General features: G+C 37.2%; 13 protein-coding genes, 1 long non-coding RNA gene, 4 other non-coding genes and 1 pseudogene across 26 annotated transcripts; 7 read left to right on the forward strand and 12 right to left on the reverse strand.

Moving 5' to 3' along the window:
• Window positions 1-1,291: 1,291 nt before the first annotated feature.
• On the reverse strand, window positions 1,292-10,508 carry helq (helicase, POLQ like). The gene is made up of 18 exons (XM_055179384.2): window positions 10,022-10,508; window positions 9,359-9,932; window positions 9,093-9,271; window positions 8,790-8,990; window positions 7,876-7,948; window positions 7,690-7,787; window positions 7,457-7,555; window positions 7,194-7,339; window positions 6,743-6,982; window positions 6,466-6,607; window positions 4,652-4,756; window positions 4,164-4,365; window positions 3,827-3,984; window positions 3,336-3,434; window positions 2,079-2,252; window positions 1,878-1,991; window positions 1,585-1,719; window positions 1,292-1,495 (listed from the first exon to the last, which is right to left on the reverse strand). Exons 1-18 carry the CDS (start codon window positions 10,175-10,177, stop codon window positions 1,412-1,414), a joined length of 2,979 nt encoding a protein of 992 aa, XP_055035359.2. The 5' UTR covers window positions 10,178-10,508; the 3' UTR covers window positions 1,292-1,411.
• Window positions 10,509-10,879: 371 nt separating this feature from the next.
• Window positions 10,880-12,212, forward strand: mrps18c (mitochondrial ribosomal protein S18C). Of its 2 annotated transcripts, none has more exons than XM_055179393.2 (6): window positions 10,880-11,037; window positions 11,337-11,398; window positions 11,485-11,568; window positions 11,662-11,719; window positions 11,805-11,864; window positions 11,977-12,212. In XM_055179393.2, the coding sequence occupies exons 1-6, from the start codon at window positions 10,965-10,967 to the stop codon at window positions 12,045-12,047; spliced, it is 408 nt and encodes a 135-aa protein (XP_055035368.2). In that variant the 5' UTR covers window positions 10,880-10,964; the 3' UTR covers window positions 12,048-12,212. The 2 variants fall into 2 exon arrangements, with proteins under 2 accessions (XP_055035368.2, XP_055035369.1); XM_055179394.2 differs by lacking the exon at window positions 10,880-11,037 and adding an exon at window positions 11,227-11,257.
• A 78-nt stretch (window positions 12,213-12,290) lies between these two features.
• Window positions 12,291-15,664, reverse strand: abraxas1 (abraxas 1, BRCA1 A complex subunit). Its single transcript, XM_055179392.2, has 9 exons — window positions 15,446-15,664; window positions 15,224-15,314; window positions 15,069-15,105; window positions 14,890-14,956; window positions 14,581-14,777; window positions 14,368-14,487; window positions 13,390-13,474; window positions 13,198-13,309; window positions 12,291-12,835 (listed from the first exon to the last, which is right to left on the reverse strand). Exons 1-9 carry the CDS (start codon window positions 15,530-15,532, stop codon window positions 12,477-12,479), a joined length of 1,155 nt encoding a protein of 384 aa, XP_055035367.2. The 5' UTR covers window positions 15,533-15,664; the 3' UTR covers window positions 12,291-12,476.
• A 913-nt stretch (window positions 15,665-16,577) lies between these two features.
• On the forward strand, window positions 16,578-25,897 carry gpat3 (glycerol-3-phosphate acyltransferase 3). Of its 4 annotated transcripts, XM_055179386.2 has the most exons (14): window positions 16,692-16,709; window positions 16,798-16,876; window positions 17,264-17,454; window positions 17,672-17,738; window positions 19,117-19,408; window positions 21,233-21,307; window positions 21,644-21,733; window positions 22,039-22,132; window positions 22,214-22,329; window positions 22,412-22,467; window positions 22,718-22,803; window positions 22,884-23,012; window positions 23,161-23,240; window positions 24,741-25,897. In XM_055179386.2, exons 3-14 carry the CDS (start codon window positions 17,311-17,313, stop codon window positions 24,856-24,858), a joined length of 1,347 nt encoding a protein of 448 aa, XP_055035361.2. In that variant the 5' UTR covers window positions 16,692-16,709; window positions 16,798-16,876; window positions 17,264-17,310; the 3' UTR covers window positions 24,859-25,897. The 4 variants fall into 4 exon arrangements, with proteins under 4 accessions (XP_055035363.2, XP_055035362.2, XP_055035361.2 ...); XM_055179388.2 differs by lacking the exon at window positions 16,798-16,876 and having other exon boundaries at window positions 16,578-16,709; window positions 17,267-17,454; XM_055179387.2 differs by lacking the exon at window positions 16,798-16,876 and having other exon boundaries at window positions 16,584-16,709.
• LOC129423176 (uncharacterized) lies at window positions 23,512-139,337 on the reverse strand. Its single transcript, XR_008637641.2, has 5 exons — window positions 139,258-139,337; window positions 118,185-118,286; window positions 92,872-93,068; window positions 92,692-92,768; window positions 23,512-23,676 (listed from the first exon to the last, which is right to left on the reverse strand). It is a non-coding gene; the product is annotated as an uncharacterized lncRNA (long non-coding RNA).
• On the forward strand, window positions 70,715-70,834 carry LOC141366257 (5S ribosomal RNA; annotated as a pseudogene).
• Window positions 139,338-163,629: 24,292 nt separating the features above from the next.
• Window positions 163,630-167,047, reverse strand: nkx6.1 (NK6 homeobox 1). The gene is made up of 3 exons (XM_055180619.2): window positions 165,619-167,047; window positions 165,261-165,433; window positions 163,630-164,599 (listed from the first exon to the last, which is right to left on the reverse strand). The coding sequence occupies exons 1-3, from the start codon at window positions 166,166-166,168 to the stop codon at window positions 164,354-164,356; spliced, it is 969 nt and encodes a 322-aa protein (XP_055036594.1). The 5' UTR covers window positions 166,169-167,047; the 3' UTR covers window positions 163,630-164,353.
• Window positions 167,048-169,821: 2,774 nt separating this feature from the next.
• On the reverse strand, window positions 169,822-171,895 carry rpl17 (ribosomal protein L17). The gene is made up of 7 exons (XM_055180620.2): window positions 171,831-171,895; window positions 171,413-171,462; window positions 171,296-171,336; window positions 170,824-170,958; window positions 170,537-170,635; window positions 170,109-170,300; window positions 169,822-169,902 (listed from the first exon to the last, which is right to left on the reverse strand). The coding sequence occupies exons 2-7, from the start codon at window positions 171,450-171,452 to the stop codon at window positions 169,855-169,857; spliced, it is 555 nt and encodes a 184-aa protein (XP_055036595.1). The 5' UTR covers window positions 171,453-171,462; window positions 171,831-171,895; the 3' UTR covers window positions 169,822-169,854.
• On the reverse strand, window positions 169,993-170,060 carry LOC129424576 (small nucleolar RNA SNORD58). Its single transcript, XR_008638113.1, has one exon. It is a non-coding gene; the product is annotated as a small nucleolar RNA SNORD58 (small nucleolar RNA).
• LOC129424575 (small nucleolar RNA SNORD58) lies at window positions 170,710-170,776 on the reverse strand. The gene has a single exon (XR_008638112.1). It is a non-coding gene; the product is annotated as a small nucleolar RNA SNORD58 (small nucleolar RNA).
• Window positions 171,045-171,112, reverse strand: LOC129424574 (small nucleolar RNA SNORD58). Its single transcript, XR_008638111.2, has one exon. It is a non-coding gene; the product is annotated as a small nucleolar RNA SNORD58 (small nucleolar RNA).
• A 21,060-nt stretch (window positions 171,896-192,955) lies between the features above and the next one.
• nefma (neurofilament medium chain a) lies at window positions 192,956-197,414 on the forward strand. Its single transcript, XM_055180925.2, has 3 exons — window positions 192,956-194,103; window positions 194,939-195,063; window positions 195,227-197,414. Exons 1-3 carry the CDS (start codon window positions 193,063-193,065, stop codon window positions 196,578-196,580), a joined length of 2,520 nt encoding a protein of 839 aa, XP_055036900.1. The 5' UTR covers window positions 192,956-193,062; the 3' UTR covers window positions 196,581-197,414.
• Window positions 197,415-199,942: 2,528 nt separating this feature from the next.
• trnae-cuc (transfer RNA glutamic acid (anticodon CUC)) lies at window positions 199,943-200,014 on the forward strand. The gene has a single exon. It is a non-coding gene; the product is annotated as a tRNA-Glu (tRNA).
• A 496-nt stretch (window positions 200,015-200,510) lies between these two features.
• Window positions 200,511-204,189, reverse strand: nefla (neurofilament light chain a). Its single transcript, XM_055180709.2, has 4 exons — window positions 203,039-204,189; window positions 202,826-202,950; window positions 202,067-202,451; window positions 200,511-201,959 (listed from the first exon to the last, which is right to left on the reverse strand). The coding sequence occupies exons 1-4, from the start codon at window positions 204,068-204,070 to the stop codon at window positions 201,240-201,242; spliced, it is 2,262 nt and encodes a 753-aa protein (XP_055036684.2). The 5' UTR covers window positions 204,071-204,189; the 3' UTR covers window positions 200,511-201,239.
• A 1,233-nt stretch (window positions 204,190-205,422) lies between these two features.
• pgam2 (phosphoglycerate mutase 2 (muscle)) lies at window positions 205,423-208,559 on the forward strand. The gene is made up of 3 exons (XM_073871319.1): window positions 205,423-205,944; window positions 206,276-206,458; window positions 207,924-208,559. Exons 1-3 carry the CDS (start codon window positions 205,530-205,532, stop codon window positions 208,091-208,093), a joined length of 768 nt encoding a protein of 255 aa, XP_073727420.1. The 5' UTR covers window positions 205,423-205,529; the 3' UTR covers window positions 208,094-208,559.
• A 7,621-nt stretch (window positions 208,560-216,180) lies between these two features.
• On the reverse strand, window positions 216,181-222,546 carry crkl (v-crk avian sarcoma virus CT10 oncogene homolog-like). Its single transcript, XM_055180436.2, has 3 exons — window positions 221,357-222,546; window positions 220,517-220,985; window positions 216,181-217,864 (listed from the first exon to the last, which is right to left on the reverse strand). The coding sequence occupies exons 1-3, from the start codon at window positions 221,665-221,667 to the stop codon at window positions 217,730-217,732; spliced, it is 915 nt and encodes a 304-aa protein (XP_055036411.1). The 5' UTR covers window positions 221,668-222,546; the 3' UTR covers window positions 216,181-217,729.
• Window positions 222,547-225,790: 3,244 nt separating this feature from the next.
• med15 (mediator complex subunit 15) lies at window positions 225,791-237,880 on the forward strand. Of its 3 annotated transcripts, none has more exons than XM_073871320.1 (18): window positions 225,792-225,999; window positions 227,083-227,170; window positions 227,284-227,335; window positions 227,437-227,460; window positions 227,647-227,799; window positions 227,893-228,155; window positions 228,314-228,739; window positions 229,272-229,415; window positions 232,569-232,676; window positions 233,105-233,223; window positions 233,530-233,663; window positions 235,813-235,947; window positions 236,024-236,087; window positions 236,177-236,243; window positions 236,330-236,485; window positions 236,619-236,790; window positions 237,341-237,439; window positions 237,564-237,880. In XM_073871320.1, exons 1-18 carry the CDS (start codon window positions 225,932-225,934, stop codon window positions 237,698-237,700), a joined length of 2,409 nt encoding a protein of 802 aa, XP_073727421.1. In that variant the 5' UTR covers window positions 225,792-225,931; the 3' UTR covers window positions 237,701-237,880. The 3 variants fall into 3 exon arrangements, with proteins under 3 accessions (XP_073727423.1, XP_073727421.1, XP_073727422.1); XM_073871321.1 differs by having other exon boundaries at window positions 225,793-225,999; window positions 227,896-228,155; XM_073871322.1 differs by lacking the exon at window positions 232,569-232,676 and having other exon boundaries at window positions 225,791-225,999.
• Window positions 237,775-244,183, reverse strand: ccdc74b (coiled-coil domain containing 74B). Its single transcript, XM_055180447.2, has 7 exons — window positions 243,751-244,183; window positions 242,391-242,432; window positions 242,181-242,298; window positions 241,850-242,069; window positions 241,672-241,772; window positions 238,130-238,186; window positions 237,775-238,044 (listed from the first exon to the last, which is right to left on the reverse strand). The coding sequence occupies exons 1-7, from the start codon at window positions 243,986-243,988 to the stop codon at window positions 237,900-237,902; spliced, it is 921 nt and encodes a 306-aa protein (XP_055036422.2). The 5' UTR covers window positions 243,989-244,183; the 3' UTR covers window positions 237,775-237,899.
• Window positions 244,184-244,912: 729 nt separating this feature from the next.
• smpd4 (sphingomyelin phosphodiesterase 4) lies at window positions 244,913-280,166 on the reverse strand. Of its 3 annotated transcripts, XM_055180442.2 has the most exons (21): window positions 280,144-280,166; window positions 279,913-279,994; window positions 261,300-261,367; window positions 261,133-261,219; window positions 260,519-260,655; window positions 258,294-258,369; window positions 257,881-257,977; window positions 257,691-257,743; window positions 257,406-257,557; window positions 257,170-257,302; window positions 256,051-256,122; window positions 252,474-252,563; window positions 249,826-249,974; window positions 249,540-249,630; window positions 249,289-249,389; window positions 249,001-249,164; window positions 247,755-247,960; window positions 247,448-247,678; window positions 245,832-245,963; window positions 245,633-245,761; window positions 244,913-245,553 (listed from the first exon to the last, which is right to left on the reverse strand). In XM_055180442.2, exons 3-21 carry the CDS (start codon window positions 261,336-261,338, stop codon window positions 245,230-245,232), a joined length of 2,463 nt encoding a protein of 820 aa, XP_055036417.1. In that variant the 5' UTR covers window positions 261,339-261,367; window positions 279,913-279,994; window positions 280,144-280,166; the 3' UTR covers window positions 244,913-245,229. The 3 variants fall into 3 exon arrangements, with proteins under 3 accessions (XP_055036417.1, XP_055036416.1, XP_055036418.1); XM_055180441.2 differs by lacking the exons at window positions 279,913-279,994; window positions 280,144-280,166 and adding an exon at window positions 261,742-261,882; XM_055180443.2 differs by lacking the exons at window positions 252,474-252,563; window positions 279,913-279,994; window positions 280,144-280,166 and adding an exon at window positions 261,742-261,882.
• Between the last annotated feature and the right edge of the window lie 851 nt (window positions 280,167-281,017).

Genomic DNA, 281,017 nt, shown 5'->3' on the forward strand with positions numbered 1-281,017 from the left:
ACAGGGTTTACAGGACTAGGATTTAATTATATTAGGACATTTTAGTTTTTACAAACAAACCCTACAAATAAAAACAAGAGTGGTGCGCATCTTGTGACAACAATGGCACTCATATATGTTGAGGTATGTCAGTAAAAGGTGTTTTTAAATTATTGTAGCTCAAATATGCATTTTAGCTTGGGACCAGGATAAGCCCTGTCAGGGAAACTGCACCATTGTTTTCCCATATCAGATGTAGGTTGCTTCAGGTTGAGTTGTGATTTTAAAGTGTAGTTGTGGTCAGAGACGGATGGATCCTCCCATTGTGTTTCTGCATCACAGTTTAGGAACATGTTGATTGTATCATCCTCACAGTTGTCCACTGCATCACTACACATCAATGCATCTGTGAAAACAATATAACCATAAACATTTTTATGTTAGTATTTAAAATAAACTTGCATCATGAGAATTAATATATAAATGGCACCCATACTTAAACAGAACAGTGTGTAAGAGAGAGATGCATTAAATAGAGACAGTAACATTATACACACAACCTTTAACTTCAGTGTTAAATAATACGTTGTTTAATAGGTCATTATCATTCTGAATGAGAAATGAACTGACATTCTAGCATCTGAAATCTCAGTAACTTGTAGGAATCACGTCACGTGGGCTACTGTAAGAATGCAATGTACTATATATCTCGTTGTACTATCGTAAATATAAAAATATAGGTGGACAATTAAAACCATTCAAATAGTTGCATTTTATAAACTAACGTTACTGATCTTAAGTGTATTTGTAGAACGGACTTCACAAATCTAACTTTAGGCGAACGAGCACAAACTTAGCTAAGATAGCTTACCTGAAACTGGCCACCTTTTCAACACCCGGCGTGGTTTAAAGTTACCGGAACATCGTAGTCGAACCTTGGGATAAGGGTATTCCTCAGTTGGCTTAAAATTGGTAAGAAAGAAACATAAAGGCGCTCGGGTGAGCTTTTTAAGCTTTAACACGTCGCATACAGTCACTGCCTCAGCTGCTCATCGTCTATGCGGCCGGAAGAACGTTGACAAAATGAGCGAAATGGCGCCGCCCTTGTTGTCGTGAAAAATAAGGTGAATAGAAACTAAAATATTGTTTGAAATGCGCCGGCGGCTGCAGGGCGGGACTTGTGATTCGTTATTTGCATACGTTACCTGATTGGATGGAAATCAGAACGTCACAGACAAACCTGTTTACCTCAGTACTGTTTTTGTTTTGGTTGTAAAACGTTTATGACACAAAATAAAACGCAATCATGCCATTGAAAACGAGGTTACTTTCACTTTTATTTTAGCCAAACAAATAGGCAAAAATATTTTACATAATGCCAGTAAAAATAAATATACATATTATTTTACATCAAATAAATACTAATAAACATTTATAATGATGGGAGATCAGACGGGAACATAAGCAAATCGTCCACTTCCTCCTGCAAGGCTTCTGCTTTCTCTTTTATTAACATCTAAAAATGAAAAATGAGAATGTCAACATTAATACAAAAGTGTTGTCTTGAAATGAAAATATAATGTGTGTGGCTGTAGTGTAGCTTACTTTTGCTGATGCAATAATTTGGTTGGCTTGCCTCTTGAAGAGGTTTTCAATAGTTTGAGCCAGAATCTGTGGGTCGGCGTTGGCGAGATGCGACAGTGTCTTGTAACCAGCATTATAGAGCTGCTTAGCACGATGCTGAATTGGGAATAAAAGGAAATAGAAAATAATACACACAACTCTCAATGTTTAGCTTGTCTGACACCCTACCGGTTGAGAACTTCTATGTTATAGCATAGTTATAAACAGAGGCGACTTGTGAGTTATGACAGCAAATAAAGACATAATAAACACACCTCCATGACTCCAGCCACTTCCATCAATGGAATGAGCTCAGCCTGTACACAATATGTCAGTCTGCGTGTGAGCTCAAAAAGAAGAGCCTTATAGGGCCAAAACTCCTCTAACTCCTGAAATGGACAGACCATCTTATCGTTGGTTCATACGGACTCTGATCTAGTCATGAAAATAAGGATTTTTATGTGTCTTAATTGAACCTCAGTAAAGTGCATCACAGATGAGCCAAAAGCTGAGGCTGAGCTCAGGAGAGTCTGTACGAAGCCTCTGGTCAGCTGGAATCTATCGGACACATTCCACAGGTTTGTCTCCTTTAGTAGAGAGTATAACACCAATGCCAAGTACAGCCTGTTTACCACCACAGTGTCCACAGACTGAGAGACAGGTGAGAAAAAAACGGAAAAAAAACATAATTGTGAAATACAGTTTTACTTTAGAGGCGGGGTCCATGATCTCTGAAAGCCAATGTTAACATTTGAAATCACCTAAACAAACACGCCCCTACCACAATAGAATCTGGAACTTCTTTTAAAAGACCAGCCACAGGCAACGATGTCGGTTAGTAGACACGGCCCTTAATGCTGATTGGCTACAAGTGTGTTTTGGTACTCGGCCCAACTCACTTTACCAAATTGTTCTTCAAAATCATGCACCCCGCCTTTAAAGGGACACACCACTTTTTTTGAAATATGCTGATTTTCTGCTCCCCTAAAGTTAAACATTTGATTCTTACGTTTTGAAATCCATTCAGCCGATCTCCGGGTCTGGCGCTAGCACCCCCAGCATAGCTCAGCACAATCCACAGAATCTGATTAGTCCATTAGCATCACGCTAAAAAAATAACCGAAGAGTTTTGATATTGTTCCTATTTAAAACTTGACTCTTTGTAATTACATCCTGTACTAAGACTGACAGAAAATTAAAAGATAATTCTCGGCAGATATGGCATTTATTTCGAAAATTATAATTCTTTTGGGGGACATTTGTTTGTTAAGTCTTTCTCTGTTGTCTTTAAGTTAATGTTTCAGTTAACAGTTTTTTTCAGGGGTAGGCTACAGGAGCAACATATAGCACCCTTTCATGGCTGTAGACAGTAATGTTTTCCTTTGGTTCATGTTAGTCAGTATGAATTAGTTTTGACATATAAGTCGCACCTGACTATAAGTCGCAGGACCAACCAAACTATGAAAAAAAGTGTGACTTATAGTCCGAAAAATACGGTATCTTGGATATCTTAGATGCATAAGAAGTCATTTCAGAAAAAAGCATCTGTCAATTGTATTATATCTATTGCATAAATATAAATAATCATCATATTTGCTTGTCAATTTAAGTTTAGCATTAACACTCAAATCCTTTTGATATCGTTCATATGGGTCTCTGGATTGTCTTAAAGAGTGTTTAATCATATGTAAAAAAGGGATGTAAAGCTTGAGAGGATTGTTGTTTCTTTTTACCTTTCTCACGCTCTGTCCTGCTGCTTTCCTGGCCACAAAACTTTCAGCCACTCCGACTGCAGTGGCCATCTTCTGTTCAGCAGCAGACAGATTTGTAAACTGTAAGGGAGCAACATTTATATTTAATAGAAATACACATTAAGGCTGAGGAAGATAGATATTCAAAATACATAATGTAACATTTATCCAGCTTTTACAGGAATTATATAAACTTTATTACAGGCTCTAGGCCCAACATCATGACATACAACATAACAGAGGGAATAAATACATACACACATAAAAACATACTTTGATTCATGAGAGTCTTCTTAACAGGCACCCATACCAATATTACCAATTACCAATAATGTAGAGGTGATCTACAATATGTCATGATGAGTTTGGGTGGCACTAGCAATTACACACTTCACATTTTAAAAATTGTTTAGTGTGTAATAATGCACATCATTTATGCAATTAAACAGGTTTAAACAATGACATCATCCTACCTGCCTGAAGTAGATCATCCAGTCTGGCTTGCATTGATGCACCAGGTCATAGGGAGTAACCAGATACACCAAATGAAGAAAACTATTCAGCAGTAAACCCTCCAGCCCTTTAGATAGATCTCGGTATAAGAGATCACAGTAGCTTAGTTCTACTGCACCTGCAAAGACAAGTTACGTTTGAAAATGGAAAGATTGGGCAAGAGAAAAACACCCAAACAGGTTAGGACACTCTCTAAACAGGGTCATGTTGCCACCAAGTGGTAAATAAGTATACACATGGCTAACAAACTAAGAGCCAATAATACCTCACAGTGACCATCTCCGTCCTATGCTTTACCTTTAAAAGTTGCTCTGCCGAGCCTGGTGATTTGCAGTGTGTTTTCATCAGCAGACGCTTCGATGAGACTCTTCTGCTTCAGGGTTTCTATGGACTCCACCGTAAGGTCCAACAAACTTTTCTCTGGAGTCACTTGAGCTTCTTGCACACTAATGAGAGTGCCTTTCATGAAATCCCTCACTTGTTCTACAGTTGTACTTATCTGAAAATAAAGGACAGCATTTGGCGTACTTTTCATTAATACATTGTGCTGCTGATGCTTTTATATAAAGCACTTTTGGCTTGATTGCTGGGACCATAAATTCAAAAGAATTAGGCATTAATGAAGTTTCACTTAACTGCAAAACTCAAACAATTAAGTTAAAGTGCTATACAAATAAATCACTTTACTACAAGTAATTCAATGTTTCCTGGAAATCATGCTAGCGTCTTATAAAATATTATTCTATCATTTGAAACCCATCATTAGGGTAGAAAGTTTCACTCACCTTCAGGCCAATGAGAGACAAAATAAGGCTGAGGAGGCCCCGTCCCCCATCATGCAGCAGGTTGCTGTAACATTTTTCCATTGGTGCAGACACTAGGTTTTTAGCCTTGATCAAAACGGAAACAAATACAAAATTCCATAAATAATCTCATATTAACAAACAGTATCTAATAATGTATACACATACAGTACTGTGCAAAAGTCTGACTGTGGGTTCACACGAGATGCGAGTTCAACGATTTGCGCGAGTAGATTACATACAAAGTCAACGCAAAGACGCGATCAGACGCGTCCTCGCGTGGGGCCATGCGAATGACGCGATATGGGCGGCACGTTTGCTGCGAAAAGTTAAATCCCGCGAGTAATCTAGAGAGAGTAACGTGATGCTCCGCATTTGGTGTATACGTAGAATAACTGTGGGTTCACACCAGACGCGAGTTCAACGATTTGCGCAAGTAGATTACATACAAAGTCAATGCAAAGACACGATCAGACGCTTCCTCGCGTGGGGCCATGCGAATGACGCGATATGGGCAGCACGTTTGCTGCGAAAAGTTAAATCCCGCGAGTAATCTAGAGTGAGTAACGCGATGCCCCGCATTTGGTGTATACGTAGAATAACTGTGGGTTCACACCAGATGATGTGGGGCGATGCGAATGACACGATATGGGCGGCGCGTTTGCAGCGAAAACACGCGTCATTCGCCTAAAACGCGTCTCCGGCAAGTTGAAAATATTCAACTCGAGCAAAAAATTTGCATGACACGAAGTTAAATCCCACGAGTAATCTAGAGCGAGTAACACGATGCCCCGCATTTGGTGTATACGTAGAATAACTGTGGGTTCACACCAGACGCGAGTTTAACGTTTTGCGCAAGTAGATTACATACAAAGTCAATGCAAAGACACGATCAGACGCTTCCTCGCGTGGGGCGATGCGAATGACGCAATATGGGCGGTGCGTTTGCCGCGGAAACATGTGCCATTCACCTAAAATGCGTCTTCGCCCAAGTTGAAAATATTCAACTCGAGCGAAACATTTGCATGACACGAAGTTAAATCCCGCGAGTAATCTAGAGCGAGTAACACGATGCCCCGCATTTGGTGTGTACGTAGCATAACTGTGGGTTCACACCAGATGCGAGTTCAACGACTTGCGCGAGTAGATTACATACAAAGTCAATGTAAAGACGCGATCAGGCGCGTCCTCTCATGGGGCAATGCGAATAACGCGATATGGGCGGCGCTTTTGTCGCAAAAAAACACGCGCTATTTGCCTTAAACGCGTCTTTGCCCAAGTTGAAAATATTCAACTCAAGCGAAAAATTTGACACAAAGTTAATTCCCGCGAGTAATCTAGAGTGAGTAATGCCACATACACATGCAAATTTTTCGCTCAAGTTCAATTTATTTTTTAGGACTAAATGTCTTCTTTAGGCATCATCAGTGTTTAGTGTAACCTCTCTTGGCACTAAAAACATCTTGAGCGTTTTTTTAGCTGGATTAAGTAAAAAGACTAATTTCTTTAAAATTAGTATTTAATTTTATTTAGGTTTTGCAGTTTGCTGCTATTGCTTAAGTGGAAGGGGAGTTTACCCTAAAAACTTGACGCATCCGTTTACATTTTTATAGTTTTGAATACTATATACACATTTCCTGTATTTTCGTGGATTTATTCTGTAAAAGACACTGAGAAATTATATATGATCGCTCTAACATTGCAAAAACAACGAATTTAATTTTGGCATGGTGGCTTTAGACTTTTGCACAGTACTGTATATGTTCAACAAATCTTTAAAATTCAGCCTTCTTTACCATTGGTATATCTTTGTCCTGCAGGATTAGGATACTCTCACCCATAGCATCAATACCTGCTCGTCCGGCTCTTCCCACCATCTGTTTGTACTGACTTCTCTTTATGAAGTCTGCAGCTACATATGGAGACCGCAAAATCACCCTGACAAGTTACATGAGTTATTAAATACCCACAATGAGTTCTGTGTCCTACTAAAAATGGCTTTTATCAAAGAACATAATAAGGTACACAGTTCAAAAGACAGTGCACAAAGAAATATAAAGATGATAGACAGACCTGCGTGCAGGTAGGTTGATCCCATCAGCGAGGGTGGAGGTGCATGTTAGGAGGCAGAGCACTCCTGAGGAATAGGCTTCCTCCACCAGTTTCCTTTCATCACTGGTGAGACCGCTGTGGTGGTAGGCCAGACCGTAGGGTACGGTCTTCTGCAGGACGGGACACAGGGATCCATTACCACTGTTCTTTAGTTCACCCAGCAGTGTGGCTTTTTCGGCTTTCTTGTGCTTTAAAAATTCTCTGAAATGAATGAACATTCATTTAAATGACCCTCCAGCAATGAAAAGTCCACTTCCAGATCAACGTCCTGACAACCCTTTAAGAGTTTATTGTGTCAAAGACTGATTGTAGACTATCCTCCTTTTGCATGAAAGCTTACCAAATAAAGGAATAAATCAACATAAAATACTGTTTGATTTATTTTATAAAGTAGAAAATGGGATTTACGCACTTATTTAAATACTTGCAGATCATTCCAGCCAGATTCTCACAGTTTTTCTTGGTGGCACAGAATATCAGGCAAGATTGCTGAGGAATCACTTCAGTAGCCAGAGCTATGATGTGGTCAGGATCCATCTTCTGCATTCCACTGGAGTACTGAAAAAGTCCATTGCACAAAACTTCAATCATGTGAAATTGATGGAGCTCAGCAGGTTGATATCTTATTGAGGTAAAAATTGATTAACTGTTTTGGTCCCGAGTGAGCTTCCGTACCTTAAAATTCAAAAGCCGTGAAAATCTGAAGCATTCCTCTTCTCTTGGGTCAACTTCATATATGCTATCTTTGATTTTCACATACTCTTTCAGTTCAACCTACAGAATCATCAATCATTAAATGGAAGGCAACAATTCACAAAGGTCTCAAACAGATGACAATCTTAAGACTGTACTAAATAATCCAGCGTTTCATAGATTCACTGGATTTAAAATAGTGAGGTTATTCTTACCGGCCTAAAGTCATTCGTGTAGTTTTCAGCCTTCAGAAAAGTTTGAAGGTCTCCCACGTTGCCTAAAGTTGCACTCATTCCAATAATGTGCGTTGATTCTGCAAAAATAACAACATGGCTTTTAGAATCTCAAAAAAAATAACCATCAAAAAGTCAGACCAAGAGTCACATTTTAAAACTACTCACTGCTCATGTACAGAATTTTCGACAAAGTCATTTCAAGAATTGCCCCTCTGCTGCCATCACCGAGCATATGGAGCTGAAATAACAAAAATAATTTATTTAAAAAGCCTGTCAAATACCAAACTTTTAGTGCTGCCTCACGATTAGTCGCGACTAATCGTTTGCAGAATAAAAGTGTATAATAATTATGTATATATAAATACACACACACACACGTACAATTTTAAGAAAAAAATATATTTATATAATAAATATTTATATTTATTTATAACATAAATTATATAAACATATACACATGTAAATGTTTCTTAATTATATACATGCGTGTGTTTGTGTGTGTGTATTTATATATAGTTATTATACACAGTACACCCACATATATTATGTAAACAAAAACTTTTATTCTGCAAATGATTAGTCGCGACTAATCGTGAGGCAGCACTACAACCTTTAAAGGAAAACACCACCGTTTTTCAATATTTTACTATGTTCTTACCTAAACTTAGATGAATTAATGCATTTAGCCTAGCCCCATTCATTCCTATGGCTCCAAACAGGGATGAATTTAGAAGCCACCAAACACTTCCATGTTTTTCCTATTTAAAGACATGAGTAGTTACACGAGTAAGTATGGTGGCACAAAATAAAACTTTTGTTTGGAGCCATAGGAATGAATGGGGCTAGCCTAAATGCGAACATATTCAAGAAGCGCTGTACAAAGATTAAAAGTGCACGCATTGAAAAAAGATAGGTATGTATTCATTCATCTAAGTTGAGGTAAGAACATAGTAAAATATTAAAAACTGTGGTGTTTTCCTTTAAGTTAATAGTGTTTAAAAATGACATTATTTGTGACTTAAAAAAAGAGGGCAAAAATAAACATTAGGATTAAATTAACGTATAGTCCATTTACACACCTCATCTACAACAACCAGACCGATATTGTCAAGACGGTCAGTCTCTATTAGTGAGTTCACAAGACTGTGTCCTTTCTCAATGGTGGTGATGTACAGAGAGTTCTTGTTTCTTCTTTTCACCGGAGGAAACCTTCCCTTACTTCCAGCATATTCCTCCACCATGAAGTCCAACTCAATTCCAAAGCTGGACAACCCACGAACCTAAAACCACATCACTGCATGTATCATACGGCAGTGATGTATTTACTATCACATTACACCTGATATTATTTAGCAATAATACATAAATTAATAATGAAGTACCTTTTCCTGAACCAGGGATACATATGGTAAAATGAGCAATGCATCCTTCCTCCTACATAAGAGCTCTTTAAATATAAGGATCTCTGCCACTAGAGTCTTTCCTCCACTTGTTGGTAAAGAATAAATGAGATTTCTTCTTTGCTGCACTGAATCCAGGCTTAAACAGGTCTTCTGCCACTCTGAAATATAAAGAAAAATGACCATAAAACAACTAGTTTCACTGGCACAAGTGAATTATTGAATAAAGTAGTATTAATATTATTTACCATACAAATCCTGAATTCCCTTTAATCTCAAGATAAGATCCTTGACTTTGGATGGGAGACCAAAGAAAGGGCCCAGGTCGCCCTCTGTGGAGATGGTTTCTATGGCCTTCATGGCAGCACTCATCTCTTCAGTCATCACAGCTTCCTTTTGTTGAACTGTTTTGGAGACTGTGCTAGATGTTGCTGCATTATCAATCAGTACTTTCTTTAAATGGTCCTTCATGCTTCTTCTGGTCCTTGGGGGTGGCTTGTTTGCACCGATGTCTGCATGATTGACAGTCAGTCTGTGTTCAGGTGTGGAGGTGTTATGCGTGCCCATGTTAGTGCTTTTTTGTGGCGTTGAGACTTCTTGCTGAAATGCAAGTTGCGAGCTTGGCAAAGCTCTCAGTGGTGAATCTGTGAGGTCCTCTGCTAAGATGGAGTCTGTAAGTTGATGCTCACAGAACTGTGGAGTCTCCTGGTCTATGTGAGGGTGCCTCATTTGGAGCTCCACATCTTCAAGTTTGGCCAGAAAGGAGCTGTCACCCACAATGCTGTCATAACCTTCGAATAAATCCTCATTGTCACTGCAACACTAGATGAGATACAAAAACAAACAGAACTTTAAAACACCATATACATGACTCAAACCAAACTAATAAAAAGTATGAAGAAACTGCTTACCAGCTCTGTGTTTTTACTTTCAGTCATGTCTGATGTGACACTGGACCTTTTCTTAGCTGGAGTGATGTGACTTCTTACACCATCTCTTGATCTTTTTCTTGAAGACGAAGTGTTACGTTTTACCACAATCTCGTGTATGTGGTTGTCAGTATACATTACTGCTGTTTAAATACTAAAGCTATAGCATTATGATATATTATATTATCAATGTAAAGTCAGAAACCGACAACAGAGACAACAAACTCCATTGTCTCTGGCTAACGGAACATAGTAGGCTAAATTATCAAAACAAAACACAAACGATGTTTTTAAACAAACGAGCGGATATATATTATTTTACAAAATAATACTAAACAGTGACCTAAAATGTAATGTTTACTAACCACGAGCCTTTCGAAAATAAACGAGGAATTTTGAAAACACGAATGCTAGCAATGACGGCCAATGAGAGTTTAGTGTTTGCACCACGTGACAGTTAAAGACCGAAGTGTCAGACGAGGAATAAAGACAAAAGTCCCTTGGCTTCGAGCGTATTTTTAAGTCTTAAAAATTGCTAAAAAAAAATAATGATAAAATCGTTTATTAAATTAAACTTAAAACAATGATAGAATTTTAATGAAAAAATTAATTTAAAATAAGCACCAATATATATTTTTTAATGTTTTAAATGCATGTCAATGGCAATTAAAATTTATATTTAGCGTTATATTTCTATATTACGGTCCATTTGCTTCATTTACACGTTTTAGTTTTTACATTATGTATATGCACAAACGTTTGGTTCGAAATGCTTTTTAAATTCCCTTTTTTCCACAACATTTGCGTTCTCCGATCCTGTAGGTGGCAGTGAATTTTAAGAAACACATTCAAAATCGCACTAAAATACGCGGCCGAAAAAGCAGTCAGAAAACTGTCATGGTGGCCTCTATGCACAGATAGAGAAATGTTTGCCCTTTCTAACTGCCGCCTATTATTACAGGCTCTTTCCAGACAACAAGTTACTCCAAGTGTTAGAGGTATCTCTTTAACATTATAATTGTATATAAATATTTGTATGCAATGCGTTTCATCGTACAGCTAGTTGTCTTATCCAATCGACTTCCCGCACGCTTTTACGTCTGTCACAGATATTCGTTTATATGAAAACCGACAAATAATTTATTTTTATTTACAGACACTATCCCGTGCTTATCTTGTTCTGTCTTATGTAATATGAATGAATGACAGATTTACGCAGTATGTTTGCTATAATCCACTTAAAATAACCTTTATCATTTAAATTTTCATTTCCCTCAACCTTACATTTGTTTTATAGCGGTACAGTGCACCAGAAGCCTGACATCATCTCAGCAAGAGCCACCGAAAAAAGATGATATGGTAAGCGTTTTAACTTCTTGTTTGATAATTTAATACGTAAAAAATAGTTCACTGTAAAAATAACGTTGTTAACATGTCTTAACCAGCCCATCAAATTAGAAAACCCATACAAGCAACCCAAGAAAACGTGCATTCTGTGCAATATAACCGTAGACTTCAAAAACGTTCAGGTTGGTAAAATCTATATCAGACATAAATTAAATTAAACATAATAATGGTGTTGTTGAGTAAACATTTGCAACAAGTTTTTGATTTCTTTACAGCTGTTGTCTCAGTTCATTTCACCACACACAGGCAGAGTATATGGCAGGCATATAACAGGTGCATTTTTAGTTTAATTGTTGACTTAATGTATTGTTGTATAATGTGATAACTAGCAATAATTAATCACACTAACTTTATACAGGCTTGTGTGGTCAGAAGCAGAGGGAGGTATCAAAGGCAATAAAGAAAGCTCGCTCAATGGGTAAGAATTTGTAGTTGTTACTTATGGAGAAATGTCACTTGTTTGCTAGTAAGTTTCAATCTAGTGCATGTAGGACTGTGTGTAGTAATGAAAGTTTTTGTCCTACCCACAGGTTTTATGTCAGTCACACTGAAGGATCCACAGTTTATCAAAGACCCCGACATTTGTGGCAACACACTTTGAATAAGATGCATTGGATCAAAATGTTGCAAATAATCAATAACTTAAAGCCAGGATTGGTAAAATTGTCTCAATATAAAATGACTTTGTGTTTTTGTTTCTACAAGCGTGTTTTTAAAAATACAAAATGGTTGTGAAAATAAACTGGAATATTCATTAATCAGAAAATCATGTAGTGTGTTGTATTATAATACCGTAACATGAGATCATGGATAAATTCCAAGTAAACAACAACCGCCACAAACATTCATTCATATTACTTTTAATTTTGTGGTAAATTATTATTTTTTTATAAAAAAAAATCTAAAAATATTTTAACAAAATAGCACAACCCACACTCAGTAGGTATGAAAAGATAAAGGCAAATCCCCATGTATAAAATCTGTAATGCCTTCCAATCACAGGTAGATTTTTCAATTAAAAAGTCATTCTTTAAAAGGTAGGAGAATTACTTCTGCTCTCTCCATTCATCTCAATCTCTGTATCTGAGCCACTCTCAGAGGCTGCATCATTGGTGTTCCTCTTCCTTTTAAGTCTCTCAGAAAAACCAGTCACAAGGGATTTTTTCCTGAGTCTGGGGGCCTGATCCACATTCATAGTTTTTAGAACTAGGGGCAGTTTGGTGGGAATATCAACATTATGGTCTGTATTGCAGCACCTTTTCAATACAGGAAAGCCCTGAACAGTAAGAGTTTGTGTCCGTAATGAGGGTGCATCAGGGAAAAGCGTTCTCAGAGCTGAGCACAGAAGAACGTTCTCTTTGGGTTCATCTGGAGAGGCACATTTTTGGCCTGAAATAAAAGGTATTATAATATTAAGATAAGAGATAATAATGGACTTGCTACTGCTAATATTTGTATAAAGTTATGTGTACAGTTAGGGATGGGCAGTATATAGTTTTAGTAATATTTCTTTCTTTACAACAATATCAGGTCTGCCAAATAAAGTACACTAAGGTTAAACATAAGCGTTTTGACCAGCTTGCATGTTGTGCAAAATCTTATCCACGTATTTTATTTTCATCATGTATGCCGTTGAAAATTGAAGGTGGTCATGACCTGCATGTACACGTGTATTCCACTTGGTTGGAAATTCCGAAATATTAACTGTATACTGACATTCATCCCAAAATTTAAGAGATATGATATCTTACTTTCATTATTCTCTGAATGTTTTTGTTTTCTGAGATCCTCATTGAGTCGACTGATGTCTTTCTGAAGCTTCTCCACTGCTCTTTCACTCTTCTCCACGTCCGTGCACATTTTCTGTAAATAAAGATATGAAAGTTGCTAATATACAATTTGCAGCTATTCATTTATAACAAAAGGCTTGTTAAATTACTAACCTGCATTTCAGCCAATAAGGCATCATTCATGTCACTGACATTTCTGACCTCATTTAAATCATCCCCTGAGTAGAAAAAATTGCTCCTGACAAAAAAAAAGTGAATTAGCAGCTTAAAAACAACACTAGATCACAGGTTATCATATATAATTTAAAGGGCTCACTTTTTTGGAAAATATGCTAATTTTCCAGCTACCCTAGAGTTAAACAATTTATATTTACAGTTTTGGAATCCATTCAGCTGATCTCCGGGTCTGTCGCTACCACTTTTTGCATAGCTTAGCATAATCCATTGAATCTGATTAGACCATTAGCATTGCGCTAAAAAAATAACCAAAGGGTTTCGATATTTTTCCTATTTGAAGCTTGGCTCTTCTGTGGTTTCATCGCGTACTGGGACCAACAGAGAATTGGGGGTTGCGATTTTCTGGGCAGATATGGCTGGGAACTGTACTCTAGTTCTGGCGCACCATGGCTGCAGGAGGCCCAATGCAGAATTAGTATCTTTCAATGGCAGGGGACTATTTTTGGGCAGTGCGTAATATCACTACGCCTGCTGCAGCCATGTTACATCAGCAAAGTCCTTGATTATTACGCCAGTCTGAGAGTACAGTTCCTAACCATATCTGCCTAGAAAATCACCTTTAATTTTCCGTCGGTCCTAGTACACAACGCAACTACAGAAGAGTCAAGCTTCAAACAGGAAAAACACCGAAACTCCTTGGTTACTTAGCGCGATGCTAATGGTCCAATCCGATTCAATGGATTATGCTAAGCTATGCTAAAAGTGGTACAGTCAGACCCGGAGATCGGCTGAATGGATTCCAAAACTGTAAAAATCAAATGTTTAACTCTAGGGGAGCTGGAAAATGAGAATAAAAAAGTGGAATGTCCCTTCAATAGACAATAATAATAATAATGCCAATTGCAAACACTAATAGAAACGTATGTTTATGTACAACTTATAACCTTTATGTACCTGTGTTGATTAACCGCTTGGCTCTGTCCTAAAGATGGACAAACAGTTGACACACTCCAGTAGTCCTGTTGTTCAAGGTTTCCCAGATTGCTTACCGAGACGGGGATATTTAGAAATTGGCTATACAGAGATAATAAATATTGTTGATTCTTTTACTCAACATGCTTTAAAACTTTGCATGAACTTTGCATCCAGTTCATTGTACAGTCTCACCTGCTGTGCCATATGAAAGCTGAGAACTCAAGGCGATGGGTGGACCCTGATGATGTTGCCTGAGAAGGTGTGAGCAATAAGAAAACAAGTTCCTGATTGGACAGAATTTTTCTCATGTTCTGATGAATCACTCGTTCCATGAAGCTCATTTGCTGACTGGTGTTTCTTCTTTCTCTGTACCAACCAATTACATTCTCCTTAAGATAAGTGAATGTAAAGGTGTGAGCAGGCAACTCTTTGATTGATTCATGTTTGGTTATTTTCATGGTTAATATTTTATTATATGATGTATTAGTTATAAGCGAATACCTCTTTGTAATCAGACAGTATGTGTCGTATTTTCTCCTCGCTCACAGCGCCAACATTACTGTAGAAACTTTCAGGAGGATTGTGGCAGCAAGTTAAACGCTTTAATAAATTGAAAAACTATATATAGACATCAGAATCTTTAATGATGCAGATGTGTGGAAAATAAAGACTTTGCTCACCTGTGAAGTTTACGACAAGGGACGTGTTTTTGAATGTCTGAAAACGACAAACATTATGACTCTGGTGTTTTCTTGTTACCATCTGACAGCTGTATTGCCACAAATAAATTTAGCGTGTTTTGCACTGTACTAAAAAGCAAATCGAGTGAACTTACTTATAGTGTGCTCAACCTGTATTTGATCAATCTGTGAATCTGTGATTCTACAGTTCTCCTCTCCGACACTTTCTCCAAGAACAAGACCTTCCTTTAAACAAACACAATCACAATTTAGCGGACTAATAAAATGCTTATCTGACATTTGACCTTATTTAGTCTGAAATTTAACGCAGAAACCAAGTATCAAAAGGTTAAACTAGCCACACTTTTGCAACTTACCACATCCGCATCACTATTCAAATGATGAAACATCATCGAACTCAATACGAAACCCGACATACGAACAGTTGTGTTGTATCCCTCCATGCTTTTTGGACTAAACTGTGTGTTAACTATCACATTTTTTAAGTTAAAGCTAGCGAGCGAGGTTAGTAAGCTACATATGCAAACTTTCTGCGCTTGAGCGTTTCGTGTTCTTCTTCTCGATACAGTAGATAAACAGCCCTATGTGTGCCTATACTGCCACCACGTGTTGTGGAATCATTAGTACTACAACACAGAAGTTTTTATTACAACACTAAAGTAGTGACTAAAATGTTGCCCGGAGGGCATTTTGCTACAGTTTTTTTTGCTACCCTTAATGTAGATTAAACCATCGAAATGTGATGGGTATGGTACAAAATGAAAAAAATAAACACTAAACTTCTTTAGGTTTTTTTATATTAATTATTCGGCATAAAGGCAATATCAGGTTTTATTTTAAAATATGCACAGAAAACAAAAACCTCACATGTTTGCCCTCCAAGCACATCTACACAACACGCACAAACAGTTTTATTTATTTAGTAATTAATGTGCAAAATATGCACAGAAAAAAGCTCACGTTTGCCCTCCAAGCACATCTACACAACACGCACAAACAGTTATATTTATTTATTTATTAGTTCTAAATGAAGGTCGAAAGCATTTATTTTCCAAAGCTGGGCATAATTTTGCAACTTCTATAGCTTAGAAATTTGTGACATATGCAAGCAAATCCTATTTGAACTTAAATTGTATTTCTTAGACAATATGTCACCGTTTGCTGTGTTGTATTATTTATCCCACATGAAAGAATATGATCATTTACTATAGTACAATATACTCTGGTAAAATTCCTAGATAATGTAGTTTTTTTAACCATAAGATCTAGGTCATATTCTTTAAATAATGGAGAAAAGTTTAGTGGCATTTTTATTCTGTATAATAGTAAGGGCTTTAGTAAAGAAAACAAAATCATTGTGAAATGCCTGAAATGTAGGTTTAACATTCATATATTTTGATTTGTGTATGTAGAATTTTACCATGTGTAAACCTATGGTCTAAACACGATTAAACAATGTGTCACCATTATGAAATATGACACCATTAAGTTGACCACAAGGAGGCGCGCTTGCATCATTTATAATCATACGCGTCACCCAACACACGCAAAGTCTTTTTTACACAAATTCTGGACTTATCTTCAGGAATAAGAAATGTATGTTGTCCCGGTGTTGTACAGGTATGTGTGTAATGTGTATTTATCCCTGTTTGGTGGTGATTGTTTGTTGTTTGAGTAGCCTACAGTTATCGTGATAATGTTGTTACAGTGGCACAGCGGTTTCTTATAACGGAAAAACAAAGACCGCGAGCCGCAAAAGTTTTCGCGAATTTAAAGTCTCTTTACAAGTATGTTATTATTTACTACACTTATAACAAGAACCCATGTCAGTTCAAAGTTAAAGTTTCGTTAGTTTGTCTCTACCAATGCATTTAAAGTATGGGACACTAACGTTACTGTACATGAACCGCAGTCTAGTTTCCGCTGTTACCACAGCGGTTACTACAGTATGAAGTAAATGGGTATTTGCAACTGTCATATAAAAGATTATTAATTTATTTTAAATAACATGTATTTTAAAATATCTCAAAAACTATGATAGTAATGAATCTAAAAAATCGTATGAGTGGTCATGAGCTGTACCGATACAGAAATGACAGCATACAGCAGCATGTTGATTACGAAATTGCGTTTTTAAATATTCACCACTTCTGTTTCGGCTTAACCCATTTAAGCAGATGGCCCAGAGCCTAGTCCCATAGACTGACAGAGCAGCACAGAGATGGATGGTGCTTGGGATATTGCATGTGTGCTCTTCCACGTGTGGCTGTTTATTGTGGTGGGGCTCATCGTGTTACCTGCCATGTTTGGTGTGTCCCTGGGGTTCACGGATCTTTATATCAAGGTGCTGGTTAAAACATTGGAGGTAAGTACTTTAAAATCACATCTTATTTGTAAAGAGTGCTTCTCTACATATCTGACATTAGGTGCAAACTTGCAAAGAGAGTCAAAATGCATAAACTTTTTTAGTTTCTCCTTAAGATCAGCAGCACAGACTGTGCTGTGCTTTGACAGTTAAGCGATGCTTTGTATACATAAACCACTATGTCAAAGGTAACCTGAAAATAAACTTTTGTGGGCAGTGGGCCACACTCCGAATCCAAAGAGGGCAGAAGGAACAGACCACGTTGCCTTCACAGTCTGCCAATGGTGAGTGGAATGAGTGCATCTGTCAATGGCAAAATACTTGCAAGACATCTTCTTGTGCATATACTGTATATTAACAACCGTTTAAAATACAACTGATACCTTTCAAGAGAAGGTTCTGTAATATAAAGATTACTTATAGCGTTGGTATTTTTGCATGTAATATGAGTTGCTTTAAGTCTCTTAGTGTCTGAAACGTTTTGGCTAGTATACAGTCCATGAAATCAAATCTAAAGTGGAGTCCCCCTTTTATTTTTACATAAGCTTGTAATGTAACATGTATTTTAAATAACTTTATTATTGGCCTCCTGTTTTAGTCAGCTGTACTGTAAGCACTATTGCAACAAGGGACGGGTTTCATAATTTTAATTGATTCTGTTTATGAACTTTACCCAGTTTGAAACAGAGACGCTGGAAGCCACATTTACATCAGACTATCCTAGAAAATAAAGCAAATAAAGTAGTCATCTACTTTGTTATTTTTATTACTTATTTAATGTTTCAGCATAGTAATGTCATGAAAACAGGAAAATAATGCAAGTAGGATGTTTTTAAAGGGATAATACACCCAAAAATGAAATATCTGTCATTATTTTAAGTTTCTTTATTCTGTTGAACACAAAAGAAGATATTTAAATAAATTATAGTAACCACACATACAGATAATGGTACCCATTGACCTCCATAGTAGAGAAATACTGTGTACGTCAACCGTGTGCTTATCATCTATGATTAAAATATCTTCTTCTGTGTTTAACAAAATAAAGAAACTTATGGAGGTTTAGAACGGCATAAGGTTAAGTAAATAATGACAAAATTTTCATTTTGGAGTGAACTATCCCTTTAAATAAGCACACTTGATCTACATTACAGCTCTAGGTATTCTCTCATTAAACAAACTTCATGAGGTGGCATGATTTACATGTATTTATTAGACAGTTATTCAAAGCAACATTCAAATGAGGAAGTAATTTATCATATAACTGCTAAAGACAGCAGGTTTCACAACATGTAAACAATATTGAAGGAGTTCCCATGAGTAATTAGGCGTTTCCTTCTCTATCCTTTACAACTTATCCACTACAAAACTTATTTTTTGTCTAAAATTTCAGTTTTTCAAAAACAGGAAGTCAGTGTACATGAAGGTAATTGTGACACAAAAGTGGTTTACTTACATTATTATTATTATTTTAGGAATTTGTTTTACATTATCATCAAGACTTGAAACAAGTGATTGTTCAGATCTCATAGCTTAAGAGGAAGGAAACGTACAAAATTACGACACATTACAACGAAATACTGCATGTGGATTGCGCAGTTATCCTGAGTTTGCCATGTGACGTACTCTCAAGCAAAGAAGTCACTTGAATTTTTTTCTTAGGGATCATCGAGAAGGACGACGGCTCTATGGAGGAGGAGATCGGGGAACTGCGGCGGTCCCATCCCAAATCTGTGGCAGGAGATTTTACCCTGTGTGACGTCTTCTACTTCTGTAAGAAAGGCATTGAGAACATCGTGGAGGATCAGGTGACTCAGCGCTTCACGTCAGAGGAACTGGCTTCCTGGAATCTCCTCACCAGAACCAACAACAACTTCCGTTACATCAGCGTGCGGGTGACCATCATATGGGGCCTGGGAGTTTTTATACGCTACTGTATACTGCTGCCTCTCAGGTGAGATTGACGTAATCTCTTTTTTCCCACAGATGATCAATGTGACTAAAATCAGTCAGTAGCTCATTTCTGACCCTGGACCGCAAAACCATTCATAAGTCACATGGGTATATTTGTAGCAGTAGCCAACAATACATTGTATGAGTCAAAATTAAAGTAGTTTTTTATGCCAAAATTTAACTGGATATTAAGTAAATATCACTTTCCATGAAGATATTTATATTTTTGGGTCAGTGACAAAACTCTCACAAATCTTTTTTAAAATCTTGTTTTAAAAGCACGCATCAGGTTTATTTCAATGCACATAGTGTTTTTATGTTGATTTTATGCAATAAAAAATTACATTTGCATAATTTTTATGAAAGTTAACACTGAATGGACCTGAAAATGTCAAATGGTGTAAACGGCAATTACGCCAAAGAATGATGTTAAATATTAAATATTTTATCCACCTTGATGGCATGTAAGCGTAATCATAAAAAAAAAAAGTAAATATCAGTTAGTTATTTCTAAATGCGTTTTTGTAATATTTGTCCTGACATATGCTGAACACAGCTCGGTTGTCTAATTAATCTTTGACAAATTATGTAAAAATGTATGTAAAAAAATTATATTACACAAAACTAAATGTTATAAAATTATATTTTATTCCACATTTTGTATGAATATATTTTTACTTTCATTTAAAAAAAATACTAGTTACACCAATTGACACAAACCGCCCGGTAACACCACATTGACATTTTTCCATTTTCCCCCAAATATTCTTTCAAAATGAAATAAAACCAGAAATTTTATACTTGGTCCTCAAAAAGGAGAATGTTACAAGTAATCTGCAAATTTATTTTGAAATTTTAACCCTTTTACATTTAATTGAACCACACGGACACAAAATAATTAACGTTACATCATTGACCCTTTTAATTATTTATCATTCATAATATGTGTTGCTACATACTTAATTTGGAAAACTTTAAAGGCGATTTTCTCAATATTTAAATTTTTTGCACCCTCAAATTCCAGATTTTTATATAGTTGTGTCTCAGCTAAATATTGTACAGCAATGGAAATTTTAGTTATTCAGCTTTCAGACAAGCAGGCTATTTTATGCAAATGATGAGTGATGCGACAAAGCGACGGAGTGAAGGGGCACCGTGACGTAGGTCTGTGGCCAAGTCAGAGAAAATAATTCAAGATGGCGTAAAATGCGTATTTCTGTATATATCTGATAAGTTTGGCGTTTTATCTCATACATTTTGTTAGTTTTATCGAGAAATAAATACTTTTAAATCCAAAAACACCGTTCTTGTAACTTAACAATACCTCTAAAATGACTTTTGATAACGCTTTTAGAGACTAGCCAAGAAACGCCCATCAAGCGAGTGCGTGTCGCTCGGTGACGCTCACTTTTGTAGCTAATGTGACTGTAGGGTTATGATAAAAGAGACACTTGCGTTTGCGCATAATTTCATGTGTAATCAGAGTTTACTGTTAAGGGAGTGTCTTGCGTGTATTTTGTGACGTGAGCGTCTCTTTTATCATAAACGGTTTTGACGCATGTGCAGCATGCACTTATTTTGACAAAACACGTGATGCACATGGTTCACATGACGCAACAAACACATATTTTGAAAACACAAGGAACACACATGACACTCCGAACACATATTTTGAATTTGCAACTCTCGCATGAGCAGTCACGTGCCGCCACTGACAAAGAACCCCAAGTTGAATTGGGAGGTGGTCTTAAAATATACAGCAGGCCTAAAATATGATTTCATTTATATGTAGATTTAATCCATCAATATATTGTATTTGCCACAGGATCACTTTGGCTGCTATTGGATTAAGTTGGTTGGTGATAGGAACTACTCTTGTTGGATCGCTCCCTAACAGCAAGTAAAGATCAAATGTGTTTTATCGAATCTGTTTGTGAGTCATGGATGAAATGCTGATATTCCAACGCTATCTCACGAGAATTCGTACATATTTTACGAGTTGGCTAATTCGTATTAATTCATACGACCACATTCGTACGTTTTTGTACGATTTGCCTTGACCCCTGTGATGTTTTTTTTTAATGAGAATCATACGTTTTTGCACGATTAACTTTGTATAAATTCATACGAATTAGCCAATTCGTAAAATATGTAAGAATTCTCGTGAGATCAGGCTGGATATCTCTATAGGAGATTCTCTAGCCTTTCCTAACAACAGGTCTGCATCTCTTTTTAGTGTGAAGAACTACCTCAGTGATCTGGTTCATATTACCTGCTACAGAATATGTGCCAGAGGCCTGTCAGCCACTATCCGCTATCACAACAAGTGAGCCATGGCTTCTTCTTTAATCTCAGCCTTTCCTGTTCAGTGTCTGTCATACTGACTACATAATTTAATACATTTCATTATTTCCTTCACTTTTATTTGACCCGGGCACACATAGACATGCAAGTTTGTTTGATTTAACGCAAACTGGCCACTTTTTTGAGCCTTTTTTACTTTGCATTGACTTTCACAATGAAAGCACAACCTGACCTGACCCCCAACCTGCCTTTTTTGTCGCTTTTTACAACACTCCCTAATATAGTCAGATGACTAAAACTTCTTATGTTTTATGGGATGCATAACAGAGAGAATCGCCCCAAAAAAGGAGGTATCTGTGTTGCCAACCACACCTCCCCCATTGACATAGTCATTTTGGCAAACGATGGATGTTATGCTATGGTGAGTCGTGTTGACTATATCAGATGTGTTGAGGGTTTGTAGCAGGTGTCATGCGCATTAACTCACTTCCACTGTCCTCAGGTGGGCCAGGTTCACGGAGGGCTGCTGGGGGTCATCCAGAGATCAATCGTGAGATCTTGTCCCCACGTGTGGTTTGAGAGATCAGAAATGAAAGATCGCCACGCGGTTGCCAAAAGGTGACAGATATGTAACAGTTTGTGTGAATATAAGCGTGTTGTGGAGTACAAAGTTAAATCATCGCTATTGCTGTTTCTACAGGTTAAAAGATCACATCGCAGATAAAACCAAATTGCCAATCCTGATCTTCCCAGAGGGTATGATTTTTACATGCCCACATACCAAATATTAGTATTAATGAGCCGTATTATGCCAACTATTGCCTTATTCTTATAGGAATAGTTCAGCGGAATTTACTCAATGACATGCATTCCTAAATGTATATAAATGTATATAAATGCTCCAAAAAGCACAAATGTCTATAATTAAAGTAATCCAAATGACTCCAGTGCTTTAATGTCTCACGAAGCAAAGCAAGCCATATCGTCTGTCTCTGTGTTGTTTTAGGAACTTGCATTAATAATACATCAGTCATGATGTTTAAGAAGGGAAGCTTTGAAATTGGTGGAACAATATACCCAGTAGCGATTAAGGTATTGTGTATAAAGAAACCCTGAATCTTTTCTCCAGTGTTATTAAAGGCCACACACCTCATTGACTTCTCTCTTGTCAGTATGACCCTCAGTTTGGAGATGCCTTCTGGAACAGTGCCAAGTACAACATGGTGAGCTACCTTCTCCGAATGATGACAAGCTGGGCCATCGTGTGCAACGTCTGGTATCTCCCACCTATGACTCGACAGGTACGCGTAACTTAATTGAGGTGTAATGTTTTACTTGTAAATGATGCCTAAAAGCAGACAAACACAAGTTTCTGTTAAAGTTTTAGATTGTACAACATTTCACAATCTTACAGTTTTATTCATTATTATTTGATTTGTATCTAATTAGGATGGGGAGGATGCTGTTCATTTTGCAAACAGGGTAAAATCTGCCATAGCAAATCAAGGAGGACTGGTGGATCTGTCCTGGTAAGAATATAAGCATTCCTAAACACATATCAGACAGTGTTTACATAGCATAATGTTACATAGCACATCCTAAATTGGTGATTCTAACGAAATCCAGATTTAGAAGGTGTCCAGCATCAGAATTTTTAAAAAGCCCTTGAAGCCAATATTTTTTATTTATTTTTTGCACATATAAGATTAAGGTCTGAACTTATTATAACCTTTATTTTTATAGGATTTAAAAATATTTCCTATAGAATTATTTACATTTTTTAAATATATGCATTTACAAACTCATGTTTTGGTAGTGAGAACTAAAAAGTTGTCTAGGTACTATGACAAACAAAAATTCAACTTTTATCTGGAGAGAAAAATAAGAACTGCTTACCTGGTAGCCATCTTGAGTGTCACAGTCAGTTATGTCCCTTCCAACAATTTTTTTTAAAAATGTTCGTTCCTTGAGGGATTAAACAATGATTGAAAATTGTTGCGGAGAATGAGAAAATTGGTCTTGGACACATTAATATTCCTTATTATTGTCTCTACATTTACCAATGATCACCAAACACCACATGTTTCTTTACTGTAAATGTTTATAGTATAACATGCACTGAAGCTTTTTATTTTTTAGATTTTTTCATTTTAAATATTTCCATGTCAAAGAACCCAAATCTAGTCATGGACACGTTGCGGTAATGAAAATTGTCCCCTTTAATGTGGAAAAAACAACACAATTGGTTTGTATGATGTCATTTGAAATCATGTGCAAAATAGTACATGAAGAGATGTTTGTATGCTGCTTATTTTGATATCATTTACTTTTTTTATCAAAATGTTTCATGACACCAAGTCTAATTTCGCGAGAATCACCCAAATGTATAACTTGAATGCACTGTTGGGTCAATGACATGACGTTATTTTGTGTCCGTATGGTTCAATTAAATGTAAAAGAGTTACAATTTTAAAATAAATTTGCAGATTACTTGCATACATTCTCTTTTTTGAGGAACAAGTCTAACATTTCTGGTTTTATTTCATTTTGAAAGAATATTTGGAGGATAATTGCAAAAATGCCAATGTGGTGTAACCGGTCTGTGTTAGTTGGTGTAACTAGTATTTTTTTAAATGAAAATATAAATGTATTAAAAAAACGAGCTGTTTATAAATATTAAAAATATAATAAAATTAAATTTAAATTTTTTTTTTTCATGATTACGTTTACATGCCATCAGGGTGGATAAAAACGTTATATTTCTTATTCTTTGGCGCAATTGGCCTTTCATTTCAAAATAGTGCAAATTTAAATTTTTATTGCATAAAATTAACATAAATACACCATGTGCATTGAAATAAACTTGATGCATGCTTTAAATTTCTCATCTTGCCAAACCGTTTTTGTCACTAACCCAGTTGCTTTGGATTAAAACATCTGTCAAATGCATTAATGCACACGTAAAATATTATCTTGGCTCATTTATCAGTTTATCATGTTTAATGTGTACGAATACTGTCTTGCTGCAGGGACGGAGGATTGAAGAGAGCAAAAGTAAAAGACTCATATAAGGAGGAGCAGCAGAAGATATACAGCAGTATTATCGTGGGCTCAGACTGTCACGAGACCTCTGTGGGTCCCGAATAAACACCAATTCACAGTATTTATGAACTTAATTTAAAAGTGAGAAACGCGTTCTGTCTTCCACCGGACAACATCACTCAGAATCTACCTGCTGTTTTGATACAATGATATTATATTTTTTAACTGGAAACTTTAAGCTGTTTTCTTTTGATATAAATGTGCATTTTGGTGTTTTATATTTTAAATGGTCTTAAATCTATAATTGTAATATGAAGACAATTCAACACTTTGATGATACCTGGTTACACTATAGACTCATCATTTGACACTATAGACTCAAATGTTAGGTGCTGGTATGTTTTTCATACAATACACTGTATAGTACTGCATGTTATGGTATTAACGTTTGTGCATGCTTAGATTTCTGTTACATGATTTTTTTAAAGACTACTTAAGATAAAGCTCTTACAGAAGTGAGCTGCACGCTGTTAAAGGTACACTCTAAAAACAAACAGTGCTAAATAGCACTAAAAGTGGTTCACTTGCTCATAATCATAGGGGAACCATTTTAATTGCCATATAGCACCTATGTAGCACCTGTGTAGAACCATTTTGTGCTATGGTGGTGCTATATTAACCTGTATGGTTCTTCATAGGCGCTTTATATGTATACCGTTGCACTAAAAACGGTTCCCCTAAGTTTTAGTGCTATTTAGCACCAATTTTTTAGAGTGATAGTTCACCCAAAAATGAAAGTTTTTACAAACCTTTATAAATGTCTTTGCTCAATATATCTCTTCTTTATGTTGAGCACCATTGACTTCCATAGTATTTTCTTTCCTACTATTGAACTAAGTGGTGCTCCTTTACAGCAAAAGAAAAAAGAAATGTATACAGGTTTGTAACAACACGAGAGTGAGTAAACAATGACAAAATTTTCATTTTTGGGTGAACTATCCCTTTAAGGGCTTACTGTGGTTCTATAATCCTGTGGACTGCTCTGGTGTGGACACTAGAGGTCACTCTTGCGAAGCTAATGAAAATGTGATGGGCATATAGCTCAAATCACTATTATCTTTCCCAATAAAGGAATATTCTCTTCCTTTGGTATCTCTTCAAACTATTAATACATTTGTGATATTAAGAAGTACATTTCTGATAAACCTTTCAATTCAAAGCGTGTGAGTTAAAAAAAAAAATAGTTCCTAAAGGTTGGGTTGTATGTATGGTTCCATAAAGAACATTTAACTTTCTGTTGAACTAAAGGCCCTACAGACTGTAAACAGATAAGAATGAAATGAGGAGCTCAAATTCAAAAGGCGCTAAATGCCACCTCAAAAATGAGATAATGATATTAACTGAATGCTATTTATCAAATACTTTCGCTTCAAATCTGCTTAATCCTGCTCTCAGGCCATTCAGAAATAGCGGTTTTTGGCAGAATACATTATGAGTCTGAAAAAATTTAATTTACAAAAAACATGCACTTAGAGGGTTTTGCTTCAAATTATTCTTTTGAGAACTTTTGACTGTGGGGAACCAAAAATGTGTCCCCTTACCAAAACAATTATATTAAATGAAGGTAAGGAGTACTTTTCAGTGCTCTATGAAGAGACAAATGAATCTCATGTCTGTCAATTAGTGATGGGTGATGCACAAAGCGCCATTGAGTTCTAGATTGCAGGAGCACAAGATCATTTTACTTAGAGCTCCAATGAAACGTCTGCCATTATAAAGTCATTAGACACTAACATTTTGCAGCAGAAACTCAAAGTTTCCCAGTATTGAAAAGCGGAGGGTGCAGTCATGGTAAATTCAAACAGCGAAGTGTGAGCAATGTGTGCTTACTGTGATGGCAGTTTAATAAAGAAAGCTTCAAGTGTGAAATAGAACACAGTTATTCTCTGGCACAGAGGGCTTAGCTCTCTCTCTCTCTCTCTCTCTCTCTCTGACTGCAGCATCTCTAGCCGATCTTCCAGGTCCTGTGAAAGGCTACACTGGGCTTTAATAACAGTCCAGCAACTTAAATTGCTTGAACAGAAATGTTTGTTCTCCCCTAACAGGATTGTAAATTATTAATCGGATCTGAAGCCGATTTTATAACCTGATTGTTGAGGTGGGATTCTCCACGAGCAGTGCTCTGGCACACCATTTACTGTGATGTATGTGTCTGCACATCTTTATATCCAATTTAATGTGATTCGGATAGATTTCAAAGCGACATCATAAAAAGCATAGAAGTGACCCCGGCAGAGCCTCCAATGTAGAGTCCATACGATATAGTGTCTCGGTATTTTGATTTGATTTCCCCGATTTCTGTTTTTACCCAGATCTGATCTATACAAATGTAATGCCAGTACACTCAGTAAATATGAATAAATGGCTAAATTAGATCATTTTCCAGGAGAATGTAGTTCAAGCTGGACATCATTTTAAATCACAGTTTGCCTGGAACTGAGTGGTTTACCTAATCAGAAGAGTAAATGACCTCAGGCTCTGCCGTGGACCTACCATTAGTTAGAGGGAAATGTTTTTTAAATACATTGTTCTACAATCCTTTCTGTGATTCGAATGGACCTCCTACATTAATGCATTCGATGATCTTGAGGTACAATACGTCTCTTAGGGGAAAATCAATAGAGGGATACTGGACTCTCTCTTTTTTCTCTAAAAGCTCGGCACCTTGGGGAGAGTTTTAGTGCTCGAATATTCCCAAAAGCAGCCCTATTAAATTTAGTCAGGTTTTATGATAATGACTTGATAAATGTTACTGAGACCTAGCTGAAATAGCACCTGCTAATCTATAACTCTATTCATTACATTTAATTGAACGATTTACTATGTTTAAGCAATAAAAAGCCTAGGACATTGGTTTTAAACCTCCCCATCTCCGTGTAGGATCCTACCCCTTTGGGCCCCCCCCAAAAAAAAAAAAAAATCATTACAGATAAAAAACAAAAACATTCAGTTCTGTTGGATGGTAGTCTTTTTATCTTAAAGGGGAACATTTCACAAGACTTTTTTAAGATGTAAAAAAATCTTTGGTGTCTCCAGAGTATGTATGTGAAGTTGTATAGCTCAAATACCATATAGATAATTTATTATATCGTGTTAAAATTGACACTTTGTAGTTGTGAACAAAAATGTGCTGTTTTAGATGTGTCCTTTAAAATGCAAATGAGCTGATCTCTGCACTGAATGGCAGTGTCGTGGTTGGATAGTGCAGATTAAGGGGCGGTCCCCTTCTGACATCACAAGGGGAGCCAAATTTTAATTACCTATTTTTTCCAGCCCAGTCTCACAAAATGTATTTTTATTTTTATTCTTTTTTTGTGATATTATCACGAATTTCCAATTTTTTTTGTGATTGTATAACGAATTCCTGTTTTCGTGTGATTATCACTTATTGGTTACTCAACTGTTTTCCTGTTTTCAGAACCACAAGTTTTGTGATTGCAATACCAGTTTTGGCCACAATCCTACATAATGTTCCTTTAAGTGTAAAATACCAAACTTGTCCTTAAATTTAAAGTTTGATTTTCAGAATTTATGATTAATTAATAATGGGTCGGTTACCTGGACAGGGTTTACCTTAGTCCCAGATTAAAATGCATGTTTGAGCTCCCTTAATTTAAAAACACCTATAGACGGTTTCAGCAGTAACAACATAAACAAGCGGCTGTCGTGGTCCGCACGTAACTTCCGGTAAACTCCGCTAACAATAGATAACAACAAAGTTCTTTAAACGTAGTTTAAACGAGGCATTTGTTCAAGAAATCAGTTTAGCAGCTAGTCAGACAATTAAAAAAACGAAACCGGAAGTAAAGTTCGGATCCAGACGTGTATCTCGTCAGCGCATGTGCGTACAATGAAACCGTCTATAGCACTGACATATCTTATATACCAATGCCTTGTCTCAAGACGCACACCTGTTGTTTTTTTTGTAAGGTTTGTTTGTAAAAACTTCTTAAATGCCCTAATATAACTAAGGTAAAGTCCTGGATTAATCTAAACCCTGTAATGGAAACTGCCCCAATATGTCATAAAATTTGGGCCCCCTGTCACCTGAGGTGTAGATTTATAATCATGAGGTGTAGATTTATATGGTGTCAATAAAACTAGCGTTTATACATTTATATGTTTGCATTTCATATTCTGTATGTGAAGAGATTAAGCTCCACAACTAACCCTTCTGTGTTTGTTTACAGAGCGACCGAAATAAATGGATTACCAGGAATGTACACGGTCCAGATGAAAAGGGTGAGTGTCTGAAAGGAAAATTAATACAAAGGAAGTGGTGCTCAGCTTTTGTTATGGTGCTAAAACATCTCCAGGACCAAATAATGTGCATGATGCTGTAACATACTCATGTCAGAGTCTCAGATCAAACTACTGTGGGTTTGTAAACACAATATTTAATATATTAAATATTTGATTTAAATGTTAAAATAAGACAGATTAGCTGTAGGAAAGCAACATGTTCTTTCAACAGGTGGGTTTTGGTACAGTTAATCCGTCCACTAGTTTTCAAAATGCATGTAATGCTTCCTCAAGAGTGTCTACTGTATATTGGCAGGGCGTAAGAGGAGAAATGATGGCGGCAAGCTCATTTGCTATTCTATCTGATTAACATACCTTAATGAAACTGGCTATAATTAGACCACATTGATTTTTTTCCCCTTTTTGATTGAGCTAAAATGGAGTGGGAACTTCTTTGAGTTGAGTGTAGATTGATCTGCGGTGAGATTCAAGACCGTTAACGTTGAAAAATAATTATGTTCTTATATAATCAGCTGAAGTTTGCAGCATCTTTGGGCAAAATTTATAAGCTATTGCACTTCAAATTTGTAGGTTCACAACGCTGTATTTAGTAAAAAGACTCAAAGGCCAGCAAAACAGAAGCTAAGGCAAAACATGACCCTGTAATCCAGGCTAAAGTCTCATAATCTAATTTTGAGATTAGGAGGATCAAAGTTTGATTTGAATTATTGATTTCACATTGATTTCAATCTTTACTCAGTCAATATTAAAGACATCAAGATTATATTCTCACAGAATGTTCTTTAAAAGCACAAAAATGATTTTAGCTGCAGGTTTTCACAAATTAAAGAGCAGGATTTTACCGTATTGCAAGTGAGTAAGGCTCAAGAATATATAAAGGATAGGTTTAATACCTTAAGAAGAAATAGGGCAGTGGTAAATAATTCAATTCATGTAACAAGATCATAAATTGTTGCTTTTCGTGTGCATGTTTGTTTGTCTTTTTATGGACCCGGTGGCAGAATTTCACCTTGAATCCGAGAGCTGTCTCGGTTCCCCGTTCCAGGCGTTTTCTCCTTACTGTGATTGCTTTTGTTTTTTGGGTCAGATCTCATCTTTCCCCGCAACTTTTCCAATTTATCAGGACTTGTTATATGAAGACAAAAGCTACGGTCAGACGGCGGAGCAGGGAAGCGGCTCGAGCGGATTGTACACGGAGCCGTGTAAGAAACGGCAACAAAGCAACATATCCGGCTGTGGCACGTTTTCATGCTTTATGAGCCACAGTTATTATCACACCTCCGTGAAACACACTGTGCAAGTTCATCAAATGAATAATGAAATAATGGTTGTGGTCCATTAATAGAAAATGATCTTGCCTCATGATTAATTGCATTAAACTTATGAAAGTGTGTTTTTTTGTACAAATCAAGAGGAGGAAATGATGGATGATGAAGACGCATGATGAATGAAGAAAGGCTGTGAACTAAATTGAAAGTGTACTCATCCGTTTTCTCCTCAAAACTAATGATGAATTGACCGTGTCAGATTGAACAATACACACTGAGCTTTAAACATAATCCCCATTTGAAAGCAAGCAGGGCCACAGCAGGTACTTCTGCCTTAGGCACATTTCCAATCAAAGTTATACTGAAGAGCATGCAGAATGAGATGTTTTTCAGTTTTCGGTTTATTGATGTCATTGCTCTTCGATTCATTAGAAAGAAATCCCATATAAAACCTATCTATAATAAGTTTATCAGTTCAACACTTAGGTTATATGTTTTTTAAAAATATGAACCCATTAAAGTTCCAATGTACCGTGAGAGGAACTACATTATTTGACAAAAAACTTCATGACAACTCAAAAAAAGCTAAACATGTCACATATCTTTGGAAAGCTGACATTCTTGTGATTCAATGATGTAAACCCTTTTGAGATACAATTAACGCAGTACAATTAGTGTGCTTTTTAGGTGTTTTTTTAGCCCTTTTTAGAAATGCTAAGGGGTTAATAAAGTTTTGTTTCAAACTTTCACACTGGTTTTCAGTGGCGGCTCGAGACTGCTCTTCCAAGAGGCGCATATTCAAAATATGTGTTCGAAATGTCATGTGTGTCGCTCATGTTTTCAAAATATGTGTTTGTTGCGTCGTGTGAACCATGTGCTTCACGTGTTTTGTCAAAATAAGTGCCTGCTGCACACGTGTCAAAACCATTAATGATAAAAGAGACACGGCTCACGTTCACAAAATACACGACAAAAAACCCAAACGTTTTGGTGTAATATTATATATTAGATTAACTCTCATAATTTCTACATAATAATATTAACATTTATTGAGAACTACATTTTCCTAAGTAAATCATGATAAATTCACAATTAATTCATGTAGAAAATTAACTTTGTGGAAGTCGTATTAGATATTTTCTTGTATTATTTAATTGTTTTATAGTCACTGCACATAGTCCTAAAATAATTAAGTAAATTTTAATCAAAAACTTTGGCACATTTAAGTAAAAAAATCTTAGTTCATTTAACTTAAGAATATAAAATCCATTTAACTAAAACATTCAAGAAAAATTAACTTTATTTGCACATGTTGTAAGGAATACCCATAATCCTTTGCGCATGATTTTTTTATAAGCTTTAGAACAGAATAATAACTTATAAGAACTTTACCTACTTAAATATTTGTTAATAAAATGTCATAAAGGTTTAAGCTCTTATATTTTTGATGTTGTTTTGTTGTAAATTATAATTTTGTGAAGTCACCATTCAGGTGATCAGTGTTTCTTTACATGAACCCTGTTTGGAACATTATATTGTATTTCTCTCCATAGTTTGTGTGCGTTTCTGTTCAGAATCAAGTTTATTCAATGACTGAATAGTCAGTCATGAATTTTGTGTTATAATGCCATTTATAACACTAAAAATAACGAATACAAGCAAAAAAATCTGCCAATGGGCTAAGCAACTTTTTCTTGAATTTTTCTTGACTTTAGTGTTAAAGAAAAATTTTCAAGATTTTTTGCTTTCCCCATTGGCAGATTTTTTTGCTTGTTTTATGCACAAAATCACTTAAATTCGATATTTTTGGTCTAAAAACTAGACTGATTTACTTGGGTCGTTTTGTTTATCAAGAAAAACCATCTTAATGTAAGAATTTTTAGATATTTTTACTGAAAACAAGACAAAAAACAAATATTTTTTTCTTGAAAATCATAAGTTGTACTTAAAAAAGCAGTAAATTTTACTTTTTTAAAAATATTTGTGCAAATTGTTACGAGGAATTTTTAAAGTAAATTTTAACTTAACGCCAAACTCTGATTACGCATGAGATTATGCGAGTATCTGGCAAATGCGATCTTCTCTTTTATCATAAACCCTTTGGACGCGTCTGCAGCAGGCACTTATTTTGACAAGACACGTGATGCACACAGGTTCACTTGATGTGCCGAAAACATATTTTGAAATTACAAACCACACATGACGGGCTACATACATGTTGTGACAAACTTTGCATCGTGCGCCCTCGAAAAAAGAAGTCACTGGCCGCCACTGCTGGTTTTTTCATGCTTTTGTGTTCTGACTACATATTTGGTTTTTTATCTTTTTGTTGGATTACAAAGAAACACAAGACAAGGCAAAGAAATAAATGAACAGACTTTTTTTTTCTTTTTGCAACATTGGACTAATTGACAAACTGCCAAAGTTACAGATGATCAAATCCATATTAAGTCGGCATCTGGCCGAGCTCCAAGCAACATTGTGTGTTGCGAATAATATTGCCATCTGTGAGATGATGACAGTTGGGAATTAAGAAATTACTTGTTTAGAAAATTAAAGACGTAGAGCCTGCAAAAAAGTTCCTCTTCTGACCGTCATGCGACCAATCCAATGTCATTCTCAAAGTTTGAACAACTATGCAATATGTTTACAATAACTGGCATTAAAATCGAGCTGAAAACTTTCAAAGAATGGGCAAGCTCTTCATCTCTACCATGAATCAATGCTCCTGGAGAGCATTAGAAGTGGAAAAGGTCATGAGTTTCAACCCAAGGAATACACATGCTGATAAAAATGTAATGCACTGTAAGTCGCTTTGGATAAAAGCATTTGCCAAATGCATGAATGTATATTTAAATAATCAGAAAATGCTGAAATCTGTGCAATACAGAAACATTTTATTTGAACAACTACTGTATGTAAGTTCACCAATATGATATTGTTTACAGAATTTATTTAAATTACACTAATGCACTGATTTGCTTTATCAAACGCAAACATTATATATTATAGCAGTCACTTCTATCAGCAACACTAGAAGAGCTGCAGTGATATTGAAATGCACTGCTTCAATTTCATTTGTTTCAAAAAGAGAAAAAAGCAAACAGAGGTCGGAGACAATATCAGTCCAGTGAAGCTGCACACTTCAAGTTCACACAGAAATGAATATTCTCTTTAATTTGTCGAGCTGCGATGGGTTTGGAGCCCCCAAGACAATGTTGATGGATGATGTTTTAATGCTGCTGAATGTTATTTTTACCGAACAGGGAAAACGATGAATTTTTACTTCATTGGCAATGATCGTGCCCTATGCATAAAAGTGTGGCAGGCGCGCGTTGCCCATGAATAACCGCCTCTCGGAGCAGATGTTACTTTGCTGAAACCAATTCTTCAGATAAGATTTGCGGAAGATTAATTGTGTACAGCTGTTTCATGGCCCGGTGCAATCTTAATACATTTATGATAAGTTTAAAAGCTCACTAGACGCAGCAGACGCTCCCGAGTGAGACTGCACGGAGAAAGGCGAGCTTTATTCTCACATCTGGATTCATATCCTCCATCACATTCATTATTGCCTTTGTGCCAGCCGACGAGCGGAGTGCGGCTTATTATTGTGCAAAGTGCAACAGCGCTCAAGTCTTCTACGCAATTCCTTTATCGTCTCTTTTTTTCTTCAAGCCCTATATTTTCTTTCTCTCTCTCTCTCCTTCTTTTTTGTGGGGGCAAATTATTCAAATCTGTGCAAATGAGTTGTTTCCATTTCTCGCCCCTCTGGGTGGAAATTGAAAGTGACCCGGGTTGACCCTCCTCCATTAATCGCGGCAAATTGCGGCAAGTGCACAATCCGGATCGCAGTAATGTAACAGCGGCCCCCAATGACTCATTAATGAGGGAGATATGACCCATCTGGAATCTCTCACTTGCACTACTTAAGAACAATCGTGGTGTTACGACCCAAACCAGGGGTCTTATAAAGTAGCTTTACATATTTCCAAGGACGAATAATGGCTGTGCTTGGCCTGGTCACACAGTATGCCAAATGTTCAACGTATGAAGCCAGTTACTCAATCGGTTGCTGAGGCAGAAAGCAAGCAGTGGTGAAGAGAGTGGGTTGGCAAATGTGTTACCTGAAAAACATGGCAGATGACACTGAGGAGTCCAGGGATTTTTTTAATCAACTTACATAATAAAGGTTGAAAAACAACCAATGTCTTTTATTTACATTTTATGTGCTGCCCAATTACAGTATAACACTGTCACATCATTTAACTTAATAACTATTTTCCTTAACTTCACAATAACGTCTCAATCATTAACATTAGTTAATGCAATTCATATTTTCATGCAGCATTTATTCATATTTGTTTATGTTAATACTAAGGCTGTCAAAAGATTAATCACATACAAAATAAAAGTTTGTTTTTGCATACTATAAATGGGTGAATTTCACGAAACCATTGAAACACCACGGCACTAATGATTTTAGCTTTAAAATGTGTAATATAGTAACATTAAAAAGCATCAGAATTAACACAATACTGTGTTCTACCTTGCACAATGTGTGATTTCAACATAAGAATTTATAATTGTAAATTTTATCTCATTTTCTGCTGAAATTCTCATTACCGCAATGTGTCCGGCTGTGTTTGAACATGCGTTATGTTGTAATTTAATCAAATTAACACAAAAATATTAAGAAAAAAAAATAAATGGATGTTTTGCTAGACTACTTTAGATGACAGAAAAAATATTTACTGAATATTCATGTATAATAAGAATGAAGAAAAATTAGGAAAATTATGTGTCCATGCCTGATGTTCTCATCCTCCGCAACACTTTTTGAGAACAGTTTAAGCACACATACAGAATTTTAATAAAGTTTGATTTTGAGTGACCAAGCACATGGACCAGTTACTTCAAGATGGCTACCAGGGAAGATCATTTTTTTACAGTTAATTTGAAATATTGTCTTGTCAGAATGCTTACACAACATTTTGATTATCATTACCGCAACAGATGCTTATTAAATGTTAATTTAATTAATAGAAGCATAATACTTTGATTTTAAATGCATGTGCAGAATCTCCAAATTATGTTCTTTCAGGTTTGTCATGTCATTTTGAAAATATGTCAGTGTTGATGTTTTCTGACTGTTGCGGTAATGAGATTTTTTAGGACTAATTTTTTAAATTATGTTACAAAAAGTGTTAAATGATAAGTAAAAGTTTTTAAATGAATGTTCCCATTTACTCCAGACTTTGTTTTCAATGTGTGGTGGAAAAAAAAGTACATTTAAGCAATTTTTACATTTTCATGCTTGACATTTTTAAAACCAAGTTTTCGTGAGAATCACCCATATATGCATGTATGCACTGTATCTAATTATTTTGTATATATAAATACATACACATGCATTAATGTATTTAAGAAACATTTACATGTATATAAATATTTATTTAGATTGTAATATATTTTATACTATAACATTTTTCTTAAATGTATACATGTGTATATTTATAAATAGATGATAATTACACACAATACACACACAAATAACAACAACAAACTTTTTGAATGCGATTAATTGCGATTAATCTTTTGACAGCCTTAGTTAATACCAATTCAATGTTTTATATTATACTACTATTATACTTTATTTTACACAGTATTGTCCAAAAGTGATGTCTGTGAAGGAAAATGTGTACTTATTTGCTTTTCATACCCCTTCAGGTTAGATTAAACCATCAAAATCTGAGGTGTGGACAAATACTAAACTTAGTCTATTCATTAGACAAAATATTTGGCAAAAAGCAAACATATTAGTGAATATATTTTATTCAGTCATCCAAAAAAAAATGCATATAAAACAAAAAGCTCACATATAATAAAGCTAAAAGCTTGATGTTGGTTGATACTGTTTTGTGGTAATATTATGTAGTCATTGTCCTGGGCTATGTCTTTATAAATTTTGCATGTGTTGTCGTGTGCAATTTTTTTGATTGCAATTAAATTAATCTCAAAGCTGAGCTTCAGTTTGGTAAAACAAATGGAACCGTATTGTAAAGTGTTGCCTGTTTTTCTAATGGTTTATTTGAAAGCACCTGTAATTGGACAGTAGTTTTTACTAGAACACATGAATAATAAATCATTTAAAGTCACGAAATGTACGATTATTGGGTAACACTTAACTTGAAGAGGCGTTCATTAGACTGACATGACACCTTCTTAATCATGACATGACATGTGTCATGAACATGAAAGAGATTTTATGCACATTTATGACAACTGTCATTAAGTGTCATTCGTTCAATTATGTCATTTTTAAAGGGGCCATGGCATGAAAATCTGACTTTTTCCATGTTTTCCAAGTGCTATGATTGGGTCCCCAGTGCTTCTATCAATCTAGAAAATGTGAAAAAGATCAACCCAGTAACTTAGTTTTGGTAAACCATTCTCCTCAAGCACATGAAAAAATAGGTAGTTGAAATTTGGCTCTCTTTATGATGTCAAGGAGCTCTTATTATAATAATACCACCCCTTAATCTGCATTATCCAACCAAAGCACTGCTATTTAGTGCAGAGAAAAGCACAATTGAGTTTTAATTGCACCATAACCACCATCATTGTGATCAGTGTTTAAATTTCATCAGCTCATTTGCATTTTAAAGGACACACCCAAAACGGCACATTTTTACAAAGTGGCAATTTTAACATGCTATAATAAATTATTTACGTTATTTTGAGCTTAAACTTCACATATGTGCTCTGGGGACACCAAAGATTTATTTGACATCTTTAAAAAGTCTTGTGACATGGCCCCTTTAATGCAAAGATGACATTGTTTGAGATGTCTTTGTTATGACATTAAACAATACATCATAGCTTGTCACGACAACTTAACTGACCACTTTTTACTAGTGATACAAATTGAATTTGTCATTAAAATGTCATTAAGTGTTAATACTCTTTCAAATAGTTTTATAACAACATCATGAATATTTTTCTTGACCTCAACTACAGTGGTACAAATATAATTTGTCATTAAAATGTCATTAAGTGTTAATACTCTGTCATATAGTTTTATAACAGCGTCATTAATATTTTTCTTGACTTTAACTACAGTGATACAAATTGAACTTGTCATTAAAATGTCATTAAGTGTTAATACTCTGTCATTAGTTTCATAACAGTGTCATGAATATTCTTTAGTTCATAATGTTTTTTTAAGTTTTCTTCATGTGTTTAACAAATGAAATCAATAATTCAATAACAATAATAATAATAATAATAATAATAATAATAATAAAAATAATAACAATTAAAATGTATAAAATTATATTTTATTGCAATTGGAGAACAATTCAACTAAAATTAAATGAAATCAGCACAATAATGGGTTAAGGCATGCAGGTTGCTTCCATATCGCTGGAGAAACAGTTAATTACTTTAAATAAATGGAAAAAAAATTATTAAATGTTTGTTCGTTTTTTATGTCAGAAAATTTTAGAAACCTCTGTGTGAGGAAGAATAAGTTCTGTTAGTCATCCGTTTTTAATGTATTGTGCACATACGTAAAGTTAAGTATAATATTTTGACGTTGCATTTTGTTAAGGTATTTAAAATTATTTGACAGAGTATTAACACTTAATGACATTTAAATGACAGTTTAATGTAATGTTAACCCATAAAGCTATAATTTCTTAAGTTTGATAATTATTCTGCTATGCCATGTTTATGACACATTTATGATGTATTGGTTTATGTTAAGTTGTCATAACAAAGAAATTTCAAACATTAGCCTCTTTCACACAGTAATTCTGGTAAATTACCATGAATTTACCAGAATGAATTTACCAGTAAATACAAAAATGTGCTGTTCACACACGCAGTGGCGTTCCGTTATTTTACCAGTAAGACATCATTCACACATCAGTATCAAAATACCGGTAAATTTGTTGAGAAAGCGGAAGTACCTGTAGCACGCGGCAAGCTCAGTGTTGTATTTGTAAACAATCCACGTCGTTCATATCCACGGTCCGTATTTTGCTGTTTTCACGTCTGTGGTAAACAGTCGCGAAATTGCTCATGACCAAACAACATTGAATGAGACGACGTCAAACCGAAAATGCGTTTTTAACAACACTACTGTTTGCACGTTGGCTTCACAGAGGGCGTGCTAAGGACGTCGGCAATTCGGCGGTAAGCTGTTTTAAACAACTTTGGTGAAGAAATGTGGACGTAAACTTCAGGTGTGCTCAACTTTCAAGCAGCATGTGTGTGGAAACGTCCGTAAACAGTCCGGGGGTAAACACGTCATCTGTATTAAAACGCTATGATTGGCCCGAAGCTGTCAGCACGGTCTGACGTCGTCCGTTCTAAATGCCGGTAATCCTATAATTTTCGTTCACACATAGCGCTTACCGATAAATTACTGATAATCTTACAACCTGTCTTACTGGTAAATTGGGAGCACTGATTTACCGGAAAGGTTCTGTTCACACATGACATGTTAACTGCAATTTACCAGTAAATTACCAGTACTGTATGTGTGAAAGGGACTAATGTCATCTTTGCATTAAAAATTACATCAATAAACAAATGGCACTTAATGACAGTTGTCATAAATGTGCATAAAATCTCCTTCATGTTCATGACACGTGTCATGTCATGATTATGAAGGTGTCATGTCAGTCTTATGAACATCCGTTCAAGTAAAGTGTTTCCGATTTTTGTAATAAAATACCCAAAAAACACTTAGAGAGTGTGATATACGTCATGAAGTTGTGACATTATCTCAAAAGGTCGACCTCTAGTGGTGAAATTCTACATATTGGGCCTTTAAATACAAATCATTTTAACCTTCCTAATCTTTCTATGTTACATTAAGTTTGTTCAATTTCATGCTAAACATATTTGATTTACCTGCACAGCACACGCACTAACTTATAACTAATATGCATGGATCAGAGACTGATCAGCCTCGGATCTCATTGGCCCTCCTGTCTAACACATCTGTGCCATCATCACCGTCATTACTGCGCTTCATATTATTACTTCCTCACACATTAAAGTGCAATAAAAGCCAGCTGAGTATTAACTGACAGATAAGTCATAAATAATACGGACTAACCTTGAGTAATGTCTCACTTCACAGCCACCTTGTGCATCGAACATGACTTAATATGGTGTAATAAAACGAAACCTTCACTTCATAAATTTGCATGATTTATATGGGAGGTATTAAATTAATTTAACGCTATGAATATGCAACAACACGAAACTGATGTAGCTGTATAATGTTCATTTTTTCCCAATACGATGATGAGAGGACTTAATTATTGCTTGCTATTTCTTTCTCCTCTTGCTCTGGAGGAATAAAATAATTAACTTTATTAACTTAATTACTCTGCCCCCCCAACCAATTCAGTTTGCATCTCATTACACTTCCTGCCAAAAATTTGTTTTTTATGAATATGCTAAATTATTCAATCCAGATGCATGACTTACTAAGTTTTTATTGTGACCCAAGATGTATGGCCATGGAGCCAGAACACATTCAGCAAGATATTAGCTGCGTACATCTGCCTATATATATATATATATATACACATCATCGTTTTAAATGACGGTCCAGTTGTGCCAGACTGCATTTCGAGCAACCAGGCACCAAATAAATTATCATTCCTCTATAAATACACAGGCAACATGATGATACGCATCCGCTTTCCTTAATCTGACATCATCACTTGAACTCCGCCTCTCGTCCCACCTGCACACCTTTCATCCGGGCCGGGCGTGCACACAGATAACTGTCACATATGAAAAATTGGATGCCTCCCTAGCAAATGCCTCATTCTCTGCAGATTATTTACTTTTAATGGGCGGGGAATGAGAAAAGCACTTAATATGTGGTCACTAAAGATGTGATTTATGGGGTCATCGGAGCGATAGTGGCACCCTCGGTTTTTGGTCTTTTGTTATAAATCTATCAGGGCCCAGGGATTTTTGTAAGGGCTATAACAAATTGTGTTATGAACATCCCTATATCTTTTACAGACAAATTGCTCTGTGCCACAAGAGAACATTAGATTATCTATTTCTTTTGCTACTATTTGGACCTACAGATAGGATAGACCTGCTTTAAATAAAATTATTTAAAATGGATAGCGGACATTTCCTGTAATGTGCTATTAAAAGGAAGCGTATAGAAATCAAATGGATTTTTGTCTACTATTTGACAGTATTGTTTTTCATACTGTCCGGTTTGAGGGAAAATGCTGCACATGTAGCATTTTAAAGGTTACAATGACAACCAAAATTATACTTATATTTGTATAAATCATCTAAATTGAGCTCTAGGGTGCAAGCCTAAATTTACATTTACCCTGTCACCCTTTTATGACGTACTGTATATTTCAGATAAAAAAAACACAGAGAAAACCTAAATGCACTGATATTATAGAAGTTCAATTAAATGTTAGTTTTCTGTCTCTTCTCGTTGGTTAATGGTTGTTCTTGCTTTTTCTCTTGCAATGTCTTGTAAAATTCACTCTCATGAGACAGTGTCCCGATAAGAGTCACTTTAGCCGAAAAGGACAGCTTGTAAACTGACACTCACATCAGAACTTTGATCAAGCCAAGGTTTAAATCATCTGCAGTCGAGTGCTATCTGACAAGAGCAGGGATGTCATAAGATAGAGAATGCTTTCAAAAGTCTTGTTAAGATGGTTTCTGTCTCTGTGTATTTGATAGTCGCAGATTGAATTTTGTTGCATCCTGCTATAACCTTCCTAAAGCTCATCAACTCTAATGCATCTATGTTTTGTTGTTGCTACTTTACACCCCAAAAAATGGCCAGCGTTGGGTCAAAAAAGGACAAATCCAGCCATTGGGTTAGATTAACCTACAAAATGTTTATGTGTATTAATTTATAGCATTTTTAGAGTGTATGCTTATTATTTACAAATCCTTGTAGGCCAGAATGGAGTTGTTGGCTACATCCAAAATGACTTGATGTGGCCAGGGCCGGATTTTCCATAGATGGGATTGGCATGTGCCCTGGGGCACCAGGCAATATGGGCGCACTAATGGATCCAGACTGCAACCAAATGGATCTAGTTAGATCTTAATTGGCGCATTTGACCCCCAAAGCCTGGTTAGTTTGACAAGTGTGATCGCTATGTACCGTGACTGGGCACGGTTTGGTTAATCGCTCCCTGGCTGGCCTCAAAAGCAGGGACGTCAATTGCACGACCACTCACCTTCATAAGCAGGGTTACGTAAACATCTGAGCTGCACACGTGACAGACCAACTAAGCAATATGATAGACATGTGAGAGGGCTGTGTGTCATCGCGCACCAAATGACTTCGAATTAAAAAACAGACTTAACATTGTCTCACAAAATTATGTACCTATAGTCACGTAATTTTTTTATTCTTTTCGTGATACTGTCACAAATTTCCGCGTTTTTCATGATCGTATAATTTCTGTTTATGTGTCATTGTCGCGTGTTGGTTGCTCAACTGCTTTTTCCTATTTTCAAACCATTTTCGCTTCGGTTTAGGGTTAGATTTGGTGTTTGTGTTGGGATGTCAAGTATTGGTTTATACTATTTTTTTCTGATTTATTTTTTTATATTTTAAACCATTGTCGCCTGACATTAGAGTTAGAGTTGGGTTTGGGTAAGGATGTCATTTTATGTAAATCTGGCCCTAAGCCGGAGCGACAATGGTGAGAGGATGGGACAAAGCAGTTGAGTGACCGGTGCGTGGCAGTGACACATAAACAGAAATTCGTGATACGATCACGAAAAAATGCGGAAATTCGTGACAGTATCACGAAAAAGAACCAAAAGGTTACGTGACTATAGGTACGTAATTTCGTGATTCTCGGTAGCACATTACGATGGGCTCCAGTGTTAAGAGAGCGTTTTACTTCCTGCTAATGATGAAAGCGCGACCGGGCTCGGATCAGTAAAACTAAAGTGTGAAAGCGTGCTTCTGGGGGAGTAGGGAGGGGGGACAATCGCGCTGAGGCACATTTTGGTTTGGATAGTGTGAGGGCGCCCTTAAAGAACACCAATTATCCGATTCACAATTTTACATTACCTTTGGTGTGTAAGTGTGTATTTGTACATGTTATGCAAAAAGTGCATACCCCAATGTAAACGATGACGCAAGTTATCGGTTCCAACGTAAATCTTTTCAGGAGATTTCCTGATTTCTTTTCAGGAAGAGAGGGAAATCTGGAGCTACAAAAATTTATGGTATGTGGAAAATAATGTGTTTTTTTTAACCATAAACCATGCAAACACATTGTATTATACCAAATACACAAAATAATGTTGTTTTTTAGCAATGAAATAGGTGCTCTTTAAAAAGTTTAAAGGAACAGTATGTAAGAAATTTATATCAATTAATCATAAAATGGCCCTGATATGTCACTAGACATTAAGAAATCATTTTCATTTCAAATACTTGGGCCCTATCTTGCACCCAGCGCAATTGACTTTGTCAGTGACGCATGTATCATTCATATTTTGCACAGGCGCACAGCGGGTTTTTCTCTCCAGAGGGGCACGTCGGCAAACTAGGAAATGAACTTGCGCTACCTGGGCGGTTCAGCGCAAAAAAGGAGGCATGTTCTGGCGCAAACCATCCTGATGCTATTTTGCAGTTTCAAAAACAATTGCGGCACTGACCAAAAAAAACTAATCTGAAGTCAGTGGCGCGTTGCGCGTTGTTCATTATGCTATTTTAAGGGCTCATGCTTGACCATAATGTATAGCGTGCACAACACGCACACACTTTGTTTATCTAATCTACACAGATGCAACAGTTATTTTTGCAAATCATAAATTGTTACAATAAAAAATATTAACACATGAGATAAGGAAAATCATTGTGGTGAGCATTGTGGTGATAGTTTTTATTTATTGTGTGGCTGCGTTAAAAAATTCTCATGCAAATAACGATTAAAATATTTTCATAAGTTTGTTGTGTGTCTGTATTACGTTTATTTTTTTGTAAATAATAATTCAAATGTTTTCATAAGAAACCTTAATGTATGTGAACTTGATTTGTAAGTGTACCTTGGGGTTGGACCTTGCTTGCGTTTCTTGGGTGCCAATTTCAAAGCCCCCAAACCCTTTCAGCGGTGAGGGTGGACGCAGCGATGTCCTCTGCTGGTGTCAGGTCCTGTGTAGAGGCAGATCCACCTCCCGTTACACGACGTGCCCGATTTATGCTGACAAGCTTGGACTTCCCCCGTCTCCTGACATCATTGTAGCGCTTGCGGCACAACGTCCTGGGGATACCAGCTGATGAGACAATTGTGGCTATTTCCTCTCACGCCTGTTTAACCGACACTGATTTGGGCGGGTTTCTCCCATCCCCATACAAAACAACTTCTCTGTCTTTTACTGCTCTTACAAGAACGTCGGTCTCCTCGGCTGTGAACCGCTCCTGGTATGCGCTTGGTAAATCCGGCATAATAATAGCAACCCGCCATGGAACTTGCGCACTTGCGTTTAAAGGGAATGTTGGATAGCGTTCTGATTGGTTTTATTTGACGTTACGCCCAAACTACACCTATGAATAATGAACCTACTTCAGACCAACCCCTTATAAATTTGCGCCTGGCGCAAGAGTTATTTCTCTCGCCGGGAAAATAGCAACAGCGCCCAAGATCACCCCACAAAGTCACTTGCGCTTTGCGCTTGACACTTGCGTTTCAGATCATTAAAATAAGGCCCCTTATATCACTCACAACAGTGGTCTGGCCAGGATGTTGTCATTTAAAAAGTGGAGTTGCAGCCCTCAACTGATGTTTATGTTGTCGTCATGTGTATTGGCCACCAGTTGTGTGGTTGCAGTACCAATTTTAGACACAAGTTTTGGCCACAATCCTACATACTGTTTCTTTAAAACACCTTAAAGTTGTTCTGTATTTTTTAACTATTTAAATTAGGGGGCTCCTCAGCTCCCATGGCATTATGAGAAAAAAATATGTGACCCTGTCTATGACACCCAGCTAAAGTAAGTTTTTGTGATTTACTGCTTTTTTACATAAAATCATCCTACCTCCTAAAGAAAACTCTATGATATAAATAAAATATTACCTTGATATCTTACATATTGACTGAGTAAGGCCATGTCAAAGATTAAATTCAAAGAATGAAATCCAACTTTGATGCTCTTAATCTCATAATTAGATTGAGACTTTGGCCTGGATGTCACAGACAGGTTCACAAATGTCAATTTTGGCATTTCTCATCTACTATTTAATTAGGGCATTACTTGCTACTCATTGACATATTCACGTGTATTTGAGAAGTAGGCATAAGACACCAGGATTATGTGGCTAATGTCTATGTTTAGAAGGTAAAATGCAGCTCATTATTGTGACTTGAGCTCACTGCCACTTGTTGATGTGCGGGGCGAAGATAAATCACAAGATTACGCCGAGGCTATCCGAAGATGAGAAAAAGGGCATCTGCCAGACCATGCGGCCGCATTCTCATCATCCTTTTAATAACCTGTAATATTGTAGCGGGACATTTTCTCACCATTTATGTGATGGATGGCCTTTAATCGTAAAACATCAAAGCGGCAAAGTAAATTGACCAAACAGCTAAACATACAAATGATTAAAAAAGGCGGGGGTCCGCATCAGACCTTTGTGGAGAGAGAAAAGCAAACAGCCTTTATTTAAGATCACGCCATTTCCAGCAGCAATTTATAGTCTATTGACTTGTAACAGTTTCTTTTCATGTGCGGAAATTGTCTTACATTGCAGATGAGCAGGGCCGCCTTAACCTAATGTGAGGCCCCGGGGCTAAGAGGTTTTGTAGGCCCCCCTTCCCATCGATTTATAGTCTCTTTTTTTAAGTGTAATATCTAGGTAATCTACATCACAAAATGCATTAGTTTCTTTCGAGACATGCAACAGTGAGTTTTCTCTCTCTGAGCCAGAAAACACCATAATATTGTTATTAACATATCACTGAGCCTACTTGAGCATAAACACAAGACACTTTATTTAACAACCACACACAGCAACTTGTGGTGATAATAAAACCAAAATGTGTGAAAGTTTATATGTTTATAAGCTTTATGTTTATATAGTTTTTGGAATATAATTTGCAGAAAATTGCCACTCACTAACTAAATGCTCACCACAATTTAAAAAATATAATAAGTTAAAGTTAGTTTTAAAGTGAAAATGCATTAATGATAACAAAAGATAAGTCTTTATAGACCGAATCTTGTTAAATGCATTAATGATAACAAAAGCTAAGTCTTTATAGACAGAATCTTGTTTTTTAATCATTTATTTATTTTGTAGGCTATTGAAGATATAGTATACATTGTATTTAGTATTTATGCATACATAAGCATGTAAAACGAACAAGTATGAATATGCACAAGACAGACAGGGAACATACCTGTATATAACATCTTTAGATAGTGAGATTATAATGGTGCTATCAGGGGATGATCATTTGAGATGGTTTTGTCGCTCTTTACTTTCTTAGACTTGCACCTTTACCGTTGCGTCTCTTTCTCGTCTTTCTACCAACAGATGTGTGTACTGTGAGCTAACGTCGCGTCAAACTACATCGCTCCAGCTGCGCACGCGTCACCGATATAAACGCGAGTAAACTTAAACTTTATAACAACTAACAGCATTATGTGCGGGAACTCCTTTCTTAATTTAGCGGCACAGTTTCTTGTGCACGGGTCAGAGACTTCTGCATGCCAGAGAGCTGAACCAGCACAGAGAGAGCGAACGAGCGAGCGCGCGCACGAAAGAGAGAGAGAGCTGCACCTCACTAGTGCATTATGAAATTTTAGAAATTACTCTTTCATTTGTTGGTGGATTATTTCCCGTTTCTCTGTCACACTCAGTCTAACGTGCAGGAATGTCAAGTTGACAACGCGCACCTAATTACATTACGCAGAATAAAAAATATGTTACGTCTGACATTTTATTTCACGTTAAGTTACAACGGACCAATCAGCAGCCATGTAACGTGCAATTAGAGTGATTGACAGAAAACCCGACAAGTTACAAAACAATATGACATTTTCAGCTCGTCATGTACGCAAACTTGGGAGGCCCTTGAGCTTGGGAGGCCCCTGGGCTTCAGCCCAGGTAAGCCCGTGCATTAAGGCGGCCTTGCAGATGAGATACTGATGCTAGAACGAGAGGACATTACGAGAGCAAACATCACATTAAATATACAGGAAGGAGTGAGATGATATCTGGCCAAAAGTGTTGTACGGGTCACACCGCAGACCATATTCGCCCCTCGGCAAACAAATCTCACTGATCCCGCGGCCTAGATGATTTGAGAGGCGTTCGGTTTTAAAGCCAATTCAGTCAACGTCAACCGAGGAACATTTTCAAGTGCCGTTTCTCATTATCTTCCAGTCACTGATGTCTTGACAGCGAGAGATTCTTCACTGCCACTCAAGTCTATCAACGTCAGAAAAAGGCTTAGCAACAGACTCATACATTTGGATTAAACAGTCAAAGTCATTATACAGAATGTAATTGACCTTTTAAGATACAGCCTTAGCAGCTCTCTTTTTTTCTGCCTTGTCGTCTTAAATGGCAGTTTTCTTATGGAGTCCCAGCAGGATTGCCGCAAATGAGAATCAGAACGGTTTGATTTTCACATCTTCTCGACTGAGGTTGTCACCGCTACACAAACATAGATGACAATTAGGATTACGAGAAAGGTCTCTAATTTTACGGTGGCTTGCTGTGTTTGGTGAAACATACCTCTTGGCGGTTGTGTTAGTTTCCGCTAGGGTAACGCGGTATGAGCGATCCGCTCAGGTGGAAAATCAAAAAAGAGATGATTTGACAGGGCGCCGCCAGCGCTAGAGCATTATTTACCACATATTTTCGTGAAGAAGGTATCATGTTTTTATAACCGAGTTGGTTTGGGTGTCAACACTCTGTATTTTCCAAATCTTCAAAGACCTCTCCGAACCAATATTCAGTACCATTCTTTAAGTTTTGGGACTTCACTGTTTTGCTCTCTCAAGAAAGCAGGTCTCCCGAGGCCGACGGGCCCGCGGGTCGGGTTGCCTGCGATTGCTGGAGACTCTCTCACCTGTCTGCTATCAAAGCCAACCCAGTTATTCACCATCTCATCAGCACTCGCCTTTTTTCAATTTCAGGCCCAAGGAAGCTACAGCTCTTTGTACAAGCGGCTGGCGTAATTGAATTTGCCGCAGAAATGGCAGGCTAGAAAATTTCATTTTCTTCTCCCATCGCTTGTGTATGAGTGCCGGGGAGGCCCGAGCAGACGGACGGCCCCTCTCTCTAAACTTCTCTCGCCCATCCCTCCATTATGTTCCTCAGTAGACTGAATTGTGACACGGGTTGTGTTTTTCTCTCGCTCACCTTCCCACAATCCCTCTCTCTGTCTGCCGGGCACGTTATTCCTCCGAGGGACAGACTGGATCCCCGATTCTCATCCTTCTTTCTGTCTGTGACCAAATCCTTGTCCTCTGATAATCTCTGCGAGTGAGGGGGCTTGTCACTGTTGCAATTGCCTTCCACAAATAATGGTTTTCAGAATGAGCATTAACAGGTTTGATTACACGAAATGGCCCTTTTAATTTACAGCGGGATTCTATTGATCACAAGAGTGCAGATTAAAGCGTTCAATGAAGCCCGTGATGAGGTATTAAGCACCTGAAGCCCCTCAGGGGAGCCGGGAGGAGCAGGAGGCAGACGGGCAGCCCGGCCTGTATACAGTTATTCCCCTGTAATGAAGTACCTCTATGCGGAGGCATGAAGCACGGGCGGGAAAAATAGATTGGAGATGATGAGCTCTTCAAAGTCATTTCTCGCTCTCTCATTCCGACGCATGCCCGCTCGGCCCGGCATTCCGCCGCGACACTCTTTCGCCAAAATGCAGCGGATTTACTTTGCTGGACCGATGCAAGTTTTATGACCTTATTGCTTTTTTACCATGGTAATAGTTTTGAATCAATTTATCAATCTGCAGGAACCATCAAGCATGTTGACCTCAAAGATCAAGTCCAGGTCATTCCATCAATTCACTGAGGAGCACCGAGATGGAAAGAGAGAAAGAGAGAAAAAAACCCTCTCTATACCGCAACCACGGCAACGTATAAAAGAAGCAGACACTCAAATGGCTCAGAAAACAAGCTACACACGGGAAAAAAAAGCTTTTAATTGTTGGGTTTGTGGAGTAACACGGCATAAAAAATCTTGCAGGACTCTACAATCGCTCTTCGTGTTAGTTTAGCCAGGGCTGTGTTTGCCTTTGAATTATAAATGTAATCCTTGCCGTATGCACTTTCATGAACCACTTGTTTTAAAAACATTTTCTAGTGCATTTGGTCATTTTTTGAAACCGCGTTAGTCCTTCGAGATTTATTCTCTGCGTTTGAAAGTCTTTTAATTTGGTAATATTCCCTTGGTGTCCTTTGTTTGGCTTGAACAAATGCCAATTAATGTTCCATTTCCCCAGTCAAATGGGATCTGAGCTGCCTAATGCAATTGAATTGAATTATCTGAACTGTCTACTGTACACCAAGTAATGGTAATGCAATAATGTGATAATGACAAAATAGCTTTTAAGACCTGCCTTTTAAAATGAGCTGCATTTATCAGTAATTACAAAAGCGTGCGTTGGAAAAAATCGCATTTCAAGCATATCACTCCATTCTCTCTCTCCTCATTTTAGTGTACAGATAATTTCTAAGCTAAAAGCTGAAAGAGAGGATTTCATCGCAGATAATGGCACTGCATTTGTGCTGCCGTACGAACAGACACCGTCGCGACTTTCAATCTCTCTATTTTTATAGCTGAGCCATGTGAACAAATTGTCCATCATGAGGATCTGCCCTTCACTGCTCCGCCTGGCCTTTTCTCTTACACCACAATGGGGCAATAAGTCTCTGCGAGCCCCAGCAAATCAGATCCTAATGAGCCTCTTTAAGGCCGTTTGAATTTTAATGAATAACTCGGTGCATAAAAATAAACATGTTGCTATTGATCATGCCATAAAGATTTAGGCTAATCTAATAACCGCGGTCAGTATTTGGCTGAAGTCTACGAGCTGTGTCTTATCCGTAGGGAGCTGTTGTCTCTGCTCTGTTAGTACTGTACGGATCATCTGACTAGATCAAAACCAAGATTTGATATTCAAAACCCCCTCTCTACGTGAAACGGCCTCAGTGGAATATTTATTTGCAGTCACTATGTTCCATTTAGTAGTTCTGGGAAAAGCAGAATTTACTGAATCTAAGTATGTGTGTTTCATACGTACATATTTATAGAGATTACATCGCTTGAGTATATCTATGTTTTTTCAGTGAGAGAAAATAAATGATAAGTCTTTTAAATTAAACGAATACCTTGTTTTGGGGAAGTACCAGATGGAATGCAAAAGAAATGTATGATTCTCTGTCATGGGCTTTGACAGTGCTCTCCTAACAGAAATATACATTAGTGTATTGCTTTTGGCTAAGATTCAGGATGAGATGTGAACTTAAAGGAAATTGTTATTCAGTTGGTATGCAGAACCAGAAGAATTTTTGAACCTTAATTTTTTTCATATACAAATAATATTGATATATAATAACAGTACATTAGAGTTAGAAAATAAATATCTAACAATTTAAGTGCTGTTGTGTACACTGAAATTAGTTTAAAAATATTGTTTAAAAATATTATCCTTGGGTTAATTTCTAGATAAATTTCTATTTGTACACAGAAAAAAATTATTCATTCAATTTACTAATTTTTTTAAGGTAAGTGGTTGCAATAAATTTATTTAAGCTACATTTAAACAAAAGTTTTTTATTTTATTTTATTTTTCAACTTTTTTAAATGTGGCTTAAATAAATTGATTGCAAGCACTTACCTTAAAAAAAATGAGTAAATTGAATGAATATTTTTTAAGTGTACTTTAACTAACAAAATAATGTGACCCTGTCTGTAAAATCCAAGCTAAAGTCTCATATAAATAATCTAATTTTGAGAAAAGTTTGATTTCAATCATTGATTTCAAATTGATTTTAATCTTTAACATCCTTACTCATTCAATAGAGTAAAGATATTCACATTATGTGGGACGAGTTTATGTAGAAAACGGTAAATCATAAAAAATGACTTTAGCTGGGTTTTCACAGACAGGGTGACATATGTTAATATTGGTTAATACATGACCAAATGTAAACTAGCAACACTGAAAAAAATGATTCATTCAATTTACTCAATTTTTTAAGGTAAGTGGTTGCAATTTATTTATTTAATCTACATTTAAACAAAAGTTTTTTATTTCATTATTTTTGTTTAAATGTAGCTTAAATAAATTGATTCCAACCACTAACCTTAAAAAATTAAGTAAATTGAATGAATCATTGTTTCAGTGCTTTAACAGTTTAACAAAATAATGTGACCTTGTCTGTAAAATCCAAACTAAAGTCTCATATAAATAATCCAATTTTGAGAAAAGTTTGATTTCAATGATTGATTTCACATTGATTTGAATCTTTAACATCCTTACTCAGTCAATAGTAAAGATATCAAGGCTATATTTGCACAGAATGTTCTTTACATTATGTGGGATGAATTTATGTAGTAAACATAAATCATAAAAAAATGACTTTAGCTGGGTTTTAACATTTAAATCATTAATAAATTAAAATATCCCATGAATAAATGCTATAATAATACTGTTCATTGCCAGTTAATAAACTAATGTTAATAAATAAAACCTTATTGTAAAGTGTTACCAATTCATTTCAGCAAAGTGATTCACAAATATCACTCACCAGGGACATGTATGTACTTTCACGTAAATAAATATATGAGCATGTACATTAATAATTAAGCAAATACATAAATAAGCACAGTACACAATATATATTGAGTTAGGTAAAGAAAAACATAATTAAGTAGGATGCCCTTATCTTTTGTTTTGCAGCTTAATGTATTGAAATGTTATGCAACATGTTTTAGTAATAAATGACTGCAATCATGGGCTAAGTTCTATGATTGATTATTGGCTGACACAATCCTGTAGTTTTTAACTGATCCTTGCGAAGCAGTACTGTCTTGTCCCTGGGGTAAAGCATGACGGTGGCTCTTTAAGGCCTGTTGTAATGAATATTTAAAATCTATCCTCCATGCAGCTGTGTGAAGGGCACTCAGTGGAATACAGTGTGTAGAGCCACTCATACAACCAATAGAGGTAAATATCCATTGTATGGGAATGACAATTTTTTATCTGCCCTATGCATAACTAAAATCCAAATTATTATCTAATATTAAGACAGAGGCCAAATAAAACATGCTGTATATAGACCATATGTAACATCAAAATCATCCAGAGAGGGAAAAACATCTAATCAGGGCTAAATTTAAAGCCAGACATCTCCAGGACCTCGGATCATGCCTGGTGCGGCATCTGATGTTTACTGTGAAATTGAATAGGTGGGAAATCAATCTCTCTGTGTGATGGCCGTGCCCCGATGCTCTTTTAAAGCACAGAGAGTTTGTGTGCTCTGATAGAGAGGTCACAGTGATGGGTGTTTTATTCAGCAAAGAGAAGCTCTGTATCCCGAGACCTCCCCCTGCCCCGACCTACAGCATTCCCAGAAAGAAGTTCAGTGTACAATGACTATTATTAGACTAATACTGCTATCTCTCTCCCGTTAGAGGTCAGCCTTTAAATTGAGCATTAAGCAAATAGCTAATGGAATTTAGAGGTATAATAATACAGGGATATGGTGAGACAATTCTATTAACAAGATATAAATCATGTTGAGTGTGAGGTAAGTGTTTTTTAATTGATTGATGGAAAAGACAATCCATTGGTTTTCTGAAGACTAACAGCCATTTACCGTTTCCTCCGCAGTAAAAGAGGCAAAAAAGGGAAAGATAAGGAAATTACTCTGTGCAAGGGGATAAATTATTCAGAGAAGATAATCATTTTGTGCTGACATTACTAATGTGAAGAAGCATTTAATCTCCCTCTGTGAACCCCACTCTTGCGGGACAGGGAAGTTTGGGTGAAGTTTTTTTTTTAAACATTAAAGCTGCAGTCTCACAGGTACAGACTACTGTTATAGACTACTACACAATCATAGTATATAGTTACTGTACCTAACTTTACCTGTGTCATAATCTATATGTGTGATGGGATAATGAGGAAAGTGTGCAAATGTAAGTTATAACCACAAACAGGTAACACGTCAAAACAAAATGGATGCAGTGCACTGTAAAGAAATGCAATTCAACCTACTATTATATGTTTTGGCTTTTGAAAAGTTGACGTAACTGTTAAAATCAAGTTGAAATTGTAATTTGCAGCGTGAGGTTAAAACAACTTGGTTTTGCAAGTCAATTCAACCTACTATTATATGTTTTGGCTTTTAAAAAGTTGACATAACTGTTAAAATCAAGTTGAAATTGTAATTTGCAGGGTAACGTTAAAATAGAACATTTTAAAGTTAAAGTAAAATAAAAATATATGGTAACACTTTACAATACGGTTCATTAGTTAACATTAGTTAATGTACTAACTAACATGAACAAACCATGAGCAATACATTTGCTCCTATATTAATTAATCTTTTATAATGTTAGTTAATAGAAATAAAACTTTTAATTGTTTGTTCATGTTAGTTCACAGTGCATTAACGTTAACAAGATTTAAATAAAGTTTTAGTAATTGTTGGAATTAACATAAACAAAGATTAATGCTGCATACGTGCAGTTACATTATAAGTTCATGTTAACTAATTTAGTTAACTAATGTTAACTAATGAACCTTATTGTAAAGTGATACCAAATATATGTTGATTTGAAAAGAATGCTGCATATTTTTTACAGCATGAGAAATTGAAAAATGTAATTTTCTAAATAAAAATGATTAATTCGAAATTAATTGAAAATTTATAACATTTCAGAATTATTACGTATAACTTTTCATTGCTGACACAGTAACATGAATTATTATAAAATGTAAAAGCAGCTATCAGCAAGAGGCATGAGGCAACCAATCGACCCCCCAATAGACTGAGTAGGGGAGAGCGGGGTAAGTTGTCACACGGGTAAGTTGTCACACTGTTAATAACTCCAACACTAGAGGCTCTATCTCAAAAATCAAATAGCCACTTTATGTGACTTCTTCTTCTATAGTGAACTTCCTGTTCACATGTGGTCAAGATCACTGTAATCTGAGGTTAGCACAATTTTCTTATTTTTCTGCTTAAAAAGTAAAAAAAAATCACTTTACATTTTATGCAATACAACTTTGTTAGGTGTGAATGTTTAAAATGATTATTTTGCACAAAATAGAGGAGACCGTAAAGTGTCTTTTGATACTTTAGCTAAAGTGATATGATGAGCTAAACTTGAGATTTAGACAACATTAGCACACAAGTAAGTATGGGGCAAGTTGTCTCAATGACTTTGGGGCAAGTCGTCACATCTGACAACTTGCCCCTGTACAAACAAACACATCGAACATGCTCAGAAAACATGATATAGAAAAGAATAAGCCTCAATCTAGCAAAAAGCTGTTTCAAAAGAAAGGGAAGCAGAAATCTGGACCTATGAAAAACAAGGCAGCTAAAAGAAGAAAAATCATGCAAGAGTCATCATCAGATGATGAAGAGTGCTTCTGCCTCGTCTGTGTAGAGCCATTTTCAAAGAGTCGTCCAAAGGAGACCTGGGTAAAATGTGTAAAATGCAACAATTGGGCCCATGATGCTTGCACCTCAGGCCAGGCAATTTATGTGTGTCAGAATTGTGATTCTGGAGATGAGTCCTATTAGTCATACAGGGCATCTGTTTTGTTCAGAGGTTAAACATGTTAAGTTAAGCAAGTTATCTGCAGCGTTCCATTCAGTTATCTGGTTTTATGTGAAAGCCATAGAACATTTGAACCAAAGTTCAAAGTAAAGTGGTCTTGCCACTTAATTGAAATGTGCATTATTTGGATTGAAATAATTGTTTTTCCAGATTCTCCAGGCACGGATGTTTATATTTCCAGTTTGGTTTGAGTTTAAAAATTAAAATCAATATTCACAATTAAGTAGTTGTGTTCTTATTTTTAGATAATCTAGTGTGACAACTTACCCGCCCTAGTGTGACAACTTACCCTCCGATGGGGCAAATTGTCACAAGTGCACAGTCACTATTCAACAGTCTACAACTCTGTAATGAGATAAGATATAAAGATGTTATGAATACAACATATGTGCCCAAGACTTCCTTCTTTCATTTGGTATGAGATTTATACCATTTTGATGTATGGTGCTCAGTAAATGTTAGACAGTGTGAAAAGTGTGACAACATACCCCGCTCTCCCCTACATTGGTATAGTGTCAATATGGTCACTATAGTAAAAAGTTTGACCATAGACTGTAAATTTGACGATTTTAATTTGCTGTCGTTAATTAAATTGGCTGAAAAAGTAATTTAAACTTACTATTTCAAATCTTGCTGTGAGGTAATGTAATGCTTTTTACTCATTGTCATGACTTATTGATCATATAATTTTTTATGAAAGTTTATGAAATATTCTTTGATATAACAAGATATTAAAGTACAAATTAGTTTAAAACTTAACATTTACCTAATTCAAGATGAATACATGTTGTAAAAATATCATTAATTGTTGGATCATCATACCTCATATTATTAACCCATATTATATATAACGAACAGCAATAAACCTTATTGTGAAGTGTTACCAAGCAAGTTCTCCATGGTTGTCTTTCTTTCAAAATATTTGTGAAGTTTGAGCTTCAAGACTTTGAGATCCTGTAACAGACAAACAGTCTGTGACACCACCCATGGGAAGGTCAACCAACCAAAATACTCCACACAATCTAAAGTAAGAAGAAGAAATTCACTCCATGTCAAGACAAATATTCACTTATATGTTTTGAAAAATGGCCAATAAGTTCTTCCCGATATTAAGATTTCTTTTGTCCTAGGTGTAAACATCTCATATCTACCAAATCAACAAATGTCTCCTATTAGCATCCTCATACACACTCACACACACATGCATACGCAAATCTGCAATGTATACACACATCGATCTCGGCACAGATCCATGGTGTCAGGATGATGTACATTATTTACAAGTGGCTGTTCTCTTTCTGTGCTATTTTTCACCTCCCCTCTCTTCATAGGGCAAATAAAAGGAGGAAAGAAAAAAGAGCTCTCCGATAACCATCTAGCGTGACGAATTATGAGTGTTACAAAATCAAAAGACAAACGGGCCTGCTAGACTGGAAGTTAACAAGGCACTGATCAGCCAGGATCGCTGTTATCTTCTCTTCATGTTTATTGCAGTGAGGATTCTTATTGCCCCTGCCGTGACATTGATCGACAGCTTCTATTAAGCGTCCTTCCCCGAGCAGCTGCCAGGAGCAGATACATTAAATAAAACAGTTATTGCTTTTCATTGGCTGTCCCATAAAATATTGCCACTAAATAGCTCCTGCCATCAGATGCAGTTTTGCTACAAGGTTTTAATTTGAGAGACTGCGTATAACGCCGGCGCAATTGACACCAGCCTTTGTTTCCTCGCTGTAATGATTGTGTACATATCGTTGAATTGATGGTCTGTCGCCTTCGGGGCTTTGTTCGGCTTTAATGTGTGGCCCCGTTTGTCAGTCGGGACCTGATGCCTGAACACGGATTTTTATCTTGCTTTCTCCTCCCCTCTGTGTCTGATCTCTCCTCTATTCCCCTTGTCGCACACTGTCTCTTATCAGGGGCTGGTGCACTGTGGTAGACTTATGCACTCGTCTAGAGACAAGATAAGGCGAATTTCACTGGCAGTTAGGCAACAACAACTGCCTTGTGGTGCAAGGCATATCAAAAGTATCTTTTGTCCATGCAAAAGTATATATATATATATATATATATATATATATATATATATATATATATATATATATATATATATATATATATACTGTATATATTTAATTTTCCTAATTTTCCTATTTTTTAATATTGCATGGAGGACCAAGCAAGAAATAATTATATAAAACCTAAAAAATTATAAATTCCAATATAAAGCTATAAGTCTGAATGTATTATTTTATATCTTAATATAAAGTTTAGTGCTGGGCAAAGATTAATCCCGATTTATTGTATACAAAATAAAAGTATTTTTGTTGCATAAAATATGAGTGTGTGCTATGTGTATTATTATGTATATATAAATACACACACACACATTCATGTATGTATTTAAGAAATATTTAAATGTGCACATATATATATTTTTATTTATTTATTTATTTATTTATTTATTTATATTTTTATATATTCTATTTGATGAATACATTTTTTAAAAATTATATATAAAAAAAAATCTGAAATGTAAAATATATGTATGTGTGTGTGTGGTTAAATATACATAATAATTACACACAGTACACATACATATATTATGCAAAAAAATCACTTTTATTTTGTATACGATTAATCGCGATTAATCTTTGCCCAGCACTAAAGTTATAAGCCTAAAAATATATTTGTAAAATCAAATACAGTATTAAAAGTTTAAATATCTGAATACATTTGAATATACAAATCAGAATGTTTAATATAAATCCTAAATATATAAATGTCAATCTAAATATAGCTTTAAGTCTTAATTTATATATTTAAGTCAAAATATATAGGCAAGTCTAAATATATAAATGTAAAATCAAAACAGTTACAAGTTTGAATATACTGCATAAATAAGTTTGAATACATAAATCAAAATATATAATATAAATTCTAAATATACTGTTAAAAGTCTGTATATAAATGTAAATCCGAATATATAGTTATACATCTAAATATAAACATAAATCCAACCCGTTACAAGTTTGAGTATAAATAAGTTTAATACATAAACCAAAATATATAATATAAAGCCTAAATATAATGTTATATGTAAATCTGAAAATACAGTTTAAGTCTGAACATATAAACGTAAATCAGAATATATAGTTTTAAGTCTGAACATATAGTTGTAATACTATATATATATAGTACCCTTTAATATACAAGGGTGTTTGTTGAGCCCTCTTTCTGTCCAGCATGAATAATAGGTGTGAAATAGGCCTCAGATGTTTGTATAACAAAGATATATTTGAACCCCTCCCCTTCCTGCACTGTTATTGTGGTGACAGCAGCACAGCTGTGCTTTGCAGCATGGATGTCGAGTCTCTGTTTTGTGCGCTGCATATTAAAAGCTTTATGGAAGTAATTAAATGCACACTTAATGGCAAGGAGTTGGCAGAATGAATGTACAATTGAATTAGCAGTTATGATGGGGCACATTCCAAGATGAAGTAAATGGAATTACCACAGGCATTTTTTACTCCACATCAGGTTTGGCAGAACGACACCACTTAATTACCCCTTTGTCACGTACATGCGTTCTCATTGATCAAATTTTCACACAGCCGGAAGCCAAAAGCCACGGTTTGCACCCTCTCTCTGGATATAAACCGATATTCTCTATGGATTTTAGCAATGCGATATATTGGAGCTGACTCATCCCAATAATAATTAGCCTGCTAAGTGGCCTCAGCAGAGAGCGAGAGACCAAAACAGCTTGACCAAATTCAATTATGTGAATGCCCTCACACCATACATACAGCAGCTGTTTTCAGAGCTAGAGTTTAACGGATATGGCTAAGGAAGATGTGGTATTCTAATAAATGTAAATGCGTGGCTTGTCAAAGATAACCATTTGAAATATTGCAGGGAAAATGACTGTGAGAATATAATACTTGAGAGAACAACAGGAAGGGCTTGGAAAAAGAGAAAGATGTTGTCACAAACAGGTGTTATTTGCGCCCCAGAGGTCACCTTCAGATGAGGAAGAGTATTGAAATAATGTATCACAGCGGCTCATCTCTGTCAAGCCGTGGACAGTGAAAAGTGATGTGTATATTTATACAGTTCTTCAATGTGTAGGACTTTGAAGAATAAAGTTCAATTTTTGCAACATAGTCTTGTACAATACACTAAAGGTATATGAAATATTCTCAAAAATCTGCCATCTTTCAAACTATTTTGTTATCAGCATGTCGATATATTAATTTAAATAATTTGCATCTCTCTTCATTGTATCAACTAAATGAAAAAAAACTAACATGTGACCCAGTCTGTGAAAGTCCAGCTAAAGCAATTTTTTGTGATTTGCTCTTTTAAACATAAAATCATCCTACATAATGTAAAGAACATTCTGTGAAAATACCACCTTGATATCTTTATTATTGACTCGAGTAAGACCATGTCAAAGATTAAAATCAATGATTAAAGGGGACATACCATGAAAATCTGACTTTTCCCATGTTTCAAGAAACAGAATGTATGAAATGTATATCAATTAATCACAAAATGGCCCTGATATGTCATTAGACATTAAAAAATCATTTTCATTTCGAATACTTATATCACTGACAACAGCGGTCTGGCCAGGATATTGTCATTTAAAAAGTGGAGTTGGAGCCCTAAACTGATGTTCATGTTGTCATTTAGTGTATTGGCCACCAGTTGTGTGATTGCAGTACCAGTTTTAGCCACAAGTTTTATGATTGCAATACCAGTTTTGGCCACAATCCTACATACTGTTCCTTTAAGTTAGCCTGGCTAACACCAGACCAGTCTCAGAGAATTTTCTCGTATTTGAGGCGTGGTTTACGAATGCCAAGAGCCATTTAATGGGTGCTACGAATGTATATCAAATGCATCTGTACATAGCTAATAGCCAATAGGTGTGTTGCATAGACGTTGTCTTCATCTTGCTGCCCCTCCCCATTCTGTGATTGGTTCCCTATGCCGTTTATTTGGGTGCTACGAATGTCTATCAAATGCGTCTATACGTACTCATAGCAAATGGTGTGTCGCATAGACGTCGTTATCGTCTTGCTGCCCCCTCCCCGTTCTGTGATTGGTTCCCTATTTCTGGGGCAAAAAAGGTCCATAGTTTCCATGCTAAACTTGCAGCATAAATAAACTTGCAGCGTAAATAAATTTGCGCGCAAGGCAGCATGAGGAAACCCAGGCTATGTTTAAGTGCTATAATTAAGTGCTTCTATCAACCTAGAAAATGTGAAAAAGATCAACCCAGTAACTTAGTTTTGGTAAACCATTCTCTGCAAGCATGTAAATATAGCTAATTGAAATTTGGCTCCCCTTGTGATGTCAAAAGGGGATCTTATTATAATAATACCGCCCAGTGATCTGAATCCAACCCCGGCACTGCCATTAAGTGCAGAGAGAGAAAGAAAAAAATTACAGCACAATTGAGTTTCAATTTCAACAAACCACCATTATGGAGATCAGTGTTTGCATTTCATCAGCTCATTTGTGTTAAAAGGACACACCCAAAAATGGCACATTTTTTACAAGGTGGCAATTTCAACATGCTATAATAAATTATATGTGGGGTATTTTGAGCTAAAACTTAGATTCAACTCCTAGATAACACATACAGATAAAACACATTTTGAATGTACTGTCACTTCAGATAAAAACATCTGGCAACACAAACCTAATAAATACAATAAGGATAAATGAAAAAATTTAACGGAAATTATATTAAATTCACGAAAAATTGAAAAGAACTTCAATGAACTTCATCTTAACATGCAAAATTGTTCACTCCGATGAGACCTGGCAGTGGAAGTATGACGGCATCCGCATCTCTCTTTAGAAACCATGCAATGACTGGCACGAGTTCTCAAGTCTGGTCATCACGCAGTAAAACAATGCTGCTGAATATGACGTCCTTGCAGATTAAGTGGTCACTTGTTCAACTTTCGCCATTAACCTGAGTGCACTGGGCAGTTTGCACTCCCCACTGGGCTGCATTGGCACATTTATTGTCCGAGCGGAGACTAATGGATCCCAGTTAACGTGTGTTAACAATTTTTCTATCGATTAAATGAAGGGGAATCATAGCCAGACGAACTTAGCCCACAAGATTTAGTGGCTTTTAAGGTAGTAGGGATGAATATAATGCTTTAGAAAGAGCTACTGTACATTATATATAAGACACCTGCTACATTAAGTTACATTAAGGTTTAATACATCTTCATTACTGGCAGGACGCCCAACCCCTTCAAGGTTGAAATAGAGATCCAGCTTTCATTATGCCACTTCTCATTGCTCTGCAGAGAGATATCAAATAATAATGGAACTATTGAGACAGTTCTGCCTGAGCTGTTAATGCTAATCGATGTATTAAATATTGAGCATTTCCATAACAGAACTTTGAACAGCTGCCACATTCCTCTATGGATGCTGCAAGAGGCCTTACTTTTCATTTTCGCTTAATTAAACAAAGTAGACCGTGATAACAGCCCTTTGACCTTTGAACTCCGCCCTGTGGTAAAGTAAGTAGCTATGTACTTTGACATGATGAATGATGCACCTTAACCGGTTTAGCATTGATGCTAGCAACGCCAAGTTCATGGGTTCAATTCTCAGGGAATACCAGCCCAGTCACACAAAATAACGTAGTCACATAATTTTTTGATTCTTTTTCGTGACACTGTCATGAATTTTCGTGTTTTTTCGTGATCGTATCACGAATTTCTGTTTATGTGTCATTGTCACGTATTGGTTACTTAACTGTTTTGTCCTATTTTCTTACCATTGTCGCTTCTGTTAAGGGTTAGATTTACATAAAATTACATCCTTACCCAAACCCAACTCTAACCCTAACGCCAGGTAATGTTTTAAAATGTAGAAAATATAAAAAATGTATCTGAAAAAATAGTATAAACCAATACTTAAAGTGACATCCTAATGCAAACACCAAATCTAACCCTAAACCGAAGCGTGGTTTGAAAATAGGAAAAAGCAGTTGAGCAACCAATCCGTGAGTCGTGACAATGACACATAAACAGTCATTTGTGATACGATCAAAAAAAAATGCGGAAATTCATGACAGTATCACGAAAAAAATAAATAAAAAAATTATGTGACTATAGGTACATAATTTTGTGAGACTGGGTAGGGAATACACATACTGATGAAGTGTGTAGCCTAAGCACAGCAAAATATAAATTAGGCTTAAATATCAAAGACTTTATTTACAAATCTCAGTGATATTTACTATTAATGCATACAAAATGCCCAAAAATAGTCCCCTGCTATTGAAAGTTACCAAGGGGACTATTTTTGGGCAGTGCGTAATATAATTACACCTCCTACATCCATGTTACGGCAGCAAAGTCCTTGATTATTACGCCAGAATGAGAGTATAGTTCCTAGACATATTGGACTAGAAAATCCCAACTTTTAATTTTCCGTTGGTCTTAATACACGATGTCACTACAGAAGTTTTAAATAGGAAAAATATCGAAACTCTTTGGTTATTTTTGAGCGCGATGCTAATGGTCTAATCAGATTCAATGGGTTATGCTAAGCTATGATAAAAGTGATACCGCCAGACCCGAAGATCAGCTGAATGCGTTCCAAACGGTAAGAATCAATGTTTAACTCTAGGGGAGCTGGAAAATTAGCATATTTTCAAAAAAGTGGAGTGTCCCTTTAAACTCAATGCAAATATCATTATACCAGCATGCAGTCATCAACAATAATTAATACTTTTGTGCATTTGGCAGACGCTTTGATCCAAAGCAACTTCCAGTGCATTCGAGCTATACATTACTTATCAGTATGTGGGTTCCCTGAGAATCAAACCCATGACCTTTGTATTGCTAGAGCAATGCTCTACCAATTGAGCTGTAAACATGAACCAAAAACAAATTTCTTCAAAGTATATCCAGTTTTTGCAGTGCACAACTGCTTGAACATTTGCAGCGGATATTGTACATTAGGTGGTACACAACAGATTTGCTTAGCTGGTGAAGTACATTGAGCATAGCTTTTTGCGATAAGCATTGTGATTGTATCAGTGTTGTCAGATCGCAATAAATACAAAGGCTCCCATATTTCTCCGCAATCTATAATATCACACAGTTCACTCTTATCTTACACTAACCAAACAATCTCACGTGTTTTGCAAAGCCACCCTAGATATCCAAACTCCACACGTCCTCCATTTACACTGCAAGCGCACAAACACGACAAACGTCAAACAAACACTCAGTAGGCGCGCTCGGATCGCAAGCAGCCCACGTCGGACCTCAAACAGAACGTCTCGGGGCAGAGAGCAAGCAAGGGTGGCCATGTCAGATTCCTGCATGCCGCACACGATGCAGCTCAAATAAACCCTGCACAGTGAGCCGGGGTCAGGACGCCTTTGCTCAGGGAAGCACTGCAGTGCCAGTTGTATAGAAAGAAAATAGGGTACCCAGCAGGACGTCCCCATTCGGGGCCCAGTCGGCCAGATATTCAAGCCTGCTCCCTGTTTCTCTTTCCTTCAGAGTGTCCAAAAAGTTAGTCATGTTTGCCTTGCTGGTCTTTGATGACAGTAAATGTCTTTTTGTCTCAGACACTTTGATTCTGTCAAAAAAGCAGCAAATCAACAATGGTTTTCAGTTCTCAGGAATGCAACACTCCATTCAAAGGGTTTTCAGCAAGCACAAAAAACTGGTAGACCCTGAAGTTATTGTTCCTTTAGAAATATTAAAAGTACACCATTAAAAAACATAGTATAATCTGTTTAAAATGATATACAATTACATGAAGCTCTGGGTTGCTTTGTGGCAGCCGGCATGATGGCTGGGTACACAATGTGCATTTCTATGATCACATCAGTAACCATTCGTTTTTCATGTTGCTACATCATGTCTCAATAATGCCTCAATACAAAAAATAAGTGCATCCTACGAACAAAGGGTGTTAACAAAACTGCAAATAGTATTAATGTAAAAAGTCTCGTTCTGTTGCACATTTGCAATCTGTGCCATTGTGGAACTGTTGCCAGTAGCTTATAGTGGGCAGATGGGCAAGCCAGAGAGATGGATCAGACGCCTCATAAATTTCTGTCTGCCACCAAAAACTGATAAGAGATACAGCAATCTATGCTTTATTACCAGGGACACAGGGTGGGCCTTCCAAAAGCAACAGTTTAAGCTGTCTATCCAAATTATTCCCAATTCAACATAGTGAGATTCATATCGGTTTCATGAGTGCTGCTTTGTAAACATCACAGTGGATCTTTCAACTACAGTATGCAATAAGCTGCCTCTGTATTCTCATATTTCAACTCTATTCTATTTGCCAACAAACCGCATTCTTTTCCCTAGCTGCTATAAACAGCAATTGAATCGTAATGCTTAAAATAGCTGCAGTTTAAGGTGAAATCTGAATGTTTGTATTTCCATGTCATTTATGTACATAAATGGTTGATAGAGTCCTGGAGTTTTATATGGCAAACAGATGTCAGGCTGAGCACAGAGCATTTTGTAGCACCTGCTTGAGTAAACAGAGGCCTGCTGAAGCTTGGAGATCACTGATTTTCATTTGCTGCAGCGTCTATGGAACGAAAAGTGTCCAGACACTTTGGTTTGGTTAAAATAAGTCAAAACTATTTGCCAGTTTATCGTCTTCCTATTGTATTACTGTACAGCTGCAATACGTAACTTTTGTATCTCTAACGCCATCTCTGTTTGAAACATAAAATTGCAGGTTACATTACGTACTTATTACGTGTTTTGACATTTCCTGTGAAATCCACTCCAACAGATCAACCTATGAATTATTATTATTATTAGGGATGCACCGATATATCGGCCTATAATCGGTATCGGCAAATAAAAGAATTTTCCTCACTATAGAAAAAAAACAGCCGATTATCAGGGAAAATTATATCTTGGCAAATCAAAAGGGGCGGAAAACATATCAGAACTCATGCTGTTTGATTATTTTGACTTGTTTTGAGCATGAACCAAAAACTTTAGATTTGTGTATTATATGTCATTTTGGAATATAAAGAAATAGGGCTGTCAAAAAAATAATCGCGATTAATCGTTAATTAAAAGTTTGTGTTTGCATAATATATTTTTATATATATACATATATACACACACACACATGTAAGTGTTTCTTAAGTACATACATGCATGTGTTTGTATTTATATATGCAAAATAAATACACACCGTGCACACACATATATTATGCAAAAACAAACTTTTATTTTGTATGCTATTAATCGCGATTAAGCTTTTGACAGCCCTAAAAAAAATCATTTTAAAAGTAATTCTTAACCTTTTATATTATATCTCAGCAACAATAATAATTTTATCATTTGAACAATGAGACTATTTCCTTAAAACTAAAAATGTGCTTATGGGTCAAAGTGACTCTAAATGACAGAGCGGGTCACATTTTATCTCACTACACTGTGATGGAAACATCAGCTCCATTTGGCAACAGCACTTAAAGTGTATCTCTGCAAGCAGACATGGCGCCTGATCACTGCTTTATTCTGTGTCCTCCTGTACCACAATTGACTTGTCATGTATTTCACAGCTAATTAGGCCTTTACAAATGAGCCCCATGCCCACTGATAAGGGCGCTGTTAAATTGACCGTAAATGCTACCATTCAATCTCACACAATGACCACCCCTGCAGCAATAATCGGGATTAATTAATGCTGCTGTTTTGTGCACAGACGCAATGGGAAAACCACAAGAGCTTTGACAATAGCAACATAAAATTGTGTTGTCAAAGGTGAACTGATTATAGAAGAGGGATTTTAGCTGCATTCATTGACCTATCTGGATTTTTACTCATACATCCATAAACAAACATGTGGTTAAAATTAAGCCAGAATCACATTTTCTCCTCCGTTTAATATAATTTAACATTCTGTTTGTATGAAAACTTGTATTTTTTAAGGTTTCTAGAAGGTTTGTTATCAGGCAGTATGGTGTAAGCATTTAATGTAAAATTACAGAAAAAAATATTTTTGTATTACGGAAAATTGTGTCATTTATTGTGCCCGTTATTATACTGTATTTTTCCGGCACCCCAGCTGACGGAATTTTACTGTTTTTTTACGATTTTTTTACAGTGTTAATGTAAAATTACCGGGAAAATACTGTATTTTGTTTTACAAAAAAATTCTGTGATTTATTGTGCCCGATATTTTTCCGGCACCCTAGCAGCCAGAATTTTATTGTTTTTTTACAGATTTTTACAGTGTTAATGGAAATTACAGAAAAAAAAATATTTTTGTATTGCAGAAAATTTCTGTAATTTATTGTGCCCATTATTTTACGATATTTTTCCGACACCCCAGCAGCCGGAATTTTTTATTTTTTATTTTTACAACTTTTTTTACAGTGTTAATGTAAAATTACAGAAAAAACAGTATTTTGTGTTACAGAAAATTTCTGTATTTTATTGTGCCAGTTATTTTACAATATTTTCCCGGCACCACAGCAGCCGGAATTGTATTGTTTTTTTTTACATATTTTTTACAGTGTTAATGCAAAATTACAGAAAAAATGTACTTTTGTATTGCAGAAAATTTCTGTAATTTATTTTTCCCATTATTTTACAATATTTTTCCGGCACCCCAGCAGCCGGAATTTTATTGTTTTTTTACGATTTTTTTTACAGTTTTAATGTAAAATTACAGGGGAAAAAACTGTATTTTTTATTACAGAAAATGTCTGTATTTTATTATGCCAGTTATTTTACAATATTTTTCCGGCAGCCGGAATTTTAAATTTTTTACGGATTTTTTTTACAGTAGAATCCCCTTAAATAAATTAAATAAAAAAAAGCAACAACATTAGCAGTTTTTTTAAGAATAAGATTTCTTTATCCAAAAACAATCCAAGCTTTCACACACGATATGATGTCAAGATATGCTGTGTCTGCAAAATAATACAAAATGTGTAATTAAACAAAGGGAGAAAATACAAGTGCCTTGGTCAATCATAAAAATAAAAAATAAAAAAAATATTTTAAAAGTGAAATCTAGTTCTGTTTAAGTACATTGCAATATCTGTTCAACTTTAATGTTAATGGGTTAACCATGTTTTTTAATCACCGTAAAATCAGATTTTATCCTAATCTTATCTAAGTGCTAATCTCATTCCCTTAATACAGGGGGATCGGCTACTGTTCCTGCTTTGTTTTCAAGTGGGAATGACAAATTAAGTGATCTTTTCCTTTCCCCCATGTTCTTTTTCTGTCAGCGGCTTCGTCCTTCATTCCCTCAGTGACAGGGAGTGGTGAAGGACGCCTCGACTAGCTGACACTGCATTTCCGTCCGCTGCCGGGCTGCCAGGAGAGCTCACACTGCCTTGCAGGCACTTGATGAAGAAAAGGAATCGATGGAGTGAAGAATGATGAAGAAATGAAACTAGGAGACAGACAAGCTGCAAAAACGAGTCTGCCACTTTTGCTGTGTCAAAAACTGCTAATTAGACCGAATGGGAAAATGGTAATAGATTTCAAAACGATCTGCAGCTTTAAATGCCTTTAAAATCTAAGTACGAAATAAAATCAATGCATTGCACAAAAATGATGGAAATGTTCACTGTCCGTTTAATTTCCGAAGAACGGATGCATTTTCTTTCTGGGTGAAAATAATGAATAGTTTTAAAAAGAGACTAATTATTTAACACAGCGACTTTGGCACAATCACTAAAAGTCACGATTTAGTTTTCTTCATGATGAAGTGTCTGTTTCTGCCCATTAGGAGTTTTTTCTTAGTACTCTTTTAGCAAAAGGACAATAGACCTTGTCAAGCACAACAATTTTGCCATTAGTCATTAAATATTACATTTGCTTAATGCAGGATAATATGATATCTATCTCAACTAGTGTAGTAAAAATGGCATTTTAATGTTTGCTGCACTGTTTGGATTTCTAGATTATTTGAGTGGTGCTACAATTCATATAACAGGTCCCATTCATTTTGATAGTCCACCTCAACAATCATTACCGTAATTATCCTGTGATGCACTCGCAAAATGACTGATGAATGAACAGAGGTTTTGCCTGCCTTCGGGCGGGCCGCCAGGCAGACGTGGCATATTCGTCTTCATTTTACCCGAGTGTTTGATCATAGCCTGTCCCTGAGAAAACCATTTCTGTGGGTAAATGCCAGTAATTCAAAGCAAACACAAAACATTACCCTCAGAATCTACTCATTTCACAGATGTTTTCCACGTACTGTCTCAAAAGTTACTCACTTTAGGCCATTTCATAATTTACGGTAAACCCAAGGAATGAGTGATGGATTGGGCAGATCTCAATCCCGTTTGTAAGCCAATGTCCTTCAATGTTTTCCAGTTAATAAAGCTCACATTTTATTCATATTTCAAGAAAAATATTACTTTTAGTCCTAATAAAGGATTGTCGCATTTGGCATTCAAAGCAGAGATCGGGTTCGCAGGACCAGACACGGTTTCATATCCACACCAACATATGTCATAAATGTCACTGTGAATAGTTTGCACATTGAATCTTTAACGCAAGCGGATACCGCACCAGTACACATGTTCAAGCGATGGGACAAAATGACCCCGCTACAGGGATTCCTTTATTTCCTGCACAATTGATTTATTTCACATTATTAATGAACTTTGCTGCAGCTCCACTTGTCAGGGCTGCTGTGCAGAGGTCAATAACCAGAAGAAACTTGATGTTAGTAGATCCAGCTTAAGTGATTCTGTCGCGCTAACGATTCAATATATCAGGACAAATGTCAGGCGCTTTTAATATGTTGATTCACCACCTCTAATATGCATAAGCGCTGTGCTTGGAGGGATCCAGAACCGTGCCGAGCAGGAGATTTACAATGCCTTGCTGAAGTTCCCTTTAGTTTCAGTAAATATTTGAGGTAGAATGTAGAGGAGGCCAAACAGTGAAGAATTTTAAGAATTTATCCCATCTGTCTAAGGCTACCACATTTAGGATTAGTAGAGAAATGTTGGTTATTTGTTCTCTTTTATGATCATAAAGTGTTCCTGCAGATCAGTTGAAGGTCATGGGTTTAATTCCTACAATAGGGAACACACATATTGATCAAATGTATTGAATGCACTGGATAAAGTGTCTACCAAATCACATATTAACAATCAGGACTGTAAGCCAGTTATGATTTTTTGAATGCCTTTAAAATTTTATCTGCAATTGAGTTCGCAAACAGGATGCAGAATTAAAGTGGTTTGGTTTATGAGCAGATAGGATTAAGCGACCAAACTACATTTCCCATGATTCTTTGTGGCAGCACAAAAATTATCAGTTGAACACCTAGGGCAGTTTCCAGACAGGAATTAGACTAGTCCTAGACTAAAATTAATGTAAAAGATGTCCAAACTGAAAACAACTGGCACTGATATATCTCATCATACATCAGTCCCTTTAGTTTTGCCTCAAAATGCACAGAAGTAATGTTTTTAGTAAGGCATGTTTGTTAAAAATAGTTATATTTCCTAATTAAACTAAGGCCTAGTCCTGACTTAAGCTAATCCCTGTCCGGGAACAGGGCCGCATTAACCATAGGGCTAGGCGGGGCTAAAGCCCCGGGGCCCGAACAAGTAGGGGGCCCGTGATTGGCTGTGAAGCAGATTGATTGCTACTAGACATCTGATTGCCAAAGCCTTACCACGCCCCCTACAAATTAGGTTTTTGCCGCCAGCCGCAGCACGCGCTTTTGAAGAAGCGCTGAGAGCGGAGAAGCGCCCGACGTCATTCGCGTCGGGCGCATTGTCCAATCGAATGAGGGGAGAGGCGGGCCTTACGTTGTGGTAAGGGAAGTTTACAAGGGCTTTGAAGAACCGGACTCCAGTCGCTCACATTCTCCTGCGTCTTTGTGCACCTCTCACCCTCAAACAAGGTCAGAGCAAGCGTCCTATTTTTAAAGTTTCTGCTAATATGACAGTTAACAGTAAAAGAACGCTCACGCGTCAATATTTGATTGACAAGACAGCTTACTCGGTGGTTGCTTAGCAATATAAAAAGCCGCGCCGCACTGTATAGTCGCAAAACGTAGAACAATATTTGGTCAGACATCACTTTAAAATGGCATAAAATGGTGGAATGCTTTACCATCAGAAATTAAAACACTGAAAGGACTCAAGGTTTTTAATACACATTTAAAGCAATGGCTAAAACTGAAACAACTTTGTGAACGCTGATTATACAGGCTACAACTTATAAGTATAAATTATACAAATAATGTTAAATTAGCTTAACTCCTCACTAGTCAATAAAATGTAAATTAATTGTAAGAATAAACTTGATTAAACTTAATAATTTAAGTGCAACAAGAAATGTATACAGTGTTCAAACATTTCTATATGTGCAAAAGTCTTATGCTGCGTTTACACCAGCCGCGTTCGAGGCGTCAAAATTGCGTCTATCGTGCCTAGTTTGCCGCTTGAACAGTTTGAATGCATTCTAGAGAGACCTGCGGAAAAAGCAAGCATTTGACGTGCATCAGAGGCAAAATCCGCTTCTTGTGGAAGGGGCAAGTGCATTTATCGAGAGAGTTACCGGTTTGTATTTGGTCATCTTACTACAATATAGGGGGAAAATAAACGACGGGGGTTGATAAACGTCACGTGACTCAAAAGTGGAATGTGTATTTACAATTTACCAGGTTGCCCAATGTCCTCACTGACACTCTTCCAAGCGAGGTCCTTTTTATTCCTGTCTCTTTAGAAATAAGAACTTGTGTGGTATAGCTCCGGGTGACTGCTTACGGACAATATCAATGTTGAATGAGTGACTCCGGGAGGAGCTGCCGCCACAGCAGCAAGCAGGCTCCTGATTGGTTAACGTGGGGCGAATATCCGTCAAAGTTCCAATTTTTCAACTCGGGCCTCAGCCGCAAATTTGCACAAAAAGCACCATTCGCGCGTACCGCGCCAGACGCTAAATTTGCGCGAACTAGATGCACGAATGAGATTCAACTGTGTCTACCGTGCTGCGCCCAATGCCTCATCCGCACCGTGAGACCTCCAGACGTGCGTCAACGCATCTTCACATTGACTTAACGTTGAAATCACTCGCGTTTGACGCCTCTACCGCGGCTGGTGTGAACGCAGCATTAGGCCACCACCACCAGACTTGTTGTTTTAAAAGTTTTAATGTGCATCCATATTTATTTTTCATTCTATTTTATTAAGATACAGACAGAAAACAGGAAATATGTACAATAAAATAAATAATTACATTTTCAGACTAAATGTCTTCTTTAGGCATCGTCAGTGACCTCTCTTGGCACTAAACACATCTTGAGCGTTTTTTTAGCAGAATTTTTTTCTTTAAAATTAGAAATTACGATTTAATTTTATTTAGGTTTCAGAGATCCTGCAGTTTTCTGCTATTGATCAAGTGGAAGGGGAGTTTACACTAAAAACTTGACACATCAGTTTACATTTGTATAATCAGCAGCCATATCACCCTGTAGTAGCCCAAGACAGCATGCCCACTGAAGCTAAGCAGGGCTGAGCCTGGTCAGTACTTGGATGGGAGACCACCTGGGAAAACCAGGTTGCTGCTGGTAGTGGTGTTAGTGAGACCAGCAGGGGGTGCTCACCCTGTGGTCTGTGTGGGTCCTAACACCCCAGTATAGTGATGGGGACCCTATACTGTCAAAAAAGCACCGTCCTTCGGATGAGACATTAAACCGAGGTCCTGACTCTCTGTGGTCATTAAAAATCCCAGGATGTCCTTCGAAAAGAGTAGGGGTGTGCCCCGGCATCCTGGCCAAACTAGCCCATTGGCCTACTAATCATCCCTCATACTAATTGGCTATATCACTCTGTCTCCTCTCCACTAATAAGCTGGTGTGTGGTGAGCGGTCTGGCGCAATATGGCTGCCGTCGCATCATCCAGGTGGATGCTGCACATTGGTGGTGGTTGAGGAGATTCCCTCGTTCATATGTAAAGCGCTTTGAGTACTGAGAAAAGCGCTATATAAATGTAAGGTATTATACAGTTTTTAATACTACATGCACACTTTCTGTATTTTCTGGATGTATTCTATTAAAGAGACTGAGAAACAATTATATATGATCACTATAACATTACAAAAACAATTAATCTAAATGTGGCATGGTACTATATATATATATATATATATATATATATATATATATATATATATATATATATATATATATATATATGCTTACATTAAATAACTGTAAAATAACTATAAAGTCATTGAAGCGATCAGATGAAGAAAGTCTCACTTTGCAGAGATTTTCTTAAAAAGTCTGTGAGGCAGCCACGTTAACACTAAAGGTGACTAAACTGCTGGCTGCAGTTTTCTGGTCGGTTGCAGAAATCAGTGCAATGGATTGGCAGCGAGAGATTTAGTTGCGCGTGGCAGAGGTCAGTGTATTGTGTATTCTGTGCAGTCAATAATAAAGTAAGGACTTATGCCTGCTGAAAGTTAATGAGCAATCACAAGGACCTTGGAAAGTCATTTGCATCCCTACATTGGCTGCTCACTTTGGCTCTGAAAGGACCCAGGGGATCCAGAGTCATCGGAATGCCATTGCGGTCAGGAAGGAGAAGATAGACTTGCTGCAATGATCCTGAATGGCTCTTAAAGCACAGGGATTATGTCAAAAATCAGACAATATTGCTTTATTGGAAGCTTCGTCGCACAGAACGTTCAATGCTAATCTCTGCATAACATTCAGTACAAGTGAGGTAGACCTCAAAAGACAATTAGGAGTTGGCTACTTTTTATATACTTTCATTCACACATATAAGAAAGCCACATGGGATGTTTTTTAATAATTTTGTCAATTTGCACAAGCAATTGCTGACAATCTTTAAATTAACTGGGCATTTTTTAAAAGTTTTTCAACGAAAGGTAGGATAAAACCACAAAAGCTGGTTAAAAAATGAAAAATATCAGCCACCTCTTTGAAAAAATATCTAAAATACCCAGAGTGCTGGTTTTTCAAGGGTCTCAGCTGTCATACAGGGTCTAAAGAAACAATCGGCAGGTTGGTGGAGGGTGAGCAGTCAATTGAAATATTCAGCATGCCCTTGAAGTCAACAGCCATCACTGTGCATGCATGATGGATTCACTTTATCAAAGGGTCGCACCCTGCCATGCCACACTGGTCATGTAATCAACATTTCTGCTTTCACGTCAACGGCATATGGATGTAATCTGGAGCTGTACAAAATGGATGTCTGTATGTCTGTCCGTCGGTCTGTCTGGTCTCAGGTTTCTCTAATCTTCAACCTAGTCAGTTAATGACAGCATGGCCTATGACCAAAACTACCAACTTATAGGGCAAATGCCATACCACTACACAACAAATATATTTATCATAAAAAAATTTAAGTCACTTGTACAAAGTACTAAACTAATAGCAATTTTAAATCTAATAAAGAACCAGAATCGCTGTCACATGTAATTTCCTGATCATCTAAAAAATTGTATACCACTACGATATTTGTATTTCAAGGTGCTTTAGGTCTCTAAAATGCAAAACGATATGAGTAGGAGAGGAAAACAAATCTCATTACTTTGCCTGGTGCTATTTTTTCAAAACAGTAATGGAATATCATGGTAAGAAACGGATTGTTTTCCAGCCCACAACCTACAAGCCCTATTCTAATGTGCCAAGGCCAGGCAGTCTCCAGCTTTGTAACAGTCGAGTGCGTCGCGTTCCTCCCCTCCTATTTTTAATATATCTGTATAGAGAGCGTAGATCCTACACTGTTCTGACAAGAGACAAATGTTTCATTCAAATGTGGCTTTCGCATATTGTGGAAGAAGTAATGAATTCCTGTGCTCCAGCGGGCCCAGTTCACCGTGTCAAGTCTGCGCAAGGTGGAACCCGGCTGCTACAGCAAAATTAAATTTAATGTTCCAGCCGCCACTAGAAAGGTGCATAAATCAAGGCTTTTGATTTGCATGGACTGTTGTGTACAACCCCATTCCACGCAAAAATAAACCAAGCCTGGAATATGATGTCAGGCCGAGAACAAAGCAATCTTAGGATTCCTAATAAAAGTGAGCAAGAGACAGAAGAGCTTTAATTTGCACGGGTATTATGCTGCTCTGATGTCAAGTACATAAACATCCAGCTCCTATTCTCTTTTCATTTCTAAACGAAACCTATCACTTAAGTGTTTTACTGTTATTTTCAGGTTTTGGGAAAACAATCATGATTAATAAAGTTAGTCAGAAGTGTTCATACATTTACATTTATGCATTTGGCAGATGCTTTTATCCAAACTTACAGTGCATTACGAGATATACATTTTTTTAATGCTCTACCATTGAGCTACACAGGAGCACAATTTTTAAACAATTCAGAAAATTAGGCCTTTGTATTATTGACATGCATATGATGAATATATATACAAAGACAGAATTTGTGTGTACTCACACTCTAAAAAATGCTGGGTTATTTTCAACCTAGTGTTGGGTCAAAAATGGACATGTCCAGCCGTTGCGTTAAATTAGCCCAGAAAATGTTTGACCCAACAATGGCTTAAAGAGCACCTATTGTCTGATTCACATTTTTACATTTCTTTTGGTGTGTAAGTGTGTATTAGTACATGTCAAAGATATGTAAAATGTACATACCCCAAAGTAACATTGACGCGTATTATCATCTCCAACGTAAATTTCTTTTCTTGCACTACAACAAACACACTGATTGTAGGCAACAGTTTACTTCATGGGATTGGTGATGTAAACAAGACCGACATTATCATAATTTCTCCCGCTTGGACTCACAGCCTGTAAGTTAACTCCTGTTAGCATTGCCTTGTGGCCCAATCTTTTAAACATGGTAAGGAGCGTCACATTTCCGACTGATGTCAGAGGGGTGATGAAACATTTTGATAAAAAAAAGTAAATGCAAAGTAAGAGTATCAAAATAAGAAGCATACAGTTATAAACATCTCTTCATGTACTATTTTGCACATGATTTCAAATGACATCATGCAAACTAATTATTTTTTTCCAAATTTAAGGGGAAATTATTTTCATTACCGCAACGTGTCCATGACTGGATTTGGGTTCTTTGACATGGAAGTATATAAAATTAAAAAATCTAAAAAATAAAAAGCTTCAGTGCATGTTATGCTATAAACATTTACAGTAAAGAAACATGTGGTATTTGGTGATCATTGGTAAATGTAGAGACAATAATAAGTCATATAAATGTGTCCAAGAAAAATGTTCTCATCCTCCACAACAATTTTCAATCATTGTTTAAGTGCTCAGTGAACTAACATTAAAACAAATTGTTGGAAGGGACATAATTGACTGTAACACTCAAGATGGCTGCCAGGTAAGCATTTCTTATTTTTTCTCTCCAGATAAAAGTTGAAATTTTGTTTGTCATCATAGTACCTAGACAATTTTTTAGTTCTCATGACTGAAACATACGTTTGTAAATGCATATATTTAATGTAATATCATGTTGCGGTAATGATAATTTTTGATAATGATAATCTAAAAAATGTATATAATTCTATAGGAAATATTTTTTACAATTCTCTAAAAATAATGGTTATAGTAAGCTCAGACCCTAATCTTATATGTGCAAAAACTGGGCTTTTTTAAAAAAAAAATCTGATGCTGGACATTTTCTAAGTCTGGATTTCGTGAGAATCACCCAGAGGTATTCAGGCCAATCACAACGTACAGATTAGCTGGCCAATCAGGAACACAGAGTTTTCAAATCCATGCATTTCAGGAAGAGAGTGAAATCTGGAGCTACAAAAATGTACGGTATGTGGAAAATATATGTTTTTTAACCATAAACCACACAAACACATTTTATTATACCAAATACACAAAATAACATTGTTTTTTAGCAATTAAATAGGTGCCTTTGAAACAACCCAGCATTTTGGGTTGAAACAACCCAGCATAGGTAAAACTACAACCCAGTGGCTGGGCTCGTCCCTTTATTGACCCAAAGCAGGATCATGAGTTCAATTCCCAGAGACTACACATAGTCATAAAAAGTATAGATTGAATGCACTGTAAATCGCTTTAGATAAAAGCATCTTGTAAGTGTGTAAATCTATATTGTATGGAAACACACACACATACACAGCAGGTAAGGAATGCAGTTCATGGATCTATAGCTAAGTTCATTGTCAGCCTGTCATTAGTATTCAAGCATCAGTTGGCTTACTGTAATTTAAAACAGGTCTGTATTCAAATGATTTTTTTGGATGAGAAAATATCTTAATTTCTGTCTATAGTGTCTTTTTTAAAAAAGGAACCAAACTATCTTAACTATCTATTTGGGGCAGTTGTGGTTTGATGGTTACAAAGTCAGGCTTGATGTTGAGCATGGGCTACCATACTAGACAATCACATTCACTGTCACTTTCACGTTTGATATGGCTTGACAAGGTAGTCAACCATGATTTTCCAATAAAAATATTGCCAATAAAATTCCACTGTGTAAAATAAATAATGCAGATATACCTCTGTATAACTGTATGTTTTCTAAATCTTGATAAACACAGCTTTAGTCGCTGATAAACATCAGACTTTCCAGTGTAGGCTGTATAGAAGGCGGGATGCACATTACCAAAATGTGCATTTTTTTTTCTCATGCTTGCTATCTGAAACTGTTGCTGAACCATACATAGGCATGTGTGTATATATGAAGGGATAGGTAGTGCTGTGCTCCCAAAGAATTATGGGATTAGCGTCCACAGCACCGGATAAAGAAGTTCAGGTGTAGCGTCTCAACCCTACAGTTAAAGAGATTATCAACAATAAAAATAATCTAAAAAAATACTTGAAGTCATGATGAAAAGTCTTTCCATTTTTGAACAATTTCCCAGAAAAGGCTTTTTATTGTATAAGTGGTCAGGAGCCAAACGTCCCCGTGGCCATCCTCTTAGCCCCTGATCCCTGCCCACGTCCACCCGATCTGTAAACTCAATAAATGCGATAGGAAGGATGATTGGCTTTTACATTAAAAGCCATATATTCTGATGAATTTGTCTTTTTTGTATAGTTGATGTGCGTTTACCACGATAGCATAAAGACTCTGAGCGCATCAAGGTACAAAAGAGGATACAATAGCGAGGTAAGAGAGTGAAAAGTGATCTGCAAAATAAAAAAGTCATGCTTTGTCAATGTCAGCTAAGGAATAGAAATAAAAATGCAACACAAAAAGCATTTGATAATGACATAGATACCAAAGAATTCAAAGGGGTTTTGCATTGCTTACACTGCATCCAAAAGTAAAGTATCATTTGTAACAAAGAAAGTCTTTGCCAATTTAGACATGAGGTTTTTACTGAATACCTCTTTAGTGAAATCTTTTTGTTGAATGAAAAAAAAAAACTGTGTATGTATCTGAAATCCTACAGACACCTAACTTATCTGCGTATATCTTAATTAGCCCTATAAGCTTTTGTCATGGTAAAGTGAACAGATGCCACTTTGAAGCTGTGTTCTCAATTAACGGCGAGTCTTAATTTGCAATGTACAGCTATAAACAAACAAATTTATGCTGTTGTCTTTATTGTTCAACAGAGAACTGCAGTTCAGAGTTATTTTATGAAGAACGCTGGATGGGAGAACGTGGCGAATGTCGTGAAACCGCGAGCACATCTGCGTGTGCGGTCACAATGCAAAACAGTAACTATTCATGGCCATATGTCCAAACACAGAGTGCCATCTCAGAGTGACTGAGCTGTTTAATGGCATTGGTAAATGACTCACTGAAGTGAATGCATTAAATGGTTTACTGTTGTGGTATCAAATGTGGGTTTTGTAATGATCTTAGGCCTCCTTAGGCCGATGAAGTCTTTTGTAGGTCTCTTCCTTGTAGTTCTGCTATCAAGAAATTGCTATAGATCGTATAGGACAACAATCTCTGGATTTGGGTAAATTTGATTTTTCTTTCTTTTCTTCTTGTTGGGGATTGGGGTATGTTATTTAACCTATTCTGGGTTGTTTTAACCCATTGGGTTGTTTTAACCCAACAAGAAGAAAAGAAAGAAAATCAAATTTACCCAAACCAGAGATTGTTATCCTTACCTATACAAGACCTAGTCTCAGCCTCATACGTCACGCCCACAGAATGTTGGCTAAACGTCTGATGTTTATCTTACACTTTTCTGGAAACCCTGTGAGAATGTCGAAGTCGTCTTTGATTGGTTGAAGTATATCGGATTTCCAGGAGACGCAAGCGTTGCGATTAGTTTTGGTCCATGGAAAACAAAGCTCTGACGTTCCATTGAGGAAGAGAATCAGTCTTGTTCACGTAGATAATAATAATGAGCAGTTATCATGATCAGCTAAACATTGGATTCTCAAAAATATGCAAAGTTTGCAGCATAAACTCTCTAAAAGACGTCCAAGAGTTTTGCTTGAGGCAGTTAGTTGAGTCAAAAAGTTTGGTTCTCCTGATATGCCTGTATGTGTTAAAAAGTTGAGAGATATGCTTGAAACAGACGTTTACCGGGATTGTCTCATTGGTGTGGCTGTTGATGAAGTGCACAACGTTGTTCTATGGTGAGAAATGTTGTTTATTGAGATGCTATTCGGTTGTGGCTGGTTATTTCAATAACTGACTTGTTGCCAGCCGGCTCATTATTGTGGGGAGTCCGAAACGTGATGCTAGACGAAACAAACTGTGATTGGTTGTTTGACATGTCGGTCAAACAGCCTCATGGGCGGGCTTTGTCCAGAAAAAGCAGCGAAAAATACCAGACCTTCGGTGGGTCAGTTAGAATGTGTTGAAGCATTGAAAATAATGGTCCAAAAATAACAAAAATTGCGACTTTTTTCAGCATTGTCTTCTCTTCTGGTTTTGTTGTGTAGTGCATGCACAAGACTAAAGTCACATGACTGCAGGCTGATGTGTTATCCTCAGACATGTTTGCAACCTCAGGTGCACAAAAAAAATACGCTGGAGCAGTCACATGACTTCAATCTCGCGCATGCGCTTCACAAAAGACGCGGATGCTGAATAAAGTCGTAATTTTTTTATTTTTTTAGACCAAAATGTATTTTCAATGCTTCAACGCATTCCAACTGGCCCACTGATGTCACATGGACTACTTTGATGATGTTTTTATTACCTTTCTGGACATGGACGGTAAACCGTACATTAAACTTTGTTTCTGAAGATGAACGGAGGTCTTACGAGTTTGAAACGACATGAGGGTGAATCATTTATGAAATTATTTTCATTTTTGGGTGAACTATCCCTTTAACTCTTATATGTGCTCAAAAACATACACATATTTTATATCAAAGTGCACCCCATGTACACACAAACTAACCTTAACCATCCTTTGAAAGAAAACTTTTCCAAGTTGTACCTTAGTGTGCCCAAAGGAAGGTTGAATTTTATTTGAGCTCTCTTCTAGAGCAAATTTGTCCCCAAACTATAGCTAAGTTAACCTTCATGCACCATACACACACACACAAACCTGTACTTGTGAGTCTAGGGCAAAGTCAGGACAAGAGCTCTTGTGGGAAAAACACACAAACTTCTTCCTGCAGTGACTCAAATCAGTCGTACTATAAAGCAAGTGCTGCCACACATTCCTGTATCAATGAGCCCGGGTCCCAAGAACACCGGGAAGTATAAACGAAAGAAAGAGAAAGAAAAATAAGATGTGGATAGAAATAAAGAAACCAAAAGAAAGAAAACAGCTAGTCTTGGTTTTTCAGCTTGCAAATAAAACAGAAAAGTAATCAATCATGCTCCAGGCATTTAATTCCTGGGCTGCTGTTCTTAGCAGGGAAAGAATGAAATGAAACAAGACCAGAATATGCAAAGTTGTGCGCTCTTTCACACGAGCTGCTGGGAAAGGATACGACTTAAGAAGAGACAAATTGTCATTCTAGGGGAAAACATAAAGGCCTGGTAGACGTGTACTGTCACAAACACTAATTAATCACATTGCCAGCTACTATTTATCATATATTAATGAGATTGTCTCTTTGCTTTGGCTGATCCAGGATCCCTCCTCAGCAGGACAGGCTTTGAAAGCCAGACTAAGGAGACAAATTCAGGACTCAATTAATCTTACAGCACCTCTGCTCTTACAAGACAAAGTTTTTATTGAAAGAAAGCAAACATACGTTAAACCGTCCATATCTCACAATGCAATTTCAGAACACTTTATCACCCAAACTACACCATATACTGTAGAAGATGTGAGGATAATAAGGATAATAAGACCACTGTATCGTTAAAATTTATACCTTTTAGAATTTTGATGATTTTTTTTCAATGGCGAGCAAGAAGTCCAGCAAGAAGATATCACGCTGCCTTGTGGTGATCAAGGTTGTATACATTGTCAGAAATGGTTAAAATGGTCCCTACGTGTCACTGGGGTGGTACCTTTTCAAAAAGTACACATATGTACCTAAAGATTTTGTAATAGCACCTCAGAGATACATACTGGTAGCAAAGAGTGCATATAAGTATCTCAGAAGTGGAACAAAATCTGTACCTAAATGGTGCATTTTACATTTTTAAAGGGTACTGCCTGGGATTAAATGTTCGGTCTGGGATTAAATGTAAAAACAGAAGTCTAATTCAATAAAACATCTTCAAGATGATTGTGATCCTGGACTTCATACCAAAAATTTGGAAATCTACATTGATTTTTGAGACTGACACACTACACAAATAGATTTTGGATGAACCATCTAATGTGCCTAACTTTTGCACAGTATTGTATATTTATCTGTGTGGAGATGAATAGCCCACCAAAATCTTCACATATCTTCAACCAGTAGATTTCGGCATGGGAGCTTTAACAAGAGACATTGACATATTTAGCACAAAAAGATTTATTGGCAGCATCAATCAAGCCAAGTTTGAAAATAAGAAAGTAGGACATAGTTGCTATGAAGATGTCTTTAGACTGTCTTTCAGTTTCCAGGGAGCTTATGTCTTGGCCCCTGGGCTGCGACAGGACTGTGGCTGGTTTTACTTAAATTAAGGCTCATCTGTCAACTGTCAAGGCCTTTACAATGTAGATATCCCATAATGCATCATTCTTTGCTATTTCTTATTACCATTGCCTCATCTCAAGTTTCCATCGTTTTGAATTTTCTTATTTTTAGCAGGTCTAGAATGCTTTGGGATCCTTGATTGCTTAAAATATTCAATGTTAAGTAAGAACTCCTGAAAACATAGTTTACATGTCCTTCACAAAAACTCGTGATTTTCTAAGACCCCAGATATACAGAATGACCTAAGACTACAATAATGAAATTAATGAATGCATTTTCAAACTGTGTCAACTGTGTCGAAATTTTAGTTCAGATTGTAAGGAAAATTTAGAGGTAAATAACAGATTCTGACATAAAAACTGCAAACATCCTAAAACAATACTCAGTAAGCAATAGGCACCATTTCAACATCTAGGTTAACTATAGACCCAAAATTTGACCACCAAACCAGTCATTAGCATACATTTTTTAAAATTAAGATTTATACATAATTTGAAAACTAAATAAATAATGATGTATTGTTTGTTATGATAGGACTATTTTTGGCCTAAAATCTGGAATCTGAGGGTGCAAAAAAATCTAAATATTGAAAAAAATCACCTTTAAAGTTGTCCTCATGAAGTCCTTAGAAACACATATTAGTAATGATAAATAAATGTTTAATATATTTACAGTAGAAAATTAAAAAAAATATCAACAGGGAACATGATCTTTAGTTTTTGGCATAAAAAAATCGCAACCTGATCTTACAAATTTCCTTGGTATAGTAACAGAATATTTGGCTCATTTATCCGTATCATTCTTACGGATCTCCGCATTTTTCTGTGTCGGTACCACAGACTTTCTTTTCTGTGTCAGTTTCATGTATTGGTTACTCAAATGTTTTTCCTATTTTTAAACCATTGTCGCTTGGGTTTGGGGATAGATTTGGGTTAGGATGTCACTTTAACCATTTTTTTGTACTATATTTCCGGATTTTTAAACAATCGTCGCCTGACATTAGGGTTAGACTTGGGTTTTGATGTCATTTTATGTTACAGAAAGTTTTTCTAACCCCAAACCCAAGCGACAACGGTAAGAAAATAGTAAAAACAAGTAATAAGTAACCAATACGTGAAACTGACATGGAAAAGAAAGTCTGTGGTACGGACACAGAAAAATGCGGAGATCCGTGAGAATGACACGGATAAATGAGCTAAATATTCCGTGACTATAACACAGAAATTTGTGAGATCAGGCTGAAAAATCTATAATTTTGACCCATACATTTTATTGTTAGCTATTGCTACAAATATACCCGTGCAACGTATGCCTGGATTTGTGGTCCAGGCTTATGAGTAACCCACTTCTAGCTAAATAAACTTGAATTTGGTTACATTTCTTTTTTTGCCAAAATAACTTTTATTATACTCCATTATTATATATTATTATATTATATTCCATCATGTAAACAAAGTCAATAGTGATTACAAGATATTTGGTTTCATTCATGTCTATTAAATTTTCAGTGACAGCCCAATTGCCTTGTTTTAGCCCACGTCTGGTCTGTATTTGAATGGCTATTAGACGTCTTTTGAATTCCAAAGTCTGTAGCAGTCCCCATGCAAGTTGTTACATTTAACAATTCTTATAATGTTTGGCCCTTTAACTCTCTACAGACTAAAATGTCTGCATCCTCCTTTCCAACGGTTATCTGTAGAGGCCAAACCTGTGCATTGGTTCGGCAGAAATGTTTATCACACTTTGGGCATTTATAAACTGAAGGAGTGCATTAAGCAGAGGTGGCTGTCACTGCATGCTGATGGAAGAAGCTGCTTTGCTTTCGAGGCTGTATGTAGATCAGTGTTGGGGTCAGCCAGCCCATACACTCCCCCTAACACTTAGTACATACTAATACAGGGAACAACATGGAGCAGTACACATGCCCTGTTAAACAGGCTAGTATGGCTGGTCACAGCAGTATACGTATATATGTTTTTCATTATAGGATACTGGTTTCTCAACTAACTTAACCAATTGTTGCTAAACCTTCTTTGTCATAAAGACCATCATACACTCAAACTAAAAATGCTGGATGGTTGAGTCACATACAGTATAGCCAAGTTTCACTTATTGGTTAACAACAGAAAAGCAGTGCTGACCAGAATGAACCAGCGTGTGCATGTATGGAAATTGATGCCAGGCTTTTTTAAAATATGTGCTGAGATATGCATTTCAACATGCATAGCATGCTTTGTTGCTGCTTAAAATTGCTGTAATATACATTTCTTGAGAGACATTGGTATGACAAAAAATCATTTTATGTTCAGTGATTTTAATCTGCTGCACATTTGAGATTAAACCACCCAAGATCGCGACGACTGATGCGCATCGTTGGCAGGATCTTGCCTGCATGAGGTAGTCGGGAATTTGTTTTCACAATAATTTCTCTATACCGTTCCAAACGTGATATTTTCATATCAAACACGTGTCTTTATTTTCAGTGGCCTGCACCGTTTATTGTTATATTTCAAATAAAAATCATTAATCAGTCTATGAATAACAAATAACTGAGGTTTGTGGATGACCGTTTTTTATTTTCTCCAAAGAGCAGCCAGAGACCTTCATACACGGCAGTACATAATTCCATAATTGTGTAGCACAAAGAGTTAATATACACAGTGATGCTAATGAAGCGCAACTCATCGCCCCCTTGGCAGAGGAGACCTGCTGTTTAATTACCTTTTAAAAAGTCGTTTCATAGTTACACGTAGGGAACTGCTTTTTCGAAGAAACAATGACAGGCCTGTTGAGAGCAAAGGGTTTGTCTTTCAAATCAAACTTCAGTTGACGTCTTTTGGGACCGAGGAAAACACATGTAAAGACTTTCCCGAGCAGCATGAGCCGGGTCTGTCATAACCTCTTGTTCTTCGTCTCTTGGTGATCCTTACAGGTCAGGCTTAATGCTTTCCATTAAACGGACAAACTCCAGACTGGAATTAAATATGAATCTATGAGGAATGATCATAATGAAGCACTTAGAGGGCCATTGGCATAATCAGACATCAAGCAAAAAAACAGATCCCATTTCCATCCGTGACCTCCGGACGCAGACACTTATTTAAAATAATGGCACCCACGTGGGGTGATGACATAATAAACCTGTGACCTCGCGGCCAGCTTTGTCACAGACATGTCCTTTAACGGCAAATATACTCTCTAATTGGTTTTCCTATGTCTTGGAAAGAGCGGCCCTGCCCGTAATAGCTCCCCAAAAGAGACGGTGAGACACTACTTGCGCCTTTGCAGGTCTACACTGATAGGTGCACTCAAGTCCTTTCCTGCATTACAGTGTAGGAATCCTGGGACGGTGACAGAGATATATCTTCCTCATGCGCCCCATGGGGGTGTCTGCTTAAAAGCAAGGTACAAACACAAGAACCCCATCGACCTCTGGACAGGAGACGGGAGCGTATGTGATGGGGCTCAGAGGAGGTACGGAGGAGAAACGAGTAATGGATGGGGAATGGGGTAGGTGAGGAGCGCAGAGCTGTCCCAACAGTCCTGACAGCTGATCTCTGAGGGCTTGTTCGCAACGACTGTTGCTTTAATTAAGGACACTGCAAAGAGAGCTTCTCTTCTATCTTGAGCTTCGGATAAACCGTGCTACGTGCTTGTCCGCGGTCACGTGCGTGTTTGTATTCGTGATGAAGCATGCGGAGACGAAGCACAGCGTTGCAGCGGTACGATGTTTGCTTCAGCGCTAGCTCCCTCGCTGTGGAGGAATGACTCAGACGGTTCAGGCATGTTTGTGGAGCGTTCAAAAGAAGCTTGTAGCTGTGTGGTAATGTCAACGTTAATGTTATGATTACTTGGGCCGGGGGCCTTTGATGACACGGTTAATGAGAAGTCTCGGGGTCCGGCCCAGCGGGGTGAAGTTAAGACCTCCCACATCAAACAGTCAAACTGCTGGCCGGCCATCCACCCACATCTTACATCTCAGTGGATCGCTCTGGAAAATCACATTTCTCTGGAGAAACTCCCTCCCTCCTTAAGTCATTATGGGGGCTTCATACGGCTGGAGTATTCGGAGGTCTACAACCAAAACTGAAAGTTCATGGCTGGTTCTGTACGCCACATACTTTAGCAGTTATCATGTTAAACGACAGATAATAAGTTGAGTTTTTGTGGTCTGCGAATTGAAAGGTCACACAAGAGTACATTGATTTTCTGACTTGGAAAATTCACTGATGTATAGATATAAAGGGGGTAGTATTTTGTAACCGGCTTGCAAGTTTACACTGTATTAGTGATCCTTTTTCTATTACAAATAATTTTTGTGAAACAGAAATCGGATGTTAAGGGGGCGTGTATACAAAAATCTGTGTGGATGCCGACTATAGGCGCTTGCAAGCTTTTTTTCAGCTAAGCGGTATGGTTGTTTTGATATTTCTGCTTTGTTTATCAGTCGTTAAACGACCAATGAGCCAGTTGGTTGTTGTGATATTTGTCCCGCCCCTCCTCCACTGTGATTGGATGATCAAGTGAGAATTGACGAGCTGAACTTTTTCACACAAAGTTGAAAACTTTGAGCGCCGCGCGTTCAGCTCAGACAAAACCCGCCAGCTGCTGGCATTTTGGAAAAGCACCGCACTTCTATTGGAAACAATTAAAAACATATACCGGCGTAAATGCTTTGGTGTGGGATACCTAAGGATTCTTTATGGACCTAAACAGCCAATAATGGTTCTTCTATGGCATTGTTTAGTACCTTTATTTTTTAAGAGTACTTTAACTAAATGTTGGCGCATTTCCATTGCATAGTACCCCATGGGTTGGTTTGGGTCAGGGCAGGTTGGGTCAGCTCACCTCACTTTTGGCTTGATTAGCTTTTCCATCGAGTTTAGTAGCACTTCGTAGTGGGAGGGATTATAGGCGTGTTGTTATATCTGCGTTATATGTGCCACCACAAACGGTCTGGAAAAAAATGGTGTTCCTGATTCTCAACCGTGACCCTAAAAAGGGAGTTTGGGAACTTAGAGTAAAGCACAGAACAGGTTTACTCGAGACAGCACAAGCTAGCATGGAGATAAAGCTAATCTTTACATTAAAGCGATGATGCTGGTAGTGACCAATCAGTGATCTACAGTGTTTTCGCATCACGTTTTGGTATCAGCTCGGGTTGCTTGGAACCCCAATTGAGGTGGTACTAAAAAAAGTATCCAGTGGAAAAGCCCCCAAAAGTAAGCTGACCCGACCCAAACCGTGGGGTACTATGCAATAGAAAAGCGCCATAAGTAAAAACTTGCCATGTAAGGCACACCAGATTTACTCTATATTGTACAACCTTGTGAACAGCATCCCCCTCCTATCATTCGTTTACATTATTTCAATACATTCTATAATAACAAGATCATGTTATTAATTGAACCCATAATTGCATTTAACTAGCAACCATCTTTGCCGATAAGACACCATATCTCTTGGGACCAGTTAGGAGAGACAGAACGTGTCCGTCTTGTCACTCTGATCTGTCTCACGTGTCCTCTCATGGAGCAGTTCACCTCCTGGGATGCACTAAGCTCCACATAGGGATTCATGCCACCAAAGGCTAGAAAGTCAAGGAGCGCAAATAATGAGAAAGGACGTGGGGGAACAGGAGGAGGTGCTGGCAAAAGAAAGCGTCCCGGCCTAACCGTGATATAAGCCCCGGGATGAGCCTCGGCAGATAAGCGTGCCATGTCACTCCTGCAACACAGGCAAGAGTGTCTCATCCGTAGCCTAAGCTCTCTCTCTCGAACACACGCATGTACGTTCACACACACTCTGACGGAGATCGTGCCCTTTTGTTATGTCTTTTGTTTTTTTCCAGACTCCCCTATAAAAGTTTGTTCAGCTTTGGAATCACATCTCGCAGATGGTCACTCCGTGCAGGAAAAAGCCATCATCAAGCAGAGAAAATATTATTGCAGGCCTGACCTCTGTTTGAAAGCGCTCCCATTGAGTGTTTTTATGATTCCCGGAGAACTACACCCCCCCTGAGAAATTATCGTCCTCATCAAAGTCTATGATCTTCAATGGGCACGCCGAGTAAACATCTTTTGTACAATTAAAATGATTCAAATAACAAAAAATGAACAAACAAGTGTGGCTATTGTCTTGTGCTGCTTTTGGACAGCTATGCGGTTCTCTCTGGGGTATGTATACAGTAAATATACTGAATGCAACCATAACATTTAAGCAAGATATTTTCGATTCAGTTCTGCCATGTGTCTTGGGATTCAAAAATGACTCTGTTCTGACACTTGCAAATAAATGAACTGCTCTATTTAAGGTCATAAAGGGGCTGTAATGTTTGCATAGAGAGGAAAATGTCTTTTCTTGTTTGCTTTAGAATACGTTCAAGTAATGAACATTAGTCTACAAATTAACATCAAAGTGAATTCTCAATTGGAGGGGCTTGGGAAGTCTATTTGAATACTCAGTATGACAACCCTTTCTCCCATAAAACTAAACCTCACAGGGAAGCGTCTGTGTTTGTTGCCCATGACCCTAATTGGACCTTTTTCACTCTTTATTTCTTAAATCTGCTCCATGTGAATGACTAAAACCAGACAGAGACAGAACAAATGTATGATTTTCTCTGTAGTGTGGAATAGGAACCGCTGGCTAAGATTATACGACTGCTCTGTCTTTGTGTTATGTCTCTTTTTTGGTGGGAGCAGCAAATATCCTTGAATGGCCTGAGGTGATGTGAACCTTGTCAGCTGTTATGTAATGGCTGAAGGAAGTGCTCAGTAGATCTCATTAATGGTTAGCAGCATTAACTGATCAATAACTGTTACCACAGTTAATTTTGTCCGGCACACCTGGGTTTAGTCTGGTACAGAATGAATGAATGAATGATTGCTCTGAATGGAGGTAATTGTTATAGCAGAAATGTGTGCATTTACAAGACCCTTTATCCAAAGTGACTTACAGTGCATTCAATATTTACATTTTATCATCAGTATGTGTGCACCATGGGATTCAAACCCATGACCTTTGCACTGCTAACATAATGCTCTACCATTTTAGCTACAGGGAAAAAATTATGAATATAAATCAATCAAACTTGTAGCAGTACCAGTATCAAGGTCACTATACATATATAAATAATTACAGAATAAGTAAATAAATAAAATAATAATTCCTGAATACAAATAATAATAGTAATAATAATAATAACAACGATAATATTATTATTATTAGTAGTAGTAGTAATAGTATTATTATTATAAATAAAATAATAATACATAAATACAAATAATAATAGTAATAATAATAATAACAATAATGTATTAATTAGTATTAACCTATTAATAATTTGAATAATAATAATAATAATAATAATTATTATTATTATTATTATTATTGTTATTATTAATAGTTGTAGTATTAATAATAATAATAATAATAATAATAATAATAAGAGCCCTGATATGCCAGATTCCACAACAATTTTAATATGCTTTCACAATGCGTGCACAACACAAAAATGTCATGTGACAGTCAATATGTTAATTCCTTGAGTGACTCCATAGACACAGTCTGCATGCTCTGTAAGAACTGCTTTCAAAGACAACACTGGCTAATGGCCTGACCTGCCCTTCCAGGAGCAATTGATTTACATGATCAAACCTAAATCATGCAATTTAGTCTGGTGTCACATGACGTAAACATATGACATTATGAATGAAAAGCACATCACTAAGGAAGGTAAATGAAATTTCCTCTGTTATACATAGATTTGTTGCTTAAATAGACAACCTGAATAATGTTTGATTTACCGTAAGTGGTCACAGTGAAACCAGAATGATTCTATTGTTTATGCTATTGTGTTGAAAAATACTCTTATTTTTATTGTTAAAATGTTGTTATTATTATTGCGTTGTTGCTGACAGAATTTTGAATAAAATATTATCACTTAATTTGTTAACAAATTTATATTATTTTTTAGTCTGTATAATTACATTATTCAATATTAAGTGAACTACAGTACCTTTAGGATTTAAAGTGTTTAAATGTGACTTTAACAAAATATTGTGAAACATTAATAATTTTGCCATTTTTATGAATTTGTGGTTGGATTACTATTCGTGTGAATCTAGTCACTTGTGTGCTTGGTAGATCTTTAAATCTGAACTTTTTATGCTGTTTTACCTGAAGGAATAAACCTCATTCGCTCCTGCTGGGAAATCAACATTCATTTAACCTGCACTGACCCTGATACAGGTTGGCATATCTTAGAAATTAAGTGTAAAAGCATTGCACATGACACAACTAAATATCCTTGCAGTTTCTTTTGTAAGCTATAGGTGGCAGTGTAATAAACTGAAACGGACTTAAATTCAGAATGTATATGGCGCCACAACCAAAAGACTGATGTGATTGTACTGGGTCCATATTATTTAATTTGGCACAATGTTATGATATATGCATAACTGAGAATGCCATTACAAAACCACTATAGCAAATTATCTCAAATTTTATTTATTGACACACATACCTTTATGTTGACTCATAATGTTCCATCAGTAAAGTAAAAATATGAAAATAGTCACATTTATGGACTTTAAAATTAATAATTTATTCTTAAGAGAAGATATAATTAAATAAGAAAATAGTAAATAAATGAATGAGAAAGAGCATTAAAAAATGTATTTTATACGGTCAACATTATACAGTAAATCCTACTCTTGAGTAATGTTAATTATTATTATTATTATTATTATTATTATTACATTGAACAAAATGCCATTTTACAATTCAGATTTACACTACACTACATATAGTACGCATGTTTTAAACATTTGTTTTTTAAGTTTTGACCAGAGTTACATAACAGCCTCTACTAAGAGATGGACTCACTGACTAAACAGAGACACTCTGCCAGTCTAAAAGTGGAAAGTGTGCGTCAGACAATTATTTTAAATATGTAACAAATTACATTATGTGTCTGGGCAAACTGAATGTCTGAACATTTCACTTCTTAATATTTACCTATAAATACCATCCAGCTCTTTATTTATTTACTTAAACCACATTTAATTCCCTGTTAAACAACCTGCAATTGTAGACTGCTGCACACACATTTTGCGGGGGCCTATTAACCTCCATTTAAATTCTTTCTGCCCTCCCCTTTGAAAAGCTCCATGCAATTGATTTAACTTCCATGCATGCAGTGCTCGTCCCCCTGGTTAAATAAATGGCAAACAATTTAAGTCCTAATTGATTTTTCTCTTTTTCGCCTTACACTGGCGAGCTGGCACTGTATGTAAAGCCTGTTTCAGAAAACATAATAAATTAATTTATCGCGCAAGGTGACTTATAAGATTTTAAGTGTCTGACTAAAATGAGACTTGCTATATAATTAGTTGAATGTTTAGGCTAATGATATTAGGGACAATCCATCAGAAGGACATGAAGGGAGTTACTGAGGGAGGGGCTGTATGAATGGGCAAAAGGGAGTTATGTATGGGGAGGGTAAGCAGCTGCCATGCCATGGGTTGACTTAACCTCTGTCACTTTGATGGCCTTTGTGTTCACTGCCACGCCAAAGGAAGAGCAGATGTCCCTGAGCCCCCTCTACACCCCTCCAACTGTGACACGCCCACCCATACAGACACACCCTCCAACCTTTCTCTCTGATTTCATAATAAAATTAAAGTGAGTGGCCCAAGCATACGCCATCACACATGCTCTGCAGTAAAGAAACCTACATGCAGCATGATCAAGGAGAAACTAAATTGCGAGAGGTATACCGCTACCACCATTTAAAAATTATGTCTGTGCGTCTGGTGCCCACAGATGCCGTGTGTTATTTCTTTGGCTGAATTAAGACAGTGCAATAAATAGGACACATTAAACAGCTCTCCCTCCTCTACGCCCCTCTGCCCTCCCCCTCCCCTTTACCCATCAATGAAAAAGAAATCCTGTGGTAATGAATGTTAACCAGTCATGAAATTATAGTATCTAAACAGTGGCTGTAACAAAAGCCAGGGCTGGAACGTGGGGGATCCACTCAGGCGAGCTTAATTTGACTAAAAGAATTTTTAATAGCCCATTGGATCGGCTTCGTAAATAAAATGCATGTGCCAATTTCCTCTCTGTGTGGCGATCTGTTGAATGCAATAAGTTAAAAATATTTAAACCTGCCTTTGAAAACCCAGCCAAAGTCAACTGTTGCGATTTACTATATAAAAATTTGTACGTATAAAGAACATTGTTTGAAAATATAATCTATATAATGATAAGGTCATGTCAAAGATTTAAATCAATGTGAAAACAAACTTTAATGCTCATAATCTCAAAATTAAATTAAAGGGACACTCTGCTTTTTTTGAAAATAGGTTTATTTTCCAGCTCCCCTAGAGTTAAGTATTACATTTTTACCGTTTTGGAATCCATTCAGCTGATCTCCGGGTCTGGCGGTAGCAATTTTAGCATAGCTTAATCCATTGATTGATTAGACCATTAGCATTGCGCTCAAAAATAACCAAAGAGTTCCGATATTTTTCCTATTTAAAATTAGACACTTCTGTAGTTACATCGTGTACTAAGACCTACAGAAAATTAAAAGTTGCAATTTTCTAGTCCAATATGTCTAGGAACTATACTTTCATTCCGGCGTAATAATCAAGGACTTTGCTGCCGTAACCTGGCTGCAATGATATTACGCAGTGCCTGAAAATAGTCCCCTTGGTAACTTTCAATAGCAGGGGACTATTTTCGGGCACTGCGTAACTTTTCATTTTCCATCCGTCTTAGTACACGATGTAACTACAGAAAAGTAAAGTTTTAAATAGGAAAAATATAAAAAACTCTTTGGTTATTTTTGAGCGCGATGCTAATGGTCTAATCAGATTCAATGGATTATGCTAAGCTATGCTAAAAGTGGTACCGCCAGTATCTGCTAATTGAATAAATACAAATGCATCATTCCCTTAAAAAATATATATATATATATATATGGTTCCAAAACGCAATAAATCCATTTTGACAAATTTCGGTAAAAACGTGTTTTCTATACCAAGAAAGTGACAATATGAAAACCACTATTTTCTGTTACAAACTTTCACATAGGATATTTAGGATATAAAAACATAAAAAATTCAAATCCATAACTTGATTTTCAAAGATTTATTATAAAAATGAATTATTTTTTCCACAAAATGCAATAAATCCATGAAGTTTTTTTTTCAAAATGCTATAAATCTATTCAATCAATGTATAAATGTGCATTCATCTTTGCCATGATATATTTATTTAGTTGAACAGTGGTATACACTGATAAAAAATAAACATTAATGGCATTAATCAAAACACTTACTTTGTCATTAAGAACACTGTCATTGCAGCGGTTATACTTGAAGCCTTCGCTTAACATGTTTCAAAGCGATCCGCTGTAAAATGTTTTGGTCCTGCTCGATTCTCGTTGACTTTGAGTAAAATAATGGAAAGTTTTTCATAAGATCTTCTGGGGTCAATGTGTTAATCACATAAACTTCACAGATGCTATCGGGAGAACAAGCACCCGTCTCCCGAGTGCCTCTCGCTTAAGTTATTGGATCTTGATGACTTACAATCTTTCCCGTCACAGAAAACAACCACAGGTTTATCAATGCCATTAAAGTATTATTTTGCTTTTGTTTGTTTGTTGATCACGAAGTACAAAGTAGATGAGGAAAACTAGGATTCTGTGTACTCAGTGCGCCGCCATTGTTTGTTTACATTGCGTGAAATGGTGCGCTGTAATATGTGGAGCAGATTTATTGCGTCCTGTAGAAAAGGGGGAGTGGCGTATATCGCATTTTGGGAAAAAAGGGAGAAAAGATGACAGAATAACACTGCGGATATTGGATTTTGCGTAAAATTAAGAATTTACTTTTACTGACCTGATATAATACTGATTTTGGCAGTAACTCATTTTTTTTCCAAAATTGGCGTTTATCGCGTTTTAGAACCAAACTCTTCATATATTCATGAAGTGTTTACTATAAGGTTTGCATTTATTCTACAACATTGCAGCCAGGAGTACGTGATAAATATTCCACCGAAGAAGAAAAACGCTAAATTAAACGTTTCAATGTACTCAGTCTGACTCCCTTCAGACTGAAAAGACAAAATGGTCCTCAAAAGCAGCTCAAGCTACGGCTTTTAACCGTAAGGGTCGTCCAAATAAAACACCTCTCGCCAAACTCTGGCAGAGCTTCAGAAGTCAATTTTGATTCAACTGGAGGAAGGATGAGCTGACTTAATGGAATATGTTAATACTTCTGATAGTGGGTCACAAGTGCCTCTCTTATTATTCTAAGCTAGACAACAATGATCGTCCCAGAATCCAGTCAAGCAGCTCACAGATAGTGTGAACTTCTGAACCCCAGACAATGCCACTGTACCTGCCTCTGAGGCCATCTTGGGTGGTCCACAAACAAGGCAAGAGAGTGGGGAGGGCACATGGGGCGGGGGCTGTCCCCTAGACAAAAAAAGAGGAGAGCATTCATTAAGTAAATTAGCCTTACAGTGCAGACATTTGAAGAGATCCTCAAATTCTTTCTCTCTTTGCCATACAAACTCACTCTCGGTTGAATTGTTGTGTTTTCTCATTGCAGTCATATAGTTTCCTGTATGGCTTTGGTCATTCCACTCACTCCTGGCCGGGCTCAATGCGCTCTCTCTCTATTCTCCCTGGTGACATCTCCTAGCTTTCACAGTTAGGCATGCTGCACTGTGGATTGAGTGCGCTGCTTGGCCATTGGCTTGTAAATGATTTCTCCTGAAGAGAGAGAGAGAGAGAGAGCAATGATAATTTGTAACTCTGAGTGCTATAATGGATTCAATTGTGTGGTATAATGCCTTGTACTTGCTTTTCGAATCCTAGGAAATCATGCTCTTTAGGAGCTCACACTCGTAACTAATACATGACAGTCAAAGGTCTTAACGGTTAATTCTGACATACCAGTAGGTTTATTTGGTCTTATGTCTTATTTAAATTCTATTTTGGAAATACTTATGCAGGCAAATATTGTGCCTGCAGGTGAAACTTTCACAGCCGCCACACTGGGTAAACTATGTACATATACCATTATGTGTTCAACTGAGCATGGATGTGTTTACGGCCATAAGGTTCAACGTGCGTGACAGAGCTAAATGCCCATCGCTGAATGTCTTAAACCTTCTGGATTACTGCCAGCAATGCCCATGAAAATTTATAGTATTGTGGTGTGGACTGGACCATATAAAACATGTGTCCCAGTCATGTATTTATGTATTAGTAAAGGGATCATGTAAAACCCACGCTATTATAATACCTCAAGCATGGACAAAACATGTGATGCTGTATATTTATACAGTATAAAGAGCATGAGTTGCAATCCTAATATATTACGACAGTATTGTTCGAACCTTGTGGCCATTAAATAAACACAATAAATTGCAACCCACCCTACTGCACTCCGGCCTTGAATTGAGCATGTGACAAAATTAAATAATAAATTACAACGCTGCCACGTTTGATTAATTGCAGTTTTAACATACATGTTAAATGCAATAATAAAAGAGGTCATTATTCACTTTTCTTATGGAACCCTCATAAAACCAGCCAGCGTATAAATCCTCATAGGAAACCCATTTGAATTGAAATCAATTTCCTTGCTGGGACAGGGCCCTTAGATGCCCACACACAGAAACAGCTGATCCATAGAGTTTAACACAAGAGTCGTGTCAAAACGTATCTCCGATATGAATCTTTGTCAGACGCTGTTTTATTGACCTACACCCCCACCCTCGCCCACCTTGTGAAAAGCTAAAGTAAATGACAGCATTTTAAATAATCTACGAAATTGCTGCATTAAGATAATTGAAGCCTTTATAAGAGTTTATCCAGCTTTAAATGTCTGGAGAGGACCTTGCTGTTTGCAGAGGAAAGTTGGCAGGGCATTATGCCGAAGGCCCTATTAAAATTATCATTAAAAAGGAATAAAAAATCTTGATCGGAAGGAAGTAAATTGATTCCTTTATTGTGGGTCCTGATGATATTTTTTTACTTGAATTACAAAATATTTCATTTTTGAATTTGAATCATAACTAATTAAAAAATAACTTTTCATGCTTTTAAAGAATGAAGATTTACTCACACAATACAAAGTCTCACAGTGCTAATATGGGTTTCCTCTGCTAGTCTTATCAAAACAGAGAGCTGGGCTGTTTGGTTGTGAACTAGTGAAATACATTGAGCTGCACCTCATTAAAATTCCAAACACTCTCACAATTATAAACTCTCAAGTTTGTGTTAGCTGATAAGACTCAATAGGTTGTAATAGCACCTCTTACATACTTAAACCAATATTATTGTAATATGGCATGTTTTTTCTAAAAGATAAAAATGATCTCCAGTTGAAGCCTAAATCAACAATGACAAATGTTTCAATTATAAAGATGGCATGTATGTTTATTATTGTTATTACTAAAACAGATGTTATTTTCTTCAGGGGCGTCATGCACCAATATTTTTTTAAGGGGGCAAACTGTGCACAGCTCACAGAAATTTGTGCATTCACAGACATCAAACAAAATATTAAAGAGCTTTCAGTCTTTTCCAGGGCACTTACATTTTTAACAATCTGAACACCCCTGCATTTATGCAAAAACCGCCAAAATAAAAGTGTTGACTAACTTTCATATCAAATACTATTTCATCGGAATAATTACATATTGGTATCATATTTATATCTGAAACAGAATGTTTTATTTATTTAAGTTTTAATAAAATACTTGTTTAAGTGTGCCATTTATGCATTTTGCACAACAACTGCGTTATCCTATAAAATTAACGTAGTTTTGAATCCATAAAGTATATAAACAACAAAAATGACATAAGCTGAAGCCACGTGATTGATTTTAATTTTAATAATGATTTTATAAATTTGTAGATATACACTCCAAAAACAAACGGTGCCACAGCACCAAAAGTGGTTCTTTGCTCGTAATCAGAGAAGAACCGTTTTTAGTGCCATATAGCACCGTTGAAGCACCAGTGAAGCACCTGTGTAGAACCACACAGGGGCCATACAGCACCACATATGGTTCTACATAGCACTACATGGTTCTACACAGGTGCCTCACCGGTGCTTCACCGGTGCTATATGGCACTAAAAATGGTTCTTCTATGATTACGAGCAAAGAACCACTTTTGGTGCTATATAGCACCGTTTGTTTTTAGAGTGAAACTATTAGAGTAACGCATTATTGCATCAAATTTTACCTCATATGTGAGCATGTGTGATCCCGCACCCCCGTGTACTCTAGATAACTTTGGCGTTGTACCAAGAAGATGAATCTAGAAATCTACTAATATAACGTCGAGACTGTCACATTTAAACCATACATTTTCTAAACAGAGGAGGTTAACTGCACATTGCCGTACTGGGGTTTGGAAATGTTGTGAGCGTTTCTTACACGTTTTAATTCCTCAGATAGGAAAATGCAGCAGCAACAGCGCTCAGATGCTAATGACGTCTGCGACTGCGCTGCCTGCAGCGCCTGCCGCCAGAATAAAGGCATGTTACATAACACAATCAAAACACTATCAAAACGCAAAAATCTCTGAAAAGTGACAAGGAGGCAGCACAGAATTGATAATATCGTGCAAATTAAACAGATTAAAAGACAAATAACAGATTAATGGATGCTTCTTTGATTTTGAGGTTGCATGCAAAATCAATTTGGCTCAAAAAACCAAGTTGGCAGGTGCCCCCTCAGTTTGAATGGGGCATGCACCTGATGTCAAGGTGCCTTTATTTCAGACTGATCTCATGAAAAGTCATGTTATAGTTATGCAGTTATTTTATTAATTTATTCGTGTCCATGGCACAAAATTCTGCTTTTTTCGTGCCTTGAGGACGAATGTATTTTTCGTGACACTCGCACGAATTTCTATAAATACACTGAAAAAAATGATTAATTGAATTTAATAAATTTTTTTAAGGTAAGTGGTTGCAATCAATTTATTTAAGCTACATTTAAACAAAAAAGATAAGTAACGTAAAATAAAATATAAAACTTTTGTTTAAATGTAGCTTAAATAAATTGATTGCAACCACTTACCTTAAAAAAATGTATTAAATTCAATGAATCATTTTTTCAGTGTAGTTTCTCGTGTCCGTGGCACGACTTTCTTTTTCGTTTCATTTTATGTATTGTTTTCTCATTGCTTTTTCCTATTTTCTTACCATTGTCGCTTGGGGTTAGAATCAATTTCTGTTACATTTTTAGACATCCTAAACCAAACTCTAAACCCAACTCCAGGCAAGAATAGTTTAAAAAGAGGAAGAAAAACACGTAGAAACCAATAACTAAAAGTACACCCTCCTAACCTCAAATCTAACCCCAACCCGAAGCGACAATGGTCAGAAAACAGGAAAAAAAAAAAACAATACGTAAAATGACACGAAAAAAGGCGTGCCACGGACACGAGAAACTATTTATGGAAATTTGTGCAAGTGTCACGAGAAGGACATTCATGCTAAAGTCATGAAAAAAAGCTGAATTTCGTGCCATGGACACAAATAAATTAATAAAATTTTGCGTGACTATAACACAACTTTCCGTGAGATCATGTTGATTTGTTTATATATAAGCAATTTTTACAGGGTCCCTTTAAGTCAGACAAACATGATCCACTGCCGTCAATGTGAAATTACACTCTCTGATATCATTTGTAAAAGGATGTGCTAAAGTGAAATGACTCAATTAGGTTACAATATACAGATTTCAGCAGCTGGGGAATTAATTGCCTAAGTGCTCATTAGGCATTCAGTTTGGGCAATTAGATTCCTTTTAGTCTGGCAGAATAAATGACTTTCCAGTAATTGGACTTGCAGACAGCTAGCACCTGAAATGAACTGTATTGCAAAGTCTCATTAAAATAAATACATTAAATAAAAATTAAATGGAAAATGAACGAGCCGCGCGTGTGCTACTGTTATTGTGTATCCGAACTGTGCTTTGTTTTTCACCTCTCTTGGTAAAATATTTATCACTTTTATCCTCTTCTAAACGCAAAACCTGCCTTGACCTCTAGCAGATTAAGCGAGTAATAAAACTTCTTTCTTTTACAAATGCATGCATAAACACACTTTGCTAAATTGTTTTACAAACAGGTTTTCTAAACACTTTGTGGCAATGTTGATGTGTTGGTTGAGATGCTCAAACGAAAAGATTAACATTTTAATACCACTGTGTTTAACCGACAAATTAAGTTCTTATAATTGTTTGGGCATATTAAGCTAGGAGAAATTATATTACAAGAAACATTAAAGAAAGTGTAAAACAAATAACAGACAGCTTTAACTTTTTTGTATGTATGGATGGACATACAGATTAATTGTACACTTCTAAAGACCGTTTGATGGAAGGTTATAGTCCTCCATGTTTTACCTTGAACTATGTAGAGAATGTGTGCTTGAAACATTTTTCAAGGAATTGGTAGTGAACTGATTTATGGCCCGTATGGTTCAGTATAATTAATTTTATGCATATGACTTCTGTTACATGGATTCATCACTGTGGGGTTTCTTATCGTCTGGTTGAAGAAAGATAAAATCCTCTCTCTGGAAAGGAAAATATCTCTTAAAGGGCAATCGTCTCTTAATGAACTGAAAATCCTTAGAATCTAAAAGACATCTTAAAGGGATAGTTCACCTAAAAATTCTGTCATTATTTACCCTCATGTTGTTATAAATCTGTATAAGTTTCTTACTTCTGCTGAACACAAAATAAGATATTTGAAGAAAATGATGGTAAGCATGCAGTTGATAGTACCCATTGATTTCCATAGTATTTCTTTATCCTACTATGGAAGTCAATAGGTAGGGGAGAGCAGGGGCAAAAGTAAATTTTTTAAGAAAAACGTAATTTTAAAAGATAGTGTCATAGACAGAGATATATTTTTAGGGCTGTCAAAAGATTAATCGCGATTAATCGCATACAAAATAAAAGTTTGTTTTTGCAAAATATATACTGTGTGTAATTATTTTGTATATATAAATACACACACATGCATATGAAACATTTACATGCATATAAATATTTATTTAGATTTTAATATATTTTAAATTATATATAAATAAAAAATGTATACATAAATAACATTTTTCTTTAATGTATACATGTATGTGTGTGTATTTCTATGTAGATGATAATTATACACAACACACACACAAATATATTATGTGCAAACAATTTATTTTGTATGCGATTAATCGCGATTAATCTTTTGTCAGCCCTAATATTTTTGCTGTGGTCAATAACTCACAAGTGTGGCCAATCAATACCAGGTGAAAATTACGACTTCAGTATAATTTCACTTTGTACATAAGTAGCGAATTGTTACTTTTGACCCGGTCATCTGGGACGAAAGTAACACACAGGTGTGTCAAAAGTAACACAACAGAACAAGATACATCTTGTTTTTAGTAAATATACATGACTATGACATTGTTAATATGTAACTGCAAACTTATTTTTTCATTTTTCTTTGCTAAAAATAATTAAATTACATTTTAAATTTCAGTTTCATTAAATGTTTCAAAACCAACCCGACAGTACAAACTTGAATTGTTGAGAATAAAACACTTTTAACAGTATTAACACAGTTAAATCAAATTAGAATAATATAAGTTTTCAACATGCAACAGTAGCAGCGGGACAAAGAAAACAAGTGTTTCGTTTCGTCCCGACAGGAACTCCTGACATTTAAACCCAATTTACTTTTATTTAAAAAAAAATTCTGTAAAGGCAAACTTCAGGATGTGTTACAGCACTAAATAACATGTAGATTGATCAGTATTTTAACACATGAAACGAGAAACACAACGCGTTATAAGAAAAAAATTAACGCTTTAGGAATTTACTTATCATGGTCAAATGCAAAATTATGACAAAGTAGCACAATATTTTTCAGCTCTGTCAAGGGTTGCTTGCTAAAAATGCTGTCATAGTTCGGAATAGTCAGGGTTCTGAGAAAATCACTTTGTTACTTTCGTCCCGCGTTACTTTCGCCCCGGTTCTCCCCTACCGTGAACCAGAGGTGTCAAGTAACGAAGTACAAATACTTCGTTACATTACTTAAGTAGATATTTTGGGTATCTATACTTTACTTGAGTAATTATTTTTCAGACGACTTTTTAATTCTACTCCTTACATTTTTACGCAATTATCTGTACTTTCTACTCCTTACATTTTAAAAATCGCCTCGTTACTTCTATTAATTTCAACTTGTTTTCTTTTTTACATTTCGGCTTGTCATCGTTAAAAAAACCTATCTTGATAAATTGCATCATCCAGATGAATCTGATTGTGGTTGGATGAGAAGTATAAACATACACCATTCCGACACCCTATTGGTTTGTACGCAATCCCCGCCCCCCAGCTGACTGCAGATGATCAAAAGTTTGTTCGATAGCGCTGCACAGAGAAACATAAAAGAACCGCGAGAGCGATTAGAAAGCATGCGGAGCAGTTGGAGCAGTTTGCTCTCGCGATGCTTTGATATCATCCGCCATCCGTTTGTACAGTAACAGAACGCGGCATTCTGTCTTCAAATGGAAAAGTACAAAATAAAACTCGCGCATCACTTTCAGGTCAGTTCACATTCACAAGCCTGTGTAAATGTATAGCTGGCTGCTGACACCACCTCATCTGTGTGATTTACATAGTGTAACAATACCAATTTATATCATGTAACTTCAGTTGTTCAACTTAAATGACATTGTGCTGCGTTGCATTTTGAAGCATGGCAAAGATATCTATGCTAAAGACATTGTTGTTTTGTATATGCTAATAACTACCCTAAATTTTATTTGCATTAACAAAACCTACTTAGCTGAATGCTTGAGTGTTAAATCAATCAAACAAATAATCATACATACCAACTTTTGCTTTTGTTAATAGACATCAGCTGTTTCCTTAAACCTGACTTTTAATTTACTTACAATAAAGACATTTAGTAATTCTCCAAAATTGCTTGGATTTATACTGACTAAAGTATACAAAAGTCCATTAGCTACACAAGTACAGATGCAGAAATATAGGCTATAATATATAATTGCATATTTGTAGTTTGTGTTGCTGTCAAAATACATATATAAATGATAACAATAGCATATTTGTATTCTCACACATACTATAGTTGTGTGTGATTTTGTTGTTTTTTAACTAAAGAGGGCACCACTGTAAAAGTTTGGCCACCAGCGGCACTGCTCTGAAGATTGACTTTTTACACCATTAAAATATTTATAGGCAACTAGTCATCATATCTTCCTCTCTATGGAACACATGTTAATGCTCAGTAGTACACATATATGGTTCTTTAATGCAGTGGTTATCAAACCTTTTTTGCGGCCTCCCTTGTGTACAGTGGATTGACATAAACATTCTAAAACTTAAAATTTGAATTAAAGAAAACATTTTAAATTATACAATTTATTGCTTTTGTTTAGTAGCCTTATTTTTCTGAGGTTTAATTACACAGAATTTATAATAAAGTAATGTATTTCATAAAATATTATAAAACTGGGGCCCCTGGCACCATCTGGCAACATCCAGTTTGAGAACCACTGCTTTAATGTATTTGTTTGCATTGTATTGAAATGCGTTCATTTTTAATGGGCCACCGTATGTGGTTGAAACAGATAGCCTAGTGCAGGGGTAGGCAACATGGAGTGCCGATGTCCTGCAGTGTTTAGCTCCAGGTCTAATCAAGCAGACCTGAACAAACTAATAAAGGTTAAAGTCACCTGAAACTACAGGTAACCAAGGTTTTATAAGGGTTGGAGCTAATCTGCAGGACATCGACACTCCAGGACTGACGTTGCCTACCACTGGCCCTAGTGCATCCCACATTTTTTAACATTAACATTTTAATAACACTATAGTTATTATGGCCTTTAGAAACATTTTTTAGAGAAGATAGGGTAGTGCCCAAAAGGCCCCTGTGGTGCGGCTTAGGCTTTTTTCTTTAATGACATTTTTTTCCTTACATTACTTTTACTTTTATAATTTAAGTAGTTTTGAAACCAGTACTTTTTCACTTTTACTTGAGTAAAAAGCTTGAGTTGATACTTCAACTTCTACAAAAGTCTTTTTAAACCCTAGTATCTATACTTCTACTTGAGTAATGAATATGAATACTTTTGACACCACTGCCGTGAACTGTGTGCTTGCCACCTTTAATCAAAATTTCTTCTTTTGTGTTCATCAGAATAAAGAAACTCGTGTTTAGAAGAACATACTGTTAAGGGTGAGTAAATGATGACAAAATATAATTAAAATATATATTTTTGGGTAAACAATCACTTTAAGAATAGGTTTAGGATACAGAAATGAACCTGCACTTTTATATATCTTTATTTGTTATGAACATCCCAAGGTCATCCATTTGTTATCTGTGAAACTGTGACAGTCTCCTACATTTTACTGCCGGAATTTTACCAGATTGAAGTGTCATTTTTTTGTAAATAAACTCAAACATTTCACTGCGAAATCAATGCAGGCTAGGCCCTTTTCTTTAAAAAAAATAATGAAAAAACATTGCATTGTGGGATATTTTTGTAAATAGTTTTAGTTTAAAGTCAAAATTATAAGAATCAGTTTTTTGATTAGGCTTGGGTCTAAATCAAATAACAAGAACACAAAAAACTAAGGTTTTTGATAGACATCTGATGGAAGAACTAAAAGGTCTACTATCCAAAAATGATTTTGATAGGACCACAATTTCTATATAGATATTTAAATTCAAACTAATATATTTGTTAATTTACTTGTATGTTTATTAAATTGTAGATGTTATCAAGTAGGGGATTTTAGGCTGATAAAATGAAATACTTTTACACGTTTGGTCTTTAAATGTCAACGTTACTACAGACTACAATTGAATCCATTTCACCCCACACTTTTAAAAGACAAAACGACACCTCTGATTGCACGAGAAAAGGCTATGGGTCCCACAGGAAGGAAAGAGAGAGAGAAAGACAGACAGAACAACTCACTCAGTGGACAGGTGAGACTGATACTCTGAGTTTCTCCCTTCAGGTGTCTGTCATGCTCATGGGGCAGATAATTGGATGTGAAACACATCACACAGAGAGCTGAAGGAGCAGAGTCAGGACCAATTTTGGGCTTGTTTTACTAAGTGACTGATGACCAAACTGGGGTCAGGAGTAATGAAGACTACAGACGTTGCTGGAGATCTCAGGGACAATCGGTCAGCAGGGAGGGAGCGGCTCAGGGAGAGGTGGTCCTGGGGGTGTGTGAGTGGTACAGTCCATAGGGAGATAAATTCCACAAAAACGCAGAGGACAAAGAGATGACAGAAGCCTACTGTGACACCCGGAGTAGATTCAAGGAGATCTATTAAGCTCAGGGGCACAGGGCTGGAGGATGTGAATGACGCACATGTGAAGCCAAACTGGCAAGTCAGAAAACACATTTGCCTTCCACCCGTTAACACTATAATGTTGTAATCTATTTCCTTTTTAGAAATTTATAGTCCCCAGTTATTTTCTCACAAGGTAAAAATCTAGGTGTCAACCAAAGAGTTTATTCCCCTACAGAAACATCTTGATCTCCACTGGAATGTCAACGGCTATATTTATGCCGTAATGAAGATAAGGAATTATGGCGTACTGCCCGGGATTTATGTCTGCTATCTTTGCCTTTAAAAGTCCTAATCAATTCTACCAGAGAGGGAGAGAATATTCCCTTTAGTGAAAGAAAGCAAGGGGTATATACTCGAGAGAAAAAATAAACTACCCATGCACTAATACAAATTTTCAAAGTAACCAGAAGGAAAACAAATATCACAAATAAGATCTCTGTAGCATCTCACTTGTTTCTGTTAGACAGCAATGAGATTACACGGAGAGCAAATGGAGACTTAATTGGAGGCTTAAGTGTCTTGCTTCTCAGATTTTTCTTCTGAGAAACTGGCCATAGTAATGTCACATGTCAAGACAAATTAAGATAGGCCAAGCTATCCACATGCATCGTCTTGTCTATATTGTTGCAGAATTGAAACAGTTGTCTCATGTGAGTCCATTTTAAATTCTGCTGAGGAATTTTAACAGAAGCATCTCATACAAATTGATACTGAAACATTGCAATACTAAAAAATTGTTAGTTTAACTTAAAAAAATAAGTTATCTAGTTGCCTTAAAATGAGTTAATTCAATGTAAAAAAAAATTGTTGACAATGGGTCTCATTCACTAAGCATGCATACGCACAAATTTGTGCGTGAGATTTGCGTACGGATGTTTTCACGAACAAATCGTGATTCAACAAAAACTTTCGTATCAAAATGTCTTCTAGATGTACGCAAAAATTCAAGAAAACCTAAAACCACTCGTATGCAATAATCACGTACACTATAATCAAATACTAGGCTATAATTATAATGTGTATGATAATCTTGATATATAAAATTTACATGATTATATTTTATATTATAATATATATTGTATTATATATTATTACATCCCAGTCTCACGGCAAGTCACATTTATTTATTAATTTATTTGTGTTTGCTGACACAAATTTCCACGGTTTTCCGGACTCTGGAAACGAATGTCTTTTTCGTCCTTCCCAGCACAAATTTCTATCAATGGCTTTTCATGTTTGTGCCAAGACTTTCTTCATCGTGTCATTTTATATTTTGTTTTCTCGTTGTTTCCTATTTTTTGACCATTGTCGCTTAGGGTTTGGGTTAGAATCACTTTCTGCGACTTACTAACCCAAACCCCAACTCCAGACGAAAATACTTTTAAAAGCAGATGCAAAACATGTAGAAACCAATGCATAAAATTACATCCTAACGCAAACCTGGAATCTAACCCCAAGTGAGAATGATTTGAAGATGGAAAGGAACGATGAGAGGGAAAATAAAATGACAACGATAAAGACAGTCATGGCACAGACTAGGGATGCATATCAATTAATCGCGATTAATCTATAGCAGAATAAATTTTTTTTTTACATCATATATGTGTGTGTACTGTGTATAATAACTTTGTATAGTTAAATGCACACACATGCATGTATATATTTAAGCAATGTTTACATGTGTATATACATTTGTATATTTGTGTATAATTTATATTATATATAAAAATAAATACTTAATATATAAATATATTTTTTTCTTAAAATTATACATGCATGTGTGCATATTTATATTTACATAATTATTATACACAGTTCACACACATATATGATGTAAACAAAAACTTTTATTCTGCTATAGATTAATCGCGATTAATTGATATGCATCCCTAGCACAGACACAAAAACCCATTGATAGAAATTCGTGCTGGGAAGGACAAAAAAGACATTCGTCTCCAGAGTCACGAAAAACAGCGAAAATTCGTGTCAGCAAACATGAATAAATAATCAAAATTTTCGTTACTATAACATGACTTGCGTGAGACTGTGTTGATTATTATACATGATCTATATTATTATTATATACATTATATTATACATATTATATTATACATATTACATACAGAAGTTCAAGGGTGTGTACACTCTAAAAATGGCTGGGTTATTTTTGACCCATAATGGGTAAATATTGGACAGTACACATGCTGGGTTAAAAATAACCCAATGTTGGGTTGTTGTTATGCAACCATGGATTATAATAACCCAACAGTTGGGTTATAACAACCCAGCATTGGGTCATTTTTAACCCAGCTGTGTGTTCTGTCCAATATATACCCATTATTATGTGTCTAAAATAACCCAGCCATTTTTAGAGTGTATAAATACGTACGCAATTATTAGTGAGACCCAATGTTTCTACACAGTAAACTATTTAGTCAAATCAACTTAAAATTTTAAGGGAAGCAGATTTTTTTTTTTTTTTTTAAGTTGAACAAACAAATCATTTTTTTACAGTGAACTCTCAGTAAAGACACCTTATAGGTACAAAAGAGCCATAGAGTATTAACATTTGCCTCGCTTATGCAACAGAATTGGTATTTTATACTGCAATTATATTTAAATGGCAAAACAGGATGACTCAAGCTCTTTTACTATTTCCAGTTACATTTAACTCACTCATAGGTTAACCAACAACCTTATATTATGCCACATTTAAACGTTTCACCCCATTACACATCATCTCTTTGCAAATAAGTCCACTGCCTGACGGCTCTCATTCATGTCTATCAAATGTTATTGAAAACACTTAAGGTCCCTTCTCTGCTCCACAACCGTCACCTTGTGTGTTTGCAAAACAAAGAAGTATGCAGCAAACCCGCATATTGATGTCAACACAGCCGCAGGTCATTTAGAAACAGCTCCGCTCGCGCACGCCGCTGATCTGCGGGATCTGTATTACAGTGAGATGAAGGTAGAGAAAAACCCTGTTAGATGCACGACCTCCGTCACAGAACACATTTTGACTGAATTGATCTGGATGATATGAATAATTTAGGAGACACCAAAGGAGGCAATATAAATGCACACATATATTCTAATCGCTCAAGCAGCTGTTCCGTAAACGCTGTTTTTTGCTGTCTTGGTGCAATGGAGAACCTTCGCCTGCTCCCGGGCTAAATTAATCCGGAAATATATCCTCCTCTTCTATTCCGCATTCAAAGGTATTCATACACAGGTGCATAATAATTATTTTGAGATTAAACCCAGGCTGGAATTTGTCTCTCTATATGAGGTGCAATGAAAAAAAACATTTATTGTCATCTGACCTTTAACTTGCTTGTAAGCACATTTTTCGAATAAGGCAAAGTAACATATATCCTCAAGCTTTATCTGTTTCTAATCCAACTGACACCACAAACTTGTCTAACGTGTGTTACTGTAAATAATGCTAAAAATATGATTGCTCTCAAGAGCCACGATAGACTCCAAGATACATCCTTTAAAATGGGTGCCTAAATTGTTTCCTATGAGTAATGCATATATAATGAAAAGCTGTTGTTGTCCTTTCAAGTAATGCATGACTATTTTATAAATCCAAAAAATCTTTTATTAGATGAGGACGATCCTAAGTGTCAACCTGTACTGTAGATACCTGACTATGAAAAAAATTACATTTATGTGGAAAACCCCCATTAAATAATCTAAGCAACTTGTAGGCTTGCAACATTGCAGCAATGTTAGCTTACATTTATGCATTTGGCTGTCCAAAGCAACTTACAGTGCATTACAAGGTATAGCCTACATTTAACCAGTATGTGTATTCCCTGGGGTTCACTGTCTGAAGAGATAATTAAATCCCAGCATGCATTAAAATATATTGTTTTAAAACACACAAATTATGAACACTTAACACTACAAAGTCACCTTATCAAGCAGAAAAAGCACCCATTTCACCACTGGTCTACTAGTTAAAAGAAGGGATTCTTTCCATGTTTATACCGAAGGGGTTTGTTTCTGTGAATCTATTTACGCCGACGATAACACGGCACATCTTGCGCCAATCACAACTGTACGTTTAGTAAACTATTAACAGCACGGCATGGTCTAGAGAACATTAAATTTGTAATGACTCTATGGTGATGAGGAGATGGGGCCAAGCTGTGCATGGTTCAGCAGTTTCAGCAGTCTGAGGAGAAAATAGATAGGATGCAAGTAACAGATGGCCTATAGAAAATTGTTCATCTGGACACAAACAAAGACCCTAGGAATGATTTAATGAGCATTTTGGACCCCGGTAATGATTTAATGATCATTCTGGCCTCACCTATTATTTATATGGACATATAATCAACTGAAAAACCATATTTTACCACTGAACAACGAATGTCAAATGCAGACCTCGTCAGTCATGAAGACAATCCGTCAACAACAATCCTCACCCATCATACATTCCCACCGAGGCGGTTGCTTTGTTTATTGTGGCCCTGGTCCCATATTTATAATGCATCTGTTCTACTGATACAATATTCATGATATCTATATAGCGGGAAATGGTCTCTTAATTGAAAACTTCAACGTAAATGTTTTGTATTATGTCAATTTTGTCTTGTGACAGGGAGCTGCTGTCATACGAATTGCATGCGTCATACAGCTTTTAATAAATATTAGCCTCTTGGTATTTTTGCGCATGAACGCTGTTAATAAAAATTGTTTACGCTTATGTCTAGTAAACAAGAAGAAGATGACGAACGTTAAATTAGAACTTAATGACTGGCATGTGTGTCACACGCGCAGCGTGTCGCGGCGCATAACGGGATCCCGGGGTCAACCGGAGGCACAGGTTAATTAATGGACTGAACCACGCGTAGATTGAAAAGCACAAGGCTCAAGTTTAACTAGAGCTGCAGGGTATAACACTGACAGATGCCCTATTTCAATGTTAATGATACCAGAACCCTGGACGAATAATTACATTCAAAGCTTTCCCTTGTAAAATGACAATAAGCGGGACGCCAAAAATGACTTTCTTGATGAGAGGGCAACGCAGCTGGGGACATGTGGCACGAGTCAGGGGAATCCCTCAGCAACACCTAAAGAGCCATTGTCTCACTTACGGCGTGCGCTCAGGGCCGCTGTGCCTCATGAAGAGACTGATTTAGGCCCTGATAAGGGAGAGACTGCTCCATTTAGCTGTTCGCTGTGTGCCATGTGGTCTCATCAAAGGATCATTGCAAGCGTTTTAATTTACCTCTGGCCCTGATGGTGCTGCTCCTCCCATTGTTCTGTATTGGATAGGCTTCCCTTGCTCTGCTGGTAACAGGTGCTGTGTTGACACCAGCCAGGCATGCCATTGTACAGGCATTTAGATGGAAAGCATCACTGTCATTTATTGCCGTTGGAAGATAGCATTAGATATCACAGCGTTGTGGAAAGGCCTTGTAAGGTACAGTTGAAAGAATCATTAAACAAAATCTGGCATTTACTCAATCTTACATTTCTCCAAACCTGTTCATCATTATTTGTTTTGTAAAGCAGACAATTAAAAATACATTCTGTAGCTTTTGCAATTCATGCTCAATACAGCTTTGTGTGAGGAGCTTAGTTTAAGTTGCATCCACAGATAAGGAGTATATTCCTGTCTGTATATTCCTGCCAGGCAACCTATGCTTATAATGTGTGCAGAGTTTAAAAAACCTGGCTGTGCAGGTACGATACATGTGCACTCTTCGACGAAAATTGCATCACGCGTACACGTAAAAAAATTACTATACTTCAGCCTTAAAGCAACATGCTAAAAACAAAAGCCGCTAAATGCCACCTCCATCAAAAATAAGATAATTAAATTAACCAAATGCTCTCGGTACGTACTATGTTTATCAAATGCTTTTTCTTCAAATCCACATAATGGGACACTCCACTTTCTTTGAAAATAGGCGGATTTTTCAGCTCTTCTAAAGTTAAACATTTGATTTTTACCGCTTTGGACTCCATTCAGCCAATCTCCGGGTCTGGCGGTACCACTTTTAGCATAGCTTAGCATAATCCATTGAATCTGATTAGACCATTAGCATTGCGCTCAAAAATGACAAAAGAGTTTCAATATGTTTCCTATTTAAAGCGTGACTATGATATTACGGAGTGTCCGAAAATAGTCCCCTTGGTTACTTTCACTAGCATGAGACTATTTTCGTGCACTGCATAATATCTATGCGCCTACTGCAGCCATGTTACGGCAGCAAAGTCTTTGATTATTACGCTAAAATGAAAGTATAGTTCCTAGGCATATCGTCCTAGAAAATTGCAATTTTTAACTTTCCATTGGTTTTGGTACACAGTGTAACTCCAGAAAAGTCAAGTTTTAAATAGGAAAAAAATTGAAACTCTTTGGTTATTTTTGAGCGTGATGCTAATGGTCTAATCGGATTCAATGGATTATGCTAAGCTATGCTAAAAGTGCTACCACCAGACCCGGAGATCAGCTGAATGGATTCCAAAACGGTAAAAATTAGGTGTTTAACTCTTGGAGAGCTGGAAAATGAGCCTTTTGTTTCTTTCAATGGCAGGGGACTATTTCCGGGCACTGGGTAATATTATTGCGGCTACTGCAGCCATGTTACGGCAGCAAAGTCCTTGATTATTACGCCAGAATGAAAGTATAGTTCCTAGGCATATCGGCCTAGAAAATGGCAACTTTTAATTTTCCTTCGGTCTTAGTACACGATGCAACTCCAGAAAAGTCAAGTTTTAAATAGGAAAAAAATCAAACACTCTGTGGTTATTTTTTAGTGCGATGCTAATGGTCTAATCTGATTCAATGGATTGTGCTAAGCTATGCTAAAAGTGCTACCGCCAGACCCGAAGATCGATTGAATGGATTCCAAAACTGTAAAAATTAGGTGTTTAACTTTTGGAGAGCTGGAAAATGAGCTTATTTAAAAAAAGTGGAAAAAGTCCCTTCAATCCTCGTCTCAGGTCATTCAGAAATACAAGTTGTTGGCACAATCCAATACGCCATGTCTCTTTTTCAGCAAGTGCCCATATGAGTCCCGGGAATTAAACCTATAGCCTTTGAGCTGTTTACAAAATTCCCTACCAAATGAGCTACAGGATCACTAATCACTAACAAAGAATCATCACGAAGGAAGTATCATAAAAACATCCATGCTATTGTGACATGCAATAGCAGCTCTGTCACCTACACCTGTCATAAAATCAGTGGCTTTCATCAAGTCACAGAGACAGTGATTGGTAATGTTATAACAGGAATAATTTCACTTCATCACACCTGACCCATAATGTCTGATGTAGAAATATCAGCATCACAACACCATCAGGAGCCTGTATGGACAGAAAACCGTTCACATGTAGATCACAAGATCTGCGCTTGGGGTCACCTTTGAAAGGCTGCCGTCATAACTCATCTGACCTCCACGTACCGTCGCTTCGCATCCTGCACGAACTAATCAACAAAAGGTAAAGAATGGGGTGGGGAGGCCAATGGCCCAAGATGGGGAAAAATGAAGAGCGCAGACAAAACCAAAGAGCCAGAACATGAGGGAAATTTATTTTTTAACCCCTGTCCTTACGGCGTATTAATCTTCTCGTGACCTCCTGTTCAGTGAAGTGTCGTAGAGTGATTTTCTCCATCTCGGGTCTCCCACTCTCCACCCTCTTCCAAAACATTAAATATCACCTGCTGTGATTAATCCGAACTTAATTTAATCAATCAGCGAAACAATGGCAAGGCAATGAGGTATGTAATCATTGAAATAGTAAATTAAATGATGTAAGGGGCCGCTGTTTGCCTTATTGACAGTGATGGAGAGGAAGTTGGGGTCCTGGGGAAGCTGAGCCTGGCTGTTCCGGCTGACCACATTGGCCCGGCCCCCATCGGCACGCTGGGGAACTTTCCTGCCGGACATATTTGAATTAATCAGAGCCCTCTCCCGGCCCTCCCCAATGGCTCCTGGTTTCTTATGGATGACTTCCATTTAAAAGCTGTTATTACTAGCGTGTGAAGAGCATATCTGTGTCACTGAGCTACACACATGGATGCTGTTCACATGCACCACAGATGCTTTTCAACATTGGGATTTAATGTGCAACGGTATGAGTTTATGAGATGAACACCACAACAAGTTGATTTTATACATAATTAGTGCAAAAAAAATATATTTTTTCCAATTCATTACTATATACTGTAGTCAGCAATTATGCAACATACCTTAACAACGAACGCACTATCGCTTCAAAAGGCAAGCCTCACAAGTCTATGGGAAACTTTTAAAGGTGACACGTTCAGAAAAGTATTGAGTTAAAAATCCAAAAAATAGTTATGTTTGTAAACAATTAACAATGAAATTTGGAGCCCTTATGGGATCGGTATCCAACTTGGCCTATAGGCCTGGAAACACAAGAGTGAACAGATGTTTAAGGGTGAGTTGTCCTTTCCTGATCATCTAGCAGGTGATGCAATCAAACGCTTGAGAGGATTGTGTGTGCACTTCCTATTACGACAAATGCAAGTACAAACATTTTGTCATAATGGGCAAACATCAGCCACAGCTGGGATGTTAATGCTGGCAAATAGGATTATCACCAGAAAGCGTTTCTCGTCTAAGCATTTGCCCCTAATTAGATTTCTTCATCTCAGGAATGAATTGCCTTTTAGCAATGAAAGCTGTCACAGAGGAAGCAGTTAGCTCCTTATAACTGAATTAAACAAATAATTAGTAATACAATTACAATTGCAGGGGTCCTTCGTGTGAGAGATGAGGGAGGGGGCATGAATCTAAAATGAGGAAGGAATTATGGGTAACTGGTTGATCTGAGACACTGTCAGAGTCAGCGGCTATAATTTCTTAACACTGATGTGTCCTAAGAGAAAAGGTCATCAGGAAGAAGAGAAATATCATTGCTTTCAGAAAGACAGTGTCAGGAAGGAGAAATAATGGGCCTAAAATGTATGTGCAGATGTTTTAGGATAAACCCAACAACCAGCTGGTTTACCTAATCAGGGTTAAGCCAAGAAGAGCCATGCAGAGCCCACACAGGCCTCAGCTGGCACAGGGACGTCTTAGAGAAGGACGAGCGAGACGTGGATGAGTATGGATCTTGCGACTCTTCCATTGCCGTGCCTCCCTGGTCCATTCATCACCCGACTGCCGCTGACAGTGACGGATGGGTCAGACCCAGGACTGGCACCGCACCAGCGCCAGAATCATACGGCCCACGGGCCCACTGACAGCTGGAGCACTGTGTCAAGTGGCAGAGAGACGTTGGCCATTAATAATCCCAGTCACATGATCCGAGTCGCGCACGGACGGGAGAAGGGCCGCGAGTCAGACGGCGGCCCGGAAGGGAGATGTCACGTCGGGTAGGGTGACAGTCATGGAGGCCTGCTCTTTAATCAAGTGTGTGGAGATTGGATAATAGCTATATCTCCACCAAATTGCAGGAGGGCAAGGGATGAGGTTTTTAAACAGGAGCTGTTTTAAATAGCTCAGGTTTGGTAAGTAAGGCTCAAGGTGGTGAGAAATAGCATATGTATGGGATGTGGATTCAGGCGTTATCAAGGATAAAAACGTGTCATGAATTTTATCAATGACACAATGCTAATCAAAAATTTTAAAAATAGATATTGCCACTCCCAGCATGTGCACTCCCAACATGCATTGCAGAATTATTAAATTATGTACACAAAAATGCTGAGTTATTTTAAACCAGTGTTGGGTCAAAAACTGACAAACCCAGATGCAGGGGTTAAATTAACCCAGCAGCAATATTTGACCCAACAATGGGTTAAACAACCTAGCATTATGGGTTAAATTGACCCAGCATAGGTTCAACTGGAATCCAGACCTGGTCTGTCATTTATTAAGGTATGTGGGCCAAGTCGTGTGGGCCAGAGCTGGACCACAAAAAAATTAGATCACGCTCAGGTGTGGCTCAGTTTTTGGCTTTCGGGTTAAAAGCTAGTGTTGATATGGTTTATGGTTATGTTTCGGTTCCAATGTTACATTTTGATCTAGCCCAATTCAGGGCAAGTTATGGCCCATGTGTGGGCCTTGTCTGGAATCCAGACCTGGCCCATACTAGGTCCGTCATTCATGCTTGGTATGTCGGCCAAGCAAAAACTGGTTGTGTGGGCCAGAGCTGGGCCAGAGAAAATTTTAGTTATTTTAAAACCAGCATTGGGTCAAAAACTGACAAAACAAGCTGCAGGGGTAAATTAACCCAGCAGCTATATTTGACCCAACAATGGGTTAAACAACCTAGCATTATGGGTTAAAACGACCAAGTATGGGTTCAACTGGAATCCAGACCTGGCCCACACTAGGTCCGTCATTCATTGCGGTATGTGGGCCAAGCAAAAACTGGTTGTGTGGGCCGGAGCTGAGCCAGAGAAAAATTTAGTTATTTTAAAACCAGCGTTGGGTCAAAAACTGACAAACCCAGCTGCAGGGGTTAAATTAACCCAGCAGCTATATTTGACCCAACAATGGGTTAAACAACCTAGCATTATGGGTTAAAACGACCCAGCATAGGTTCAACTGGAATCCAGACCTGGCCCACACTTGGTCCGTCATTCATTGTGGTATGTGGGCCAAGTCGTGTGGGCCAGAGCTGGGCCACAGAAAACTGGATCAGGCTCAGGTGTGGCTCAGTTTTGGGCTTTCTGGTTAAAAACTGGTGTTGATATTTATGTTTTTGTTTGGTTCCAATGTTACATTTTGATCTGGCCCAATTCAGGGCCAGTTATGGTTAATTAACTTGAGGGTTGAGACTTGGGCAAGTTATGGCCCATGTGTGGGCCTTGTCTGGAATCCACACCTGGCCCACACTAGGTCCGTCATTCATTGCAGTATGTGGGCCAAGCAAAAACTGGTTGTGTGGGCCGGAGCTGGGCCAGAAAAAAATTGCTATGTGGGTACCAAGCAAGACAACATGGTGACAGCGGTCAAGAGGTAAAAAAGACTTAGGGCTTACCCGGGAGAGCCAGTTCTCATTTGACACGTGTTACGTCCCTTAAGATTTTACTGGGGTATGACAAAGGACGTGTAGCATATTAAAAATATTTATCAAATAATTTTTGTTTCCTTCTTTTTTGCCTACAAAACTTAGTTAGTTTGTACAACATTTGGGGAATATTTTTGCTAACCTTTTTGTATGTGTTTTCATTGCATATTTTAAGTTCCACTCAAAGCTAGAAAAGTCAAAAGCTAAAAGAAACATTCGTTATACAGAGACAGTTATACATATATCACACTTTGCATTACATCACAAAGTGAGAAAAGCAATAAAAAATAGTGTAAACATTTGCGTTAACATTGTCTTTCAAGTCTCCTTGCCCAGAAGCATGTAGACCATGAAGAAATGTTGCATATACTTAAGCCATTTACTTCAATGCTTCCTTTAGGAACCAAGAAGATCCTTTAATCCAATTCACCACTGCAATCAAAAAGCCACGTTTAATGCATATAATAATCAAAGCTGCAACGCTGCCAACCATTTTGCATGTCATTACCGAGAGTTTTGGGGTAATGAGGTCGCTTTTAATGGGATTCAAAAAAGGCCTTCATATCAAGCCATGCGTCGAAGTATGCACACTAATTTGGTTTAAAAATCATTTCAACCAAAGACAATCACACCCTAGAAGTGAACTAGGTTTGTCCTCCAAGAACAAGGTCCCTAATTTCAACCTTGAGCTGTGGGTCCATATTTGAGTGGGGAGGAAAATATCATTACCTATTTCAGTGTTATTAAGGCAAAATGCCACCCAGCCAAATGCAAAGTGATTAACTTCAACGTCCTCTACAGGCTAATAAATGCAAATTTTGGCAGGTGTTGGTAGGGACCTACAGTCACTCTAGTAGAATTACAGTAGTCACTGTAAGAAATTTGCTATAGTGCCAGATCTACTCATTACTTTTCTCTTAATATACAGTATAAGTGTAAATATTACCAGTCTGGAATATGTATATAGCTTTTCCTCTAATTGATTTACAATTAAATACAATTAAACACCTCCAAGTTTCTGGCCCCTATTCTATAAGATTATAAATGTATTTTAACGTGGTGCATTTCTGTATATTAATCTTCCATTTTTTTAAGCCGACAAAACAAATACTCTCCTACTCTTGATGAAAAAACTATTCATCAACCGCAGGAGGTTTCACTGGCCGTAAAGGTTGTTTAACATTTTTATAAAGAAATTGCAAATCTATACGATTCCCCAGATCTACGGCTATAATTGCAGAGGAATGGTGGGTTGATAGATTGGGTTCATCAATCTAGAGAGAGAGCAAGAACGTGCACAAGATGGATGCATAAATTGCACTTGATGGACCAAGTTCTTAATCCATTAGTTATGATTATGAGATTGCAAATTAGGTTCTCAGTTATAAAAGTGAAATACATACGACATTTTGATTTGAAAGCTGTAAATTGTGCCTGTATACATTAATATTCTGCAGGCAAATAAAATGTATAAGCAAACATGGGTTGCGGAAAGCAGAGGAACATTTGTAAGAACTTTAGAAAATAAATCTAGCTCAGGAAGAGCAATAAGTGACTGAAATATAAGTCCACAACAACATTTACATGGTATCAAGATAATAGAAACTAATTTCTGAATGAACAGTCTTCACAAAGTCCTTCCATCTCGCATGAAAAAAAAACACAACAGGAGTCTCAACAGGCAAAAAGTCCCTCCAAATCACTTAAACACAGCATGTGTATGAGATTAACTCTCCGATTATGTGGGACATTACATATTATGCATTTGGCAGACACTAATCCACTAACGGTCCATTTAAGCTATACATTTTATGACCAAGTAATTGAACTAATGACTGCAGCATTGCTAGCACTATGCGGTACCAGCTAAGCAATCCAGGAAAACAGCCAGTTGTTGCTGTTGACAACTGGTTTAAATAACCAACAATCCTGTAGACTGTTTACATCAAAACTTTCCAAATAAATCACCATAATTTGGTTGAACACTCCTAATTCCCAAAAGTAGTACAACGGTTGTTGTTTGTAAAAAATAAAAATACAAAATGCCTTGATCACTACCAACAAAACCAAGTTGAATAAACCAACTTTCTCATTTTACTCCATTTTATTGTGCCACAGGACACCTGCAGGGGCAGACAGCCAAATCGGTGGGATGGTTGAAGGGATTTGGGGGCGGAATTCTCCTTAGCTAAGGAACACTGAGCTCTTTTTCCCTATGACTCCCATCTGTTGAGTGGTCATTGTCCGTAAAGTGTTACAGCTGCAAAAGACCAGTCCTACATTCTCCCCTGAAAGGCCTTTTTAACATATTCAAAACCTCCACAACCCATTATGCCTGTACTGTTACCAAGCCTTAAATTTATTCATTGACATTGCTTTAAAACCAGGCATTTGCACCCCGTCTAAAAACTTCACCCCCTATCCCTCCGACAGATTGGCTCCGCCTTTGGCCACTATCACAATGACATTTACTATTCTCTATCTCCTGCCTTTCTCTCTCTTTTTCTTTCTTTCCAACAACCTCATAAGAGAGTCTTAAACACAGCCCTTTCCAGGTAGAGCAGACGTATGTTTTTTCCAGCCACCCCGCTATTCTGTGATCACATCCTGCTTGGAAATTGTTCATCCGATCATTCGCCTTTTGTGGCCGATTTCATGCCATGTACGATTCTGTGTTCCTGTCTCTCATGAAGCTGTCAGCCGCACAAAGTGTCCCAACTGGGGTCATGCCACTAGTGGTGGGAATGGACCATCACCGTGGCTTCTTGGAGGAAGCCCACCCACAGTCCTTTGCTCCGCGGGGCTTTAATTTGACTTCAACTTTTATTATGCAGGCCCCCTGAGGAGAGAACACTTTTACAAGCCTCCATAAAGCCCTTTTTAATAATGGGCTGAAGGGCCAAATAATGGGCCTGCCACTGCTGTTTGACCACTCATGGCATGCTCCAATAAAGTGGGCTATTCATCTGTGCTCCCTTTCACTGGTTCACTATGGGGGGAATTTAGGCTGGGTGCTTATGTATGGAGTACCAGGAAAGCCGATGAAATAGATTTAATGGATCTCTACGATTCATGCACACATAGACTAAAGGTGGCCCTTTTTCTCCTAACTTCCTTTGCCTTCCAGCTTTTTGCTTTTGTAAAGGATCCAGAGCTGTTGAAGCTTATAAGGGAAACAAGAGTCTAATTTCAAGTGAAGTGCAAGAGAGAAACAGAGGAACAACACAAGTACATCAAAGATTGAGTGAGGAAATTAGTTTAGTCTGAATTGAGACAGTTTTGAATAATTGCTATACGGTGGTGGAGAACGTTTCTGGTTTGCCTTCTAAAAAGCAGTAAAACATTACAGATTAATGTCAAAGTCATTTTAATATTAGATTAAATGAAATAATATGATCTGAAACTTGTGCACACACACACACTAGATTAATTTGAATTAGGCTCTACAGATCAGTGTGCCTACCCAATAAATTCTAGGTAAAATCAGCCTGGTCTCACTGTTAATAATATGTAGTATTAATACATAACATTCAAAAACACACTACATATTTTTGGATACTTAAATAGACGCTGCGAAACATTTGCAAATCTTTTATTCAACAAAGACTGCTGTATAATTTTACTTTAACCATTTTATCGATAATGTTACCACCCTAACCCTACCCAAACCTTAAGCCCGATTTATAGTCGTGCGTAGGTTCTACGCCGTAGGTTATCCATAGCCTGCGCGTAGCTCTGCGTAGCCTGACGTGCACCTCGCAAAATTTTTAACAGCGCGTCAGTTCTACGCGGACCGCGGGTGATTGGTCCACCAGAACCCCTCCCATCAGGTAAAAAAATTGCGTCATAGGTATTTCCGTTTGCGACGGTGAAAACAAAGATGAGCCAAGCTGAGGAGTGATTTAAAAGATGGCAGACGGCAATGTCGCAAATCTGTGACATAGCATGCAATAGCCAATGAGTGTTTGATATCACTGTCCTAAAGCAATGTGTTGTAAAGCTTCTTGAGGCGCAATATTTGAATGAATTTGAATTCATAAGGAATGTGAGATTTGACATTTACGGTCACTGCTGAGAATTGAAATCAAGATCGTTGGATAAAGGATTGAATTTGGATTTGTTCCTCGCAATCGTTTGACTTTTTAAGATGTGGATTACAGCGAATGAATAAAATTACCATCTTTTGTAAATGTATGTAATTATTGTTGCATGGGAAAAAACTTTTTTGTTTCATGGGAATTATAGCAATATCTGAAAGTATATGAAAGTTATGAACATTTCATTAGGTAAATGAGTAAACTGTCTTAAATAAACAAGTCGAAAATATGACTGAAAACACACTCACATTGGTGAAAAACTGAACACTTCAACCTCTGTTGTCATTTTGACTTCACATGCTATTATCAGAGCAATATGCTACACTTATTACAGGCTTACCTGGAGGTAAATGCCTTGCTCAAGGGTACAATTGTGTTTTGGGAATATCTCTGCAAGATTTGTACAACTTCCTCCATCCTCTTCCTCTTTGGACTTTCTGTTCTGGGTTGAAAAAATGGCAAAATGGGTTATTAATAGAATGTCCAAGTTGCTCTCTTTCCATGCAATTAGAGGGAAAGATGAACATTACAGTTTAACAAGATTCAAGACTTATAATTAAAGGGGTCATATTATGTGATTTCATATTTTCCTTTGTCTTTTGAGTTTTAAAAGCTGTTTGTACATATAGAAGATCCGTAAAGTCGCAAAGATTAAAGCTTCAAACCCAAAGAGATATTTTTTTTAAGTGAAGGCTCATCCACAATTTCCTAAAACGCATTACTCAAACATGCCCCCAAATATCTACACCCCTGTGTGGGAAGATTGGCATAACACCGCCCAAATGTATACACAAAGAAAGAAGGTGTAACTTTTATTCTTGATGTGCTTCGGGAGCTGATATTCCAAATATGGCAAAGAGCATAACATTTCCGTCACACGCTTGAGGTATTCGACCAATCATAACGCACTGGATAGCTGGCCAATCAGAGCACACCGCACTTTTCAAAATGATGAGCTTTGTAAAAATCTATGTGTTTCAATAAAGTGGGGCATAAAGAAGTAACAATAATAAGCATTATGTGGAAAATTATGTGTTTACCTTAAACCGCGTAAAACCATTGCATTACACCTAATGCACAACATAATGTTTTTTTTTTTGCAATGTCATATGACTCTTTAATAAAAAATACATTGCAACATATAAAACATGTTTGATACAACATATGGTAAATGAGTAAATGATTACACAATTGTAATTTCCAGTGGAACTAACACTATAACTACATCACTATGTCTCTAGTACACTCTCAGAAGTAGGGGTACAAAAGTTGTCACTGGGACAGTACCCTTTCAAAAAGGTACACCTTTGTACCCAAAGAGTGCATATTAGTACTTTGAACTGCCAAAATGTACCTTTAAAGGAACATATTTGTACCTAAATGGTACATATTAGGACCTTTTTTAAAGGGTACTGCCCCAGTGACAGCTTCGAACCTTTATTTTTGACAGTATAATAACTGGTTAATTATTCATCGCTTATAGTTTGACTATATTCGAGTCCTCGTCTCCAGTATAATAACTGGTTAATTATTCATCGCTTATAGTTTGACTATATTCGAGTCCTCGTCTCCATGTTTTGAAAATTAAGTGACTTTTCTCTGGCATATCAAAAGGCACTTATGCATCATCAACCCAGTCTAATGCCTCTTTGATTGTATTCCGCATCGGATTTTAAATAATGACAAATGACGCACTTTTACAAACTGCCTGAGGAGCGTTTTTAAAGCAACGAGCCCAACTTAATGCCACGAGGTGTTAACGGATTGATTCTCCTAATCTGTTCAGCTACACCGCTTGTCAGTGTAGGCCAGCCGAATTGTCTTAAGACAGCCTGGTGTGCTGTGTGTTAACCAATTTCACGGCCATCTGTCACGCACAGTTAAACTTTGCGTTGCCGTGTTGAGGGGAGGGAAAACCCCACAGAAACAGGAGGAGGAGAGGAAGGAAAAGGAACACTGGACGACGGGGAGAAATGGGAGGCTCTGTTGCCGCGGCCGGACAGAATGGATCATACAGCAAGCTGTGTAGCCGTCCTCAAGTTCATTCAGACCGCACTGCAACCAGACCACTGACTTTTCTTCCCAGCTAATTATGTGGAAACTGCAAAGACAATGAAGCATCTGGTGGTCTTTCTTCCTGGCTTCAATTTTTCTCAATATTGTGACAGGCTAATGTATTGTGTCTGACTCAGCCATCCCAGCAGGGGACTCGGTGAAAGGCAGGGTCAGAAGAGAGCAAATAGATGAATTTATAACTTTGCCTTTTCACATTAAAGTAGCGAGATTGTTTCGCTGGGTCCCACTCCGCCCCCTCTTGCTGTCACTCCACAGAGACCAGGACTCCCTCTGAAAACATGTTTTGTCTGTGCCACCCAAACAGAATCTGGCCTTCTCCTTTCTGAGTGGCCTGGGTCACTACTGTTGGCCAACCTCCCCTATTCCTGCTAAACCTCCTAACACAGACAGTGAAAAGGACAGAGACCAAGTCAGACGAAAAAGAGACGGCTCATCTGAATTTTCCTAAAAGTAGATAATAATAATAGACAGAAATAGAATAGAAACAGACATTTATGAGCAGCATATCGATAAATCTGAGCATTGTGATATTTTATTTGGCAATAGTGTATCGATTCTCAAAAATGTAATATCGATATTTTTTTAAAGCGCACCTATTATGCAAAATCTACTTTTAGAAGGCGTTTGGACAAAATGTGTGTTGGCAGTGTGTGAAAACAACCACCCTACGAAGAAAACAATCCCCCCACTCCTTGTTTTTTAATCTTCATTAAACCAAAGCAGTCTCATTAGACATGCCATTTTGATTCTCTTATCAATGTGAGGTCACATTGATAAAGCCCCGCACAATCCTGCATTACAATAGTTTCCACCCTAAGTGAGTTGTACTCTGTCCACTAGATACTGTTGTCTCAGATCTATTTTAACTGAAAGCACTCACTGTCTGTTTGTATGGAAGTGAAGAGCTGTAGCTCATTTGCATTTAAAGGTACAGACATTACAATAGCGTGTTTTTGCTCCCACCCAAATTTTGGACGTGTTATATAAATGACCTGTGGGGTATTTTGAGCTGAAACTTTACAGACACATTCTGGGCACACATGAGACTTATATTACATCTTGCAGTGGTGGTAAGTAACGAAGTAAAAATACTTCGTTACTTTACTTAAGTACTTTTTTCGGGGATCTGTACTTTACTTGAGTATGTTTTATTTGCATCTACTTTTACTCTTACTCCACTACAATATTAAAGAAAACGTTTACTTTTTACTCCGATACATTTCCCCATGCCCGCTCCAAGTATTTATTACACTGGCTTTCCAAACCAATGAAAACTGGGTTTTCTTTTGAAACAAAAAAAGAACGCGCACGAGCTCTTTGCCAGCATATGCTCAGCAGTCAGTTCGGCACGCATTGCGAAGTGGAAGATGACCGCAGAAACAGGTGAAGGTTCAGCTCTCGCTGCCGTTCCCCTAACCAAATATTTTGATATGCCTCAATGCAAATAATTAGACTAAAAATCATGTAAACAGTGTTTATTGTTCAGAAAACATGAACTGGAGCTTGTTTTTAATAATAAAAAAACTCAGCATCACATATTGTTTTTAGATTACATTCATTGTATTTTATCAAATATATAAATAATAACTTCAACACAATATAGAGGACTTAAAACAGATATTTATTCACAGATAAATAAATACTTTACAGATCTTACCACTGCAGTTAGTCGCCAATCCGTTTTTAGATAAAATGTTCAAAGCTTTTCCTTAACATCATATTCTCTTTATAATACGTGTCAAATCAATTGGAAATATATTTTTGTCCACACTTATTTAAGTTAACGTCACTAAATGAAGAAAAAGATAAAATAATTAGCTGAAATAATGTATTCTGAGATAAAAAGATTTCATTCACTTTAACAAATCTTACCACAGTTTATCTGCCTAACTTTAGCTATCCCCGTTTCACATCAATCAAAAGGTTCTTTTAACATCATATTCTCCTCATATATAGACGTTACGATCGAAAACCACTAAAATATATATTTGTTCTCTCATATTTAAGTTACTAAATGATGAAAGAAAGAAAAGAAATCAGTAAAATAATGTTTGTTTCTGAGGTAAAATTAAACTATGTTCGCAAGCGCATGCTGGAGGAATAGAGAAGCGCGTGCTGGAGTAGTGGAGCCTGCACGACTTACGCACTAATAAAGAATACAATGGATTTAATGATGTTTTCACTTAATTTCCAAAAAATGGGTGGATAGCAGCAGTAGTGAATACATACGGAGCAATGGGACTTCTGTCTAGGTTATAAAAATAAAAAATAAAAATAGCATACAGGGAACGTTCTCTCTAGGTTATAAAAAATAAAAATAACCTACAGGAAATGTTTTGGGAAGGTTCTCTTTAAACCTAAAAATAACCTACAGGGAATGAGCGTTCTCTATAGGTTATAAAATTAAACCTAAAAATAACCTGCAGGGACTGGAAACGTTCTTATTTGGTTCCCATAAATAACCAAATGGGAACCATATTTGAACATTAGGGGAACGGTATGTGTTTGCTTGGAGGCTAGTAAGCACAACTGGTTCTCCCTGCATGCTGCCAAAACAATTGATCTGCCTAATTATTGCTATACATTTTTTATAATATTTACTTTTTACTTTCGGTACTTAAGTACGTTTTAAATTGGATACTTTTGTACTTTTACTCAAGTGATGTTTGATTGGAGGACTTTCTACTTTTACTGGAGTTATTTTTTATTTGGGTATAAATACTTTTACTCGAGTATAACTTTTGAGTACTTTTACCACCCCTGACATCTTGTAAAAAGGCCAAAATAGGTGTCCTTTAAATAAAAATCATACAACATTCATTGCAGTTGTTTTTTGTGTGTTTATATCCCAACCACGTAATCATAGAAGAACCATTTTTAGTGCCATATAGCACCGTTGAAGCACCCGTGTAGAACCATATAGGGGCCATATAGCACCACTATAGCACCACATATGGTTCTACATAGCACTATATGGTTCTACACGGGTGCTTCACTGGTGCTATATGGCACTTCTATGATTACGAGCAAAGAACCACTTTTGGTGCTATATAGCACCGTTTGTTTTTAGAGTGTAGACAGCATTTTTCTCATCTCGGAACTTAAACAGTGACAAGAAGTACTAGCATAAGAGCGCATCTACATTTTTTTGTTAAGCTTCACATATGGGGTTCTCAATGACAGCTTTTCTAAAATGATATACTGTTATTCTCCTAAAATAGGAAATAGCCCAATATATTGTTGCGCTTTACAGTATCAGACCTACCAACCTTGGATTATTTTTTTTTGAGTAGCAGCAGCCGAAAGGACAGAACACATTTACGTGGAAATTCGCGTAATGGGCTTCTGCGACTCCGCTTGCTTTCTGTAATCACGTCACTACTAGAGCAAGCTCTTGATTGGTTAACACGGCGCGTTTTTTCCACCAAAGTTCAAATTTTTCAACTCACGTGTTTTCCGCAATGCTCAATTCGCGCCATTAGCGCAAACTAGATGCGCGTCAACACGTCTTCACATTGCCTTAACATTGAAATCACTCGCACTTTACCACGGCTGGTCTGAATGCTGTATGATGACGCAAGAGTTGCAACTATGGCAGCTGAGAAGGCCATTCTTTGTGTTCTTTTTTATATGCTTCCGGAGTCCGATTAAATTTTTATAAATACGTGTTTAATACTGTAAAATACCCTTGATGTTATAGTCACTGCCCTTGCCATCCAGAATGAAAGACAACATTCCATCTTAAACCCATTGAGTGCGCTGTCTCTTTAGTACCGCGTGGTTTATTTACCTTTTGCGGCTGATTGGACTGCAGTTCTGACACACTCACCAAACAAGACAAAACGTATCTCAAACATCGAACGTGCCCCTGGTTTTTGCGTAGTTTCGAGTGACAAATCGTACCAGCATACTTTGAGGTCAAAATGATTACCTGCCTACAGGTTGGCAGGTCTGCAGTATCGCGTGTGTATTGCAATGTAACCCATCTACCCTGATACGTATCATATTGCAAGATTCTAGCCGAAACACAGTCCTGCTTGTTACCCTCAAAGTGAGTTTGTTTTTGACTACTGGGAACATCAGCATTGCAAAATGTTGTAATGTTACTTTAAAAGAGACTAAAACTATTCACTATAACAACTTTGCTTTGTGCTGGGTAACACATTAAATACTTTTTCCACTGACCAGAAAAAAACTAGTTTAAAGTCAGTGGCGCGTTGCGCTTTGTTCATTATGCTATTTTAAGGGCGCATGCTTGACCATAATGTATAGCGTGCACAATGCGCACACACTTTGCTTATCTAATCTACACAGATGCAACAGTTATTTTTGCAAATCATAAATTGTTACAATGAAAAATATTAACATATGAGATAAGGGAAATCATTGTGGTGAGCATTGTGGTGATAGTTTTGATTTATTGTGTGGCTGCGTTAAAAAATTCTCATGCAAATAACGATTAAAATATTTTTTGACAAGCTTGGAATTCCCCCGTCTCCTGACATCATTGTAGCGCTTGCGGTGCAACGTCCTGGGGATGCCAGATGATGAGACAATTGAGGCTATTTCCTACCACGCCTGTTTAACCGACGCTGATTTGGGCGGGTTTCTCCCATCCCCATACAAAACAACTTCTCTGTCTTTGACTGCACTTACAGGAACGTCGGTCTCCTCGGCTGTGAACCGCTCCTGGCGTGCGCTTGGTAAATCCGCCATAATAATAGCAACCCGCCATGGAACTTGCGCACTTGCGCTTAAAGTGAATGTTGGATGACGTTCTGATTTGTTTATTTGACGTTACGCCCAAACCACACTTATGAATAATGAACCTACTTCAGACCAACCCCTTATAGATTTGCACCTGGCGCAAGAGTTATTTCTCCCGCCGGGAAAATAGCAACAGCGCCCAAGATCCGCCCACAAAGTCACTTGCACTTTGCGCTTGACACTTGCGTTTCAGGTCGTTAAAATAGGGCCCATTGTGTTCAAGTATAATCAAAAAATATATTACTTCAAAAAAATGTACAGTGCACAGTGTAACACAGTACCACAACATTAGCCAAGAGTTGTATAAAACAAAAATCATGAAATTCAGCAAAACAGGTGGTGTTCATTTGCCAAACTTTATCAGTGGCCCAACAAGTAAGGACACCCATCTTCCTCTCCTGCACACCCGATCATACTCGAGTCAGTGCTGATCTTCAAGAACCCTCCATTCCCCCTCTTTTCCTCCTTAATTAAATGTGCACTTCATTAATGTAAATTGAGGGGCTTTAATGCCCTTGTTGAAATTCTGAAGAAAGTGCTGTGGCCTTGCGAAATGCTCAGGCATCATTGCAAATTAGATTAGGGACCAAGAAAGGCAGTAAAATTAGAATGATAATGGTTGATATGGGTGCCTGACAGGCATGACTATTCAAGGATCAATGGGATGTAGAATGCCGAGCGAAAGCCCGCTCTCAAAGGCTTGGACCCACGTCAGCCTACAGATGTGCCTTTTGGAAGCACTTTAAATTAGTTTAATTTGGTAAATGGTAGGGATTTAGAAGCTCTTAGCCTGCCTGTAACAAGACAAGAATACATTGAAATGTTTTGCTATTATTTTATTAGCATAAAATGGGATAGAGGATGATTTGCATTCCCAACAAGTCTGCTTTTTTTGTTAATTTACTTTTTTCACTTAAAATAGCATTTATCCATTTCATCCCTGGTCTTAAAACGAACCCTTTTCCCAAGCTGCTTTTCATTCTGTTTAATCCTGTTAAGTACGGGAATGGGGGTTGATTTTATTCCAGCTAATCTTATCAAACACACCAATTACAAGATAATTTTGATTAAAAACCAATGGCTGAAAAAGGCTAAGGGCATTTCATTGCAACTTAAGATTCATAGCTGTTTTTGTTCAGGACAATCTTAGCCTGTGCCTGTCAAAAGCTGTTAAAGCATTACGACCAACCTGAAGTTCATGGTTTGGACGTACGGACAGCGGCACAAAACCAGTAACACTTAAAAAACAAACTGTCACTGGTTCAATGAAAAATCCCTGGATGCAGGCCATATTTGGCTAGCCGTGGGCTGCCCTGTGCATACTGACTGCTGCTTTTAATTTGACCACTATTCTTTTGCGTAATCTGACATCAGTGACTTAGCCTCTTGGTAAACAACAGCAGTGTCGCTGAAAAGGGAGAAGCCATGCATGGGGTGATGGGGGCTGGGTCAAAGGAAGTGACTTTTAACTAGTTTGCTTTTTAGCCACTTAGGAAATGCAAAGAGAAGGATTACATAAAGATCCGCTGCATTGTAAGGGGGTGGAAAATGTGCACTTTGCCTAAAGAGTCATTACACTGCACTGACTTAAAATCATGCCGAGCTGTTCCAAACAATTAATGCAGTCCATGAAGTCAAGTAGATTTAATTATATCACAAATGTGATCTCATTAGCATTTGTGAGTGAAAGTATAACCATCTTTGTTTCACCAATATTCCCTACCTGTTGAGCTTTGATAATAATTAAATTCAGCCATGCAAATAGTACAAAATGCTTTTAATAGTAGCATCAGGATTGGTCTCAAAAAAGATCTAGACTGTACAACAGTGATCAATGAAATCTTAATTAATGCAGGAAACAACCCCCATTATTATTACTACCAGAGACTCTCCATAGAGGAAAGTCTTCATGAACTTCTCATCTAAACAGTTTCAGTTCAGTAAATAATGAGAGAAGCAAAAGCAATTCTCTAGAAGAGGTTAAAATAAACACAGGTGTCAAGTCAGCTGTAGATAACCCCGAAAATAGGTGGACTGGCCATCTGGCCACTGAGCTATTTGGGCCGACAGTCCCGAGTTCGTCACTTTTTTAATCTATATATTATTGTTTCTGATGAGCCCATAAATCCAGACAGTTGATCAGCGGCCCGATTGACATTGGGCTGGTCCAATCGACATCGGGCTGGCCCAATCACATAGTTAAGCACCAACCCCTTTCACTTTGGTCCTGCCGGCGTAATGCATAAAAAATAGCGCAAGAGTAACCACTGGCCTTTGACCTTAACACACAGTCTGCGGCCCATAGGCTATTTTCTTCATTGATGTAGTTACAGTGTCAAAATGTTGACAAATCACAATGAGTTTCTGTTCACAAAAGTCATTATAAACGACTCCCAACCAATGGAATTACACGCCTGAGCAAGATTTTTTAACCAATCAAATGAAAGAAATCGAGTTTTTGTTAAAACAAACGTGAATTCCTGCCAATCACATTACAGAGCAAAGCAGAATTTTAACCAATTAAATGAAAGAAGGCGGGAGTCTCTGTTCACTAAGGTTGAGCGTTTGTATAGTGCTTAAAGGTGCAGTGTGTAATTTTTAAAAGGATCTTAGAAATGCAAAATAATATACAAAACTATATTTTTAGGGGTGTATAAAGACCTTTTTATAATGAATCGTTATGTTTTTATTACCTTAGATTGAGATGTTTTATATACATACACACTGAAAAAAATGATTCATTGAATTTAATCAATTTTTTTAAGGTAAGTGCAATCAATTTATTTAAGCTACATTTAACCAAAAAAGATTAGTAAAGTAAAGTAAAATATAAAACTTTTGGTTAAATGTAGCTTAAATAAATTGATTGCAACCACTTACCTTAAAAAATTGATTAAATTCAATTAATCATTTTTTCAGTGCACTGAAGGTCCCCTTACGTGGAAGTCGCCATTTTGTTCTGCCGTGTTTCTACAGAAGCCCTTAACGGACAAACCTTTTTACTAAGTTGTCTCCAATGATGACATTTTTCCGGTGGTGGCTATCGCAGCTTCTCTATGCGTTGGCAAAAAGGCTATTTCTAAAGCTATGGGTGAGCAGTGAACTGAGCCATTCGCAACCTCACCACTAGATGCCGCTAAAATTTACACACTGCACCTTTAACACATGAATGCATATTGTTTCAAAGCTGAATTACAAAAAACGCATCCTTATATTAAAAAATACAGACAGTTAGCAAATCAAGAAATGCAAACTACTTAACTTTGGGTCAATTTTGCAATTTTAATTTAAAAGTGTCATTAAGATTATTTGCTATGTAACACTTGCTGCAGTGACTGTCAGTCAAGCAAATAAACACAATAAATGTTTATAGTACACGGTATAAGATAAAGTAAGAATGTGTGTAAATTGTGGATTAAATTATAATGGAAGAATTCATGAGAAGGCACAACTGCTATCACAAGTAATTAAATTACATTGAGTTTAAAAAATCTTACTAAATCTAATATCATTTTTAGTTAGATGTTTTATTTTTTTTATTTATTTATTTTTTTTTTTGAGAAAGAGATTTTGTGAGTACGTTTCATTTGTTCCCTATTGACAAAATTAGCCTTGATTTTGGACAGTATATCCAAAAACAGTGTATCCATAAAGAAACCTGTGTTTCATTCTCATGTTAACAAAGTCTGTCCACACCTTTGGTTACACTTTTTGGCTGTTCTGGTAGCTTTCAGTAAATGAATTTGTTCTCGATAATGATTTATAAAACTTATTGAGAGATCTTCACCCTCAGATCTGACAAACAGAACAAAGAGTCAAAGCCTCAGGTTTAACCTTGTTTTATGTTATGGTTGGTTTACACATTCAAGAGACCAAAAAGACCGAAACTGTGTGCGTTATCGAATGAGGTGCCGGTCTGGTCCAAAATGACAGGGCCGATTTTTTTTCCCAGTCTGCCCATGACCCCGAAATACCAAATACACAACAAAAATAACTAAGTAAATGCTGATTAAAAACCACCCTATGTTTCAAACAAACAAAGTTTGTAAGCAAACATACAAATTTCAAATTCACAATCTTTTATATTTATAACACAAAAAATACAGAAAGTCAAAACTGTGCTTATTGCGCGATGGGGCTGAAGAAGCTATTTATACCTGATCTTATTTTTGAAAAAAACTGGTGCAACCCAATATAGGTTAATAAGTATGACTTAAACCAGTAAATGTATACCAAATAAAGGTAATATAAATACAATATATAAATGGTTCTTATTTGTATTTCTTGGACCATAAAGAAATTTATAAAAATGCAATGAAAAGATTTTAACAATTCCATTAGGTGAAATGATTTTACAGCGTGACTGCTCTTAAAGGGCAGCAGAAAGCTAATGAGACCCCTATAGGAAGAGGATCCTCTGTAATTAATCAGCTTCCTATCTGATTATGGTGTCCATCAACAAGAGACACGCTGCTGTTTGCTTTAACAGGCAAAGGCTTCAAATTAGACACTTTCAGCATTGAAAGGTTTGAATAATAGCAGGTAAAAACAGCTCTTTTAAAGTGCAACTTTGTTCTGAAAAAATGGTTTAAACGAAACAATAAAAAATGTAACATTGATTTTTCCATGCCAATCTAATTTTCAAAGCTTCAGTTTAACTATACAGTTACCTTTCTTCCTTTATTTCATCTTAATCACAGACCCCCAACCCCCTCGGATACCTCTTAGCAAGGATACATGTCCTCCGTGGGTCGGGATCAATGTTAAAAAGTGGAATTAGTCATTCTAAATCATGCGGCGGTGGTCGAAGGGATGGCCTCCGAAAATCATTAGACAATCATGTATTCCTATTGATTTATTCAAAGTACCTGGACTGAAAGCAGATTAAACAGAAAGCAAAAGGAAGCTAATGCTGATTAAATGGCAGAGGAATGGGAGGTCCTTGGGGTATGTTTTTGTCCTAATCAGTAAGAAACAATACTGCGGCAATCACTGCTCCAAACAGGTCTATTAAGGGCCCTTTACTTGACATATTTATGTATTTCAAATACTGGGTAGCGCATTAAATTGAGTTTACTCACAGCACCTTTGCATCTGAGTTGTGGGCGTCTGACATGCAAAGCACTACCCCACGCCTGCCTCACTGATGGATGTGTGTTACAGCTTGTAATGTATACTGTATCTAATATCCTGAAAAAACAGGAAAGAAAAAGGTAAATGTTAATTAAAAATATAATAATAAACAATAAATAAACTGTCAGCTAAAATACAGATATAAAAGACGGAAAAAATGCAATGGTAAAAGCTGGAAAATTAATTTTATACACAAACTAGAGGGATAAAAAATTAAGAAATATAAAATAATAATAAAAATATTAATAAATAACAGTAAAATGTACACATTAACAATGTTAAAAAAAATCGCAGATCAGAGCACTGTACACTGTAAAAATTCCTTATTACATTTAAATTTTCAAGATTAATCCATTTGAATTTACAACTTAACTAGTGAGGAGTGCTATAAATTATAACAAACATTATAAAATAATAACTTTCTAAACTAACTAATTTAAATTCATTTTTATAATTTATAGCAACTCCTCACTACTTAAGAAAGTTGAAATGAATTGTAAATTCAAGTTGATTAAAAACTATGAAGTATGGTTACAACAGTATCAACTTACTATCACTTACTGTCAACTTTGGTCTATTAAAGCTGTAACTACAGTAAAAAATGTCTGTAGAAATTACAGTATTACTGCACTGTAAAAAAAATCTGTAGAAATTACAGTATTACTGGGTATTACTGGCAACTATCTGCCAGTAACTTAATGTAGATTTTACATTTATGTTATTTACTGGCAAAAGTTTGTTCAAAGTTAAATGAACATGAAACATTTACAGTCTTATCTTCTACAGTAGGTTACTGGCAATCAGCTGCATAAATACAGCAATTTTTTACAGTGTTGGTATTACTGGCAACTAGCTGCCAGTAACTTACTCTAGATTTTACAGTTATGTTATTTACTGGCAACAGTTTGTTCAAAGACAACATGTTCAGTCTTTATCTTCTACAGTAAGTTACTGGCAACCAGCTGCATAATTCCAGCAATTTTTAGCTGCCAGTAACTAGCTGCCAGTAACTTACTCTAGATTTTACATTTATTTAGCTGCATAACAGTAAAATATGCATGGCTTTCCTATCCCTCTAACACCTCCATTTGATTGCTAATCATTTTAAGGTAAAATGTACTGTCCATGGACTTGGCCATTTAAATTCTTTTGAAAATATTATGACTTTATGACAGCACTGCATTGGGTGAAAGTTAACAACATAATGTAACTCTCCTACAATGAAAAACCACAATGACATATTTAAACAGCTGTGAGTCAATAGTGCCTACTCTCTAGTATGGGCTCTTCAACAATGTTTGACAACAGCCAAGCCACACATCTTTGTCTATAAGCCAAACAGAGGAACTGTGGTCTTTTTTTCTCTGCACATCTTTATTGAACTGACGTTTTTGGTAGCTGGGTTGACTTTTACAGTATATCGGTTTGTTCTATGGATTTTTAATTTAATTCATAGTTTTTTTTTTGGGGGGGGGGGCTGATATGGGCAAGATTAATATAGCCATATGTCAATACTGCATCAATAACAAACTAATAAAGATGCCATAATGGCTCTAACACAAATACCAATTTACAATGTTTAAAACATTGAAATTAATAAGAAAGTCATTAATTTTGCATTTTCAGTTTAATAATGTGAAAAAATAGTTCAATTAATTTGACAAAGGTTGTAAGGCAATAAAGTTGCATATTCAATTGATTTGTATTCTGTGACAAAAGATAATTTTTCATATTTTTTAGACTGAAGTTGTGACACAAAGTCCACATTCGGGCAATTTAGTGCAGCGTTGAACCCAGGTAAAGTCATAGGTTTGAAAAGCCATTTGTCCGTTTTCCTGCACTTCACTGCAAACAGATCTGTACAGTCGAGTCGACCATGATGAAACCAGAACAAAGCAGAAAGTCAATTCAGATTGAATGAAACCAGGGGTAGCAAAGAAAAATCATGCAATTTTGTGAGAAGGAGAGAGAGATAGATATAGTACGAAGAGGGGCTATATCAAGATTTGATATAGCATGGTTATGCTTGAGATCAACTCTGAAGCATGGCCTGCTTGTGTCAAGCCATTGCACAAAAATCAATACTTGTTCAGTACAAACATACAAAATAAAAGCCTGTTCATGGGCCGGCATCTCTCGTGCCTTGAGGATCTACATTGACAGCAGAAGGAAGCACTGGGTGGGCTTCACAAGGAGGGTAATCAATGAGGCAAAGGGTTGAGATCTACTGATTTACTCCTCCTGTGGGTTGATTAGGCTTTGGGGACATTTGAAGCAAGCAGAAATCACTACAGCAGAATGCATAATCCATATCAACATCAGCTCTGAAATAGTTTGGATGTGATTCGCTAGTGCATGTGCATAAATCACAATACAAGTTGAAAAAAATGATTTTGTATTAAAAATTTTGCTAAATTAAGAGGAACGTATTGTATTATAATTTGACTTTTATAACACAATGGGTTCCAAAAGTCTGAGACCATTAATGAAAATATTGCAACCTGACATTGTGTAATCTTCTTGTAACCTGACACATTTTTAAAATTATATTAACAACATAATAATAATAAGAATAATAAAAAGCTTTAAAATAAATTTCAGAATTTCTGGAATGGACTCCATGAGCAAAACATGATGATCCACATTATCCCAGCATGAATGGCATACTGTATGCTTCAATAAAACTACAAATAGTGCAGGGTCTTAAATATTTTAAAATATTAAAAATCCAACAACTTTTTGTTCCAAGTTTAAATAACATTAAAATTAACATTAAACATTTTTCAATAAGATCTTAAACTTTTGGACTCCACTGTACATTTAATGGCTAAAGTACGCTAAAGTAAATTTCATCATTACGGCTCAAATTAAAAGCATTTAAAGCAGCTAATCTTTAATCCAGGTTGTTTTCTCTTCTCTGTTTTTAATTTGCCTTCGGTGCCCTTTTGTTGACAAAGGTAAACCGATGACGGTTTAGAAAAGCCAGCGTTCAGCCATGTGGAAAAGAAAAAAAGGGATGTGTTGACCCTTCCTAGATTGAATTTAGCACAAGGCTGGATAGCGGCAGTTCTAGGCATGATGGATTATTGTAATGACCACCTTTACGGCCTTTTTGTCATGTTTAAATGGCAATAAATTTAAGCAGAAAGCACAAACCACGTGTTTGAGGCGTAAGTAAAATGTACCTCATCAGCGATGCGCATGTTAAAGCGTCGCAAAATTGGGTAGGCTTATGTTTAGCTTATCAAAAGATTTATTGAGATGCTTTGTCTCTATGTAATTTCCTGTGTTGTGTGAAAAAGTGTCACATCAGGTTGCTTTTACCCATCGGTACACAGGTAGGTAGTCTTTCATACCACTAATGAATTTAGAAAGGGCTCCAAGAGATAACCAAAGTATGAGGAAGAAATGAACCTCGCCTAAAAATGTCTGACTGCTTTAGTTTGGCTTTAACACACTGTTGGCTAATGGATGATTTTTGATGAATGAGTTTTGTGGGCGAGGAGCTGATACCAAACATCTTGCTGTGAGAGCCACTGCAGTTGCTGTCGTTTAAGAATCTCCTGGTCGATATGTTTGGAGCGCAGAGGTATGAGTCTCTGTTGGCCTTATCTCTAGCCCTCCTCCCTCTTAACACCAGTGATTGAGTGCTGGATATTAGACCCTCAGGCCACAACATATACACACATCACACACACACATCACACATATTACTCGGGTTGAGAGGAATGGCCAGTTCCCACATAACTCATGAGGAACAGAAATGAAAAAAGAAGATAATGCTCTCAACAATCACGACACAAAATCACACGTTATACAGAACCTAATCCGACCTAAAACCCATTTTTCTGCTTATATTTTCAACACAGTTTTTTTTCTTCAAAAAATGCAAATCTAGTTACAATCAAAATTAAATATTTATTGGCCTACTATTTACATATATAGATATTAAGCCCTGGATATAGTCTGTTTTTAAGCCTATGCACACAGTCGAATGCACAGCCTTGCAAAGCATAGTTCATTTGACTCATACACATACGTTGATGTTCGAGGCATTTTGCAATACCTCTCGTGGCATATACTACAAACTTGTGTAGAGACGCATGGGTGATTCTCACGAAATCCAAACATAGAAGGTGTCCAGCATCAGATTTTTTTTTAAAAGCCCTTGAAGCCAATTTTTTTTTACTTTTAGAGGATTTAAAAAATATTTCCTATAGAATTATTTAAATTTTTTAGTTTATAATTATCAAAAATTATCATTACCGCAAACATGATATTACATATGCATTTACAAACTCGTGTTTCGGTAATGAGAACTAAAAAGTTGTCTAGGTACTATGACAAACAAAATTTTAACTTTTATCTGGAGAGAAAAAATAAGAACTGCTTACCTGGCAGCCATCTTGAGTGTCACAGTCAATTATGTCCCTTCCAACAAATGTTTTTTGAAAATGTTAGTTCAATGAGGGCTAAAACAATGATTGAAAATTGTTGCGGAGGATAAGACAATTTTTCTTGAACACATTTATATTCCTTATTATTGTCTCTACATTTACCAATGATCACCAAATACCACATGTTTCTTTACTGTAAATGTTTATAGTATAACATGCACTGAAGCTTTTAATTTTTTTGATTTTTTTAAATTATAAATTTTCCATGTCAAAGAACCCAAATCCAGTCATGGACATGTTGCGGTAATGAAAATGTTCCCCTTAAATGTGGAAAAAACAACAAAATTGGTTTGTATGATGTCATTTGAAATCATGTGCAAAATAGTATGTTAAGAGATGTTTATAACTGTATGCTTCTTATTTTGATACTCTTACTTTGCATTTACTTTTTTTTATCAAAATGTTTCGTGACACCTCATAAGTCTAATTTCACGAACTACGCATACAGTGTACATGGGGTTTCAAAAATCCGGCGGTTTGCGTACAGTATGCACGCACCCTTCTGATGATGAAAACTGCTTAACACGCACAGTTCACGGACCTCACGTATGCGAGAAAAATAGACCATCTCGGTCCTTTAAATATTCAGCTACTTTACTGGTTTTCTGGTTTTACACTGGCTGAAATTTAAATTGTTTATATGCGGCACCATCCTGCCAACCATTAAATCACTTATAAATAAATAAAACAATACATTACATATTTATCTAATAAATAATGTAAGGTTTATAAATGCATTCAAATTTAAATAAAAAAATAATCACGTGTAAATACACTTTGAGTCATTCTGCTGTACAAAAGCCAGATGACAGGGGAACAGAACAAAAGAGACAAGTTCATCTATTTGGTGATGGACAGAGTGCCCAGGCCGGGACAAACAGTCTATAACAGCATGTAAATGAAGTAGCCTGTGCCAACACACCAATGCTGTCTCTTTATCATGAATAAATATTGGTGGTTCTCACCATCCAACTTAGGTGCTTGCTGTCGGAAAAAGCCTTGTGCAACACCACATTCCATGCATCCTGTTGCTACACTGGATGTCTTTATAAAGGCGGAAAAACCCTGGAGGGCCTGGGATCACTTTATCAAAGAACAGGTTAGGTGGTAAACATAAAGTCATTAACCTTTAACCCTAATGAATTTTAGGCCAGGAGAACATCACCTGACCATCTTGTTGTTTGGGAAAGGGATTCCCAGGAGCTTTGGTCCTGTCAAACAAAAATGGTCTCATTTAATAGGCTTTATCTTTCCACCAACACAGACAGTTGTTAACCTACATAAATCTCCATTCACTATTCTTATATCCGGGAAGCTTCTTTCACAAACACAAAACTGGAAGCAAAAGGCAATAGAAACTACAGTAAAATTATTATAAACAAGAAGATTACAAGTAAATTTTCATTTTCTACATTGCTGTGAATTTTAAGCAAATAATCAAAGCAATTTTGGGCAGAAAATATCCCAAAAAGCATGCTTTAGTTATGCGACAGCCATGAACTTGCAACCTGCTATTCAACTACAAGTGGTATTAGGGGAAGAGAGGTCACTCTATTTGCAAAAGAAAATCACTGTTAAGGGCTCGTTATAGTTGTGCGTAGGTCTTACAGCGTATGTTCCGCGTCGGTTTTCATTTATACTTTTGCATCATCTTCCGCGTCGACGTGCAAACACGCGCGCAGACCGCTGGTAGGCAGTATCCACGCGTGTAATCACAGTAGCAGCACGACCATCAAAGAAGAAGAAGCTTGGCAAGTTAACCCACAAACAAAGAAGAAACAGCAACTAGTTGTGTATGATTTGAGAAGACCAGCAATGATGGAAGTAAATAAACAGCGACTTTTGTTGCAGTTTGAGTTAAATTACTCCTCAACTTGGCCATTCTTTGTTTTCACCGTCGCAAACAGAAATACCTATGACGCAGTTTTTTTTACCTGACGGGAGGGGTTCTGGTGGACCAATCACAGCGTTTGCAGTCCGCGTAGAACTGACGCGCTGTTAAAAATTTTGCGAGGTGCACGTCAGGCTACGCAGAGCTACACACAGGCTACGGATAGCCTACGCGAACTTACGCACGACTATAAATCGGGCTTTAGACTTAACTGTAATTTCTACAGTTACTTACCACAAAATGCCCAGTAAAATACCATCAATTTCTTTTCCAGTTCATTACTGTAATATGCATTGCAATATGGGTATTAACCACTGATCTATATAAATAACTGGATTGCGCATGACGTCACAACTGTGAAGCCCCCGCGCCGCCATGTTGGTATACCCAAAAGTTCTATTAAATCAATGGACGCGATCAGATTTTAATGATAAAACATCATTTTACTAGTCTTCGTTTTTATATCTGAAGTTACCCTGCACATTATTACAACACAAACGTCCTAAGCATGTACATAGTTATTTACTGAAAGTTGTACATTTTAGTTTTTAATCAGTAATTATACATTCATCTTCATTACAGTATCAGATCAGCAGACAGACCGCAACAAATTTAGGATTAATGACAAACGTGCTCATTCTGAAATATAAATAAATAATCATACTTTGTACCGTATGGGCATGCAATAATTTGTTGGTTTTATGTTATCTAAACTTACAAGTTACCTAAACTTATTTAGAGAAATAACGCTGACCGTGCTGAATGTTAAAAAAAAAACTTTATTTATACCCGTGTCATTAACAGAATGCAGCAGACACACTCACCTTAACGGTTTTTATAAATCCATTTTCCTGCCCGATTAAAGCATAAACATTGAAAATAACACTAGAATTAACAGTTAATTTACGTACACATATCCTAAAAATAATATTGCGTGACTGATACGCTGTAAAGCAGGTGAATTAAAACATGATTTTGAATGGAAGTCAATGACGCTGTCTGCCGGTTGGGTATACCAAGATGGCGGCTCGAACTCTGCGCTGGCTTCACATCACGCTGTTACGTTAAGCGTTCTATGCGCAATCCAGTTATTTATATAGATCAGTGGTATTAACATTTAATTTACAGTGGTTTACTGTATGTTTTGAATTTGCGGTAGACTGCTGTAAAACAACAGCAGTAGTACTACGGTATTTGAATAAAACAGTGTTATAAAAGCATATAAAATGGAAAAATAAAATATATCTATGAAATGAAATTTCATTTTATTTGTTATGCTTTTAGCACGTTGCCAATGAGTTACAGCATATATATACAATAAAAAGTTGATCAGTGTTCGATTAGACTAAAATCTGAGTAGTGCAAGATAAGTCATCAATATTTTTGATCCCTTTTCCCAGAAGAAAAAACTAAATGTTGTCAGTGTATTGCCGTACACTAAAATATACATGACTTCAAAGCTAATACAAATTGACTAAAAGCCACAAAATTTTATTTTTATAGGGCCTTTAAAATAAAGAGGCAATAGGCAAGTGCAGCCTATTGAGGAGTAGCAAGATTGCTAAATGTGACCTAAACAGGCAGCCATCTCAAGACCTGATTTGAAGTAGTGTCTCCAGTGACTCCAAGCGCTGTCTCCTCCATGCTCTGCTATAAATGGGTGGAATAAACTTCACTCTCCAATCCCCAGGCCCATTTAAACAGCAGATGAAAAGGTGGAGGGACAGGCAATACATGTTACTCCTCTTTCATTCGGCGCACAGCAGCTGATAAACAAAGCAGCGAATATCCAGTGCATTTTTAGACAGGGGCTTTTCACCTGTCACTCCACATAAAAAGACAAGCAGGGATTTTCAGCCTTCGCTCTGTCATTGCTGTCATTCAAACAAGAGCCTCGCAAATGAGGCAGTATTTATCATCATGCAAGGCCTCTGTCTCTCTCCCTCTCTCTCTCTCTCTCTTTCTATCTCTCCAATGGCATAGTGACAGAAGATTAATTTCTGTCAGCTGCTGAAAATAATTATTGCATTATGGGAACAGTGATCATTATTTAGAACATGATTAAATATGTCTGCATCTATTGACTCGGGGCCCTGTGATTTATGTATTTATTTAGTCAATAGTGTAATGTAAATGATGTAATTAATTATAGATAGTGGTGTCGGGTCGTTGGTGAGAACCAGGCGTGCCGCCTCGTGCCGCTCACTTTGACAGATGTAAGAGGAAATATCAGAGAAGCTCTGGGAATTTCTTCGCCCCAGACCTATTTCTTCATCTGTTCTACTTCCTCGGCCCTGTATATATGCTCCACATCTTTCTCTCTCTCTCTCTTTCTCATGGCTGCCACGACATCTGATATACTTCTGACAATACACTTGTTCCTCATTCATTCTTCAAACTGAAATTAGTAATGGGCACAGTTTAGCTCCCTGAACAGTGTAAAAAGACAGGACTGTGGGATAAAGAGACGAGCCTTGAGTAAAAAGGGACATGTTTTCATTTTTTTTCAAGCTGGGTTAATTTTTTTTAAATAAAGCTAGGTGAGATCAGGATGACAGATTGGCTTGATGTATAAAAAGTAGGCCTAGGGCTAGAAACATATATATCTCTCATGGCATAATGACAGATGATGAATTTCTGTCAGCTGCTGAAAATAATTACTGCATTATAGGTACAGTGATCAATATTTTTCTAGTATAAACTATGGGAGTTACGAATTTGTGAGTTCATACAATTTCAAACGGTTTTAGCGTACTGTGCGTTACGAGGCTCGCGCACGAGGGTTGGTTTAAGCTAAAAACTGACTTTACTTAGCAATATATGAATTTGATGACGAACGAATTGTTTATAAATTGAAACAAAGTGTAGGCTATTTAATGTCATAACTGTCAGTGGAAGTAAATAAATAGACGTTAACTTTTTACTTCAAAAAAGTCCTCGTAAATTTATATTTGGTATTATATTCACAAGTCCCTTCGGATTGAACATTATTTCCTGGAGATTAGGCTACTAAATTAACGACGCCTGCTAGTGTTATTTAGTATATCGTGCTACAGTACCAAGACACTTTTAACAACTTTTACACTTACCTTTATTCCATGTTAACATGATGCCAAACGAACTGCCATCCTCACGCAAAGAACTGAATGTGTTTGACTTCAGGCGATCGCTGCGCAGACTGTTTGGCGTATGACATCAAAGTACCGCGAGAACAATACGAAAGCACAGGATGCGCATTTGCTTATGAATACAAACTACATCCAGGTCTAGGTGCGCTTTTTGTATTTATTGAATTGCCCTTTGTAATCAAATTTGTCACATTTTATGAATGATTTCAAAATAGGCTATACATTCTCCCTTTGGTACAACTAAACAAAACCCTAATATCTTAAAAGTATTTTATCTTATTTTATGTAAACCGTTTTTTTCCTGTCAAAAAATATGATTAATACTTTTTGTTCATGTGGCATTGAACAAAATAAAGATTATTGAAAAAATATTTTTAAAATAAATAAATAAATAAATAACATTAAAAATACTGGTGCTTTTTGTAGTGTGTTGTACAATACATTTCATTGAATTAAAGCTGTACTACTCAGAAGGTTTTTCCACATACAGACACACATAACCTGAGCATTTAAGTCATATTTTCTAAAAGCTATTTTATAGACCGCTTTATCGGACGCACATGCGTTGTTGGAGTCACGCGTCTGGACGAAACTTAACTTCCGGTCTGTTTGTTTAATAGTCTGGCATGTGGCTATGGAACAAATACCTTGTCGAAAATAACATATTTTGGTTTCCTAAAGACAAGGGAAACGGCTATGTGAAGGGTTTGGCAGTCGATCTGTAGTTACATTATATACGTTATATAGTACACAGTTTACACAGTAATGTAGCTCAATGTAGTTTTTAATACGCTTTTGGCAATGATTTAAACTTACTTTTGCTTGTTATCAGAAATAAACTACTCTAAAATGACTCTATTGTTATTGATTCTTTAGTTTACCGGAAGTTACACGAAAGCCGTTTGTTTGTGTTGCTACTGCTAAAACCGTCTATTTTACAAAAAGCAAGTCATCTCATTAGGGTCAACATGTTGAGATCACGTGACCAGCAAAATACTGTTTACTCTATATTTAAAAGTACCCATGAAATAACAGTGAAGATTTTTGGCTTTTGGTATGAATGTGTTAGCCTTAAGGATAAACTAGAGTACAGTGACAATATTTGCATTTAGATAATAAAAGCATTCAATATTTAGTCTCTCACGTCACCAATACAAACCAACAATTTTATGATGTCATTCTGTACTTCAGCTTCTTATAAGATTCAAGGCTGTGATGTAAACTAAACTATTAAATATTTTAAACAGGGAAGGTCCACACAATATGTCATTGTCCAACTTCTTGTTTACGTCAACGTAGACAATCCTGAGACTCATCTTGCAGAACACATGAAAATTTTTTCAACATAAACAAAAAATTACAGTGTGTACCTGTTTATAGCTCCTGCTTACAATATTCTCAATAGCTATTGCTTGGTGATTAAAGAGAAATATCCACAGAGATATCTTTAAAACAGTTTGCTTCCAGCGAACAGAAGGATGACATTTGTTTAATCTTCCCCCTAAAGAAAATCTTCTTTTTATCTCCCTCTATTTTCCTTCTCCCCGTGGAGCGGTACATGACTACCTCCTTCCCAGAAGGATCATTCTGCGAGTCTCCCGTCTCACTGGGATGTCGAGGGTCACGCAGTGTCCCTTGTCATGCCTGAGAGAAGTGATTTCCATTTTAATGTCACACTTCTAATCTCTCAAAGATGCAATGTACAAGACACAAAGGCTTTAAGTGGTCTTCATATATCACTGATTCCCTGTGCTTTCACTCAGGTAATCATCACGATTGCTCTCCATATCTCAATATCTGTTGCCCGAGGTGCCATAACAGTCCTGCCGGGCCATGGCTTACAGGCTCTGAGGAGGCTGCAATTTGTAAGACATCTTCCAGTCCCTTGCCGCACGTGGATCACGCCACCGAGGGATTGAAATAAGTGATCCCCATCCATTTAGCTTTGTGTCAATATTCCATTCATTTGGGATTCCTTTAATGGATCTATATCCTGGTAAAATGTTATTCACTGACCCTAATGATAATGGCACTCTGACTGCTATAATCATAAAAAGTTTGGCCATAAAAATGCAAGATCATTCACATCATTTTTCACTTTAACAGCACTTGACTCACGTCTGTAGAAAAGAAAGCAGCGTTATACCTACAATTGATGGATTCTGTGTATGTAAACAAAAAATAATCGACCCCTTCGACATGCATCTTCATGTATTTTCTCCTATCGTATGAAAAACCCATCTAAGATTATATGCAGAGTATATGTTTGCAGTAAAGCCAGCGTAGTAGAAAACCACCACGAACCCATCTGGAGTATGATCAAGCTGTGGGGCTTTACACACCGTGTCTGGGTGACTGCTCATCTGGCACACGGCACACCATCATTTTTCCCTGTCACACACGGAGGGGGAAGGAATCTGTGGAGGAACCCCACCGTGGAATGTTTATATTTCATAAACAAAATTATGTTTTCACCATTGGCTGGGACGGGTTGTTCCAGTTGCTGAATTTCTCCTATGCCTGACGCAGATTATTAATGCGCTCGAGTAACTGTTAATTTCACTTTGGGGGAATGATTTATGGGCAGGCTAAGAAGAGAGGCATAATCTAATTGAGATCAGAATAGCTGTTTCTCCTGTAGTCACGGCAGTCCCATCCAGATGGGGCACTATGATTAATGCCTAATGAGCAAATAATCCATGAAATTAATATAAAACCATTTTTTAACAACTCGGCTCACTTTAGAGGGAATATATAAATAAATTGAAATAGAAGTGTTTTTGTGCTTGCGTGTGTGTGTGTGTGTGTGTGGTTGTAATGAAACCAGGCAAAAGGTTTTCATTCGCTTAAGAGATTGGATTGTTTGCTCGCTTGGTTTACGAAAAGACAAGAAAAGTGAGATTTGATGGTGGGGTGTACGCAAAATGTGACGGCTGGAACAATTACATACACATTTAAATATCAAAATGCCAAACATTATCAGAGCCGACTAGAAAATAATCAAAACAAAATTACTGGTGGTGAAACAAATCATTTTGTGAGAACGCCTGCCAATGGCTGCGTGTGAATTAAAAAAGGCAATTGACATGGTACCGAGGGTTTTACACACAGGCCTCCAAAATAAATGTTTTATGGAACTGCACGGATTTGAAAATGAATCCAATTACATTACACACCTTAACAGAGGTTTCAGATTAAAAACATGAGTGATAATGTAATATATGCAATAAAGAAGATATCAAGTTTATTGAAATGTTGAATACATTATGCAAAATTAAACCTAATGCCAAGTCTCATTTAATCTCACTTTTAAAAGATTTATGTTTAGTGAAAAGGGGTGTTATAATAAAGGAATAGTACCTGCATCACAAAGTTACATATTAAGATATTTGATGCTTATGTCCGAAAGATCCATATTAATAAATGCTGACACCTTTGTCTGTATTGATTTTTATGATGGTTTCATCTATGACTGAGCACTATAACAGTACATTTTGCCATGGCAGGTTGACCAAAAATCATTGAAAGTCCTTTTTTAATGCTTCATTACTGAAATGGGCTGCTCGCATCATTCAACTGAGCTGCTAATGAGGTGAGGTGTGGATTTAGCTTCACAAAAAACCACCTTATGCAATTACATCGTTATTTATTTGCCTTAAAGCAGTTTAACCCATGCTGGCTGGCATAGCTTACATTACATATACAGTTTTCCCCCATTTGTACAGCTGGAGTTTTGCTGTTTAGGAACTGTGGGGTGTTAGACGCTGCCATTAAGCAGTTTTCAAAGCTCGTTTCTGAACAGTGCCAATTTTTGCTTTGAAGATTTGAAAAATTGCTATTTTTTCCAAGATTTCCATTTTGTGGTTCAGGTTGAGTTGTTTCCTTTAAATGAAAAGACACTTTGCTGAGTTTGACTCACAAGTTAAACAATCGCAATGATGAAATTATGTGACATTAATTATTGCACAATATAATACAATACAAAAACCTTATGTATAAGAAGAGCTAGATTTTAATGTCTGTCTTTACCTGTATAACCTGTAAACGGTTTTGTACCCAGTATAATATTAGTCAGGTAAGCAGCATTTGGGGAGTAGAAAAAAGTCAATTCACTTTGAGAGCAGGGCTGCACTTTCTACACCATAAATACCTATGAATTAGATTGGACACACTTTAAGTCATTGGCTGTAAATTGGTGAGACTTTGAGGTCACCAGACTTTATAGACCTGCTATAGTCGACTAAAGCAACTGCATTTTATTGTTGAGGGTGAGATACTGTATAGGACATTTGTCCACAATAGATTGAGATAATGATAATATTCATCATCGCATTATTTAATCGTTTTGGGAACAATTATTCTTAGCTTGCCAGGATAAGTGTGTGTAAAGGATCGGCCTGCCAATTTTATACACGTACCTTGGGAGTTTGGCATGCTTGGCAGGATTTGATAACCGTATATGTAACATAAACATTGGCTAAAAGTCTGAGACTAGTGAAATAAATATATTTCACATGAAATATATAAAGAGTTTTGTTCCAAACTGTACTCTAAAAATGGCTAGGTTATTTTTGACCCATAATGGATAAATATTGGACAGAACACATGGTGGGTTAAAAATTACCCAATGATGGGTTGTTGTTATGCAACCATGAGGTATAAATAATAACCCAGCAGTTAGGTTAAAACAACCCAACATTGGGTCAATTTTAACCCAGCAGTTTGTTCTGTCCAATATTTACCCATAATGGATCAAAAATGACCCAGCCATTTTTAGAGAGTGCAGTTTGATTGATATTAATTAGAATAAAAAAAGTTAAAAAAGTTATATCGTTTTGGAACCAAACTCTTTATATTTACAAGATGAATTACAAAAACTGTTGGAAAAAAATGTATATAAAGATTAGATGAATTAAAAACTTTACAAGTTTGTTAAAAATCATAACATCAAAATGTTTAAAAGCATTGTGTGTGTTTCAAAGGAAGCAATAAAATCAACAGTGTCAATGTCTCAAATTAGCATTTATGTAATAAGGCTTTACATTGTAAAATCTTCATATTCATCGTCTCTTAATATTTAATTTTATGTCTTAAAAATTACTATGTTTATTTATTTATTTATCTAAAATCTAATATTATTTTGGAGTTCTTCGAACAACTTGTAATAGATTAAAGATAATGTTGTAATAAACATTTGTAAATGCATTAATTAACATGAACAACCAATGAAAAATATTATTTTTCAGCATGTATTCATTTGTGTTAATGCTAGTTAATGTGAAAGTTATTCATGTTAGTTCATGGTGCATTGATTTATGTTAACAGTTATAACGCGTGATTTTATAAATTTATTAGTAAGTGCTAAAATTAACATGAACTAAGACTAGTAAATGCTGTTTTGTTCATTGTTAGTTCATGTTAGCTTAGACATTAGCTAATTGATAATAAATACAACATTATTGCAAAATGTTATCCATTCGAAGTTAATTTTACCCAACAGTTACGTTTGTCTATATTTGGCTAAACCATGCTTTAAAACAACCAAACATTTTTTGTGTGTTAGATTTCGAAAAAAGTTAAAATAACGTTTTTGGCCCTAATTTTAAGGATTTGTTGCAGTACTAGATGCCATGGCTTCCACTTGTTTGTAATTTGTTTTAAATTACATTCTATATTCTTCTTATGTGTTTTAGCTGACATGGTAACCTCATTACTGATCTTCAGTCTCCAACCCAATACATCAGCACTGCTTTCCAGACTCTACAATTTATTTCAGTCTTGGAAATTAAGTTTAAAGCCATGGAGTTAAGTGCCATGAAAGAGGTAGATCAAATAAAAGCAGATCTGCTTGTTTCCAAGAAAATAATGCAAATGTAATTTTTACAGCACTCTTAAAAATGTTAAGTTGTTTTAAACCATGGTTGAGTAAAATATGAACAAACCCAACCCTTGGTTTAAATTAAGCTGTAAATGGCCACATATGACTCAAGCATGCTTTGAAAAAACCCACCATTTTATAGGAGTGTGTGTTTGACAAGATTTTTTAGGATTATGTTGATTTTAATGTTTCATTTCAATGTTTATTTTTATTCTCATTTCATTTAGATAATGCTATAAATAATTTGACTAGAATTTATCTATTGTCCAAAAGCTACTTGGGTGGGAAGTAGATGCAGGTTGCTGTGAGACAAATTGGTACAAATTGTAAATTTTCCGTTTTGGAGGATTACAAAGGAGCCCCACTGAGTTGCTCTCCACAGCACACACACAAGAGCAGCAGGCAACCAGAGAAAAGTGTAATGAACAAAGAAGCTGAGGGAATTATCTGACTGACAGTCAGTGTCTTTAAAACATGAGATCTCCTGCAAACTCTTTCTTGAGTTACTGATCCTCCTCAAAAGAAACGTTTTTAAGAATCTATGTATTTTTCAAAATTATATAATTGTTGCATTTGAGTTGGGGTTTATTTTGCATTTAAATAAAAATAATTTATTAAGAAATAAAGAATTAAACAAATCATTTGAAAATATTCTTAAGGTCCCTAATTTAAGGTGTAATTTAAATTTTGTTGTTGTATTTCAAACGTTTTTGATATTCTTAAAGCCGCATTTCTCAATTGACATTTAGACTTCTATGTGGTTTCTCAGCTAAAGTCTAAACCTGCAACAGCAAATAAATTAATAACTTACCAACCAACCAAAATCATGATTTATGAACCACCTCTGGCTGACAAACAAAGTCTGGTTTTCAAATATGTTTGTGCTGCGCTCCAGAGAAGGTTAATATTTACTCTCGCAGTTGTCCTACAAGCCTGCAAGACTTGGCCTTGCTTAAGAACAGACACAACTTGTGTTGTCTACAAGTGAGAGGTGAGAGAGCGGCAAGACCCTGGAGAGCTTGATTTATGGCTGTGCTCACCAGAAAATGCTCTTTTATGTACCTAATGCTGCCTGGGAAAGTTAGTATACATGATAGAAAGTTGTCGATTGGCTGCAGATAAGGTGAGCAAAACAAGGCTCAGCTTGTGGTTTTTCCTCTCTTGTTGGTTTGCTCCCATGCTTGCCAAGGCCCTGACGTTTGCTTAGCGATGTCACAACTGGCCGTTAATGCTTCTTTAGTTATGTCACCCCTGTCTGTTGAGAAGCAGAAGAGGTGTCCCAGTCTTTTCTCTCTCAATCCGGGACTGTTTCACTGAAGGGAAATTGAGACAGTGTTACTGTGAGGTCATGAAGGAACAGCTTAGGAATCTCTTGCTCTTTGTGAATGGGAGGCATCTGCTCAACCCTGTATGACAACAAAGCATTGTTGGACCATGGTGGCAAGTTCCATCATTACCAGCATAGTTTAATGATTTGGGCTGCGTTCTCCGAAACTACCTTAACGCTACGTCGTTCTTAAGTTGTACCTTAAGCTGTACCTTATCGCTAATACCTGTTTTCCGAAACGTTCTTAGTTACGTATCACTTCTGTAAGTCGTTCGTTCGGAAGGTTGGTCTGGAGCACTCTTAGCTATACCTTATCCCACATGATCTCCACTAGGGGCCATCACTTACATAAAAGCTTACATTGTAGTCTGTATAACTAAATATTTGTAAAAAAAATGCAATACACTCCGTGTTTAATTAGGCAAATATTTTTATATTTAAATAATAAAACATTTACATAATTAGACATCATTACATTGATGGTTGTTAGATTTTTAATTATGATTTCCAAAGGGACATCAACTGCGAACTATTACATGCTACATGATTAAGAAACTATTTAAAAAATATATTTTGGGTGATGGAGTTGGTGAAACTGGCAGCTATACAGCGAATCCTACTATTTCATTTGTGCATTTCATATCCGTTAAATCTTAGTCTAACGGCTAGTATTTTAGCTGCATAAATAAATCAGGTAAAATTACAAAAACTAATTATGATTATTAATTTTAATTGGACTTTGCATCGAAGTTTTTTAATGTTTTATAACTTTGAGGCAACTGCATGCCATATTCTTTATAAACATTCAAAATAAACTGTGCACTTGATTACTGCTTGTATAGTCTAAGGTCGACAAAATTTCCATATTAAAACTAATCAAAGCTAAAATCTAAAGCAATCATACTATATATTTATAGGCTATTAATATTATATAATATTTGATATGTTATATTTAGACAGACAGGCTCCAGAAATGCGTCCATTAAGCTTTATCCGCATTGTTAACGCGCTGCTTGTGCATACAGTGTCCAAGCACAATAAACGCGTGAACTAATGAACAACAGCAGTTTGTTTTTATATACTTTAAGTGTAATGCACAGCCAAGTACTTGCACAACCCACTGTATTCCCCTGTGCAACGCACTTATTGGGAACCCCTAATATAAATGATCCTTTCAAGGCATAGCGGATGAATTGGAGCAGTTTAAACATGATACGTTTGGAAATAAAGTTGCGGGTTTTGCACGGGTTTGATATAAAATATAGAAGGTTGAATTTAGTTGTTTGCAATTTGAAATATTTTTACCAGATATTCCTAATAAATTGAACTTGAACTATTTCTAAAATGTTTATTTAATAAAGAACACCGCTATCTCATAACGCAGCGAAACCTATTACATAAAGTGAATAATTGATTGTCGAGCAATCGATATCAACCTATTCAGCACCTCCACCATGGACAGCACCCGCTAAGGTCGAACTTAAGAAGGTTTACCTTAAGCAACATCCTAAGGTATAGTTCGGAGAACACACGTAGGAAAGGTATACCTGTAGTTAAGGTTTAACTTAAGAGTCTTCGTAGCGCGCTAAGGGAGAACGTTATCGGAGAACGCACCCTTGATGTTTCCCATGACCACACTGTAAAAAGCAACATAAAGTTAAAATAACTCGTCAATTTAACCTACTATTTTAAGTTTTGACCTGTGATAGGTTGACATAACAACTACACTGTAAAAAAATCCGTAGAAATTGCAGCTGAGTTGCCGGTAATTTACCGTAGATTTAAATTTATGTTATTTACTGGCAATATTTTGTTCAAAGTTAAATGAACATTTAACATTTACAAGTCTTTGTCTTTACAGAGTAAAACTAAAAAACAGCATCAAGCAAAACATTCTGGGAAACAAAATCTGAAGCAAAAAACAGAAAAAGGTTGGTGATGATTTCTGGTTCCCAGAATGCTTTGCATGAGGCTGTTATTATATAGTTTTATTCTGTACAGATAAAGACTTGTTAATATTTAAAATTTATTTAACTTTGAACAAACTCTTGCCAGTAAATACCATAAATGTAAATCTACGGTAAATTACCGGCAACCCAGCTGCAATAGCAATGAAATTTTTACTGACTTTTTTTACAGTGTATGAAAACAAGTTGAAATGGTTTAACTTGATTTGTGTGGTTAAAGTAAAATAAAAATATATGTTGATTTGACAAAAATGCAGCATTTTTTACAGTGCACAAGTAAAATAGTACCACTTAAGGTTTTATTAAATGCATAAGCTAACATTAACTAACAATGAGCAATATTTTTAGCATTTATTATGCTTCGTTAATAGTAGTTAATGCCAATAGAATTGTACGTGTTAATTCATTGTGTTTGAACTATGTTAAAAGTAGTTTAATTTTAAAAATGTATTAGAAATGCTGGAATTAACATTTTTGCTTGTTTTATGCACAAAATCACTTAAATTTGATATTTTTGGTCTAAAACTAGAACTATTTTCTTGGGTCGTTTTGTTTATCAAGAATCCTAATTTAAAAATTTTCAGATATTTTTACTGAAAACAAGACAAAAATACAAAGAATTTTTTTCTTGAAGATAATTTTTTGCAGTGTAATGTTGAGAATAGTAGCATCAAATTTGATTTCAATCATTGATTTCATGTTGATTTCAATATGTAACATGACCTTAATCAGTAAAAGGTACCAAAGTTTTCACATAATGTTCTTAACATTATATAAAAGTTTGTATGTATAAAACAGTAAATCACGAATAAAGAACTTTAGATTTGATCAGAAAGGGTCACTTCTTTCTGGACAATTGTTCATTCTGAACATAGTTCAGACTGATCTCATGGAAAGTCATGTTATAGTCATGAAAAATGTGAGGCTGCTAAGTCTCACAAGGTTTCGTGATATAGTCACGTACATTTTTGAATCTTTTTTCGTGATATTATCACGAATTTCCAAGTTTTTTCGTGATCGTATAATGAATTTCTGTTTTCGTGTGATTATCACGCATTGGTTACTCAACTGATTTTTCCTATTTTCAAACCATTGTCGCTTCGGTTTAGGGTTAGATTTGGTGCTTGCATTAGAATTTCACTTTATGTATTGGTTTATACTATTTTTTCTGATTTATTTTTATATGTCGCCTGACGTTAGGGTTAGAGTTGGGTTTGGGTAGGGATGCCATTTTATGTAAATCTAACCCTAAACCGAAGCGACAATGGTAAGAAAATAGGACAAAACAGTTGAGTAACCAATACGTGATAATCACATGAAAACAGGAATTCGCTATACGATCACGAAAAAACACGGAAATTCGTGATAATATCAGGAAAAAAGGAACAAAAAATTTACGTGACTATATAATGAAATTTTGTGAGACTGGGATTAATTTATTTGTGTCCATGGCACGAAATTCACCTTTTTTTGTTCCTTGAGCACGAATGTCTTTTTCGTGTCACTCACACAAATTTCTATAAATAGTTTTTCTTGTCCGTTGTACGACTTTCTTTTTCGTGTCATTTTATGTATTGTTTTGGGTTAGAATCATATTCTGTTACATTTTTAGACATCCTAACCCAAATCCCAACTCCAGGCGAGAATAGTTTTAAAAGCGGAAGAAAAACACGTAGAGACCAATACATAAAAGTACATCCTAACTCAAACCCCAAATCTAACCCCAACCCCAAGTGACAATGATTTAAAATAGAAAAAAAGAGAAAACAATACATAAAATAACACGAAAAGAAAGTCGTGCCACGGACACGAAAATCTATTTATAGAAATTTGTGCGAGTGACACGAAAAAAGACATTTGTGTTCAATGCACGAAATAAAGCTGAATTTTGTGCCATGGACACGAATAAAAAAAATGTTATTTTCATGATTAACATGACTTGCCATGAGATCATGTTGTTATACACTGTAAAAAAAATTCTGTAGAAATTACAGTATTACTGGCAGCTGGTTGTCAGTAACTTACTGTAGATTTTACATTTATGTTATTGGCAACAGTTTGTTTAGAGTTAAATGAACATTGAACATTTTCAGTCTTTATCTTCTACAGTAAGTTACTGCCAACCAGCTGCATAATTACAGCTAATCATATTTCTTTTTATATCGTTCATGTCAAAAAGTGTGTGCATGCACCATATTAAGTGATCCAGTGGAATATGGCATAAGAGGACAATATCTAATGCATTATCTAAAAAGGACAACAAACGCTTTGAAATATATAAAGTGAAATAAGATCATGTTTCAGACCAAAAACTTGTCACTATTACGGATTAATATGAATGTCTACCTTTGTGCTCTAGATTTGTGGATAAGTGTGACAGAAAGAGACTTTTATATCTAAAATATATCTTGTGCTTGTTCAGAAGCACTAACACAGCCTTCTGAGGCTAAACTTTTGACCCTGGGTCACTGTGATACTGCTGATAGGTGTTTGAGAGCAACGTAATAGGCCTCATTTCAAATGGAATGGTTCCAAGTGTAAACAATGATCCTGATGCCTCATCCAGATTCTCCTCACACACTCTGAGGTAGGAGATCCTGGCCTCATTATTGCAGCCGGTGTGATGATCATGTCCAAAGCCTGAGAGACTTGACATTTTGCCCTCTTCCACGAGGAGAACTTTTTATTATTGTGTTTGATATAGAAGTCATTCCGCCAACATTTTGTCATTCTCACATTATAACCGTTTTGCGTCGTACAGTAGATTGTGTCATTTGCGCATGTATCACAGTATATTCTCCCCTTTTCCCAGATGGTGTTCTTGTTTATTTAACTTTAAGAAATATAAAAGACATAAAACTTTGTAGATGTGTTTATCTAGGTTGATTTTATTATGCAAAGAACAATAAATGTTACCCAGTACAAACAGTGGATTTTACTGAAACGTGTCGAAATAAAAGAATTCTTTTCGTCTTGTAAGAATCGTCTGTTTGACCTTGCATTCTCCATTGCAAACCAGCAATGTCTGTTTCAACAATAGCTCACGGTTTGTGTTTGTTTTATTGACTGGCCACCGACCAGAGTTGCACCTCCTTAGAGTTAAATGGGTTTTCATTTTTTATTGGCAGGCCACTGACAGAGGTGTTTTATTGAAGCTCTTTAGAGTTTAACAGCTTGGGCATCAATGTGTGCTAAAGGGATGCCCGTAAAAAAATAATAATGAGATGAGAAACACCACAAACTTATTGGGAATTAAAAAATTAAAGGCATTAACCTTTGGAGATTAAATGGTGGCAATGGCCTGCTTAGTTTTATTACATTCATGATGCTGTTAAAAATTGTCGGCTTCATGGCGAATCAACACACGGCGACTAGATGTGCACTCTCTTGGTCTCACTCCTAAACATTTGATATTGACAACAACACAAAACCTATAAAGCCACCAAAAACGTTATACAATTTCAAGACGACATACCGTAGAGAAGCATTTATGTACGGCTTTCAACGTTCCAATGTGACAGCAATAGTGACAAATATCTCTATGAAAATAAAAGAGGCAGGAATAGGATCATAGCCTGCTGAACTTGAGGTCTCGTCGTTATTGATTATGGAAATATATCTGGCTATGACCTAGGGATGTTATGAGCTTCAAACATTGATTAAATATACACCAAAACATCTTTGGCAGTAAAATCAGGAGTCCATTCAATTAGCGGGACCCCTGTCTTAAATTTGTCCTTTTAAAAGGATTTTATTCTTTTATGTATATCCTCTATTGTCCAAATATTAAATTAAGCTCTGACCATGCTGATGCCAAATGACCCCTCGTGGAACATTTGACCTCCGACTTTCGACAGAGGGGAGCGTCTGGGGTTTTGGTCATGTGGTGAATCAGAGAGATGAGAGAGAGAGGCAAGAGGTCAGAGCAATGCACTTAAGTCCATCCCTGTCTGTTGTCTTCCGTCCCTTTGCATGAGCCTACCTACCAAGATTTAGCATTCAGATCAATAGATCCTCAAAGATTGACTTCATAAGTAGGTCATAAGAAGCGTTTTAGATATTAGCGCCGGTCAGTGAGAGGCTGCGAAGAGTTCATGCTCTGGTCTTTCACTTAAGCTCTCACCCTAGCAATAAAACACAGAAACACATATACGTGAATCATCTAAATTCAATAGGCAGGAGAAAGACAAAGTCTGGATGATAGTCGGCTTCAGCTAGTTAAACAATTCAGTCTTTTGTTTTGTGTGTAAACGCTTGCTTTAAAATTTCATTGCGGTCATTGGCCAGTACTTTACTGAATTATGCCTTAAAGGATTAGTCCATTTTCTTAAAAAAATCCAGATAATTTACTCACTACCATGTCATCCAAAATGTTAATGTCTTTCTTTGTTCAGTCAAGAAGAAATTATGTTTTTTTGTGGAAAACACTCCAGGATTTTTCTAATTTTAATGGACTTTAATGGACCCCAACACTTAACAGTTTTATTGTAGTTTAAAATTGCAGTTTCAAAGGACTCTAAACGATCTCAAACGAGGTATTAGGATCTTATCTAGCAAAATGATTGTCATTTTTGGCAATAAAAATAAAAATTATGCACTTTTAAACCACAACTTCTCGTCTTCCTCTGGTCGTGTGACGCGCCAGCGCGACCTCACGTAATACGTCATCACGTCAAGAGGTCACGGATGACGTATGCGAAACTACGCCCCAGTGTTTACAAACGTGGAGTAAGAGGACTGTTCCGACGTTGTTTGTATGTGGAATGATACTAATTAATGCCTTTGTGTCAGTTTATTGTTTAAAATGGTCTGCAAATGTGCGTTTCATATATGTAACATGTGACCTTTCGATGCCATTACGCAATTACGTGAGGTTGCGCTGGCGCGCCACAGGACCGGTGGAAGATGAGAAGTTGTGGTTTAAAAGTGTTGGGTCCATTAAAGTCCAGTAAAATGAGAAAAATCCTGGAATGTTTTCCTCAAAAAACATAATTTCTTCTCAACTAAACAAAGAAAGACTTCAACATTTTGGATGACATGGTGGTGAGTAAATTAACTGGATTTTATTTTAAGAAAATGGACTAAATCCTAAATTATTGTTGCTGGTTCCATTGAACCTTTTGACCTGGAGTGCAATGCCAAACAGCATATATACTGTATATTTAATATAGACGTGAACATTATTTTCTTTATTGTACTGTCAAATTACAGCTAGAAGGAGGGGGAAGAAACCATGCTACCTGTTTTACGATTGGGAGTTTTTGCAATATAGAAGCATCATAACATGATCAAGTATATTTCGTTTTGAGTCAGCAGCAAAAATATGAAAGACATCAGGCAAATGACAGAAAGATAAGGCCGAGCTCATCAATGAAATTCACACCGTGATTTCGTTTAAAATACCATATTTCAAAAGCACGCACGGGGCAGGAGAATACCACCCAGAGCCAGAGCCTAATATCATTTCCATGTTCACTTTTTCATCATTTTTCATCAGACCCAATATTTAATGCTGTTAGCCAGAACGCATCAGCGGTCACAATGAAAGGCTTGTCAGTGGCCGCATGTGTCAGACACACAGCTATTGAGTGAGCTGTCTCTGTAATGGAGAGAGACACCCCCTGAAACACATTTGGGTAATATGCCAGGGTAGTTCCTGTTTATCATGTGATACATTCATAGGCGGGCGCGGTACATTATGTACATAATTCACTGCTTGCATTTGTCAAAACACGGGTTTGTATGAGGGCTAATGATCCGCATTAAATTAATGATACCATAAAGGAGAAAAATCCACTGTTCATGAAGGCATGACAGGATCCACTGGCCCTGCTATTGCATTAAACTTATAAGGGGGTAATCAGGGCCTGAAAACACAACATACAGCCAAACACAACACAGCAAACAGTGAGGTGAATGTACCGTACTAACATTGCTATGTATGGTTCATAAAACATTTTTCCTATAAATATTAGGAGTAACTTAGCCTAGTAGTTATTAGTAGGAACTCATTTTGTGTCAGTTTCCCCAGCTCAGTATTTAATTAAAATAAAAAAGTAAAACTAACTGTCAAAAGTAAAAGTAAGGACACTTTACTTGAAGGGGTGTTCATAAGACTGACATGCCACCTTCATAATCATGACATGACACGTGTCATAAACATATAGGAGATTTATGCATGTTTATGACAACATAAACACATTTTTAATGAAAAGATGACATTGTTTGAGATGTCTTTGTTTTGACAACTTGACATAAACTAATACATCATAGCTTGTCATAAATGTGTCATAAACATGACATAGCAGAATAATTATCAAACACTGCCTAAAAATAGTCCCCTGCTATTGAAAGTAACCAAGGGGACTATTTTCGGGCAGTGCGTCACTACGCCTGCTGCAGCCATGTCACAGAAGCAAAGTCCTTGATTATTACGCCAGTTTGAGAGTATAGTTCCTAGCCATATCTGACTAGACAATCGCAACTTTTAATTTTCTGTCGGTCTTAGTACACAATTTAACTACAGAAGAGTCAAGTTTTAATTAGGAAAAATATCAAAACTCTTTGGGTTTTTTTTTCTGCACGATGCTAATGGTCTAATCAGATTCAATGGATGTTGCTAAGCTATGCTAAAAGTGATACCACCAGACCCGGAGATCAGCTGAATAGATTCCAAAACGGTAAGACTCTGTTTAACTCTAGGAGAGCTGGAAAATGAGCATATTTTCAAAAAAAGTGGAGTGTCCCTTTAAGACACTATAGCTTTATGGGTTACCATTAAATTAAACTGTCATTTAAATGTTGCGAATTGCAACCAACGGCTTAGTCCGCAGCTCACCCCTCGCTTTTGAAACACATAGAAAAGCTACGGTAGCTGCCACCGGACAAACATGTCAGCGTCGGAGACAACTTAGTAAAAAAAATTGTCCTTTAAGGGCTTCTGTAGAAAAATGGCATCACAAAATGGCGACTTCCATGTAAGGGGACCCTCGGTGTATGTAGATAAAACGGTCTCGTTCTAAGGTAATAAACACATAACTGTTCATTATGAAAGGTCTTTATACACCCCTGATAATATAGTTTTGTAAATTATTTGGCATTTCTGTCAATGGATCCTTCTAAAAATTACACACTGCACCTTTAATATGTCAAATATTTTTAAATATGCAAAACGCAACAGACACGTCAAAATGTTAATGCCAGGTTGTCATAACAAAGACATCTCAAACTATTTCATGAAAAAAGAAAAAGGAATGCTTCTCTGGGTCAAAATATATATATAAATAATGTATAAACAATCCAGGGTGCTCTTCAAAAAAGGGCCTAACATTAAGAAATAGAAAAATGAGGTACTTCTGATAAATGTTAAAAAGCCTTTAATCAAAAATGGCTACATACCAACGCGTTTCAAGATTATGAAGGTATCATGTAAGTCTTATGAACACCCCTTCAAGTAAAGTGCTACCAAGTAATGTATTAATTTACTTACATTACTTACATGCATTTTTCCCAAAAGGTGTTGATGTTCAGAAGGGAATTAATTCTATTTAACTAAACAATAAATGTTATTATGAAGTTGATGATGCAGCCTGATGTCACGGGAATTCGTGCATATTTTATGAGTTGGCTAATTCATATGATTTTGTACGAAGTGAATTGTAAAAAACATACAAAAAACAATAATGAAACCCCACCCCTAACCCCATCATCACAGGGTTAATCCGAAAATAATTAACAGTCAATGGAGCAGTCCAATTTAAAAGGTCCTAATAAGGAACATTACAAGTTAGTATCTTAATATGCACTTTTTGTTACCTAAATGTACCTCTAATGTAGCCTGATATTAACCCTTTAGGTCCAAAGGTTTACTTTTTGAAAGGGTACCACCCCAGTGAGAGCTAGGAACCATTTCTGACCATTTTCTCTGGCAGTGTACAAATGTGGTTGTACGAATTAGCCACCTCATATAATACATATGGATTGCCATGAGATTGTGTTGGTTGATCAAACCATTGGAGCTGGGCAACACTTGGCTCTCCATTCTCCAACCCTACCCATAATTCCCTTCTCTCCCGCTCGATGTCACTATAGCTTAATGATAAGGGAGGTGACAAAGAGTCTTCACTACTCTAATTTCATTAAAAGATTTAATACATTCAGGGTGCACTTTATCACCTTTTTATTGTCTTTTAAATTCGTCGCACTGTTCCTTTTTGGGTCGCTCATAACTTTTCTTTCCGGTGAGTGAGAGATACGCATCCTGCCACACAATACAGCCCTAAATGCATGTATAATAAGGCTTTGATTTCACTGGCGTGCTGGGTCTCCTCAACCAGTCAGGGAGAAATCTATTACTCCACTGCCATTTTCCTAAGTGTTTGTACCCTACCATGACCCTGCTACTTTATCTGTTGGTTTTTATTTTCAGAGTGCATGCTGTCCATATGTTACTCTAATAGTTGCTATAATTCTTGGGCAATAGGGCTCATGTTTTATTGGGAGCGAGTAAAAAAAAAAGAAAAAGGACAAGAATGCATTTTAATAAAAAACCTCTTTAGCAATATACTAATGGGCTGACATTGATGTATTTGCATAGAGATGAATTACTGGCCTGGCTTGACGTGACTTTTAAAATATGATTGAGGAGGTTATTATTGTTGCACTGTGCTACGTGTTATCAGGTTATTTTAGCTTGCCTAGTGCTAATAAAATGCAGAACTCAGGACTCGGCCAATGAGGGCAGTTTATTCATAGCTTCAGCCATCTATTGAAGGTGCTCATTTTGTCATTACTTCCCCCCCTCACACACACTCCCATTACACTTTCATACACATATACTGCTGCAAGCTTCAATCTGTCCACTGTACAATAGCAAATATAAATATTTTATAAATATAATTATTTTTGTAGTTTTTGAAAAATTGAGTCACTACACAACAGATCCCATTAGCCAAAAACCTTTTCCACAGGAACAGGTCTTATCATCAGATTTAAGTGTTTAAATGTGCTTATCTTTGCTTGTTTACCACCATCTGATTGTGCATCCAGATTTGTTTGTAAGCCACTGCGACTGGAGGCTTCGACAGATTATGAGAGCATCATTAGACAAGATTACAGGAGATTATAAACACTAGAGTGTGTTCATACCACCCAGGGTGCCCTAAAAACCTCAGCTCCTGGAGAACAATCCAAATATACTCAAGAGACCACACATCAACCTCAAGCCTACAAAATCACCTGCATCTCACCTATAGCAAGCAATACATCCTGACAACAGCACTGATTGACCAAGAGATTCATCTGCTTATTTAATTAGACTGAAATTACTTTTGTGCATGCATACAACACTAAAGAATTATATTTTACATTATTAATTGCATTGTGTTTGAGGGAAGTGGCCATAACAGCTATTAATTGGGTTAGCCGAGCCAGACCAAGAATGAAGGTTTATGAGAACTGTAAACACGATTTATTTCAGTAACACTATTTGTTAACTTTAGTTAATTAACAATACTATTTCAACATTTACAACATATATCTAACTTACGATTCGAGTTTACTTACAAATTTGTTTTATAGCCTCATATACCATGTTTCATTTAGGTAGAATGAACATGATTAGATTGCTATTGAAATAACTCACTTGACTCATTATTATTGAGCTGATTCTAACACACACACACACACACACACACACACACACACACACACACACACACACACACACAGGTTTCCATGTTTTCTAGGGACTTTCCATAGACATAATGACATTATACTGTACAAACGGTATATTCTAAATTCCGTAGAAATTACAGTGTTACTTGCAGCTGGTTGCCGGTAACTTACCGTAGATTCAAATGTGTTATTTACTGGCAAGAGTTTGTTCAAAGTTAAATAAATTTTAAATATTAACAAGTCTTTATCTTTACAGAATAAAACTATACAATACCAGCCTCATGCAAAGCATTCTGGGAACCAGAAATCATCATCAACCTTTTTCTGTTTTTTTGCTTCAGATTTTGTTTCGCAGAATGTTTTGCTTGATGCTTTTTTTAGTTTTACTCTGTAAAGATAAAGACTTGTAAATGTTAAATGTTCATTTAACTTTGAACGGAATGTTGCCAGTAAATAACATACATTTTAAAGGAACAGTTTGTAAGAATTTTATATCAATTAATCATAAAATGGCCCTGATATGTCACTAGACATTAAGAAATCATTTTCATTTCAAATACTTATATCACTCACAACAGTGGTCTGGCCCGAATATTGTCATTTAAAAAGTGGAGTTGCAGCCCTCAACTGATGTTTATGTTGTCATTTTGTGTATTGGCCACCTCTTGTGTGATTGCAGTACCAGTTTTAGCCACAAGTTTTGTGATTGCAATACCAGTTTTGGCCACAATTCTACATACTGTTCCTTTAAATCTACGGTAAGTTACCGGCAACCCAGCTGCAATTTCTACGTATTTTTTACAGTGTATCCCCTAACCCAACCCCTAAACCAGGGGTAGGCAATGTCAGCTTTGGAGTACCGATGTCCTGCAGATTTTTGCATCAACCCTGAAAAAACCTTGCCTACCTGTGGTTCACACTGTAAAAAATGTCTGTAGAAATTACAGTATTAATGGGTATTACTGGCAACTAGCTGCCAGTAACTTACTGTAGATTTTACATTTATGTTATTTACTGGCAACATTTTGTTCAAAGTTAAATAAACATGAAACATTTTTTGACTTTATCTTCTACAGTAAGTTACTGGCAACCAGCTGCAAAATTACAGCAAATTTTTTAGAGTGCAGGTGACTCTTTAATACTTGATTTGCCAATTCAGGTGTGCTTGATAATAGTTGCAGCAAAACTCTGCAGGACATCGGCACTCCAGGACTGATGTTGCCTGTCTACCCCTTCCCTAAACCCTAAAAAAAAACTCTGAATTTTTATTTTCAAATATATAATTTTGTTTGATTTATAAGCTGTTTTTCTCATTGGGCCAAAAAAGATTTTTTATAGTTAAATACTAAAATAAAAAAAAACGACTTTGTTGTGTATTATGTAACACGAGATTCAAATGTATTGTTATGAACAATATAAATTGTCCTTTCTAAGTAATCATTATGGAGGGGATTCAAATAAAAATAAGAAAATGCATTGAATGTCCCATAAAGCTCATTGAACTGTGACAACCAATGAGAAGGTTGCCGGGGCATTCATAATAGAGGATCCCAAGGTGCTCTTTATCAGGGCTCTCCAAATGGTTGAGACAGAGATAAGGCCTTAGGCACATGTAAGCTAGCATTCATTCTTTGCGACAGCAGCCTCTTGTGACATAGTCTTATATGTAATCTCTTGTAGTACATGTTCAACTGAGAGCACATCAATGGGGTTCTTTATCCAAAACACACAATATTAGTGAATTAGTCACATCACTAAATGTCAAATGATATCATACCAAGTGCCATTTACGAAGATATGTAGTACTGGGAAAAAACATTGTCAGCGCTCATTGGAACGGCATTAAATATGAGATCCGTTGGTGGTATTATTTATCCTATTTATCCTACCTTTTATGTAGCCATAAAACGTATAACCAGCAAGCAATTTTGCATAAAAAAAAATTTTAATAGTTGTCAAAAAACAGCCTAGATGTCTAGGCTAAAACATGGCACATTTTGGGCTGTTAGTGAAAATTTAATAGATGTCAAACCATAGCCCAAAATTTAATGATATAAAATAAATAAATGAAACTAAACACTCTTGACTTTGCTTACATGATGGAATATCATAGTACATCTTGCAAGCTATTCTGGCAAAAAACGACATGTACCCAAACTCTTGTTTATTTTGGCCATAAGTGAGTTGTCATAGCCAGGCTATATTAGGTCTAGTTAACCTAAACTGTGAAATGATGGCCACTGCTTGCTGGGTTATCTTTAATTATAAGCGTTTGCATGTGTTTAAATGTGTTTATGCTTTCACAGGTATTTAAATAACTGTGATAAACCACCCAGCCCATGCATGTCATCTAAGTGTTATTTCTCAACTAATTAACCTCACTTCCAACAAGTGTCTGATGAAAGAGTAACACTGACCCAGGATCATGTGGCCAGCTGCAGCCACAACACTGTTCCTGGAACAGTGCAGTTACAACACGAGATCAGCAGGCACACAGCAGATGCTAACATTTCTCCCTTGAGAAATAGACGTCATGTTCACCACACCTGGACCTTGGTGATGGATCATAATTCTACCCAGATCAGGAAACAAGCAAGCTTGGAGAGCCAGGTCTATCTATTTCTAGTTTAGCTGCTCTCTACTGTGTGGCGAATGCAAATGGCTGAATTTAATATAGCCCATAATAAAAACTGGTCTACAGGTGGAATGGTTTTTGTTCACTTAATCATTGTATCCATTGAGCTCCCCCACAGCATTCATGCATAATCAGCTGACCATATTGACTTCTTATTGAATTTTAGGTTAATCTTGGGAAAGATGAATACGGAAAATCTGCTACATTTCTTAACATCATAAAGTAAATTTGCAGTGTTTTTTGTACTTCATTTAATGCTTAAAAAATATTTTGTTTGTATAACCTCAAAGTCAAATTAATTTAGTCATGTTAAATACAATTGTTGACCTTAACTCCATGTTACCACATAAAGTAAAGTTATTTTTTGTAAGTTCAGCATTTATATAGTGCATGTTATATAATGATACTGTCTTTTAGGCATTAGAATATAAATATATGTTGGTATAATATTATTGCCCTATGTCTAAGGAATCCATGCATGTTGTGGTATTGCTGAAACTGTGAAGTTTTAAGACTTCTTTTCTTTTATAAATAAATGTTGATATGTTCACTTTTACTAATTGTCAGTCTCATGAGCATTGGTATTTCTTTGTATTAGCTCATATCATGATGCTCTCATATGAAATGGCTTTGTACAGTAACAGAGTTAATGAGCATATTCATGAATGTATTTTAATTTGAAGCAATCAAAGATTAATTATTGCAGATGACTTCATTAAGCTCTCACTCAACAGTAATTTGATACCTTATTGACATCAGGTCGTTGGCCTACATATGTAGCCAAATAAGGAGAGATTCATTAGAGTTTGACAAGCTGAAGAAAATCGTCAGTGATTGAGCCCAAGATAATAATAAGAAATGCAATAAAAACAAAACCTGCTGGATTTGTAAAACGGGACGAACCATTGAACTGATATATAAAATAAGTCAAATAAATAATGAATTTCTCTCTTGGAAAACGTCTCTTCTTTCTGTTATGATTAAATTGAAAAGCCAAAATCCCGCTGGGAAACGCCGTTTCATAGACGCAACCACTGACGAATAAAAAATCAAAAATACAACTGCATGTGCAGTCAGGTGGAAACATGTGCCAATATAAATGATTACTCACAATTTGAAAGGATGTTTCAATCATCACGTTATTAATATTGTACAAATTGTACAATATCAACGGAAAACGTATGTACGGGTGACTGACCTTGGTTGATATTTAAAATATACATTTTTAATATTTAAAAAAAAAACTTATAAAATGTTGATCTAATGGATAGATATTAATTCGAAATACAACGTAAAACAAAATGGATTGCATATCCTACTGGATTATCATTTTCAAAATGTGACCACTCATAAACGAGCATTTTACTAATTGCATGTGTGTTCCCAGATTTGTTAATGTACACGTCACAAAAACTATTATGACTTAACAGCAATTCTGTTTTTATATGCTCAGAATTCGAATTCAAAATAACGTATAACTAAATAAACGGATAACGTAATTAATCACATCGAATTCTATTGCGCACTAAATTATTACCCATTCTACTATTTAGTAAAATACCTTACAATTATAATAATGTTCAATATTATTACCAGGCTGTAAGCTAATTGTATCGTACCATAACCAAATTCAGCCCCAAATACGTATTTCAGTCGCAAATATTTTTGTATGCTTTAAGCCACACTATAGGCACAACAGCGTCCAGTGCACGAAAGAGGTTTATCGCTTTTTTCAATTCGATAATATTAAAATAGAGTAAAAAAAACTGCAAAGCTAAGGATTGCCCTACCTCATGATTATTTCTATTATTTTAGTTATTTTGGCAAACACATATTAATTTCTTCACTTCTGCATCAAAACCTTCTTATTTTAATGAAAAAATAAAAACATTTCAGAATGTGTTGAATTGATATAGACCGTAGAGATAAGAATGTAATTTGTATAAAAGAAATGTATATAAAATATGAAAAAGTGTAGCTTTATTTTTTATGTATACGCTTATCCTCAAAGATGAATGTAACCTATAATGTTGTTGGTCACCAAAAATCACAGTTCGTTTAGGTAAGGCAACCTGTGGAGAAGCCATGTGGTTTCGGTGCCCTTCAAAAACATCTATTTCAGCAACACGTTATGTTTTCTGAAAGTTCATACTATGAGCATGATTTGTCCTCTCCACTCTCACCTTATAAATTAAATTTTCTGTCCGCTTGTTGAGAACAAATCGGTTGAGTGATTTCCAAAGAACACAGTGATCTAATCGCGCAAATCAGCTGACACATTGAAGCTGTGACGCGTTTTGCTTATTCCTAAAATCAACTTAAGACCACCGAAACGATTTTCCTCATTCATGATCCTGTCCGTTATTCCAATATGACCTTTTCACCGGCCGCGTGTCTCAGTGATCGAATGAGAGCAACTTTGAAAGTTCACAGCTTATAGAGAGAGTGAAATTGTCCAAGTTAAGGGGATCTTTAACATAAAATTGAGTAAAATGTGTTCACATGGATACTTTTAAATATTATAGAACATGCTTAAATTGAGTCATTATTAAATTGTTAATAAAATTAAAGTATAAGATGGTGTTATTATGCATAATATTAAAAACAACTATAGGTCAGATAATAATAAAAAATAATAATGACACACACAAAATAAATATTTTGGATAATATGAATAATTGCTGTCGAACTCTAACTGTATTATAGATTAAAGTAAACTTCCTACTGAAGCTTCTAACTGATTGATTAATAATCAGTAAGTATATGTATTATTGCCTGACAGCTTTGTAAAAATTTACAAAATATATAAGCCACTTAATGAATAACAAAATGGGAAAAAATATTTCATACGTTTAACATTTTATTAAATAAAAGTGCAATACACAGGAACCTGCAAGGCGCATTTTGCAGGATTCAAACACTGTTACAAACGTAAAATATCATAAATTAATCGTGAAAAAATTAAAGGAACATCCTAACATTGGGAGACGAACACTGCATTATATTACAATATATGGTTAGGTGTTTATTTACACTTGTTATGGCCAGATCAATTCTTTGAGCCTAAAATTAGGCTGTACATGACGCTCGGATGTCTTTTCCTATTAATGGTAAATTCTGAAATTATTCTATATTTTCGTGGTTGATTATTTTAAGGGCCAATGAGGCTTACGTCCATCCTAAATTTAGCTCAGGATGATAAGCAACTTAAACAAATTAATTATATGAGAATACAAATTACAAAGCCTGAACCAAAATTAAACTGAAGCAGTGTGAACGAATTTTGCCATGTTTGCTATTCAAAATATTTTACACATAAATATTCACAGTTATATAATTCCTATGAGATACAACTCACGCAGTTAATTTACAAAAAAGTACCGTTGTCTTTATGATGAAACGTGTCTGTTCCAGACACTGATGCACGTTCAGCTCCACCGATAGTGCATATTCCTCTGATTCACATCCTTCCATTCAAACCAGAGCTCAAACTTAGTGAAAAACAGTAGCCTACATCATTTTGACACCTCTTGAGAAATTTCGTCTCAAATGACAACCCATTTCCCGTTTCCATTTTACGAGCTTTCGTTTTCCGACGTGTGAATTATAAGAGCTGAGTTTGGCTTGTGTTTTTTCAGTAACTGAGTTATTTTCTCATCGTCTGAGTTTGGGTCTAAAGGTTTGTTGTAATCGTCGTCGTCTTCTTCATTTTCCGAGGCCCCTTTAAGCCTTTCGGTCTCTGAATCTTGTTTTTTCTTCGCCGTTGCCATTTCAGCCGCGTGCCGCTTTCTCCATTTTGTTCTTCGATTTTGAAACCAAACCTTTACATTTGAAAATGAGACACAACTTAGTTTAATTCACAAAGAAAAAAAGAAACTGATCAAACATAATTAAATTAGGTATATGGAAGGCCTGTATTAGTCTACAATAAACGTAATAAAAAATAGTGCTTAAAAACATTGTCAGCTATAGTATTTTTCCTGGCCAAATGTTATGTCAAAATAATAAAGAAAGCTTCAAGTGATTGCTTAGCAACATCAATTAACCTCCACATGGGAGAATAAAATAGATAGGCTACGATATAAAATTCCACATGCTTATATCATAATTTTTGTAGAACTAAAAATCTACGTGTTTCGTGAAATGTAAGATTTTATTTTGAGACAGAAATTACATCTTAAGTTACAAGAAGTTACAGTTTAGAAATTACAATTAAACTTTGAATACCGAAATATAGGCCTATAATAAAAAGAAATTTACTAAAATGAACGAATTTAACGTGCATTTAAGTAAATTAAGTAAAAAAGAATTAAGTAAATTGTTTATTAAATAAATAACTGTAATAATTAAACATTTACCATGCATTAGCTTTTTTTTCACCAATTAACTTTTGCTGCAGTACATAAATTAATAGACGTCCAACATTTTTTCCCTCTCGTAGTCAATTGTAATAAATTGAATACAATTGAAGTGACGTCTTACCTTCACTTGGCTCTCTGTCATTCCTAAAGAGTAGGCCAAGCGCGCTCTTTCTGGTCCAGCTAAATATTTCGTTTGCTCAAATGTTTTTTCCAGAGCGAAAATTTGCTGCCCGGAAAACGTTGGTCGTGTGTGTTTCCTTTTCCCATCTTTGTCCAACAGCACTGAGTTTTGATCTGTGGGAGCAAGGTTGATTTTTTTTATTAACGTTATTACACCGTAATTTGTTGTTGCCATTGTTAGCCTTCTGTTATAATAATTAGGTAATATCTGGGGTGGATAATCAATGCACAAGCATAAAGTAATTATTCAAGCTTTCATAAAGTTATTTAATAAAATCAAAATGAAATTGTTTACTTACGTGGGGAGCATGCAAATCTGGCGTCTCTCCAGTGTGGGCTCTGCATAACTCCAGGCCAGAATATTGGGGTTCTGCCCGGAAGATCTGTCAGAGGTTTCGGATAGCGAGCTACCGCCACTGCCGCGGCACCAGGGCTGAAATACAGCCCCGGAGGAGGTGGGGGACTCAGGCTGCTGAAACGGGTCAGTCCAGACAAGATCCCAGCGGGTGAGGATGCTGCGACGGCAGTCGCCGCTCCGGAGGCGACCACCGCGGGTCTGCTCAGGATGTCGTTTATTCCGTGAGGTGTGGCGACCGCACATTGGTGATGAGGCGATACGAAAGTTGAAAGTCCACTTGACGATTTGATTCCCGGGGAAGAAACTGGGATTCCACCTGGATTAGGGGAGGTAGCAGTCGGTGAGGTGGATGATGGTGCAGTGGAAGATAACGGGTAGGCTGGGTAAAGTGGTGTCTTCATTTCGGTCATACTGTGTAAAGCGGCTAAAGGTGGGGTGTTGAGTAGGAAAGCGCTCTGGCGAGACCCGTCCATTTGACCCACCGCTAACATAACCAAAACACTACAACTTTAAATATTTCGCAAATAAATTGAAGCCAACCAAAATCTAAATAAACACGCTTGTTTCGTTAGCGTGAAAATAAGCGCAAAAAATTAAAGAAAAATGGATAAGCAGTTTAAAAAATACAGTGCAACCTCAAGCCTTAAGAGAATAAAGGCTATTTTTTCTAAAAATTCCCAGTCAGTTGTGCTGAAGCTTCATGCCCATTTCCTCTCGCAAAATCCATTCCCTTCTTTAAGATCTTGGAAAGCATAAAAATATTGCATGATCTTACAGAGCACCGTCCCTTCAAAGCCAGAAAATAAAGCTGCCTATTCAGTGTTTGGAAATCTATAAATAAAAAGACAGTCTTTCCGGGTAGTTCACGTGAAGATCTGGAAGATAATAAAACATTTTCATCAACCTGCTGTCTTTTGCAGCAAAAAGTCAAAACTTTGAGAGTGTGTCCGCGAAAGTAGAGGGGCTCATTCCGATGTGATTGGGTAAACCCAGCGGTGACGTAGCCTGTGTCAGCTGAGTGTCTGAACTGAATTTAGGAGTCTGTCCTCATTGGTTCTCTATCACCGCTTTAATTTGCACATTAAAAGAGCTGCCATCCGACCCACTATTAAATACAAAAAGGGGACAAAATCAATCTAGTCAATTTGAGATCTATTTCTTAAATAAAGGGACATCTGCATGAGCTGCTGTTCATGTGAGGTGGCCAGAAATCGAGCTTAAAGCTTCATAGTTAGAATTTATGCACAATGAACAGCGGAGTTTAAGAAAGAAAAGTAAATACGATCATAGAATGATTAAGTTTAAACAAATATTTTTATTTTACGTCAACAGTTATAGCCTACCTAGTACAGGCGTAAGGCGCGCCGCATTTCTTTTTTTTTTTAGAAATAAAACAATGTCCATTTAAACTTTCCTCTCTTTTTATTTTTTTTAACCGGTTTACAAGTTAAGATTTGGCGAAATATTTACTTTAGCTATTGTTTATAAAGTGTGGGTTAAAGCAGTGGTGTAGTGCAGGGTATATATTTCTTAATTTAATGGAATGGGGTATAGGCTACCCACTTACTTAAAAAAATTGGGGCATAAAGTACTATTTACCTCCTTTACAAAACCGATTAAACAATCAATAACTTAAGTCTGAGAAAAAATCATGGGCTACAAGTGCAAGACAACCATAGGAAAACAATAGCCGTGTCTTAATGTCCTACAGTCAATTTAAAAGGAAACCAGCTGCTTGCAGCCAAATTAAAACTGTTGTAGCACCTTGTGGTCAAAGATTGAAATAGCTAATATCGACCTAACATCTTAACTGGTATCTGATAAACGTTTTCACGCACAAAATGTGCATAAAATGTCATTCTCCACGCATATATCGTAATTTATAAAAACTAAAATATATAGGCAGGCCTATATCATGTAAGAAAAAATAAATGTGCACAGCGTGCGCACAGAATAAAATCTACCAAGTTTTATACACAAGGCCATTTGTATCTTTGTAAATTACTTCAATATGAATCGTTTATGATCTCACATCTTTACAACACATTATATATATTTTTTAATTATATGAAATAAGTATGTCATTTTATATTTGTTTACCCATACGTGTATAACTTACAAAAAAATAACCTGTTCTAAGAAATAAGGCACTTGTCGACTTCAATGACCCAATTTATTTTACGTGTTCGCACAGAAAGATTGATAGTACTACATTGCCCTCTAGTGGCAATTCTAGCGTATGCTTAAAGTACGCCAGTGCACTTCATAGTAAGCACACTTAAAGGGAAAGTTCACTTTAAAATGAAAACTCTGTCATCATTTACTCATCCTCATTCCGTTCCAAACCCGCATAAATTTATTTTTTCTGATGAACACAAAAGAAGATACTTCGAGAAATGATGGTAAACACAGCAGATAGTGACCATAGACGTCCATAGTAAGTATAAAAAATATGATGGAATTTAATGGGAACCGTCAACTGTGTGCTTATCATCATTTATCACAATACTTCCAAAATATGTTTTTCCTACTATGGAAGTCAATGGTCACTATCTGCCTTGTGTTACCTGGTAAACTTTACAATTTCTCAAAATATCTTCTTTTGTGTTCATCAGAAAAAAATTCATACAGGTTTAGAACATGAGGATGAGCAAATGACGACAGAATTTTCATTTTAAAGTGAACCATCCATTAAAACTAAGCATTATTACAAGTTTTAGCACTAATTTATTTTCCGTTTGCTTAAAGAACACCGCGAGGATTGTAAAAGTGTTAACACTTTAAAGTTGTATTTGTTAACAATTAGTTAATGCATTAGCCAACATGAACTAACGATGAACAATACTTTTGCAGATTTTTTTTTAATCTTAGTACATATTAATTTCGGCATTTACTAATACATTTATAAAATTAAGCGTTGTAACAATTAACATTAATGAAACATGAATTAACATAAATAACTTGAGTACAACTAACAAACAAGAATAAACATGTTAAAAAATATTGTTTGTTTCTCTTGTTAATGTATTTACTAATGTTTACCAATACAACCTTACTGTAAAGTGTTCACATAAAATTTAATTTAATGCATTATATTATTGTCCCTGTTTAATTTGGTGAGAGTTTTAGCAATGACATGAATGCTTTTTATATTTTGATCTCCCCAAGGTCACCTTTAAGTGCAAAAACTTGGTGACATAGCATGATTACCATCAAAACTTTTTACATTTACGCATTTTGTAGATGCGTTTATCCAAAGCGACTTAAACTGAAATGTACCTTTTATCAGCATATTTTTGTGTCACAAATCAGAAAAAAAAATCACATTTTTTGCTAAATAAGTCTGGTGTACCAACCAAACTATCCAACTAATAACAAGATGTTTTATAATTGCAACAACTTAGCAATTGATTATTAAAAGCATCAACAATTTAATTTCAAACATGCTGTTCAAAGACCACATCTTTAATAATCTTGCAATATTTCTTTTTTACCACAACGTTTAAGAATAGTTCAACAAAAATGAACTACCACCATTTTGGGGGGTCCTGTCATCCTTTACAAATCTTCAAGTTGTTCTAAACCTGTAAAAATGTCTATTCTGCCAAACACAATTAAGGTATTTTGAAAAATGTAAATAACCAAAGTTCCAAACAGATCTGGGGCACCACAGACTTCAATCGTTTTTCTAAAGGTGCCCCAGATCTGCTTGGTCACAGTCTTCAAAATATCTTCATCAATTTGAAAAAACAAAAAACATGAAAATTAGTAAATGACAGACTTTTCCGTTTTTTCTGTGAACTATCCCTTTATGGCACAGGCTTATAATAGAGTTTGAATTTGAAAACTGAATAAAACTAAATTGTCCTTAAATTTGGCACTGTGCATTATACTTATTAGTAAACCATTTTTGAGCAAATGCTTCAGGTTGTAGTGCTGCGTTCTGTATCAGAAGCAACTATTAAATGATCTTGTGTACTTTACTAACATTACCTACAAACATATAAACTTATGTTTGAGAGATACTGAAATCATTTCAGACCAATTTTCTATTTAAAGAACAAGCTTACTCAAGTATTATGCCTAAAGACAAGACATGCCTTAAGGTCTATAAGAACTGAAAATACAAAAAGGAGCAGAGTCATTGTGTAGTACGAATGATGGACTTTATTTACATTTACTCCCGAGCCATAAGCTTCTGCTTCTTCAGTTTCTTCTGGGAAACCTGCAAAGAGGCCAAGCACAACCAATGGTTATTGTGCTCACCAAAAACAATTATTGTGACAAAAACTTCAATATGAACTAAAGCACATCAGCTGCTCAGTTAACATTCAATTCTTTTCATCATTAATCCAAAGGTGTCCTAAGTAGTCATCATTACAGCCAAGTAAATCGAAACAGCTTTCATTGGGTGGTCATGTGCAAACGTACCTTTTTCTTCTGAGAAACCTCCTCCTCTGGTTTGGGAACGATCTGTTCTTTCTCAGTGAGGATCATTTCGATGTGGCATGGGGAGCTCATGTAAGGGTTGATGCGTCCGTGCGCACGATATGTACGCCTGCGCATCTTTGGGGCCTTGTTCACCTGGATGTGCTCAATCACCAGAGAGTCCACATCCAAACCCTACAAAATATCAATATGGGGGGAAAAAATCAGGACCGTACAACAGTCAGACTGTACTTGTGCTAGTTTATTTAGGGCATATATTAGGTAGGTAATGATAAGAACGTGCATATCCAAAACAAAAAAGGGACAGATAGAAAAAAAGTTGACAAGTTGAAATGGTGCTGATTTGTAATTTATTTTTAAGCTTCAAGATTAGTGCGCGGACCAGCAAAGTTCAGTTGACGTGGACATACCTTGAGCTCAGCATTGCTTTCTGCATTCTTCAGCATGTGAAGCAGGAACTCTGCACTTTTCTTGGGCCAGCGTCCCTGGGTCCAGCCATGCTGCTTGGCCTAAAAGCAAAAATTTTACATTGATTGTGAGCCGTAGAGCCTAAATGAATCTGACCCTTGTATTGCATCTGCACATTGCTCAGACCAAGTAGTATTTTCATGTTAAATTCCAAAGGTGTCCTAAGAAAGTCATCATAGCAACACAGACGAACTGCTTTAAATGAGTCGTTTTATAATGAATTACTCACTTGAGCACAACGGCCAACGCCACCATTGTAACGGCGAAAAGGAACGCACTGGTGCTGGACCATAACATCCTTCAGGTACTTGTTAGCCTTGCGGATGTGCATGCCTTTGATGGCCTGAGCTGTCTCGCGGGTGTTCTTAAGAGACAAAGCATACAATATTTAGATGAAGGCATAACATCTACATAAGAAACAGTCTACAAAACATTAACTATGTAACTATGACTGCTCAGAAAATATTTAATTATTTTCATTATTTATCCAAAGGTGTCCTAAGAAGTCATCATAGCAGTCACAGTGTACATGTTGCAGGTCATAAAATGAAACCCTTGCACACGTCACCTATCCTTCAATAAAATATATATTTTCAAATTATATGAGCACATGGGATCTAACCCCCACTTCTTTAGAGAAGCATCACATGTTTCAAATGTTACCCATCTACCATGACAGTGGCATGAGCAATGCGTCTTACCTTAAAGTGAACACGAAGGTTGGAGCCTCTCGACTTGCATGCTGTTAAGAGAAATTAAAAATTTACTACAGTTTTAACATCAACATCGTAATGTTAAAAACAGACATGATAACTTACATTTAGTCGGGTTCTCTGGATCGAGTGAGTAGCGGACCATTTTGAGAGATCTGCAGAGTACGTCGACAAGTGGTTAGAACGCTTTGAAAACAAGCCCATTCTCGGCAAAGTGTTAGTAAACTCCATTCAAAACTCCCCATTAACAGTTCCAATAAACAGTTACAAGTTCTTGAACATATGTAGCAAACACAGAAGCACTGCAATGCCGTGACTAGAAAATGGCAGCGCACGGGCTATCACTGAACATCTAACAAAATATAGCGATTCTGCCCAGATTGACGAACCATATTTTAGGAGAGTATTAAAAACATTTCAAATAAACATATCGATGTGATTTTAAAACATAAATTGTTATGATGAAAGAGATTCAAAGGGGATTATTTTGAGCACAGACTGTGGGATTCATATGGACACTTACGTTCTCAGGCCGCGGAAGGGAAGAGGAAGTGCAAAGCATTCTGGGAGATCAAATCAGCTCGGGCTTCTTCGCGGCCTGCCGTCTGCAGCAACAAGCATACAGAGAAAGTGATAGCGCCGCCAAATGGTTTGACTATTTTATAGGCAAACAAAAATGCACTACAAAACAAAACAAATATAAATGGCAATAACAGAAAGAGAACCGAAAAATTAAAACAACTTAGTTTACAGCTCTGATTATTCGAGCCACCTACTGCAACAAACACAACAATATAAATATACAAATAAAAATGTAATTTTACACTCAACTGACTCTTTACCTCATTAAATAAATATTTAACATGTTTTTAAAAATTCTGAGCAAACAGTGATTACTGAAATTTGAAAAGATAATCGTGAAATTGTACATGGATCTATGGTTCATGGTTTAAGTAAGTTAATTTTGATAATCATGATACAATATGATAAACGTTAACTTGGCGTTTATATTATATTTACATCTAATTTAACGTCCATTAAAATAGCATAACCAGCACACAAAACATGTGAGTACATTTATTTAAAACAACACAGTTTGCCGTTCTCAATCCGAAGGCTGCAGCCTCCAGAGGTCGCATTTCCAGGCTGCATACGTCATCAAGACTGTCTTATTTCAAAATATTAACAATTATGACGTTGAGTATTATTCTTAGTTAAGCGTACATAGTTGTAATATACTTATGACTTGCTAATGCAATGCTCAGTTAACTTAAATAAACCAGGCTTGATGACGTATTGCAGCCCGTATGCGATCTCGGCTGGTTGCCGACCTCGGATTGACAAACGGCCAGTGTCAAAGCAAAGAAAGTTGTTATCATCGTTTGGACCGCTAGATGGCAGCTCAAGATAAAATACCGAAAGCAGTCTCCGATAAAGTTAATAAAATGTTTTGTCATTTTGTTTTACCCAGAAACTACATTATTTCAGCGAATTAATTTTCAGAAAATTATTTTATCTTTCTCTTCATAACGTTAACAATATGTGAGCAAAAAATATATTTTAATGATTTCCGATCCATTTTACACGTATTTGAGAATATGACGTAAGGAAGCTTTTTGATATTGTTGTATCTGTGGTAAGATCTGTAAAGTATTTATTAATCTGTCAATAAATATCTGTTTTAAGTCATCTATATTGTGTTGAAGTCATTATTTCTATATGAAATACAATGTTATCTAACGTTAAATACAATATGTGAAGCTGAAGTATTTTTTTTTATTTATAAAAATAAGCTCCAGTTCATGATCTCTGGAAAATAAACACTGTTTAAAATATGCTTTTTAGTCTGATTATTTACACTCAGGCATATCAATATGAGGTAAGGGGAACGTTATCAAAACGTTAAGGCAACTTGCAGACTGTTAGCGCAACGTTTTCCAAACATTCGCATTCAAGGTTATGAGGAGGACGTCCTTTAAATCTATTGACATCAAGAAAACTTTCCTGGGGAACCAGCAGGGAACGTTAGAGAATCTGTTAAACGTTCTGGGAACCAAACGCTAACGTTCCCAGGACGTTCTGGAAACCAACAATTGTTGGCTGGGATGGCCGTTTCTCAAACGTCAAGTTGCATCCTTCGGAGGTTGCATATGTAGGCTGCATACGTCACATTCTTATTTCAGAATATTAACAATTATAAAGTTTTCTATTATACTTAGTCAGTCATAAATTGTTGTAATATGCTTATAATATAACATGCGGATGTAATACTCAGTTAACTGAAATAAACCAGGATTGATGACGTATGCAGCCTGCATATGCGACCTCCAGAGGATGCAGCCTGAGAAACGTCCAATATTCACAAATATGGCTCAGTCAATGTTTCAAATATCCATCAGAGAGTCCGAGTAGTTATTTGGCACAAGGCCTTGTTGTAGGAACTCAAAAATTCTTAGAGAAGCCAGAATAAAAATCTCAATATTGCAGCTACGTTTTCTGTCAAGATGAAAAATGCTCTCTCTTTCTGTGTGTATGTGTGTGAAAAGAAATGCTGAAATTCTGCTGAAATGAATACAGGATGCTTTAATGCAGCAAGACTCAGACACTTGACTCAATGCAGCTCTTTTGCTTTTATTGGGAAGGATAGTGGATATTTCAAAAATTGAAAAAGCACACTGCAGAATGTCACGTTGTTCCCATTAAATTGCATTTGTGCCTACAAAGACGCAGCATATCCAATGGGACAATGTGCATTTTATCGAACTGATTCTCTTGTATCCTGCCCGGAAATCTGCTGAAGTTCACAGGTTGAATTACAACACCCCTTGAGAACAACACCAGAGCACTTCAGATCTGATTTTGGTGCTATGACTGGTCAACGAGCACCAAGCATTACATTACAGCAGATTTGTTAGCCTTGCACATACTTGTTCTGTGCGACAACAATGTATTGATCCAAACCTGACTAGACTATATTAATCCTTTCATTCAGTTGTAGAAATGCTGATCTAATAGTTTATTTTGCTGTGCTATACAGTCTTACAAAGTAAGGCTATATACTTCATATTGGATATCTTAATATTGTTGACATTTCATAAAAAAGTGGTCTTGCCCATATCCTCAGGACATTGTGTCCTTACATGCCAAAGCATTTTTGTGACATGCTTCAGTTCTTAGAATTCTTAGATAGGGCATCTCAGTAATCTAATATCTTTGTTGGGAGTTTCTAAGAACTGAACAATCTTTCCTAATCATATCTCCATTAGGATTTTTCCACCACTGATGGCTCTCTATCATTTAGGTTGATTCAATTTAGTTCTCAGATATTCTGTTTACTAATTACATTATGCAAGACAAAGCTGTGACAAGAATTGTGCTGAACACATTATGCACCCCGCAAGTCATTATGAATTTGGTCCGCCTCTTAAATTGGGTTCACAGGTTCTTAAAAGGTTATTTTCCGGGTGTGCGATTTGATAAAGAATCATTAACATCCACAGAACCATTCTGATAAAAAAAAAGGTACGTTGTGAAGAAAGGTTTTACTGACTATGTTATTTCTGTGAAGAACCCTTAATGGCCTTATCCCAAATGGCACCCTTAACACTCGCGCCGGTTCTTACTACGAGTCCGCACTTTCGTGACGTAACACCGCTTTGACTGTCGGAAAGAAGTCTGCTGCAAAGCTCGCGCAGGTGCAGGCTTAGATTTAGTGTGCATCAAGGGCACATATCGACCAATAAGGGCATCCATGAGCATATTAAATGAGAAATGGGACACTCTAAAGCAAGGGTTCCCAAACTTTTTATTTCGCAACCCACTTAAAGGAAAACACCACCGTTTTTCAATATTTTACCATGTTCTTACCTCAACTTAGATGAATTTATACATACTTATCTTTTTCAATGCGTGCACTTTTAATCTTTGTACAGTGCTTTTTGAATGTGTTAGCATTTAGCCTAGCCTCATTCATTCCTATGGCTCCAAAAAAAGTTTTGTTTTGTGCCACCATACTTACTCGTGTAACTCCTCATGTAGTCTCAGCCTCAGACGTCACGCCCACAAACGGTTGGCTGAACGTCTGATGTTTTTCGTACACTTTTCTGGAAACCCTGTGAGAATGTTAAAGTCGTCTTTGATTGGTTGGAAAAAAACGGATTTCCAGGAGACGTGAGTGTCGCGATTAGTTTCAGTCCCTGGAAAACAAAGCTCTGACGTTCCATTGAGGAAGAGAATCAGTCGTGTTCACGTGGATAATAATGAGCAGTTATCATGATCAGCTAAACATTGGATTCTCAAAAATATGCATAGTTCGCGGCATCGACTCTCTAAAAGACGTCCAAGAGTTTTCTTTAAAGCAGTTAGTGGAGTTTAAAAGTTTGGTTCTCCTGAATTGCTTGTATGTGTTAAAAAGTGGAGAGATATGCTTCAAACAGACGTTTAACAGGATCGTCTCATTGGTGTGGCTGTTGATGAAGTGCTCAACGTTGTCCTATGGTGAGTAATGTTGTTTATTTAGATACTATTTGGTTGCGGCTGGTTATTTCAATAACTGACTTGTTGCAAGCCGGCTCGTTATGGTGGGGAGTCCGAAACGTGACGCTAGATGAAACAAACTGTGATTGGTTGTTTGACATGTCGGTCAAACAGCTCATGGGCGGGCTTTGTCCAGAAAAAGCAACAAAAAACACCAGACCTTCAGTATTGAAGGTCTGGCTACGCGAGACTACTCCTCATGTAACAGTCTTTAAATAGGGAAAACATGGAAGTGTTTGGTGGCTTCTAAATTCATCCCTGTTTGGATCCTAAGGAATGAATGGGGCTAGGCTAAATGCTAACACATTCACGAGGCGCTGCACAAAGACCAAAAGTGCACACATTGAGAAAAGATATGTATTAATTTGTCTAAGTTGAGGTAAGAACATAGTAAAATATTGAAAAACTGTGTTGTTTTCCTTTAAAAAGGTGTAATTTTCCCCAACATTTTAAAATGGAAACACACCATTATTTCTCTTTAATAAGCGAGTAGTTTTTTATTTTCCTTGTCATTTTATTAATGAAATATAAGTTTAATTGCCCCCCCATTTGGGACACAGCTGATAGAGACCTTATTTTAAAGAATGTAGGACCCCAATGGCTTAAAGAACTTTAAATAGGTACTAACATTCTCTGCCTGATTAGAAATTCTAGAGTGATTATTAGTTAGATAATGAGGTAACACTTTACAATAAGGTTCATTAGTTAACATTAGTTAATGTATTAACTAACATGAACAAACCATGAGCAATACATTTGTTACATTATTTATTAATCTTTGTTAATGTTAGTTAATAGAAAAAGCTTCTAATTGTTTGTTCATGTTAGTTCACATTGCATTTACTAACGTTAACAAGATTTTAATAAAGTATAAGTAATTGTTGAAATTAACATTAATAAAGATTAGTAAATGCAGTACAAGTAGTTAATTATTAGTTCATCTTAACTAATGTAGTTAACTAATGAACCTTATTGTAAAGTGTTACCGATAATGATAATAATTACTTTTATTGAACTAAAGTCAATCTTTCAAAAGAAAGTTCTGGCTGAGTTACAGCCACAAAATGACTTCATAAAATAATAAATCAAATAGGTTTAAACAAAAACCAATAGTGCAATAAAATTAGTGACAAACATGACAAGGGGAATCTATAATAAACATAGTTTGTTAGAAGTATAAAAACAAGTTTTCACTAAGAGGACAATTGATACAACAATTAGCCTATTTGAACTCGTATTGAACAGGCAGTTCCACCGAACTGGATGATTAGTGAAAAATGGATTATTGCTTTCAAAACTCGCTTTCTGTGAAATTGCCCTAAGTATGAACATTAGAAATAGAGCGGTCGTGAATGTCACTGACTGAGTGAGTGCAAATGTTGTAAATTAGGTTCCAGTGTAAATGTTTCAAGTACCTTTCCAAGTGTCTGTAACCGAAATGAATTGTGATGGACTACAGGCCCGTCAGCCTGCAGGGTGTGTTGCAGCAGCGAGAGAGTGAGGTGTGCTCTTCCTCACATCACCTCTCTCTCTCTCTCTCTCTCCTTCTCTCTCTTTCCCTCCTCCTCACTGCAGATAACTAGAGAGTGATCAAAAGGAGGGGTGAGAGTTTGGGTGATGGAGAGACTGCAGTGCTGCAGAAGATGGGCGTTGGCTATGAGTTAGAGGGGAAGGATTCTTATAAGAGACAGTGAACAAATGTGCATGCATGGCCCACTGGAGCAACAGAGGATCAAAAATGATAGATTAAATGATAGATCTGTAAACACTTCAGTTCTGCTGTGGGAAGGCACCAAATTACAATCAACACAGTTATTACGCATTTAATTGTTTGTTGACCTCTTTCACCTTTGTGGATCTTCTATATGGGACAAAACACTTATGCACAAGAGATTACAATAGCAAAATTGTATTAATAATAAATAAAGCATTTATTAGGAAAACGTTTGATTGGTAATGTTTTTTCTGTCCTTCAAAGTCTGGTATAAAACTCGAAAGGCATGCTGTTATGAAACACCCTTTAAATGGGAAACCATGAAGCCAGGAAAACTTATTTAAAGCGTTGTAATGTCTTGCTGCTCAGTTTGAAAATGTTGCATCATCATCTATTTCCAAGATTAAAGTATGTGGGAGGAGTCAAAGAAAAGAGAAATGCCTTCGGTTGAAGTACGAAAGAGGCTTACACATGGTAATGGCCACGATTAAGCATGAAACATAAAATGTGTGACTGTTATTTCAATTATGTCTGTCATTATTACACATTTAAACCAAACTCAATAACTTTTTTTACAACAGGGGGTTTGGTTCAAGAAAACAGGAACTTTTGTTTAGCCTATGTAGATTCCTAATGGCTGAGCTTAGAGTATTAACCTTGTAAGACTTGGTGTATCCACATACGTAGACATCACATTTTTTGTTGTGTGCACCAAATCTGTGTAACCTGTTGTGCACAAACGTGGACATTTACACTGCTTCGTGTTCAAAGAAAACTTTTATATATTTATTGGTTCTTCCTAACCCCAAATAGCTGGAAGAAATCTAAAATGCAAGCCAAACCAAAGCTCGGGTCTTATGAGGTTAAATATTTAATGAGAAAAAATCCACATAGACACAGTAACGGTAAACTGCATTCTTCATGCAGGAACCACTTGGGGACTTTATCAAGGGCATTTCATTAAGGCCGATCTCACGAGGTTCAGGGAAATACGCAGTTTTTTTACTACCACAGCGCATGTGAAATGCATTTAGAGGTGGAGCTCAAAACTCAGATCTCTCCAGGGACAGATGAGCTCTAATACAGTAAAAGTATGGATGACAGAAATTAGTATTTTTTATTATTGGTTATTTATTTTTTGAATGTTTATGGAGCAATTTCATGGTGCCGAATACTTCAAGTGAATGACTGAAGGTTAAATAAATGCAGTAAGCTCAAAAACATCTCTGTTAGTGTTATTTCAACTCAAATGACTGCATCAACAATACTAAAAATACTGCATTCTGCATTCTGACTTATTGATTGTACTGTACGGTGTGTAGTCTCAACATATTTTCTGTCATTAATCATTGGTAATTATTTTTTTTAAATTCCACATGGCAAATTAAGTAAACTCTAAAAAAATTTGGGTTGGTTTAATCCATGACAGTGTAAATATTGGACAAAATCAACTATATTTGTAATAAGTAAACAAGCAATCCAGCATTTTGGTTGAAACAGTTCAGCATCAGTTTATTTGTAACCCAACAATTGGTTCTGTCAAATATTTACCCAACCATGCGTTAAACCAGCACAACATTATTTAGAGTGTTGTGTAAGCGTTAAGGTACAAGACACTGTGCTGTATCATGAAAAAGTCACGGCTGTAGGGCGTTGTTAGTCACGACACAAAGTGGAGTGCCTGCAACCCCTTCAGCTGTAACTTATTCATAATACAGCACTAGCCTTGAGTACCTTATTACTTTTTTTAAATGGTTACCGCACAAAACAAATATTGCAGCAAAAATATATCAACGCAATTTTGATGATAAAAACATTTAGAGCCTTTCCTCCACTGAAAAAAAACCCTGACCAACTGTGAACAGCAACAGAAAGTTTCACATATGTTTACATTGCTAAGGGTGGTTGCTAAGTGTCCTAGCGCAGTGATAACTGTGGTTTATTGTAAATAAAACACAGCTATTGGCCAATCACAATTAGGGCTGGGCCAATACCACTTTTTCATGTCTGATACCGATGTCGATACTGATACCGATCCAATACCATCTAGACTCTAAAAATGGCTGGGTTATTTTTGACCCATAATGGGTAAATATTGGACAGAACACGTGCTGGGTTAAAAATTGACCCAATGCTGGGTTATTTTAACCCAACTGCTGGGTTGTTATACCCCATGGTTGCATAACAACAACCCAACATTGGGTCATTTTTGACCCAGCATGTGTTCTGTCCAATATTTACCCATTTTTAGAGTGTATATCACATTTGTTAGCCATGCAAAAAGCTTAAACTGAGCTACAGAACTCAAAAATTTTACTGTGCAACAAATGACAAGACTTAATGAAACATTGTGCAATACTGCTGCTTCCTTTTTATTTAAATGTTTCAAACAGACTATGAACAACATTTTTAGTTAGTAAGCACAAAAAAACTTTAAAATATTTAAGATGTAACTTCGGACAATTTAAAGTTGCCATAACAAGGTCCGTGTTGGTATTCGATCCGGCCATTTTCGTCAATATCAGGCTAATACCGATACTGAATATCGTATCGGCCCACCCCTTATCACAATCAAGGACTGGAACTAACCACTTTATAATATCAGATAAATCACAGTTAAAAAATATAGGGCGGTTTTCTGGACAGGGATTAGACTAAACTAAAATAAATGTAAGAGCTGTCCCAACTGAAAGCAACTTGCACTGACATATCTTAAAATAAACCAGTGCTTTTGTTTTGCCTCAAAATGCACAGAAGTAATATTTTAAGTAAGGCATGTTTATTAAAACTAGTTATATTTCCTAATTAAACTAAGGCCTAGTCCTGCACTGCAAAAAATTATTTTTAAGAAAAAATGTTCTTAGTATTTTTGTCTTGTTTTCAGTAAAAATATCAAAAAATTCTTAAATTAAGATCTAATTTTCTTGGGAGCAAAACGACACAAGAAAATAAGTCTAGTTTTTAGACCAAAAATATCAAATTTAAGTGATTTTGTGAATAAAACAAGCAAAAAAATCTGCTTTAACGCTGTTTAAGAAAAATGTTCAAGATTTTTCACTGGCACATTTTTTTGATTGTTTTATGCACAAAATCACTTAAATTTGATTTTTTGGTCTAAAAACTAGACTTATTTTCTTGGGTCGTTTTGCTCCCAAGAAAATTAGATCTTAATTTAAGAATTTTTAGATATTTACAGGACAAAAATAAGAATTTTTTTCTTGAAAATATTTTTTTGCAGTGTGGCTAAAGATAATTCCTGTCCCGGAAACTGCCCCTATGTGTATGGCAAAAAAATGACTTTCTTAACTAGTATTTTTGTCTTGATTTTAATAGAAATATTTAAAAAAATCTAAAATCAAGATGCATTTTCTTGATGAGAAAATAAATCTCGTTTTTAGACCAAAATATCAAATTTAAGTAAATTTGAAGCAAAAAATCTGCCAATGGGGTAAGAAAAAAATCTTGTAAGTTTACTTTTTTCTTAAGCACCTAATTCAAGAAAGAAAGAAAATCTCACCCCATTGGCAGATATTTTTACTTGTTTCAAGCACAAATTCACTTAAATTGTATATTTTTTGTCTAAAATCTAGACTTATTTTCTTAGGTAATTTTGCTTATCAAGAAAATGCACCTTAATTTAAGAATTTATATATATTTCTACTGACAAAAATACTAAGTAAAAAAGTCATTTTTTGCAGTGTGACTGTAAAAACAAACTGATTTATCGCATGACACAAAGCCAAATTTATAAATGTACTGTAAATGTATGTTTACAAACCAGATCAAATTCTTCTGTTTGATTTAAAAGCTCAAAAAAAGGCACAAAGTCTTTGCTCGGTTAAACAAGAAGTAACATCACAAACAACAATGTTCAATAATCATTTAGTCGATACCTTTTCTTATTCTATTTCTCTCTCTCTCTCTCTCTCTCTCTCTCTCTCTCTCTCTCTCTCTCTCTCTCTCTCTCTCTCTCTCTCTCTCTCTCTCTCTCTCTCTCTCTCTCTCTCTCTCTCTCTCTCTCTCTCTCTCTCTCTCTCTCTCTCTCTCATCATCTCAATTTTTCCTTCACACAGACTTTTTTCATATACATTGCCTGTCCCATACGTTCACAATCAGCACACATTTCCCAAGTTCACCTCAGATCATCTCACAGCCCACTGAACGCTGCAGAGTTGTGGTTCTTGTCAGAAAAATGCAGCTATGCATTGAGAATCAATGTTGGCAGTGTAGCCGTGCGGCTGCATCAGCAGAATTTTTCCTCCCTGCAAGTCAGCATTCTGCATTCTGGCTGCCCAACAGAGGGCAGCACTATCTGGAGCTGTATGTAACAGTGCACCTCCAAAACAAAAGCTTATCTGACACACACACAAACACACGCTCAGATGAACACACAGGAAGGGGAAAGTAAAGCAGCTCTGCAGTGCAGAAAAGAGGCTGCACCATTATCAATTACACCTTACATCGGATATCAGCTATAGCTGCCCTGCAGACGCAGCACATTTCCCCAGGCCAGACCGGTCCGGTCCAGTTCAGAGCAAACGGCAGCAGAATCTATAAGTGCTAGGGACCATTGAATTGTGGGTAAAATGGGCAGGTTATATATATATGCAGTATAAATTATAATGAGACTTGGTTTAATGTAGCTGCAGGTTGTGTGACATAAAACACTCTGTGCTTTAACACAGCTGTGCACATGCAGGCATACATTGATGCATAGCTCTAATGGAGGGACACAAATCATGGATGCTCTTAAAAAGTGACTGCAGTTTAACCTGCACATTGTGCATTCAGTTTTATGACCTTATATTAATTAAGACGCTACAGTGAATGTTGGTATGTGACAACACAATACATCTTAAAATGAACTGGCGAAGGCAAACATTCATCCTAATAATTCGAGTACTTACTATAAAATACACGTTTTCCTATGCATTTTAAGATTAAACCGGCTGATGAAAATACCATTAACAGACATGTTATATGTTTACTCCTCGCATGCATCAGTTTACACACCTAATGTCTACGCCACATATTTAAGCATGAGGCTGCCAAATTAATCGCTGGTTCTTTATTGTCATCCTCATATTAAGTTTCTCTGATTCGGTTTGCTTTGCAGACTGTGTAATGTGCTGGCCGATGCTTTTGGGTGTGACTTTAAGGTGCACTGAGACAGGCTGGCTGCCCCTATCTGCCATAAAACTAATCAAATCCATATATCTCCCCCACCCTGCGAGGTGAGACAGCATTGCATTACAGCCTTTGATTAAATATCACATTCTGCGCCTGTAGGTAGGAGACAGAGAATGTAAATTTCTGAAAGTCAGTCAAGTACCTTTCTCAGCTCTCTAAATGTATCCAGCATTGTCATTATCCCTCTCAAACCGCAGTTGTTTTAGCAGTGAGTTCCAGCAGTAAACACCACCATTGTTGCTCACCAGCATAGGATGGCTAGCTTGGATGTGTTTATGTGCTTCTAGCAGGGGCTTCTCTTTCTGAATCTACTATATTAAAAATGCTGCATTGAGGCAAAATACAGTATATAGATTAATTAACCCAGAACATGTTTATATTTGACCCAATAATGAGTTAAAACAACCCAGCACTTTGAGTTGAAACCTAGTTTAACTTATAACCCAACCCACATACAGTATTCTGTCTTTATCTGATGGAATACAGCAAAATGATAAACCCTAAACAGGTATGATTACTTTTCAATACTAATAATAATTTTTACGTAATAAAGGCAAACTATAAATTAGAGTCAAAAATATATTTTAGGGGGTTAAACGTTTAAGGAAACTTTACAAAAACTTATATAAGCATACACACAACTACATTAATTAATAATAATCTCAAATGCAGTGGAGGCTGGTGACTGCTCTTCCGAGGGGCGCAAATTCAAAATATGTGTTCGGAGTGTCATGTGTGTTGCTCTTGTTTTCAAAATATGTGTTTGTTGTGTCATGTGAACCATGTGCATCACGTGTTTTGTCAAAATAAGTAAATAAGTGCCTGCTGCACACACGTCCAAACCGTTCATGACAAAAGATACGCTCACGTTCACAAATACACGCAAGACACTCCCTTAACACTAAACTCTGATTATGCATGAGATTATGCGAGTATCTGGCAAACCTGAGCGTCTCTTCCATCATCAACCCTCTAAAAGCGTCTGCAGCAGGTAGTTATTTTGACAAGATACGTGATGCACATAGCAGGGGCGTAGCCTCAGATTTCCAATAAAATAAGAAAATGTTGATTTCTTAGTCTGATTGAAAGATTGACCAATCAAAATGCTGCGCGGTAAAATGCAGCTATTTTCTAACTTGATTGGATTAGCTCATGTCACACGTTGTTGTGCGTAACTTACGCTGTCATCTTCGCATGAGAGTTCATTAATATTCAGTGACAATGTGCCATCTACATCATATATATATATATATATATATATATATATATATATATATATATATATAGAGAGAGAGAGAGAGAGAGAGAGAGAGAGAGAGAGAGAGAGAGAGAGAGAGAGAGAGAGAGAGAGAGAGAGAGAGAGAGAGAGAGAGAGTTGCCCCTTCATTTTAAAGGAGGACCCCCCAAACATAAAATTCTGGTTACGCACCTGGCACATAGGTTCACTCCACGCACCGAACACATATTTTGAAATGACGAACCACACACATGACGGGCTACACACATGTTGTCACGACCTTCGCATCATGCGCCCTCGAAAAAGAAGTCACCGGCGGCCACCGCTCAAATGTACATCAACATATGGAAAATTGAACCCACCTCTTCAACAAATGCAATACTGTATAAGGCAAGCACCGTCGAGCACAGCACAATACAATGCATAGAGAAAGTGCAACACAGCTTGATATAGTTTAGGGCAGCGCTTCCCAATCCTGGTCCTCGAGGACCCCCTCCCAAAAAGTTTTAAATGTCTCCTTATTTTACACACCTGATTTAGCTCATCAGCTTGTTAGGGAGACATGTTTACCATTTTGGAAGGAGGCTGATTAGTTAATTCAGGTGTTTTAAATAAGGAAACATCTCAAACTTTTTGGAAGGGGGTCCTTGAGGACCAGGATTGGGAAGCACTGGTCTAGGGCATCTTAAAACTGTGCACACAGGGAATGTTTTTATTTAAATATGTGTACCTGTTTTAAGCAAATTTGATCAACTTCAAATTGCAAACAGATTTTTGGACATTAGTAAACAGATGGGCTCAAAGCAGAAATCTGGACATGTGGGCAGTGTAATGTCTATGGGGTGCCACTCTGCATGCTTTATCACTCTTTTACAGATGACGGGAACCAGTAAGATGTCACGTTTACAGAAAGAAAGATGGACCTTTGATCAGATTGGTGCTTTAATCCAGATTAAAATATTATTGTAATCCTGACTACATGATCATTTCTGGATTTATACTTCTCTTTGGTTAAATTAAATTTAGATTTCAGGAATATTTAATTCTGATTGGTGAACAATCACTCAATTCCATAACTTGTTATTTCCTTTCCCTAACATTCACCGGAGTCAGTGACAATGCTGTATATAAGACAGTTTTTTGGGTGAAGTCAGCATTGCTTTAATGCCTCTTCTTAATGCCAATTACCATAATTTTGCGTTTCAGCTATCAATTGTAAACATTATGGGACGGTTTCCCGGACAGGGATTAAACTAGTCCAAGACTAAAATAAATGTAAGAGCTGTCCAAACTCAAAACAACTTGCACTGACATATCTTAAAATACATTTGTTTTGCCTCAAAATGCACACAAGTAATGTTTTTATAGTAAGGCATGTTTGTTAAACTAGTTATGTTGTAATTTTACAGTCCATAATTACCAATTGACCGATTTTGTTAGATGTTCATATTTGCATTCTTCTAAGGGTTAAAAAAATATATAAATCCAGCATTATAGGAATTATATGTTGATCCCAGTGGTAAATCTTACAAAATAGACATGAGATCAGGGTTGAAAAGTGAAGGCGATCCATGATGAAGAGGGTTGCATCAAATTGGTTGTGGTTTTTAATGTAACAGCCCTATTTTAGCAAAGGCTTTTTCATTTATTATGCCACACAAGTGCTTCAGACAGACTGCTTCATAATTAATTATAATCATTATTAATTAAAAGAGAGAACAGTTATAAATACGTCTGTGCGACTCGGGGTTTCAGATCCAGGCGGTAGGGATTAGATGAATTTAAGTCCTGTGATTTTTATTTTAATACATTTGAATTTGTTTGGCTTTGGCTTTAGTATAATGATAACTAATAATTACTAATTAACGTAAAATTACTGCTCGTGTTCAATGAAATGTATGGTAAAATAATAAACAACATACTGTTGGCCCTTAGATATTAATTCAGCTCTGGAAGAATTATAAACCTTACAAGTTTTCACATAGCCTCAAGGTTTTTGATGAAGCTACACGATGAATGATTTGATCAGATAATGGTGCATGCGGTAAGTCAAGAAAGTCAGCCAAAAGATATTTGTTCTCAGAAGGATGCAGATCTAATTATTGATTTTGTTTTTATAATGATTATTTTGCAACTGGATGAAAGAATTAAAAGAAAAACTTGTCTCATGAGAACCAACATTTTTAGACTTTTGCAAGGGAAAGTAACGAAATGCATTTGACATTACAAATTGACTACCAATGATTATATAATCAATAGTTAGAGGAGATTGAGGGCCCATCTAGCCCATGTTTGGAAGGCATAAAGAGTATTAAGTCAGTTAGCATGGATACAGCTCAACGCAGCAATTTTCAAAGTGTAAAAAAATCTGTACTATTTCCTACTATGTATTGGGTTAGAACAAATCGAATCCAGCCATTAAAGTAAATTTACCTAGAATGTTTATAGTTGACCTAACAATGCGACAACCCAACATTTTTTGGTTCACTGTCAAAAATAAAGGTACAAAGCTGTCACTGGAGCAGTACCCTTTAAAAAGGTCATAATATGTACCATTTAGGTACAAATATGTACCTTTAAAGGCAACATTTTGGCAGCTCAAAGTACTAATATGCACTCTTTGGGTACTGTCCCAGTGACAACTTTTGGGCTGTTATTTCTGAGAGTGTTGAAATAATCCACCATACATTCAATTTTAACCCAAAGGACTGGGCTTGTTCCCTTTTGAGTTGAAAATAAACCAGCATTTTTTTAAGTGAATGCACCATATCCCCAATTGCTCCCTGGGCACTGCAGGGATAGATGCCTACTTAATGCAGAGGTCACATTTCAAGTGTGGATTACCATATTGACAAAACATGTCACACTTAAATAAATTATTTTTTTTTTCTTTGATCTAAAATGTTCTTTGAGGAGTCAGTGGTTTTTTTATGGCATTCCTTGAAAGAACCCTTCAATAACCTTCATTTTTTAAAGTGTCGTAATTCTGTTTTTCTCACACATTTGATGTTCTCAAAAAAGTGGATTTCATCATCTAAGTATAACGGCTTAGCATGGCTGGAGGAGATATGAGGGTGTGACAATGCATGCTGTGGCAATCAGTAGGAGTGGGCAAATGGTTGTCCTATAGGTGTCAGCAATCTTAGCAATGGCTGTGTTGTGTTTTAATTTGACAGCAGCTCTCACCACACTGCAGGTACTTGCTATTTTCGGAGCTTCTCTAGTTGCACTATTTCACGCGTTATTTGATGCAAACTAAATCAAAACATGGCCTCACATTACAGTAACTGTAAATACTACACTGCATGCTACTTTAGAATCGCACGTTCAGCTCTTCCTCATAATTTGTAAACGGTTGTAAAATCATACACGGTTACTTAATAAAGCTGCAGTGCGTAATCTTTTTGCCATCAGAGACCCAAAATAGAATTGCAAAACCAATGCTCTTGCAAAAAGATTTCTCTAAAGGTTCTTGTGTGTCATTATGTTAATCAAACAGAAGCCCCGCCCCTAAACTCACATCATTGGTTTTGTCAGATAATGCAGCATGCTATGTCGAGCACTCATGATGCAGAAACCACGATGGTAGTGAACCAATGACTAAAGAGATGTCGGTAATGACTGAACACAAGTGAAGAATATTAAGATGAAAGACTGCAGGCTTTTATCTCTAGGGGATGCAATTCCTAGGATGCATTCTGTATTACAGGTATGAATTCTTTAAATGCACAGTGCTGTGTCTTCATTGACTCATAGGTAAAACATAATAAGGTTGCAACTTAAAATTGAAAAAAAAGTGAAAAAATCAGCAAATCCAACTTTAATGGATGTATGTTTATTTTTAACCTTGGGAATTAGTGTTGCATAATACAACACACTTAGATTGTTTCACAAAGAATAACTATACAAACACACAACAACAGAAACGGAAATCTCTCAGTTATGAGTTATTGCTGTCATTTATTTTTGTCTACTGGGTAAAGTTGTTTTTTTCAGTATAGCAAAGATTCTGTTGCCTTCAAACATAATATAGAGGTATTGAAAACATAGTCACAATTATAAACAATCATAAAGAATGATTATATATTACAGTGAAAAAATAAGTTTGTTTCCAAGTGTCCTGAAATATAAATGGGTGTGCATGTGAGTGGATGGGTGTGTGCATGTGCGCATGCACTGTATCTTGGTCCTTTCTGCTGAAAGTCATCTTTTGTTGGCTAATCTCATCTATGAAGGGTAAATGCTCTCCTTTGCTGTCCCCTGAGAGGGGCAATTTGTTGACACAGACATTGCTGATGTAGTGACATGCATAGAGCACTCTCACCTGATGAAGGACTAAAGTTTGGATTGGTCCGTTTAATCACATGACTAAAGAGATCCACCCAAAAAGGAATGTAACTTGTATATAGGACACAAATAATGAGATCCCTCTGGTTTCAAAAATTGTATATGTAATAAAACTATGATGAATGTCTTAGGAATCATTTTAATATTGGTTTTGGTTGCAATATTCATATCTGGAGGTTGAAAACCAGAGAGAGAGAGAGAGAGAGCTGCTGATGCATTGCAGATAAACTGCGTATACTGGGCAACCCCTCCCTTTCTTATCCATATACTCCCCTCACCAGACCTTCCCTATGACATCACTTCTCCATCCTCCAACCTGAAGAAGCCCCTGTGAGGGAGACATGACTCAGCCACCTCCTCTGCACCCACATATGAAATGATGCTCCATGCAGGCTATTTTTGTGCCTACCAAAAAAAAATAGAATGAGAGCTAATTCATTTATAATCTAAAATGCAAGTCATTCAACAGCTGTTGTAATCTAACAAACATTATTGTCTGTCTTGTTACAGTTTTTCCGCTCTCCACACCCCCGCATTGCCCTTGGAGTTGCAGAGATTTGATAGATGTGTCTCCTGCAGGCGTAGGGTCAGAGAGTGCATTCAATAACTGTGAGGAAAAACTGCATCTCGTCATTTACACTCCTGAGGGAGAGTTAAACTGCTCCACAGCTTTTGATGTCATTATTTTAACCTGGTCCTTTAAAAGATACCACCTGGATGGAAAGTGTCGGCAAACATTAAGATGCAAAGTTAAAAATCTGCTTGGCTTTGTGATGCCCAAGTGTCTTTCAGTATAAGGTGATAATGATAGCTGTCAGAAACATATGCTATCTTATATGCTATCACAGGCTGTTTAGATTAAAGGTAAAGTTCACAAAAAATAAACAAATTCTGTAGCTTGCAGAACAAAGTGCAGAAAAAAATTGGTACCTCAATGGACATGTACCATTACACACCGATATACTTTTGGTACATATATGAACTCTTTAGGTCCAGAGCGTTATTTTTTTAAAGGGTACCACCCCAGTGAGGGCTGGGGTACATATTTTAACTTTTTTCTGACAGTATATTTGTACTCTGTCAACTCAAAAGCCTATTGATTACACAATAGTATACACATGTTGTAGCTGTGTTACGCCAATTGGATTTTGTCCATGACACAGATCGTCACTGTTCTTTTGTTCCACATCGATACGCTGACTAGCAACATCTCTCTCTAGTAACCCTCTCCAAGGTGGTAAGGGGGCGTGCTGAATCATGGCTATAAATCACATCTAAAGAGAGACCACCAGAGGTCTCACTATCTATTACACATCCAAACCTTTCCTTACTCCAGTACATGTGCCTTAAAGTGAAAGGGTTCACTTTAAAATGAAAATTCTGTCATTATTTACTCATCCTCATGTTGTTCTAAACCTGTATGAATTTCTTTTTTCTGATGAACACAAAAGAAGATATTTTGATAAATGAACACACAGCAGATAGTGACCATTGACTTCCATAGTAGGAATAAAAATATATAATATAAGATGGAATTTATTGGGGACCGTCAACTGTGTGCTTACCATCATTTATCAAAATATTTTCTTTATCATTTATCACAATACTTGCAAAATATTTTTTCCTACTATGGAAGTCAATGGTCACTTTCTGCTGTGTGTTTATCATCATTTCTCAAAATATCTTTTTTTTCATCAGAAAAAAGAAATTCATACAAGTTTAGAACAACATGAGGATGAGTAAATGATGACAGAATTTTACATTTTAAAGTGAACTATACCTATAACCCTTTCTCTAACTAGTTCTTTCTCATGAATAAATCAGGGCTGGTAGGCAAAACACAAAGTGAAAAATGTTTTTCCTAATGTCAGTCGGGGCCTTGAATAAGTCATAAGCTAAAGAACTACACGGATCGATGTGTTTCTGTGTGCTCTCAGATAAATTTCTGCTATTCTTATTGTCTGATGGTTAATGCTGAGTCATTAGGATTTATTGGAGGAAGAAGCAACTGAGAAAACAGACATCTTCAGGGTTGATTGAACAGCATTAACCTCTAGAGATTTAAATCAGCATCAACTCTATTTCATGCACCGCTGCCCTGTGTTCAAACCAAAGAGCTTATCGTTCAACCCAAATTTCCTGAAGGTATAATTGGAAAAGTTTTCATTTACTGTTCCTTTGTATCCTTTAGCTAATAACTGACCTTGTCAATAAAATCCCTATCGGCATGCTCAAGCTCATTTAAATGCATTTGCATATAACTTTACAGTGCGGTACTTACAATGCAATGGTTTTTATCAAATGTGTGCCTTTTAAATGTTTCACTTGCACTGGTAGTGCAGTTCTCTACCAGTTGAGCGACAGTAAGACTTCACCTCTATATGATTTCTTAATCACATTTGATTTCATACATTTACATTTCTGCTCCTGTCATAAACCTGCATCCACTAATGCATATACCCCCAATAATAGTTTATTAATAAACCAAAGGCTTCCATCCCTCCGTATGAGATTGGACCCATATGCCCTTAGTATACTCATAATAGCTGGATCACCAATAATGGATCACTGTAGGCTGCTACTGTAAGGGCGTACTCTGCAGCATTATTGCAGGACTGCATTGAATTTTAACCGCACTTATCTGCGTGCCCACATAATCACCTTAAGCGACAAATGCCTTGTTCCTCGGGGATGATTTGCACAATTATATGAGCTGATCTTCAGACAGACAGTATCTAGGGGAGGAAGACAGGTCACTGAGTTCAGGAGCACTACTTCTGCTGCACTGCATGAGTGCACATGGAAGCTAAAAGTGGATGCACACTCCAGCGGTCAGACATGGCAAATTCAATGACAAAAGCTAATGGAACGAGAACTATAATTCAATGGAAATCTCTAATTCCTCTTAGAGAACAAATCGTTTTTAGATGTAAATTAAAGAATCAATTTGATAAATTTCTTGTGACATGATAGGAAATAATAAGAAATTAGCAGAACATTATGCTAACTGTTTAATGTAGGTTACAGTAATAAAAGATTTACAGTAAATACATTAAGGCACCATGCCTGTTTGTTACATTATGTAAATGATCAAAACTTGTAAGGGAAACAAGGTTAAAATGCAGGGTCGTTTCTGTTTATAGCACCCAATGCCATTCACAACATGAATACTTAATCTGTTTTGCAAAAGCATGGTTCTGGCTGCTTAAAAAATTAAATTTAAGAAAAGCATCAACCAGCACACACACCCTTGGTTCGAATCCAGTAAAATTTTATATATCATTAATTCCATATCATTCGAAAGCTGCAATATTTTGAGAAATTATATTTCAAATTAAAATATACATTACCAAATGTTTAAGGTAACTTACTTATTTTTTATTAATATTATTTTAGAATTAAAGTATACTCATCAAAACTATTTCATGAAAAAGGCATGGGAATTTTGTTGTGATAACAAACAATTTATTACGTTTTAGAAATTTGCATTTTATCAGCCAGCTTTTTGTTAGTTTCATCCTAAGATGGACATATAAACAGTATTGAAACGTCCTTGTTTAAGTCCATTTCATAAACAATTTTTGAATACTAATTTTTTGTAATAAATGGAATAATGTTTGCAGAATTATTATTTTGTCTACCAAATCGGTTTAAAAACATTAAAGCATATGCACCTTTCGATCAAAAGTTTTTCTACTCTAAAGCTTACATTTTTTTTTAAGTTTAATTAAATTGGCTGTGCAAGTCATTTCAACTTACTATTTTCAACCAGGACCACACCCTAATCTATCAGATCAGCTTAAGCAATTTCAGCCTGTTTTATAAGATGTAGCAATAAAAACAAGTTGAAATTGCTTAACCTAATCTGATAAAGCAAGGTGTAGTTAAATTAAAAACAGTAAGTTAAAAAATGACTTGCACAGCAAATCTGATTAAACTTAAAACTTTAAGGAAACAAAAAAGTGCAATAATTTCAGTCAAGTGAAAACTTTTGAAGGTACAGTTTAAAATGCTGGTTGTTTTTAACCTATTGTTTGGTCAAATATAAAAATGTTCTGGGTTAATTTAACCCAATATTTCATCTCTTTTTGACCTATAACACTGTGTTAAAAATAACTCGTGATTTTTTTTTTAGTGTTGCTATACATTGCAGGACATGTCTGGGGGGTTTCTTCTTTGTTTTTCAATTTACAATCGATACCCATTTACACAATGCAGATTGTTTAAAAGAAATTACATTTCATACTTAGGTTAGCACACTACACTCGAGCTACACGCCCTTCAGTGTCTGATAAGAGCCGCTGTCCTTGGTGCTGATAGTTGAAACACTGTCCACATTACCAATGATGTCATATTCTCCTCATAATAATAGTGAGCACATGACAGGAATTTTAAATAATTTACTTGACATTTTTTAATCATTTAAACGTCTTAAGGATTGTTTTCTTAACGTGTCCCTCGTCACCCTCTATTTCCTTCGTAAGATTTCCCTCGTCACGTTTAACCAGGAAGCCACTGATACAGATAATAGCGATCAGGACCCTCCCACAACGCCGGATCAATGGTCCAGTCAAAATAAACCCGAGCCTTTTCGCAACAGCGCCTCGACTATATAAAGTCGGGTAGCCCGACTGTCCTGCGCTGAGAGAGCCGCACACCCTACACCTATCCACAACTCTTCTTTACTTCACGCACTTTCTTTCCATCTGCCCGTTCACACGACCCGTCCGGATGAGTTACTCGATAGACACTATAGGGAGTCCCTACCGGAGGGTGATGGAGACCAGGACCACCTATAGCCGTAGCAGCGGCAGCCCCTCGAGCGGCTTTCGCTCCCAGACCTGGTCCAGGGCGAGCCCGAGCTCGACCTCATACAAGAGGAGCTTCAACGCTCCCGTGGCGCGAGCTTACGGCTCCACAGTCCTGAGTTCAGCCGACAGCCTCGATTACAGCCAGACCTCCATCCTCAACGGAGACTACAAGCGATCCAACGAGAAAGAGCAGCTGCAGGGACTCAACGACCGGTTCGCCGGGTACATCGACAAGGTTCACTATTTGGAGCAGCAGAACAAGCAGATTGAGGCGGAGATCCAAGCACTGCGGCAGAAACAGGTGTCGCAGTCCCAGCTGGGCGATCTTTACGACCAGGAGCTGCAGGAGTTGCGCTCCATGCTGGAGCAGGTCCATCATGACAAGGCGCAGATCCAACTGGACACGGATCACATTGAAGAAGACATCCAGCGCCTTCGGGATCGCTTCGACGAGGAGGCGCGCATCAGGGAGGAGACGGAAGCCATCGTCCGCGCGCTGAAGAAAGACATGGGAGACTCCGCGCTAGTTAAATCCGAGTTGGAAAAGAAAGTTCAGTCCCTGCAGGATGAGATCGCCTTCATCCGCAACAACCACCAGGAGGAGGTCAACGATCTGCTGGCGCAGGTGCAAGCGTCGCAGATCACCGTCGAGAAGAGGGACTACCAAAAGGCGGAGATCACCGAAGCGCTCCGCGAGATCCGCACGCAGCTGGAGGGTCACTCCACGCAAAACCTCCAGCAGGTTGAAGACTGGTTCATGTGCCGCTATTCGAAACTCACGGAGACTGCCGAGCAGAATAAAGGCGCCATTAAATCGGCACGGGATGAGATCGCGGACTACCGGCGCCAGTTGCAGTCCAAAACCATTGAGCTCGAGTCCGTCCGAGGTACCAAAGAATCGCTGGAGAGGCAACTGAACGACATAGAGGACCGACACAACAGTGACCTTGCAAGTCTCCAGGTACATCATGACTATGCATATTATTAAGTAAGAATTTTTGGTATTTTTACAAATGATTTTCTTTTAAAAGTGCTTCTTCGAATGCGTTAGATGTGTTTTTCATATAAACTACTACATTAAAAAAAATTATCATCACATTTAAACTCTATTGTAGTTAACACTTTGCTTGTCTAATGATGTAATTTATGCATTTGTAAACATGCCTGTAACTGTATCATAAATTGGATTTGCAAAATTTGTTGCACCACTTTAAAATATTGCAGTTTAGATTATGTTCTTGTTCAATGCTATGTTTTAAGTGCGTTATTGCAAAGTGCAGCAAAGCTAGACTGGTTATATTATGTTACATTACAGTATATTATAGCATAATATTATATATTATATTTGTATTTAGCATATAGGATCTATAATTACATCATCGGCATTCCTCTGCATGAGGTTGGAAAGGGTTAAAGAGAGGCAGACATTCAGAATGCGTCTCTCCCTGCTGTTTTGCTGAGTCAGAGCAGAGGCAGGCTTTACTTATTGGCTGTTTCCTGCCATCACCTCATACTGATTAGTGGATGCCCTTGAAGTTTTTAAATAATATAAAGAATCATGTATTTACATTTTTGGTCATAATAAGATAATATTACTGCACCACAAAGAATAGATATGTATTAAGGTATGTATGCATCCTAAAGAGGAATCATTTTATTTCATCTGCATTTTTACATTATTGACTAGAGAATCATAATTCTTTATATCATTTTAATTTTTCCTCTCATCAGCAAAATGTTTCTTTTCTAAATAGGGATTTTACTCAATTTTCCCAATATTTTGTTTGTCTAACTAGGAAACCATCCACCAGTTGGAGAATGAACTCAAGAGCACGAAGTGGGAGATGGCTCGTCATCTCCGTGAATATCAGGACCTCCTGAATGTCAAAATGGCACTCGATATAGAAATTGCTGCATATAGGTAAGATCACAGTATATCGTATTGACTCCATAAAAAGAAGTTCCTCTAAACATTATAATTGCTGGAAAATAAAAAATGAATTATATGCATTTGCAGTTTTTCTCTAATTATTGTCTAAATCACATTTATACATATACTTTGATGCCTTTTTGTGTTTATATAGAAAACTTCTTGAAGGTGAAGAGAGCCACTTTAGCACTTTCCCATATCGCCAGACTGTCACCAAAGGCCCCAAGGTCAAAAGTGAACCCCCCAAGCTTAAAGTTCAACACAAGTTTGTAGAGGAGATCATTGAGGAAACTAGGGTCGAAGATGAGAAGTCAGAAATGGATGAGGTCTTGGCTGAGATGGCAGAAGAGTTGTCAGCTGCCAAAGCAGAAGATGAGGGAGAGGATGAGGGAGAAGCTGAGGATGAGGCTGAAGAAGGTGGTGAAGAAGAAGGAGAGAAAGAAGAAGAAGGTGAGGAGGAAGGAGATGAGGTGATTGCATCTACCCAAGCCAAGGTGGCGTCCAGTGCCCCTGCTGAGGCTGAAGAGGAGGGAGAGCAGGAGGAGGAAGGTGGTGAGGAAGAGGAGGCTGGAAAGGATGAAGGAGAGGAGGAAGAGGAAAAGAAAGAGGAAGAAGCAGAGGAAGCAGCAGAGGAAGAAGAGCAGGAAGTCGAGGAGACGGTCCAGAGCTCTAAGGCACCTGAAACAAAAGCCTCTCCTGATAAAGAAAAAGCGGAGGAGAAAGCGAGCAGTGGAGGAGAGGAGGAGGCAGAGGAGGAAGGTGATGAGAAAGAAGAGGCAGATGCAGGTAGCGATAAAGGATCTGCAGATGAAAAAGAAGAAGATGACAAGGAGGAGCCTAAAGTAGCAGAAACAGAAGCAAAGGAAGAAATAAAGGGAAAAGATGATAAGGAGGAACCCAAACCTGAAAAAGAAGATGCAGCTTCGACCAAGGCTGAGACGCCATCTCCAAAGGCTGAATCTCCAGTGGCTACATCACCAAAAACGGAGAGCCCGAAGGCTAAAAGCCCAAAAGAGAAGGAGGCACCAAAGCCAGAAGCCCCAAAGAAGGAAACCCCCAAAATTGATTCTCCAAAAAGTCCTATGAAAGAGACACCCAAGACAGAAGAGACAAAGAAAGATGCCCCAAAGCCAGAGTCACCTAAAGATGATTCCCCAAAGCCAGCGGATGACAAACCCAGTAAAAAGAGTGAACCGGAGAAAGAGGCTGAAGAAAAGAAAGAGGCTACTGTGAACGGAGACACGGGAAAAAATGACAAGAAGGAGGAAAAGAAGGACGTGATCTCCAATGGAGTAGATGAGAGTCCTACCAAAGATGAAACAAGCCAGAGGGTGGTCATCACCAAAACAGTGGAGACCATTACCACTGGAGAGGGCGGAGTCAAACAAGTTACAAAAACTGTTACCGTAACTGAGCAGGCGGAGGAGAAGGAGGTCAAAGAGGTCAAGGAGAAGACGATCACCAAAACCGCTGAGAAACAGGTAGTGAAGGCCACCGAAGCAGATTAAACCCAAACATAGCTATAACCGACAGAAGAGGAACCGGCGTGCATATCAAGCAATCGACACAAAACTCACGTAATAAATCATAAAGCTCAACAGATATACTTAATTACATTAACCACACTGAAAGACTAAACAAAACAAAAAAGCAAGCTTAGAGAGACGCCATATGACGCGGCAAGCTAAAATTTAAAATGCATGTTGAGTGACAGCTTTAAATGGGTTCTGCTGCATATCCGGTCAGGGACGTCAGGATTCCTTTCACTTTCTTTCAAACTGCAATACCTGGGGTGGGGGGCGGTCACTTGAATGTGGCATCTGCATGCCAGCTCAGGGGGGAGCACGCTCCTCATTCTTTGAGATAGAAAATTACCACTGGTATGTATGACAGTAATATAAAAATACTCACAGTATGATGGGAAATGACTTTTGCTTTGAGTTAGAGCAACATTGGACGCGGGGCTGTAGAATAAACTGTGGAAAACGTGTTCCAACAAAATAGCCTTACGAATACTTAGAGCGAGGAGATCAACTGAGCCAAAAATGAAACTTATTTATGAACGGAGGAGACGGTGGTGAGAATAGACCATAGTCATATACACTCTAAAGCAACTAAGAAAGTCCTAGCCTTAAACATGCTTTTTACCGTTGTCAGTTATGTTTACCTATTGAGTGCATTTGAAAACAAACCGGTCAATGCGCACATACATTCTTGTATGCATAGGATTGACTTGAACTACTTACCGTTAATGAGGTGCTAATGTTTGCAGGCCCATGTCTTTATTCATCTGAATGAATTTCTCAGCAGCATTTGCTCAATAAACATCATACTAAAATAAACTATACACGTTGTGTCATCATTTCTCTCATGTAAAACACAAGTATGATTTACACAGTATTCAAAAGTTGTGTACACATTTTTTAGACCACCACCCAAATGTAAGGGTTGTGCCACAGCTGCCTAAACTAACAGTGGGTTTTTTATGTCTAAGCTCTTTAGTCACATTTCTAATGGTAAAATATAGCTGTTGTTATGCATCATTTTACTGTTTTACAAGAATGTAAAGCATTATTTTTTTTATTTAAATGCCCAAATACAGCTATTTACTTGAATTCCTCAATAGAAAAATAAATTTTAATGGTTGAATGTTACTTTCTGACTTCTGAGAGAAGTTGAACGTGCCTCTTAAATATGGGTATATAAATATGGCTAATTTGTTTTGAAATTCCTCACTGTTTTAAATGGTAAAACATCAAAAACTTGCAGAAAAGGAAAGAGTCTGCATTGGTGGTATAATATGCACTGTAATATAAATGTGGGTCTTTAAATGATATTACAAAATGCCAGCAATGCCAAAATTTTGAATATATAAACCATCTACAAGCCTCATTATGCTTCATCCAAACATTCATGTAAGAATATGTGATTTCTTAAGTGAATATGTGAGTCTTGCTGCTGCATACACTTTAAGCAAATAGAGGAAGTGTCACAAGACCTCACAGGACACCTGCTTCAACTTCTGGACCGACCAGGTTATTAAAATGTAACAGTAATGATCATGGCTCATGAAACAACTTGTGCATAATAGGTTTTCCTATAGTTAAGTTGCAGATAACAACTTGCAAATATTCATCAAAAAGTAATAAATCTAAAATAGTATTAAGATATTCTATTAAGTTTTATTGAATGTAATTCTGGTGACTTGTAAATTTCTGAAGATGGCTATTAAATTACATATCTGGAAAATTGGTGTAAGACTTTTATGAGAATATGTTGCTGCAGTGCAGACTGAAAATGCACCATCACAGATTAATGAAATATACGGTAAAAGTGACATTCATAATGCACTGCTCAATCAATCAATCATTTTAATTAACAATTTTCCATTAAACATATGTAATTATAAAGGACGTTATGTGATTCATTTTTCTGTCTATACACAGTTACTTTTATTATTCACAAACTCATCACAGGGTCTGGTTACTTGATACTATTTTAAATCACAGAAATTAGCACACAGCAGTACTGTGATCTACTACACAGTACTGTGACCTGGCCCATTGACTGTAATACTTTTTCCTGCAGATATGTTTTGAGAGTCTAGACTTTTAGCAGTTAGAAAATTTAGCAGGAGGCTATTTCAGAAATGTACAATAATTTTGACCCTTTCGAAACACAGCTTTTATTTACTTATGGCATATGCTGAAAAGTTTTTGAATAAAATGATTTGTAACATTTTACAATAACTAACATGAACCAACAATAAGGAATATAGTTATCAGCATTTATTAATCTTTGTTAATGTTAATTATTGTTCATGTTCATTGTGCATTAACTAGGTCAACAAATAAGACCCAATTGTAAAGTGCTACCAAATAACATTAGTTAAAAGAAAGCCACACCCAGATTAGAGAATAAGGAATATGGTGCAATACATTTGCCTAAAATGCTGGATAATCTGTAAAATGTTTGTAGATGCAGAATCTCCGGATGCAAAGCAGAACAGACCCGTTAACAGCCCAACATGATCGAAATAGTTGCGTGCGCATTTTGGCAACTTAAGTGGTGTTCCAGTTCTAACGTATTAGTAACTCAAAAAAGTTTATCAAAACGGTTTCCCGGCATCAAAATGTCTGGTTGTTGCGTTTACGGTTGCACTAATATTTGTATATTTTTATTATATATTTATATTATACATTTGGCCATCTGTTAACGTCTTCTATCCACTCCACTATAGTATACGGATCTGGTAGCCCGATACCATTTGATAAAGTCAACTTTTTAAAATAACTTTCTGTATTTGTGTTGCATCCGCTTGCGTTGTTTGACACGCTGCTGTTTCTCGACATACTTCCTGCCAAAATGCGCGTGCAAACGTTGCTACGTCATCATTGTGTACAAACATGTGTCTTCAAGAAGTGAGAATGCAACATCAAATATGTAATTTAAAACTTTAATAGCACACTATGGTGAAAATGAAATTCAAAACAAAAATGAATGAAAAAAATGTACAAAAAACTCAAATGACAAAAACACGGAATTGAGATGAATGCAATTTATACAATTTTTGCAATGTTATTACCACCCCAACACTTAATTAAAAAAAAAGTTCCCAGAACTGCTCTGATGTAAATAATGATGTATGTAGCTAATAAACAATTACCGTGTTGTCTATTTCTTTGGTTTCTATATTCATAAACAGTTATATATTGCAGTTATTTTTCTAACTTATTCCACACAAAACAAAATCAATACAAGATTTTACCCAAAACTGTTAAGCAGAAATATTATACGTTTCACTGCCCAACAAACACGTCAGTATGGCTAAATGCCTACTTCTATTTTCATTCTAAGAGCTCACGACAGCTCCCTGGTGGTCTAGTGGTTAGGATTCGGCGCTCTCACCGCCGCGGCCCGGGTTCGATTCCCGGTCAGGGAACATACTTTTTAGGGCGGTTGTATAATTATTATTATAGATCTTGTGTCCCGAAGATCCCACGGCCGGCAGGTTGCGATTGAGGTGCCCTTGAGCAAGACTCCTTTATCCCCAATTCCTAAACAGGCGCTGGAGTGATACTGACAGCCGCCTACTGCTGGGTGTACGTGGGTGTGTTCACTACTCACTGCGATGCAATGTCGCATTCAGCGGCCCCAACCCTACCACCACTTCTTTAAATATATTTTTACAAACACAAATAAATTTCAAACAAACAACACTTTAAACTCAAAACACACCAAATATTTAACATTTAACAACTTTGCACGTTCTCTAAGAATCTACGGTAATCCATTAATTTATCCAAAAATTACCGGTTTAAATAACTGAGGCCAGTTGCATAAATATAGCCGTGAAGTTAAGACTGTGTCTTAAGAAGTGTCCAACTAGCAATTAGTTAGAGCTAATCAGTCTCAAAATTTGAATTTAAATTAAACCAGCATAACATACTTTAACAACCTTCAAACATTATTTTTCAGGTGTTTAATCAGTGTGCCTTATTTTGATTTGGTTGATCAGCATTTTTATTGGTTTGAATCACAAAACATGTGATGTCCATTCCAATGTTCACAGGGTCTGAAGGGTTAAACAGGTATGATCAGTCAAAAGTAGATGACTAACTTTTAAGAGTCTAAGAAGTTTATGTTACCAGGCACAGTTTTACAGGAATAATCATCTTCAGTAAAGTTATGCTAATTTTAAAATACAAATTCTTGACATTAGATGTTAGATGATCAGATTTACTGTTTATCCATGAATTATTTGACTTGGTTTGTATGTCTAAAGCATATTGTAAATATCAGTAGATATTAGATAACTAACTATTACACTAAGAAGCATAATGTCATCGAAATAACAAAGTGCTTTGATCATCAAGACGTTTGTTTTTATTGCACTGGAAGCATGATTTCATGTTTGGAAATCTATCACAAGAAAGTTGCTTCATTCAAAAATATATCGACTTCACAAGCATTCATTGACATGTAAAGCATCTCAGAAACATGAAACAAACATTATCTCATTTTAAAGCTGATACATTTCAAACATTGTATTGCTATTTGCACTGAGCACCATTTATCAAAGCATTGATAAGTAACAGACTCAGGTAAGACTAGAGAAGCAGGTCAGGCTACTGGTATTTGTGCTGTTATACAGTAGGTTTAATTCCTTATTTCTTTCCTTTTGGTTTCTCAGTTTCCTCTTTTCCCTTTTCCTGCTTTACACTTTCCTTTTTCTCACTCTTGGCCTTCTTGCCTTCATCTTTCCCCTTGGCTTTTTCTGGCTCAACCTTATCCTTTGGTTTGGGTTTCTCTGCCTCCTCTTTGACTTTATCTTTGACTGACTCTGGTTCAGGCACAGCTTTAGTTTTTTCCTCAGCTTTCTCTTTGGCCGGTTCGGGTTTTACCTCATCTTTGGCTTTTTCAGTCTTTGGCTTACTTTTGTCTTTCTCTGCTTCATCTCCCTTTCCTTTAGCTGTCTCAGTGTCCTTTTTGTCCTTTTCAGCACTTGTGTCAGCTTTTCCCTCACTTTTTCCTGTCTCAGTCTTAATATCCTCTTTGTCAGCCCCTTTCTCATCAGCTTTCTCCCCTTCCTCCTCCTTTTCTCCTTCTTTCTGTTCCCCTTCTCCCTCTTTTTCATCTTCTTTCTCTACATCTTCCCCTTCTCCTTCTTTTTCCTCTGCTTTCTCTTCATCTTTCCCTTCTCCCTCTTTATCTTCGACTTTCTCATCATCTTCTCCTTTAACTTCCTCCTTTTCTTCAACCTCATCTTCTACTTTACTTTCCTCCTTTTCTTCAACCTCCTCTTCTCCTTTAACTTCCTCCTTTTCTTCAACCTCCTCTTCTTCTTTTACTTCTTGCTCTGCACCATCTTCTTTTTCTTCTTCTTGCTCACCTGCAGTTTAAACATGACCTTAGTGTGGTACATTGTTTTTAAAGTACAAGTTTTAATTCAATCATTCAAGTTAATCAATATAATGTCATGAGACACCTAAACCTCACCTTCCTCTTCTTCTTTTGTAGCTTCTTCCTCGTCTTTTTCCTCTTCCTCCTCTTCTTTTTTCTCTTCTTCCTTCACTTCTTCCTCTTCCTTCTCTTCTTCCTCTTCCTTCTCTTCTTCCTCTTCCTTCACTTCTTCCTCTTTCTCCTCTTCTTCTTCCTGTGTTGGGCTGGCTTCAGCTTGTTTTGCTTGACTGGATGTAACGGCCTCATCGGCTGAGAAAGACATGCTGACCAGACGAGATCCAAGCAGATAGGGGGCACCAGAGCTCATGCTGGACAGTGAGAGCATGGGCCGGGAGTAGACGGGACCACTGGTGTATGAGCCAACCAAACCTGCCATGCCCACATTAAAGCGAGACTCCTCCCCCTCAAGTAACTTCCTGCAACAGGTAAAAATAATACGGACAAATCAGAAGCATTGAGAGTAATACGTGTGTGTGTGTGTGTGTGTGTGTGTGTGTGTGTGTACCTGGTGGAATACCAGTGTTTTTGTGACCTTGTGGGGACATTTTGATGTCCCCATGAGGAAACAAGCTTATAAATCAAACAGAATGATGTATCTTGAAAACATGAGGTATCAGAAAGGTTTCAGTGATGGTTGGGGTTAGGGAATGGGGTAGGTTAGGGGAATAGAATATACAGTTTGTACAGTATAAAATGCATTACGCCTATGGAATGTCCCCACAAAACATGGAAACCAGAATGTGTGTGTGTGTGTGTGTGTGTGTGTGTGTGTGTGTGTGTGTAAACATACCTGTAAGCAGCTATCTCAATATCAAGGGCCATCTTGACATTTAGAAGATCCTGGTACTCTTTAAGATATCTTGCCATCTCACCCTTAGTTGCTCTAAGTTCATCCTCAAGATCACTAATGGTATCCTGCAAAGAAGGACGGGTGTTAGATTTCTACTTAGATTAAACACTTTTTAATTTATTACCAACTCAGTATTTGTTATCTAGTACTTACCTGCATGGCAGCAATCTCTGTGCTCTGCTTGTCTTCCACGTCTCTGAGTTGCTTTTCAAGAGACTCATTCAGGCCCTTGCAGGCATCAATCTCAAGGACACATGCTTGCAGCTGACGGCGATACTCTCCTGCTTCATCCTTTGAGTTCCTCATCGCATCGGTGCGATGGGCTACAGTCTCTGTCAAATGGCCCATCTTTCCCCGGAACCATTCTTCGGCTGATTGGATGTTCTTGGCTGCCAGCTTCTCATATTGAGCTCTGATGTCCCGTAGGGCACTTGACAGATCGGGTTTGATGGCTTCAGCTTCAACCGCAATCTGTGCTCCATACTGAATTTGGGCCTGTAGCTCTGAGATCTCCCCCTCATGGACCTTCTTTATGAAAGTCAGCTCACTGAGCAACAAGTCTACTTTTTTCTCCAGCTCCACCTGGGCCAAAGCGCTATCATCCGCCTCCTTCCGGGCTTCCATCAGCTTGTTTTCAGTGTCCTCTCTTGCTTCCACCTCTTCCTCATAGGCGGCCTGCAGGCTGCGGAGAGCATCTTCCATCCTCTCCCTCTGGCTCAGAGCGGCCTGTGTTTCCATACGGGCATCCTCCACGGCAGCTCTCAGATTTCGGACTTCCTGATCATACAGGGCCCTAGAACGGGAAGGCTGTCTCTGCCTCAACATGAGCAGCTCAGCTTCCAGGGCACGGTTTTGCTGCTCCAGTTCATGGACTCGCTCGATGTAACCGGCGAAGCGGTCATTGAGGTCCTGCAGCTGGGCCTTTTCCTGTGTTCGGACTGCCCGGAATTCTGCGCTTACCTGAACAGCATGGCCGAGGTCCAGGTCCGTGGATCGTCCGGGGCTGCTCAGCAGATAGGAGGTCCGGCCGGGTGAGGCATAGTGGAGTCGGGTTGAAGAGAGAGAGGGGGTGTGGGCAGAGAAGGTGGTGCGGGATCGACCACGCTGGGGTACCCGAGGGCTGCTCTCCACATACCATCGTTTGTAGGAGGAGGAGAAGTAGGGGTCAAACCCGACGGCGCTCATGGCTCCAAGTACAAGCTGAACCGCGGTCAGCTTGATCAGCCTCCTAAACACTGATCTGGTGCTTCTGCTGCAATCGCTTCAGCTTATATAGCCAGAAAGAAGCTCTGACGCAAGTGATTTTCTAAACTCTGACAATGCAGTATTAGAAGCAGAGAGAGAGAGAGAGAGAAAGAGAGAGAGAGAGAGAAGGGGGGGCTATGTGCGAAGTAAATGTAAAGATGCAATAAATGACACTTTTCCTCAGAAAATACTATATTATAAAATGCTAACACTACTATATATCATGTTTTAACGTACTGCAACTGCTATCAAGGTCATTATTTGCATAAATATAAGGATGAAGAAAATGAATCATTGGCATGCACAGCATCAATGTAACATTTAATGTAATAATAGATAAAAATTCTTCAGAGATTACAAGTATATATATAAATACCACATGTAGTTGCCAATGCAGATACAGAACTGAGAGCTGGTGCATGGTAAGCAGGGGGTGTGGGGGGGAGTGCGGTGCAAAAGAAAGGGACAATGTTACAACTCTATTTTCAGTGCTTTACCTGCAGAAAAGAACACAACACTGCCTCTACTGGTTAAAAGAGGTAGTACACCCAGAAACCTCAATACGGGAGTCCACTCGTCTACCTTAAAAATGCATAAAAATATTGAATTGATCTCCATGCAGAATTTCAGCTGTCATGCCAAAGTGCAGCTACAACAACAGCTGGACTAAGTGGACAACAAAACCACCACTAAACATTGAAATGTATGCATTTCTCAGATTATTATTATTTGCATTCAAGGTTTACATGATTTATCAGTTTCTGCGTTCCCTGGAAATCTGAACCCACATCCTTTTGCACTCTTACTGCAATGCTCTAAGCTATAGATATACAATACATAGAGGAACAATGCTACACATGCAAACACAGAGTACATTGGATGCAATGGCATTTCATAAATAAAGTATCTAAAACAAGACTACATTATCTTTCGTCACTTTTGCGATCAGGCAATATCGATTGCTGGGGCCCAATTTTAAGTAACCCCTATTTTGTGCATTATTGAGCGTCTTTATGAGCTACAACTTGATGGTTTCTTCTCTAAGCTCCTCATAGGCTAACACTGATCTTTGCACTTTTATTCCACACCTCTCAGTTTAAAAGTCATGTTGCTATTTTGAATTTGCTCATGACCTCTGCCCTTCCAACAGCGCTCTGCCTCTTAACACCTAAGAGTTCATAGGTAAACTCATGTGTCAATCCTATGGTGAAACGTCATGATTGGTCCAAAGCAGGAGCGATATGACATTCATGACGGGCCACATTCCAGAATGCTATAAAAAGGGCAGAGCTTTGGCAAGCAGGGCTCACTGTCTGTCACAGAGTGTGTGCACAATATCAAGGTGGGCTGTGTTTTGTGGGTTTAGTTTGGATATATTGTAGTAAAGCCCGATCTCATCATGACTGCCGTTCATCGTCTAGTTATTGTACGCCATGGTGAGAGCTCGTGGAACCAGGAGAACCGTTTCTGTGGCTGGTTCGATGCCGACCTCAGCGAGAAGGGTTTGGAGGAAGCAAAGCGCGGCGCGCAGGCCATTAAAGATGCCGGAATGAAGTTTGATGTGTGCTACACCTCCGTTTTGAAGCGTGCTATCAAGACACTGTGGCTCATCATGGAGGGCACAGACCAGATGTGGTTGCCCGTAGTGCGTTCTTGGCGTCTGAATGAACGCCATTATGGGGGTCTGACTGGTCTGAATAAGGCAGAGACAGCAGCCAAGCACGGAGAGGAGCAAGTGAAGATCTGGCGCAGGTCTTTTGATATTCCTCCTCCTCCTATGGATAAAGATCATGCTTACCACAAGATTATCAGTGAGTCAAGAGGGACTAGGTTTCATCTGTTGTTTGTCAACTTGATGAAATCATTGTAGGGCATTTTTAAATTTTTAAGGTAATACTTTAAACCTAAAAGTTTCCAACAGGATTCCCAAAAACCCATATTTATTGATGACATTGGATATGCATCACAATGTTTACAGTTGCCATGGCTTTAAACAAACTATAAATGCATATGAAGCTGAAATAAAGACAATATTTTAACATTGAAACAATTTTGACATGATTTGTAATAAATGTCAGTAAGATAAATCATGCTACTTAAGACCTATGGTAGTTTGCAATGGTCTTCTCTTTCTCTCTTTATACCAGTCAAGACGTTACAAGGGTTTAAAAGAGGGTGAACTTCCCACTTGTGAGAGTTTGAAGGACACCATCGCCCGTGCTCTGCCTTTCTGGAATGATGTCATTGCACCTGAGATCAAGGCCGGCAAAAATGTCATAATTGCCGCCCATGGCAACAGTCTGCGTGGCATTGTCAAGCACTTAGAGGGTGAGTATCCCCTCTTCATGAAACCGGACCCCTTACGTAAAAAAATATGCATTGTGTTTTTTCAATATGTTATAAAGTAATTACTCACTAATCCTATAAAATATAAGAATAAAATGTTTTTAGAAGTTAGATGTTATTTGAAAGGACATGCAACATTCAGACGCACAGGACGTGTCTGACCACCAGGCTTCAATGGTCCCAGATGAAACGGAGCCTATATATAGCCCTCATTCATACATAGGCATGGGTTAGGTTCTTGTTACAGGCACAACCTTTTAGCAGAAAGGTCCTGCGTTCTTACTGGAAAGAGGTGAACTGTAAGTAGTAAAGGTCACAGGGGTCAAGGAAAGGTCAAAGCTACTTTAGCCTTTCCTCTCTTATGTAAATGTACTGTAGTACAATGTTACAGTAACTGATATATACCATGTACTGAAATTTATGTAACATGGTTAATGCATTTGGAAAATGCTGTCATCCAATGCAGCTTACAGTAGTGCATTCAAGGTATACATTTTTCCACTATGCGTGTCTCCAGGAAAATAATTCTCTACCAATTGAGCTACAGTAACACATGGCACTCCAAGGTAGTAAAACACAACTGTAGTATCATTACATTCACCTAAAATGTATAAAAATGATCCTTTATAAGCAGGTGTAAATTCATATTAAAGGCACATTCCACTTTTTTTTTAAATTCTCATTTTCCAGCTCCTTAATCCATTCAGCTGATCTCCGGGTATGGCGCTGCCAATTTTGGCATGGCTTGGCGCGTTCCATTGAATCTGATTGGACAATTGGCATCGCGCTCAAAAATAACCAAGGAGTTTCGATATTTTTCCTATTTGAAATTTGACTCTTCTGTAGTTACATTGTACCGACGGAAAATTGAGAGTTGCTATTTTCCAGGCAGATATGACTATGCTCTCATTCTGGCGTGATGGTCAGGGGCTTTGCTGCCGTGGCATGGCTGCAGGAGGCGCAATAATGTTACGCAGCAGCCGAAAATAGTCCCATGCTATTGAAAGATACTAAGGGGACTATTTTCGGCTGCTGCGTGTCATCGTTGTGCCTCCTGCAGCCATGTTGCGGCAGCGGGGTCACTGATTATTGCGCCAGAATGAGAGAATAGTTCCTAGCCATATCTGCCTAGAAAATCACAACTTTTGGTTTTCTGTCGGTCTTGGTGCACGATGTAACTACAGAGGAGTCGGGATTTGGAGAGGAAAAATATCCAAACTCTTTGGTTGTCTTTTAGCGCGATGCTGGTGGTCTGGTCGGATTCGGTGGATTGTGCTGAGCTATGCTGGGAGTGGCACCGTCAGACCCGGAGATTGGCCGTATGGATTCCAAAACGGTAAAAATCAAATATTTAACTCTAAGGGAGCTGGAAAATGAGAATATTTTTGTCCCTTTAAAAGATGATTATCATCACAAAAATGTGATACGCTGTTACCTGCCTTCACAGGCATGACAGACGCAGCCATCATGGAGCTGAACCTGCCCACCGGCATTCCTATTGTTTACGAGCTGGACAAGGACCTGAAGCCCACCAAACCCATGCAGTTCCTGGGAGATGAAGAAACAGTACGCAAAGCCATGGAGGCTGTGGCCGCCCAGGGCAAGGTCAAAAAATGAAAAGCCTACAAAGACCCAGAGACTGAAACACACGCAAACTGCTTATCTTTACCTTTTTCCTTAAAGATGAAGTGTGTAATCTCAGTGTCACTGTTGTCACCAAATGAAGTTGCAAACAGATTTTAAACAAAACCATTGTGCCATTGGTCAGACAAACATAAATCATCCTATCAGTGTTTTACTTGTATTACGATGGGATGTTTTATGATAAAAAAAAATACACACTTCACCTTTAATATCATCCCACACCCAAAGCATGGCAGAGCAGGGGTGCATCTATTGATGTAAGCCCCAACATCTCATATAAAGAGAAATAAGAGTGATTACATGACATGGATATCACTGCCCACCATCCGCAATCATTCTCACATAACGTCACGAAGCACAGCCCGCTCTTGATTTGTAAACCTTGTGTTGGACTGCCCCACTCTGATACAGCAAATAAAAGTGACCACCATTTTGTGTACCTCCATTTTTGCTTGAGTTATTCCACCCCTCATCCTCTCCACCCCCTCCCCATCCTCTCTGCATTAATTCACGGATTTCAGCAGAACTGTGCGCTGCTGTGTAAGCCGACCTAAAGGGCACACCAAAGAGGTTGCTGATTTCGGTTTGGCAGCCGGCCCGCACTGTGGTGCAGTGGAATCTCATCTAGCTGTAGTTCTCAATAAAAGCTTGCTCACAGACAGCCCATTACAGCTATGGCAAACTGCCAGCACCACAATTAGAAGCAGCTCAAGTTTTCTGGTGACAAAAGGACGACGGTATGTGCATGAGCGATGTTTGGGGAAGGACAAAGTATAGGAACCAGACAGTCACGAGATCCCCAAAATTGTTCAGGGTCTTATTATGTTGGGAGGCTAATATTAGCCTGTACATCCCAGGCTTAGCACACAACATGGTGTAATCTATACTAAGCATCTATATAGCTAAAATACAATTTTGGCTATAATTAAATATTGCACAAAAGTCATTGCAATTATTTAGTTATTATTAGATTACAGCAGATTATTGATCATTATAGACGATCATGCTGTGAGCTATAAAACTTTAAAAGGGCAAATTATAGTAACTACATTGTGAAGTAGTAAAAAAATTCCAATATATAGTTTACATTTAAAAGTTTAAAGCAGTAAAAACAATCAATACAATACTGCCATCTAGTGTTTAACACAAGGTATTGTATCTCACAAATGAAAAGCATAGTATAAGGTCCTTTCTCTAAATTTAGTCAAATCAAATGATTTATAAAGTGAGTCATGTACTTGGATGTCAAAACAAACACTCACTGCTATGATTATCTCCACGATATTTTAAAATACATTTCTTATCTGGGTGATTCTCACGAAATTAGACTTATGAGGTGTCATGAAACATTTTGATAAAAAAAGTAAAAGCAAAGTAAGAGTATCAAAATATGAAAGCATACAGTTACAAACATCTCTTCGTGTATTATTTTGCACATGATTTCAAATGGCATCATACAAACCAATTTTGTTGTTTTTTCCACATAAAAGGGGAAAATTTTCATCACCGCAACGTGTCCATGACTGAATTTGGGTTCTTTGACATGGAAATATTTATAATTAAAAAATCTAAAAAATAAAAAGCTTCAGTGCATGTTATACTAAACATTTACAGTAAAAAAAACATGTATTTGGTGATCACTAGTAAATGTAGAGAAAATAATAAGGAATATAAATGTGTCCAAGACCAATTTTCTCATCCTCCGCAACAATTTTCAATCATTGTTTAAGCCCCCAATGAACTAACATTTAAATAAACATGCACTCTAAAAACAAACGGTGCTATATAGCACCAAAAGTGGTTCTTTGCTCGTAATCGTAGAAGAACCGTTTTTAGTGCCATATAGCACCGGTGAAGCACCAGTGAAGCACCTGTGTAGAACCATATAGTGCTATGTAGAACCATATGTGGTGCTATATGGCCCCTATTTGGTTCTACACAGGTGCTACACTGGTGCTTCACCGGTGCTATATGGCACCAAAAACGGCTCTTCCATGACCACGAGCAAAGAACCACCCCCGGTGCTATATAGCACCGTTTGTTTTTAGAGTGTGTTGGAAGGACATAATTGACTGTGACACTCAAGATGGCTACCCGGTAACCAGTTCTTATTTTTTCTCTCCAGATAAAAGGTGAAAATTTTGTTTGTCATAGTAGCTAGACAACTTTTTTAGTTCTCATTACCGAAACACGAGTTTGTAAATGCATATATTTAATGTAATATGTGAAAAAATGTAAATAATTCTATAGGAAATATTTTATTTTTTTAAATCCTTTAAAAATAATGGTTATAGTAAGTTCAGACCTTAATCTTATATATGCAAAAAAATTGGCTTCAAGGGCTTTTTTAAAAATCTGATGCTGGACACCTTAAGTCTGGATTTCGTGAGGATCACCCATCCCTGTTTATGGGTAGAAGGTTTTAAGCTATATTGGTAAATATATCAAGTGGATCTACTGGCTTGTGTTAACTCATGTATGTATATGACTTATGCACAGTAGTGGTTTTCTCTTCTTTTCTTTTTTTTTAAAGGCTTTTTATTCATTCCCAAGCAATAATATAGGGACAAAATTAAAATGTAAAGTTTAGTTTTAATTTTATGTTCTATTTTTCTTTTTCATTTTCGTGTTCTTTTTTTTAATAAGTGCAAAACATACAACAGATAGTTAAGTAGTAAACAACAAAAACAAAACAGACAACAAAAACAACAATTGTGACAATGATTTGTTCTGCTCAATGATATAAAAAATAAAAGAATAATAAATTAAACGGATAATAATACGGATGATAATATTGTTATGAAGCAATGATAATAAGCAAAAGAATAATAATAAGACAAAATAATAATAAGTTAAACAGATAATAATACATACTTGGGTAGAATTAATAATAATAATTATTATTATTATTATATCATGTATATTATGCAATAATAGTATTTACAATAATAATGGTAATACCAATGATAATTCTAGGGATTGTTATGGTTTTAGGATAGTTTTTTTTCTAATCCCATTATAATAACTTAATAATAATAAATAATAAACAATGATTATTATTAATAGTAATGATTATTATTAATAGTAATAATAGTAACAATACTGACAACAATCAATATAATATTATATAAAATGATGGTGAGGATATTAATATTTTGTAAAAAAACAACGACAGTATTAGTATTAATAATAATAATAATAATAATAATAATAATAATAATAATACCAACAACTACATCAACAACATCAATAGCACACATACCCAACACATAACACACCAATCCAGACTTCTGTATCAGTGTTGGTTTCTTTTACTTCTTTTTGATTCATTATAAAATGATTAATTATATATGTAAATATGTCTAAGACGGTTTTCTCTCCTTAAAGGGATAGTTCAACCAAAAAGGAAAAATTAAACAAAAATCATTACCTTACATGTATGCAGTCAATCCGTATGACTTTACAAACCCACAATAGATAGAAACTAGGCTGAATTTTATAGATTGACAGCTCCAGTCACTATACTTGCTTAAATTGCATGTTTTACCACATTTACATTTTAAAAAGAATGGTGACTCTACCTGTCACTCACAAACATTCTGCCATAACAACTCATTTTGTGCATTGTTAAAACAAAGTCATGTGTTTTTAAAAACAACATAAGGCTGGGATAATTAGGGATAGTTAAGCCAAGAATGAAAATTCAGTCATTATTTTATACCGAATGATGGTAAACACACAGCTGACCGTAACCATTGACTTCCATAGTAGAAAAAACAAATACAATGGAATTCAATGGATAACATCAACTGTGTGCTTTCCATCATTTATCACGAAACTTCCATCATATTTGTTTTGGAGATCAATGGTTATGGCAGCTGTGTGCTTACCATCATTTATCAACTTAGTAAATGTACTATTCTGTGCACTAATTTTGTAATATGCCAAAAATTAGTCTTTACTACTTCTTAAGATGAACCTTAAAACATCATTTTGAGAAACCATTAAGTATTACTTGTATTGTATACTTTCCAGGTGCATTGAAGTACTACTTAAGTAGAACTATACTTTTCATTAGTATATTTAGTGCTTGACAACATACTTATTTAACTGTATTTTTTAGTACATTCAAGTAGGCCTATATACTTTATTTTCATCTCTTATGTATTTTGTCTTAAACTTTTGGCCATTTTACACTTTGGATACACACTCTGTCTATATGTTTTGGAGGTTGACATTGTTATTGTATCCCCTATTATTAGATCACAATCTGTTAACAATTTACTGTTGATTTAGGGTGGATCATTTATATATTTTCATGCAACACTGCCTATTATAGAATTATATTAATCATTTTAATTAGCAGTATTGTGTTCTAGATCTTTGTATCCGTGTTATTTTCTACAGATTTTTAGTGTTGAAGGTGTTTCTTACATACATAACCATAATGATTATTGCGTGTGTCTTACCATGTGTAGTATTATGTCAACAATAACCTGCCCGAGCTGAATGATGTGCCATTTGATAACTGTTCTGGTCACCCCGTGTTGCCGAATATTAGTAAAAAAAATTAGACCACAAAGAAAAAAAATAAAGAAATAAATTAGAGACATTGCTAACATTTTATAAGTGTCACGCTGTTGCTAAATCTTTTCACAATGGGATCTGGCAGCTTTACAGCAGACTGTCCAAATTTAATTATATAACCTGATGCCAATGTTAGACATTTTAAATGACTAATTAGTCATTCAGGGAACTTTAAATTGTATTTTTATATGAAAAGAATTTACTTGTCTGTCAGGCTTTTCTAATCTAAACCATAGGGAGTGTAAGTGGTCTGGCATGGTTAAAAATGCCTCATAGCTGGCTTGCACTCAGCAAGTACAGTTAATGAATTCTAGACAAACAATTCTGTTAATAAAAATATAACTTACCTGATTAGAGAAAATTGAGAAAGCAGCAAGAGAAAATGGGAAAACTTTAGCCTAACAAATTGTAACGCTTATTTTCAGAGTTTGCTCAATTATACAAAAGCGTTTTTGTGGCTCTAGTAAACACATAATAACCATATATCTCTTCACCAACCATGTTCGTGGTTGTTGAATTCTAATATTCCAAACAACTTATATTTAGCACATCATATTGTATGTTTTTTTATATAATTGTAATCCTAAGTGAAGGTCGAAGGCGTAGAAAGTGTTCCACTCTAGCCGTTTCTCAATGTCAAGGAAGGATCCTCGGAAGCTAGAATTTCGAGGATGCTACGTCATCGTCGTCCGTCGAAGGACTGTTCCAATGTCGAGGATCCTTGAAATTTCAGCCAAGGACTGAGTCCTTCGTTCGAGAAATATCCCATATACAGGAAAGGATGCAAATTTGTATCATTCGCGCTCTTCACGCGCTGAAATCACCCATAATCCTATGCGCGCAGCACCGAAAGCACACCTTTCAATCACGCAATGACGTAATGACGTGCACTTGCTAGCCTGTTCCATTTAACGTGTTCTCCGAATGCTTAAAAGGAGCCTCGCCTAGCATCTGAAGGAAGTGACTTGTAAGGACTAGTCCTGCCAAGGAAGTATCCTTGACATTGAGAAACGGCTAGTATGTTGATAACTTTCCTTTTTGAAAATTTGATGGAGATTTGTTAATTTACCGGTAGGTGGCGATAACGCTTAGGCGATGAAATCTCGCGAGAATTAAACGAGACTAAGCTTCAAAATACGACAAATTGAAGTCATAACATGCCAATTATTTTTTTATAATAATAATAATAATAATATGCTCTTTACCTCTTAATGAAATAAGTTAGTTTTACAAAGTCAGTTTTTCTTTAGTTCTTGATGCATTGTGCTATAAGTAATGGAAACGGTGCTTCAAATTAGTAAAGTAAGGTTTCTTAATAAGTAAAAACAGATTAGAGAGAGATAAAGAGATAAGCAAGCGCTCTAGGGATTGAATCAAGTTCTGCTTCTGACTCTATATCTGACCCATATCCCCCACAGAGAGCTGATGAGAATCACAATAACTCAACATGGCCTCATTTCCACAGCAGAAGGCACCAGCGTATGTCCTGTAAATGTTTTATTGTCAGGACTCCCAAATAGGTGAAGATTCTCCAAAGGCTCAGGATTGATACAGACACTGAGCCACAAGTGCAAAGACAACATTCTTTAATACTGACCCTCCAATAGAAGCAATAAAAATATATGAGTTAGTCTCATATTTGTTATCTGATGACTGTGTTTAATGTAACGTGATTAGAGAACATAGCCGGTCCTTAGTTGATGTTCATTTGACTTTCCATATGCCCTTTTATACATGTAGCCTCCAAGCTGATATTGAGGACATCATTTTAAGTGCAAGCCAGCCCTTCATTACAGTAAAGTTCAATCTATAGCAGCAAAATTAGCCTTGGGACAGGCTGTTAATGTGCTAAAATGGTCCAGCATCGACCTCAGTTTCAGTAGCCCAATGACTGTCCTCAAAAATAATCCATTTCCATCAATCCCATTGAGTGGAATACCACATTTCATTGTGCAAATGTACCCTTGCTAAAAGTTAAGAGATGTGTAGGCAACAGAAAATTAAAGTAGGACTAATGTCATTGTCAGGCTTTTCTAAACCAAAGTGAATGTAAGTTGGCTGGCATGGTTAGTTAGTTATGTATTGTCCTGCAGCAACATAAGCATTTTTATACTTAAGTAAAATGCATCTGGTGCAAATAAAAAAAATCCACACTCTTTATATTTTGGTACCTGCCGTTTTAAGGGACACATGATGATAATCTTTAAATTGACTCATGCTTTTAAATGGTGTCAACTCAGCAGTGTTAGGAGATATTCATGAAAGTTTTGTTTGTAGCATTGCCTGCTTTGAATTTAAACGTGCACACTGCCAAATCTTGAATGTATACTAATTTTCTTCTATAGTTTATAAAAGGAAATATGAAAATGTATTATTGTTTCTTTTCACCCCTCCCCAGGCCACAGTGTACTTGTGTACTAATTTTTATTACATTACATTTCTCCAGCTCACTAAAAGTATCAAAGCTCAGCAACAATTGCACAATTTGTATTATTTTTAGCCTCACCACTGTGGTTTCTGTCAAGCTGCCAAGGTGTGAAAAGCGTAACAGTTGGACAAAAGCTTTGAGGGTGTCGCACTTTAGTCTACATTGGTTTGAAATCAACATAAAACCAACACACCCATCCAAGCATATGTAAAATGTAATAATTAGCTGATAATTGGATCCAATTAAGTTTTCATGGACAAAACAAAGATAAATGTGGAATTTGCATATGCATTGCAGTGTTAGCCTACAACAAGCAATACAAGAAACAAATAATAATGCTTCACGTGTAAAACCTAACCAAGATTGTTGAAATTACATAGTTTATATTGAAATGTTATTTTGAGGGATTCATAAGTCTACAGACTGCTGAATATTCCCTTGTCAGTGGTTGCTATAGAGCGCTTGATAGTTAGGGCAAACTGCCATGACGTATCTATGCCAGCGGACGAGGAAACAAGCACAGCCTTGAATCCAGAATTTTCTCTTTCAAACTTGCAAATACTTGCACATCACTATCCAAACCTGTGCAATGGAAAACCTTTAACTTTGATGCTCTAAGCAGTGAAATGTCTATGTCAACATCCACTTTTTCTAGGCCTTTAAGCCAAACAACTAAAAGAAGGGATCCTGATTTACCGAACAAAAAAGCAAAGCTTGACCTTTATAACTTTCTGTAGGTCATCATAGCACCAGTTTCTTTTTTTAAACACTTCATTAAAACTCTTTAATTATCTTCTCTCTCTAGGGCACTGCCACAATCACAACTGCTGCTAATAAAAATTCAAGTGAGATTGAGTAACCAACCCCCTGTTCCAGATACAGAACACCGTCTCTCTAAACAGACTGTTATGTCACCAATTTGGTGGACAAAACGTCTGTAGAAACAGGGGTTTGATTTAGCCCACCTTCGGAAATGGAAGTTTCCAAAACAAGAGATTCAAAGCAAAGTGTACAGTTCCCATAAAGTTAAACATGCATGCACAAAGAAGTAGACATACATTTTATTTACTCGTTCTGTACATTATGGATAATACCAGCACGGGTGTTAACCATGGGAAATATTATTAACACATGTAAATGATGTAAGAAAATAAAAGGCACAAAGTTTCATTTTGGACCAATGAGAGCACATGGATATTTCGCAATGTGAAAAATAACACGGTAATACTGTTAAAGCCTTACAAAATAAAGTACACAGTTGAAATCTTAAATTATTTGATTAAATCTAAAATATAAGGGTTGGTCTATTGCTTAACATGAATGTTTAATCTTATTTGATGCTGGAGAAGGAAACCACACAACAGAGGAATTCATTTCAAAGGAAAATCAACAGGCAAAAAAGACGTCATAAAGCAGCATTTAACCTAAGAGGAAATAACCTCTCGGCCAGGAGGTCATGCACATAGGCCACCAGCAGGTTTTTTACATCCCTTTTTAGAAAATGTCACCTCCATTCAAAGATTTCACACCGTTTTATTTAAACACACAGTAAATGCTTTGATTTAACAGCTGGCAAAAATAAAAAAAATAAAGAAATGGATGGAAAAAAATAAAGTTGGTCTTTTGTGTGTGTAATTCTTTACTGAACATAATGCAGAAACTAAGTATCTAGACTTTGTGATGTACAGTAACTGTCAAGAAATAGAGACACCCAGACTTTACTGCCATGAGAATGACACAAAGATGGGGTAGAGTCAGACACTAAATCCAGTTCTCAAGAGATCAGCTCATGATAGCACAGGGGATATTTCCAGCTTGTCCAATGGTACAGAAAGGGGTTTGTTTTCCATCTAACCCTCTCACATCATAAAGGCATCACATCTGGATGCTCCACAGACAAGCCCTTTACCATTTAAAAGTTAAATTCTGTGATAGTCTAGCCACAACCATCTAGCTACACTATTACTGCAATTTACTTCAAGTTATAGCACATATAAAACGGCTACAGTAGACTAATCCCACATTCTACTCGTTGAGAAAAAGACCTGCAAATCTGTTTTTAAAGTTCAATCAGAAGTGATGTAGTTGTTTCTAGTCTAAGGACCCGTCACTGAAATACTCCACCCTTATTCAGATCAGGCCTGTTACCAAGTTTCAGACCACTATTACTGTATTATGCTCAACTGCAACAAGACAAAAAAATGTGAATAATGTATGTTACCAAACAGTTGGCAATTAAACCAGAAGGTACGATCTACAGTTCCAGACCCTCTGAAGAATTCCACTTCCCTTTAACATAAACATATTTAGCCTGCAAAAGTCAAAGCTAAAGGCAGAAAACTATTTGGGGCTCATCTCACGTCGGCACAGGTACTGATGGCATTAAAATAAAAGAACAATAAGGGCAGACACAAAAATACTGATTCTCCTGTAACCGGGTGAGGGGATTCAGAACCCACTGATTTCGGAGCTGTAAACAGTCAGAAGCCGCACAAATGGTTTGCTCGAGTCCCAAGGCAGGCAAGCGCAATACCGATGGTGACTTGATGGGACAGCCAGCAAGTCGGTAGGGTGTGGACAGAGCAAGGCCCAGATCATTCGCTCTCATCTGGATTTTGGGGGTCCAATATTTTCACATGGGTGAAGGGAAATAAACCTCTCCGTCCGTTTACTTCACCTTCCCACTGACCGCTGATGTTCATCCTAGTCACTTTCACAATGTCTCCCACCTATGAGATGGTAAGAAAACAAACAATGTTGAGTAAAACAAATACCAAAATTCTTCAGAATTTAAAAAAGCATTGTGGGTGCACATTTAGTCTTTCAACAGAAATGGCAAAAGACATTTAACTCTTCCCCCGCCATTGACGAGTTATCCCATCAATCCGCAATACCGCTATTATCCAGGTGGCGCACTTCCGCAACTTATAAAACCTGGAAGTATCGCCCTAGGGCAAACAGCTGAGCTAAGTTTTGAGGATCATTCTGCAACTGATCTTTATCAAAAGTCCTTTACAAAAATTTAATTATTTCAGTTTTTTGCTAAAAAAATGTTTTGTTTTTAAAGAACCTACCCATATTTGAGAGGTGATAAAAAGAGAAATAATAAAATTAAGATGAAACTGTTTTTTTTTGTTTGAAAGCAGATGGTCTGTCATTTCATTTAATATATAGCAGGGTTTCCCGCAGCACATTTCAGTTCAGGCGGCCCACCTAAGCTTGGAAACCCTACAGTCTCAACTAGGTCGTCAAAAAAAAAAAAAAAAAAAAAACATTTCGCTGCACGAAAGGCAATCAAGTGCATCTCGGAGAATTCACACCGCGAGCGGGGACGTGCGCCACACGGCCGAAATAAGAAAGACGTGGTTCGTCATGTCTGGAGGATAGCCAGTTGATAAAACGCGTGTCGGTGAGAACTGTAAGTGGACTTATGTTTTGGGGTTATTTAAGCCTGTTATTGTATTAGTCTATAGTTCTTGAAAATTTAAAGTAAGTTAGCTGGCGATTTTGTTGTTTGAGCAACCTGCCAGCTAGGTTTCACGTGACGGTTGATTAGATATAATTATTGAGCGCTCTTGCTCACTTTAGTTATGTGCATTATTTACATCCTACAGTAGTTACACTCCTTTAAGATAATGCAATTAATAGTGGGAAATAATCAGTTTTTACCATTTTTTACCAACGTTCGCCTGACGTTCTACAACATCTGCTTTAGTTTTTAGTGTTTATTAACCCTTTACTTCATCACGCAGCTATTCCCATTAGAGGTATCTGTTAAAAACATTTAATTCATTAATAATCTAGTATGTGTTCATTTTCTGTCATAGTTTCTTCAAAATTAAGTTTTATTTGAGTGTTTTAAATAACAATATTTAAATTTTCATCATGACGCATACGCCCCGCCCCTTTGATTGTCACGCCTCTGCCCTGCCCACTCGCCCATCCCTACCACCTTAACTAACAAATTTTCTGCGGGAAACCCTGTATAGTATGTTTATATATTTAAAGAAGAGCATTTTCTGGGAGGCATTAAACTTTGTGAAAATCATGAAAAATGCTGGCAGGGAAAGAGTTAATTGATCCCTAACATATGAAAATGAGGGAAAATCAAAAATGTGCATTAAAAGGGATATATATGTATAATGTTCTCCTTTTTAGGTCCAAATGTGTAGTGAAAGTAAAACTATTTGGATAGGAAAACACATTCAGGAAAATCAAGTATTACAAAACTTTTAAATACTTTCAGTTTAAGGCATACACAAACAGCAAACAATGCAAAATAAAAGAAACAAGGCTAGATAAGAAACCAACTTGGCATTTGATCCAATATTTGAGTTTCTCCGACTGTTGCTTCTAGCTGAATCAATGGGCACATTTACGGGGTGACTAAGACATAGGTTAGGTAATTGTTTTTACAAATGAACAAGGCCTTGCATGTAGACACAGATGAAGGAGTGTTGGAACTTGCCAGATGGGATGACTTTACGCATGAAATTCCATTCTAGACCCTGAACAAACCAATTCATATTAGGAAGGGCACTGTTTTGAAGAACAAATGTGTGTTTTTTAATGTATAATTCAAAGTTATCTTAAAAGAACCATAAAAGGAGAAGCGAAAGTGTCTGTGATTATTAAGTATTTGTCATTATCCAGTGTCACTTCAATGCATAAAACATTAATTTTTTAATGAGGATTTTGCAACTGTTTCAAGAGAGGTGGTGCCCCTGAAGGAACTTACTTCACAGTCACCTTAAAAACATGCAGGAAGTAATAAACTTTTATTTGACAGCCATGTATAACATCTATTCTGACATGCATACACTCACCAAGTTCAAAATTGAGCATTTTTTCTTTATTACTCATTCCCATGCATTTTTGCAACTGAATAGAGTTCATAGGTTTGCTTTAAGTAAAGTCCCTTAGGAATGTAGAAGTAAGCAGTATGGACATGAGCTGACGTGCGTCATCAGTAGAAAATATTTGTCATTATATATATGCACTATCAGCACCATCTGACCATATGTAAAGAACAGAAATGCAGTGCACTTCATGACTAAAATCTTATGAACTCAAATAATGATTTATTAGGCATCGAGAGCAGCCAGTGCAAATTAACCTAGCCAGCAAAAGAGCTACACATTTGCCTTGTGCACTAGCAAATGAATACAATAAAAGGAACAAAATATGCACCTCTTTAAATACCACGTCAACCAAATATTAAGAATTCAGACATTCAAGATAACTGTTCTGCTTGAGCAGCCAACCAGCAACAAGAACAACTTAGTTTTTAAGTTGGTAAAGAGACATTTCATCATGTCTTTTGCCATTATTAATTGGTAAAGTATACATCTCAAAATCAAAGATCAAAATAAAGGACCTACCTCCAGTGCAAGAGCAGTCTTGTCATATGCACAGGGTACCCTTTTCTGGATAGCCTTTGCCATTACTGGTCCATTCTGCATGGAAGGCAGCGGGTTGATGACAGCGCCGGGTGTGACAGGCGGAAGAGGCGATGGAGTCTGAGGCTGGGCATAGGCGTGTGCTGGCTCAGGGATACCATAGCTATTCGAATTGCGTGAACCATGGACCGAATGACCAGGGTGAGGCGAACCCCTTACCAGCTTTTCTACATAGGGAACAGGAATCATCCCGGATCTGCCTTCTTTGTTCTTGGCACTCCACCATTGCTCTTCGGGTTTGTCTAGAATAATCAGGATTTCACCCTTCTTGAAGGGAAGGTCTTCGGCATCACTACCAGTGAAGTCATAAAGAGTCCGCACATACTCCAGGTTCTCATCTCCGATTCCTCCGGCCGTTTGAATAGGACCACTGTTCAGAGTACTGGAGTACCTGTTGTATAAAGTTCAAACAAATATATAATAAAAAATATTGAACATTAATGGAAATGCTTACATGCATTTTACTAGCCCAATGATTTTCTTAATACTACTGAATCCACCACTTAACATGCACTTTCACAAGACCAGTTAACTTCCTGATCTTTCATGGAAATGGCTGAATTTCTGTGTAATGCAAATACAGGAAGTTCATCAAGATGAATTACATTATAGTTTACCTGACCAGTCAAGACAGTATCTTAGGCATGCAAGTATACATGTGATCCAAAACCAGCAATAGGAAACGGAAATGGACATAACCTCACAATTTGAAGAGGACAAGTATGTGGATTAATGTAGTGTCAAACTATTTAGATCACTTACCTTGGTGCAGGCTCTATCAAGGTGGTCGTATCCAGATAATGTATTTTATAAAACTCCAAAAGGGCAGGTAGATTATCAAACTCTTGATCGCCTATCTTGAATCTCTTGCTTGGCAAAGAGTTAATTATATAGTGAGACACTTTTGAGTTTTCGGACACCGACAGCACAAAATCACCAGGACAGGTGGACGAATCTCGAACCAAAAACATCCCGTGTCTCTGTCCCTGTAATCTATTCTGCGCCTCCTGTCTCGAGACCTGGCCGAAATACCAGCTGGCTCGGTCCGAGGAGTCGAACCGTGCAGACGACATGTTTGTTCTGCAATAAATATACCCGCACTAATAAGAAATAATGCTTTAAAGTAAATAACAAGTGATAAATTAAATCGTCGAATATATATATTATTCTTCAAGCTGGCAAAGGTTTTTGAACTTGTCAAATCCACGGCAAATCGTTTTACTGAACTGCAACCTGACGTCTCACCAGACAGGCTGCGACTGGCGTCAACCAACTTTGATGCATCGCTAAAATTTTCCGCCGACACAAGAACCAAGGCAGGTTTAGAAGCGGTTAAACAACTAAAAAATCAGCTACAATCACATAAAACGCGAATTTTAAGTTAAAGTTCCCCTTTCTTTTCACTCTTCCGTGCTAGCTGCAGCTTATGAAACAATATAGCGCGTTAGCCAGCTAGCCGTCTCTAGTAACCGTCCGCTCAAGATGCTAAAAATATCGCCATATTAAGATAATAAATCGCTCTGCATGACGATTTTAGGCGACATATGGTAGATGCGTCCTCGTCCCTCTGTTACACAAAGCACGGAGGAGTTTTGCCTCTTATTTAGACTCCCAACAGACTTCGAATGCTGTAACAAAAATGGCGGCCCGCAACACGTCTTCACACAAAACGAACTGAAGTGAATAGTGAAAAATCTCACAACACGAAAGTTTTCCGCTTCATACGCAGGTCTCCTTTATTACGCACGACTTCACGGCTCGATAGGGTGACCGAAAAGAGTTCTGTTTATCCTTGTATTTTCTTTCTCTGTGTTGGTGTGAAAGCTACTTCGGCTCCCCACACCGTCCGAGAAATGGCGTCTGGAGGGCGGATCTGCGCGCGCTCCCGGTCTGCCTGATCACCCGTCACGAACGCCTTGAGCGTCTTTTACTAAAAAGGAAGAATAAACCGAGTGGCGCGCAAAGGCGCGGCATTTTAAATGTTCTGAAGCGTAAAAACTTTATGCAGGAGATTATTTTGGGGGCCAGGGTGAGTATTATTGTGAACGTTTAATGGTAATTTAACTGTTTGCTCGTTTCACATCACACGTGTGTTTTGTATGTCAAGTAAGTTCCCCCACACTACTAACTATGTCCACAACTAAAAGCATTGGCTGCGTTCAGAGAGTTTTAGCAGAGATTGAACCCCAAATACTGCACTTTACTGCCACCTATTACTAGTATAGATTATCAACACTACACCAATTTATGCATTCCCTACTGAAAAATCCAGCTAAGACCAGCATAAGCTGATAGCTGGTTTAAGGTGGCAGTAGCTGGTCTGAGCTGGTCCTCCCAGCCTGGCAAAGCTGGTGAAGGTGGGTGAGCTGGTCTTTAAGCCTGACCAGCAAAGTCCAGCTAGACCAGCTTAAAATGTGACCAAAACACAACTAGACCAGCTTGCTACACCAGCAATACCAGCTAAAACCAAGCTGGGAGACCGGCTAAAACCAGCTTATGCTGGTCTTAGCTGGATTTTTCAGCAGGGTTTCCTCGCTCATGGGTTAATGGAATTTAAAACTCACAGATGAAAGGATCTCAAATGTCTGCAAAAATATACCTGACTTGCAATTCATTGGCCTAAACATACAGCTTTTGAAAGCTGCTATGATAAGGACGTAATGCTTATGCTTTCCACATCAGTCACACTACAACTGCGAGTATTACGTTACATCTTGTATTTTATATTTGTATAGCCCTTTTGGCTTTTTAACATGAACTAAAGAGTGACGTAATTTCAAAGAGTGTTGCATTATTTTTTATTATTATGTAATCTACTAAAATTAAATTCATTACCATTAAATAATGCAGATTTTATATATAATAATATTGTTTTAATAATGTATAGCATCCGTTATTTGTTTAAGACAGATCACCCCAAACTAACTGAATCAGTTTACTTTATTCTACCTATATATTCAACCCACACTGGGTCCCATGATCCCACCCTCCATTCAAATCGCCATCCAAAGTCACGCTTCTTTCAAAACACACAAACAAGCAAAGATCAGACGGTCACATCTTATGTCTCATTCACCAGTGACAAAACTTTGCAGTACAAAGTGAATAACATTACCAACATTAACGACTGGTTTACATCAGAATTAGTGAAAGCACTCTTTCGGTTGTGTAGACGCAGTAACTATATTGTTGCGCTAATCCATAAACGAACACAAATTTCATAATGTTTCATCAAAGTAGAATTTCTGAATCCATCTCAATACAAACATATCGCATACCTACCTTACCAAAATAAACAGTGCAACGACCCTTTTAGACCCTTTGCCTCCTGCAGCTGTTTACATCACGTGGTAAGCAGTAAAGTTTTCTATTTTAATTTGGGTTTTTGCTCTTTGCAGATCCAGGCAGTATTTGCTGTTGTTGTTGTTATAAAACATGTCTTTCGTTTTGTGGCTCCTGTGCAGGTTGTCAATTCAGCAGAAAAGTTTGCCATTCTCCCTCTGTTTACAGACATGAGGTGAGGGCACGTAAACGCGTTGATAACGTATGGTGTCTGCGTGACTAGTTCTAATGGTTTCCATTAAAATACCAATAGGAACCATTAGCTTTTACCATTAAAACCACTACACTGTAGTGTGTTTTGGGCCATATTCCATTAGAACCAATACATATTCCATTAGAACCAATACATAGAACCAATACATACCATTAGAGACCAACAAAAACCAATGAACTGTAATGTGTTTTGGGCCATACTCCATTAGAACCAATAAAATTCCCAATAAAACCAATAACCATGGGTTTGGTTTCTGGCAAATTAATCATCTTTGGCTTGCTCACTGTTTACATTGCTAAAATTATGCTTTGGTTCAGGGTTTTATACTCTATTAGTTCTAAAATGCCAGCCAAGAAATCAGCTAAAGCACAAATTTTGTGTAAATAAAGTTTTATTTTCACTGTTTACAGTTTTTAATAGCATTTCTAGCGAGAAATCATTATTGTGGTTTTCAAATTAGTGATCTTAAAGGTCAGGGCTCAACATAAAGGACTGAAAAGTTGGGAGCCTTTGTTCAAACATGTCTGTTGTATATGTATACAATTATATTTGACTTTTAATTATTATTTTAAATATGTGACAGACACTGAAATTTTTTATTGGGGCCAGTGAAAATTTTGGCAGGGCAAGTGAAAACCTGAACCAGACCAGGCCAGTATCATTTTTTTTTTTGCGTTGAGCCCTGAAGGTGCTCTCTGTTTTTATTTCAGACTTTACGCTGCCTACAGTATGAAGGCTGTCCAAATGCGTTTCCCAGCTGCCTTTGTGCCGCCGATATCATTAGGTGTGTTTGAGTTTATGTCTCGCTTCGCCAATCCTTTGAAGTTTGCTTTTTGCAGTCGAGGGATGAGTTTAGCCGTCAAGTTGGACACCTGCTGCTTGCCATGGTGACGTGTGCACAGTGTTTTCTTTATTTTTATCGTAAATGAAGTGAATTAGATTGTGACTTTGCCAAAGAACAAACCTTTTAATAAAAGTTGCATCCAGAAACCCTTTATATGTAATATTTTAGTTGCTGTTTGTATGCCTGAAACATACAACGCTTAAAAGCTGCTAGTAACAGCGATTGTAATACATTTCCACATCAGTCACACTACAACTATGGGAATAACGTAACAGCTTGTATTTTATATTTATATAGCATTTTGGCTTTTTTAATATTAGGTAAAGAGTGATGTAATTGCCAAGAAGAATCGTGTCCCTACTGAAAAATCCAGCTAAGACCAGCATACTGGTTTAAGGTGAGTCAGCTGGTCTTCCAGCCTGATCAGCTAAGTCCAGCTAGACCAGCTTGCTACACCAGCAAAACCAACTAAAACCAAGCTGGGAGACCAGCTAAAACCAGCTCACAAGCTTATGCTGGTCTTAGCTGGATTTTTCAGTAGGGCTGTGTTGCAATTATTTTCACTATTATGTAATTTACTGAATTTAATTAACAATGCCATTAAATAAAATGCGGATATTATGTGTTTTATGTTACGTAATGTATAGCATCCGTTTTATTTAGACAGATCAGACCAAACCACCTAAATCAGTTTACTTTATTCAACCTACATTATACACATTCAACCCACACTGAAATCTGAATACATTTCACATAACAGAAAAGGTGCTGTTACGCCCCTCTCTTTCCGTAGACAGACGCTGTTGGAGAGACTTGACTGATTCGAAACAAATGATTCCTAAATGATTCAAAGCTTCACGAATCAGTGTTCCGAACGCGTCCATCATTACCTGAAACTTAAAAACGGCTTGTTCAACGTTATTCAACGTTATCTGTAATGGATGTCCCAGGTTCTGACAGCGACTGGAGGAGCACAGCCTTCAGACAGAAAGTAGTGGCTCAAATGTAAGTCTTTTCCATTAAATTATATTTGTTTGGATGCGTTTCTGCGGCGATTACGGTCACGCGCACGGGAACAGTGGTGCTAGCTAGGTAGCCGCTAACTAACGTTAGCTGATGCTCAACAGACCAACATAGTATGTAAAACACTGTAAACTTTGGTTTTTCAGTGGAAGTAGATAATCTGGTATCTAGTAAAAGTAAATTGTGATGTTCACTGAGTGAAATACTTTCGCGTATGGTACTTATTGAGCTGTGTCGTTAGCTAAAATAAAGCTAGCATCATTAAACATGAGCCCATGAGTGAAGAAATAATACTCACTGGCGTTAAAATAAAACAAACTCGGTTTAATAGGTCACACTTGTGATTTTTAGTTTATTATAAGACCCTCTAATAATACTTTGTTTTCAGTAACCTGCACACGATTGTTTGATTGACAGTTACAACAGAACAGCGTTAACGTTAGATACATAATTTTTATCTAACGTTAGAATATTATTTTTATTAAAGGGCAATTGTTTTGTCACTTGGAATGTATATCAAGCGACATTTATGTTCTTTTTTTTAAAGAGAACGTTAATATATGACAAATAATATAAAGGTATATCATCATTCGTAAATAAAGCACACGAGGATATAACACAGTAAACAAATGGATGAAATATGTTTGAAATAAGTGCCTGACCTATATGTTTACTTTATTAGCTGTTGGTATACCATCACATACATAGATTGAAATATAATAACTGTATCAGGTTTTGAAGTTGGGTGTTAAGAGCTCATTTTATTCATTAATATTTCATATTAGTTGCAAATATAACAGCACCCATGTGGGGCTTTGCAATATAGCCCAGTTTATAAAACTACTCATATTTGGCAGTTTGTTTGATAAATCTTAGCCTATTCTGGCCGTGTTTTTAAGTGCTATTACATTCAGGTGGGACACATAAGCGAAAGTGAAACATGAAAGTGACGTGTGTATATAAGAACATGATCATAAGGAATCATGAACTCATTATGTCATAGAGATGAGCTTTTTCTGTCATCTATATTCATCAAACCTGCACTTCTGTTTTGTGGTGTTTTAGAGAGGAAGCCATGAGAAAAGCAGGAACTGCTCATAATAAGTCCAGTTCTGACATGGAAAATCATGTATATATCAAGGCAAAGACCAGAGTAAGTACTGGTTGCGATGTTGTCTTCCAAAGTTACTGTTTTGTTCATCTGATTTTTAAAAGCAATGACAGTAATAAATAAATTAACAAGATGCAAATGGCCGCTTTTGACAGGAGGAGTATTTGTCTTTGGTTGCGAGGCTGATAATTCATTTCAGAGATGTTCGTAAGTTGACAGTCCACTATGTTTTGATATAGAATTAAATTTTACATGCTGTTTTTCTTCGATGTTGAACTGTGTTTTGATCACATTTCTTTCTATTGCAGATAAAAAGGCACAAGGGGGTCCTGGTAAGTCAAATCTCGCTTGCTTACAGCAAAAACAGTAGTATAATAAATTAATCCCTAAATATAGTTCTTGCATTAAAGTATCAAGGTATCATCAATCAAGTATCATTTTCTGCTTCAAAAAAAAAAAAAGTATCATTTTCTGCTAATTTATAAAATTATTTTAACAGATCATGTTTTATATTTTAGATCCCATGAATGCCCTCCAGAATTTGACAGGAGTGAGTGGAGGTGGACCAGGTGTCATTGGCATTGGACCACGTCCAACTGGTATGGGGCCCATGGGGCAAATGCAGATGGGTCAGCATGCCATGCAGGGAGTAGCAGGCGGCCAGCAGTCCGGTATGTTTAATATCTGTTGCCTTGGTGTTGCTAGTCCCACACTGTAGCAGTTGAGCCATAGGAAGTTGGGAACTGATGCAATGTTAACCCCAGCAGGGTCTGCTGGACCGATGCAGATGATGCAGCAGTCCATTCAGTTTCAGCAGTTTCAGCCACAGCAGCAAGCAACCATGCAGCCTTCGCAGCAAGCAGCTATGCAGCAGAATACTATGCAGCAGAATATGCAGCAGTTACATCAAATGAAGCAACTCCAGCAACTCCAACAGCAACAGCAACAGCAGCACCATCAGAATCAACAACTGCAACATCCTAATCAGCAACAGCAGCAGGCTCAGACTCAGCAGCAACAGAACCAGGTAACAGTAATGGAAATGTTAATACTGAATAATAATAATAATAATAATAATAATAATAAAAAACACACCGGGCACCTTTAAGAGAACATTCAAGATTAAGACAGAGCCTGGCTGCTAATATTAACATTGAGTATTTGTTTTGATGGATTTATTTACAGTTGCACCAAAGCAGAATCCAACAGCAGCAGTTAGTACAATTGCAGCAGCAACTGCAGCAACAGCAACAACAACAGCAACAACAACAACAACAACAGGCTCAGGCCCAAGCGCAGGCCCAAGCACAGGCTCAAGCCCAAGCACAGGCCCAAGCACAGGCCCAGGCTCAAGCTCAGGCCCAGCATTTGCAACAACAACAACAACAGCAGCAGCAGCAGCAGCTTCAAGCCCAAGTTCAGGCTCAAGCACAAGGTCAAGCCCAAGCACAGGCCCAAGCACTGGCCCAAGCTCAAGCAGGTCAGATGCCGCCTCACTCGCAGCAGCAGGTTTTGGTGCAGCAGTCTTTAGGACAAATGCCCCAAGGACAGCATCAATCAATCAACTCGCTGCAGCAGCAACAACAGTTAAAGATCCAACAAGCGCTCCAGGTAAAGAACAACTGCCCGAACAGAACACAGTTAAAGGCATTAAAATATTCAAAAACCAGTATCGCAGTTTTACATATTTTGTTCATACATGTACTTGCATTATCCAAGATGTTTTTTAACAAATCCAGAGAATTTGCTGTTTTAACCAGTGCTCCACAGAAAGTCAAGCACACTTGCTTTTAAATGTACTTTTACCATAAATTGGATGTTTTGAGTGAAATGAATTTGAACAAAATCTGTATCAAATGCCTGTTGATGTCATGCAAAGCCAAGATATGGGCACTTTTTAAAGTTGACTCTTTTTAGCACAATGATTGATTGACAGGTGAGCATACACTCTTTCGGTATTGTCTAGGGTGGGTTATTTACACTACAAAAGCAGTGTCTCTAAATGCATCTTTGATGAAACATTATTTATTCCGTTTACAGCTGTATTTAATGCCGAACGCTAATCGGGTCACCAAGATGGAAATTAACAGGTATTTAGTTGCTTATAGATGTTCCTGTTTGTGTGTGTATCTAATTTAATCAGGCAAGAGGTTTGCAGCAGCAGCACCATCAACAACATCAACAGCAACTGCAACAGCAACTGCAGCAACAGCAGCAGCAGCAACAACAACAACAGCAGCAGCAGCAGATCCAGCAGGCGGCCCAGCTCTCCGCTGTTCCCGGTCAGGTAAGCACAGAGCAAACTGTGTTGAGAACTGAGATGAGCAACTTGGCTTGGAGTGAATGCATGCTACCAAAACAACACTTGTTGATGTGAGTTTTTTTGTGAATGTCAAAACTACTTATTCCTTGCCTGTTGAACGTAATGTTATGCACAAAGACCAAATAACAAAAAAGGATTATACTTTTTCTACAATGTTTTTTTGTGTGCCACAGCGGCAGACCTCGCTTGTTTTAAAAAATTATAATGTCTACGCTAGTGTTGCCAAAAGCAATTTTTATTTAAAAGTATGACTGTCTCATAAACTGTGTACTCCAGTGTACTTTTTTACTTAAACAAGATGGTTAATACCACCCTGAACACTGTAACAACTACCTTGTAACACACAGAACTAGTCTGGTATGTTTAGTATCTCAGTCATGTAGCTATACCCTGGCTACCAGCTGGAACTCACAAAGTGGCTCCTCCACTTTAAAAATAGCCAATAGCATTACGGACTGGAATCTGATGAGAAAAATTATTAATCCATATTGGCAGAAGTTTGAGTCTGTACTTTTGAATGCCTATGTCTTTTAAACCCGAAAACGTGCACACTAATTTATAGATATACTTGCGGTACGTTCACACAGGGCGTAAGCGTTGACGCTTCCCATTCACTTTTAATGAGTGACGTCATGCGTTGCCAAACTGAATTGCGTCACTGCTGTTGTTCGCGGCAGAAGTTGAACATTTCTCAACTTTTCAAGCGGCAACGCGTGGTCAGCCAATCAGATCGCCTTATGCAAATAACCTAGGCAGAGCCAGACAATTATGTTTATGAAAGACCGACACATGTGTTGCGGCCACTGTGATTGGCTGTTGGCCACGCTTCAGACAAGCCTTCCGTTAAGCATGAAAGCTTCCGTCCCGTGTGAATGTACTGTTAAGGCTTCAAAATAAAAGCCCCCAAAAATGCATTTTAATTTTTTACTGTGATTTAAAAAAAAAGATAAAAATCTTGTCAATGGCAGGGAAAGAGTAATCTACTTCAAACAAGTTAACTCGTCAATTAAGAGGAAACGCTTTCCTGCCAATGACTAGTTTTTCCGGCAATCTGTATTTCCACCATTATCCACCAGGTGGCACTTTTACCAAACGTATAAAACCAGGAAGTATCCCTTTCAGGCAAACTCCATAGCCATTTCTCAATGTCAAGGAAGGATCCTCGGAAGCCAGAATTTCAAGGATGCTACGTCATCGACGTCCGTTCGAGAAATATCCCATATACAAGAAAGGATGCACATGTGGATTTTTCGCGTTCTTTGCGGGCTGAAATCACCCACAATCGTATGCGCACAGCGCTGAAAGCACACCTTTCATTGACGCAATGACGTGCACTTGCTAGCCTGTTCCATTTACGTGTTCTCTGAATGCTTAAGAGCAGCCTCGCCTAGCCTCTGAAGGAAGTGACTTCTAAGGACTAGTCCTGCCAAGGAAGTGTCCTTGACATTGAGAAACGGCCCATGTATGTTTTGAGAATCTCTCTGAATCTGGTCTCTATTAAAAGTCCTTTACACAAATAAAATTATCTCAGCGTTTGCTCAAAATTTGGTATTTTTGAGAGGTGATAAAAAGAGAACAAATAAAGGTAGGATAATTTTTTTTTTTTTTTAAACCAGAGTGTCTGTTCTTTTATTTGATATATTGTATGTTTATATATTTAAAGAAAAAACTGGAAGGCATTGAACTTTTGTGAAAAAAAAAAAATGCTGGCGCTGGCTGGCAAAATACTGTCGGGGAAAGAGTTATTTAAACAAGTTACAAGATATACTTAAGGCTTCATAATAAAAGCCCCCCAATTTTTTATGGCGATGTAAAAAAAATAAAAATCTTGTTTAAAGTAGTTTAGCAAACTCTATTCAAGCTAACCTTTAAAAAATTGTTACTAACAAAGAGTATCGGGAGGCCCTAATATAGATTTGTAAATAATAGCATTTCTTTTGTTATTATATTCAATTTCAAATATTGTCTTTTTTACAAACCATACTAGTTTTATTGGGAACAAAATGTCAAGGTCATGCTGTATTCATGATTTTCTTACTTAATTTTTTTTTAAAATCGTTTTCCCCATCAGTTCAATGATATAAACCGACATACAATTATATATACCGATTATCTAAAATATAGTATAGAGAACATGACCCTGCTAAAAAGTGTAGTGAAGTTACCTTTACCTCCAGTTTTCCAACAGTGGTTGCTTCTGTTTTATTTGCGTTGTAGTACTAGTACATCCTGTTTATGATAAAGATAGATTAGAGTATACGATAAGCTTGTACTATATGTCCTGTTTAAGCAAAGATCTGTCCCCCCAAAATGGCCCTCCCATCTACGAGTATTCGCTGGATAACATTTTGCTTCATGTTGCTTTCATTCACCTTGTCCCATACATGTGGCCCTGGTTTACACTACACCAGAGATGGTATGGTGTTAATAGGGTTAACTCTTTGCTAATGCTGTAGTATACAATTGAACGGAAAGTTTGAATAGTGTTACTTTCAATCTCATTTGCATTATGCCTGTTTGTGCAGCTAACAGCGTGACTGCATGCTTGCTGATTTAAAACCCACATGCCCTTTCTGCATGCACCTGACCAGAAGAGCTCAGAAATGCATTTCTTTTTAGGTTAGAAAATAAATGGAGCATAGTCTGTGTGCATTTTAGATGTTTTCTCAAAAAACATTTTGCAGGGAGGGGTTTACGGTCTCTTGATAAAAAAGTCATTCCCCTCCCCTCTGGAAAACCATTTATAGTTTTACTTGAGCGGAAAGGCTTTTTGGAGACACAGATACACCCATTGCATCTCTCCTTGGCTTGCATGGTTCTGGTACATGAAAACATTAAGCATGAAATCCATTGTGTACTTCATCTTGACAACTAGTGTTGTTAAGTGCTCTTAGAATGGCAGTAGAGGATCATTACACTGCCACGTCATTTTGTTTTTATTTTCCCCCCGTTTTGCATAATTGAATGCGAGTGTATGTGTCAGGCATCAGTGCTTGCAGATGAGTCGTATCTGTTTCTGTTTGCATTGTTGCATGTGCTTCCTCTCATGTCTGCTAATGCACTGCATTTATTGTTTTGCTTGTGACATGTCTGTTGTCCCCTCTGTCCTCCTCAAAGATGATGCCCCGTCCTGGGATGCAAATTCCACCCCGGTTGCCCCGCGCCACCCCGAACCCTGCCGCTCCTCAAAACCCCGTTGCCATGGGAGGACAGCAAATGCCACAGGTATTTACCGCAGGGCTGAGCGCTGGGTCGCCACACTGCAACCTAGCGGGTGCAAACGTCTGTGGCTTTACACTAGAGCTCTCCCACACGAAGACCGTCGGTAATTCAGCCTCAGCTGCCTCCCTTTACCACTAACCACCCCCAACCAGTTTCACAATGAGTAACATTTATTTAAAAATTATCATAAGCATCTAGGGCATCGTAAATTATGACACGGGTTGCATTTCATCTGAAATTAAACTTCTTGTTTAAATGGACAATATTTGAGCCACTGAATGCTACAATGGAGCAACTTTCTGTTGGTTACATAGCGCCATCTACTGGCACTGTACACTCAAAGCAGGCTGATCTTTACCACTATATCTCCTTTTCAGATATGGTCACGTTGAATCTATTTTAATTTCTCATCTCTCCTGTCATTTTTAAAGGGTCAGCAAATGATGTCCTCACCATCACCAGTTCAGGTGCAGACGCCCCAGTCTATGCCGCCTCCTCCCCAGCCTCAGCCGTCCCCCCAGCCTCCCTCCTCTCAACCGAACTCTGTCAGGTAGAAATGGCTGCAAAGGCATAGATGATGTAATGTATTCCAAATTTAGTACTAATATTTTGATTGCAGAAACAGGCCGATTTTAATAAAGCCCAGATGGGAGTGAACATTTCTGCGGGTGTTTTACTGACATGACCAATGCAATCAACCAAGATGAGCGTAGGGAATAAGACATGCTTTTTCAGGTGTTAAATACTCTCCCAAAAATGTAAAGGGGAACTCCTACAAATGCAATGTTAGTTGATTTGAATAAAAGCATCTGCCAAATGTATAAATGTAAATGAAGTCATCTGTTATTCCCTCCAGCTCTGGTCCAACACCTTCCCCTGGAGGATTCCAACCCAGTCCCTCTCCTCAACCATCCCAGAGTCCAGCTTCTGCTCGCACCCCACAGAGTTACCCCCTCCAGGTACCTTCACCTGGACCACTCAACACCCCAGGTACAATAAATATTATTACTATTATTAATTCTATTTATTTAGTGAGAAAAAACTAATTTGGGATGGGATGTGGGAATTACATAATGACAGAGGCCATTTATCTGAGTACAGGACAGCGTTTATGTTGTTTTTATACATATAGAAGAGATTGTGTCTCGATTCAATAACATTTTCGAGTCTAAGGTCACGATTCGATTTGATTCTCGGTTTTTACTTTTTTTTTTTTTGAAGCAAAAAAATGCTATGCCATTTTTAGCCTAGACTTTTATGAAATATAATATCTGACTTGAACCTGGAGATAACTGCCATGTTAGTCGTGCTGCCAGTGCAAAAATATGGTACACGCACATACCTGATAAAACGATGAACATCCCTGTCATTACTTGGCACCTTAAAAACGCGCTTTTATTACCGTCAGACGAGATTGTGAGACTATCCACCTGTTTCTCGACCGCAGAAGTAAGTGATGTGACGTATTTCCGTTCCGGTCCGAGACTTTCGGTTCAATAGCCAGCCGGTAGAAAACAGTGTAGTGGGAGCACGCATAAAACCAGTGTGAGAATGAAATTAAGAAGTGGCTTGATATATGAAGATATATTTAATAATTTCGTTTTGTTGATCGGAGGTGACACGTCTTCAATGCGCAAATATAAGAGCACAGAGACATACCAGTATCTTTACAATAGGAAAGTCAGTCGAGTGTTTGTACATGGAATTTACCAAGACTTCGTGTTTTTAACTTTTCAGGGTCTGGTTTAAAATGGCATAACTGTCCCTCTGGTGTGAGTTTTTTTTTAAACAACAATTTTTAATAGACTTGTTTATATGGCGACAAGTCAAGCTTCACACGGTCCGACACAGCAGTATCTGTCTAATTCAACCAATTGTAAGTTATTTGAACAAAACATAGTAAACATATTAAACTACTACATGTATTGAGTATTGTTTTCGTTTTACGAAATTATTATTACATCACTTCTTACGCACTAGGTGGAGACATGAAGGTGGAGCTTATGAAATGATTTGCTTACTTTTTAAAGTATATTTGCTTTTCCATTTAAAACATAACAAACAAGGTGCAAACACAACACTATTATAAAAATTAACTAAGCAGATTATGTCATATATATTCTGTACTGTAATCGCATTTTTGTAATAATAGAAAGTAGCAGAATAAATAAATCCGCTAAATCAGCATATTTTTATCAGCATAATATTAGTTGTTTTTAAACAATTAGTTGTTTTTAAACAATTATTGTATTGATTGTTTACTGGCAATTTCTATGAAAGGTTTTACTGGATGGATTTGTAAATACAGATCATGAGTGCATGTGCGCCACATACACATTCAGTTCTTGTGCATGGATTATGGTTAAAACAAATGTTTTGTAGAGATTTAATGCGTTTGTATTAGCTATTATGGCAACCCCTAACTGCATAAATTATGTCGATCTTCCTGCATTTCATAATAAACATTAAACAGCCAGTCAAACGGCACACTTGTGTCCTTCGCAATAGACTACCATTAGCTTTAGTGCCTCACCGGAAGTCATAAACAGGAAACCTCAAAGATGGCGGTGCCCATATTTACGTCAAGAAACAGGTGGATGCCACAATAAGTCATGTATAAATGCTGTTTTCATAACTCTTAAGCTGTTGTGAAACTTAAACAGATCTCAGTTCAGAGAAATGACCGCTCCTGTCACAGACGACGTTCTGCTGAGTTCAGCTGAAGGCGGGAGGTGCTTGCTGTTTTTTGTTTCCCATGTAAACTGCAGCTCACGTGGTGTCTCCTGCATCTGTCATGCTATCTTTTGACTGGCTGTAGCTAGCGAAGTTAAAGGAGGTTGACTCGCAGCACTCAAAACTTGTTTTTTTCCCCGCTTGGCAAGCCAACCGATGTGACATGGGAGCGTGGCAGCATCGACGATTCCATTTTTTTATTCAAAGTTCGAGGTTGTGACTTCATTTCGATTGATTTCTATTTAAAACTGAAATCGTGACACCATTAGTTACAGTTAATATCAACACAAATAATTAAGAGATGATCAAATGCTGTTTACTTCGTTCTTAATGGTAACATCTGTAGGGCTTAGTCAAGTAACTTCTAAAAAATTTATAATTCAAAGCTGTTTTATAAATACTACAGGCAATCCAGGCTCAGTAATGAGTCCAGCAGGCACCTCTCAATCTGAAGATCAACTATACATGGACAAACTAAAGCAGTTGTCAAAATATATTGAGCCACTGCGCAGAATGATCAACAAAATAGACAAAAATGAAGGTATATGAAATTTGTCTTCTGGTGTTCTTGCTGTCACTAGACCGCGGTTTTAACTCACATTTGTGTTTTTTTACAGATAGGAAAAAGGATCTGAGCAAAATGAAAAGTTTACTTAATATCCTGACTGATCCCAACACACGGTAGGAAAACGGGTTTATTTAACACAGACCATGTGTTGCATTTTCGCCTTTGCTTTGGTTTATTTTGTATTCCTGTTGCTTACCACTAGGTGTCCTCTTAAGACCCTACAAAAGTGTGAAATCGCTTTAGAAAAGCTGAAGAATGATATGGCTGTGGTGAGTTTACACAAACTTCAAACTTGGGATTTGTGTTGCTTGTTTTTATTAACTTTTTTGAAAATGGTCACATTGTGATTTTCCAGCCGACTCCGCCCCCTCCATCAGTGCCCTGTACTAAAAAGCAGTACCTGTGCCAGCCTCTTCTGGATGCCGTCATGGCCAATATTCGATCCCCCGTTTTCAACCATTCACTTTACCGCACATTTGCTCCTGCTATGACGGCAATTCATGGACCGCCGATCACGTAAGATCAACTGCTGGGTTGGCAATGTTTTTCATCCAACCCAGTAACTTTAAGTAGCAATACATTTGAATGCTCAATAAAATGCCGGTGGTATGATCTCTTGCATATTAATAATGAGATGTTTACTCATCACAGGCCCTTCAATTCCGTCCCGTAAACGGAAACTTGAGGATGACGACCGGCAGACGATCCCTAACATACTTCAAGGGGAGGTGGCTCGGCTCAATTCGAAATTCCTGGTCAATCTGGATCCATCCTACTGTAGTAACAATGGAACGGTGCATCTCATTTGCAAACTAGGTAGGTTACCTGTGGATATACAGTACTGTGCAAAAGTCTCAGTCTCTTTAATAGAATACATCCAGAAAATACAGGAAATGTGTATTGTCAAGTTTTTTCTGTCGGTCTTTGTACACGATGTAACTACAGAAGAGTCAAGTTATAAATAGGAAAAATATCAAAGCTCATTTTTTTAGCATGATGCTAACGGTCTGATCAGATTCAATGGATTGTGCTAGGCTATGCTAAAAGTGCTAGCGCCAGACCCGGAGATCAGCTGAACTCTAGGGGAGCTAGAAAATGAGCATATTTTCAAAGAAAGTGGAGTGTCCCTTTAAGTCAGTGCTGTTGTTTTGTCTCAAGATGCACACCTGTAATGTTTTTTAAATGTCTAATCTTGGTAAATGTCCTCATATACCTAGGGCCTATTTATGAGATTAAGAGCATCAAAATTTGATTTTACAATTAAGCACAAAGGTTTGGTGTTTGAATTCATTTTTCAGTTTTTCATTTGGGCACCATCGTATAGGTATAAATGAACTGTTCACTTTGGTATTCTCTTTCAATCTAGATGATAAAAATCTTCCCAGTGTTCCTCCTCTTCAGTTGAGCATTCCAGCAGATTACCCCGATCAGAGCCCACACTGGGAAGATGATGGTCAGCAGTATGGTGAGTCAAAGCCTGCTTAGAAACTATTTTAACTGTCTGGTAAAATGCAGATACTTAGAATCCAAATTCGTAGGTTGAGAAACATTAACTCAACAGTTTCCTACCTCCCTCCTCTTGTTGTCAGATGCCAACCCTTTCCTGCAGACTGTACATAAGAACATGACATCCAAACTCCTTCAGCTTCCTGACAAGCACTCGGTGACGGCGCTGCTGAACACATGGGCCCAAAGCGTGAGACAGGCTTGCCTCTCGGCCGCTTAAGAGGTCCCCGACAGCAAACCATTAAAATCTTTGCACCTCCATAGCACAATGGCAATATATGTATGACGACTTGCTTTGCGTTTCTTTGTCTTTTTTTATTTACGTCCACATCTTGTGTATTACACAGAAGCCTTAACAGTTTGTGTATTGCTAGATGAATAAAATACACTCTGTACAATACTACTGCATCCTGGTTTCTTTAGTGCATAGTCCTCTGTAACCGACGTCTTTGCACAGCCTGAGTCCTCCTGTGTCTTTCTGCTATATTGTTGCTCAGGCTGCGTGTGAGGGCGGGGAGGATCACTTTCTCTGCTTTGCTAGCCTGACATGCAGGCCTGTTTATACTGGAACAGAGAAAAAGGTAGCATCTCCGAAACCATCCAATTTTTGGCATTTATGTCAAAAAAATATATCAGGCGTTTAACTTACAGTCCTCTAGGCAATGTTTGGAGAGGAAGCTTGGGAAGTTTATCTGACTTGTCAGTTCTGCCAGGGTTAAAAGATATCTTGGGTGAATTGCAGGAAATGTCCGGGGCTTATTTTAACATTTAAAGTCATTCAAATATGAAATTGTAGTACAAACAATTAGTAATAGAGGAATAGTAGTTTATGTCTCGAACGTGTACACAGACGCTTGACACATGCGCATTGCGACAAAATCCAATGCATCTCGGTGGCTACATACTATATTCTCCTGTAGGTGCATGCGCGACCTACGCGTACAAGGTACGAAGAAGTTTCAAAAAATCCGACAGTGCACATGGAGTACCTGTGCACTCTTCTAATGACGAAACACCGCATAGACACACAAAATGGACTACAGCCTTAAAGGACCTGTCCCAAATGGCACACTCCGGACTTCTGGACTTCCTCATAGTCCACACTTCGATGACATCATGTAGTGCAGACCTTGGGGACCCTTGACGCGAGTCCACGAGGGTGCACTGGAATCGTAGGCCCTGTCCCAAATGGCGCACTTCATGTGGACTTTCGGTCTCGTGGCCTTAAATTGCACGTGCTTGCCGAGTCTACAAGTCCGTAGGTTGTCCCATCTGTCATTTTTACGCTCCGAAGGGTGCTCATCAGCGCCCCGTTTGCACCCTTGTTGTAGTCTTTGGTGAAGGCCACACTGCTTCACGCACTTTACCAACCCAGAAGTCCTTGTGAAAGAGCAATCAGACCAATCAGATGACGGAAGGGAGGAGTACACACTGATGGGAGCAACTTACCTTCCTATTTCCGGCATGATGCTGGAGTCCGTCCCAAAATACACCACCGGTGCTCCCTCGTGGACTTGCTTCAAGGGTCACTAAGGTCTGCACTACATGTCATCAAAGTGTGGACTCTGAGGAAGTCCATAAGTCCGGAGTGTGCCATTTGAGACAGGGGCGTATTTTGGGACAGACTCGAGCGTCACGCCGGAAATAGGAAGAGAAGTTGCCCATCAGTGTGAACTCCTTCCTTCCGTCGTCTGATTGCTTTAATTGATCCTTTCGCAAGGACATCTGGGTTGGTAATAGGGCTGCACGATTAATTGAAAAAGAATCACAATCTCGATTCATACATATATGCGATCTTCATTTTAAATTACGGCGATTCACTTGCATATACAGTATTTCCCTGTATTCAGATTCTGCGTTCACGTGTTCACGACACGTATTTACGTTACAATCCAAGAATAGCAGTCAAACTTGCTAACACACACTCATACAGGGTAAACCCAAACCCTATTCATTCTCCAATCAGACCCGATCGTTTTTCTTCTCTCTCATCTCATTTGCGGCATTCCGCTGTCACTCGCATGACATAACAAGGCGGCAGACCTAAACACAGTCGTTTACTTGGTGGATTTGGGGCGGCAATTTTCACAAAAAAGAGAGGATAAACGAGCGTCATTGTGGAAAATCCTGGTGGCGACAAAGAAAGTGAAGATGCAGCAACATTGGTTCCGAAAGAAGGCAAGGAAATTATTTAGGCGTTTCTAAATCAGAAGGCTGCAACCTCCGGAGGTCGCATATGCAGGCTGTATACGTCATCAAGCCTGGTTAATTTGAGTTAACGGAGCATTACATTCGCAAGTCATGAACATACTTCAACAATTTATTATTTACTAAAAATATTAGTCATCTTTATAACGTTAATTGTTAATATTCTGAAGTAAGACAGTATTTATGATGCGCAGTTTAGAAATGCGACCTCCAGAGAGGCTGCAGCCTTCAGATTGAGAAACGGACTCTGTGTCACCGCCACAAGTTCCCCATTAGAAAGGGTTTTTAGCACGAGGGGAACATGTCTGCGTTTCTCTCTGATGCCTCAAAATGTTGATCGTTTAGTCTTTTAAGGGTTTAACGTTAGTGTTTTTAAAGTTTTAAGGTTGGCCAGTTTGATAACTGTTAAATTGCACCTGTGCTTTTTGTACTAACAAATTTTAAATTACTCCTAAATTTTAAGGGGTCTAAAATAAGAAAAAGAGACTTTTAAGACATGTTATTATAACTGAAAGTCCTGTAGCACATTTTTTTTAGTTAAGTGCATAATAAATGTTTTTGTAAAAAAAGCAAATTTTTTTAGTTAAGTGCATAATAAATGTTTTTGTAAAAAAAGCTAATCAGGTGAGAGAATCGGAATCTCAAAAATCGTGATTCACATTCTAGCTTGAATCGTGCAGCCCTAAGGTGCATAAAGCCTGCTGCAGTGCGGGCTTCGCTGAAGACCGCATGAAGGGTTCAAAGGGGGCGCTGATGAGCACACTTCGAAGCGTAAAAATGACAGATGGGACACCCTACGGACTCGTAGACTAAGCGAGCATGCGCAATTTAAGGCCATGAGACCGAAAGTCCACATGAAGTGCGCCATTTGGGACAGGGCCATACTATATTCTCCTGTAGGCGCATATGCGACTTACGTGTACAAGTTATGCAGGGTTTGAAAAATCCAGCGGTGCGCACTTTTCTGATGACGAAAATTGTGTTGCGCGTGGTCGGCGTACACACAAAAAATGGACTACGGCCTTAAAGGCCCTGTCCCACATGGCACACTCCAGACTTGTGGACTTCCTCAGAGTCCACACTTTGATGACATCATGTAGTGCAGACCCTAAGGACCCTTGACGCGAGTCCACGAGGGCGCACCCGAGTCGTTTTTTGGGACAAACTCGAGCGTCACGCCGGAAATAGAAAGAGAAGTTGCCCATCAGTGTGAACTCCTCCCTTCTGTCATCTGATTGCTCTTTCGCAAGGACTTCTGGGTTGGTAAAGTGCGTGAAGCCTGCTGCAGTACAGATCAAGGGAGCAAAGGGGGCGCTGATGAGCACACTTCGGACAGATGGGACACCCTACGTACTCGTAGACTAAGCGAGCACGCGCAATTTAAGGCCACGAAACCGAAAGTCCACATGAAGTGCGCCATTTGGGACAGGGCCAAATTCGCCATGAAACGGAAGTAGCGATTTTCTTATTTTTCCTGTGGTGACGTATATCTGAGTGAAACGGTTTCTGTAATGAAAAAAGGCAGGGCTGGACTTAAATTCATTCATTGAGAATTGATTGGAATGTTTGAAGTTGGGTCATGTTGCTAATTACTAATCACTGCGATCTTTTCCCGGACCCCGCCCACCTGCCATACCATATGACCAGAAGTAAAGAGTGGTCTGAAAACTCCTACTTCCATACTATATAGTAGGCGAATACCATATAGTATGAAGTATACGGTTTCAAGCGCAGCGATCATTTCGAGGAGGGAAGGAAATTTGTGTTTTTGATTAAATATTATGAGGCCACATAAAAAAAAAATAAGCTCAGTCATTTGTAAAAAATATCACAATATTCCAAAACAATGACAGTTTTTCATTTCGAAGTGAGATGCTCATTTTTGTGAACCTGATAATAATGTCACAAAGTTTTATTTTTTTCTTTTGATTTTTACATTAAATATTAGTAGGACATTTTCTTGAAAAGTTCAACAGCCGTTACCTTTTACCATCTGCAAGATAAGCCTTGGTCAAAATGTAATTCTCTGCTGTGATTTTCTTGTTGAAAACAAAGTCTTTGAGAAGAGCTTTCACACGCAGGATCTGAGAACACACTTCAAATAAAATATTTATCATTTAAAAAAACATATATTGTATATTAACAAATTGTTTGATCTCACCTCCTGAGACTGCAGACTGTTAGCATTATACAACTGTCGTATGATGACCTCACACTCCGTTAGGGTGGGAGGTTGAGGGGGCTCCGATTGGCTATACTGGATCATTAAGGGCTGCAGAGAAGTGATGAACCCTGCTTCAGCTTCTGAAGGACCTTCTATCTTGTCTGGTGTGGGGGCAGCCGAGGAATTTGATCTGGCTTCTCTACATTTATTATGATTGCTGGGGGTGTAGGAGAATGTAACATTTAAATACGAGCTGAGAGGAAATATATAAGCCATAGGCCTTAACAAACGTGGCAATAACAGATGTGGTTAATATCTTTCCGAGAACCTGAGGTATGGGCCTTGTGGAAAAAGGTTCTCCTCCAGGGTCTGCTCCGGATAGTTTCCTCTGTCTGTTTGAAATGTGTGGTTCTCTGTTTGACGCCTCTGGATTTTTCGTCTGGACCCTGGGAAGTAACAGAATGATGGTGTATGTCAGGATAATGTTGTGTAGTTTTAATATAAACAATGTGAATGAGAACAGGGACCTAACACTTACTGCTCGACTTTGAAGACTCCATGATCAGCCTAAACTGCAGCTCTGTACCACAGTATTTGAAGAAAAAGTATTAAATGAAGCATTATGTTAACTTGCATATTGCTATCAATATGTACATTTGGATACTAATATGAACTTTTGAGGTGTACATTTAAAGGTCATGTTCTTTCTGATCGCATTTTTAAACTCTAGTTAGTGTGTAATGTTGCTATAATAGCATAAATAATACCTGATAAATGATAAAGCTCAAAGTTCACTGCCAGGCAATACATTTTATTTAACAGAATTCGCCTTTTAAAGCCTACAGCGAACGGCCGGTTTGGACTACAGTCCTCTACTTCCTGCTTTAATGACGTCACTAGAACAGTTTTTTTCTAAACTACGCCCACAGGAATACGTCAGTCGCCAGCTAAGCTAACGGCAAGCTACACATTCAAAACTCAATGCTTATTTCTGAAGGAGGGACTTTATAGAACAAGGAAGACATCAGCCCGTTTTAAAGTAAACTGTGTGAAAATTAAAATACCGCGTTTTTTTAAAAGTGAAACAATAACACGTTATATTGCGCACTGTAAACTTAATCAAAGCTTCAAAAACACAGAAAGAAACGGACCTTTAATATATTACAACATTTTAGAATAACAGGAAACTCATCTAAACTATGAAATGACACAAACATAACTCCAGGAATTATGCTGTGACTAAACAAATCACCATAAATCAAAACTATATTATTTTCAGTGTAGTCACCCTTTGCCTAGAATTTGCATACATTTTCTTTTGGTTCCATTTGACAAGTTTCTATAAAGACACAAATAAGGTGTTGACTGTAAAAAGCTAATAAACATTTCTGGTTTATTGTACAGAAAAAAAATGTTTCTATTGTATCTTGTAAGACTTCTTTTTTTTAACATCTAATCAAACAAATCTCATTTGACAGTCAGAAACAATACACTGAAACCTTTGTCTGCTGTAAAGTGAAACCATACCACCCACAGAGGTTACATGTGCCCATCTATCATTTTCTTCATTCAGCAACTCTCGGTCACCAGGTAACCTCTACTATAGAGTATCACCCCTGATACACCTGTTAACAGGTGCACCTCAGTAACAAACATTAATGCACGTACAGAAAGTGTATTTGCTACATATACACTCTGTCCAGTCACATCTAATACAAAATAAATAAAAACTGTGGTTATAAGCGGTTGCAAAAATCTGTAAAGCTTGAATCACACATTCTATCCCCTCTAATACCGCCTTAATTAAATGTGGTACACTACAGTGTACTTTATAGCACTTTATCGGCATAAGACAAAGTAGGGTATTTATATTTTGAGGAAGTGTGAGATTTATTTACCTTTATTTTCCCGATTTAAAGACTCTATTTCATCATGTAATTTCCTCAGGGTTTCACTGTGCTGCTCTCGCAAAAAGTCAACATTTCTTTGCAGCGACGCGACACGCGAATCCATGTCGCTGTGAAACATGTTGCTCACTTCGACGTCATGTACATGCATGCTCGAGCGCCTGACTTTCAATGGCCGTATCTCAATCCGAGAGTGCAAGCCTGCTGAGGTCGCATATGCAGGCTGCATACGCCATCAAGTCTGGCTTATTTAAGTTAACAAAGAATTACAGCATATTACTACAATTTACGATTAACTAAGAATAATATTTAATTTTATAATTGTTAATATCCTGAAATAAGACGAAGTCTTGATGACGTATGCAGCCTGGAAATGCGACCTCCGGAGGTTGCAGCCTTCTGATTGAGAAACGACCAATGGCTGTGCTTGTTTCATGGGACCGCGCCGAACAGTAAGGGTGTGACATCAAAGTACCGCGAGAGTATTGCTTTCGAAGCAGTCTCGCGATACTTTGATGTCATACGCTAACGGGCTGCGCAGCGTCGCACAAACACTCATTATTTTTACACGCTCACCATAAAAATCGCCAAACGGAGGATCACAGATTTTAGATTATTGACAGAACTTTCTATAGAGATGGAGGAATTTGTTTATGATTGTCGTCTAACTGTAACTTTTAATCGTGCATGGATTGCTATGGTAACGTGAACTACTTCCGTCAAAGAGTATAGAAGCTTCTATACTCTTTGCTTCCGTCAAACTAACATACTGCTATAAATACAACAGATTTAGAAAACAAAAACTGACAAAACTTCTGTTTGAAATTAACAGCACAGACATCTACGTCAGTGGTTCTCAAACTTTTTCAGCGTGCGGCCCCCTTTGTGTACGGTGCATTCCTTCGCGGCCCCCCAAAAGAAAATTTATGACAAAAAACTGTTCTAAAACTTCACATTTTAATTAAACAAACCATTAAATTATACAAAGTATTGCTGCCTTATTTGTTTTAGGTTTAATTTCACAGAATTCATGATAAATTAATATATTTTATAAAATGTCATAAAACTGCGGACCCCCTGGGGGCCCCGGACCCCAGTTTGAGAACCACTGATCTACGTTATGCTTCTGTAATAAAAACAACAATCACAAAGGTCACATTCAATGTGTCTGTTTAATGAAATGCAGTCAGTTAAGTGCAAACTCTGGAGTTGCTTCAGAAAAAATACTATTAGAATTGTACTTAATGAGCAAAAAGTTAGTTAGTTAACCACCTCATTAAGTTTAAAAATATACTTCATACATATTAACTGATGTGCATCTAATTTTGAAGTCCCTGCTCAATTGTTGTCATTAAAATGTACCAACACACTCGCAGTGTAAATACTGTATAAAAACAGTGAACACATTAGACAAAAGAATTCAAAACATTTGTACAATTTAAAAATAAAGGCAGCAAAACACTTCTCATACTACTGAGTCTTTAGTTTTTTGGTGAGCAAAGTCAACAGGAGCTCATAGAGACAGCTGATAACAAGAATGAGTCCAGTGGTGGACAGGAGCCCGAAAGAGAAAAGCGCAAACAGCACGTAGAGCAGGAGGAGAATTAAAAGGGTGCGATAGCTGGCCAGGACCCGCAGGCTGAGACGGGCTCGCTGCGGACGTTCCCTCATCTGCCGCGTCACAGGGCTCTTTCGCCGTTGCTCCACCGCGACTGAGGAACTCTTCAGGTAGTGTCTTCCTACACTGCCCAGGACATCCTGCCGAGAGCACAGTGCCTCCATGTGGTCTCCTAGCTGCATAAAACACAGGACAATACAGTAGCACGGGTACATTATAACTGAAATAAAAACACTGTAGGTGATATACGCTTACCCTTGCATTGATAAAGGCAGAGATTTGGAACAGCAATCGAACCAAAAAAGCACTTTCATAGCTCCTAATAGGCTGAAGCTCTGGATCTCCTTGATACTCAATTTCGAATCTGCGAAGGCCGTTGATGATCTGCAAAACAAGAGGATAAATCATAATAATCATAACAACTGCAAAATGAATACCGCCAACTAAAACTCACCTGCAACCTCCCGAGGTCTGTTAACACAAGGCCATTCTCACTCGAGATGCAGTCTGGTAGTTGTTTAGATCCACCGTTGTCTTCTGCCGATACCACATTTTCCATTAGCTGAGACAGCTGCGCTGCATTCAGCTATAAAAAAAATGAAGACATTAAAATCTATAGGGCTACATAAAAACCCAAATTAAAAGTATTGTGCATTTGGTAGACAGTTATATACAAAGTGACTTATAGTGCATTCAAGATATTGAATACATTTATGAATATGTATGTGTAAATATTCACCATGAGTCTACTAACTAAGCCAAAAGATTCTCTTAAAGGGGACATATCGTGAAAATATGACTTTTTCATGTTTAAGTGCTATAATTGAGTCCCCAGTGCTTCTATCAATCTATAAAATGTGAACCTTAAAACAAACCACCATCATGGCAATCAGTGTTTGCATTTCATCTGCTCATTTGCATTTATAAAGGACACACCCAAAAAATAGCAGATTTTTGCTCACACCTACAAAGTGGCAATATTAACATGTTATAATAAATTATCTGTGGGGTATTTTGAGTTAAAACTTCACATATGTACTCTGGGGACACCAAAGATTTATTTTACATCTTAAAGGATTAGTCAATTTTCTTAAAAAAAAATCCAGATAATTTACTCACCACCATGTCATCCAAAATGTTGATGTCTTTCTATGTTCAGTCGAGAAGAAATAATGTTTTTTTGAGGAAAACATTCCATGATTTTTCTCATTTTAATGGACTTTAATGGACCCCAACACTTACAGTTTTAATGCAGTTTAAAATTGCAGTTTCAAAGGACTCTAAACAATCCCAAACGAGGCATAAGGGTCTTATCTAGCGAAACGATTGTCATTTTTGGCAAGAAAAATAAAAAATATGCACTTATAAACCACAACTTCTCTTATTCCTCAGGTCGTGTGACGAGCCAGCACGACCTCACGTAATTGCGTAATGACGTCGAAAGGCCACGTGTTACATATATAAAACTCACATTTGTGGACCATTTAAAAAAATAAACTGACACAAAGACATTAATTAGTATCATTCCACATACAACAACGTCGGAACGGTCCCCTTTCTCCACACGTGTTAACACTGGGGCACAGTTTCGATACGTCATCCATGACCTCTTGACGTGATGACGTATTACGTGAGGTCGCACTGGTGCGTCACAGGACCGGAGGAAGACGAGAAGTTGTAGTTTAAAAGTGCATATTTCTTATTTTTCTTGCCTAAAATGACAATCGTTTTGCTAGATAAGACCCTTATGCCTCATTTGAGATAATTTAGAGTCCTTTGAAACTGCAATTTTAAACTGCATTAAAACTGTTAAGTATTGGGGTCCGTTAAAGTCCATTAAAATGAGAAAAATCCTGAAATGTTTTCCTCAAAAATGTAATTTCATTCTTCTGAACAAAGAAAGACATCAACATTTTGGATGACATGGTGGTGAGTAAATTATCTGGATTTTTTTTTAAGAAAATTGACTAATCCTTTAAAAAAGGTCTTGTGAAATGTCAATATATACTGGGTTCCTTAACATCAAATTTAAATGTAAATATATGCATTTAAATATTTATTTACACCAACCCGGAATATCCGACAGAGGTAGTCCAGGGCTTTGTCCAAAAACTCATGAGTCTTTTTCACGCCCTCTCCCAAGTCATCCATCTCTCCTCCAGTAAAGGTATTATTAAGATCTGTGGAGCCGACGCTGAACCACGAGAGAAAAGAGTTGTTCGCAGCCATCTCTGTAGAGTGATCTGAGATCCGTTTAGCTGTCTGTCGGGCTTGGGCGATAATCTGGATCAGCTTTAACACCTAGAATTGATTTTAAAAGCATTAGCGATTCTTGCAAAATCAAGCAAAATGCAACGCCTATCCAGAATAAACTTACGATTGTACGTAGATCAGGACCAAACATTAGCTTGTATTGGCAGTCTTGCCCCTCTAAGCTGTACACATGACTTTTGACTTTGAAGACGCTGTCGGTGCCCATGGGCTGGCGGGAGGAGAGGAAGCTGCCACCGTGTGAAGGTGTAAGAAAGACACGGTTTTGCCGCTGCAGAATGGCATGTTCGGGCTCCAAAAACAGCTGCTCTCCTAGAGACATTAAGTGAAGAGACAATTACTTTTTTATTCAGATTTCACTGTTAACGGTTACACTTTAAAGGATTAGTCAATTTTCTAAAAAAATCCAGATAATTTACTCGCCACCATGTCATCCAAAATGTTGATGTCTTTCTTTGTTTAGTCGAGAAGAAATTATGTTTTTTGAGGAAAACATTCCAGAATTTTTCTCATTTTAATGGACTTTAATAGACCCCAACACTCAACAGTTTTTTCAATGGCGTTTCAAAGGACTCTAAACAATCCCGAATGAAGCATAACGGTCTTATCTAACGAAACGATTGTCATTTTTGACAAGAAAAATAAAAAATATGCACTTTTAAAACACAACTTCTCGTCTTCCTCTGGTCCTGTGACGCGCCAGCGGGACCTCACGTAATTGCGTAATGCCGTGGAAAGGTCACGTGTTGCATATATGAAACCCACATTTGCGGACCATTTTAAACAATAAACTGACACAAAGACATTAATCGGTATCATTCGACATACAACAACGTCGAAACGGTCCTCTTTCTCCACACTTGTAAACACTGGGGCATAGTATTGATACGTCATCCGTGACCTCTTGACGTGATGACGTATTGCGTGAGGTCGCGCTGGCGCATCACAGGACTGGAGATAGACGAGAGATTGTGGTTTAAAAGTGCATATTTTTTATTTTTCTTACCAAAAATGACAATCGTTTGGCTAGATAAGACCCTTATGCCTCATTTGGGATCGTTTAGAGTCCTTAAAGCTCCGTTGAAAAAAAAACTGTTAGGTGTTGAGTTAAGTGTTGGTGTCCATTAAAATTAGAAAAATCCTGGAATGTTTTCCTTAAACTTCCTAAAATTTCTTCTCAACTGAACAAAGAAAGACATCAACATTTTGGATGACATGGTGGTGAGTAAATTATCTGGATTTTTTTTAAGAAAATGGACTAATCCTTTAAGAAAGCCCTGAAGAGAAAAATCTACAAAATGTATTTTTAATCTTTGTGAGAATAAAGAATAAATGATGTTTTTCTCACATACCTTTCTGGATCATCTCTGCTAGGTTTGGCTGAACAAAAACTTTGGCAACCCTGAAGACCATCAAGGCGTTTTTAGCGTTGACCAAGTCTGTGCGCATGGCTCGATTCAAAAAACCCTGAAAAAGCTTTGTGTACATGAGAAGATTCTCCTGGACAAATGAGGCCCTGTGAATGACAAATACTCCATTGGCACATGTTGATTTAAAGGTCATAAAACATCCAACTACTCAAGGTGCTCCGTAAAGCATTTGATTTGTTTATGTCCCCAAACACCCAATATATGAAATACCATTTATCAGGAACGGTTTTATTCTGGCCATCTGCTTGCGTATTGTTTTTCTCTCCAGTATATCTCCAGGGTTGGATGTAACTAAGCCACGTCTCTAATACCTAAAATGACAAAATAATCAAGAACATATGGTTAGATTAAAAGATTTACACTGCTAACTACAAAAAAGTACAGCACATCCTATTCATGTCCAACTCTATATCCAAGTCACTATGGGCTGATGTTCGCCAATAACAGTCGAGGACATTTACCGCTCTGAATGATGCATCCAAAGGCCAGTGACCGAAGCAGTGTTGTAAGAAGACGTACAGCTTCTGCTGGACAAACCTCTGCACCACCACACTGTGGGAGAAAAAGGCATATTGACAAAGCAGTAAAAAAGAAGACAGCTCAATCACCAGTCACCACCAGTGCCCGATCGGGTGAAACGCTCCCCTTTTACGACTTGCCACCTTAGATTTACAGATGTGTTTTAATAATATAGCATGATTTGCTGGATGGGTTGATGGATGTGTGCGGGGTGTTGTAAAAACCTACCGTTTGAGTTCCTCCAGAGGGCTGCTGTGGGAGTGAGCGGAGGGTGAGGAGGGAATTATCTCCTGCTTTAGGCTGTTGGAGAAGGCATGTAGATGTTTGACCAGGAGGCGGGCGACGAGGACGTGCTCTTCGGAGGGCATGAAGGGCTCCTGAGACATTGTTATAATACCACAAACACAAAGTCAGATGGCGCTCTACATTCTTATCATCGTCTGTGTGACCCAGTTTACAAAAGGTATTAACATATATTAGCATAACATTGCCTAAGGTAATCCAATATCAGGTGGGTGCTTAATACAGATAAATGGGGCCTAAAATGTTTGGTGTTTAAGGCATTCACGTCTCAAACTTTCCCAAACTGTATGTGTCAGTTGCATATTTAGTTAAATTCATTTGGTCCGGACCAAAAGCAAAAAATTATACATTGTAGCTTTTTAGCAGTTTTGGTTCCTTTTCACATCACACTGATTGCTCTGGTCCGCACCATTTGAAATTAACCAAAATTTGGTCATGTGATAACATCCACATCACTCATTGGCCACATGTCTTTTAACGTATTTCCTAAACTGCTTCTCGACTGGTCAGAATCAACGTGCGCGAAATTCCAACGGAACCCCGGAAGTAAACAAAAAGAAGGAAAATACAGCAGACACCATGGACAGACGACAGTAATTATGTCCGTGATTGTTATACATAGTTTGTATACAGCACTCTAACCGTTCATTTCCAGAATGAATTGCGGATGCTGCTTGAAAACAACATTTTAATGCATTACAGACGGCGAAGCCACCAAATTTCTGAGGATCTGCCCGCACCTGCTTGCAACTCCCGGTATGTCCGCGATTTGCCATTGGGCTAATATTGCTAATAGAAACTGTCAACAAACACTTCCTCATCCGATAATGCACTGCGCAGCTGACTATGGCAGCTGGTTTAGTCCAAAATGCGCAGTACTTTTGCAGTTGGGTCAGTTCGAACTCGGATCGTGTTCTCACCACAAACAAACCGCTCTAGAGTTCGTTTTAAAGCCAACCGAGACCACCTCTTCAAGGAGGTCTCAGTCTGCTTGTTTGGCTTTTTTTTCTGTGCGCACAAGAGTTCGATTGCTGCATTCTCACATGCCCAAACGAACCACACCAAGTGACTCTGGTACGATTCAATCTAACTAAATGAGGCAGGTGTGAAAGCACCCTTAGTGTGGGACCGCCTCCTCACCTGTCCATCATCATGCAATGACACAAAATTTAGTTAATGGGTCAATGACGTGACGTTAATTATTTTGTGACAGTATGGATAAATTAAATGTAAATGGGTCAAAATTTCAAAATAAATTTGCAGGTTACTTGCATACATTCTCTTTTTAAGGACCAAGTCTAAAATTTTGGGTTTTATTTAATTTTGAAAGAATATTTGGGGAATAATTGCAAAAATGTCAATGTGGTGTAACCAGTCTGTGTCAATTGGTGTAAATTAAAATTAAAATATAATCATCTAGTTTAGTGTAATATGATTTTATTTGTCAAAAATTATTTAGAAAACAGAGCAGTTTTCAGCACATGTCAGGACAAATATTATTAATACATTTTTTTTTATAAAAAAAAACACATAAAAATTTACATTTAGAAATAACTATAATTTTTTATGATTACGCTTACATGCCATCAAGGTGGATAAAATATTTTATATTTTTCATTCTTTGGCACAAAAACCGGTTACACCATTTGACATTTCAGGTCCGTAAAGTCTTAACTTTTAAAAAATGGTGCAAATGTAATTTTTATTGCATAAAATGAACATAAATACACTGTGCATTAGGGATGCTCCGATCAATGCCAATCTCCACTAAAAATACGTCGCCGATCACTATTCTGAATCGGACAGCCGATCTTATTCACAGCTATTTCATGTACTACGGCTTTTGATCAGTAAGTCCTTATCGATCTAAAATCACTGTTAGTTTGAGTCGTTTTTAACATTCATTTGAAAAAGTTGTTAAACCATCACAACTGAGGATTTTAATGTAAAGCTTTAAAACACATTCGTCTTTCACAAAAAAGCATAAAGACGTCTGGCCAATTTGGTCTGGATAGTATGTGTAGCGTAGCGTTGGGTGCACCGAAAAATCTGAGAAATTACACACACAAAAAAACCATCACGTAGACATGCTTTTTAACACAAAAAGCTTCATACATATAGACATGGTTTTACAGACAAAGCTTAGCTAAGGCCAGGACTAGCATCTTTTATAAAAATGCCTTATAAAAAAAGATCTGACTGGTGTGTATATTGAGACAAATTAATGGCACTAGTAAATTTTAAAGATATTTTCGGTTGAGACACCTTGAACATGTGTTTTAGTCCAGGACTACCATTAAGCCTCATCTGTGAAACCGGAGGATGAAGTACAAGATCTAAGCATTCTCTCTAACAAATTTTAAATCAAAAAAGACAAATTTTAAATCACAACACAAATTATTAGTCATATTAATTTAAGATCACACATTATAATCAGACCAAATCTCCCAATCATGGAACAACCTAAAGGCTAACCTAAAAGATTAGTGTTATAACCAACCCCTAATCTAACCCCTATCTAAACTCAGGTTACCTCCAGGAAGCCCGTGGAACTGAATGAAAGGTAAAAGTACTTGGTATGTGTGGAGGGTCCCAGAGCCTGGTGGGGCGGGGGGTTGGCACAGCATGCTGGACATACTGAGGCGGTACTGCAACAACGCCAGCTGAAGGACCCATCACAAAGGGGTGGGGTGGAGGGGTGGGGAAGAGAAGGAGAAAAGGAACACAGTGGGAGGGGTTGGAAAAGAAGAAAAAAGGGGACAGGAGCAGGGCAGTGAACATGAGAAGAGAAAGAAAAGGACAAAGTGCCATCCAAGAAAAACAGTTCGGGACAGAAATGGGAGTGCACAAAAGAAAAAAAACACGATATTGACCACAAAGACACAAATGCAATGAACATGAAGGTGATGCAGTTGTCCTTTTCACATGTGTGATTGAAGGTTACGAGTTCGACACCCATACAATATATACTGACAAAACCTTAAATGCACTTAGATATAAAGGTCTGGTGAGTGCATAAATGTAGTTAAAAAAAAATCTAAATACGGCTACATGTATACAGCAAATACTTCTGACTGAGAAAATAGTGTTTAACTGCTTTGGATTACTATCACCTACTTTTGCGACCATCATTTTTCCACAAGCCAAAACAAGTTTGGGAATGATGCTGGTAACTTACAAAAGTATGTTCAATTTATATTGTTTGCCCCAGGATGGCTGGCAAATTGAGTCAAGGGAAGCAAGTAACATTTGTTATGTGGGCCTTGATTCTAAATAGAAGTGTCTGTTTAACAAAGTAGGTTAAATTGCCTCGGGCTTTAGAGTTCCTCTATATTTTTTCTAAATTAAACCGAAAATATTTCAAAAGCTTATTAGAGAAAAGGAGCCACTGCATGTTTACCATGAAACATACTGACAGGAGTCACCAATTTACTCTTATTTTCATCTAAAGTATTTATCATGGTATCTTGATTTACAAGGTGGATATTCATCACCAGAATGAAAATGGGTAAACTGGTGACTCCCAGCTTATAAACTGAAGCACACAGCAAGATATATGAATGAATGGCCATACTTAAGATGCTCAGGGCTGACTGGAGGGAAACTTGCACTGATATGCTAACTGTAAATAACACACGAACAAAGAAAAGAGGAGACGCCAAAAGCTTCCATACACCCCACAGCCAAATAACAAAGAGCCAGCAGACTGCATCATTAATGAAGCTAAAGCACGGCTTCAACTACATGCCAAACTTGTGCAATTATGCGTTTGTCCATCTTGCACCAAATAACAGATATTGCAGTGCTAACATTAGTTATAAGGTTTATCTTTCCCTTTCTTCCTTTATTTTTGCTAGCAGTCAACTGAATTGAGCTTGATTATGCATGAGCTTGATCATTAAGCACAAAAGAATAAAGCAGTTTAAGGGAAATGCTTGGTCTGCAGAAACAAAGGGTGACATTAGATGATCGGAATATAAGAAAATTATCATCACTGGATCAAGAGACAAAGCACTCACAGCCAAATACAAAAGAAAAAAAGTGCAGTTCAGCTAACACCTAAAATATTTGAAGACAATCGTTGCATTCGAAGCCACCTACTTTCATACTATATATAGTAAGCGAAAATCAGTAGGTGAGGGGTGTAGTATGTCTGAATCGAGGAGAAACCTTCCGATCTCTCGAATGAAGCCAATACGGAAGTGATTTAAACTGCAATTCATCGACTGTACGCTTGAGGCTGGCTCCAAAAGGGAGTCAATTCCCATAGAGCCCCATGTTAAAATGCCCAACTTTACAGTAGAAAATAATGTGTTTACAGCCTGGCACAAAATTTGTTTAGAGTCTGTATAGCTAATTTTGCCCTTTATGACAACTGTGAGAGGGGTGAATTTTTTTGTAACTCATCCGTTTAAATTATATTAAGCCTTAAAGTTCTGCATAATTAAGGGCGTGGCCACTTGAGTGACGGTTGAACTGCCACTGCTGTCACTAGAGTCGAGCTAGAGGGGCGTGGTTTCAGCAACCAGCCACCTCAGCTTCACCCACGTTCCGCCTCTTTACCCATTTTCGGATATCCGCGAATGCGCAACCAAGCTGGCGACGGCAGGCCCCGCCTACTTTAAGCTTCAAAAACGATCTTCAGAAACCTACAAGTGACGTCATGGACACTACGTCCATCTTTGTTACAGTCTATGGTCTGAATTCATAATATTTGAAAAACAGGAGGCGAAAAGTCCAGCAAGATCATGAAGTGTTCATTCCATGGACATTTTCCTATCTCGCGAGCCCCTGGGTGAGGAGTTATCCAATGAAGAAGAAGGGAGGCGTTGTTTTATTCAAAAATGTCTGAAAGCGGACATGGCTCTATAGAGACATAGCGCAACGCGTCATAACCTGAAAACCACACCCGTCAGGGGGGGAACAATCCTTCCGTCAGCTAACAAACCAAAAAACCCAGAAATACGTCTCTATAAGCTGTAAAACCCAGCCTTTAAGGAGAAAAAAATGGATCGCCAACTATGTTTCCCTCTAGTGGGCGCAGTTCTATTAATAGTAGTACTATGAAAAGTTGCCTGTTTCCACTTTTGTGTCTTTAAACGCTTGTTTTTTTTTGGGTCGACAGCTTATAAAAACTTATTTCTGGGTTTTTTGGCTTCTTAGCTGTACACCTTGTCACACAGCAGCTTTTAGGCATTATTCTATGACAAGGAAGCGACCTCTCGCAATACAAATCAATGGAGGCGGTTGGATTGTTCCCCCCCGGTGGACGTGGCTTTCAAATTAGCGTAGCTGCGCTCTGTCTCGATTCAAATGCAAATACATATTGAAACAGCTATACCATGTGGTTAAATATTGTACTCGTTTACTCCTTCCAGTTAACGACTAACTTGATGCATCAACATGGCAGATGTAGTACGTCTGAATACATTCATACTATACAGTTTTAACTGTTGATGAGTAGGTTCTTCATCTGATTCAGTACCTACTGTCACAGTATGCCATATCAAACGCAGGGTTTCAGTTGTGTAGTAGGTTGGGGGGAAAAAAATCTAAGAAAAGTCAAAGTAACAACCAATGCCCTAGTATAACCTACCAGTTAAACGATTTGTCAAAAATTTCTCCTTTCATGTAAATAAATAAATAAAAGTTTAATATTATTTAAAGCTAGCCACTAAAACAACGAAAACTAATAACTGCATAATTATTACAAAAAAATGTGCTGCAATTAAAAATGTATTGTACTGAATAAAAAAAATACAATATCTCAGAAATGCCAATCGCATTACCTTCCAAGCGATAAAAAATTCTATGGATATTATGTTGTATAAACAATAATTGCAGTGTAACACAACTAACAAATACATATACAGTAGACCAGTTCAGATTTAATCCTATAGAGCTCGACAATAATCAACAATGCATTTACTTCTAACATGTACATTTTATCAATAAAAGCCAAAGAAGAAAGTGTAAACAAAGCACGATGCATGTGTGTCATTCACAGAGAAAGAGAGAGAGGGGGCATGAGTCAGGGTGAAGGTCGTGCGGCAGCCCCTACGCAGCACAGAATTGAGAGGGTGGTAGTGTTCAGCCAGCCGTGCAGTGGAGGAAGAGGTTAGGCTCGAAAGACCCGCAGCAAGTACTTACCTTCACCTGAGGAGACTGCAGCTTCTGGTACATCTCCAGCGAGTAGTGATGGAGCCACATTTCCACAAAGACCTTCAGATAAACACACAACCATGTAGTTAATGCACGTGTCCCTGTCTTGGGCTTTACTTGCAGTGAGAAGAGCTTTCACAATGATTAAATAGGCGTCTCATTGCAATTATTTGACCTCATCGTGATGATTTCAAATACGGCTGGGTTTCGATTCAAATTTTAAGGATCGATTCGATTCCGATTCTCAAGATCTTGAATCGATTATCATTATTCGATTCGATCCGATCTTTGAGATTTAGATTAGTGCTTTTGAAAAAAGCATTTTTCCAGCTGTAACCTGAATTACAGGACTGTAGTTATGCAACATATTGATACTATTTGCATTTCTGGAGTTTTAAAAACAACCGCTTGCTTAACGTTACTGAACGGCATGTTCATTGTTTTAACGTCCTTCCACCTCGCGCGCATGCGTGAATTCAATCTAGGGTTGCTGCGGTGACAGAATTTTCCCACCGGTGGGCTTATAAATGTGCATGCAGACGTGCGCATTTTACTTTCACTTTTGAATTACGTTCTAAAAAAATCGAACACATTGTTTTCTATGAGTATACGCACACCGGGGCCGCCAGGTGGCGCCTGTCCGTGCCGCCCAGCTGTGACTCAGGAAGTTGCTCAAATCCCTGTCGCACCACTCACATAGTTTAACATTACATAACATCATATGTGTCCCAAATCATTAACAATTAACATTGGCTGCTAACGTATATTTTGCATTCTGAAGTAGATTCTATCTGACGAAGCTCGCGCCATTTAATGTGCACTTCCGGTTTACAATACCTCCGAGTTGTCCTAGGCGCGACGCGGCGCGACGGTGAGCTGTGCGGCCGGTGTGCGATCCCTTTCATGATGCTTCAAACTCAAGTTTTTGCTGCTTTATTGCTCTTTATTTTTTACCCACGCAATAAAGGAAATGAGGACAGAGGACTGAATAGGAAGACTCTGCCTAATTTCCCTTTTTTTCCATAGAAGAAAGTCACATAGGTTTGAAACAAAATGAGAGTAAATGATGATAGATAGATTTTTGGTTAATCTAAGAACAATTATTACCTGCAGGAGAGTCTCTGACCTCCAGATCTCTTGAGCTGTGGGGTCTGCATTGACTGAGGGCTGATGGGTAATATGACGCTTCAAAAGACTAGTGCTGTGACCGCCATATCCAACATAAGGCACATTGGAAGATCTGGGAAGGAAGCATATGAGATCACGTAACATTGTATTCTTCGATTAAATTTAGTTTATTAAAACTTAAAATGACTTTTTTAAATCACATTATGATACAATACCTCGCAGCAGGAGAGGCCACGGAGCCCCTGTTGTCTGAGTAAGGAGATGGAGGCACATTGCCTTCTGTCGGCAGGAAGTACTTCAGGTAGGCGTCAACAAGCACAAAGTACGCACTCTCCGAGTAACTCACATGCTGAGCTGGGGGGTAGTTCTGAAAAGATGATTAAACATTTCAACAAAGGGCTAATAAAATCCGATAAGGCTTAAATAACTGGCAGGGTTCGAAAATCGAATAACTGCATTATTTGTTCTTGAAAACAAATTCCCCTTTGACATACTCTTACCTTTGGTGCAATGAGACTGGAAGCAAAATAGAAGAGATAATATTCAAAAGGATCTGAGGAAGATAAAGAACAGATAATTATGTAAGAAAGATGTATGAAGTGATGAAACAAGCTTGTAACAGTAATAATATGTTATATAATACATGAAGAAGTGACTAATTTTGAGGGTGCAGAGAGCCAAGAGACGTACTCAGTAACAAAAGGCCTGACATGGGAAACTGGATCTTATTATGAAACAAAGGGCAATCCGGCAAAACTCCTGCCTGAATGGATAGCTTTATAGGACCCTGTGTGGGACAGTAAACAATTAATGTCAGACATGAGTAATAGCTATTCAACTAGAGTAAATTCCTATGCATTTCCTCCAATCCAAGTAGGTCAGTTCAATAGTTAGCAACAACTTTTACATTTCTACTACACTGATTTAATACATGACTTTGTCAACATAGTAAGTTAGAGCCAATGAGATCTGACAGATGACAATTTAACAGATTCAACCATCCTGTATTCTTCAATATTGTCCTTAATGTGACTGTTAGACTTGACAAAACATGACAGCACCCACTGCTTTGCATTTTACAGCGAGAACAAATTATTACTTACCGGCAAATAACTGACTGGAAACTCATACTTGTACTCCTCAGCTTGAAGTTTGTACACTAATTTCATCATTGGACCACTGTTAAGAAAGTACAACTTGTCACAAAAGAGCAAAAACTGTATGAGCCCTCAGCCCTACACCGCTGTTACTTTGTGATTGGTCGGTTGCTGTTTTTCAGTAGGTGGTCAAGATTGCAGATGAAGTTGAAAACGGTATAATAAACCAGTCCCTCCAGAAAAACATGATTATGCGATTGCATGATTCAATGCATAATCAGCCAAAGTCCGCATATTAATGCGGGGGCCGCATTTTTTAAATACACCACACTTTTGCTGCATAAATTGCATGATTTTATAACCCCCGCATTTTCGTAGCAAAAAGTCATATATGTCTTAGCAGAAAGTCGAAAATGTTGCATTTACTTAAAGGTGCAGTTTGTAACTTTTAGTAAAATCTCTTGACAGAAATGCAATATAATATACATAACGATATTATCAAGGGTGTTTAAAGACCTTACATAATGAACCATTATGTTTTTATTACCTTAGAATAAGACATTTTATCTACATACACTGCGGGCTGGGTCCCCTTACATGGAAGTCGCTATTTTGTTTCGCCATGTTTTTACAGAAGCCCTTAACGGACAAACTTTGTTTGATGAGTTGTCTCCAATGATCATAGATATGTACACCAGATGTCGCCTTGGCTACAGCAGTTTATTGGACCGAATGCGTCAAACAGAGCCGGCATCTTGAAACAGGGGAATCCCGCATCAGCGTCATTGTAGGCATTGGTGTAACGGAAACCATAAATGTGATTTTCTTGGTTTTCTTTTGGTTCGTTTCAATCGTCAGACATGTATTTAGCATTGAGTCCAGAAAAAAATAAAAGTTAAAAAATTTTGAAAATCTACTTTATCTAACCATAATGCATAGTGCTAGTAGCCCTAACATCCATACGCAGCATAAAAGTCCGGCATCGTCCATGAATTCGAAGTACAGGTGGAGATAGCAGCGTTACCTAGCTACTTCCAATGACAAGACCCCTGTTCTAAGATGGCGGCAGTTTTGATGCATGCTTAGAACCCCAAGGTGACATCTAGTGTATATATCTATGTCCGATGATGACATGTTTGTCCTGTGACAGCTACCGTAACTTCTCTATGTGTTTCAAAAGATAGGTGTGAGCCGTAGATGAGCCTTTGGTTGCAGATGCGGCTAAAATTTACACACTGCACCTTTAACACATATGCGCAGCCATGTCCACTGTTGTCATGGGAATGTTAGGAAGTGACGTAATTACGCGACATGAACGTCAATGAGAGCTGCAAAAGTTGCAAACAGTTTTTGCAAGTTCACGCAGTTTTTGCAAGTTCACGTAATTTTGGCAAGTTCCCGCAATTTAATAAATATCCTGCATATTCAATCACATTTTTTAAGAAAATGTGCCGCAAGATCAAGGATTTTTGCCTGCAACAATCACAAAAAAAGCGTTTTTCTGGAAGGACTGATAAACGTTACCTACATTGCCTTGTTAATTCTTGCCATATTTGTTGCATACATTACAAGCTGACTTCATAGCATGACAGCAGGGAAAAAGAAACCATAACTATGCTAACTAGCCCAGACTGGCATGGTTTCGCAACTTAAATTATGGGAAAAATTTTAATGTGCCCCATTATCTTAGGGCAGTGGTTCCCAAACTTTTTCAGCGTGCGGCCCCCCTTGTGTACGGTGCATTCCTTCACAGCCCCCCAAAGAAAATTTGTGTTCTAAAACTCAACATTGTAATAAAAAAGCATTAAAATATACAAAAAAAGTATTGCTTTTTGGTTAGTAACCTTATTTTTTTAGGTTTAATTACACAGAATTCATGATAAATTAATGTAATTCATAAAGTTTCATAAAACTGGGGCCCCCCTGGCACCATCTCGCGGCCCCCAGTTTGAAAACCACTGTCTTAGGGCGAAGGAATGCACCGTACACAAGGGGGGCCGCACGCTGAAAAAGTTTGGGAACCACTGTCTTAGGGTATAGCATTGCGTTACCAGCACAAAAAGCCACAGGTTCTAACCCAGGAAACACACATACTGATAAAAAAATGTATACTTTGTAATGCACGTCATTTTGTATAAAAGCATTTGCCTTTTACATAAATGTGGCAAGACTTTATCAGATGCAACTACACATTGACAAACTGACCATTGCATTCACAAATACACACAAACCTTGGGTGCAGGATGTCCATGACAATGTTGTAATCATTTGAGCGCGCCTGCAAAAATCGAAGGTTCCAGCCTGCAAGGATTCCATCCGGGCTACCAAACACACTTTCCACCAACCAGGGAAAGATGGCATGCAGCTCCTAATACATAACATAAAAAACACAATTTCACATAAGCACCAACACAATTTTATTTATCTCCTTTTACGACATGAATGATACAAACAGCAGGATCAAAGTCACACAAAGCCAGCCTCAACTACCAATCCAAATAAAACTTGGGCCTAAAAAGTGAGCAACCCACACAAATGGTCAGATGAATCTAAAAGCAGGGTCACAGATTTTAAAACTAAACAATACATCAGCCATTCTGGCTGCACACAGTTCATGGACACCAACAGGACAGCAGCTGGCCTGTGAACTTAAATATGGGCTCAACAGTGCAGCTGCCTCAATAGATTTCTCTTCATTCAGTCTAAAAAAAAGCTCTTGTGTGTAAAGTGAAGTATTTGATAAATATTAGTTTAATCTTTTGTCTTAGGCTAACATTATGCACGACTTTGTACTATAGTACTAACTGTAAAAGAGCATGAGTGATATGAAATCACAGAACTTTACCTTAGCAGGATAATCATCTATAATTTTCACCAACTCATGACATCTTTGTTGAAGAGTTTTATTGCTCCAGTCTGTCTTTAAATTGGACTGCATGAACACAAAGAGACGGCAATTAGAAGAAATTAAACACAACATCATAAGTCGTGTTTACAAGACTTAAAACTTACCAAGAGGTAACTGGGCTGTTGTAAAGCAGGTGCAGCCATGAAAACCCCTCTGCTCTCAAACGGCAGATCTGAAAAGTCCACAAAAACAAATTTAAGAGCATTAGACTAAGTTAAATGTGAGAGACCCTGATGCATAAACATTTCGTTGCAGCATAGCTGTTACATAAGTAACGTTTTATTAGAAAAGCCATTTAAGCTATGAATGAACAACACTGTAATTTCAGACTGGTTTGTTTATCTGTGTTTAATTCAGTAGTTTAACTGGACTAGTTATATTTTCTCTAATACAGCATGTTTATGTTAGCCTGCTAGCTTCGGTCTCAGCTAACGTTAACTATGCAGCCAGCACGTTACAGAGAGTTTACTAGACTGACGGTTTTAGCCGTAAAACGTTTAAATAAGACACGTTTGAACAAACAAAGGCATGTTAGGAACATAATACCTCAGATGAAAGAAAAATAAATACAATTTCTCATATATTCCAATAAACCGCGCTGACATCCAACAGTCAAACACAGCAACTGTAAGATCATTTCCGCCGACCAATGTAACAGCGCCGTCTATAGGCTGAGAGCAGGGGTGACGTCATGGCGCCAACGGATTAAGACCAAAGTCTACTTTTCAAGGTTTATTTTTTTTTCTAAATTTTATAATCATAAATGTAAACTCAGTAAAGACAAACCTTTGTTTTTGGTTATTGTAAAAGACATTCAAATATATATATATATATGGGGTGGTTTCCCGGACAGGGATTAGACTAGTCCTAGACTAAAATAAATGTAAGAGCTGTCAACACTGAAAACAACTTGCACTGACTTATCTTAAAATACATCAGTGCCCTTTGTTTTGCCTCAAAATGCACACAAGTACTGTTTTCAGTAAGGCATGTTTGTTAAAACTAGTTATATTTCCTAATTAAACTAAGACCTAGTCCTGGTTTAAGCTAATCCCTGTCCGGGACACCACCCCTACATGTCTGTTTTGTTGAAGTTTAATTTAAACTTTTTCACTGTCTAGTTTAACACTGAAAGATGTTATTTACCTAAATCAGCTAGCTTAATTTCTATGCAAATAAAAGAAAACTTAACATTATGTTTTATAAAATCGTACGATTTTGCATGATTAACTTCGTATGAATTAATACGAATTATCCAACTCGTTAAATATGTATGATTTCTTGTGAGATCAGGCTTGTATTTCTGAGGCCGGGATTAAGCAAATTTGAAGCAAACGTATTTGTACGTATAATACGTGCTGAGAGCATTCAATCAATCCCATTTTCTAATGACAAAGGTGCCGTTTACCATAGACATTATATACGTAGATGCCTCATGACGTACTAAAACGTAATCCAGTGTCGCCGCCATATTGGTTCGGTCTCTTCACTTTACGCTAGCACTAAAGTCAATAGGAGTCAACGGAGAGAGAGAGCAACTATGCACGTATTTTGTGCAGTTTACGGTGGCAAGAATCGGCGCAGTATTGATGCCAGATCGCAAGGGATTACCATTCACAAGATTGAAAAATAATTTAGGTTATTTTGCTATTTATAATATTATGTCATCGTAACTAACATTACTTACGTGTGAAAATCAGGTAAAAATTTGTGGAGTTATGATTATTGTAATTGGGGATACACCTTCCCAAGTAGAAATAAATGCGGGGGGCGCATTGGGGACCCATCCAAGATGGCGGATGCACTGATACTAACGCTGCGTCCGAAAACTCAAGGCAGTGACTCGTTGCCTCGCTGCCTCATGAGGAAATGACTTCGGAGGCATGAAGGCAGCTCAGAGAAAGACTTTCGGACACACTTCAAAGGCAGCGTGTTTGAAATTTAAACAGAGAACGCCTTTGTGATAACTAATCACATATTTGAAAACTACAATACTAATTTTTGCAATTAAAAGGTGTAAAAAGTGAAAATCTACCTTTATTTACACTAAATTGGTGGTCCAGTCGCGTCCTTGGCCGCCATTTTATTTTTTCAACCTCGACTGGGCTCGACCAATCACATTCTTAATGTACGTCCACGCATAGGTATCTCAGGAGACAGGAAGTAAACCAAACATTGAATTCGGACATGCCTTGATGCCTTCCTGCCTTGGAAAGCTTTTTGGAAAGAGTTTTCGGACGCAGCCTACATTAGACTTTGTATGATTTCTCTAATCGTTCTTGCAGCACTTTGACGTCTTCTGGCGGTCGGTTCTTGCGGCGCCGCATGAAGTTGAATAAGTTTATGTCTATGGCATTTAGCGGCTTTTGCATTTGAGCTCTTTTTATGTTCCCTTTTACAAAACTTCTGGCCACACCCCTTTGATTTAGAACTGATTTATTCTGTGCAAAACCTCAAACATTCTCTACAAATATTTTGTAAGGCTAGAAGTATTATATACTTTAAAAGACAAAATGCCCAAGGTATATCTGGATATGAATTAATATCTAATCTACGTGATATGATATGATATTCAAAGAGCATTTGTCAACATAGATGGAATTCAAAAAGTGCCTGAGGGAGTATAGCACTGATAAAACAAACAAAACAACTGCATAATGTAATAAGAGTGCATCAAGTCCAGCAGCTTTGACGATTGGTGTAGATATTTCTTAAGTACCCCTTGGCCTAATGTCTTCACTTATTTAGTTTATGTATGATTTTTTCCACTTAGCATATATAAAGGCAATCCGGATAAGTAACAGCAATGTTAGGAAAACAGTAATCCGTCATTTTCTTTAATCTGTATAAATTTTATTATAAAACTCTCAAATTTATTCTATTGTTGGAATAATGTTAATCACACGTCTGCAAAACCCAGAAATAACAAAGAGCCATGAACTTCCTCTCATGTCTAATACAGAGAGAACAGCATGTTTGTAACATAGTGTGGTAATTGCTTTTATATAAAGCTCCTCTTGCAACTGTAATAAATGAGGTCGGTATTGAAACAAAGGGAATGAAAAATGTGGGGAAATGAGCAGCATTTTACTTGACTTTTATTTTTATTGTTTGAACTGACCAAATTTTGTATATTAAAATATGAAAGACACCAAAGACAGAGGCTATTTCTGATTTCTCTTCTGTCATACTCAATCAACTCATTCAACATTACAAAGGAAACATCAAGTGCAATTTAAAAAACTGTCTCAATTGCCTTTCTCCATGTTTATTTGAGAAATTTTAGAAAACCCCTCAATGCAATGATGGATGGAGATGATCTTTCATTCCCGTAAGGTTCCATTAGCAAGAAATAACTTGCCTGATTGCCTGAGAATTGACATCCTGCGGACACCATTGAGAATCATTGCTCTACCCTCACCTTGCACTGTTATTTGTGTGTTCTTGAAGTGCTGTTCTGAAGAAAGTCTTGGCCAACAAGACACATGACAGCTCTGTCTTAAATGACAATAAAAATACTGCTCTCTTCATTGACTATTTACATTATTTTTCTCCCTTTCTCCTCTTTTTCCTCATTCTAAATTGTGGAGGAGACAAAGGAAGGCAACTACTGCAGTTTCATCACCATTGGCCCTAAGGTAAATTGGCCCTTTATCAGAGGCAGGCCTCATCTATCAGTTCAAAGACGGGTATTGAAATTGCTCTGCTGGCCACAAATCAGGCCAATGGATCGGGCTCCTTATCTGGAACAAGGCCGTCATCACTCTCCAGCGAGAAGGAGAGGAAAAACCTGGCATGAGAACCTTTTCGTCACTGGTCTGATGGATATGACCCCCCTTGACCCTTGGATGACCAGATCACCCAGTGTAAAGTCACATTACGGGCTGGTAATCAGGACTATTTTCTGTCACTTTCGACTTCGTCTGCGGGTCAATTCAAAAAGATAAAGAAACCATTTAAAATGGCAAGCTCTGCTACAATGAATGTAGGATATTAATGGCTAATACTTTAAAGGATTAGTAAATTTTCTTAAAAAAAAATCCAGATAATTAATTACTCACCACCATGTCATTTAAAATGTTGATGTCTTTCTTTGTTCAGTCGAGAAGAAATTATGTTTTTTGAGGAAAACATTCCAGGATTTTTCTCATTTTAATGGACTTTAATGGACCCCAACACTAAACGATCCCAAACGAGGCATAAGGGTCTTATCTAGCGAAATGATTGTCATTCTTGGCAAGAAAAATAAAAATTATCCACCTTTAAACCACAACTTCTCTTCTTCCTCCCGCTATGAGCCAGCGCGACCTCACGTAACTGCATAATGACGCCAAAAGGTCACGTGTTACATACATGAAATGCACATTTGCGGACCATTTTACACTATAAACTGACACAAAGACATTAATTAGTATCATTCGACATACAACAACGTCGGAACGGTCCTCTTTCTCAACACTTGAAAACACTGGGGCGTAATTTCAATACGTCATCCGTGACCTCTTGACGTGATGACATATTACATGAGGTCCACGCCGGCACGTCACACGGCCGAAGGAAGATGAGAAGTTGTGGCTTAAAAGTGCATATTTTAAATTTTTCCTGCCAAAAATGACAATCGCCTCGCTAGACAAGACCCTTATGCCTCGTTTGAGATCGTTTAGAGTCCTTTGAAACTGCAATTTTAAACTGCATTAAAACTGTTAAGTGTTGGGATCCATTAAAGTCCATTAAAATGAGAAAAAATCCTGGAATGTTTTCCTCAAAACACATTATTTCTTGTCGACTGAACAAAGAAAGACATCAACATTTTGGATGACATGGTGGTGAGTAAATTATATGCATTTTTTTTAAGAACATTAAATAATCCTTTAATAAAACTGGATCCTAATATAATTGTTGGTTTATGCTGATTTTTTTAAATAGAGATTTGATACCATCATATAACATATATATATATAAGCTAGGAAATGATCTTCCCCCATGGCATTAGATTTTTGATAAAGTGTCAGGATTGATGATGCTATTGATCATGCAATGAGAAATGCCTTTAAAAACACTACACAAACCAAGTCAATCTATACAGCACAGAAAAGATCTCTCATGTTTGCATTTTTTATCATCATCATTTCCTAAAACCCATTGAATGACCTCTAATGTAAAGTAAGGCGTAATGTATTTAATGGTACTTTTCCTATCGCAGTTCAATTTATGATAAAAAAGCAATATTGATTACCCCAAAAACACTATAGCTCTATGGTGCTTTGTTTGCATGACAATTTTTCCTTTGTATTGATGGAAACCACCCAGGTGTATGAGGACTCTTTGACTTTTTGAAATAGCTCTATTCAGCAATGTGAGCTTAACCAGTGACTTGGTTTTGAAACAGAACTCTCTTTTGTTTGATCAATGGCATCTACAGTAACAGTAAACAATCATAATCCACAACCATTACACCTAAGCCTTAAAATTTCAGTTCAGTTTGAATACATCGAGCATTTAGTTTCTACAAATATAGACTTTTCTTCCTTCTTTACTTTAGGTAATCTTCTCTAACAAGTACGTTTTAAAAAAGCCATTGAGATGGGCTACAGAAGCACTTTTCATTTTCATTGTATGTTCTTGATATGCTTTCAAACCACTGTTTTCAAAAGTCTTACTTATTTCAAACAGCAGTTCAAATAACAGCGTGTTCATATAGCTCACCCATAGAGAGCTACAAAATTACCAAGTACAAAAAGGCAATTTTATGAAGCTGTAGCCGTTTGCTCCCTTTGTGTCATTCAAAATTGAAGAAGGAATTTTACTGAATGCAGCTGGAATTGGCAGTGGATGCCCGCAGAGAGTAAACAGTGAATTGACTCAGAGTAAGAGCTCGTAAATGAGAACACAGACCAAAATATATATATTTTATTCTCTTATCAGAGCTAGCCGGATGCTGTTAAAATAATCTGGAGAGAGTTTGAAAAACTGCCCTAAGTTCTCACGTTTAAAAAAAATATGATAAAAAGTGGTAGAAGGGCAAAAAGTTAAACAATTCTGATAGTGTATGTGGCAACGGGAAAATAAAAAACTGATCTGATATGTATTGAATTTCAAGTATTGTATAATTTAGTTTAGGACAGTAAATGATAGTAAAGAACAATGTATTTGTGTTCGATATATTCTGGTATCTATAAATTGTATTCCCCTTGTTTAGTCACCTGCATTCTCTTATGCATTTGAAATTGATCAATAATTCATGAAACGCTGGTTTGATAAAAGACCTGTCGAGCATATTTATCTGTCCGATCATACTTCACTGCAATAACTGTATCAGAATGTGATGCCACAACAATCTTTTCTCAACAGTCATGACATCAATTGAAAAGCATGTTTTACTGCATTTGGCTGAGTTGGGATAACTGTCTCTATTATAGTTATTAAATGCTATATGGGAAGGTTATTTTACCAACAAAAAAATGAATCAAATCAAGCAGTAAGTAAAAGCATAATGTATATTTGACACTGAAAATTATAAATCATAACAGATATCAATTAATACCGTAGATCATTTCACTTTACGAAAGACATTTATTTTTTGTTCCTCTCGGTTTCTTATTTATAGGGGTGGGAGGCTGATGATACTGGACTTCGTCTGGGACAGAGGTCTGGGACAGAGCAGGCAGTCCATCTTCTTTTCTAATGATTACTTTAGCTGAGTGCTAGAATGGGGTTGGACATCACAGTGTGTTTGATTTGTGTCTTTGGCCCGTGGCTGGGTGAGGGCAGGACTGTAAGATGAAAACCAACTTCAGTCGAGTGTCCAAGTATGACGGTTAAACCAAGAGCAGAAGAATGTTGAAGATTTTTGTATAAAGTTCAAAGACAATATAGTTTTAAATAGATTATTTGTCATAACTCATTCATACACAAAAATATCCTGGGTTATTTTCAGCCCAGCATTGGGTCAAAAAGAGACGAACACAACTCATGGAGTTTTAATTTAACCTATGCTGGGTTGTTTTAAACCTTTGTTGGGTCAAATATACAAGCTTTTTTTGTTTTTGGCATCTTGTGAGCAGTGGTTAATTTCAAAGGGTCAGTATGAACCAATAAGCATTAAAGGTGCAGTGTGTAATTTTTAGAAGGAGCTCTTGACAGAAATGCAAAATAATATACAAAACTATATTATCAGGGGTGTATAAAAACCTTTGATAATGAACCGTTATGTGTTTATTACCTTAGAACGAGACCTTTTTATCTACATACACTGAGGGTCCCCTTACATGGAAGTCGCCATTTTGTGCCCCCATTTTTCTACAGGAGCCCTTAATGGACAATTTTTTTTTACTAAGTTGTCTCCGACGATGACATGTTTGTGCGATGGCAGCTACCATAGCTTCTCTACTATGGTAATTGGTTGGACTAAGCCATTGGTTGCAATTCGCAACCTCACCACTAGATGCCGCGAAAATTTACACACTGCACCTTTAAATTTAGACTGATCAGGGTTTTATTTAGACCTCAGTTTCTAATTTCAGTATCCTCAGACTGCCTTAAACCCAACAGGTTGGGTTTGACAATTTTTGACCCAACGCTGGGTTAAAAATAACCCAGCATTTTTTAGTGTGTATCATTACATTTACGCATTTGGTAGACCTGTGTTATATATTAAATTTACAGTGCATTCAACACCAGTGGCGGCCGGTGACTTCATTTTTCGAGGGTGCACGATGCAAAGTTTGTCACAACATGTATATAGTCCAAAATATGTGTTCTGCGCGTTGAGTGATCATATGTGCATCACGTGTCTTGTCAAAATAAGTGCCCGCTGCAGACGCGTCTAAAGGGCTTATTATAAAAGAGACGCTCGCGTTTGCCATATACTCACATAATCTCATGTGTAATCAGAGTTTACTGTTAAGGGAGTGTCTTGCGTGTATTTTGTGAACGTGAGCGTCTCATTTATCATAAACGGTTTTGACGCGTGTGCAGCAGGCGCTTATTTTGACAAAATACGTTATGCATATGGTTCACATGACATAACAAACACATAATTCAAAACACGAGCAACACACGACACTCCGAACACATATTTTGAATTTGCGCCCCTCGGAAGAGCAGTCACGAGCCCCCACTGTTCAACACTCATTCATCACCCTTTCAAAAAGTACATCTTTGTATATCTAAATGGTACATATTACTCAAATTGTTACCTCAAAGGTGCATGTATCTGTACGTAAATGCTCCTGTCCAAGTGACAGCTTTGTACCTTTATTTCTGAAAGTGAAGCTAAGTAAATTATGACAGATTTTTATATCAGGTAGAGTATTAATATAAAAAATTAAAACAATATGCTCATTTTTTTATGATGACCCCAAAAGTACTCTTTTGCTAATAAATGTTGATAAAATAAGGGACCCACTGACACTGAGTGAGTAAATGAACTTTTGAAGTTTTAGAAGGTCATCTCATCACCTTTGGATCTCTGGACAGGCAAACAAAGCATGGCCAGACCTGAGGGACATTATGAGTAAACAGCCTCTGTAATGGGCTCTTAATCGGGCCGGGCAATCTGGAGAGGGGGGCCCGGGGCTGTGACAGAATGACAGCGAGCTGGAGATGACTATGTGGCAGTTATTATTAGTGCTATCATTGATCAGAAAGGGAGTGTGCTGCAGATGAAGTGGAATGATGGATTTAATGGCTCCAGCCCTCCGCTCCCCACTCTCAATGCCAGCGCTGCAAACGGGTGAAGAGCGAAAATATAAAGATGCCAGGAACAGGCCACAGAGACAATTCTCTCCTTGGGCAATTATGGTGGGGAAAATGGATTTGCAGAGGTTTCAAGCTCATTAATTTAACTTTTAGTTATTCTTATGTTTTAAACAGCATGCACAATAGCTAAAATCAATTAAAATGTAAAACTTTTTATTTGTTTTGACTGTTCATTAGCACAACGATGGTGTTTTTGGGGGCCTGAAAATGAAAGCTTGGAAACTGGTTTGAACGTATATAATTGTTTAATATTCATAATGTTTAATATTCCTATATAGCATATTTTGTGACACATTGTGTTTTCAGTGGAAAGTTTGTGGGTTTCTACAGTACATGCTGAAAATTAAAACCACTAAAATGATACTTGTTATAATTTACTAAAAGGTTTGAAACAGATGCTAAATATAAACTTATTTAAAACCCAGATGACTCGAGAATCACTGCAATTGGATCATGATGTTAAATCTGGATCGCTATGATGCAAGAATGAATAATTCAGACTACTTTGGTGAGCCAAATCAACCAATTTATTATAAATATTAAACAATAACAGAATTTTCATGCTTGGATTTTTAATATTCAAATGCTCCCTTACGCTCCGTTTCTGTTGTTGTGTCTTTACGAAAAGCCTCATCTGTGCCATTAATAAAGACCCAGACAGAATAATGGCATGATGAGATGCTTCTTTATCATGTCGGAGACTCAGCATTGAGAGAGGCCTATTAAAGGAAATGCCTCACTCACTCTGCCTTTAAATGTCAGAGCAAATTCCCTTCAGAGGATTACACTGTAAAAACATGACTGAGGCAGTCTAATACTAATAAGACATCAGCAATGTATGACACAAGCTGTATATTCAGTTCTGAATATGCATAGTATTTTTCCTTTATGAGTAAAATCAACTAACTTTGAAGAGCATAGAGAACACCATCAGTTTTGTAAGTCACTTTGGATAAAGCCGTCTGCTAAAATGTGAATGTTAAATTAAAACATTAATGCAAAGGAATACAGGTTCTATCAATGCATAATGCAGTATAATTACAGATATTCAAATGAAAAAAGAAGCTGTATTAGCATATGAACATGCTGACTCAACCTGGTACTGTAGTGGAATCAATATGAAGAGCTCAGATGCAAAACCCTCTAAGTGCATCTGACCTGTTTTCTTGTAAATGAGCATTTTTATTAGGCTTTTATGTTTAGGTTAAAGGCGGGGTCTGTGAACTCTCAAAGCCAATGTTGACATTTGAAATCACCTAAACAAACACGCCCCTACCCCAACAGAATCTGGACCTTCATTTGATAGACCCACCCTACACATACGCAACCCAGGCAACAATGTTGGTTAGTAGACACGCCCCTACTGCTGATTGGCTATAAGTTTGTTTTGGTAGTCGACTCACTTTAATGGCAACGAAAATAGTCAGTAATTGAAATGACTTAGCTCAAAAATGTTACTTAAAGCTGCAGTGTGTAATTTTTAGAAGGATCTCTTGACAGAAATGCTAAATAATATACAAAACTATATTATCAGGGGTGTATAAAGACCTTTCATAATGAATCGTTATGTGTTTATTATCTCAGAATAAGACGTTTTTATCTACATACACCAAGGGTCCTCTTACATTGGAAGTCGCCATTTTGTGCCGCCATGTTTTTACAGAAGCTCTTAACGGACAAACTTTTTTACTAAGTTGTCTCTGGCAATGACATTTTTGTCCGGTGGCTGCTACCGTGGCTTCTCTATGTTTCAAAAGCAAGAGGAGAGCAGTGGACTGAGCCTTTGGTTACTATTCGCAACTAGGGCTGTCACTTTTCGTTCGAAAATCGATTGCACAATCGATCGGACCAACCAAAAAAAGTTTCGAAAACGAAAATAGGTAATCGATTTTACCAAATATGTACACTATTAATTTTTAAAGAATTAAACAATAAAAAATATAGACGTAATAAAACTCACAAACAAGCAGAAAAATAAAATGAAGAATTCCGAAAGTGCAGTAGGCGTTGCGAAAGCTAGACAGAAAATACCCAGCAATTTTACGCACCTATAGTTTCACGCTTTCAATCCCTGCATCTAGTGTTTTTCAAAGAAAATGGCGGACAACATCAATGAACCTGCGCAACACGAGAGAGCGACGAAACAGACCTTACATGAGCCACCATTGCCAGCTGACAGCGAACCGCTTTTGTGGTGGAAGATTGACAGTACGACATGCCCCCACCTTGCGCAGCTGGCAACGAAGTACCCGAGTTTCCCTGGGACATCAGTGCGGTCGGAGCGCGTCTTCTCAACAGATGGGCATATAGTGAATAAAAAACGCTCTGGACCCCGAAAATGTTCATGATCAACTTGTTTTCCTGACCAATAATTTGTAATGGCCCCAGCCTTTTTGCGCATTTCATTATGCCTGCCTATAGTGCCGCCTAAGTGTCGGTTACGTTTAATAAAAAAACACACAGCCTGTTCTCAACTTCAAGTAAGTCTATTTAAAGTTTTGTTTTTGAACAATTGTTTGAAATGGATTGAATCATTATTTAAAATAATTTTTGAATTGCCTAAATCATAAATGCAGCCGGTTTGAAGCCTGCAGTAATGTTTTTTATTTATGTTATGGCAGCAGTCCACTCTGCATATTTTTTTCGAGAATGTTGCACTACTGTTGCTGTTTGTTATTCTGCACGAAACTTAATGACAAAAAATAAGAAATATTGCTGACTCCAGCGCTCTCTTCACGTTTGTCCATTATTTGGCGTTGAAAATGGAAACGTCTTTTTAGACATGGAAAATCGATTTTACAATCGATTCAATGAACACTTATATATTAAAAATCGAAAATGATTTTTTCACAAAAGTGACAGCCCTATTCGCAACCTTGCCACTAGATGCCGCTAAAATTTACAAACTGCACCTTTAACAAATCTGCCTTTCACGGCAAAACCCTCTAAGTGCGTGCAAGCTTTTTTGGTAAGAACCTCCTTTTCTTTGGGAAAAAAATCCTCTTCTTTTGGAAATATATACCAAAAAAGTTGCAAAATCACTTAAAGGGCAAGTTCGGTATTTTACACTTAAAGCCCTGTTTTCAAATTGTTTATAATGAAATAGAACGGTTTTGACAGAAATTTCGACATATGATGATGGCCCGAGAATTTTCGGGTGTTTCTTGTATCACCTCCCACCTCTACAATGGCTTTATAGGTGCACAGAAACAATCCTTCCTAAAATGCATTAAACTTTCATTTACAAAGACGTGAAACTCACCGAGTGGTCAGGGGTGTTCACTGATATGCTCACACAAAAATCGCTGCAAAAGACACTTTCCAACAGGTTTTATCGTAGTTTTTGCCAACTCCATTGACTTGTATAAGATGTGCTGTGAGGTACGGTATTACTCCGCACCAGGAACGTTGTTTCTATTCTTGCAATTGGCAAAGGATGATTATCGCCACCAACTGGGCTGGAGTATCTATTTTTCAAGCTCTCGACGGAAGAATATACGGGTGTGAGGCGTTAAAAATAAGTCCACAAGTTTACAACGAATGCTAAAACACCTGTTGGAAAGCATCTTTTGCAGCGATTTTTGTGTGAGCATAACAGTGAACACCCCTGACCACTCGGTGAGTTTCACGTCTTTGTAAACAAAAGTTTAATGCATTTTAGGAAGGATTGTTCCTGTGCACCTATACACCCATTGTAGAGGTGGGAGGTGAAACAACAAACCTGAAAATTCTCAGGGCAGCCGCATATGTCGAAATATCAGTCAAACCGTTCTATTTCATCATAAACAATCTGAAAACAGGGCTTTAAGTGTAAAATACCGAACTTGTCCTTTAAGATACAACTAGAAACACTGCAAATTATGAAAATCAGAATTTAAAAAGTGTAAATGAAGAAACTGAGCCACACATTAGGGGGCGCTGTGATGCATGTGCCAGTCATTGTATTTAGGTCCACAAGTGACCAAAGTTTAAATGTTATCTAAGATTATTTTACACTTTAAAAATGGCTGGATTATTTTGACCCAATGTTGAGTTGATGTTATGCAACCATAGTGTATAATAACACAGCATTGGGTAAATTTTAACCCAGCCGTGTATTCTGTCCAATATTTATTCATTATTGGGTCAAAAATAACCCAGCCATTTTTAGAGTATACAAATGTCCTCTGAGCACTTTGAGGACTTTTCTGAAAAACTGACGTGGCGTTTAATGGATTCTGCTAACGAACGGGTATTTTTAAATGATTAAGTGTATATTTGAGTAGAAAATATTTGATGAATGTATACTACATGCCAAGAGCATTCGGTCAATATCATTATCTCATTCTGAGCTCTTCTAAACGCAAAAGCTTTCAGTAATGAACCTGTTATATCCTTTATATCCATTAGCAGAATCAAAGGCTTTCTTTTATCACCTTTAATCCTTGCTTTAAAGTGTGTCAAAAAGAGGCCAGATAAAGTCAGTTTCTGTCCATTTAACATTTATGAGTTAAAATGGCTAAATCAGACTGAAGCCACAGGCATGGATTAATTCATATTAGCTCAGTAATCTGAAACAGTAGCACTGGATATGGTTTTAATAGGATGTATTATAGGACGATTTGGTTCTTCAAATTACTGGAATCCTGATCATTTGTGCTTTTCATAAATTTAATAAAACATGAACACAATTTTCAGAAAATTGATCTGAACTTATGATATGATTCAAGATGCCCGAGGCACAGCAGTTTGCATCTCTGTTAAATAACTGGCCAGATCTTTAAACTAATAATCCTTCTTTAGCAATATTGTTTGGGGATTCATAAAAGGCTTTTTTTAATAGGAAGAGGATATCCTCTGGAAACAACCAGGTTCATTGACACTAATGCAGGCAGAGACTTCAAAGTAAAATCGAAACACAATCGAGCACGCCAATGTAAAAATAAAGAGATGATTTTATTTGCATGCATCTCCATTCTCAAGGATGCATTATTTAATTTTTTGTTAAAGGCCACAGTGTTGTTATTTAGACCCAGGGATGTTCCTTGTGATAAATTAAAACTTTAATTACACACGAATGTAATGAAGCAAATTAATCATAAGACGCACTAAATCATGCATTGAGTGGACATCTGCGAACACTTGAACAATCGGAGCGATGACCTCACAGTTCACCAAAGTGATAAGGCCATTATTGGTGCATACGAACATGATGGAAGATGTAATCAAAACTTTGTGTATGCCGTGGGGAGAGGACATTAACATGTTACGAGCTGAAAGATATACAAAACAAAAAATAGCTTATCTGTTAATTATCACATATTTATTTACCATTTGTCATTTATAGGCTTAAAAATCTGAGAAACAGTAACATCACCACATTATCCTATTCAACACAATTGCACACCAGGGAAATGTGAGAGCAATCTATTAAACTCTGCTAAACTGTTTGGAAAAGCAGGTGAATTGCGTTGTGCAATAACTCTCGCTGAGGAAAAAAACACATCTTTGTTTCTTGAAGACTTGAAGGATGGTATTTTCTATGTGAATTTGATTAGCCAGGCATGAGTTTATTACCCTCTGTAAAACATTCAGTCGCCTAATGTGCAATAGACTTCCTGCTATATGCTCTCCAGCAGTTTTCTCTACTCATTACAAACATGCAAACCCTGCATTTCAACACCCGATGGGTTCACCGCAGTTCCCTCAGCTCACAGGGGTTAAGCACTTTCATATTTCACACTGACAGTGGCCAGGACCGATGGGTAAACATTTCATTTATACAGTGCTGCCTATTTAGCATACGTAGTTCAAAAGGGTTGTGTGTTTGTTTCCTCAGGGATTCTCAGGGATGCGTTAATATTCAGAGTAAAAACAGCAAAATAACAACGAAATTAGAGTTGCATTATGCTCTGAACTGTTCAATCCTATAAGAAATTGAAATCGTAACCATAATTTTATTAATTGTAGTGAATACACCAAATGGTGCAATGGTGCTAAATAGCCCCTAAAGTTGTCAGTGGGGTGGTACCTTTTTCAAAAAGTAAAAGGTGCATGGTACCTCAAAGGTACACCCTGGTACTCCAAAGGTAAATATCTGTACCAAAATAGTACATATTTGGGCCTTTTAAAAGGTACCGTCCCAGTGACAACTTTTGCACCTTGAAGACCCATATGGTGCTATGTAGAACCTTAAGTGGTGATAAAGTCGTGCCACTTAGGTTCTATACAGGTAGGTGCTATAAAGAAGTTAAAGTGGTTTCCCTATGATTACAAGGCAGTAAACCACTTTTAGTGCTATTAATCACCATTTTTTAGAGTATATAATAGAGTATTTAACACACATTACATTAAGCTTTTACCAGACATTTATCATTTAAGCATACCACAGATGTGATTTAGTGGCATGCATGTATTAATGCATGTATTAATAATTACGAATATGACTGTCTTATCTTCTTGTGCATTTACAGTCTCTGCATTTTTAGCTGCTGGTTTCTAGTAAGCAGTCTTCTCTTGTTTTTTAGTTCAGGGTACTGATGATTAGGGCAATGATCAGAGACTCAGACATTTTAACTCTTTCCCCGCCATTGACGAGTTATCTCGTCAATTAAGAGAAAACCCTTTTGCTGCAAATGATGCTTCCGTAACAAGTTTTTATGGTAATCTGTAATCTGCTATTATCCACTAGATGGCGTTGTTACCCAATTTATAAAAAAACCGGATGCAAAAACTAATTGAATCAATTTTAAACTCTGTGCATGTTTTGATCTTTATTCTGAATCTGATCTCTAACAAAATTAATTTACAAAAATGCAATTATTTAAAGGGATAGTTCACCCAAAAATAAAAATAATGTCATTAATGAGTCGCCCTCATGTTGTTCCAAACTCGTAAGACCTCCGTTCATCTTCGGAACACAATTTAAGATGTTTTATGTTTAAGTCCGAGAGCTTGTGGACCCTTTATTGAAAATCTATGTACGGTATACTGTCCATGTCCAGAAAGGTATAAAAACATCATCAAAGTAGTCCATGTGACATCAGTGGGTCAGTTAGAATGTGTTGAAGCATCGACAATAAATTATTCCAAAAATAACTAAAATTATGACTTTATTAAGCGCATGCGCGAGACTAAAGTCACGTGACTGCAGTGACGCGGATGACGTGTTATCCTCAGACATGTTTGCGAAGTTTTTTTTATTTTTTCAAACTTACAAACTTATTTTTTGAAGTCTCCCTGAGACTGTAAACGAAGCCCGGGCGCACAAAAAAAAACAGCTGGGGCGCACCAGATAACATGTCAGCCGCGACGTACGTCATCCTGCAGTCACGCATGCGCTTCACAACAGACGCAGAGGAGAGAAGACAATGCTGAATAAAGTCATCATTTTTGGACCAAAATGTATTTTCGATGCTTCAACACATTTTGACTGACCCACATATTTCACATGGTCTACTTTGATGATGTTTTTATTATCTTTCTGGACATGGACAGTATACCGTACATAGATTTTCAATGAAGGGTCAGAAAGCTCTTGTACTAAACATCTTAAACTGTGTTCTGAAGATGAACGGAGGTCTTACGAGTTTGGAACGACATGAGGGTGAGTCATTAATGAAATTATTTAAATTTTTGGGTGAACTATCCCTTCAAGCTTTTTGCTCAAAATTTTTTATTTTTTAAGAAATCTACCCATATTTATAAAAAGAGAACAAATGAGGATAGGATTAAAGGTGGAATATGTAGAATTTTTACCACTAGATGGCGCCAAAATACAATAACATCAAATGGCGTTGTTTAATGACGCTCTGAAGCAGGGTGGAATTATGGGATTTGTAGTCTTTAACTCAACCGCTGATGGCCATCAATCAGACGCGAACGAGAAATCACGTTGACAGATAAGGTAATCAAGTCTTTTAAATGTTGCGTTTGATGACATCGTTTATTTCATTATGTAAGTTTATATGTGATGTTGAAAACAAAATTGTTAGTCATAGATGTTACAGTATTAGTCCAAATTCGATGGTTAACACAGCACAGAATTAAGTTTTCAACTTACAATCTACAATGATTTTTCACATAATGTATTGACAGTACAAATCTTATTGTGAAGTGTCTTAAAATGACCATTTATATAGCTGTACAATACCTTTTGATGAGCATATCGTCTGCGGGAGAACGTGCTGATTACAGTCTACACACTAATGTTGTGATCAATATAATAGCATACGTTTTTTGAAGGGTTACGAATCAAAACAACTCACCCATCGCGTAAAACACAAGCAGGATCAGAATCTCGGCCTAGTTAAATGTTGTCGCGAAGCTCTCTCGATCCAGATAATGCAACACCAAATTGATCCTCATTCTTTCTCTTGTTTTGTTCCAAACTCTTCTTGGGTCGTTTGGTTGGCCCGTACGCTTACTGGAGCTGTCTTTGCTGACACAACCAGCGGCAGACGATAAAGAGTAATCCACAAGTCCATAAGCAAGTGCGTAGCCCGACAGGCGCTAACGCATAGTTCCGCATTTGTCCACGACACTGGCTGCGTCCGAAAACTCAAGGCAGTGACTTGTTGCCTCGCTGCCCCATGAGGCAATGACTTCAGAGGCATGAAGGCAGCTCAAAGAAAGGCAGCTTGTTTGAAATATAAACAGAGAGCTCCTTTGTGATAACTAATCACATATTTGAAAACTACAATACTAATTTCTCGCTAGAAATGCAATTAAAATGTGTAAAAAGTGAAAATATACGTTTATTTACACAAAATTTGTGCTCCAGTCGCTTCCTTGGTCGCCATTTTATTTTTTCAAACTCGACCACTGTTGTCATGTGGTTTTAACGTCAGTAAAGGCGGTGACAAAGGGTCACGTGGATATTAACGTCATTGACAGGAGACTGCACTGCCCCGTGTCAATGTTTTGAATGGAAATTTTCTCACGATTTACAAGTAGTTGAAAACATTACAGATATTGATAGTAATCAGCTGGACAAAATATATAACACTGGCCTAGTGGTTTTTGGACATTTTACTGCAAATATCTTACAAATTGCACCTTTAAACTTTTTTCCCCCGTTTTGTTTGTTTGTTTGTTTGTTTAAAAAGCAGATGGTCTGTTCTTTCAATTGATAAATTTGTATGTTTATATATTTATATAAAAAAAAAAATTCTGGAAGGCATTTTGTGAAACTTTTGTGAAAATCACCAAAAAAATGCTGGCTGGCAACTTTAAAAAAAAAGGCTGGCAGGGAATGAGTTAAGGGCTGATTCAGTAAAAAACTCTTACTTACATTTATGCATTTTGGCAAATGCTTTTATCCAAAGCGACTTACAGTGCATTACAATTTTTTTATCATTATGTATGTTCCCTGGGTTCAAACCCATTACCTTTTGCGCTGCTAAAGCAATGCTTTACCACTAAGCTACAGGAACATTTTTCACTTTCAAGTTTCCAAAATCATCTTATATAATGTAAAGAACATTCTGTGAAAATATAACCTTGATATCTTTAATATTGACTGAGTAAGGCCACATTAAAGATTGAAATCAATGTGAAATTAAACTTGGGTGCTCCTCATCTCATAGTTAGATTATAAGACTTTAACCTGGATTTCACCGGCAGAGTTGCATATTGCAACATAAGCATAATACACATTGCTAGTATGCACACAATCTAACATCTAAAATGAACATTCGCCTGAAATGTTGCGATATGCAACAAAATGTATCAAAGTATTTTTCATAATGTATTAAGCCCTTACACTAATTCCCCAAGGCAACACTTGCTGCTTTGAATATGCATGCGCATTCCCCTTAATGTTATTCACCAATTATTAGTGACAATTAATAGTTCTGTAGCTCAGCTGGAAGAGCATTATGGTAGCAGTGCAAAGATTATGAGTTTGATATATTTGAAGCATAAATGTAAATGCGGTTTTAAAAATGTCCTATTGGCAAAATTGCAAAGTATATGTACCTCAGATTCCTTTATTCCAAATCCGGAACTGTCTTCCTCCCTTACGTACCATTGATTAGGATAGAAAGCCGGGAATGTAGATCTAGGCCAGAGGAACACAAGGCACAAAGCAATCTATTTGTGTTCGTCTTGGTTACTTTTGAAATGGTCTGTGTATTTCGTGAAAGAAAGCTTTTATGGCTCATAGTGTCCATATAGTTCACATAGGTGAGTGGTAATCCATTTCTTTACCTTTTAACACAGCAATGAAAAGACTGTCTGATGTTCACTCTGCAGGAGAAGAGAAACAAAGGTCATATCCATTGTGTCAGTCAAGAGCAATAAAAGCTTCTCTTTCTTGTGATAAACAATTGTATATGGTGTGCAGAAGAAAAAGTGAACCTTACATCAATCTGGTGAAGTAGAAAACACACGGGCATACTGTGGCAAACTCTACTAAGCTAAAAATCAAAGCCGAAAGCAAATGATATCGTATGACATTGTACTCCAGTTCGGGATGGTTTGTTTTCACCAATTTCTATGATCTTTAAAGGGATTGTTCACCCAAACATTTTAATTCTGTCATCATTTACTCACCCTCATGTTGTTAAAAACCTGTATGAGTTTTTTATTTTTATTTTGACGAACACAAAAGATGATACTTTGATGGTAAGCACACAGCTGCTGCCACCACTGACTTCCATAGTAGGAAAAACAAATATTACGTTTAAGTGTCTTAAATGATGAAGATGATATTTTGATTAATGATAGTAAGCACACAGATGACGGTACCTATTAAATTCGATCGTATTTGTTTTTCCTACTATGGAAGTCAATGGTTACAATCAGCTGTGTGCTTACCAAAATATCTTCTTTTGTGTTCATCAGAGAAAAGAAAATCTTATTACGATGAGTAAATAATCACAGAATGTTCCTTTTCGGGCAAACTATTTTACCAAAAGACACTGGGTATCTGCATTGTTGACATGCCTTAAAATGTAACCTAATAAACAGGGAACATAAACTCCCCCGAACTGTTAATTATTATAGTACTGTGTACGTGTCTTGTAATTTGGGTCTTAAACTGTTCCCAGAGGCATCACTTTAATTGGCTCGTACAACTTCT

This window comes from Misgurnus anguillicaudatus, chromosome 9, assembly GCF_027580225.2.
Source record: "Misgurnus anguillicaudatus chromosome 9, ASM2758022v2, whole genome shotgun sequence".
Taxonomy (NCBI): domain Eukaryota; kingdom Metazoa; phylum Chordata; class Actinopteri; order Cypriniformes; family Cobitidae; genus Misgurnus; species Misgurnus anguillicaudatus.

Bases quoted from the DNA above. Each gene is read 5' to 3' on its own strand.
- helq (XM_055179384.2), bottom strand. From the start codon at position 10,177: ATGTATACTGACAACCACATACACGAGATTGTGGTAAAACGTAACACT. The intron at 4,366-4,651 runs GTGAGTGAAACT...CTTTATTTTCAG, and splicing joins TGTCTCTCATTGGCCTGAAG to ATAAGTACAACTGTAGAACA. The intron at 1,496-1,584 runs GTAAGCTACACT...TTTCATTTTTAG, and splicing joins AAATTATTGCATCAGCAAAA to ATGTTAATAAAAGAGAAAGC.
- mrps18c (XM_055179393.2), top strand. From the start codon at position 10,965: ATGTTTGCCCTTTCTAACTGCCGCCTATTATTACAGGCTCTTTCCAGA. The intron at 11,038-11,336 runs GTATCTCTTTAA...TTTGTTTTATAG, and splicing joins AGTTACTCCAAGTGTTAGAG to CGGTACAGTGCACCAGAAGC. The intron at 11,569-11,661 runs GTTGGTAAAATC...ATTTCTTTACAG, and splicing joins TAGACTTCAAAAACGTTCAG to CTGTTGTCTCAGTTCATTTC.
- abraxas1 (XM_055179392.2), bottom strand. From the start codon at position 15,532: ATGGAGGGATACAACACAACTGTTCGTATGTCGGGTTTCGTATTGAGT. The intron at 15,106-15,223 runs GTAAGTTCACTC...TGTCGTTTTCAG, and splicing joins ACAGGTTGAGCACACTATAA to ACATTCAAAAACACGTCCCT. The intron at 13,475-14,367 runs GTACATAAAGGT...TTTTTTTGTCAG, and splicing joins CAAGCGGTTAATCAACACAG to GAGCAATTTTTTCTACTCAG.
- gpat3 (XM_055179388.2), top strand. From the start codon at position 17,311: ATGGATGGTGCTTGGGATATTGCATGTGTGCTCTTCCACGTGTGGCTG. The intron at 21,734-22,038 runs GTGAGCCATGGC...GATGCATAACAG, and splicing joins ACTATCCGCTATCACAACAA to AGAGAATCGCCCCAAAAAAG. The intron at 23,013-23,160 runs GTACGCGTAACT...GTATCTAATTAG, and splicing joins TCCCACCTATGACTCGACAG to GATGGGGAGGATGCTGTTCA.
- nkx6.1 (XM_055180619.2), bottom strand. From the start codon at position 166,168: ATGTTAGCGGTGGGTCAAATGGACGGGTCTCGCCAGAGCGCTTTCCTA. The intron at 165,434-165,618 runs GTAAGTAAACAA...TTGCTCCCACAG, and splicing joins CAGATTTGCATGCTCCCCAC to ATCAAAACTCAGTGCTGTTG. The intron at 164,600-165,260 runs GTAAGACGTCAC...TCAAATGTAAAG, and splicing joins TGACAGAGAGCCAAGTGAAG to GTTTGGTTTCAAAATCGAAG.
- rpl17 (XM_055180620.2), bottom strand. From the start codon at position 171,452: ATGGTCCGCTACTCACTCGATCCAGAGAACCCGACTAAAT. The intron at 170,959-171,295 runs GTAAGACGCATT...TTGTCTCTTAAG, and splicing joins ACCTTCGTGTTCACTTTAAG to AACACCCGCGAGACAGCTCA. The intron at 170,636-170,823 runs GTGAGTAATTCA...TTTTGCTTTTAG, and splicing joins GCGTTGGCCGTTGTGCTCAA to GCCAAGCAGCATGGCTGGAC.
- nefma (XM_055180925.2), top strand. From the start codon at position 193,063: ATGAGTTACTCGATAGACACTATAGGGAGTCCCTACCGGAGGGTGATG. The intron at 194,104-194,938 runs GTACATCATGAC...TTGTCTAACTAG, and splicing joins GTGACCTTGCAAGTCTCCAG to GAAACCATCCACCAGTTGGA. The intron at 195,064-195,226 runs GTAAGATCACAG...GTGTTTATATAG, and splicing joins ATAGAAATTGCTGCATATAG to AAAACTTCTTGAAGGTGAAG.
- nefla (XM_055180709.2), bottom strand. From the start codon at position 204,070: ATGAGCGCCGTCGGGTTTGACCCCTACTTCTCCTCCTCCTACAAACGA. The intron at 202,452-202,825 runs GTATGTTTACAC...TACCTGTTGCAG, and splicing joins ATTGAGATAGCTGCTTACAG to GAAGTTACTTGAGGGGGAGG. The intron at 201,960-202,066 runs GTTTAGGTGTCT...ACTGCAGGTGAG, and splicing joins AAGAAGAAGAGGAAGGTGAG to CAAGAAGAAGAAAAAGAAGA.
- pgam2 (XM_073871319.1), top strand. From the start codon at position 205,530: ATGACTGCCGTTCATCGTCTAGTTATTGTACGCCATGGTGAGAGCTCG. The intron at 205,945-206,275 runs AGTCAAGAGGGA...TCTCTTTATACC, and splicing joins TTACCACAAGATTATCAGTG to AGTCAAGACGTTACAAGGGT. The intron at 206,459-207,923 runs GTGAGTATCCCC...CTGCCTTCACAG, and splicing joins CATTGTCAAGCACTTAGAGG to GCATGACAGACGCAGCCATC.
- crkl (XM_055180436.2), bottom strand. From the start codon at position 221,667: ATGTCGTCTGCACGGTTCGACTCCTCGGACCGAGCCAGCTGGTATTTC. The intron at 220,986-221,356 runs GTAAGTGATCTA...TTTATACAACAG, and splicing joins TTGATAGAGCCTGCACCAAG to GTACTCCAGTACTCTGAACA. The intron at 217,865-220,516 runs GTAGGTCCTTTA...ACCATCTCATAG, and splicing joins AGACTGCTCTTGCACTGGAG to GTGGGAGACATTGTGAAAGT.
- med15 (XM_073871320.1), top strand. From the start codon at position 225,932: ATGGATGTCCCAGGTTCTGACAGCGACTGGAGGAGCACAGCCTTCAGA. The intron at 232,677-233,104 runs GTATTTACCGCA...TCATTTTTAAAG, and splicing joins GAGGACAGCAAATGCCACAG to GGTCAGCAAATGATGTCCTC. The intron at 236,088-236,176 runs GTAGGAAAACGG...GCTTACCACTAG, and splicing joins CTGACTGATCCCAACACACG to GTGTCCTCTTAAGACCCTAC.
- ccdc74b (XM_055180447.2), bottom strand. From the start codon at position 243,988: ATGCAGCCTGCATATGCGACCTCAGCAGGCTTGCACTCTCGGATTGAG. The intron at 242,433-243,750 runs GTAAATAAATCT...ACTGTGGTACAG, and splicing joins TTTAAATCGGGAAAATAAAG to AGCTGCAGTTTAGGCTGATC. The intron at 238,187-241,671 runs GTAACGGCTGTT...TAACCCTGGCAG, and splicing joins TATCTTGCAGATGGTAAAAG to AACTGACAAGTCAGATAAAC.
- smpd4 (XM_055180442.2), bottom strand. From the start codon at position 261,338: ATGGCTGCACCTGCTTTACAACAGCCCAGTTACCTCTTG. The intron at 257,303-257,405 runs GTATTGTATCAT...CTTCCTTCCCAG, and splicing joins GTGGCCTCTCCTGCTGCGAG to ATCTTCCAATGTGCCTTATG. The intron at 249,975-252,473 runs GTACTTTTACCT...ACAATGTCTCAG, and splicing joins GGACCCTCCACACATACCAA to GAGCCCTTCATGCCCTCCGA.